Below are 279,700 nucleotides of genomic sequence, written 5' to 3'. Positions count from 1 at the left end.
GGAAATTTAAATGGCCAGTGCTCTTTTCTGACCCCTTCAATTTTCACCTTTCCCCTTTCATGAGCCAGACTTTAAAGATTGGATATTCAAAAATAACTGCATGGCTAGAGAAAATTTAAAAATGATTGCACTTGCCCAAGGAAAGGCTCAGAAAAGACCTAAGAAGATATTATATTTATACCTCAGGCTGATCCTTTGCACAGAGACAACCTCAAACAAACAAACAAAAACAAAAATCCCCAAAACAATAACAAACAAACAACCCAGCAAACCCTGGGGGAAGGGGAAAACTTGATTACCAGACTTCCCAGATTATTAGAATCAAAAGTCCAGTGTTCAACCAAAATCCACACAAAGCATACAAAGAATTGGGGCAGTGTGGCCCATTCAAAGGAAAAACAATTTGACAATTTGCCCCTGAAATAAACTTAATAAGATATATGAAATGAATACTTTAAAACAACTGCCTTAATATGTTCAAGGAACTAAAGGAAGTTGTAGGGAAAATCAAGAAAACAAGGTGTGAACAAAATAGGCACATCTATAAAGAGAAAACCTAAAAAAGGGGAAATTCTGAAGCTGAAAAGTACAATAACTGAAATTGAAAATTCACTAGCAATATTCAAAAATAGATTTGAGCAGGCAAAAGGAAAAATCAGTGAACTTGAAGATAGGACAATGGAAATTATTCAGGCTGAGGAACAGGAAGCAAAAAGATTGAAGGAAAGAAATGGAGCTAAAGGAAATATGGGACAACACAAAATGTAGCCACATACTTATCATGGGAGTCCCAGAAAGCAAAGTGAAAGAGGCAGAGAGAACATTTGAATAATGGCTGAAAACTTCTCAAATTTAATGAAAGCCATGAATATAAACATCCAAGGAGCTCAACAAACTCCAAGTAAGATGAAGCTACAGACCCACATTGAAACACATAATCAAACTCTCAAAAGACAAAGACAAAGAACAAAACTTGAAAGCAGCAAGAGAAATCATAACATACAAGTTCTCCAATAAGATTATCTGCAGATTTTGTATCAGAAATTGTAGAGGTCATAGGACAGTGGGCCAATATATTCAAAGTGCTCAAAAATACTATCAACCAAGATTCCTGCATCCAGCAAAACTATTCTTCAAAAATGAGGGGAAAATCAAGACATTTCCAGAGAATAGAAGCTGAGATGGTTTATGACCATTAGACCTGCCCTGCAGGAGCTGCTGGAGGGAGTCCTGCAAGGTGAAACAAAATGGTATTAGATAGTAACTCAAAGCCATATGGAGAAACAAAGATCTCAATAAAAGTAAATACAGGGGCATCTTTAAAAGGTAGTGTTATTGTAATAATGGTTTGTAACTGTACTTTTTGGTTTTTACATGAGTTAAGAGACTAATACATTAAAAGAACAGTTATTGGTGTAAAAGCTAGTATTACTGTACCATTGATTTACAACTCCAAATAATGTTTTCTACATGATTTAGGACAGTAACGCATTTGAAAGAGTTATTATATATTGTGGCAGGCAATGTATACAGATGTAATTTTGTGACATCAACAGCTAAAAAGGGCAGAATAGAGCTGTAAAAGAGCAGAGATTTTGAATGTTATTGGAGTTAAGCAGCTATAAATTACAATTAGAAAGTCACAACTTTAGGCTGATAAATGTAATCTCCATGGTAACTGCACAAAAAGAAATTAAGGAAATTAAGCATTTTACAACAACAAAAAACCAAAAGACAGAAGGCAGAAATTCAGAAAATAACAACAAAAATTGTGGACCATAGAGAAAACAAGTAGCATGACAGAAGTGCCTTTTTATCAGTAATTATTTTTTTAAGATTTTTTAAATGTGTATTTGTATTTGAGAGAGATCAAGTCAGGGAGGGGCAGAGAGATAGGAAGACAGAATCCTAAGCAGGCTCCATCCTGTCAACATAGATCCTGATGTGGGGCTCAAACTCATGAACTGTGAGTTCATAACCTGAGCTGAAATCAAGAGTCAGACGCTTAGCCAACTGAGCCACCCATGTGCTCCTACTTTATTTTTTTTAATGTTTATCTATTTTTGAGAGAAAGAGAGTATGAGCAGGAGAGGGGCAGAGAGTGGGCGGGACAGAGGATCCAAAGTGGGTTCCATGCTCACAGCAGCAAACCAGAACTCACAAACCATGAGATCATGACCTGAGCTGAGTCAGACGCTCAAGCCACCCAGGAGCCCCAGAAATTACTTTAAATGTAAATGAATTAAACTCTCCAATCAACAGATAGAGGTTGGAAGGATGATTAAAAACACATGATCTAACTATATGCTTCTATAAGAGACTGGAGATACAAAGACAAAACTGGAAAGTGAGAATGGAAAAGATATTATATAAAAAGTAATCAAATAGTAATCAAAATGTATAGGAGTGACTATACCAATAACAAACAAAATAAATTTAAGTCAAAAAAATTAGAGACAAAGAAGAACATTATATACTTATAAAATTTTCAATAAAACATTAGGTACATAAAACATTTATGTACCCAAACAGATCATCAAAATATATGAAGCAAAAATTCACAGAATCGAAAGGAGAAGTAAAGAAGTCTACAATAATAAGTGGAGACTTCAATATCCCACTCACCATAATGGACAGGATAACAAGACAACATAAGTAATAAAATAGAGGACTTAACACAATGTATCAAATAGATCTAACAGACACCTACAGAACACTCCACACAACAACAGTATACACATTCTTCTCCAGTGCACTTGGGACGTTTTCCAGGACAGACCATATATATATATCAGGCCATAAACTAAGTCTCAATAGATTTTATAAGATAAATATCATACAAAGTATCTTCACCAACCACAATAGAAATAGATGCAGAAATCAACAACATTAGGAAACTGGAAAATTCACCAAATTGTGAAACTAAAACAACACACTTGTCAGCAACCAATGGATCAAAGAAGAATTCACAAGGGAAAGTAAGAAAATTTAGAGATGGATATAAATGAAAATACAACAGACAAAAACTTATGGAACACAGCAAAAGTGGTGTTAGGAAATCAGAAAATTTAGAAAAACAAGAGTGATCTCAGTAGAGGAAAATGATGGCATAGTAGGATGACCCTGGCTTGCCTCATCCCACAAACAAAACTAGATGACTATCAAATCATCCTAATACCCCAGAAATTGATCCGAAGTCTGAAAAAACAAACTCCACAACTAAAGGGAGAGAAGAGGCCACATCAAAGAAGGTAGGAAGTGCAGAGATGTGGTTTAGGGGAGAAACATAATGAGTGCTCTAGAGAAGACAGGAGGGAGGCATGGTCATGGAAAAGGGTGAGAGGGAGAGAGGGGCACACAGGAGAATGCACAAGGAGAATGTTTCCCCAAAGCCATTGGCTTGGAAAATAAGAAAGACTGAATTTTGTGTGTGCTTATAGCCAGCTGGTCTTAAAGCCGGAGTTCTAAAGGTCAGCAGGCTTGGATGGGATAGAACCCTGAGGACCCTGCCCTACTCCTGGAGGGAAGGTAGGCAAACAAACCCTGGGCAGACAGCATGGAAACAGGGATCTGAAGAGTGCCTGGGGCACAAAGTGGGGAGATTATGGGCTCTTCTTGGAATGCTTCCCTGAGAGGCAGCATAGACAGAGATGCCTCTCTGGGAACAAAGGAGCAGGCCAGCATCATTTCCCTCCCTAACGTCTTGGCATAATACAGAGTCACCTGTGGGAAGCAGCATAGTGCTGACACTGGCAGCCTAATTTGCTTACACCAAGCCCCACCCCCTTGTGCTCTGTCGGGACTGCCCTTCTTGGTCATGCTTACCTCAGTCCCAGTGTGGCAGAACCCCTCCCCCAGAAGACCAGCATAAACACCTGCTGACACCACATCTCCCAAACAGAGAGTTCTGTAGGGCCTGTTATGGTGGCAGTGGTGTCAGGTCTCATTGCACAAATAGACCAAATCACACCTAATTAAAACTCATCACATTCATTCCAGGGACCAAACATCTGCACAAGACTGGCCTGAAGGGTAGAGCAGCCATAACACAGTAGCAGGGTGCATGCAGCATACAAGAGAGACACGCCCTGAAGAACCTGGCCCTGGACACTACATGACCTCTTCTTCATAAGGCTATTACTTTCAGGAGGAGGAGAAATAACTGGCTTTTCTAACACAGAGAGGGCAGAGACTTAGACAAAATGTGAAGATGGAGGAATTTATCCCAAATGAAAGAACAAGATAAGGTCATGGTCAGAGATCTAAGGAAAACAGATATAAGTAACATGCCTGATGGAAAATTTAAATCAACAATCATAAGGATACTACTGGGATTGAGAAAAGAATAGAAGACATCAGTGAGACTCTTACCATAGAAATAAAAGAGTTAAAAAAGAAATGATCAGAGATGAAGAGTGCAATAAATGAGATTAGAAACAGGTTTGATGCAATGAACAGCAGACTGAAAGAAGCAGAGGAATGAATTAATGACCTAGAAGACAAAGTAATGGAAAGTAATGAAGTTAAACAAAAGAGAGAAGGAAGAATTAGGCAACACAAGAATAGGATTAGGGAACTCAGTGACTCCCTCAAATAGAATAATATTCATATTATAGGAGTCCCAGAAGTAGAGAAAAAAAAAAGAGGAGAAAAATTGTTTTAAGAAATAATAGCTTAAGGGGCACCTGGGTGACTCAGTTGGTTAAGCCTCCGACTCTTGATATTGGCTCAGGTCATGATCTCACTGTTGTAAGATTGAGACCCCTGTCAGCCCTGCACACTGAGCACAGAGCCTGCTTGGGATTCTCTCTCTCCCTCTCTCTCTGCTCCCCCTCTCCCCCTGCTCACTCTCTCGTTCTCTCTCTCCCTCTCTTAAATAAACATTTTTTAATTAAAAAAAAATAATAGATGAAAACTTCCTTAATCTGGGGAAGGAAACAGACATCCAGATCCAGGTGGCACAAAGAAGTCTCACCAAATTTAACAAAAGCAAGCCAATACAAAGACATATTATAATCAAATTTGCAAAATATAGTGATAAAGAAAAAAATATTAAAAGCAGAAAGCAAAAGAAATCCTCAATTTACAAAGAGAAACCATAAGGCTAGCTGGAGATTTCTTAACAAAATTTCACAAGCAAGAAAGGAGTGGCATGATATATTCAATGTGCTGAATGGGGAAAATATGCAGCCAAGAATACTCTATCCAGGAAGGCTATCATTCAGAATAGAAGGAGAGATAAAGAATTTCCCGGACAAATAATAACTAAAGGAGTTCATGACAGTCCTGCAAGAAATATTAAGGGGATTTTTTGAGTGGAAAGGAAAGATAAAAAGTGACAAAGACAAGAAAAGATCAGAGAAAATCTCTAGAAACAGAAAACAAGTAATAAAATGGCAATAAATACATATCTATCAATAATTACTTTGAATGTAAATGGACTAAATGCTGCAATCAAAAGCCATAGGGTGACAGAATGGATTAAAAAAAAAAAGACCCAGGGTGCCTGGGTGGCTCAGTGGTTAAGTGATAGACTTCAGCTCAAGTCATGGTCTCACAGTTCATGAGTTCAGGTCCTACATCAGGCCCTGCATCAGAATCTGTGCTGACAGCTCGGAGCCTGCAGACTGCTTCAGGTTCTGTGTGTGTCTCTCTCTCTCTGACCCTCCCCTGATTGCACTCTCTCTCTCTCAAAAATAATCATTTAAAAAATTAAAAAAAAAAAAAACAAGACCCATCTATATGCTGCCTACAAGAGACTCATTCTAGACCTAAAGACACCTGTAGATTGAAAGTGAGGGGATGGAGAAATATTTACCAAGCAAATGGATGTCAAAAGAAAGCTATAGTAGCAATACTTACATTGTACAAAATAGACTTTAAAACAAAGACTATAATAGATAAAGAAGGACACTATGTAATCATAAAGGGGACAATACAACAAGAAGATACAACAATTGTAAATATTTATGCACCCAACATGCAAGCATTCAAATATATAATATAAAACAATAACAAACATAAAGGAACTAATCAATAATACATTAATAGTAGGGGACCTTAACACACCACTTACATCAATAGATAGATCATCTAACAAAATCAACAAGGAAATACTGGCTTTAAATGACACACTGGACCAGATGGAGTTAATAGGTATATTCAGAACATTTCATCTTAAAACAGCAGAATATGCATTCTTTTCAAATGCATATGGAACATTTTCCAGAATAGATCACATATTAGGTCACAAAACAGGTCTCAACAAATACAAAATGATCAAAGGCATACCATGCATCTTTTCTGACCACAATGCGATGAAACTAGAAGTCAACCACAAGATAAAATCTGGAAAGAGCACAAATACACAATGATTAAATAACAATGAATGGGTCAACCAGGAAATAAAATAAAACATTTTAAAAACATGGAAACAAATGAAAGTGAAAACACAATGGTACAAAATCTTTGGGATGCAGCAAAAGTGGTCCTAAGAGGGAAGTATAGATAATATAGGCCTACCTCAAGACAAAAGAAATATCTAAAATAAACAACCTAACCTTATACTTAAAGGAGCTAGAAAAAACAATAAATGAAGCCTAAAGCCAGGAGAAGGAAGAAAATAATAAAGATTAGAGCAGATATAAATGATATAGAAACTTAAAAAGAACAGATCAATGAAACCAGGAACTGGTTCTTTGAAAAAATTAATAAAATTGATAAACCTCTAGCCAGTCATATCAAAAACAAAAGACAAAGGACCCAAATAAATAAAATCACAAATGAGAGAGGAGAAATAACCAACACCAAATAAATACAATTATATGAGAATATTATGAAAAATTATATGCAAAAAAATTAGACAACCTGGAAGAAATGGACAACTTCCTAGAAACATATAAATTATCAAAACTGAAACATGAAGAAATAGAAAGTTTGAACAGACCTAAAACCAACAAAGAAATTGAATCAGTAATAAAAAAAATTTCCCAACAAACAAAAGTCCAGGGCCAAATGTTTTCCCAGGGGAATTTTACCAAACATTTAAAGAAGAGTTAACACCTATTCTTCTCAAACTATTCCAAAAAATAGAAATGGAAGGAAAACTTCCAAATTCATTCTATGAGGCCAGCATTACCCTGATACCAAAGGCAGTTAAAGACACCACTGAGAAAGAGAACTACCAGCCAATATCCTTGATGAACACAGATGCAAAAATTCTCAAAATATTAGCAAACTGAATGTAACAATACATTAAAAAAAACTTTCACCACAATCAAGTGGGATTTATTCCTTGGTTGCAAGGAGGTTCAATACTCACAAATCAATGTGATACATCACATTAATAAAAGAAAGGATAAGAACCAGATGATCATTCCAATAGATGCAGAAAAAGTATTCAACAAAATACAGTATCCATTAATGATTTAAAAAAACATCAACAAAGCAGGTTTTAAGTTTATTTATTTATTTTTAGAGAGAGAGAGAGAAAGGGCAAGCATGAGTAGGGGAGGGGAAGAGAGGGAGACAAAATCCCACATAGGCCCCATGCTGTCAGAGCAGAGCCTGACATGGGACTTGAACTCATGAACTGTGAGATCACAACCTGAGGTGAAATCAAGAGTCGGACACTTAACCAACTAAGCCACTCAGGCGCCCCTGAACCAAGTAAGTTTAGAGGGAACATGCCTTGACATAATAAAGGCCACATGAAAAACCCATAGCTAACATTATCCTCAATGGGGAAAAAATTGAGAATTTTTCCTCTATAGTCAGGAACAAGACAGTGATTCCACTCTTACCATTTTTATTTAACATAGTATGAGAAGTCCTGGCCACAGTAATCAGGCAACAGAAACAAATAAAATATATCCAGGTAAGTAAGGAAGAAGTAAAACTTCCATTATTTGCAGATTATATGATACTATATATCGAAAACCCAAAAGATTCCTCCAAAAAACTGCCAGAACTGATAAACAAATTCAATAAAGTCACAGGATATAGTATTGATCTACAAAAATCTGTTGCATTTCTATCCACTAATAATGAAGCAGCAGAAAGAGAAATTAAGAAAACAATCCCATTTACAATTGCACCATAAACCATAATATACCTAGGAATAAACCTAAGAGGTGAAAGACCTGTACTCTGAAAACTATAAAGCACTGATGAAGGAAATAGAAGATAATACAAAGAAATGGAAAGACTTCCATGCTCATGGATTTGAAGAACAAATGTTATTGAAATGTCTATACTACCCAAAGCAACCTACACATTTAATGCAAGTCCTAGCAAAATACAACAGCATTGGGGCGTCTGGGTGGCTCAGTTGGCTAAGCATCCAACTCTTGGTTTCAGCTCAGGTCATGATCTCCTAGTTTCATGGGTCGAGCCCCCGCGTCGGACTCTGTGCTGTCAGTGTGGAGCTTGCTTGGGATTCTCTGTCTCCCTCTCTCTCTGCCTCTCCCCTACTCATGCTGTCTCTTTCTCAAACATAAATAAATAAACTTTAAAAAAGTAGCAGTGTTTTTCACAGAAATAGAACAAACAATCCTAAAATTTGCATGGAATCACAAAAGACCCTGAATAGCCAAAGTGCCCTTTAAAAAGAAAAGCAAAGCTGGAGGCATCACAATTCCAGAATTCAAGTTACATTACAAAGCTGTAGTAATTATAACAGTATTGTAATGGTAGAAAAATAGACACATAGATCAATGGAACAGAATAGAAAACCCAGGAATTAACCCACAACTATATGGTCAGTTTATCTTCAACAAAGCAGGAAAGAAAATCCAATGGGAAAAAGACAGTGTTCAACAAATGGTGTTAGGAAAACTGGACAGCAACATGCAAAAGAATGAAACTGGACCACTTTCTTACACCATACACAAAAATAAACTCAAAATGGATTAAAGACCTAAATGTGAGACCCAAAACCATTAAAACCCAAGAAGAGAACATAGGTGGTAACTTCTTTGACATTGGCCACAGCAGTTTCTTACTGATATGTCTCTTGAGGCAAGGGAAACAAAAGCAAAAATAAACTATTGGGATTTCATCAAAATAAAAAAAGCTTCTGCACAGCGAGGGAAGCAATCGACAAAATCAAAAGGCAACCTACAGAATGGGAGAAGATATTTGCAAATGACATATCTGATAAAGGGTTAGTATTCAAAATATTTAAAGCATTTATACAACTCAATACCAAAAAAATGAATAATCTAATTAAAAATAGAAGAAATGAATAGACATTTTTCCAAAGAAGACATACAAATGGCCAACAGACATATGAAAAGATGCTCAATAGCACTCATCTTCAGGAAAATACAAATCAAAATCACAATGAGATATCACCTCACACTTGTCAGAATGGCTAAAAACAACACAAGAAACAATACATATTGACAAGGATGTGGAAAAAGGGAACTCTCTTACACTGTTGGCAGGAATGCAAACTGGTGCAGCCACTCTGGAAAACATTATGAAGTTTCCTCAAAAAGTTAAAAATAGAACTACCCTACAATCCAGTAATTATGCTACCAGGTTTTTACCCAAAGAATACAAAAATGCTGATTCAAAGGGATGCATGCACCCCAATGGTTACATCAGCATTATCAAATAATAGCCTAATTATGGAAACAGCCCAACTGTCCATCGACTGATGAATGGACAAAGAACATGTGATATATATATATATATATATATATATATATATATATATAGAATAGAATATTATGCACCCATAAAAAAAGAATGAAATCTTGTCATTTGAACAACATGGATGGAGCTAGGGAGTATAACACTTAAGTGAAATATGTCAATGAGAGAAAGACAAATACCATATGATTTCACTCATATGTATAATTTAAGAAACAAAACAAATGAGCAAAGGGGAAAAAAGAGAGAGAGGCAAACAAAGAAATAGACTTTTAACTATAGAGAGTAAATTGATCATTACCAGAGGGGAGGTGGGGTGGGAGAATGAGTGAAATAGGTGATGGGATTAAGGACTGCACAGTTGTGATGAGCCCCACACATTGTATGGAGTGTTGAATCACTGTATTGTACACCTGAAATTAATATCAATTACACTATATGTTAACTAACTGGAATTTAAATAAAAACTTTAAAAAACCTCCTGCAAATCAACAACAAAAACCCCAAACACAATTCAAAAGTAAAAAGGATTTGAATAGATTTTCTCCCAAGAAGATATACAAATGGAAAATAAGCATGAAGAGATACTTAACATCACTTGTCATTATGGAAATGCAATCCAAAACCACACTGAGATAAACACACTAGCATGGTTACAGTTTTAAAAAATGGAAAATATTACATGTTGATGTGAATGTAGAGAAATTAGAACTCTCATATATCCCTGGTGGGAATAAAAAATGTTGAAGCCACAATGGGAAACAGTTTTTTGGTTTCTTAAAAAGGTAAAAATGGGGCGCCTGCGTGGCTCAGTCAGTTAAGCGTCCAATTTCAGCTCAGGTCATGGTGGATTCTTGAGTTCGAGTCCCACATAAGGCTCTCTGCTGTCTGCATAGAGCCAGCTTCGGATCCTCTGTCCCCTTCTTTCTGCCTCTCCCCCCGCGATGTGCTCTCTCTTGCAAAAATAAATAAACAGTTAAAAAAAGGTAAAAATAGAATTACCATGTGACTCAGCATTCCACTCCTATGTATTTATCCAAAGGAATGCAAAGCATAGACTCAAACAGGTATGCCAATGTTCACAGCAGCGTTATCCACACGAGCTAAAAGGTGGAAACAACACAAATGTCCATCAACAGATGAATGGATTGATAACACAATCATGTGGTATAGAAACACAATGGAATATTATTCTGCTATAAAAAGGAAGTACTGATACTTGCTACAACATGGATGAGCCTAGCAAATATGCAAAGCGAAAGTAGTGAGTCACAGAAGGATATTATGTAATTTGTCTTAAATGATACATGAAGAATGATCAAATTCACAGAGAAAGAAGTCAGATCAGAGGTTACCAGGAGCTGGGGAGATGGAGGAAATGGGAGTTAGTGCTTAATGGTACATTTTCTGTTTGGGGTGATGAAAGTCTGGGAAGTAGAGTGGTGATGGCTGCACGCCATTGTGAATCCAATTAAAGCTAGCCAACTGTACGCTTAAAAACAGTTAAATGAGAAATGTTATCTGATATGTATTTTACCATACCACAATTTAAAACAAATTAGTATTGTAACATACCAAAACTATTGAATTTCAAGCTTTAAATGGATGAATCACATGTGAATTAGGTCTCAGTAAAGCTTTTTAAAAACCACCATGAGATCCTACTACACCCCTCCTAGAATAGCTAAAATTAACAGTGCTTATTACCAAGTGAGGATGAAGGTGTGGAGGAGCTGGAACTCTCACACTGTTGATAGGAAACAAGTCTGGAACTTTCTTTTAAAAGTCTGGTAATCGGGCTCCTGTGTGCCACACAGTATGGCAGTGATATCTGTCTTTTCCTAATTTTTTTTTCTCTCTGTCTTGACCTGAACTTTACCCTAGCTGTGAAGCACTGCAGAGCCCAACAAGATAGCAGTAAGCTCATCCCTGAGAGGACTGTGTTTTTAGCCGGAAGGCAGGAAGAAGTGACCTGTGGTCTGAAGAATGTGGATGAAATGTATGTTCATTTTTTCCTCCGTTTTCTTTCATTTTGCCTGAGGGCAGTTCCTTTTGACAAAATCACGGGGCATGTTGGCAGGTAATAATCAGGGAGAAACCCCATCTTTCTAGCAAGAACACCAGGTAAAGCAGCCTCTGGAAGCCAGAGAGTCTGGGAGACATCCTGGAAAGGAGAGTGCTGGAAAGAGAGCTCCCCAATTCTGTGTGCGAGCAAACACGTGGCCGTGCTTAGCCAGGAGCTGCATGCGTGAGGCAAAGCAGCAGCACTTTGAAAATTAACCAGCATTGCAACCACCACCAACAGAGGGCAAGATAGGCCTGTGTGGTGTGAGGCTAACCCAGTGATTGCCGGCTGAAACAAAAATATCTGCATCCTCCAGAGAATTGTTTAGACTTTTAGCACACAGAGTCTTCTAACATAATAAAGCAGAGAGTCTTTGCTTTACGCAGCAGTATGAAACTGTAAAAATGGCCAGGCATGCTAAACTGTGTTGTGCAATCGTAGTAATCAATGAGTGAAATTATGAGTTTCTGTGACTTCTAGAAAGTTTCATAAAAACACTAGAAACTCGGGGCTGCTGGGTGGCTCAGTCAGTTAAGCATCAGACTTTGGCTCAGGTCATGATCTCATTGTTTGTGAGTTTGAGCCCCGTTTAGGGTGAGCTTGAGCCCGCTTCGGGTGAGCCTTGATTCTCTCTCTCCCCCTCTGTCTCTGCTCCTCGCTCACTTGCGCCCTCTCTCTCTCAAAAAAAAAAAAGAAAGAAAATATTAAAAATTAAAATTAAAAACATTAAAAACGTATACTGTCAGTTATAAATGTATAAGAAAATAAGACAGTAAAATTAATATTTATTTTGTACCCTGCAACTGCAAACACTAGCAATACAGAGAAAGTGTTTTTCGTCTTTGTAAAAAGTTTATTAAGAGTCTTTTGAGGAGTGCTTGCCTTTTTCATAAGTTGTATGACTTATGTGACAGCTTGTCATAATCCTTTAAGCCCGGATCTGCTTTCAACATCTTCTCCTTTGTGCTTTTAACGTCATAAAATATCTCCAGGTGACTTGAACGGGACATCCTCACACGTTTTGTCACCGCCCTTTCCTGACATATTTGATACCCTCACCTTGACTGCCCCTCTGGCAGCACATCTGGGGCTCTGCAATACGGCAACGCTGGCACGCTATGGTCAGCTATTTCTCCAACGACCCCCTTTACGTTGGATTCAAATTCTCACCTTCACTGACCCACTTTTATAAACTGTCATGTGGGTCTATCCCTGGAGATAAGGGGCAGCACAACCACGTGCTCCACCGTCTGTGCGTCAACTGAGGAGCATGGTGACCGGTCACCAACAGACTCTGCAAGGAGTGACTTCACGGGTCACTGAGCGTGACGCCATCTGTTATTTACACAGTGACGGGTGGACTGAGTGTCGTCAAAAACCGACCTCTGTGCTTTGGAGCCAAAGTATAACATGAAGACAGAGTTTGGGACAAAGAGGAATAATAGCTTCATTGCCTGGCCAGGCCAGGGAGGCTGCTGCAGGCTAAGGCCTTCAAAATTGCAAGCCCACCTGGAGGAAGGGGCTGGGGTCTTACAGAAAAATACAGGGGCTAGCTGGTTTGGACACAAATTGCGTACTTGCCGCCAGCCTTGTTCATCATGTCTTCAGGATGGTACCAGGTTCCTGGAACAAAAAGCTAAGAATCGAGATGGGCAGGTTTGCGGGAGAGAGGGAAAAGGTTCGGTGGTTTAAAATCAAGCTTCACTGAAGCGTTAGTGCAGCTATTTCGATTTCGTTTAGCATTCTGCTTTAGCAGTTTCGGGAGGAGCTACAGCAGTTTGCGGCAACTTTGTACTTTGTGCTGTTATATGGTTACTGTGCTGTGGTAACTGAAACTCCAGGGATGTCCATGCCCACTACTATCAACTAGAGGGTGGTAACTGAAATTTTGCCATCATGAAGTGTCACTTCCGCCGTATAACATTAACTAGATGTGAATCCCCAATACTGGATCACTCCCAAGGGGATGGGAATTCGGCTCCACTATTTAAGTGAAAGAGTGTCAATGAAACTGTGCACACGTTTTAGAACCAGCACATTTCTGAAATACATTGTCGCTGCATATCATTCTGGGCTGATGATTCTTTTCCGCTAATACTCTAACGGTATTGTTGCACTGTGTTCTGGCCTACATGATTTTTTTTATTAGACATCTGTGCTTATTGCAATTCAAGTTGTTATTCCCTGTATTGAATGTGATGTTTTGTTTTTCTGGTTGCAGTCAAGATTTTTTTGTCTTTGGTTTTTAAAATTTTTTTTTCAACGTTTTAATTTATTTTGGGACAGAGAGAGACAGAGCATGAACAGGGGAGGGGCAGAGAGAGAGGGAGACACAGAATCGGAAACAGGCTCCAGGCTCCGAGCCATCCGCCCAGAGCCTGACGCGGGGCTCGAACTCACGGACCGCGAGATTGTGACCTGGCTGAAGTCGGACGCTTAACCGACTGCGCCACCCAGGCGCCCCTGTCTTTGGTTTTAAGCAGTTAGACTATGACAAACTGAGCATCTCGGATTTTGCTGGGTGTCTTGAACCTGTACATTTATTTTGTTCACCAGATTTTAACTTTTCAGTAATTATTTCTTCAAAATATTTTTTTCTGCGCCAATTCCCCCTGCCCCATCTTTCTTAGACTCAAATGACAAAAATACTAGGGGTTTTTTTTCACATTGTCTCACAGATTCCTGAAGCTCTGTTCATTTTGTCTTTTTTTTCTCAGTGTTTCTCAGATTCGTTAATTTGTATTGATCTGTCTTGAATTCACGGACTCTTTCTTCTGTGATATCTGTTCTGCTATGAAGCCCATATACTACATGTTTTTTAATTTCAGAAATTACATTTTTCAGTTCCAAAATTCCCACTTGGAAATTCTATGTCTCTGCCAAGAATTTCTTCCTATTTATCTTAAGAGCTTATAATATTATAATTATAATAGCTGCTTTCAAGTTTTTGCCTGATAATCGAAAATCTGTATCATTTTTGGCTTGACATGTGTTGTCTTTTCCCTTGTGAATAAATGATATATCCCTGGTCCCTTGTGTCTCCAGGAATTTTGTATTGTATCCTGGACATTTTGAATATTATGTTGTCAGACACTGGCAACCTGTTATAATCCCCTGGAGGATATTGATTTAAGTAGGCAATTAACCCAGTTAAATACAGACTGAAAACCATGTCTCCTTCTGTGGATGGTGGTTCCAATGACAGCTCTGATTTCAGAGCTTTTGCTCACGTCTTTGGGGCTGTCTGTGCATGTACAGCTTAGGTCTGAGCCCAGGTCTTGCACCAGGTCATGTGCAGCATTGAGGGCTCCTCTTCTCTAGTTCTCTTCCCTATAAATTCCCCAACATACACTATTTGAATCATAGGAAACTTTTTGGAGTTTTTGTTGCCCATCCTGTCTTTTCATAGTTCCAGAAATGGGGTCTCCCTCAAGTAGGGCTGAGAAAGAAAAAAAGAGCAAGATACGTTCTATTTTTATCTATAACCAAACCTATATCTATAGCTAGCTAGCTAGCTAGCTGGCTATCCATCCATCCATCCATCCATCCATCCATCCAACCATCCATCCATGTATCTATCTACCTATCAAGGAGAGAGAGTGAGAACACACACAGGGATTTCCCCCTGAAATCTCTTTGGCTCACAAAAAATCCTTTCCTGGACCTCTGGCCAGAAAGACAGGGCTTTTCTTGGAGTTCTTGCTGCATGTGACAACGGGGGAGGGGGGAGGGAGTTCTGTGACTGGGACCACTTTCATGTCAAAGCTTGGAATAGTCTGGGAAACTCATTCCTGTAAAGAGTACTTCTTCTTGAGTGTTGATTCCCACCCTCCAATTTTTCTGTCACTATTTACTTTTCAGAGTCCACAGGGAGTTGATATATAATTTTGTCCAGAAATGTTAGTTGTAATGAGTGGGAGAAATAGTGTGCTTATGCTGTCTTGGCCAGCACAAGAAGTATCAAAACTTTTTAAATCTTATAATATTTAAGCTTGAGTTTATTATTATTATTTTTAATGTTTTATTTATTTTTGAGAGAGAGAGTGAGAGCGTGTGTTGGAGACACAGAATCTGAAGTAGGCACCAGGTTTCGAGCTGTCAGCACAGAGCCTAGGGATTGAACTCACAAACTGTGGGATCATGACCTGAGCCAAAGTCAGTCGCTTAACCAACTGAGCCACCCAGGTGCCCCTTGAGTTTATTATTATTATTTTTTAGATAGTCAAGTATTTTTTTCCAAGTGACTTCAGCATTTTTTTAAAAGTTTATTTATTTATTTTGAGAGAAAGAGAGAGAGATTGAGCTGGAGGAGGGGCAGAAACAGAAGGAGAGAGAGAGAATCCCAAGCAGGCTCTGCACTGTCATTAGTGAGCCTAGCCCAGGGCTTGAACTCATGAACTGAACCATGAGATCATGACCTGAGCCGAAACCAAGAGTCAGTCGCTTAACTAACTGAGCCACCCAGGCGCCCCTCAGCATTCTTTTTTGTGTGCTTCCCTAGCAACAGGGATTTTTAGAACAGTTTGTTTGGCAAGTGAAGAGTCCTCAATGTTGTGATATTTTATTACTAAATGAGAAAACACCAAACTTTGCCTTTGCTTCCTTTGCTCCCCAGCTCAGTAGAACCTAACTTTAGCATTTCCTAAAGGTGTTTTTGAAAAGGTTTTGATTTCTCAAAATATGGTGTACTGCATTTCCAAATCCCAAGTTGGCTTCTGCTGTATATTTAAATTTGATTTAAGATATACAAAGACTAATTTGTCATTACTTTCTTTATTCAAAATGCTATTTTTATGAAGCAAACTTTGGTAAGAAAAGGTATCCTGGAAGAATTTTTGTAATCAGCTTAAAATCATGCCTGGTTTTTTTTTTGGTTTAAACATAGCGAGAAAAGATTTAGGTTATTTCAATGAAAAGGATTCTTCTTAAGAAAAAAGATTGTTTTAAAATCAAGTCAAGCAAGTTATGTAAATAGGAAACATTTGATTTTAAAACGTACATTTTCTATCTTGCTGCAGTTTAAAGATAGACAAAATCATACAATCCATCAATAATACAGCTTAAGAAACAGTGTCTGTGGTTGTTTGATGCATATGTGGAGGTTCTCATCAGCTCTTTTGTAGTGTACCACAGAAAAGAAAAGCTCATTAACCTGTTGCTAAGCAACAATGGTTCCTAGACCAGAACTTCTGGAAACCAACAGGGTAGGGGTATGAATTGTCCAAATTCACAAAGGGAAAGAGAGAGTGCAGTACACAAGTGAATAGAGATCCAGGAAACTACTTTTTGAAAATGAAGCAAGGGCAATTCAAATGAATATTGGAGAAATAAACCCAAAGCCCAATTCTCTAATTCTTCCATGCACAAAACACACACTGATCCCTAAAGAGTTCTGCATGTGTGAGGGCCAAAAGATTAACTCCCACATGGTTCAATGAACTCAAAGTAAAAAATGATAATGAAGTCAATTTTTATTAATACTTTTAAGGCATTTTGCTAAAAATGCTGCCTTTTATAGGTAATAAAAGAAAGTAACACTAAAATTTTACTAATACATTGTTAAATTTCAGATATGAAGCATAAAGAATTCAGCAAATTGAATGGGAAGTTGAGTATTGTTATAAGAATTAGACTTTCCCCTAAATTAAATTGCTAAGACTATAGAGAAAAAGTGTTTAAAGAAAAATAATCCTGTTTTATCTCAGTTGTGAAGAGGTTAAAAGTTCCAACTCTCTTTAGAAAATCTTAAATATGTAAATATAGATTCTTTTCAAGCAGAACCACCAAGTAGCTTTGGCCCATAGCCTTTCTAAGCTTAGAGAAAATATTGAATTAAAAACCTGAAGAATAGTTTGAATGGGAGATAGCATTATCCCAAGTCCAATGGTCACTAAGGAATTTTATTTTCGTTTTTTGTGCAGGTGGTTTTTAAAAAAATTTTTTCCTTAATGTTTATTTATTTTTGAGAGGAGAGAGAGAGTGTGAGCAGGGGAGGGGCAGAGAGAGAGGGGGACACAGGATACAAAGAGGGCTCTGCACTGACAGCAGAAAGCCTGAAGTGGGGCCTGAACCCACGAACCGTGAGATTATGACCCCAGCCAAAATCAAGAGTCAGACACTTAACCAACTGAGCCACACAGGCACCCCTGTGTGCTATTTTAAATAATTTTTCCAACATTATTGAGGTAAAATTGACACATAAAATTGCAATATACTTAAAGTGTGTAATGTGATGGCATGATATATGTGTACATTGTCAGGGCACCTGGGTGGCTCAGTCAGTTAAGCATCCGACTTGGGCTCAGGTCATGGTCTCACAGCTCCTGAGTTCAAGCCCCACATTGGGCTCTGTGCTGACAGCTCAGAGCCTGGTGCCTGCTTCAGATTCTGTATCTCCCTCTCTCTCTCTCTGCCCCTCCCAACTCACACTCTTCTCTCTCTTTCTCTTTCAAAAATAAACATAATTTTTTTAAAAAAAAGATATATGTATACATTATCAAAGGATTCCCACAATCATATCCATCACCTCACATAGCTGCCTTTACCTTTATAAGAGTGCTTGAGATATACCCTCTTAGCAAATTTCACTTACACAATACAGTGATATCAACTGTAGTCACCATGCTATACAGTAAATCTTCAGAATGTATTAATCTTATAACAATATTTGTAGCTTTTACTAACCTGTTCCCATTTCCCACCTCCTAGTCCTGAAATCACCATTCTAGTCTCTGTTTCTGAGTTCAACTTTTTTTTTTAATTCCACATATAAGTGATACCAAACTATTTGTCTTTGTCTGGCTTATTTCACTTAACATAATGCCCTCCAGTTTCACCTATGTTGTTGCAAATGACAGGGTTTCCTTCATAGACAGATAGATAGATAGTCCATTTCTATACCTTGACTATTATAATAATGCTGCAGTCGACATAGAAGTACTAATATTTCTTCAAGGTATTGACTTTGTTTCCCTTGGATATAGACCCAGAAGTGAGATTGCTGGAAAATATGGTAGTTCTATTTTTATTTTCTTGAGGAAACTCCGGACTATTTTCTATAGTGACTGTACTGGTTTACATTCCCACCAATGGTGTGCAAAGGTTTCTGTTCCTGTTCTCCGCATCGTCGCCAGAATTTATCTCTTGTCTTTTTGATGATAGATCCTAACAGGTGTGAGTTGATATCTCCTTTTGATTTTCATTTCCCTGATTAGTGAAGTTGAGCACCTTTTCATGTACCCATTGGCCATTTGTATGTCTTCTTTGGAAAAATGTGTATTCAGGTCCTTTGCCTCTTTTTTAATTGGGTTACTATTATTATTATTACTATTGAGTTGTATGAGTTTCTTTTATATTTTAGATATTAACTCTATATCATATATGAGGTTTGCAAATATATTCTCCCATTCCATGGATTGCCTTTATATTTTTTATTGTTTCCTTTGCTGTGCAGAAGTTTTTTGGTTTGATGTAGTCCACTTGTTTATTTTTGCTTTTGTTGCCTATGCTTTTGGTGCCAAATGCAGCAACTCATTGCTGAAACCAATGTCAAAAAGCTTATCCACAGATAATATCATCCTCAATGTGGAAAAACTGACAGCTTTCCCCCTGAGATCAGGAACATGACAGGGATGTCCACTCTCACCATTGTTGTTTAACATAGTGTTGGAAGTCTTAGCCTAAGCAATAAGACAACAAAATGAAATGAAAGGCATCCAAATTGGCAAAGAAGAAGTCAAACTCTCACTTTTCGCAGATGACGATACTCTACATGGAAAACCCGAAAGACTCCACCAAAAAGCTACTAGAACTTATACATGAATTCAGCAAAGTCGCAGGATATAAAACCAATGTACAGAAATCAGTTGCATTTCTATACACCAATAATGAAGCAACAGAAAGAGAAATCCAGAAATCTATCCCATTTACAATTGCACCAAGAGCCATAAAATACCCAGGAAGAAACCTAACCAAAGTTGTAAAAGATCTGTATGCTGAAAACTATAGAAAACTTATGAAAGAAATTGAAGAAGACACAAAGAAATGGAAAAACATTCCATGCTCATGGATTAGAAGAATAAATACTATTAAAATGTCAATACTACCCAAAGCAATGTACACATTCAATTCAATCCCAATCAAAATTGCACCAGAATTCTTCTCAGAGCTGAATTATACAATCCTATAATTTGTATGGAGCCACAAAAGACTCTGAATAGCCAAAGTAATGTTGAAAAAAGAAAACCAATGAGGGAGGCATCACAATCCCAGACTTTAGCCTCTACTACAAAGCTGTAATCCTCAAGACAGTATGGTATTGGCACAAAAACAGACACATAGACCAATGGAATAGAATCGAGAACCCAGAATTGGACCCACAAATGTATGGCTGGCTAATCTTTGACAAAGCAAGAAAGATTAACCAATGGAAAATGGACAGTCTCTTTTACAAATGGTGCTGGGAGAACTGGACAGCAACTGGAATGAAACTGGACCACTTTCTTACACCATACACAAAAATAAACTCAAAATGGATGAAGGACCTAAATGTGAGACAGGAAACCATCAAAACCCTAGAGGAGAAAACAGGAAAAAACCTCTTTGACCTCAGCTGCAGTAATTTCTTACTTGACATATCTCCAAAGGCAAGGGAATTAAAGGCAAAAATGAAGTATTGGGACCTCATCAAGATAAAAAGCTCTGCACTGCAAAGGAAACAACCAACAAAACTAAAAGGCAACCGACAGAATGGGAGAAGATATTTGCAAATGACATATCAGATAAAGGGTTAGTATCCAAAATCTATAAAGGACTTATCAAACTCAACCGCCAGAAAACAAATAATCCAGTGAAGAAATGGGCAGAAGACATGAATAGACACTTTCCCAGAGAAGACATCCAGATGGCCAACAGACACATGAAAAGATGTTCAACATTGCTCATCATCAGGGAGATACAAATCAAAACCACATTGAGACACCATCTTACACCAGTCAGAGTGGCTAAAATTAACTCAGGAAACAACAGATACTGGCGAGGATGTGGAGAAATAGGAACCCTCTTGCACTGTTAGTGCAAATGCAAACTGGTTCAGCTACTCTGGAAAACAGTGTGGAGGTTCCTCAAAATATTAAAGCTAGAACTACCCTATGACCCAGCAATAGCACTACTAGGAATTTATCCAATGAATACATGAGTGCTGTTTCATAGGGACACATGTACCTCCATGTTTATAGCAGCTCTATCAACAATAGTCAAATTATGGAAAGAGCCCAAATGTCCATCAACTGATGAATGGATAAAGAAGATGTGGTTTACATATACAATGGGATACTACTTGGAAATGAGAAAAAATGAAATCTTGCCATTTGCAACAATGTGGATGGAACTGGAGGGTATTGCTAAGTGAAATAAGTGAGTCAGAGAAAAACACATATCATTATGTTTTCACTCATATGTGGAATTTGAGAAACTTAACAGAAGACCATGGGGGAAGGGAAGGGGAAAAAAGTAGTTTCAAACAGAGAGGGAAGCAAACCATAAGAGACTCTTAAATACAGAGAACAAACTGAGAACAAATTAAATACAGAGAACAAACTGGGCGGGGGAGAGGAAAATGGGTGATGGGCATTGAGGAAGGCACTTGTTGGGATGAGCACTGGGTGTTGTATGTAAATGGTGAATCATGGGAATCTACTCCCAAAGCCAAGAGCACAGTGTATACACTGTATGTATATGACAATAAATTATATTAAAAAATAATAATAAAATATTTTTGTAAAAAAATAAAAAGCTTATCCACTGTAAACATTCAAGTTGTTAATCCATTTTGACTTGATTTTTGTGAATGGTAGAAGATAGGGATTCAGTCTCCTTCTTTTGCATATGGTTATACGGTTTTCCCAACACCATTAAAATTTTTTTTCTATTAATGTTTATTTATTTTTGAGAGACAAAGAGAGCATGAGCGGGAGAGGGGCAGAGAGAGAGAGAGGAAGACACAGAATCCAAAGCAGGCTCCAGGCTCTGAGCTTTCAGCAGATAGCCCAACATGGGGCTCAAACCCATGAACTGTGAGATCATGACCTGGGCTGAAGTCAGACCCTCAACTGACTGAGCCACCCGGTGCCCCTCCCCACACCATTTATTAAAGGGTATCCTTTGCCATGTGTTTTCTTGGCATCTTTTTTTGCAAATTAATTGACCCTATGTGTATGGGTTTGCTTCTGGGTTCTCCATTCTGTTTCATTGATGTATGCATCTGTTTTTATGCAAATATAATGCTGTTTTGATCACTGTAGCTTTGTAATATACTTTGAAGTCAGCAAGACTGATGCCTTCAGCTTTGCTCTTCTTGCTCAAAGTTACTTGAGATTTTTAGGGTCTTTTCTGGTTCCATTAATTTTAGATTTTTTGAAATTTCTATTGAAAATGCCATTGGAATTTTATAGGGATTGCTTTGATAAGTATAGGAATCTACTTCTTTTGTTAGGGATTGTAGATTTCTTTGAGTAGTATAGATATTTTAGCAATATTAATTCTTCCAATCCATAACACAGAATATCTTTCCATTTATTTGTGTCTTCAATTTCTTTCATCAGTGTTTTATAGTTTTCAGTGTACAGATCCTTCACCTCATTGGTTAAATTTATTCCAAAGTATTATATTGCTTTTGATACCATTGTAAATGGGATTATATTAATTTATCTCTCTGATAGTTAGTGTATAGAAACACAACTAATTTTTGTGTACTGATCTTGTATCTTACAACTTTACTGAGTTTATTAGTTCTGACAGGGTTTTAGTGGAGTCTTTCAAGTTTTCTGTATACAAAATCATGTCTTCTGCAGAGACAATTTAACTTCTTCCTTTTAAATTTGGATACTTTTTATTTCTTTTCTTCCCTAATTACTCTGGCTAGGATTTCCAGTACTGTGTTGAATTGAAGTGGGGATAGGGGATGTTCTTGCCTTCTTCCTGATCTTAGAGGAAACACTTTTAGCTTTTCACCATTGAGTATGATGTTAGCTGTGGACTTGTCAAATATGGCCTTTATTATGTTGAGGTACATTCCATCTATACCTAATTTACTGAGTTTTTATCATTAAAGAATGTTGCATTTTGTCAGATGCCTCTTCTGCATCTATTGAAATAATCATATGATTTTTATCCCTCATTTTGTTACTGGAGTGTATCACATTTATTGATTTGCATATGTCGAACCATCCTTCCATCCCAAGGTTAAATACCACTTGATTGTGGTGTATAATCCTTTTAATGCACTGTTGGATTTGGTTTCCTAGTAGTTTGTTGAACATTTTTTGCAACTATGTCCACCAGAGATATTGACCTGTAATTTTCTTTCTTGTAGTGTCCTTGTCTAGCTTCATATCAGGGTAATGATGACCTCATAAAATGAGTACTGAAGTGTTCCCTTCTCAAGTTTTCGGAAGAGTTTGAGAAGAATTGGTATTAATGTTGTCGTCTTTCAGCTTCCTAAATCTAAATATCTGTTTCTTTTCCTTGGTTTAGAAAATTTTTAGCCATTATTTCTTTGAAAAAGCTACCTGCTGCTTTCTCTTTATCTTCTCCTTCTGGGACACATATAATGTGTATATCCATTTCATGGTGTTCTATAAGTCCCTTAAACTATCTTCTTGATTTCCCCCCCTCCTTTGATGGGTGATTTCCACTGGACTTTGAGTTCACTGATCCTTTATTCCACTTGATCTAATTTGCTATTGAATCTCTCTATTGAATTATTTTTTTTAATTTTTTTTTCAACGTTTATTTATTTTTGGGGCAGAGAGAGACAGAGCATGAATGGGGGAGGGGCAGAGAGAGAGGGAGACACAGAATCGGAAACAGGCTCCAGGCTCTGAGCCATCAGCCCAGAGCCTGACACGGGGCTCGAACTCCCGGACCGCGAGATCGTGACCTGGCTGAAGTCGGACGCTTAACCGACTGCGCCACCCGGGTGCCCCTCTATTGAATTTTTCAATGTAGTTTTCATTCTTTTGTACTATGGTCTCTGTTGGCACTTTTTAATATTTTCTCTTCATTTAAATTCTCATTTTGTTTAAGCATTTCTATCCTTACCTTGATAAACATCTTTATGACTGTTAACTTGACCTCTGTTAGGTAAATAACTTATCTCCCTTTCATTACGGTCAGTTTTTAGAGATTTTCTTGCTCTATTATTTATAATATATTCATTTTGTTTCTTCATTTAGATGGCAGCCTTAACAGGTGGGGTGCTAGATGTATGAAAAGCTCTTTCTAGAGAGAAGCTGGAGATTTGGTTTTACTGTTGGAATAAGCCAGAGGAAAATGAGGGTGACCACCAGTTCTCTCAGCTTCTGGGTGGATCCCAGGGAGCTCCCACACAAAGGCAGATGAGAAACCTGACTTAAGCAGCAGCTTGAAAAGTACGCAATCAATTCCTTTGCAGGGAGAAATGGGGAGATGGACATTTTTACCAGTTCCCTCTACACTGAGCCCAAGGGTATAGTTGCAGGGAGTGCAACTTTCTTTATACCTGAAAGTGATATGATGTTATATGTCAGTTATACCTCAACAACGACAACAAAATACTTCTTTGTTTTCTATGGTTCTGTGGGACTCATGAATGCAAGCCCTGTTCACTATCAAAGCTAGGTGATTTAAAGGCCCATACCATAGGTGGTAACCTTAAAGGCTGGGTGCGTGAAGCATGATCCAAACTCTTCACTCCTCAGGCAGATGCTGGGAGTTGTGGGTTTCATCCTGAGTATAAGGTGCTATGCTAGATGTAGGCTTTATGGTAAGAATGTGTCTTAGCCTTACCTACCTATTTCAATGTGGGTATTTTCTCAGTCACTTGATGTGTAGGAGTCACTCAGCTAGTTTCTGGATTTCTCCTAAAGGTATTTTCTTTGTGCGTATCCATGTATTTTGTGCTTCAAGGGTGGAGGAATATTCAGGAGCTTCCTGGGTCACCATCTTGGTAATATCCACCTAATAATTTTCAAAATCTCTCATATTAAGACCACAGAGGTAACTTTGTATTTTAACATAGCTTACTAACTTCCTTTTGGCTCTCCCTGTTCCATTCATCCTCTGTCCTTCTCTACTTTGCTCAGTGCATTAGAGACTGATCCTTGTAGACTGAATCAAGTGGCTTTACTTCTTTGTCTGCTTTGGTTGGGTTTGGTCAATGGGTAAAAGTCAAAGGGAAAGAGGAAGAGATTTCAGGGTCTATCTCCACACATTCCCTGTCTATCAGGGACTAAATCCTACTCAGATAATAACTCTCTTCAATAGCTCCAGCACTCACTGATCAATAACATCATTTCCAACACTTGCACTTTCAGGCTATGTTTGGTAACAACTTCCCACACTTGCTAGTCCCTGGGTCCCTCAACATCCTTTTTTTCATTTCTGTAACACTTGTCACACCTCATTAAATAAGCCCTGCATGAAATTCTCTTCTAAATTCCAGAAGAATATACTCTCTATCTTCTGAAAATTGACAAGTACATAAAAAATATGTAATTATTAAATAAAAATAAATAAAATCATAAATATAAATAATGTTATTTAATTTTTCATAAGACAAAGCTAAGATTTTTAGTTTATATTTTTTAAATGTAAGGAAATAATTCCCATAAAGAGTGCTATCAACCAATCAAACTGTGTTATCAATCATAAGGGGAAAATAATCAGTCCTATTGGCTTGATATTGTCCATACCTGTCTTTCAAAAAAGACATCAAATACCTCTCCATTAAATAACTGTCCTGAAACAAAATATTTCATGTTGTATTGGTTTTTGTATACTGTACTAAATATAATCAAAGACTATTTTGCAAATTATATTGGAATGTATAGACTTGGCTTTAAAAGTGAATACTACAGTTATTACTATTTCTCTTTTTTTACTTTTCCAAATTTTTATTTAAATTCCAGCTAATTAACATACAGTGCAATATTAGTTTCCGGTGTACAACTTAGTGATTCGTCACTTACCTACAACACCTGGTGCTCATCACAAATGCCCTCCCTAATATTCATCACCTGTCCAACCCATCTCCCCCATCCACCTTGCCTCCAGTAACCACCAGTTTGTTCTCCAAAATTAAGAGTCTGTTTCTTGATTTGCCCCTCTATTCCCCACCCCCACATTCATTTGTTTTGTTTCTTAAATTCTGCATATGAGTGAAATTATATGGTATTCATCTTTCTCTGACTTATTTCACTTAGCATAATACTCTCTAGCTCCATCCACATTGTGCAAATGGTAAGATTTTATTCTTTTTAATGGCTGAGTAATATTCCATTATATTGGAGTATATGCCACATCTTTATCCATTCATCGCTTAATGGACATTTGGGCTCTTTCCATAATTTGGTTATTGTTGATAAGCTGCTATACACATTGGGGTGCATGTAGCCATTCAAATCCGTATTTTTGTATCCTTAGGGTAAGTACCTAGTAGTTCAATTGCCAGATTGTAGAGCAGCTCCATTTTTAACTTTTTGAGAAACCTCCCATATTGTTTTCCCCATGGCTGCACCAGTTTGCATTCCCACCAACAGTGCAAAAGAGTTCCCCCTTCTCTGCATCCTTGCCAATTCCTGTTGTTTCCTGTATTGTTGATTTTAGACATTCTGACGGGTGTGAGGTGATATCTCATTGTGGGTTTGATTTACATTTCCCTGAATATGAGTGATATTGAGCATATTTTCACGTGTCTGTTAGCCATCTGTATGTCTTCCTTGGAAAATTGTCTGTTCATGTCTTCTGCCTATTTTTTTAACTGGATTATTTGGTTTGGGGTGTTCAGTTTTATAAGTTCTTTATATATTTTGAATCCTAACCCTTTATCAGATATGTCATTTGCAAAAATCTCCCATTTCATAGGTTGCTTGTTAATTTTGTTGCTTCCTTCAATGTGCAGAAACTTTTTTATTTTGATGAAATTTCAATGGTTTATTTTTGCTTTTGTTTCCCCTGCCTCAAGAGACATATTTAGTAAGAAGTTCCTATGGCTTATGTCAAAGAGGTTACTGTCTATGTTCTCATTTAGGATTTTGGTGATTTCTTGTCTCATTTAGGTCTTTAATCTATTTTGAATTTATTTTTGTGTATGGTAAGGAAGTGGTCCAGTTTCATTCTTTTTCATGATGCTGTTCAGTTTTCCCAACACCATTCATTGAACACTGTCTTTTTTCCCATGAGATTTTCTTTCCTGCTTTGCTGAAGATTAATTGACCTTATAGTTGTGGGTTTATTTCTGGGTTTTCTATTCTGTTCCATTGATCTATGTGTCTATTTTTCTGCTGGTACCATACTGTCTTTATCACTACAGCTTGTAATATAACTTGAAGTCCAGAATTGTGATGCCTTCATATTTGCTTTTCTTTTTCAAGATTTCATTGACTATTCAAGGTCTTTTGTGGTTCCATACAAATTTTAGGATTTTCTTCTCTAGCTCTATAAAAATTGCTGTTGGTATTTTGATAGGAATTGCATTAAATGTGTAGATTGCTTTGGGTAATGTAGACATTTTAACAATATTTGTTCTTTCCAATCTATGAGCATGGAATGTTTTTCCATTTCTTTGTGTCATCTTCATTTCTTTCATCAGTGTTTTATAGTTTCCAGAGTACAGATATTTTACCTCTTTGGTTAGGTTTATTCCTAGGTATCTCATGGATATGATAAAGAGAGAACTTTTTAAAACATTTTTTTTAACGTTTATTTATTTTTGAGACAGAGAGAGACAGAGCATGAATGGGGGAGGGGCAGAGAGAGATGGAGACACAGAATCAGAAGCAGGCTCCAGGCTCTGAGCCATCAGCCCACAGCCCGACGCGGGGCTCGAACTCACAGACCGCGAGATCGTGACCTGAGCTGAAGTGGGACGCTCAACCGACTGAGCCACCCAGGCGCCCCAAGAGAGAACTTTTAAAGCAGGAGGAGAAAAGAAAACAGTTACATACAAGGGAAACACATAAGGCTATAAACAGATTTTTCAGCAGAAAATTTGCAGGCCAAAAGGGGATGGCATGATATATTCAAAGTGCTGCAACCAAGAATGCTGTATCCAGCAAGGCTATCATTCAGAATATAAAGAGAGATAAAGAATTTACCAGACAAACAGAAGTTAAAGGACTTCATCACCACTAAACCAACTTTATAAGAAACATTAAAGAGAATTCTTCGAGTGGAAAAAAAGGCCATAATGAGGAGTAAGAAAATTATGAAAGGAAAAAAATATCAAAAATAAATACAAACATAATTAATGTAGCAGATCAATAACTTATAAAACTAGTACAGGGGTTAAAGCACAAAAGTAGTAAAATCAATTATATCTATAGAAATCAGTCAAGGGATTCACAAAATAAAAGGATGTAAAGTGTGACACCATATACATAAAAGGTGGGAAGGAGGAACAGTAAAAATTTAGTGCTTTAAGAAGGGTTCCAAACTTAAGCAACCATCAACTTAATATTGACTTCTATAAACATATGGTGTTATATGTGAACCAAATATTAATCATAATTCAAAAACCTGTAATAGATATGCAAAATATTAGGAAAAAGAAACCCAAATGTATCACACACACACAAAAAGCCATCAAACCACAAGGGAAGAGAATAAGAGAAGAACTATAAAAACCCCAAAAAGCAAGTAACAAATGGTAATAAGTACATGCCTATCAAGAAATTATTTAAATTTATATGAAATTAATGTTCAAAAAAACCCCACAGGATAACTGAATGGATAAAACAGCAACACCAATCTATATGCTGCCTACAAGAAACTCACTTTAGACCCAAAGACACATGCAGATTGAAAGTGAAGGCTGGGAAAAGCATTTATCATTCAAATGGAAGCAAAAACAAAGCTGGAATAGCAATACTTATATCAGACAAAATAAACTGTAAAACAAAGACTGTAATAAGATATAAAGAAGAATACTACATAATGATAAAGGGAACAACCCAACAAGAGGATATAACAATTGTAAATACTTATGCACCCACCATGGAGGCAACTCTTAACAGATATAAAGAAAGAAATAGAAAGTAATACAATAATAGTAGAAGACTTACATATTTGGTGCTTCCACAGTTGGGGCATAAATATTTACAACTGTTAGCTCTTCTTGATGGATAGACCCCTTAATTATGATACAATGCCCTTCATCTTTTGTTACAGTCTTTGTTTTAGAATCTAGTTTGTCTGATATAAGTATGGCTACTCTGGCTTTCTTTTGATGTCCATTAGCATGATAGATGGTTCTCCATCCCGTAACTTTCAGTCTGTAGGTGTCCTCAGGTCTGAAATGAGTCTCTTGTAGGCAGCATTTGGATGGATCTTGTTTTTTAATCCATTCTGATACCCTACGTCTTTTGATTGGGGCATTTAGTCCATTTACATTCAGAGTGATTATTAAAAGATATGAATTTAGTGCCATTGTATTACCTGTAGGTTTGCATTGGTGGTTATGACTCTAGTCCTTTGTAGTCTTCATTGTTTTCTGCTCACAGGGTTCTCCTTAGGATTTCCTGCAGGGCTGGTTTAGTGGTCATGAAATCCTTCAGTTTTTGTTTGTCTGGGAAAGCCTTTACCTCTCCTTCTATTCTGAGTGACAGCCTTGCTGGATAAAGGATTCCTGGTTGCATATTTTTCCTATCTGTCACATTGAATATTTCCTACCACTCGTTTCTGGCCTGCCAAGTTTCAGTGGATAGGTCTGCTGCTACTCTTATGTGTCTACCCTTGTAGGTTAAGGCCCATTTATCCCTAGCTGCTTTTAGAATTCTCTCTTTATCTTTGTATTTTGCCAGTTTCACCATGATATGTCATGGTGTTGACCTGTTTTTGTTGATTTTGAAGGGAGTTCTCTATGCCTCTTGGACTTGGATGCCTGTTTCCTTCCATAAATTAGGGAAGTTCTTAGCTATAATTTGTTCAAATAAGCCTTCTGTATGTTTCTCTCGCTCTTCTGGAACTCCTATGATATGGATATTATTTTGTTTCATGGAGTCACTTAGCTCTCTAATTCTCCCCTCGTGGTCTAGTAATTTCCTTACCATCTTTTTTTCAGCTCAATCATTTTTCATAATTTTATCTTCTATTTTACCTATTCTCTCCTCTGCTTCTTCCATCCTCACTGTCCCTGCATCTAGTTTATTTTGCCTCTTAGAGTAATTCTTAATTCATCATGACCATTTATTAGGATTCTGATCTCTGCAGCGATAGATTCTCTGCTGTCTTCTATGCTTTTTTCAAGCCCAGCTATTACTCTTTGACTGTGATTCTACATTCTTGTTCAGATACATTGTTTATATCTGTTTTGAGCAATTCTATGGCTATCATTTCTTCCTGGATTTTCTTTTGAGAATTCTTCTGTCTCATCATTTTGGCTAGGTTTTTGTCTTTTATGTGTTTTAATAGCTTATAATGTGTTCTGCACCTGCGAGTACTGCTCTATTAAAAGGGACCATACACTGTCCAGGGCCTGGTACTTCAGGAAGTGTTTTTGGAGTATGTTGTATGCACTCTTTTGTTGCATTTGGCTGCTCTATCCCACTAGTCAGTCCTCTACAAAGATCCCCCTTGCTCGTAGTGGTGGAGTGTTTGGACCTTCCAGCAGGTGTGCTTTGATTGTTTGTTGAAATAACCCTGGAAAAAAGGAAAGGGGGGAGGCCTGATTCCATACAAAGAGAAAAATGAAAGGGGCAAGAAAAAGAACAAGTAGAGAATAAAAAAAAAAATTATAAGGCTTAATCCAGAGAGAGAGGAAAATAAAGAAGAAGGAGATATAGAAAAACTGTAAAAAGAATAGAATATAAATGCCTGGTTAAACAAACAAAACAGAAAGAGATTATATATATATATATATATATATATATATATATATATATATATATATATATATATAACCCAAATCAGAAACTATGAACCTGATTCCAAAAGAAAAAAAGAAGAAGGTAGAAAGAAAAGGAAAAAAGAAAAGAAAAGAAAAAATAGAAAATTACAAACAGAGTAACATGCAAAACCCCAGGACAGTTGTCTGTTGGCACATGGGACCGGTGCCTGTGCTGATCTGGAGGAGAAGCTGCCTGGTTGGGTCAGGGTCAATCTCACTCCGCTAGATAAGCAGTTACCAGACACAGAGGGGTGGGGTTTGGTATAAGTGGGTCCCACCTCCACTGTGGGCAGCTGTGCTGTTCCCTGAAACCCCACTGTGTTGGTGATGGGGAGGAAAATGGCAACACCCCAATCTCTCCTCTCCTGACCAGGTGTCTCAAACCATGCTGCTCAGGCAGCCCTCACAGAGTAGCAGGGCTGTTGGCCTGTCCTGCTCCACAGTCTCCTGCTCCTCCTAGGCACTTGGCTGTGTTTCAAAACCTGACGCCTTAAAGGGCCCTGCACTGTACAGACCACAGACGTGTTCTGGAAAAGTGCCACTCTGTCCTGCTGATAAAATAACTTTGGCTGGTGCCTGCAGGGTCTTTTGTCCTTGGGGAGGCAATAAACCCTCTTCTCACAGTACTTGAGGAAGAGGACTGTTCTCTCCCACTGCACCCCTGAGATCACTACGTTGTCTGGGGCTGGCTCCCTCCCCTCCAGGCATGGACACATGAAGGCAACTTCAGTCTAGAGAAAGTCAGAAGCCTGGAGAAAGTCATGTACTTTTGAAAACTCTGGTCTTCAGCTCCTGAAACTGCAAAATAGAACCTGGCACTCTCCCTATTTCTCGCTCCCCAGTCTGTGGTCTGGAGTGGTTTTCCTCTTGTACTAACTCAATACTGCAATTCCACAGACTCTCTGTCTTTCCCTTTTGTCTCTCCACAGAAGGGGTACCCTCCCCTCCATGCCTACGCTGTTTTATCTTCCCCAATTCACATACATGTACCTTGATCCTGCCAAGCTGTGTCCCTCCACCTGTGGAGATCTTTCTGCCACTCTGCAGATTGATTTCCTGTGTGTTCCAAGTGATCTGATCTCAAGACAGCTGTGTTTTGAGGGACAAGGGAAATTCTGGTTCCTCTGCCATCTTAACTCTGGAATAATAGTAGAAGACTTTAACACCCACCAACATCAGTAGATGGATAATCCAAACAGAAAATCAACAAGGAATCAGGAGCTTTGAATCACATATTGGAACAGATAGACCTAACAGATATATTCAGAAAACTTGATCTCAAAACAGCAGAATACACATTCTTTTCAAGCGCTTGTGGAACATTCTTCAAAATAAATCACATGTTATACCACAAAACAAATCCCAATAAATTAAAAGAGATTGAAATTATATCATGTGTCTTTTCCAACCAATGGAATTAAACTACAAATCAATTATAAAAGAAAAATCTGGAAAGCACACAAATACATAGTGGCTATATAACATGCTACTAAATAATCAATGGATCAGTAAGAAATTCATAGAGGAAATTAAAAAAATACATGGTGGAAAATGAAAATTAAAATGAAATAGTTAAATATCTTTGAGACACAGCAATAGCACTTAGCACTTTTAAGAGGGAAGGTAATAGCAAAGCAGGCTTACCTTGAAATAAGAAAAACCTCAAATAAACAAGCTTATTCCTCACCTAAAGGAACAAACAAGAAGAACAAAAAGAAGAACAAACAAAACCCAAAGTTAGTAGAAGGAAGGAAATAATAAAGATCAAAGGGGAAGTTAATGAAATGGAGACAAAAAAAAAAAAAAAAGAAAAGATCAGTGAAACTAGCAGCTGATGCTTTGAAAAGATCAACAACATTGACAAACCAAGATCCAACAGACTCACCAAGAAAAAAGAGAGATGATATAAACAAATACAATTAGAAATGGAAAAGTAGTGGGGCACCTGGATGGCTCAGTCAAGCGTCTGATTCATGATTTTCTCTCGGGTCATAATCTCATGGTTCCTGGGATTAAGCCCTGCATTGGGCTCCACACAGAGCCTGCTTGAGATTCTCTCTCTCCCTACCTCTCTGCCCATTCCCCCTCAAAATAAATAAACTTAAAAAAATAAATGAAAGTAGTAACAAATGACACCAAGAAAAAATGAAGGATTATAACAGACTACTATGAAAAATTATATGCCAACAAATTAGATAATCTAGAAGAAATGGATAAATTCCCAGAAGCATACAATCTTACAAGAATACATTTAAAAGAAATAGAAAATTTGAACAGATTACTAGTAAAAACAAAATGAGTCAGTAATCAAAAAACTCCCAACAAACAAAACTCCAGGACCAGATGACTTTACAAGAGAACTCTACCAAACATGTAAAGAAGAGTTAATACCCATCCTCCTCAAACTATTAAAAAAAAAAAAATAGAATAGGAAGGAAATCTTCCAAATTCATTCTATAAGGCTAACATTACCCTGATACAAAAACCAGATAAAGACATTACAAAAAAAGAAAACTAAAGGCCAATATCCCTAATGAACATAAATATAAAATCTTCAACAAAACATTAGCAAAATGAATTTACTAATACAATTAAAAGGCTCATTGATAATGATCAAGTGGGATTTATTCCAGAGATATAAAAATGATTCAATATCCACAAATCAATCAATGTGATACACCACATTAACAAAATGAATGATAAAAGCCATTTCATCTTCTCAGTAAATTCAGAAAAAGCATTTGACGAAATTCAATATCTGTTCACAACAAAAACTTTCAACAAAGTGTGTTTAGAGGAAGCATACCTAATAACCTAATAAAGGTCATATATGAGAAACCCACAGATAACATCATACTCAATGGTAAAAAACTGAGAGCTTTTCCTCTAAGATCAGGAACAGGACCAGGATTCCTGCTGTCACCGCTTTTATTCAACACAGTACGGGAAGCCCTAGCCACAGCAATCAGACAGCAAAAAGAAATAAGAGGCATCCAAATTGGTAGGAAAGAAGTAAAAATATCACTATTTGAAGATGACATGATACCATATAGAGAGAACTCTAAGACTCCACACACAAAAAAAAACTATTAGAACTAATAAATTCAGTACACTTGCAGGATACCAAATCAATATACAGAAATCTGTTGCATTTCTATACACTAATAATGAAGTAGCAGAAAGAGGAAATAAGAAACCAATCTCTCTGACAATTGCATCAAAATGAATAAAATACTGAGGAATGAATTTAACCAAGAAGATGAAGACCTGTACACTGAAAACTATACAACACTGATAAAAGTAATTGAAAATGTCACAAACAAATGGAAAGATATACCATGCTCATGGATAGGAATAATTAATATTGTCAGAATGCCCATACCACCCCAAAGCAATCTACAGATTCAATGCAATCCCTATCAAAATACCAATAATATCTTTCACAGAACTAGGACAAATTATCCTGAAATTTGTATGGAACCAAAAAGATCCTGAATAGCCAACACAGTCTTGAAATATAATAAGGAAGCTGGAGGTATCACAATCTCAGATGTCAAGATATATTACATAGCTGTAGTGATCAAAACAGTATGGTACTGGCACAACAATAGACACATAGGTCAATAGAACAGAATAGAGAGCCCAGAAATAAACCCATACTTATGCAGTCAATTAATCCACTACAAATGAAGCAAGAGTATACAACAGGGAAAGGCAGTCCTTTTAACAAACAGTGCTGGGAACTCTGGATAGCTACATTCAAAGGTATAAAACTGGACTAAGTTTTTATGCCATACACAAACATTAACTCAAAATGGATGAAAGGTGTAATTGTGAAACTTGAAATTATAAAACTCCTAAGATAAAACATAGGCAGTAATATTATTGGCCTCAACATTACCAACATTTTTCTGGATATGCATCTTCAGACAAATGAAACTAAAGAAAAAAATTAAAAAGTCTGACTACATCAAACTGAAAGTCTTTTGCACAGCAAAGGAAAACATTAACAAGATGAAAAGTCATGCTTACTGACTAGGCAAAGATATTTGCAAATAGTATATCTAATTATGAGTTAATATCCAAAATATTTCATGAATTTGTACAAATAAAAAAAAACAATAAATAATTCAATTAAAATGGGCAGACAACATGAACAGACATTTCTCCAAAAAAGATATCCAGATGGCCAACAGACACCTGAAGAAAAGAGGCTTAACATCACTCAACGTCAAGCAAATGAAAGTAAAACCCGTAATAAGACACAAGGAGAGGGTCGGGGAGTGCAGGAGACAGAGCCAGGGCAGAGGCAGTGCAGCACGGGGCTTGTTCTGGGCAATGAAACTATTCCCTATGATCCTGTCATGGAGGATAAACATGGACTTTTCTCAAACTCATTGACCTGCACAGCACAAGCAGTGACCCTTACTGGACACTATGACCATTAGCTGATAATAATGTGTCAATACTTAACTATCAATTGTAAGGACTGTAACATTCACACAAGATGGTGTCCTAATGTGTGAGGAAGCAAAGTGGTAGGTGGGAACACTGTATTTCCCATTCAATTTCCCTTTAACCTAAAACTTCTGTTAAGAACAGTGTCATGATAGGGGCAGGTAGGTGTCTCAGTCTGTTAAGGGTCTGACCCTTTTCAGTCTGTTAAGGGTCTGACCCTTTTTTAAAATGTTTAGTTATTTTTGAGAGACAGAAAGTGAGAGAGAGCGCGGGTGCATGTGCATGAGTGGAAGAGGGACAGAGAGAGAGGGAGACGCAGAATCTGAAGCAGGCTCCGGGCTCTGAGCTGTCAGCACAGAGCCCGATATGGGGCTTGAATGCATGGACTGCCAAATTAATGACCTGAGCCAAAGTCCGAGGTTTAATCGATTGAACCATGCAGGCATCCTCAGTCTGACTCTTGATTTTGGCTCAGGTCATGATCTTATGGTTCATGAGTTTACTACCCATGTCAGGCTCTGTGCTGACAGTGCAGATCCTGCTTGAGATTCTTTCTCTCCCTCTGTCTGCCCCTTCCCTGCTTATGTTCCTCTCCCTCAAAATAAATGAGTAAACTTAAATGAAAAAGTCTTAAGATGAAGAGAAGGAGAAATGCCTCTCACTTCAGGGCTCTGCCCTCTTCTTCCCCTCAACCCCAGCTGGCAGACCCTCTTCTGCAGGCACAGGGTCCCCGCAGGAAACCCCCATGGCCTCAGCTGGAGCTTCTCTCATTTCCTCTGCGGACGGGGCTCTGGCGTCAAGACCCTCACGGCTCCATCCAGGGCATGGGTCAGGAGGCTCTGAGCCCGGGTCTGCTTTAGAGAGGGTAGGACAGGGAGACGTCGTCGAACCAAATGAGAGGCACCAAATTCAGGCAAGAAGGATCGGACTCTGCACAGGGGCCATTTCCGAAGATGACTCCGTGAGCTGAGACTGTCCCCAGGGACACCTGGAAAAGAACGAACTAAGGATGGCAGGGCCACAGTAGGGAAGGAGGGTGGGTCACTGTGTCACCCCCAGAACAGTGGATCACCACTTCTGGGACACTTGGACTCAACGTGGGAAACAGGCTGCACCAAACTTCCACAAAACTCTCAGAGCCTGCCGGTTCCACCTTGTCTCGTGTGTTGTTACAACTGGAAATCTATGCTCTGGGTTGGTAGCTCTGGTGACAACCTTCGGTCCAGAGCCGCAGCCCCACTGACGTTCACCAAAGACCACGACAGAGGGAGCCTCAGAGGGGGAGACCCTGGGACCTTTGTAGCAGGACCAGGCTTCTGAGAATGGGGGCAACTAGCCTCAGCGAGGGACAAGTCCCCTGCCTGACGCACACACACACACACGTGCAGAGAAGGGGAAAGGCGTGGCCCTGCCGTGAGCCTCCGGGAGTGCTGTAGGGCCAAGTGGGCCGAGAGAGGCCCGAGCTCCAGGCTGCAGCCAGCACGTCCACATCCGCCACTCACCGTGTTAAGTAGTCTCCATTTCTGTCTGTGCAGTGAGCAGAGCAAAGGCAGGAAGCGGGGTCTTCTAGAACCCAGCTGCCCCCTCCACAGGGGGGATGAGGTCAGCCCTGGTTGCCAAGAGGATGGTCAGCAGAACCATCCTCGGGGTTCAGAGTGGTCAGTTGTGGCCACAGGACACTGGTGATGGGAGGCAGAGGTAAGAGGCCCTTGAGGGCATGGACGGCCAGCTGGTGGCCACCCAAGTGTCTCCCCAGCGGGTCCTGGAAGAGCTGTGGGCTGCCCTGCTGGTGATGTACGAAAGTGTGGCTCAGGTGCTGGGAGTCGCAGGTTTCGCCGGGACATCCTGGAACGCACTGCGGTGGTGGTGCTCCTAGTGATGAGTCGACACGGTTCAAGGAGAGCAAAGGGGCTGCTTGGGAGCCGATGTGCCAGGGTGAAGTGACCGGGAGAGGCCTGGAAGACAGGGGGTCAGAGACACAAGCCCTTGAATCCTTCAGGTCGTGTGGGGGGGGGGGGGGGGAGGCCGGCCCTCCCACATTACAAACCGTCGCTCTGGCTGCCTTGACTGGAGATCCCAGCGGGTCGTCAGTGCAGCACGTGGTGCGACTGCTTAAGGAAGGCGGGAAGAGCCAGACTGTGACCCTTTCTCAGGGCAAGGAGCGAAGTACTGTCTCAGGAGCATCACGGGACTGTGGAGAGCCCCCTGGCAGGAAAACAACAGCCGGCTCCAATGACAGTCCTGACCCGCAGGGACTTGCCCACCCGCGCGGGCCCAGGGACCCGCCAGCTGCAGGCGCAGAGCGCAGGCAAAGGTGGAGGACGATGGACGCCGGGAGCTGCGGAATCCAGGAGGCCAGCGGGTCGCCGGCGAGACTGGAGCCAACTCCGCCCCCTGGACCAGAACATGCAGAAGATGCTGGCCGGGCCGGGGCTCCCTGGGCCTCCCATGGAAGGCGGGGGGGGCTCGGGAGCAGCGGGGAGCAGGGAGGCAGAGACCTGAGACGACCGCGGCCACCCGTCAGCAGTCCCTCCATCCTCGGCTCCTCACCGCCGGCCGTGGTGACTTCCAAGCACCCTTGCGCTCTCCCGAAGCAGAGAAAGAAGAGCCGTCCGTCCGGGGAGATGATGCAGGGAAAGCGGAGGATCGCGGAGCTCACGGGACAAGTAACTCGGCTCCAAGCTGAGAGGAGTCTGCACGGGGAGAACGCCCAGCTGGCTCGGGAGGCACAGAAGCTGCAGCTGCCGCTCCCGGCCCAGCCCCACGTGCGGGTAGAGCACGTCCCGCACCTGGAGAGAAAGGCACCTGGAGAGAAAGCGGGCAGCACGTGCACGGGGAGACGCAGCTTCCCGGGGCGTGCAGGGGGCTGGCCGTCGCCCGTCACGTGGGCGACCGCTGCGAGAAGATGGCCGAGGGCCCGCGCAGAGGATTGCGGAGAAGCACCTCCTCCCACGACCAGGAGGATCCCCTCGGCAGAGGCAGAGCCGGAGGGCCGCTCTGTGGGCAGAGAGAGAGGTCTGCGAGCTGAGGAGGCAAAGCCACCACCTCAGGCAGAGGGTGGCCAAGCCCTCGGGGCCGCGGTCCCGCCCGTGCCCCGGGGACCCCGTGCGCCTGCTGCTCCTCCTGCAGCCCCCAGGTGTCCGCGTGGGCCACGGGCTCCCCTGCGTCCCCCGGTGCCCCAGGAGAGAGCGGAGGTGCACCACGAGGCCTCCGGGGCCGGGGGTCGCCTGCAGGTCTGACGCAACTTCCTGGCAGCCGGGCCCTGGACGCCCACCGCCAGGGCACAACGGCGCCTGCGCCTCTCCTCTCCCCCCCGCCCCCCGCCATGCTACGCCCACTGCTCTCTTAGGTTAGCTCGGTGCTTCTTTCTTTTGGCGACGCTGACGGTTCTTCGTGCAGTCCCCTAGAGCGCATGAGTGTGACGTGGTGGTTTCCGATAAAGGTTTGGTCAGCGTGGTTCTTGTGACGCCCTTATTTCCAGGTCAGGTGACCCCTGGAGCTGCACAGTGTCCGTGCTGCGACCTTCCGGGGCGTGTGACATGGGAGGGGGCACTTACAGCAAACTCCGTCTTGCTGTTGTTACCCGTTTATACATAAACGTAACTCATGAATTTTGGTATTTGGAAAACACACAAGCAAAGATCCATAAACTACAAACCACTCCATCCCAACTTCGTGTTGTGATTGGTTTAGTGCTTCTGTTCTTCTGTTCACAGATTACTTTAGGGGAGTTGCTAGTTTGTAAGCGTTTGTTTCCTACCTTCCATGTTTTGACATCGTGTTGTCTTCAAAGATGTTCTTTGTTTCATCGTGGCTGAACTAATGCAAGGAAACTTTTTCCCTTGATGCAAACACACACAGGCACAGTGCAGACGAAGTGGAAACGTAGAGAGAGCTCTCAGTCTTTTTTTTTTTTTTTTAATGTTTATTTTTGAGAGAGAGACAGAGAGAGAGAGAGAGATAGAGCAAGCATGGGAGGGGCAGAGAGAGAGGGAAAGAGAGAATCTGAAACAGGATCCAGGCTCTGAGCTGTCAACACAGAGCCCGACAAAGGGCTCACACCCAGGAGCCACGAGATCATGACCTGAGCCGAAGTTGGACACTTAACCGACCCATAACCCACCGAGCCATCCAGGCCCCCCAAGACAGCTCTCAGTCTTGAGAGAGAATTAGATACGCAATGTGGGAAAGGACACATCCGCACACGCCATTTGTACACACCCGGAAGATCCCTACACAGGCACACAAAGGAGAGCAGGGTGGGGACTGGGGGCACACAGGAGGGAACGGTGGACAAGGGGTGCTGAGGCCCCTACACGCTGGCAGTGGGGGCACTGCTCCCACCCTGGGCCTGTACGGAGGGCGGGGAATAGGTGTCTCCTGAGCCAGAGAGGAGCTGTCCAGGGACCCGGGGAACCCGCCCCACCTGCTCTCTTGTGCCCGGCCATCCACAGCTGGAGCACTGGGCAGTCAGGGGCTCGGCTGTGCAGCCCACAGGACAGAGCCTTCTGGGACAGAGCGGGCCACACGGGGCCCAGGACTCATGGAGGGACAGTGAGCGGACACGCGACTCGGTTCCATCTGACCTGGGTGTGTGCTTCACTGCTTTCCTTCGCATGCGTTTCTCTAAAAATATTTCTTGAGCTGTTTCGATGTCTTCGGCACCGCTGAGGGGCTTGGGAGGCAGCAAGGGAACAAACAGCCTCGAGGGGCCTGCGGACCCTCTGAGCTGACATTCTGGGCAGGGGCAGGTCAGACAACAGAGAACAAATAAACAAGCGATGGTAATCTGCACTAGCAGGCAGTCATGGCGGGCGGGTGGGGCCTGGGGTGGTGGCATAACGTCCAGGTGGGGGTGTGACCTACGAGACTGTCGGCACTTTAGCAGCGTGGCAATCACTCGGACACCTTGTTACAATCAGATTCCGGTTCAGCGGGTCTCGGTGGGGCCTTGACCCTGTGCTGTCCCAGGCGACGTCCATTCTGGGAGCAGACATGGGCTCTCCAGGATGTTAGTGGGATTATGGAGTTGGAGTGGGCTGTAAAGCAGAGGGCAGGAATGTGTCTGGGAGGAGTCACAGTACAGGCAGAGACACAAAGTCACCAACAACCTGGCGGCGGGGTGTGGGGGGTGTCATGTGGCTCGTTTATGCATTTTCCATCTGGGCCCGGGGACTCAGGTGGGAGCCAGAGCCACCAGCAGAAGCTGTGAAGTGTTGGCCTCCAGGATGTCCCCTTCCTTCCAGTTTTCTCTGTGTTCAGCCGCTGGGGAAGCCGAGGCGAGACTGAGGGAAGGAGTCTGACCCAGGGAAGTTAGCCCCTGGCTCCTTCCTGACGACATCACCTTGAACTGGCTCTGTCCTTGGGCTTCAAGCCATGTTCATCTTCTGTTCTGAGTCTAAATAGTGTCTCCTCAGGGTCCCTCCACCAAACCTTCCTGTGTCCCTTCGAGCAAGGAGGCGTAATGGCTGGGCTGCCACTGGCCCCAGGCTCATGCCTGTATTAGTGTCATGTTGCTGCTGTAACAAGCTACAAATTGGTAGCTTCACACAAATTTGTTACCTTTTAACAAGTTTCGAATCTGCAAGTCAGGCAGCGTAACTCCTCCTTTTTTGAAAACTCCTTGGCCCCTAAGTTCTTTGACTTCCCTTATAAACCTCAGAATCAGCTAGTCAGTTTTCATTTCTAAAATCAGTCTCACTGAGCGACAGTCTAGGTGTGAAGAGGATGTCAGACACCCTGTGGGGCTCCTCCTGTCCATTCCAGCAGCAGGATCTTCCCACCTGCCTGGAACCTACAGGCCCCTGCATTCCTCTCTGCAGTCCCTTCTTCTGTCTTCAAGCCAGCAACACATCATCTCTTTTCCCTCATCCCTGCTTGGGTGAAATCGCATCTCCTCCTCTGACCCATCGGCCTCTCTTCCATAAGGACCCTTGTGAGTTCGTCAGGCCCAACTGGTAAGCCTGATACTCTCCCATCAAATCCTCTCCTTAACCACATCTACACAGCCCTTTTGGCCGTATGTGAGGGAATAGACTCACAGGGTCAGGAGCTAGGATGTGGACGTCTCTGGGGCGCATGATTGTGTCCACCACCCAGTGGCTCAAGTGTCTGCTACCGTTCCTGACACCCATACATTTGTAGGCAGTCCCTTGGTGTGAACAAGCCTTCCTCGAAGGAGCTTATTTCCAGCGTCATCTGTTTCTCTGTGTCACCCTTGGCACACATTTACAAAATGGGTTGAGAAGATAAGTTCAGTTATCAGTCAACAAACATCTTCCCAAGGAGGTAAACTCATTAAGGCAGTTTAGTGATAATCAGTGTGCTCCGTGGAAAGGTTGAAAGTATGGATAGGTACGGTAGTGACTATCATGAACTAAAGCTTCCTGACAGGTGAGAGAGATGGAGGGAGAGAGGGAGAAAAAGAATAATGGAAAGAAGGAAGGAAAAATCACATCAAGGTAGAAGCTGGCCACTTTTGAGTAATTTGGCACAGATTTTGTATAATGCAGTTTTACTTATTCCAAGAGCAGATCTGTCTTTCATTCGCAAGCTGTACCCGGCGTCCTCGTGCAAAGCCCTGTGCTTGGCTGCCTCCCCAGCAGTGCCTTCTGGACTTAACCACAGTGCGGCTGATGCGCAGAATAAGGTCCCCTCCCCAGAGATGTCTGTGCCCTCATCCCCTAGAACCTGTCAATGTTCCGTGGTGCATGGCAACCAAGGTTTTGCAGCTATCATTGAAGTTATGGACCCTCAAATGGAGATGTTTTCCTGAGTGATTTGGGTGTGTCCAATTGGATCTTATGAGCCCTTCCAAGCAGAGAGCTTTCTCAGGCTGAAAAAGATCGATGTTTGGATCACTCTGTTGTGCAGATCTATCGATATATTGCATACATTCCATTCACTGGTGATGGGCAGTGGAGGCCTTTGTAGTTTGGGGCGGTCAAAATGCAGCTGCTGTAAACATTTCTGTGCAAGGTTTTTTGAGGATAGTAAGTGTGGGTATGTTTAAATGTTTACGACACTTGCAAGGAGTTTTCCACGGTGGTTTTTATTGCTCAGAATCTAATAAATCATACCCCACTCACGGCACAATCCCATCACGGGTCCACGCATGGCAGATATATTTCTGTACACGTGTACATGTTTTCCGTCATGTAAAACACACCTCTAATCTGCCTCCCGAGGCAAAACTCACTGACAGTCCCTGTGTTTAATCATATGGTGCCTTCTCCCCTAAACCTAGGCCTCCGCTCCCCAACTCAACTGCCGTCCTCCCGAGTCTACCTTGGACGTATTGAGTCTTTTCCCTGTTACTAGGAACTGGCAACTACGACTTGAGCCATGAGGGGTCAGTGGTCTCAAGGATGCACAGAGAGTAAGTCCTGGGGCAGAGGTCTGAACCCAGATCCCATACCTTAACTGCTTCATTAATTATGGCAGGAGGTGAGTCTCACTTGTTTTTGTGTTTCCTCAGAGAATTGCTTAATGTTTCAAGACGTTCATTAAGCATTTCTCTCTAAACTTCTGATCTCTAACGTTAACCTTCATTATAAGTTTTATATGTACTTCCATTAAGTTTTCTTAGGAATTTTCTGTGAAAATAATGGACACTACTATTTTGTTTATTATAGGTTTACTAAATGTTTTAACAACAACAGGTGGTGTAAGTTCTATAATCACCACTTTCCCTGACAATCTCATCTCATCTCTGCATTTATTCTCCCGCACGAAACTTCCCTGAAAAATTCCTCTGGGATTTTTATCCACACAGGAAAAGTTGATATTTTACGATATTGCATCTTTGCTGATTCAGACACCTTGAGGGTCTCTCCATTTATTCACGTGCATTTCATGAATATCGAGGTACAGTTGTGTAATCTTCCTCAAACAGACACTGCATATTTGTAGCACACAGAAGAGCTATTGCTTTTTCCATTTCATTGTAGTTTGAATTTTCATTATTCACTCCAATGGTGTTTTAGTCTCTATATTTTCAACTAGCATTTTTTCAACTAGTATCTATTGAGCACCCTACTATGTGTGGGTGCTGTGTCACTAGAGACAGAGTGAACGAGACAGACAAGGTTCCTGCCCCCATAGAGTCGATTCTAGCCATATACACAGAAAACACTATCCCTATATCAGGTGGTGATACATCCAACAGAGAATACAAAAAAATAAAGCAGGTGTGGAAGGCCAAATAATGGCCCTCCAAAAGATAACCACGTCCTGATCCCTGGAAACTCGGAATACCTTCTATGGCTCCAAAAAGAGGCGGGGACTTTGACGGTGTGATTAAATTAAGGGTCTTGAGATGGGGTTACTATCTCGGAGTCTCTAGGTGGACCCTGACACACAGGGAGAAGTGCAGGGGGCGGTTTGGAGACTCTTGCCTTGGAGACTGCAGTGGCCACACCCCAAGGAACACTGGCAGCCACCAGAAGCTGGAGGAGGCACAGAACAGATCCTCCCCTGGATCCTCTGGAGGGAGCATGGTCCTGCCAGCACGTTGGCTTCAGCCCAGTGATGCTGACTTCAGACTCTGGCCTGAAGAGCTGTGAGAATAAACTTTACTGGTTTAGTCAACACACTGTGGTACCTGTTGGAGCGGCCACAGGAAATGGACACAGGAGGAACCTGGGGTATCGATGGGAGGGCTTCCAGCCCTCGCTGCTCAAGCCCGAAATCTCAGAGCGAAGGGAGAGGGTTGGCAGAACCTGCGTCAGCAGGTCTGGCAGAAGAAGGTGGGAAGGGTGGGGAGGGGTCCCGTCTTCACCCCACCCATTTTACCCATGACATGGAGTGTGAGGGAAGCACATGGAGACAGGAGTGCATTTCCGCGTGGACTCTGGTCACTCCACCTCCCGGAACCTCAACTCTTGAAACTAAGTAATGGGTACGTCTTCGTGACCCAGCGAATTGGCCCAGGCCTGCAGGAGAACACGCGGAATGTGCCAGTGTGCTGGCTTCTTTCTGGTCTGTGACCCACACCCCTTCTTCCACACAGCCCTCCGTCTGCAGCTCAGACTGCAGCTGCCCATGATACATGCACGCTCCGTCCAGTACTGTGCTGCCTGCAGGTAAAGCCCTTTCTACGAGGACCCGGGCATCTCTGAACCCCCTGAGCAGCCACGGCTTCACTTAACCCTGCCCAAGGTCCCCAGGCACCTGTTCCCACATCTAGCTCCTCTCTCCTGCCCAGGAACTGGGCTGTGGCCAGCTTACCTGCTCACCCCTCATTCCATCAGCGCTCCCTGCCAGCGCCTTCTAGCTTCCCATCCACTTACTCTTGGTGTTTACAGAATATCTGTCCAATAGGTGCCACGGAATAACATTAAGCACCAACCCAGGAACTGCTCCCAGGGGTCCTATGTGACAGGGGCAAGCCCTAGACACTATCACAGTAAGGGTGTGTCATCACACTCTGAGACTGGTGGCCTGAAGGGAAGAACCACACTCATATGGGAGCACAGCACACAGCACACTGGCCCAGATTTGGGGTCAAGAGGGATTCCCGAGGGCGTGGAGCTTGGGCAGCAGCACTGTAGGCACAGCAGGCCTGTGGCAGCTGGGAGCTTGGCCCCTGAGGAGCCAAAGAGACCCAGCCAGGTGTCCAGGCTCCAAAAGTGAGGGGGCGGCAGAGCAAGCAGGAGCTTGCACGGTGAGCAGGGTCCTGGAAGGGAGGCTGGTCTTGCAGCATTATTGAGACAGACAGAGGATACTGTCTGCAAGCTGGAAGGACCGCCCAGGTCACAGGGGGAGACTGGACTGGAGGATTTCAAGAGATGGTTAGGAGGAAAATCCACAGGGCTTGTTGTAGCCCTGGATTTGGAAAATACGAGCAACAAAGAGAGAGGAAGGTCCTGGCTTGAGCAATGAGTGGGGTTATTGATAGTGCCAGCCATGGAACTGGGGACATCAGGAGGAGGCTCTGGGGAGTTTGGGGGATGGCGTTTGTCTTGAAAATGTTGAACATCTTTAAGATGGGCTTGAGGTGTCTGAGTGGAAAAGGGGAGTAGGCACTTGGACCTGTGGGTCTGGAAATGCACAGGAGAGGTTTGACCTGGAGATCAGGCCTTCCAAGTTGGAAGACTTGGGAATAATGCACAAACTGTTAGGAACTGCTGTTGCTCTAAGAGCCCTCCCAGCCCCTTTCCCCACCTCAATGGGAAATAACAGTGTCTTTTTAGGGGTTGCATAGGGAAGCATTACCTACCCTTGCAGGCTTGTCTGGGGTGGCCATAACATTCACAGATGCTTTTAATTCTTTATCCTCTTGCTGTATGGAACCTTTATTAATATATAACATCCTTCATTTCCCTATGTAATCATTTTTGACTGAAGGCCTACATTGTCTAATATTAGGGTAGCAAACCCAGCTCTCTTTCAATTATTACCTACATAGAATAGATCTCCCCCCCCCCTTTTCACTTTTAATCTACTTGTGTCTTTGGATCTAAACTGAGTCTCTTATAAGAAGTTGCACCTTTAAGTATGTATGTATGTATGTATGTATCTATGTATGTATGTATTGTGTGTGTGTGTGTGTGTGTGTGTGTGTGAGAGAGAGAGAGAGAGAGAGAGAGAGAGAAAACAAGTAGGGGAGGGGCAAAGAGAAGGACAGACAGAATCCCAAGCAGGCTCTGCACCATCAGCGCAGAGCCCGATGCAGGGCTCGAACGCACAAACTGTAAGATCATGACCTGAGCGGAGATCAAGAGTCAGATGCTTAACTGACTGCGATCCTCATCTTTTTTTTTTTTTTTTTTTCAAATCCATTCTGCCAATCTCTTGTCTTTTTATCGGACAGTTTAACCCATTTTCATTTGAAGCAGTTGCTGACAAGGAGGGACTTATTCATCTGTTTTTCTATTTGTTTTCTGGATGCTTTACAGGTCTTTGGCGCTCATTTCCTCCACTACTGTTGTCCTGTTGTTTGATTGATTTTTTGTAGCAAAGCACTTTAATTCCCTTTCTTTTCCTTTTGTGTATATTCTGTAGATATTTTCTTTGCACTTATGAGAATTACACTTAATATGATAAAGATATAACCATCTTATTTGAATTTATACCAAACATGCACAACCACTTTTACTGGCCTCCTTCCTACCTCTCTGTTACTGACTTCACAAATTACATCTTTATACACTGCATGCCCAATACTGTAGATCAAGAATTGCTTTTCTCTTCTGCATTTGAATTTTAAATGATGTAGGCAAGAAGTGGAGTTTCAAACCAAAATTACAATGATACTGGCTTTAAATGCTTATTTATTTTTGAGAAAGAGAGAGACAGAGTGCTAGCAGGGTACCGGCAGACAGAGAGGGATACATAGTATCTGAAGCAGGCTCCAGGCTCTGAGCTGTCAGCACGCAACCTGACATGGGGCTTGAACCCACAAACCGTGAGATACAATGATACTAGCTTTTATAACTGATCCTGTATTTGCCTGATCCACAGATCTTTGCTTCTTCAGCGCCTACAAGTTACTGACAAAGTCTTTCATTGCAACCTGAAGCACTCCCTTTAGTAGCTCTTGCAGGCAGGACAAGAGTTTTCTGAATTCTGTGAGAGCAATGTCCTTTGTTTCTTCCAGCAGTTTTTGATCGCCAATACCTTTACATTTAAAGAAATAATCTTGAAAAGAGTTTTATTCATTTACATTTAATATAATTACTATAGGGAGGACTTACTTTTGTTATTTGGTTATTTTTTTCTGTTGGTCTTATAGCTTTCTTGTTCCTCATTTACTTCATTACTGCCCTCATTTTTTCCCTAGCTGATTCTTTGTAGTGACATGTTTCAATTCACTCAGCATTTTGTTTTATATAAATTCTAAAGTTAATTTCTTTGGGGTTACCTTAAGGGGAATATGTAATATCTGAAGTTATAGAAATCTATTAATGGATGAACACTAAATCAATCCATACAAAAACCCTACTTTCTACAGCTCTGACTCATATCACTTTATATTATTAATGTCAAAAAGTACATCTTTATATATTTTGTACTCATTAACATAGATTTATAATTTTTCTGCTGTTGCTTTTATGTCCTGTAGAAAATAAAAGGTGGAGTTGCAAACCAAAATTATAAAAATATTGCTTTTATATTTGTCCATGTATCTACCTATGCCAGAAATCTTTTATTTTCATATGGGTTTGAGAAACCAGTGTTTTATCTTCTTTTGTTTCTTTTTTTTAATGTTTATTTATTTATTTAATGTTTGTTTATATTTGAGAGAGAGAGAGAGAGAGACAGTGCGTGAATGGGGGAGGGGCAGAGAGAGAGGGAGACACAGAATCCAAAGCAGGCTCCAGGTTCCAAGCTGTCAGCACAGAGCCCAATGCGGGGCTCAAGCTCAGGAGACGTGAGATCATGACCTGAGCTGAAGTCAGACGCTTAACTGACTGACCCACCCAGGTGCCCCAATGTTTGTTTATTTTTGAGAGAGAGAGCGAGAGAGCAAGAGAGCATGAGCCAGTGGGGAGCGGGGCGGGCAGAGACAGAGACACTCACAGGATCCAAAGCAGGCTCCATCCAGGCTCTGAGCTGTCAGCACAGAGCCCGATGCGAGGCTCAAACTCACAAGAGTCATGAACTCATGACTTGAGCCAAAGTCGGATGCTTAACCGACTGAGCTACCCAGGCGCCCCTAGTGTTTTATCTTCTGACCTTGAAACACTTCCTATACTGTTTCTTGTAGGGCAGGTCTAGTGGTAATGTACTCTCTCAATTATGTTTATGTAGCAATCTCTTAATTTCTCCATCATTTTTTGATAGAGAAATTTTGCTAGATACAGAACTTTTAGTTGATAGGTGTATTTCCCTTCAGTATTATAAATATATTATCTACTGTCTTCTGGCATATAAGGTTTCTTTTGAAAAATCTGCTATTGTCCAACTGAGGATCCCTTTCATGTAATGAATCACTTTTCTTTTGCTGGTCTTAAAATTCTTTTTTGTACTTGGCTTTCAACAGTTTGATTATGTTGTATCTTATTGTGTGTCCATTGTATTTAGCCCATTTAGTTTTATTGTGTTTCTTGGTTTGTATATCCGTGTCTTTCCTCCAATTTGGAGAGTTTTTGGCCATTATTTTTTCAAATAATTATTCAACCCCTTTCTCTCCTTTACCCTTATAGGATTTCCATATTGTGTAATTGGTCTATTTTATACTGTTCCATAAATCCCTGATGCTCCATTCATCTCTCCTCATTCTCTTTTCTTTATATTCCTAAACTCAGTAATACAGTTGACCTATCTTAAAGTTTGCTGATTCCTTCTTCTGTCTGTTCAAGTCTGCTACTGAACCCCAGTAAAGAATTTTTCAATGTAGTTGTTGTATTTTGGGCTTCAAATTTTCTATTTGGTTCTTTTTCATATTTTAGATCTCGGTTCATATTCTCATTTTGTTCATATATCATTTTCCTAGTTTTATTTAATTCTTTGTGTTTTCCTTAAGCTTTTTGAGCATATTTAAGACAGTTATTGAAATTTTTGAAATCTTTGTCAAATAAGTCTGATGCTTTTTTAAAAATTTTTCAGTGACAAGTATTGACACTTACTTTGTTTCTTTGATGGGTTATGTTTCCATGATTCTTTGTATGCCTTGTAATATTTTACTGAAAATTGGGCTTTTAATAAAAAAAAAAGCCATCTCACCCTGTCTTTGCAGAATGCTTTTGTGCAGGAGAAGACCTTCACTGATCAATACAGTATGAAGGCTTAAGGTCTTCTCAGAACTTTACTGGGTATGTGTCTCCCTCTAGGTCTGTGTGTGTGCTTTTACTCCAATTGCCTGTGTGATAGTGTGACTTATAGTAAAAAGTGTACATCTGGTCTCTGTCCCCATTTCTGGTAAAGAGTTCCTAAAACTCTTGGAATTTCCAAAGCCACGTGAGTGATAAAGATATATTTTGTTATTTATAACAAAACTTTTCCAACCACACTTGAGTTTCTGTTGTTAATAACATGGCTTTGGATATCATATAAGGTGCTGCTTGTTGGGGTATCAATGATGAGATTTGGAACCTTCAGCCCTACACCCTTATTTCTAAGGAAGGAAGAGGGCTAGAGATTTAGGTTAATCATCAATGACCAATGGTTGATGATTTAATCAACAAAGCACATGTAATGGAGACTTTATACGTTTCAGAAGGACTGGGTTTTAGAGAGTCTCCTGGATGGTAAGCGCTGGAGATTTGAGAAGAAACGTGTGTCTGGAAAAGGCATGGAAGCTCTGCACTCCATCCCACATACCTTGCCCTAATTATATCTTCCATGTGGTTATTCCTGAGCTATATATCTTTTTATAATAAATCAGTATTCCAGTAAGTAAACTATTTTCCTGAGTTCTGTGAGCTGTTCTAGGACATTAATTGAACCCAGTGGGGGTTGTGTCCAATTTATAGTTAGACAGTCAGAAGTACAGGTAAAAACCTGGACCTGTGAATGGCATCTGAAGTCAGTGAAAGGTACTCTTGAACTGAGCCTGTGAGGTCTGATGCTATCTCCAGGGAGATAGTATGAGAATTGAGTTAAATTGTAGAACATTCAGCTAGTGTCACAGAATTGCTTAGTGTGGGGAAAATCCACACATCTGGGGTCTGAAGTGAAATGGTTTTGTAGTGAAGTATTGGGAAGAGAGGTTACACACGGCACAAGAAGTAAGTTTATCCTTTAGACCCTATGTACATGGCTGCTTTTAAATATCTTGAGTTGGTAAGAGCCTCACCCTGCTTCTTCCAGGGACTTAGCTGTTCTATTGAATTCCTCAACCAGTAGTCTCTTTCCTCAGGTCTGCAGCCCCTGGGAGTCTCACAAGCCATGCCCTCTGCTTTCTGAAGATTTCCCCAACCTGAGATCTACATGGTGTCCCTTTTGGTAATCTGCACCCTGATTTCAGTGTCGTAGAGACCAATCCTTCAGGCTGTCCCCAATGTTAGACTGGATCAAATTCAGTCTGCTCTGCTCTGAGTGAAGATTGCATGGCTGCAAGGTATCTTTTATCATTTATTCTATTTTTAGCTTTTTCTCTACTATTTACTATTAATAGTTCCTAAACCTACAGATATTTCAAATAAGATCTAGTAGGAAATTAATTTCACATTAGAAAATTAAGTAGTGTCTAAAAATGGCTCATGCAGAATTGGATGAAGTCACAGAAACATAACAATAAAATACAACAGAATTTCTTTGTTTTCATGTAATTCAGTCATTCTTCAATATGCATTTTTTGTGTGTGCCTACCTTATATCAGATATTGGAGACAAAGCAATTACAAAGTGGTTAAAACAATCCCTGCTTTTATGAAGCTTACCATCCAGTGATGACAGAGACAAAAAACAAACAGGGATGGTACTTGGCATGTCAAATGATAATGAGGGCTGTGCAAGGAAATGGGACAGGAAGGTGGGAGGGGTAGGTGACAGGTGTTCTTACTGGGTGATCATTACAAGAGATCTGGAAACAATGCACTGACAAGGAGACACTGAGCAGATGCCTGAAAAGAAGGAGGGGGACCACCAAGTGGGTATCAGAGGAAAAGGATTCAAGGCAGAGAGAAGAGAGAATGCCAAGTCCTGGGACAGGACCATCTTGGCGCACTGGAGAGGCAACAAGGAGGCCTGTGAGGCTGGAGCAGAGAGAGCAAGCAAGGGCCCACCTATGGAGTTAGATCTGAGGGGTTACCAGTGACAGATTCTGTAGGGCTCATGGGCGATGGGCACGTGTGGCCCGAAGTCTGATGAGTGGAAAGCTATAACTAGAGAAAGGGCTGAGTTAGAAGACACATGACTGGATGCATTGGTGCTGGGTGGGGGGGCAACTCGCTGTAGGTGTAAGGGCAGGAGAAGGAGACTGGTTAGGAGCAGCCACAGTCATCCCATCAAGGGGATGGTGACTCTAGCTAGGCAGAATAGGAGACAAAGAATGGCCAGAGAAGGACATATTCTCAATCTCAGCACAGGAGCTCTGCTGATGGGGTAGAGATGAGGCTCAGAGGTGGAAGAAGGCAGGAAAGACTGCAGATCTGGGGCCTGAACACCTGTAAGGATGGAGGTGTTGTCATGGAAAAGGAGGAGACAGAGGGAGAGCAGGCTCAGGGGGAAGTCCAGCAGGGTTGAATACAATAGACAGGTGTGAGTCTGGACTGTATGGAAAGGTTTGGATTGGATAAATGTAGAAGTCATGACAGCTCAATGCCATCAAAGCCTTGAGACTGGATGAAGTCAGCAATAGGGTGAGATGCTGGGGAAGGGAAATGGTCCCACAACTAAATCCTTGGTTGAAAGTAATACTGGGAGGTTTGGGAGAAAAATAGATCAGTGGGGTGCCTGGGTGGTTCGGTCGGTTGAGCGTCCGATTTCAGCTCAGGTCATGATCTCACAGCTTGTGGGTTCGCGCCCTGTGTCAGGCTCTGTGCTGAGAGCTTGGAGCCTGGAGCCTGGAGCCTGCTTTGGATTCTGTGTCTCCCTCTCTCTCTACCCCTAACCCACTCACATTATGTCTCTGTCTCTCTCAAAAATAAATTTAAAAAGAAAAGAAAAGAAAAATCAGCAACGGAGAGATGAAAGGAAAAGGCAGTGGGGCCAGAAAACTACAAACAACCACAACAACAAAAACACAGAGAAAATCCAGTAGAATGTATCAAGCTGGAAACGAAGTGATGAGAGCATTTCAAGGAGAGAGGGTCAGACTGTGTCAAAAGCAGCTAATAGAGATTGAGGGATCTTTTTGGGTTGGCGAAAATGTCCTAAAATTGGATTGTGATGACTGTTGCACAGCTCTGCACATTTACAAAAACAATGAATTGGATGTTAAATGGTGAGTTTAATGATGTATAAACTACACGGACATGTAAACAAGTCAATAAAGCTACTTCAAATAAAAGTAGCTACCATACACTAACCTAGCATTTCAAAGAAAGTGAAAACACACGTTTCTATAAAGGGCATGTGCATGTGCATCCACAATGTCCTTATCCATAATACCCCACATTTGAAGCAATTCAAACGTTCATCAAATATTATCTAATATATTCATACAATTTTGAATTACTCAGACCTAAACAGAGTGAACTGCTTATCCACACAAAAACTTGAGTAGAATTTTTAAAAAGTGTTGGTTTGAGCAAAAAAGGCAGATATCCAAGGTTACATTGTGATTTACTCCACTTCTTTACTGTCAGGAACTGATGGATGATAATAGAAACCAAACCAGAGGCTGCATGAGGTGGTGGTGGGATATGCATGTACAAGTTCTGGGACAGGGATATTTACTGTGTAAATGGACAGGATCATATAGAGAGGGCTGTTGGATACCATAGAGAGATACAAAGTTTTAAAAAAATTGTCAAGTTTGGCTTTTTCACTATATTTTAATTTTATATTTATACAAAAGCATAAACAAAGAGATGAAGAAGGGTCATTAGGTAGGAATAGAGACGAGCACGTTTTACTTGTGGATCTCTGCCCACTGCCCACTGCCCACTGGATGACTGACCAATCCGCGATGCCAGTGGCTGGTTGGGTTCTGGGGGGAACGTAGGGGGTTTCTTGAGGGTTCCACGGTGACAGGGACACCCTGCGTGCAGCAGGGCCCCGGAGGGGCGGCCGTCCCCCCTGGGGCGTGGCTTGGGGCTGCTCCGGGGGCAGCTGGGTGATGTGGTCGTGGAGCGGCTGCCCAGTGACCTGGGGCTACACCTCACTTTCCACAGCCTCCAGTGGGAGACCGAGGCATGTCTGCCTGCCATTGGCTTGGCGGTGGGTCTCTTATTTATGTTCAGACTCATTCAGTCTGTTTGAAGTCGACTTTACACAAGACGTGAAGACCAGCTGGCAAAAGTGGATTGAGAGGAAATGCCAACTCATGGACACGCTTTGTGCGGCCAAGAAGGAGTCTGAGCTGCTGGAGGCATCTTTAGAGAATGCCAGACTAGAGAAAGCATCCTTAAGTATACTCAGGATACTTGCAGACGCCTTCAGGAAGGTGGTGAGGGCCAACTCGGTGCTGGTGGAGGAATTCACCTCCCTGGTTCAAGAACTGAACCGAGAGAGCCAAACGCTCACAGCCAGAGGAGGTGACGGCAAAGATGGCAAAAGTGTTCAAGCTCCTGGAAGAGGTCATGAGAATCGCCATAACCCAGGGAGCTTCTTGTAACCTTCCCGGAGGCCAGGAGCCAAGCCTTGGTGGTCTCCTCCCCCGGAGACGGCCTGGGTCTTGGAGCAGCATTGTCCCCTCCCCTCCCCTGGGCCTCCAGCTGCCAGGCTGCCTTGACCACCCCCACCCCCACCTGACCATCACTCAGGCCAGTGGGTGTAGGAGACCCCCTCTCTGAGCTGGAGATCCTTCACCTCCACGTACTGGGCTCCACCATGAGCTCCTTCATGGACCACTTCTTCAAATCCAGAGATTAGATTGCCCAGAACACACCAAGAAATGGGAGATTTCCCTTATGTGCACAGAGTGTTTGGATTCTCTCTCAGCAATGAAAGAAATGTACTTTATTTGTTTGTTTTTGGAGTTTCAACTTTTTATTCAAATTCCAGTTAACATCCAGTGTAATATTAGTTTCAGGTGTAGAATTCAGTGATTCATCACTCACATATGACACCCAGTGCTCATCACAACATGTGCCGTCCTTAGTGCCTATCACCTATTTAACCCATCTCCCTTCCCACCTCCCTCCAGCAACCTTCTGTTTGTTCTGTGTAGTTAAGAGTCTGTATTATGGTTTGCCTCCTCTTTCCCCCCTTATGTTCATTTATTTGTTTCTTAAACTCCACATATGAGAGAAATCATATGGTATTTGTCTTTCTCAGACTGACTTATTTCATGTAGCATAATATTTTCCAACTCCATCCACGTCATTGCAAATGGCAAGATTTCATTCTTTTTGATGGCTAAGTAATATTCCATGTATACCATATATATGGAGAATAGAGAGCACATCCAACACACACACACACACACACACACACACACACACACACCAAATCTTCTTTATCCATTCATTAGTCCATATATATCTGGGTTCTTTCCATAACTTGACTATTGTTGATAACCCTTTTATAAACATCAGGGTGCACGTTTCCCTTAGAATCAGTATTTTTGTATCTTTTGGGTAAGTACCTAGTGGTGCAATTGCTGGATAGTAGGGTCAGTTCTATTTTTAAATTTTGAGGAACCTCCATACTGTTTTCCAGAGTGGCTGCACCAGTTTGCATTCTCACCCATAGTGTAAAAGGGCTCCCATTTCTCCACATCCTGACCAACATCTGCTGTTTTCTGTGTTGTTGATTTTAGACATTCTGACAGGTGTGAGGTGATATCTCATTGCAGTTTTGATTTGTATTTCCCTGATGATGAGTGATATTGAGCATTTTTTCATGTGTCTGTTGATCATCTGGATGTCTTCTTTGGAAAAATGTCTGTTCATGTCTTATGCCCATTTCTTCACTGGATTATTTGTTATTTGGGTGTTGAGTTTGATAAGTTCCTTATATATTTTGGTAATTAACTCTTTGTCAGATATGTTCTTTGCAAATATCTTCTCCCATTCCATAGGTTGCCTTTTAGTTTTATTGATTGTTTCTTTCAGTGTGAGAAGATTTTCATCTTGGTGAAGTCCAAATAGTTCATTTTTGCTTTTGGTTCCTATGCCTCCAGAGACATGTCTAGTAAGAAATTGCTCTGCCTGAGGTCAAAGAGGTTACTGCCTGTGTTTTCCTCCAGGATTTTTATGGTTTTAGTCTCACATTTAGGTCTTTCATCTATTTTGAATTTATTTTTGTGTGTGGTGTAAGAAAATGGTCCAGTTTCATTCTTTTGCCTGTTACTCTCCAGTTTTGCCAACACAAGTTGTTGAAGATACTGTCTTTTTTCCATTGGATTTCTTTCCTGTTTTATTGAATATTAATTGCCCATACACTTGTGGGTACATTTCTGAGTGTTCTATTCTGTTTCATTGATCTATGTGTCTATTTTTGTGCCAGTACCATACTGTCTTGATGATTACAGCTTTGTAATATAATGTAACTACAGCTTTGTGATTTCTCCAGTTTTGCTTTTCTTTTCAAGATTGCTTTGGCTATTTGGAGTCTTCTGTGGTTCCATACAAATTTTAGGATTGTTCTAGCACTCTGAAAAAAATGCTGGTGGTATTTTCATAGGGATTGCATTAAATGTATCAATTGCTTTGGGTAATGTAGACATTTTAACAATATTTGTTCTTCAAATGCATGAGCACATTTCTTTGTGTCCTCTTAAATTTCTTTCAGAGGTGTTCTATAGTTTTCAGAGTACAGATCCTTTCCCTCTTTGGTTAGGTTTATTCTCAAGTATCTTATGAGTTTTGGTGCAATTATAAATCAATTCCTTGATTTTTCTTTCTGCTGCTTGATCACTGGTGTATAGAAATGCAACTGATTTCTGTACATTGATTTTGTATCCTGAGACTTTTCTGAATTTTTGTTTCAGTTCTAGACATTTTTAGTGGACTCTTTCAGGTTTTCTATATAGAGTATCATGTCATCTGAAAATAGTGAAAGTTAGACTTCTTCCTAGCCCATTTGTATGCCCTTTATTTCTTTTTGTTGTCTGATTGCTGAGGCTAGGACTTTAAGTACAATGTTAAATAAAAGTGGTGAGAGTGGACATTCCTGTCTTCTTCCTTACCATAGAGGATAAGCTCTCAGTTTTTCTCAATTGAGGATATTACCTGTGTGTCTTTCATATATGACTTTTATGATGTTGAGGTATGTTCCTTCTATCCCTACTTTGTTGAGGGTTTTTATCAAGAATGGATGCTGTACTCTGTCAAATGCTTTTTCTGCATCAATTGAGAGGATCATATGGTTCTTATCCTTTCTTTTATTAATGTGGTGTATCCACTGATTGATTTGCAAATATTGAACCACACTTGCAGCCCAGAAATAAATCCTACATGATCATGGTGAATGATTCTTTTAATATACTGTTGGATTTGATCTGCTAGTATTGTTGAGAATTTCTTCCTCCATGTTCATCAGGGATATTGGCCTATATTTCTCTTTTTAGGTAAGATCTTTGTCTGGTTTCAGAATCAAGGTAATGCTGTCCTCATAGAATGAGTTTGGAAGTGTTCCTTACATTTCTATTTTTTGAAACAGTTTGAGAAGAATAGGTATTATCTCTTCTTTAAATCTTTGGTAGAATTTCTCTGGGAAGCCATCTGACCCTGGACTTTTGTTTCTTGGGAAATTATTTATTACTAATTCAATTCCTTGGCTGGTTATCAGTCTGATCAAGTTTTCTATTTCTTCCTGTTTCAGTTTTGGTAGTTTATAGTTTCTAGGAATGCATCCATTTCTTCCACATTGCCCACTTTATTTGCATATACTTTTTCATAATATTCTCTTATAATTGTTAGTATTTCTATGGTGTTGGATGTGCTCTCAATTCTCTCATTCATGACTTTATTTATTTGGGTCTCTTCCCTTTTCTTTTTGAAGCCTGGCTAGGGGGTTATCAATTTTACTAATTTTGTCTAACAACCGGCTACTGGTTTCATTGATATGTTCTACTGTTTTATTGTTGTTCTTTCTGTACCATTTATTTCAGCTCTAATCTATATTATTTCCCTTCTTCTGCTGGCTTTAGGCTTCATTTATTGTTCTTCTCCTAGCTCCCTTCGGAGTAAGGTGAGGTTGTCTATTTTTACACTTTTCTTGCTTCTTGTGGTAAGCTTGTATTGCTATGTACTTCCCTCTTAGGACTGTTTTTGCTGCATCCAAAAAGTTTTGGACTGCAGTATTTTCATTATCATTTATTTATACGTTTTTAATACATTTCTTCTTTAATTTCCTGGTTGACACATTCATTCTTTACTAGGCTGTTCTTTAACCTCCATGTATTTGTGGTCTTTCCAAATTTTTTTCTTTTGGTTGAATTCAACTTTCGTAACATTGTAGTTGGGAAAGATAACGTGGTATGACCTCAATTTTTTTGTATGTTTTGAGGGGTGATTTGTGACCCAGTATGTGATCTATTCTGGAGAATGCCCCATGTGCACTTGGAAAGAATGTGTAGTCTGCTGCTTTAGGATGAAATGTTCTAAATATATCTATTAAATCCATCTGCTTCATTGTGTCATTCAAAGCAATTGTTTCCTTATTGATTTTTTGCTTAGATGTTTTTTCCTTATTGTTTTTTGCTTATTGTTGTAAGTGGGGTGTTAAAATCCTCTACTATTATTTTATTATTATCAGTGAGGCCCTCATGTTTCTTATTAATTCTTTATACATTTGGGTGTTCCAAATTGGGGGTATAAATTTACAATTGTTAGATCTTCTTGTTGGACAGACTCCTTTATTATGATGTAGTGCCCTTCTTCATCTCTTATTACAGTCTTTGGTTTAACATCTAGTTTTCCTGATATAACTATTGCTACAATGGCTTTCTTTTGACATCCATTAGCATGATAAATATTTCTCCATCCCCTCACTTTCTTTTTTTTATTCTACTCATATCTTTTATTTTTTTAAATATGAAATTTATTGTCAAATTGGTTTCCATACAACACCCAGTGCTCATCCCAACAGGTGCCCTCCTCAATACCCATCACCCACCCTCCCCACACTCCCACCCCCCATCAACCCTCAGTTTGTTCTCAATTTTTAAGAGTCTCTTATATTTTGGCTCTCTCCCTCTCTAACCTCTTTTTTTTTTTCCTTCCTCTCCCCCATGGTCTTCTGTTAAGTTTCTCAGGATCCACATAAGAGTGAAAACATATGGTGTCTGTCTTTCTCTGTATGACTTATTTCACTTAGCATAACACTCTCCAGTTCCATCCACGTTGCTACAAAAGGCCATATTTCATTCTTTCTCATTGCCACGTAGTATTCCATTGTGTATATAAACCACAATTTCTTTATCCATTCATCAGTTGATGGACATTTAGGCTCTTTCCATAATTTGGCTATTGTTGAAAGTGCTGCTATAAACATTGGGGTACAAGTGCCCCTATGCATCAGCACTCCTTTTTCCCTTGGGTAAATTCCTAGCACTGCTATTGCTGGGTCATAGGGTAGATCTATTTTTAATTTTTTGAGGAACCTCCACACTGTTTTCCAGAGTGGCTGCACCAGTTTGCATTCCCACCAACAGTGTAAGAGGGTTCCCGTTTCTCCACATCCTTGCCAGCATCTATAGTCTCCTGATTTGTTCATTTTAGCCACTCTGACCAGCGTGAGGTGGTATCTGAGTGTGGTTTTGATTTGTATTTCCCTAATGAGGAACGACGTTGAGCATCTTCTCATGTGCCTGTTGGCCATCTGGATGTCTTCTTTAGAGAGGTGTCTATTCATGTTTTCTGCCCATTTCTTCACTGGATTATTTGTTTTTCAGGTATGGAGTTTGGTGAGCTCTTTACAGATTTTGGATACTAGCTCTTTGTCTGATATGTCATTTGCAAATATCTTTTCTCATTCTGTTGGTTGCCTTTTAGTTTTGTTGATTGTTTCCTTGGCAGCGCAGAAGCTTTTTATCTTCATGAGGTCCCAATAGTTCATTTTTGCTTTTAATTCCCTTGCCTTTGGGGATGTGTCAAGTAAGATCCATCCCCTCTCTTTCAATGTACAGGTGTCTTTAGGTCTAAAATGAGTCTCTTGTGGGCAGCATTTAGATGGGTCTTTTTTTAATTCATTCTGACACCCTATATCTTTTGATTAGAACATTTTGTCCATTTACATGGACTATATATTTCAGAGTAATTATTTATAGATACTTATTTAGTGCCATTTTATTACTTGTTTTGTCATTGTTTCTGGAGATTTTCCCTGTTCCTTTCTAGTCTTTGTCACTTTTGGTTTTTTCTTTCCTACTCAAAGAGTCCCCTTTAATATTTCTTGCACAGCTGGTTTAGTGGACATGAACTCCTCTAGTTTTTATTCATCTGGGAAACTCTTTATCTCCCCTTCTATTCTGAATAATAGTCTTGCTTGGTAGAGTATTCTTGGCTGCACATTTTTATTATTCTGCACATTGAATATATCATGCCAATCCCTTCTTGCTAGGGAGTCCCTTATCACAGAGATAAAAGACCTAAAATCTAGTCAGGCCATCATGAAAAATGCAATAGCCAAGATTCAAACCAGCTGGATATAATGACTACAAGGATGGAAGAATCAGAGGAATGAATAAGTGATGTGGAAGATAAAATTATGGAAAATAGCAGCTGCATGGCTCAGTCAGTTGAGTGTCTGATTTCAATTCAGGTCATGATCTCACAGTTTGTGAATTTGAGTCCCATATTGGGCTTTGCACTGACAGTGCTGAGCCTGCTTCAGATTCTCTGTCTCCCTCTCTCTGCCTCTCTCTCTCAAAAATAAACATTAATTTTTTTTTCATTATGGAAAATAATGAAGCTGAAAAGAAGTAAACAAAAATATTGGATCACAGAATGTAGACTTAGAGAACTCAGAGACTCCATAAAGCGCAATAACATTTGTATCATAGGAGTCCCTCTAGAAGAGGAGAGAGAAAAGGGGGAAGAATGTTTATTTGAGGAAATTATAGCTCAAAAGTTCCCTGATCTGGGAAGAAAACAGACATCCAAATCCAGGAGGCACAGAGAACTCCCACCAAAATCAACAAAAGCAGGCCAGCACCAAGATATATCATAGTTAAATTTGCAAAATATAGAGATAAAGAAATGTACTTTAGTGATGAACATTTTACTCACATTGAATCTCCATCCAGTTACATTTTTGAATGTTTTGTAAACATTCTTTATATATTAATCTTCTAAGTAAACATTTGTATTTTATTATCTCCTTATATTGTATTTCAATTTAAAAATATATGCAACTTTGCAATAACGACTTTTCGAGGTCAGCAGCAATATTCTGTTTATGGAATTGTATCCCCAATACACACAAGTCATATGGAAAGGCAGTTTTTTGTGTAAGTATTTTTTTTAAAGATAATTTGTGTCGTTGGGCATTTAGTTAAATGGTATGTTTAAAAAGAAATTTATAGGGGCGCTTGGGTGGCTCATTCGGATGAGCATCTGACTCTTGATTTGGGCTGAGGTCGTGATTCCAGGGTCGTGGGATTAAGCCCCATGTTGAACTCTGCACTGAGCTGAGCGTGGAGCCTGCTTAAGATGTTTGCTCTCTCTCCCTCTGCCCCTCTCCCCTGCTCATGCTCTCTTTCTCTAAAATTAAAAAAGAAATTTATATTATTTAATATTTATATCTTAATATAATGATGGCTAAATCTTAAAATAAGACAACATTGATAAATTACATGATGGCTTTCATTCCCTACAAGAATATTTCAGTGAGTTTTCTGACCAGAAAGAATCCCCTTGGATAATTTGGGGAAACTCCACACAACTGCACCAGCTCACTCTCCTAAGTGAAAAGCTGAGGGACATTTTAGGGGGTTCTCTCCCACATAATTAAGTGGATGTTCCCACAATGAATAGTTTTCATTACAGATGATGTCCCTTCACAAGATGATGATCAGAAACTAACAGTTATCATGGCAGAAGGGGGACAACAAGAGAGTTTATGACTGGCAGCTGAAGAGTCACAGGAAGCATGTGACAGAGGCAGCATCATGAGAAGCTGGATCATCTCTCCTCACAATTGGTAAAGAAGCCTCTGCTTGCACCTGGAGAAAGAGCAGTGAAGATGGAAAGAAAGTCCATGGCCTCATGGAAGCTGGCAGCTTCAGAAGGAGAAGCATATGTTAAAGAAGGAAATTAAATAGGAGCGCCTGGTGGCTCAGTCGGTTAAGTGTCCAACTTTGGCTCAGGTCACGATCTCATGATTTGTGGGTTCAAGCCCCATATCAGACTCTGTGCTGACAGCTCAGACCCTGGAGCCCGCTTCGGATTCTGTGTCTCCCTCTCTCTGCCCCTCCCCCACCTCTCAAAAATAAAATAAACCTTAAAAATTAAAAAAAAAAAAAGAAGGAAACTAAATAGCACAGATGGCATGGCACCTAATAATGCAGGTTCTGGAGAAGGACAAATAAGGAGGAGTGGGGAGTGATGGGGTGGGCCAAGAGACTCTCAGTGAAGTAGGGAGAGCCTCTCTGAGCAGGGGTCACACGAGTAGTGAGGAGATATCAGTAAGATATCTGTAGAATGAGGGACACCGCAGGTGGTGGCTCTGACATGGGCAAGGGCGTGGGGTGGGATGAGGACAAGCCAGCAGCCAGGTCTGGAGCTCAGAGGAGTAATCACAACTGAGCCTATAGTGTGAGGGGTCATTGGGAAGTAAACTTGCTAATAAGAGAACATGTCCACAGACCAGGCAGATTCCACAGGGTGACTTCAATAGGCCTGTTTTTGGCCACAGCCCTCATTAGGTTTCCCTTTGTCAACAGTGTCACAAAACCCTCAATGGTGACCTGCCTCAGTCTGTCTCCATATGTTGAGCCTTAAGTTGTACAGAATCCTCATGGGGAGGAACACCTCAGTTACACACAGAGCCTGAGGAAAGTTGCAGACTGTGGTCTGAGTCATCACACAGAGTCATGGTGCAGGGACAAAGTGCTGCTCTTGTCCTTGGCTCTGGGGAGATGATGCCAACTGGGGTGTTACCTGAAGACTCATCCTGTGATTGGGATTTTAACTCTGGATTTGCCTCCAGGTCTCCTGTCCTGCTCACTGTTAGGTGACTTTGGGAAGGCCAGACATCCCTTCAAGTCTTCCTGCTTCTGAGGGTCATTTCCAACCCCGATATCCTACAAATCCACCATTGAATCCATCACCTCCCACTGCTGAAGGTTGAAGTTTTTCATTCCTTGTGAGCAACATTAATACTTCAACCCTTCCTGAAAATTAGAAACTGGTTAATGCAGCTGTGAAAAAATATTCAAAACAAGATACACCACTTGTTTGATCTCATTCGGTCCTCATTATGGTCATACAAGGTAGCATCTGCTATGACTCCATTTTACAAATATGGAAACTTGAGATTCCAGTAAGTCATTCATTCCATGTTCAGCACTCTAGAGCACAAGGGCCAAGACTTGCAGTATTCTCCAATGAAGACACTGCTGTGGGACCCAGTGGACCAGGGAACAGAGGAATCTTTTCCCAGTGCGTTGAGAGTATAGTTGACCATGAAATCATTTGTGCTGGCAAGGGATTGGGGGTACCTGTAGGTGGAGTCTCAGTGGGACTGAGTTCATGGTGCCTTTACCTAGGGAGTGGAAATTAACCTGGAATCCTTTACTGTGGGTGCTAGGGATTCCCCTTCCATCTTCTTCATAGAGTCAGGATATGAGTTTAACAGTCTTGTTGGCAGGGGTACCAGGTGTCACTATAATACAACCTCCAGAATATATATACACATGCATATACAAATACACATATGTATATGCATATATACATACATACTTAAAACTTTTGCATATACATACACGTATACACAAATGCTTATACATACATATATCTATAATGTAGATATATACATATGTGGATAGAATAGTAAATGATAGATAGATAGATAGATAGATAGGGCTTAATGGATGCAACTTCTTTAATAACACTGAGGACATTGATAGATGTTTCCCTATGAACACAAAGGCACACATCTTCAAACAAGGAACATGCTGTGCTTCTGTGGGTTGGATCATGGTACATTTTATACCTCAGCATCTGCACAGACACCCAGAGGCAGGACGGGGAGGTATGGAGCCCAGGGACAAATCTGAAGAGCAATTTACACTTGTATAAAGAAAACGCAGTATCTGTAAAGCTTGTTGAAATGACACAGGACAGGAAGAACCAAGAGGATCTGAAATTGCACAAAGGATGTGACTTATAGAAACCCTTTAAAATATAAACACAGCAATATTTTAATAGACTCAAGACAATGCATCAAGATTTAATATAATTCTAAACAAGGAATGACATGGAATTCTGGCTGGAAAAATATTCATTTTGTTATTACATTTCTTATTTCAATGTTTCTTGTGTAAAACGATAGGCCAAATATTCACTGGTTAAAATGTTTCAGGGCAAGGGGCAACTGGGTAGCTCAGTGGGTTAAGTGTCTGACTTCGGCTAAGGTCATGATCATGTGGTTCATGAGTTTGAGCTGTCAGCACAGAGCTTGGAGCCTGCTTTGGATTCTGTGTCTTCCTCTCTCTCTGCCCCTCTCCTGCTCATTCTCTCTCTCTCTTTCTCTGTCTCTCTCTCTCAAAAATAAACAAACATTTAAAAAAATGTTTCAGGGTAAAATAATTTAAGGTTCCACTTTCATTGGGTGGCTTGCAGTGGATAGTTATAAAATCTGGACTAATTACTAAAAAAATAAACACGGCTCTGAAGGACCAGAGAGTGTCCAGTGTGGACAACACTTGAGAGCTGCAATCTCCAAAAGGAAGCATGAGGGTGAGCACCAGGTCCACATGGGCTTTTCCCCTAAAGTACTCCCCTGTTGGCACAATAAGAGTCTGAGCAGAAAGAGCCAGGCTCTTTGGGCTGAGGAAAAATGGACTAAAACTTTGTTCAAGCAAACTACTCTGACTTCTGCTTCCCATCAGGTGTGGTAGAGACGTGATGACAACTTAAAATTGATTTGATAAGCATTATATGTTTTAAAACACCAGGCGTGCCTGGGTGGCTCAGTGGGTTAAGGTCCAAATTCGGCTCAGGTCAGGATCTTGCAGTTCACAAATTCGAGCCTTGCTTCTGGCTCCGTGCTGACAGCTCAGAGCCTGGAGACTGCTTCAGATTCTGTGTCTCCCTCTCTTTCTCTCTGCCCCTCCCCTGCTGGTGCTCTGTCTCAAAAATAAATAAACCTTAAAAAAATAAAAATAGGGGCGCCTGGGTGGCGCAGTCGGTTAAGCGTCCGACTTCAGCCAGGTCACGATCTCGCGGTCCGTGAGTTCGAGCCCCGCGTCAGGCTCTAGGCTGATGGCTCGGAGCCTGGAGCCTGTTTCCGATTCTGTGTCTCCCTCTCTCTCTGCCCCTCCCCCGTTCATGCTCTGTCTCTCTCTGTCCCAAAAATAAATAAACGTTGAAAAAAATTTTTTTTAAAAAATAAATAAATAAAAATAAATTTTTGTAAGGTTTATTTATTTTTGAGAGAGAGAGAGAGAGTGAGCAGGGGAGAGGCAAAAAGGGACGGAAAGAGAGGGAATTCCAAGCAGGCTCCACACTGTCAGCACAGAGCCCAACGAGGGACTGGAACTCACAAACCATGAGATCATGACCTGAGCTGAAATCAAGAGTTGAAGGCTTAATTTACTGAGCCACCCAGGTGCCCCTCTATTAAAATTATTAAAATTTTTTACTTTAGAGAGAGAGAGCACAAGTTGGGCAGAGGGATAGAGGGAAAGTGAGGGGAGGGGAGAGAATCTTAAGCAGACTCCATGCTCAGCGTGGAGACTGTCATGGGGCTTGATGCCACGACCCTGGGATCATGATCTGAGCTGAAATCAAGAGTTGGACACTCAACAGACTGAGCCACCAAGTCGCCTCCTAAAAATCCATTTTTTTAAATAATTTTTTTATCTTTATTTTTGAGAGAGAGAGAGAGAGAGAAAGAGAGAACATGAGTAGGGGAGAGGCAGAGAGAGAGATGGAGACACAGAATCTGAAGCAGGCTCCAGGCTCTGAGCTGTCAACACAGAGCCTGACGCGGGGCTCTAATTCAAAAACTGTGAGATCATGACCTGAGCCGAAGTCAGACCACTCAACCAACTGAGCCACCTCGGAGCCCCCTAAAAATCCATTTTTAATTGATATCAACTTAATATCAAATGCATACAAAAATTCTACTTTACAGGCCCATCCTCCACCCGCTAGGTGATTCATGTTAAAGTTACGTGTTTACATATTGCAAACCTATTAATATAGATTTATAATTTTTATAAATTATAAATTTATAATATAATCTATTAACCTCTTTAATCTTTTAATATATTTAATCTTTTAGTCTATTAAGTCTTCTGGAAAATAAAAAGCAGAGTTACAAACCAAAATATAATAATAATAATAATAATAATAGTAATAATAATAATTTTCATATTTGCTCATATGCTTTCATTTACTGAAGATATTTATATCTTCATACAATTTCAAGGTACGTTTTAGTGTTATTTCATTTCTATCTGAAGGAGTTCCTTTAGTATTTCTTATAGGACAGATATAGTGGTAATCATCTTCCCCAGCTATTGTTTATCTGGGAATGCTTTAATTTTTCTCTAAATTTCAAGTACTTGAAGATAATTTATTTCTCTATCTCCTCTCCACCTCTCCTAACCTGCTTCTGTGCAATATTATTACACCATAATTATTGTTTTTTAACAGTAATCCATGTTTACATTATTATGGTTGTGTAAATACTGTTTGTTGTTTTAGAATTTAATTCTAGTATAGTTAGCATAGAGTGTTATATTAGTGTCAGGTCTACAATATGGTGATTCAACAATTCTGTACAGTATTCAGTGCTCATCACGACAAGTGTACTCTTAATCCCCTATACCTATTTCACCCACCTCCCCTCTGGTAACCACCAGTTTGTTCTCTAGAAGTTGAGGGTCTGTTTCTTGGTTTCCAGGAATTCTATCTGGTGGAGGTTCATTTAGCTCTCTGCTACCTATGGAAGAAGTCAGTTTATATTTCTATGACTTATCTTTTGAAGTGCATTCTTTCTTTATCTTTAAAAGTTACTTACAACATCTATTTATTAATAAATCGATAATAATAATTTAAATAAAACCTGTAACATGTGTCCATTTTAAGTCTTATGTCATGATTTTAACTTGTTTTGAACATTATCCTTTAACAGGTGCCCCTGGCAGATTAGAAGGCCATGTCTGAAGAAATATAGTACAAAAAAAACCCTGTATTTTCTTTTTTTATGCTGTATTTTTAAAATTTATTTATTTTTAAAATATAATTTATTGTCAGGTTAGCTAACATACAGTGCATACATTGTGCTCTTGGCTTTGGGAGTAGATTCCCGTGATTCATCACTTACATGCAACACCCAGTGCTCATACCAACAAGTACCCTTCTCAGTGCCCATCACCCATTTTCCCTTCTCCCCCGCCACTCCTCATCAGCCTTTCGTTTCCTTAAGAGTCTATGTATTTAAGAGTCTCATGGGTTGCCTCCCTCTCTGTTTGAAACTATTTTTCCCCTTCCTTTTCCCCATGGCCTTCTGTTAAGTTTCTCAAATTCTACACATGAGTGAAAACATATGATATGATATGTGTCTTTCTGTGACTGACCTATTTCACTTAGCATAATACCTTCCAGTTACATCCATGTTTTTGCAAATGGCAAGATTTCATTCTTTCTCGTTGCCAAGTAGTATTCCATTGTATATATAAACCACGTCTTCTTTATCCATTCATCAGTTGATGGACATTTGGGCTCTTTCCATAATTTGACTATTGTTGATAGCGCTGCTATAAACATTGAGGTACACGTGTCCCTATGAAACAGCACTCATGTATTCCTTGGATAAATTCCTAGTAGTGCTATTGCTGGGTCATAGGGTAGTTCTAGTTTTAATTTTTTGAGGAACCGCCACACTGTTTTCCAGAGTAGCTGCACCAGTTTGCATTTGCACTAACAGTGCAAGAGGGTTCCTATTTCTCCACATCCTCGCCAGTATCTGTTGTTTCCTGAGTTGTTAATTTTAGCCACTCTGACTGGTGTAAGATGGTGTCTCAATGTGGTTTTGATTTGTATCTCCCTGATGATGAGCAATGTTGAACATCTTTTCATGTGTCTGTTGGCCATCTGGATGTCTTCTCTGGGAAAGTGTCTATTCATGTCTTCTGCCCATTTCTTCACTGGATTATTTGTTTTCTGGCGGTTGAGTTTGATAAGTCCTTTATAGATTTTGGATACTAACCCTTTATCTGATATGTCATTTGCAAATATCTTCTCCCATTCTGTCGGTTGCCTTTTAGTTTTGTTGATTGTTTCCTTTGCAGTGCAGAGCTTTTTATCTTGATGAGGTCCCAATACTTCATTTTTGCCTTTAATTCCCTTGCCTTTGGAGATGTGTCAAGTAAGAAATTACTCCAGCTGAGGTCAAAGAAGTTTTTTCCTGTTTTCTCCTCTAGGGTTTTGATGGTTTCCTGTCTCACATTTAGGTCCTTCATCCATTTTGAGTTTATTTTTGTGTATGGTGTAAGAAAGTGGTTCAGCTTCATTCTTCTGCATGTTGCTGACCAGTTCTCCCAGTACCATTTTCTAGAGACTGTCTATTTTCCATTGGGCACTCTTTCTTGCTTTGTCAAAGTTTAGCCGGCCATACATTTGTGGGTCCAATTCTGGGTTCTCGATTCTATCCCATTGGTCTATGTGTCTGTTTTTGTGCCAATACCATAATGTATTGAGGATTACAACTTTGTAGTAGAGGCTGACGTCTGGGATTGTGATGCTTCCCTCATTGATTTTCTTTTTCAACATTACTTTGGCTATTTGGAGTCTTTTGTAGCTCCATACAAATTTTAGGACTGTTTGCTCTAGCTTTGAGAAGAATGCTGGTGCAATTTTGATTGGGATTGCATTGAATGTGTACATTGCTTTGGGTAGTACTGACATTTTAACAGTATTTTTTCTTCCAATCCATGAGCAAGGAATGTTTTTCCATTTCTTTGTGTCTTCTTCAATTTCCTCCATAAGTTTTCTACAGTTTTCAGCTTACAGATCTTTTCCATCTTTGGTTAGGTTTATTATTATTTGATTCGGTTTGATTTCTCTTTTTGTTGCTTCATTATTGGTGTATAGAAATGCAACCAATTTCTGTACATTGGTTTAATATCCTGCGACTTTGCTGAACTCATGTATCAGGTCTATCAGCTTTTTGGTGGAGTCTTTTGGGTTTTCCATGTAGAGTATCATGTCATCTGCGAAAAGTGAGTTTGACTTCTTTGCCAATTTGGATGCCTTTTATTTCATTTTGTTGTCTGATTGTTGAAGCTAGGATTTTCAACACTGTTAAACAACAACGGTGAGAGTAGACATCCCTGTCGTGTTCCTGATCTCAGGGGGAAAACTCTCAGTTTTTCCCCATTAAGGATGATATTACCTGTGGGCTTTTCATATATGGCTTTCATGGTGTTAAGGTATTTTCCTTCTATCCCGACTTTCGTGAGGGTTTTTATTAAAAAGGATGCTGTATTTTGTTAAATGATTTTTCTGCCTCTATTGACAGGTTCATATCGTCCTTATCCTTTTTTTCTATTAATGTGATGTATCACGTTGATTGATTTGTGAATATTGAACCAGCCCTGCAGCCCAGGAATGAATCCCACTTGATCATGGTGAATAATTCTTTTAATATATGTTGAACTCTCTTTGCTAATATCTTGTTGAGAATTTTTGCATCTGTGTTCATCAGGGGTATTGGCCTGTAATACTCCTTTTTAGTGGGGTCTCTGTCTGGTTTGAGAATCAAGGTAATGCTAGCTTTGTGGAATGAGTCTGGAAACTTTCCTCCATTTCTATTTTTTGGAACAGCTTGAAAATGATAGGTATTAATTCTGATTTAAATGTCTGGTAGAATTCCTCTGGGAAGCAATCTGGCCCAGTACTCTTACTTGTTGGGAGATTTTTGATAACTGATTCATTTTCTTCGCCGTTATGGGTCTGTTCAAATTTTCTATTTCTTCCTGTTTGGGTTTTGGTAGTGTGTGGGTGTCTAGGAGTTTGTCCATTTCTCCCAGGTTGTCCAGTTTGTTGGCATATAATTTTTCATAGTATTCTCTAGTAATTGCTTATATTTCTATGGTGATGGTTGTGATCTCTCCTCTTTCATTCATGATTTTATCTATTTGGGTTCTCTCTCTTTTCTTTTTGAGAAGTCTGGCTAGGCATTTATCAATTTTGTTTATTTAGAAAAAAACAGCTCTTAGATTCATTGATCTGTTCTGCTGTGTTGTTGTTGTTGTTGTTTTTTTGGATTCTATATTGTTTATTTCTGCTCTAATCTTTATTATTTCTCTTCTTCAGTTTTGTTTATTAAAAAAAACAGCTCTTAGATTCATTGATCTGTTATGGGTTTTTTTGTTTTGGATTCTATATTGTTTATTTCTGCTCTAAGCTTTATTATTTCTCTTCTTCTGCTGGCTTTGGGTTTCTTTGCTGTTCTGCTTCTAGTTCCTTTAGGTGTGTGGTTAGGTTTTATATTTGGGATTTTTCTGGTTTCTTGAGATAGGCTGTATTGAAATGCATCTTCCCCTTAGGACTTCCCTTGTTGCATCCCAAAGGGTTTAGACTGTTGTGTTTTCATTTTCATTTGCTTCCATATATTTTTAAATTTCTTCTTTAATTGCCTGGTTGACCCATTCATTCTTTAGTAGGATGTTCTTTAACCTCCATGCATTTGGAGGCTTTCAAATTTTTTTCTTGTGGTTTCTATGATCTGACAATATGCATAGTATGATCTCAATTCTTTTATATTTGTTGAGGACTGTTTTGTGACCAGCATGTGATCTATGTTGGAAAATGTTCCATTTGCACTCGAGAAGAATGTGTATTTGGCTGCTCTTGGATGAAAAGTTCTGAATATCTGTTAAGTCCATCTGGTCCAGTGTATCATTCAAGGCCATTGTTTCTTTATTGATTTTCTGCCTAGATGTTTTGTCCATTGCTATAAGTGGACTATTAAAGTTCCCTGCAATTACCATATTCTTATCAATAAGATTGCTTATGTTTGTGATTAATTGATTTATATATTTGGGTTTCAAGTTGGGGGCATAAACATTTACAATTGTTAGCTCTTCTCGATGGATAAACCCTGTAGTTATGATATAATGCACTTCTTCATCTCTTGTTACAACGTTTAGTTTTAAATCTAGTTTATCTGGTAGAAGTATGGCTACTCCAGCTTTCTTTTGACTTCCAGCAACATTATAGATGGTTCTCCATCCCCTCACTTTCAATCTGAAGTTGTCCTCAGGTCTAAAATGAGTCTCTTGTAGACAGCATATAGATGGATTTTTTTTAATCCATTCTATACCCTATGTCTTTTGATTGGGGCATTTAGTCCATTTACATTCAGAATTATTATTGAAAGATATGGATTTAGGGTCATTGTGTTGTCTGTAGGTTTCATGCTTGTGGTGATGTCTCTGGTCCTTTGTAGTCTGTGCAGCATTCCATTCATAGACTCCCTCTTAGGATCTCTTGTAGAACTGGTTTAGTGGTCATGAACTCCTTCAGTTTTTGTTTTTCTGGGAAAGCCTTTATCTCTCCTTCTATTCTGAATGATAGTCTTACTGGATAAAGGATTCTTGGCTGCATATTTTTCCTATATGACACATTGAATATTTCCTGCCACTCCCTTCTGGCCGGCCAAGTCTCAGTGGACAGGTCTGTTACTACCCCTATGTGTCTACTTTTGTAGGTTAAGGCCCATTTGTCCCTAGGTGCTTTCAGAATTCTCTCTTTATCTTTGTACTTTGCTAGTTTCACTATGACATGCCATGATGAATACCTATTCTTGTTAAAACTGAAAGGAGTTCTCTGTGCCTCCTGGATTTGGATGTCTGGTTCCTTCCCCAGATTAGGGAAGTTCTCAGCTATAATTTGTTCAAGTAAACTTTCTGCCTCTTTCTCTCTTCTTTTTCTAGAATCCCTATGATACGGATATTATTATGTTTCATTGAATCACTTAATTCTCTAGTTCTCCCCTTGTGGTCTAGTATTCCTTATCTCTCTTTTTTTCATCTTCATCATTTTCCATAATTTGCTTTCTGTTTCACTTATTCTCCCCTCTGATTCCTCCATCCTTGCTGTCACTGCATCTAGTTTATTTTGCACCTCATTTACAACATTTCTTAATTTGCCATGACTATTAGTTCCTTGATCTCTGCAACAATAGATTCTCTGCTGTCTTCTATGCTTTTTCCAAACCCAGGTATTAATCTTATGACTATTATTCTAAATTCTTGATCAGATATATTGTTTATATTTGTTTTGAGAAATTCTCTAGCTGTCATTTCTTCCTGGAATTTCTTTTGAGGAGAATTCTTCCATTTCATCATTTTGGCTAGTTTTCTGTCCCTTATGTGTTTTAATAGCTTCTTATGTGTCTTGCATCTGTGAGCACTACTATAATAAAAAGGGGTCATACACTATCAAGGGTCTGGCCCTTCAGGAGGTATTTTTAGAGTGTATTGTGCACTCTCTGTTGCTGTGACTCTGGTTGCTTTATCTCCCTACTCGTAGTGGGGGTTTGGACCTTTCACCAGGTGTGCTTTGATTTGTTCATCGAAGTAAACCTATGGTCTGCCAAGTTGTACCCGTGGGTCCCTGAAGATGTTTCTGTCACTCTGTAGCCCAGATTCCTGGAATCCCAAGTCTTTTGGCCTCAATATTGCTGTGTTTGAGGGACAAGGAAACTTCAGGCCCCCCTTCTTCTCCATCACGTTGACTCTCTCTCTCCCCACAAATGTATTTTCAAATGATTACCTGTGTCACAGAATTTTTTTAAGTGTGGTAAAATATAAAGTTAAGATTTACCATTTCAACCATTTTAAGTGTGCAGTTAAATGGCATTCACACTGTTGTGCATTGTGCAAACATTACCACTGTCCATATCCAGAACTTTTTCATCACCCCAAGCAGAATAACTTCTCATTCTTTCCTACCCTAAGTTCCTGTAAGCTTTGCTCTGCTTTCTGTCTCTAAGAATGAGGATGGTGTTAGCTATGAGTTTTTCATATATGGCCTTTAATATGTTCAGGTACTTTCTTTCTATTCCTAGTTTGTTGAGTATTCTCATCATAAAAGGGTGTTGAATTGTGTCCAATGAAATTATTGAGATGATTACATGTGTTTTTTTCTTTCATTCTGTTAATGTGGTATATTGATCACTTTTTGTATGTTAAGCCATTCTTGCATTCCAAGAATAAACTCCACTTGGTCATGGTGTATAATCTTTCTAATATGTACCTAATTCCTTCTGCTAGTGTTTTCTAGCATTCCCGCATTAGGACTTCTGCCTTAATTTCCATAAAGGGATCTTGTCGTGTTGTTTTCTTTTTTATAATATCTTTGCCTGGATTTGGTATCAGGGCAATGGTGACATAATATCATAAGTTAAGAAGTATTCTTCCCTCTCCAATTTTCTAGAAGTGTTTGATAAGGATTTGTGTTAGTTCTTCTTTACATATTCGGTAGAATTCATCAATGAAATCATCTGGTCTTGTGATTTTTTTGTGAGTTTTTTTAGTAGTGATTCCATCTCCTTATTAGTTATAGGTCAATTCAGATCTTAAATTTTTTCATGAATCAGTCTTAGTAGGCTTTATGTTTGTAAGAATTTGTACATTTAATATAGATTATACCATATTTTAGCACATACTTTGTATAGTACTTGTAGTAATTTTTATTTTTGTAGAATTATTAATAATGTTACTACTTTTACTTTTTTTAGTAATTTGAGTCTTCTTTATTTCTCAGTCCAGGCTATCATTTGCAAATTTTGTGCATCTTTTCAAATCAACAAATTCTGGTTTGTTGATTTTATCTATTACTTTTTCTATTCTCTATTTTATTTATCTCTGTTCTAATATATATTATTTTTTTCTTTCTGCTAGATTTGAATTTAGCTTTTCTTCTTTTTCTAATTCCTGAAGTTATAAATATAGGTTATTGATTTGAGATCATTCTTCATTTGAATGTAAACATTTATATCTATAAATGTCCCCCTTAGCATTGCTTTCACTGTATCTCATAAATTCATTTTCACTCATCTGTAATACCTTCTAATTTCCTCATGATTTCTTCTTTGATCCATTGGTTATTTAAGAATGTGGGGTTTTTTAATTAATTTATTTATTTTAATATAATTTATTGTCAAAGTGGCTTCCATGCAACACCCAGTGCTCATCCCAACAAGTCCCCTCCTCAATGCCCATCACCCACTTTCCCCTCTCTCCCACCCCCATCAACACTCAGTTTGTTCTCTGTATTTAAGAGTCTCTTATGGTTTGCCTCCCTCCCTCTCTGTTTGTGACTTTTTTTTCCCCTTCCCTTCCCCCATGGTCCTCTGTTAAGTTTCTCAAGATCCACATATGAGTGAAAACATATGGTATCTGTCTTTCTCTGACTGACTTATTTCACTTAGCATAATACCCTCCAGTTCCATCCACATTGCTGCAAATGGTACCCCAATGTTTATAGCAGTGCTTTCAACAATAGCCAAATTATGGAAAGAGTATAAATGTCCACCAACTGATGAATGGATTAAAAAGCTGTGGTTTATAAGAGTGTGCTGTTTAATTTCAACAAATTTGTGGAATTTCCAGTTTCCTTCTTTTATTGATTTCTAAGTTCATTTTGCTGTGGTTGGAGAAGATTGTATGATATCTATCTGTTTTAATCTGTTGGTTTTTACTATGAATACTTAATTACTTAGTTTCTCCCTCATTTTATAGACAGTCTGCTGATAGTCTTACTGAGGATTTCTCACATGTATAAATCCCTTCTGCCTTGCTGCTTTCAAGATTCCCTCCTTGTCTTTGCCTTTTGACAATTTGATTATGATGTATCTTGGTGAAGATCTCTTGGAGTTTATGCTACTTACAGTTCATTCAGTGTCTTGGATTTGTAAATTCATATCATCCATCAAATTTGGGAAATGTTTGGCTATTATTTTTTTAAATAATCTCTTTGCCTCCTTTTCTATCTTGTCTTTTTCTGGAACTCCCACATGAATATATTGGTCCACTTGATGGTATCCTACAAATACTGTAGGCTGTATTTTCTTGAAAAATTTTTGTTCAGTTTTTTCTTCTGTTTCTTTTATTCTATTTTATTTTTTAGAATTCACTCTTCTTGGTATACTCTGATCCTCTTGTATCTGTAGTTTGATGTCTGACACTAGTTTGAGGGAAATCTCAGTCATTATTTACTCAAATTTATCTTATGTTGCCTTGTCTCATTCTTCTCTGTCTGGTATTAACATGACACATATTTTCTCCCATATTTTTCATTTTGTTTCTGTTTGATTGTCAGTTGTAAAGTTTCTATTGATATATATTGCAGCTCAGAATTTACTAGTTTATTAATAAGATTTTCAAAATAATTTTTCATTTCTGTTAAAGTACTTTTAATCTCTAACATTTCTTATTTATTCTTTCTTAGAGTTTCTACCTAATGCTCATATTACCCATTTGTTTTGCTGATTGTCTACTTTTTCCATTAAATCCTCTAATTATTAATCATTATTATTTCACATTGCACCAACACATGCACAGAGTAGTTAAAAAGTATGTAGCCTTTTTGGAGGTATGATTTTCATTTTTTTTTTGTCCTGTAAGAGAGCTTCAGTTTTGGAAACTACCAAAAACCCTATTTCTACTTTGGATAGTTCCACAGAGTACCTCTAAATTATCAGCACACTGCTGCAATGTGTTTATTATCTTAGAAATATGTTTGTTAAATATTAAGTAAATTTTTTAATTTTTGAAAAATTTACTTATTTTTGAGACAGAGAGAGAGATAGCATGAGTAGGGGAGGGGCAGAGAAAGACAGAGACACAGAATCCAAAGCAGGTTCTAGGCTCTGAGCTGTCAGCACAGAGCCTGATGCTGGGCTCGAACTCACGAGCTGTGAGATCATGACTTGCACCAAAGTCAGACACTTAATGACTGAGCCACCAGGTGCCCCATAAATTTTTTAAATTTTTTAAGTTTTTAATTTTGATTCCAGTATAGTTAAAATAAGTGTTTACATTAGTTTCAGGTGTAGAAGATAGTGATTTAACAATTCTATACACTGCTCAGTGCTCACTGTGATATGTACTCTTAATGCCCTTCACCTATTTTACCCATTCTCCAACCCAGTCCCCTCTGGCAACTGTTCGTTCTCTGTCCTTAAGAGTCTTTCTCTTGGTTTGTCTCTCTCTCTCTTTTTCCTTTGCTGTTTGTTTTCCTTCTTAAATTCCACATATGGGTGAAATCATATAGTATTTGTCTTTCTCTGACTGACTTATTTTGCTTAGCATTATACTCTCTAGCTCCATTCATGTCATTGTAAATCATATATGTAAATCATACATATATGGAGCTAGAGAGTATGATGCTATATATATATATATATTCATGTGTTGGTTGGCCATCTGGATGTCTTCTTTGGAGAAGTGTCTATTCCTGTCTTTTGCCCATTTCTTCACTGGATTCTTTGTTTTTTGGGTGTTGAGTTTGATAAGTTATTTGTAGATTTTGGATGCTAACCCTTTATCTGATATGTCATTTGCAAATATCTTCTCCCATTCTGTTGGTTGTCTTTTAGTTTTGTTGATTGTTTCCTTCGCTGTGCAGAAGCTTTTTATTTTGATGAGGTCCCAGTAGTTCAGTTTTGCTTTTGTTTCCCTTGCCTCTGGAGATGTGTTGAGTAAGAAATTGCTGGGGGCAAGATCAAAGAGGTTTTTGCTTGCTTTCTCCTCGAGGATTTTGATGGCTTCCTGTCTTACATTGAGGTCTTTCATCCACTTTGAGTTTATTTTTGTGTATGGTGTAAGAAAGTGGTCCAGGTTCATTCTTCTGCATGTTGCTGTCCAGTTTTCCCAGCACCATTGCTGAAGAGACTGTCTTTATTCCATTGGATATTCTTTCCTGCTTTGTCAAAGATTAGTTGCCCATACGTTTGTGGGTCCATTTCTGCGTTCTCTATTCTATTCCATTGATCTGAGTGTCTCTTCTTGTGCCAGTACCATACTGTCTTGATGATTACAGCTTTGTAGTATAGCTTAAAGTCTGGGATTGTGATGCCTCCTGCTTTGGTTTTCTTTTTCAAGATCGCTTTGGCTATTCGGGGTCTTTTCTGGTTCCATACAAATTTTAGGATTATTTGTTCTAGCTCTGTGAAGAATGCTGGTGTTACTTTGATAGGGATTACATTGAATATGTAGATTGCTTTGGGTAGTATCGACATTTTAACAATATTTGTTCTTCCTATCCAGGAGCATGGAGCATGGAATCTTTTTCCATTTTTTTGTGTCTTCTTTAATTTCTTTCATAAGCTTTCTATAGTTTTCAGTGTATAGATTTTCACCTCTTTGGTTAGATTTATTCCTAGGCATTTTATTTGTGTGTGTGTGTGTGTGTGTGTGTGTGTGTGCGCAACTGTAAATGGGATCGATTCCTTGGTTTCTCTTTCTGTCTTTTCATTGTTGGCGTATAGGAATGCAACTGATTTTTGTGCATTGATTTTATATCCTGCAACTTTGCTGAACTCATAAATCAGTTCTACCAGTTTTTTGGTGGAATCTTTTGGGTTTTCCATATAGAGTAGCATGTCATCTGTGAAGACTGAAAGTTTGACCTCCTCCTGGCTGATTTGGATGCCTTTTATTTCTTTGTGTTGTCTGATTGTAGAGGCTAAGACTTCCAATGCTATGTTGAATAACAGTGGTGAGAGTGGACATCCGTGTCTTCTTCCTGACCTTAGGGGGAAAGCTCTCAGTTTTTCCCCATTGAGGATGATATTAGCGTTGGGTCACTCATATATGGCTTTTATCATCTCGAGGTATGATCCTTCTATCCCTACCTCCTTGAGGGTTTTTATCAAGAAAGGATGCTGTATTTTGTCAAATGCTTTCTCTGCATCTATTGAGAGGATCATGTGGTTCTTGTCCTTTCTTTTATTGATGTGATGAATCACGTTAATTGTTTTGAGAATATTGAACCAGCCCTGCATCCCAGGTATAAATCTCACTTGGTCATGGTGAATAATTTTTTTAATGTATTGTTGGATCCAGTTGGCTAATATCTTGTTGAGGATTTTTGCATCCATGTTCATCAGGGAAATTGCTCTATAGTTCTCCTTTTTAGTGGGGTCTCTATCTGGTTTTGGAATCAGGATAATGCTGGCTTCATAGAAAGAGTTTGGAAGTTTTCCCTCCATTTCTATTTTTTGGAACAGTTTCAAGAGAATAGGTGTTAACTCTTCCTTAAATGTTTGGTAGAATTCCCCTGGAAAGCCATCTGGCCCTGGACTCTTGTGGGTTTTTTGGCAGATTTTTTATTACTAATTTGATTTCCTGACTGGTTATGGGTCTGTTCAAAATTTCTATTTCTTCCTGTTTCAGTTTTGGTAGTGTATGTTTCTAGGAATTTGTCCATTTCTTCCAGATTGCCCATTTTATTGGCATATAATTGCTCATAATATTCTCTTATTATTGTTTTTATTTCTGTTGTGTTGGTTGTGATTTCTCCTCTTTCATTCTTGATTTTACTTATTTGGGTCCTTTCCTTTTTCTTCTTGATCAAACTGGCTAGTGGTTTATCAATTTTGTTAATTCAAAGAACTAGCTTCTGGTTTCATTGATCTGTTCTACTTTTTTTTTTTTTTTTTTTTTTTTTTGGTTTCGATAGCATTAATTTCTGCTCTAATCTTTATTATTTCCTATCTTCTGCTGGTTTTGGGTTTTATTTGCTGTTCTTTTTCCAGCTCCTTAAGGTGTAAGGTTAGGTTGTGTCTCTGAGATCTTTCTTCCTTCTTTAGGAAGGCCTGGATTGCTATATACTTTCCTCTTATGACCGCCTTTGCTGTGTCCCAGAGGTTTTGGGTTGTGGTGCTATCATTTTCATCTTCTCCCATTCTGTAGGTTGCCTTTTAGATTTGTTGTTTCCTTTGCTATGCAGAAGTTTTTATTTTGATGTAGTCTTCATAGTTTATTTTCTCTTTTATTTCCTTTGCTTCAGGAGACATATATAGAAAAACGTTGCTACTGCTGATGTCAGAGACATTACTGCCTGTGCTCTTCTCTAGGATTTTTATGCTTTCAAGTTTCACATTTCAGTCTTTAATCCATTTTGAGATTATTTTGGTGTATAGTGTAAGAAAGTGGTCTAGTTTCATTATTTGTATGTGGCTGTCTAGTTTTCCCAACATCATTTCTTGAAGAGACTGTACTTTTCCCATTGCACATTCTATGTCTTTGATTAGAAAGTATAGTCCTTTATATTGAAAGTAATTTTTGAAGTTTATTAATTTATTTTTTATCTCTACACCCAATGTGGAGCTCAAACTCATGTCCCCAGTATTGAGTTGCATTCTCTTTCAATTGATAGGTATGTATTTATTTCCATTTTGTTACTTGTTTTGTAGTTGTTTTTCTAGGTTTAATCTGATCCTTTCTTCTCCTGCTCTCTTTCATGGTTTTGCTGGCTTTGTTTACTGATATACTTGGATTCCTTTCTCTTTATTCTTTGCACATATATTACTAGTTTTTGATTTGTGGTTACCCTTCGGTTTGTATATAACATCTGCATGTAGCAGTCTTTATTAAATTGATGGTCACTTAGGTTTGAACCCATTCTTTACCCCCCCCCCCCGCCATGTTTTAGGTATATGGTGTCACATTTTACATCATTTAATTTTGCGAATCCTTTGATTTTTACAGAAATACTTGTTTTTACTGCTTTCGGTTTTCCTACTTTTGTACTCTCACTTATGGTCTTTCCTTTCCACTCAGAGCATCCCCTTTAATATTTCTTGCAGGCCTGGTTTAGTGGTCACAAACTCCTTTAGTTTTTGTTTGGGAAACACTTTATCTCTCTTTATAGCCAGGATTATAGCCTTGCTGGATAGAGTATTCTTGATCCTTTCAGCATTTTGAATATATCATACCACTCCCTTGTGGCCTGCAAAGTTTCTGCTGAAAAATCTGCTCATAGCCTTATGCGGTTTCCCTTGTAACTGTCTTCTTTTTTCTTGATGCTTTTAATATTTTTTCTTTGTCACTATATTTTGCCATTTTAATTACCATGTATCTTGGTGTGGACCTCCTTGGATTGATTTTGTTGGGGAATCTCTGTTTCTCCTGGATATGGATATTTGTTTCCTTCCCCAGATTTAGGACATTTTCAGCTATTATTTCTTCAAAGAAATTTGATGCCCCCTTTGCTCTGTCTTCTTCTGGGATCTCTATATTGTGAATGTGATTACACTTGATGGAGTTAATGAGTTCCATATGTCTATTCTCATTTAGCATAACTTTGTTCTCTCACTTGCTCAGCTTGATTACTTTCCATTACTCCCTTTTCCAGGTCATTAATTAGTCCTCTGCTTCCTTTAGCCTGCTATTTATTCCATCAAGTACATTTTTAATGTCAATTATTGTGTTCTTCTTCTCTGATTGGTCTTTTTAATCTCTGTGTTAAGAGTCTCACTTATGTCCTCCACTCTATCTCAAGTCCAGTGAGTACCTTTATGACAATTATTTAAAATTCTTTACCAGGTATATTACTTATCTCCATTTTGCTTAGGCCTCTTGCTGCAATTTTGTCCTGTTCTTTCATTTGGGACATATTCTTCTGTCTCCTCATTTGCCTCTCTGTGTCTGTTTCTGTGTTAGGAAAGTCAACTACATTGTTTGCTCTTGAAAAAAGGAGTGTGTGGTGCACACTTTTAACAAGGTGATGCTGGTTCTCCTCCACAGGGGATACACAGCTGCTGTAGAGACAGGGCTGGCCAGTGCCACTCCACAACACCTGAGTGGGTGGGGGGTGCAGTTTAACAAGGTGCACACATCCTCTGTGGGAGGTTGGGAGATATAGTGTTGGCAAGATTTGCGCAGGTATTCTTGGGGAGGGGACCTGCAGCCCTAGGACTGAGGCAGGCCTAGCTGGAGGGCTGGTATGGGGCAAGTTAGGTGGAGAATGCCTGCACAGCACTGGTTCCTGGCAGTGGGGGGGTGGTTGGACACGAGAGATGAAAGTGGCACCTGTCCATTCCTCTGCCCCTGGAGAAGTCCCTCAGCAAACTCTGAGATTAATAACTAATTATCCCATATGCCGCCAGGTGTTTTTCAAACTGCTGCTTCTAAGCTGTATTTCCATAAGCTGCTTCTTGTGATGTCTCTTTAAGAGCAGGGACTCAGCTTCCTATCACCCTCTGGAATCTCCTAGACACAAACCTACTGAGTTTTGAATTCCAGGCTTCAAGTCCTCCTGGTTGTAAGAACTCACGAAATTCAGCCATTCTGATTTTCAAAGCCAAATGGTATGGGGATTCGTCTTCCTTGTGCAGGCTCCTTGGTATGACAATTTGTTTCTCACCCCTCTCTGCACCAGCAGCTTGCTCACTGCAGTGACCAGAAATGTGGGTTTTAGCTCTGCACAGTGTCTCTGCCCTTCCTACATACACTCTTTGACATGTCCTCTCCTCTACATTTAATTGTGGGGTTTGTTCTGGAGCCATTTTCTGGGTTATTAGCACTGAATGTTATCTAGTTTAATCTGTTGGATGATGTCAGTTTAGGGTCCTCCTACTCTACTATCTTACTGAGAAGTGAAAAGTTAAGTAAATTTATCTTTTCAATCCACTATTAAAATAATTGCCAAAGGTGACATATGAGGGGACCAGAAGGTGCTAGGAAGGTTACTTAGAAGAGGATTTACAAACCAAGAACTTTTAGATATGGGGAAATGCAAAGCATAAGGCACTCTGTGGTAGAGACAATCATGTAACCCCGAAAGCTGTCTACATCGTATTCCTCAGAATCTGATCTGTCATTATGCATGGACAAACAGAATTTTCAGATGTGATTATGTTAAAGAATAAACTCAAGCTGCATTATCCAGGTGGGACCAATGTATCATAGTGGTTCACATACAAGAGAGGCAGGAAATCAGATGTGATGACAGACATAGAGATCAGAGAGTAAAGATGATATGATATTCATGGCCTAAAGGAAGAATGGAATTCAGGCAAGGAAAGCAGGTGGACTCTTCAAGCTGGAAAATGTGGATGAAGCCCTACAAAAAAGCACCCCAGTTGAAGCCAGGAATTTTCCCAGGGAGTCTGATTTTGGGCTTACATCTTCCAAAACCATAAAATAATTATGTGTTGTTTTAAGCTACCAAGTATACGGAGAATTCTTACATCAGAAATCTAGTAGAGACAGTAGACTGAGGTTAGTTGCAGTCTAGCCATTGCCACTTCCAGATCCCAAGGAATAGAGGAAATATTGGCTGGAGGAACCCTAAAATGAGTCATGCAGGCTAAAGCACTTATAAGGGATGTGGTTTTAAGCTCTTGCACAGAGCCACCTCAGGTACCATTGTCAGGAAGGAGCCATGAGATAATTGCCCTTAGTCACAGTGTATCCTTCAGTCTCATCCGGCTTCCCCAGCAGCTAAACACAACGAAAACTGGAAGGGGACATCCTGCAGGCTAACACTTCACAGCTTTCCTATGGGTCTGGACTCCAACTTGAGTCCCCGGGCCCAGATGGAAAATGCATAAACGAGCCACATGACACCCCCCACACCCCGCCGCCAGGTTGTTGGTGACTTTGTGTCTCTGCCTGTATTGTGACTCCTCCCAGACACATTCCTGCCCTCTGCTTTACAGCCCACTCCAACTCCATAATCCCACTAACATCCTGGAGAGCCCATGTCTGCTCCCAGAATGGACGTCGCCTGGGACAGCACAGGGTCAAAGCCCCACCGAGACCCGCTGAACCGGAATCTGATTGTAACAAGGTGTCCGAGTGATTGCCACGCTGCTAAAGTGCAGACAGTCTCGTAGGTCACACCCCCACCTGGACGTTATGCCACCACCCCAGGCCCCACCCGCCCGCCATGACTGCCTGCTAGTGCAGATTACCATCGCTTGTTTATTTGTTCTCTGTTGTCTGACCTGCCCCTGCCCAGAATGTCAGCTCAGAGGGTCCGCAGGCCCCTCGAGGCTGTTTGTTCCCTTGCTGCCTCCCAAGCCCCTCAGCGGTGCCGAAGACATCGAAAAAGCTCAAGAAATATTTTTAGAGAAACGCATGCGAAGGAAAGCAGTGAAGCACACACCCAGGTCAGATGGAACCGAGTCGCGTGTCCGCTCATTGTCCCTCCATGAGTCCTGGGCCCCGTGTGGCCCGCTCTGTCCCAGAAGGCTCTGTCCTGTGGGCTGCACAGCCGAGCCCCTGACTGCCCAGTGCTCCAGCAGTGGATGGCCGGGCACAAGAGAGCAGGTGGGGCGGGTTCCCCGGGTCCCTGGACAGCTCCTCTCTGGCTCAGGAGACACCTATTCCCCGCCCTCCGTACAGGCCCAGGGTGGGAGCAGTGCCCCCACTGCCAGCGTGTAGGGGCCTCAGCACCCCTTGTCCACCGTTCCCTCCTGTGTGCCCCCAGTCCCCACCCTGCTCTCCTTTGTGTGCCTGTGTAGGGATCTTCCGGGTGTGTACAAATGGCGTGTGCGGATGTGTCCTTTCCCACATTGCGTATCTAAGTTCTCTCTCAAGACTGAGAGCTGTCTTGGGGGGCCTCGATGGCTCGGTGGGTTAAGGGTCGGTTAAGTGTCCAACTTCGGCTCAGGTCATGATCTCGTGGCTCCTGGGTGTGAGCCCTTTGTCGGGCTCTGTGTTGACAGCTCAGAGCCTGGATCCTGTCTCAGATTCTCTCTTTCCCTCTCTCTCTGCCCCTCCCATGCTTGCTCTCTCTCTCTCTCTCTCTCTCTCTCAAAAATAAACATTAAAAAAAAAAAACAGGCTGAGCTCTCTCTACGTTTCCACTTCGTCTGCACTGTGCCTGTGTGTGTTTGCATCAAGGGAAAAAGTTTCCTTGCATTAGTTCAGCCACGATGAAACAAAGAACATCTTTGAAGACAACACGATGTCAAAACATGGAAGGTAGGAAACAAACGCTTACAAACTAGCAACTCCCCTAAAGTAATCTGTGAACAGAAGAACAGAAGCACTAAACCAATCACAACACGAAGTTGGGATGGAGTGGTTTGTAGTTTATGGATCTTTGCTTGTGTGTTTTCCAAATACCAAAATTCATGAGTTACGTTTATGTATAAACGGGTAACAACAGCAAGACGGAGTTTGCTGTAAGTGCCCCCTTCCATGTCACACGCCCCGGAAGGTCGCAGCACGGACACTGTGCAGCTCCAGGGGTCACCTGACCTGGAAATAAGGGCGTCACAAGAACCACGCTGACCAAACCTTTATTGGAAACCACCACGTCACACTCATGCGCTCTAGGGGACTGCACGAAGAACCGCCAGCGTCGCCAAAAGAAAGAAGCACTGAGCTAACCTAAGAGAGCAGTGGGCGTAGCATGGCGGGGGGCGGGGGGCGGGGGGGGAGAGGAGAGGCGCAGGCGCCGTTGTGCCCTGGCGGTGGGCGTCCAGGGCCCGGCTGCTAGGAAGTTGCGTCAGACCTGCAGGCGACCCCCGGCCCTGGAGGCCTCGTGGTGCACCTCCGCTCTCTCCTGGGGCACCGGGGGACGCAGGGGAGCCCGTGGCCCACGCGGACACCTGGGGGCTGCAGGAGGAGCAGCAGGCGCACGGGGTCCCCGGGGCCGGGCGGGACCGCGGCCCCGAGGGCTTGGCCACCCTCTGCCTGAGGTGGTGGCTTTGCCTCCTCAGCTCGCAGACCTCTCTCTCTGCCCACAGAGCGGCCCTCCGGCTCTGCCTCTGCCGAGGAGATCCTCCTGGTCGTGGGAGGAGGTGCTTCTCCGCAATCCTCTGCGCGGGCCCTCGGCCATCTTCTCGCAGCGGTCGCCCACGTGACGGGCGACGGCCAGCCCCCTGCACGCCTCGGGAAGCTGCGTCTCCCCGTGCACGTGCTGCCCGCTTTCTCTCCAGGTGCCTTTCTCTCCAGGTGCCGGACGTGCTCTACCCGCACGTGGGGCTGGGCCGGGAGCGGCAGCTGCAGCTTCTGAGCCTCCCGAGCCAGCTGGGCGTTCTCCCCGTGCAGACTCCTCTCAGCTTGGAGCCGAGTTACTTGTCCCGTGAGCTCCGCGATCCTCCGCTTTCCCTGCATCATCTCCCCGGACGGACGGCTCTTCTTTCTCTGCTTCGGGAGAGCGCAAGGGTGCTTGGAAGTCACCACGGCCGGCGGTGAGGAGCCGAGGATGGAGGGACTGCTGACGGGTGGCCGCGGTCGTCTCAGGTCTCTGCCTCCCTGCTCCCCGCTGCTCCCGAGCCCCCCCCGCCTTCCATGGGAGGCCCAGGGAGCCCCGGCCCCGGCCAGCATCTTCTGCATGTTCTGGTCCAGGGGGCGGAGTTGGCTCCAGTCTCGCCGGCGACCCGCTGGCCTCCTGGATTCCGCAGCTCCCGGCGTCCGTCGTCCTCCACCTTTGCCTGCGCTCTGCGCCTGCAGCTGGCGGGTCCCTGGGCCCGCGCGGGTGGGCAAGTCCCTGCGGGTCAGGGCTGTCATTGGAGCCGGCTGTTGTTTTCCTGCCAGGGGGCTCTCCACAGTCCCGTGATGCTCCTGAGACAGTACTTCCCTCCTTGCCCTGAGAAAGGTTCACAGTCTGGCTCTTCCCGCCTTCCTTAAGCAGTCGCACCACGTGCTGTACTGACGACCCGCTGGGATCTCCAGTCAAGGCAGCCAGAGCGACGGTTTGTAATGTGGGAGGGCCGGCCTCCCCCCCACACGACCTGAAGGATTCAAGGGCTTGTGTCTCTGACCCCCTGTCTTCCAGGCCTCTCCCGGTCACTTCACCCTGGCACATCGGCTCCCAAGCAGCCCCTTTGCTCTCCTTGAACCGTGTCGACTCATCACTAGGAGCACCACCACCGCAGTGCGTTCCAGGATGTCCCGGCAAAACCTGCGACTCCCAGCACCTGAGCCACACTTTCGTACATCACCAGCAGGGCAGCCCACAGCTCTTCCAGGACCCGCTGGGGAGACACTTGGGTGGCCACCAGCTGGCCGTCCATGTCCTCAAGGGCCTCTTACCTCTGCCTCCCATCACCAGTGTCCTGTGGCCACAACTGACCACTCTGAACCCCGAGGATGGTTCTGCTGACCATCCTCTTGGCAACCAGGGCTGACCTCATCCCCCCTGTGGAGGGGGCAGCTGGGTTCTAGAAGACCCCGCTTCCTGCCTTTGCTCTGCTCACTGCACAGACAGAAATGGAGACTACTTAACACGGTGAGTGGCGGATGTGGACGTGCTGGCTGCAGCCTGGAGCTCGGGCCTCTCTCGGCCCACTTGGCCCTACAGCACTCCTGGAGGCTCACGGCAGGGCCACGCCTTTCCCCTTCTCTGCACGTGTGTGTGTGTGTGTGTGCGTCAGGCAGGGGACTTGTCCCTCGCTGAGGCTAGTTGCCCCCATTCTCAGAAGCCTGGTCCTGCTACAAAGGTCCCAGGGTCTCCCCCTCTGAGGCTCCCTCTGTCGTGGTCTTTGGTGAATGTCAGTGGGGCTGCGGCTCTGGACCGAAGGTTGTCACCAGAGCTACCAACCCAGAGCATAGATTTCCAGTTGTAACAACACACGAGACAAGGTGGAACCGGCAGGCTCTGAGAGTTTTGTGGAAGTTTGGTGCAGCCTGTTTCCCACGTTGAGTCCAAGTGTCCCAGAAGTGGTGATCCACTGTTCTGGGGGTGACACAGTGACCCACCCTCCTTCCCTACTGTGGCCCTGCCATCCTTAGTTCGTTCTTTTCCAGGTGTCCCTGGGGACAGTCTCAGCTCACGGAGTCATCTTCGGAAATGGCCCCTGTGCAGAGTCCGATCCTTCTTGCCTGAATTTGGTGCCTCTCATTTGGTTCGACGACGTCTCCCTGTCCTACCCTCTCTAAAGCAGACCCGGGCTCAGAGCCTCCTGACCCATGCCCTGGATGGAGCCGTGAGGGTCTTGACGCCAGAGCCCCGTCCGCAGAGGAAATGAGAGAAGCTCCAGCTGAGGCCATGGGGGTTTCCTGCGGGGGCCCCTGCATGCAGGAGAAGAGAGTCTGCCAACTGGGGCTAAGGGTAGGAGGAAGGCAGAGCCCCAACGTGAGAGGCATTTCTCCCTCCCTTTGTCAGGAGACTGTTCTTAACAGCAGTGTTAGGTTTAAAGTGAAAGTGAGTGGGAAGTACAAAGTGTTGCCATCTACCACTTTGCTTCCTCACACAATAGGACATTCCTTACAATTGATGGATCAGTATTGACGCATTATTGTCAGCTAATGTTCATAGTGTCCAGTAGGGGTCACTGCATGTGCTGTGCAGGTCCGTGAGATTGAGAAAATCGTTTCACTGCCCAGAACAAGCCCCAGGCTGCACTGCTTGTGCCCTGGCTCCTTCCCCTCACCCCTGAAACTCTCCTTTTCGGGGTTTCTCTTTGAGGTGTTGCAGCTGCTGCAGCTTCATCTGGATTAGTGTGAGCACGGCAGAGCTCTGTCCACCCCTTAACCTTCCTTTCAACTGTGTCTTTGTGTTAATGTATATTTCCTACAGACAGTAAATTGTTGGGTCTTGTTTTCTGATCCCCTCTGATTTCCCCTGTCTTTAATTCTTGTATTTAGACCATTGACAGGTACATTGATTATTGATCTATTGGGATGAATAGCTACTATCATTTCACATTTTTCCATGAGTTGTCTTGGTCTTCTGTTTCTTGTTCTGTCTCCCACCCCCTGCTTTCCTTCTCTGGTTGAGTTCAGCATTTCCCATGAATGCTGTTAGTCTCCTCTCTTGGCCCATCCATTATACTTCCTTTGCAGTCCCTACAGTACAACTAACTCAGTGCACTTCCCGATAACGCTGTGGCCCTCCGTGGATAGTGCCCATGCTGTGGAATTGGCATCCCTCCTCCCTCCCCCTCCTGCAGCACTGCAGTGATGTGGGGCTTGAATTCATGAATCGTGAGATCACGGCCTGAGCCGAAACCAAGAGTCAGATGCCGAACTGACTGAGCCAGCCAGGTGCCCGATGCTCTCTGTTTCTGATGAAAACAGGACCAACTGAATGTCTATTTAAAGAGTATCTAGACCCCCAAATCCTCTCCTTGCCTCAGCTTGGTAGGCAGCTGCCATGTCTATTCTCACCCCAGCAGAAACATAGGGTTTTATTGTTTGGAGAGATCTCTGAACTGTAGGATACCAGGCACTTAATCCTTAACCCTTAACCCCAAACTCTAGCAGTAACAACAACTCGAACAGTAACTCTCTGGAGAGATCTTGAACTGCAGGATACCAGACAGGCATTAACCCTTACTCTAACCCCAACCCAAAAACACACACAGGAAGATGCTGTTTCTCTTGCACTGTTTTGCTTTCCAGCACTGGTGACAGTCCTGTAGAGTTTCCATCTCTCTGCTCACATCGTCCATCCTCTCTTGCATGCTTCTGCATAGTTGATTTTCTAGAGCCCATAGCATATCCACTATATTCTTTAAGTTTCCAGTCAGAATTCCACAATCTTCATCATCTAAAAATCTGCTTCTGATGCTTGCTTTGTCTCTTCAAAGTGCTTGCCATGGCTTTCAGCATGCCTTGTCTTGGTATGTTGTAAACCAGGCAGGGATTAGGGATAAAGGAGTTGAGGCAAATAGACCTAAGGTGAGACTCACATTTCTCTGGTGAGGAGTCAGGCTGCCTTTACTGTCTTAACTTCCCACTGATGGGGTTCACCACCTGGTGCAGGTGGAGAGCAGGAGAACCCCAGCAAGCCTTGGTCCCATGGGCATTCAGCAGCAGCCTTTGCTGCTGAGGTCTCCCTCAGTCCTCACTAGGGCTGCAACCCGCTGACAGGTCTGGATGGCGTGCCCGGTGACATTTCTGCAGTGACGTGCCGGTTGTCCTTGACAGGGAGCCGTATTTGTAAAGCCACATTCAGGGAGTGAGTGGGGAAGAGTCTCGGAGGCCCTTCCTTCACGTGGACCTACTCTGTGTGCTCTCAGACACTGCACATTCCTAGTATTGCCTGTGCTGTTTCCGTGAGAGTCTGCAATCATGTGCATTCAGTCCTTCTAAACACTTCATTGGAACCCAGTGCGACCATCAGAATATACTTCATTCCAGAGGGGAGCAACTCGATGTGCAGAGTTAGTGATGACCCTAAGGGACATGGTCTACATCAGCACCTGCATTGCAGCAGCCACATTCTGGTGACTGTGTGATTTTAGGGAGTCGTGGGTGGCAGGGCTCACCCTCAGGGACATGATGGCAGCATCCAGCACTGTCTTTTCATCAGAGTGGTAGAAAACCTCATCTCCGTTCCTGGCTCCTTCTCATATAATGTGGGGGAAGATGCATATTCTCTGACCCCTGTCACTGAAACTTTGGAGAGAGAGAATCATCGACCCCTGGACAGGTCCAGTATGGCTGACCCAGAGGGCATGGAGCAGGACTGGACCTGATCCCTGACCTCCCCTTGACTTTGAGGCATCAGTCTGGAGAAGGTGAGTGCAGAGTCCCGTGACTCTCTCAAGTCCCTTGTGGGAGAGACTGTGGGTTGGGGTCAATGGCCCCTCCTAGGGATGTCACCCCCTCAGGGTGACAGAGCCCAACTATCCAAATGCAACTGCTTCATTCTTGAAGAGGATCAGAAATGGGTGGAGGATATGACAAGAATCCAAAATATCAAGTCATCCCTAAAAAAGAGAAAAGTGGAGTTGAAACCATTTGTCCATAGTGAGGATAGTCTGTTGTGTGAAAGACTATGTTCAGAACAACCTCTACAGAGAGCATTCTGGAAGTTCTGGAATGGCAGCTCCAACCCCTCCTTGAGGACTAATCTGACGTTTCACAGGAATCCCTCTGAACAGCAGGGAGTAGACTAAGGGGACAAAACAGGTTTCGTTCATGTCAGAGGCAGTCATTCCACAGAGAATGTTCCCTCGTTGTTGGCATCTCTTGAGGTGTGGTTTGTGCTTGATTCCTTTCATTTATTCACTGGTTGTGCAGCCATTAGTTGGGTCCCTAGTGTCAGAGTCCATTCCCACTGCTGTAACAGAGCATCACAGACTGGGCTGCTTCAGCAACACCAATTCTCCCAGTTCTGAAGGTTGGAAGTCCCAGATAGTAGGACCAGCACAGTGGCGACTGGGGACCCCTCAGGCTGCAACGGTACCTTCTTCTTTCCTTCACATGACCTGGTGAGAGGGAGAGAATTCTCTCTCTTAAGGTCCCTTTCTTAAGGGCACTAATCCCATTCCAGAGGGCTTCATTCTCATACCCCTGAGGACCCACAATGCCTTCCCTCCTAACAAGAGGCTGTCTGATTTCTCTTGGAGCAAAACAAAATGGTATTTAGAATCCATAGCGTGGACAGCACATATGCTCATTATTCCTGGATTTACTGTTCCCTGTCAGAGCCAGCAGATCCAACTAGACCATATTAATTTTTAATTGGTGTCTTAATTCTGATAGCCCATAGATCCACGTGCAATTTTTTTTTTTATTTTAGAGAGAGAGAGAGAGAGAGCACAAGCAAGAGATGGGCAGAGAGAGAGAAAGAGAGAATCCCAAGCAGGCTCCACACTCAATATGGAAACATGTTGTGGAGCTTGTTCCCATGACCCTGGGATCATGACCTGAGCCAAAATCAGGAGTCAGACATGGGGCACCTGGATGGCTCAGCCAGTAAGCATCTGACTTCAGGTTGTCGGTTCAAGCCCCATGTAGGGCTCTGTGCTGACAGCCCAGAGCCTGGAGCCTGCTTCAGATTCTGTGTCTCCCTCTCTCTCTGCCCCTCCCCCACTCACACTCTGACTCTCTCTCTCAAAAATAAACATAAAAAAAAAAAGGGTCACTCAGCTGACTGAGCCAGCCAAGGTCCCCGATTCACATGCAATTTTAAGATTCTATTATTTGGTGAGTTCCTGTGTAAACTTGGCTGTGCTTCTCCCAATGGTCACACCTCGGAAAGATATACTACAACATCGTAACCAGGATAATAGCATTCCTACTGTCAGGATCCATTTCCATCCTCCCAGGGATCCACCACATTCCCTTTTATAGCTACACCCACTTACCCTGTCCCCAATCCGTCCTTGTACTCTTCTCTTACATTCCTCTAATTTTGTCCTTTGAGGAATATTGTAGAAATGGAATCATACACTGAGTAACCTTTCGGGATTGTCTTGTTTCACTCAGTAATTCTGTGGAGACTGGCCCAGGTTGTGTGTGTATATCAGCATGCTCCTCATGACTGAGCAGTGCTCTGTGCCTTGGGTGTGGCGAGGTCTGCATCATCACCCACTGGAGCACCTCTGGGTCTTTGTCCCCCAGCTGCTGGCTGATACAAGGAATCTTGCTACAAACATTGATGTCCAGGCTTTGGAGTGAACCTCGACCTTCCCTTCTCTGGGAGAAATGCCCAGGGTTGCCATCGCTGGGTTGTGTGCTAGTGGCACATTGAGTGTTTAAAAGTTTGTTGAACTACTTTCAGGAGTGGGTGTACTGTTTTTCATCCCCAGCAGCAGTACAGGAGTGGTGAACTTGTCTACATTCTCATCCGCTGTGCGGTTGTCCCCATTTTCTAGTTCAGCCTTTCTGACAGATGTGCGCTGAAAGCCCCTAAGGAACTTATTTCGCAATGGCTCATGGCGTGGACATCCTTCCACGTGCTCACTTCCCATCTCTACATGCTTTGTGGTGGAAAGACCGGCGTCACTTGCCTGTGTGCTCGGTTCCGCCGCGGAGGCGGCGTTGGCAGGTGGTGGGGCCCTGGCTGCAGGTGGAGCCTCTATAGACCAGGTGGGCCGCGCTCACCAGCGGGCAGCCGACGTTAACTGGGAAGCTGGAAACAATCACGGCACCGGGGAAGTCCTCCCCAGTTTCATCTGTGTCCTGCGCAGCGCCTGCGGGGACCTCGCCCCGCAACGCCTCTTCCCTCCGAGGCCCTGCCGATATTCCTCTGCGTCCTGGCCTGCGCCTGTGGAGGTCTCTGACCTTGTGGACTAAGGCCCCGTTAGCTCCACACAATGGGTAAGGCATTCTGGAGGTCGCCTGAGGGGTCCCGTCCCAAGACAGAGGCGCTCAAACGCCGCCCACGGCCCACACAAACCCTGGACGGCGCCTGTGGCAGCTTTGTCCCGCAACGAAGACGCAGGAGGAGGCCCCGCCCCACAGGGACAGCGCCTGCGCCAGGCCTGCTTCAGGAGGAAGGCGCCAGAGGAGGCCCCGCCCCACGACGGCAGCGTAGGAGGAAGCCTTGCCCCGCCCCTCCCCGCACCCCCCGCCTTGGTGTCTCTGGTAAGTGAGCGTGGGTTCCCGTGGGTTTCGAGTTTTCGTGTGTTCTGGCTAACGCGGCGCTCCCAGAGTGGTTCCCCAGGCAGGGCCGTCGGCTCGCGGAGCGTCCCTCATACCCCTCAGGTGGGCCTCCGGGTCAGTCACGGACGGCGACACTGTGGGCCCACCCTTGCGTCCTGACGCGTCTGTGGCCTGAGCCCTTCCAGAAGTGTGGCCCCTTCCTTTGACGTCCACGACCCAGTCTAAGTCCGTGTTCCGGAGGGTCTCGGGGACACTTCACTGGTCCGCTGTGGGCCTGGGGCGCAGGGACGCGCCTGCGAGGATGCGATGTGAGGGCGAACCGCGCTCCCTGCTGCTGCGCCTGAGTGGGCGGTCCGTGGCCCCGTCCCCGTCGTGGAGGCTCCGCGCGACGTCTCGTGAGGCGGGCGTCCTGCTTCCGTCAGAACGACCGCGCATTACCTCACGGCCCCGCACAGGCGCCACGCGCGGGGCACCGGGGGTCTCTGCGCTGTGCCACAGCGCATGATTTCGTTCACCTGCGACTTGTCTTCAGGGGACCGGTTGTGTCACTGTTCTTCACCTGGAGAGCTCACGTTTCGTGTTTTGAAAAGTTGTAAATAGTATCACATGTGTGATCCTCGTCTTTGCACGTTGTTTGCAGCTGGCCTGCACCAGCGCGTTCATTTCATTCTTGTACATTCATCTCGTACCGCTCAACTTGGCACAGCTCTGTTTAGTTCTAAGAGTTCCCGGTAGTTGTTGGTTGTTGCTTTTGATTTTTTTTTTTTTTTTTTTGGTAGATTCTTGTTCCCCCCCCCCCCCCCCCCCCCCAGCCAATCACATCTTCTGCAACATAAGGATGGTTTGGTTTCTTCCTTTCCACTCCATGTTTTTATTTCCTTTGCTTGATTGAGCATACTGGCCATGTTGAAGTCGCCATGGGGCGAGCCCAGGTCCATACTCATTCCACTTCTTAGGGGAGGAGCATTTTGTCTCACCATTAAGTAGGTTTTCTTACAGATGATCTTTATCAAGTTGAGAAATTTCCTTCTAGTCTTAGGTTTCTGGGGTTTTTTTATGGTGAATGGGTATTGCAATTTGTTAAATGAATTGCCTGCATGGATGAATGTAGTCATGTGCATTTCTTAGCCTATTGATGTGGCTAAGTACATTGAGTTTCATTTATGGAACTAGTCTGGATGTCCAGGAGCAAACCCCACTTGATCACGGTATATAATTCTTTTTATGTGTTGATAGATGGTGTTTACTGATATCTTGTGAAGGATGTTTGGGTCTATATCCACGAAGGATGTTGGCCTGCAGGATTGTGAGGTACAGTCTTTATCAGGCTTTGGTATCTCATGGTTATGTTAGCTTCATCAAATTCTTTGGGAAATGTTCCCCTCTCTTGTTTTGGAAGAAGTGTATATACAGTTGGCATTGTTTAATCTTTAAACTTTTTTTTTTAATTTTTTTTTCAACGTTTATTTATTTTTGGGACAGAGAGAGACAGAGCATGAACGGGGGAGGGGCAGAGAGAGAGAGGGAGACACAGAATCGGAAACAGGCTCCAGGCTCCAAGCCATCAGCCCAGAGCCTGACGCGGGGCTCGAACTCACGGACTGCGAGATCGTGACCTGGCTGAAGTCGGACGCTTAACCGACTGCGCCACCCAGGCGCCCCCATCTTTAAACTTTTGATAGAATTCTCCAGTGATACTGTGGAGAATGAGGAATTTTCAAAGTTATGAAAATTTAAAGTTAGGAATTAAATTTGCATAATAGTTGTTGGACTATTTGTATTATTTATTATTATCCTTCCCTCCCTCCCCTGTGACCCAAGGCAACCACTGGTGCTTTCACTGTCTCCATAATTTTGCCTCTTCTAGATGTTGTGCAGCAGAAATGTTAGGATATGGACCTTTTCAAGATGGGCTTCTTTCACTTAGTAGTAAGCATTTATCTCCATGTCTTTTCATGGTTTGATAGCTCCCTTTTTAGCCCTGAATAACATTCTGTTGTATGGATACATCACAGTTTATTTATCCGTTCATTCCCTGAAGGATGTTTTGGATGCTTCTTAGCATCAGCATGTAAGAATAAAGCTGCTTATAGGGATGACTGGGTAGCTCAGTCAGTTAAGCATCCGACTTTGGCTCAGGTCAGGATCTCACGGTGAATTTGAGCCCTGCATTGGGCTCTGTACTGCCAGTGTGGAGCCTGCTTGGGATTCTCTCTCTCCCTTTCTCCACCCCACCCCCACATGCTCATGCTCTCTCTCAAAACAAATAAATAAACTTAAAAAAGAATAAAGCTGCTATAGACACCTGGCTACAGGTTTTTGTGTGGACATAAGTTTTGGAGTCATATGTGTGACTACCAAGAAGTGTGATTACAGGATTGTATGGCAAGAGTAGATTTAATTTGGTAAGAAACTGCCAAATTGTCTTCCCTTGTGGTTGTAGCATTGCGCATTGACACCAGCAGTGAATGAGAGTTTCTGTTATTGTAGATCCCTTGCCACCATTTGGTATGATCAGTATTTTGTATTTTTGCAGTTGTAGAGGCGTGTGGTAGTATCTCGTTGATTCCCTTTGCAATTCTCTAATGCAAGTAATGCTGATAATACGCTTATTTGGCATTTGTGTATCTTCTTAGGTGAGGTGTGTGTTCAAATTTTATAAAATTGTATCTTTGTTTTGTTATTTTTTGTGGATAAAAGCATGTAAGCTGAGGTCTACTCTTCCAGCAAACATTAGGAGTGTATAGTACAGTGTTAGTTAACTGTAAGCAAAATGAGGTACAGCAGATCTCTTGTACTTCTCCATGTTGTGTAACCAAAACTTTATAATGCTGACAGCAACCCTTCATTTCCGCCTCCCCCAGCCCCTGCCAGACGGCATTCTACCTTCTGCTTCTATGAGATTAACTAATTGAAATTCCCCTATTTAAGTGGGATCATGCAGTACTCCTTTTGTGACTGACTTATTTTACCTAGCATAATGTCCCCCAGGTTCATCTGTGTTCTTGCAAATGGCAGTTTCCTTATTTTAAAAGCTAAGATTCCTTTGTGTATAAATACCACATTTTCTTTATCAATTCATCTGCCAACAGACATTTAGATCATTTCCCCTTCTTGCCTATTGTGAATAATACTGCAGCAAAACCAGAGAGCAAATGTTTCCTTGAGATCCTGATTTCAAATCTTTTGGATAATCACCCAGACATGGGACTGCTGGATGATATGGTAATTCTAATTTTAATTTGGGGGTTCCTCCATACTCTTTTCCATAGTGGATGCACCTTTTTGCCAACAGTGTACAAGGATTCCAATTTCTCCACATCCTTATTAACACTAGTTATTACTGTTTTTTATAATGACCATTCTAACGTGTATGAGGTGATATCTCATGGTTTACATTTGCATTTCTTTGGTGATTAGGAATGTTGAGCATGTTTTCATATACCTGTTGGGGCATTTGTATGCTTTCTTTGGAAAAACGTCTATTGAAGTTCTTTGGCCATTTTTAAATTGGGTTCTTTTTTTTCTTTTGCTTTTGAGTTGTCTGTGTTTATATGTTTTTTTTGTTTTTTTTTTCCAATATATGAAGTTTATTGTCAAATTGGTTTCCATACAACACCCAGTGCTCATCCCAAAAGGTGCCCTCCTCAATACCCATCACCTACCCTCCCCTCCCTCCCACCCCCCATCAACCCTCCGTTTGTTCTCAGTTTTTAAGAGTCTCTTATGCTTTGGTTGTCTTCCACTCTAACCTCTTTTTTTTTTTCCTTCCCCTCCCCCAAGGGTTTCTATTAAGTTTCTCAAGATCCACATAAGAGTGAAACCATATGGTATCTGTCTTTCTCTGTATGGCTTATTTCACTTAGCATCACACTCTCCAGTTCCATCCACGTTGCTACAAAGGGCCATATTTCATTCTTTCTCATTGCCACGTAGTATTCTATTGTGTATATAAACCACAATTTCCTTATCCATTCATCAGTTGATGGACATTTAGGCTCTTTCCATAATTTGGCTATTGTTGAGAGTGCTGCTATAAACATTGGGGTACAAGTGCCCCTATGCATCAGTACTCCTGTATCCCTTGGGTAAGTTCCTAGCAGTGCTATTGCTGGGTCACAGGGTAGGTCTATTTTTAATTTTTTGAGGAACCTCCACACTGTTTTCCAGAGTGGCTGCACCAGTTTGCATTCCCACCAACAGTGCAAGAGGGTTCCCGTTTCTCCACATCCTCGCCAGCATCTATAGTCTCCTGATTTGTTCATTTTGGCCACTCTGACTGGCGTGAGGTGATATCTGAGTGTGGTTTTGATTTGTATTTCCCTGATGAGGAGCGACGTTGAGCATCTTTTCATGTGCCTGTTGGCCATCCGGATGTCTTCTTTAGAGAAGTGTCTATTTATGTTTTCTGCCCATTTCTTCACTGGGTTATTTGTTTTTTGGGTGTGGAGTTTGGTGAGCTCTTTATAGATTTTGGATACTAGCCCTTTGTCCGATATGTCATTTGCAAATATCTTTTCCCATTCCGTGGGTTGCCTTTTAGTTTTGTTGGTTGTTTCCTTTGCTGTGCAGAAGCTTTTTATCTTCATAAGGTCCCAGTAGTTCATTTTTGCTTTTAATTCCCTTGCCTTTGGGGATGTGTCAAGTAAGAAATTGCTACGGCTGAGGTCAGAGAGGTCTTTTCCTGCTTTCTCCTCTAGGGTTTTGATGGTTTCCTGTCTCACATTCAGGTCCTTTATCCATTTTGAGTTTATTTTTGTGAATGGTGTGAGAAAGTGGTCTAGTTTCAATCTTCTACATGTTGCTGTCCAGTTCTCCCAGCACCATTTGTTAAAGAGACTGTCTTTTTTCCATTGGATATTCTTTCCTGCTTTGTCAAAGATTAGTTGGCCATACGTTTGTGGGTCTAGTTCTGGGGTTTCTATTCTATTCCATTGGTCTATGTGTCTGTTTTTGTGCCAATACCATGCTGTCTTGATGATGACAGCTTTGTAGTAGAGGCTAAAGTCTGGGATTGTGATGCCTCCTGCTTTGGTCTTCTTCAAAATTACTTTGGCTATTCGGGGCCTTTTGTGGTTCCATATGAATTTTAGGATTGCTTGTTCTAGCTTCGAGAAGAATGCTGGTGCAATTTTGATTGGGATTTCATTGAATGTGTAGATAGCTTTGGGTAGTATTGACATTTTGACAATATTTATTCTTCCAATCCATGAGCATGGAATGTTTTTCCATTTCTTTATATCTTCTTCAATTTCCTTCATATGCTTTCTATAGTTTTCAGCATACAGATCTTTTACATCTTTGGTTAGATTTATTCCTAGGTATTTTATGCTTCTTGGTGCAATTGTGAATGGGATCAGTTTCTTTATTTGTCTTTCTGTTGCTTTATTATTAGTGTATAAGAATGCAACTGATTTCTGTACATTGATTTTGTATCCTGCGACTTTGCTAAATTCATGTATCAGTTCTAGCAGACTTTTGGTGGAGTCTATCGGGGTTGCCATGTATAATATCATGTCATCTGCAAAAAGGAAAGCTTGACTTCATCTTTGCCAATTTTGATGCCTTTAATTTCCTTTTGTTGTCTGATTGCTGATGCTAGAACTTCCAACACTATGTTAAACAACAGCGGTGAGAGTGGACATCCCTGTCATGTTCCTGATCTCAGGGAAAAAGCTCTCAGTTTTTCCCCATTGAGGATGATGTTAGCTGTGGGCTTTTCATAAATGGCTTTTATGATCTTTAAGTATGTTCCTTCTATCCCGACTTTCTCAAGGGTTTTTATTAAGAAAGTTGCTGAATTTTGTCAAAGGCCTTTTCTGCATCGATTGACAGGATCATACGGTTCTTATCTTTTCTTTTATTAATGTGATGTATCACATTGATTGATTTGCAAATGTTGAACCAGCCCTGCATCCCAGGAATGAATCCCACTTGATCATGGTGAATAATTCTTTTTATATGCTGTTGAATTCGATTTGCTAGTATCTTATTGAGAATTTTTGCATCCATATTCATCAGGGATGTTGGCCTGTAGTTCTCTTTTTTTACTGGGTCTCTGCCTGGTTTAGGAATCAAAGTAATACTGGCTTCATAGAGTGAGTCTGGAAGTTTTCCTTCCCTTTCTATTTCTTGGAATAGCTTGAGAAGGATAGGTATTATCTCTGCTTTAAACGTCTGGTAGAACTCCCCTGGGAAGTCATCTGGTCCTGGACTCTTATTTGTTGGGAGATTTTGGATGACTGATTCAATTTCTTCGCTGTTTATGGGTCTGTTCAAGCTTTCTATTTCCTCCTGATTGAGTTTTGGAAGCGTGTGGGTGTTTAGGAATTTGTCCATTTCTTCCAGGTTGTCCAGTTTGTTGGCATATAATTTTTCATAGTATTCCCTGATAATTGCTTGTTTCTCTGAGGGATTGGTTGTAATAATTCCATTTTCATTCATGATTTTATCTATTTGGGTCATCTCCCTTTTCTTTTTGAGAAGTCTGGCTAGAGGTTTATCAATTTTGTTTATTTTTTCAAAAAACCAACTCTTGGTTTCATTGATCTGCTCTACAGTTTTTTTAGATTCTATATTGTTTATTTATGCTCTGATCTTTATTATTTCTCTTCTTCTGCTGTATTTAGGCTGTCTTTGCTGTTCTGCTTCTATTTCCTTTAGGTGCGCTGTTAGATTTTGTATTTGGGATTTTTCTTGTTTCTTGAGATAGGCCTGGATCACAATGTGTTTTCCTCTCAGGACTGCCTTCGCTGCATCCCAAAGCATTTGGATTGTTGTATTTTCATTTTCATTTGTTTCCACATATTTTTTAATTTCTTCTCTAATTGCCTGGTTGACCCATTCATTCCTTAGTAGGGTGTTCTTTAACTTCCATGCTTTTGGAGGTTTTCCAGACTTTTTCCTGTGGTTGATTTCAAGCTTCATAGCATTGTGGTCTGAAAGTATGCATGGTATGATTTCAATTCTTGTATACTTATGAAGGGCTGTTTTGTGACCCAGTATGTGATCTATCTTGGAGAATGTTCCATGTGCACTCGAGAAGAAAGTATATTTTGTTGCTTTGGGATGCAGAGTTCTAAATATATCTGTCAAGTCCATCTGATCCAATGTATCATTCAGGGCCCTTGTTTCTCTATTGACCGTGTGTCTAGATGATCTATCCATTTCTGTTAGTGGAGTGTTAAAGTCCCCTGCAATTACCACATTCTTATCAATAAGGTTGCTTATGTTTGTGAGTAATTGTTTTATATATTTGGGGGCTCCTGTATTCGGCACATAGACATTTATAATTGTTAGCTCTTCCTGATGGATAGACCCTATGATTATTATATAATGCCCTTCTTCATCTCTTGTTACAGCCTTTAATTTAAAGTCTAGTTTGTCTGATATAAGTATGGTTACTCCAGCTTTATTTTGACTTCCAGTGGCATGATAAATAGTTCTCCATCCCCTCACTCTCAATCTGAAGGTGTCCTCAGGTCTAAAATGAGTCTCTTGTAGACAGCAAATAGATGGGTCTTGTTTTTTTATCCATTCTGATACCCTATGTCTTTTGGTTGGCGCATTTAGTCCATTTACATTCAGTGTTATTATAGAAAGATATGGGTTTAGAGTCATTGTGATGTCCATAGGTTTCATGCTTGTAGCGATGTCTCTGGTACTTTGTCTCACAGGGTCCCCCTTAGGATCTCTTATAGGGCTGGTTTAGTGGTGACGAATTCCTTCAGTTTTTGTTTGTTTGGGAAGACCTTTATCTCTCCTTCTATTCTAAATGACAGACTTGCTGGATAAAGGATTCTCGGCTGCATATTTTTTTCTGTTCATCACATTGACGATCTCCTGCCATTCCTTTCTGGCCTGCCAAGTTTCAGTAGAGAGATCGGTCACAAGTCTTATAGGTCTCCCTTTATATGTTAGAGAACTATTATCTCTAGCTGCTTTCAGAATTTTCTCTTTATCCTTGTATTTTGCCAGTTTCACTATGATGTGTCGTGCAGAAGATCGATTCAAGTTACGTCTGAAGGGAGTTCTCTGTGCCTCTTGGATTTCAATGCCTTTTTCCTTCCTCAGATCCAGGAAGTTCTCAGCTATTATTTCTTCAAGTACACTTTCAGCACCTTTCCCTCTCTCTTCCTCCTCTGGAATACCAATTATGCGTATATTATTTCTCTTTAGTGCATCACTTAGTTCTCTAATTTTCCCCTCATACTCCTGGATTTTTTTATCTTTCTTTTTCTCAGCTTCCTCTTTTTCCATAATTTTATATTCTAGTTCACCTATTCTCTCCTCTGCCTCTTCAATGCGAGCCATAGTTGTCTCCATTTTATTTTGCAGTTCATTGATAGCATTTTTTAGCTCCTCCTGGCTGTTCCTTAGTCCCTTGATCTCTGTAGCAAGAGATTCTCTGCTGTCCTTTATACTGTATTCAAGCCCAGCGATTAATTTTATGTCTATTATTCTAAATTCACCTTCTGTTATATTGTTTAAATCATTTTTGATCAGTTCATTAGCTGTTATTATTTCCTGGACGTTTTTCTGAGGGGAATTCTTCCGTTTCGTCATTTTGGATAGTCCCTGGAGTGGTGCGGACTGCGGGGCACTTCCCCTGTGCTGTCTTGAATAACCTGCGTTGGTGGGCGGGGCTGCAGTCAGACCCGATGTCTGCCCCCAGCCCACCGCTGGGGCCACAGTCAGACTGGTGTGTGCCTTCTCTTCCCCTCTCCTAGGGGTAGGATTCACTGTGGGGTGGTGTGGCCTGTCTGGGCTACTTGCACACTGCCAGGCTTGTGGTGCTGGGGATCTGGCGTATTAGCTGGGGTGGATCGGCAAGGTGCAGGGGGCGGGAGGGGCAGGCTCAGCTCCCTTTTCCTTCGGTGATCCGCTTCGGGAGGGGCCCTGCGGCACTGGGAGGGAGTCAGACCTGCCGGAGGGATGGATCTGCAGAAGCACAGCGTTGGGTGTTTGCGTGGTGCAAGCAAGTTCCCTGGCAGGAACTGGTTCCCTTTGGGATTTTGGCTGGGGGATGGGCGGGGGAGATGGCACTGGTGAGCGCCTTTGTTCCCCGCCAAGCTGAGCTCTGTTGTCCGGGGCTCAACAACTCTCCCTCCCGTTGTCCTCCAGCCCTCCCGTTCTCCGAGCAGAGCTGTTAGCTTATAACCTTCCAGATGTCAAGTCCCACTTGCTCTCGGAACACACTCTGACCGGGCTCTCCGCTTTTGCCCGCCAGACTGGGGGGCTCTGCTTGGCCGGCGGGCTGCCCCTCCACCCTGGCTCCCTCCCGCCAGTCCGTGTAGCGTGCACCGCCTCGCCGCCCTTCCTACCCTCTTCCGTGGGCCTCTCGTCTGCGCTTGGCTCCGGAGACTCCATTCTGCTAGTCTTCTGGCGGTTTTCTGGGTTATTTAGGCGGGTGTAGGTGGAATCTAAGTGATCAGCAGGACGCGCGGTGAGCCCAGCGCCCTCCTCCGCCGCCATCTTCCCAGGATTCCCCCTATGTTTTTAAGATATTAATCCTTTTATCAGATCCCTGGTTCAAAACTTTTTACCCACTCCATAGGATGCCATTACCCTCTGTTGATTGTTTCCTCTGCAGAAGCTTTGAGGTTTGACGTAATCCCACTTACCATTTTTGTTTTTGTTTTCTGCTTTTTGTGTCATATCCAAGAAATCATTGCCAAGACCAGTGCCATTCAGCTTTTCACCTTCTTTCCATCTCAGAGATGTGTATTTCAGGTCCTTTGTTTATAATTTCAATTTATGTATTTATTTACTTATATTTTTTAAGTTTACTTATTCATTTTGAGAGACAGAGTAAGTGAGTGGGGGAGGGGCAGAGAGAGAGGAAGGGAAAATCCCAAGAAGGCTCTACACTGTCAGTGCAGAGCCCAATGCAGGGCTCTAAATCACAAAACCCGTGAGATCATGATCTGAGCTGAAAGCAAGAGTTGGCTGCTCAACTGACTGAGCCACCCAGGTGCCCCTATTAATTTTTGTTTAAAAATGTTTATTTTGAGAGAGCATGGGTGGGGGAGGGCCAGAAAAAGAGGGAGAGAGAGAATCCCAAGTAGGCTCTGTGCTGTCACCTCAGAGCCCAATGTGGGGCTCAGTCTCAAACTGTGAGGTCATGACCTGAACTGAAATCAAGAGTTGGACACTTAATCCACTGAGCCACCCAGGTGCCTCTATGACTTCAATTAATTTTCAGTTGATTTCTGACTGCGACATAGAAGGGATTCCTTTCTCGTTCTTTCCTATTTAGAGATCAGGTTTTCCCAGCATCAGTTTGTTGAACAGATTTTCCTTTTCCCAGTTGTGTGTTAGTGGTATCCTTGTTGAAGATCAGCTGAGTGTAAACGTGTGGGTTTATTTCTGGGCTGTCTATTGTGTTCCATTGGTCTGTATGCCTGTCTTTATGCTCATACCATACTGTTTTAATTACTGTAAATTTATGATGCTTGAAAAAATTTTTTTAGGAAGTATGAAGCCTCTTGCTTTGTTTTTCTTTCTTAGTATTGTTTTGGCTCTTCGGAGTCGTGTGTGGTTTCATATGATTTTTAGGATTGTTTTCTCTATTTCTGTAAAAATGCCATTGGGATTTTGATAAAGACTGCATGGAATCTCTGGACTGCTGTGGATAGCTTTGACATTTTAACACTTTTAAGTCTCTAATCCATGAACATTGGATATCTTTTCATTATGTATGTCTTCTCTAATCTCTTTTCCCAATGTTTTGTACTTTTCATTGGACAAGTCTTTCTGCCCCCTGGTTAAGTTTATTTGTAAGTGTTTAATTTTATTGGATGCTCTTGCAAATGGGATTATTTTCTAAATTGCTTTTGGGGGTAGTTCATTGATAGTGTGTAGAAATGAAACTGATTTTTGTTTGTTGTTTTTATATTCTGTGTCTTTACTGAAGTTGTTTACTAGTTCAAATATTTGTTGCTGTGTTGCTGCTGTTGCTTTTTCTGGCATTGTTATGGTGTTTTACATAAAAGGTGCTCATTGCTAACACTGAAAAGTTTACATTTTCCTTTTCAATGTGGATGCTTTGTATAGCTGTTTCGTGCCTAATTGCACTTGCTGGTGTTCCAGTACTGTGTTGGATGTAAGCAGTGAGAGTGGGTATCCTTGCCTTGTTTCTGATGAGTGAAGAAAAGTTTTCAGTTTTTCAACATTGAGTGTGATGTTCACTGTGGGCTTTTCACACATAAGCTTTCTTATGTTGAGGTAATTTCTTTCTATTCCTAGTTCAGAATCTGTATCATCGGATGTGCTGAAATTTGTTAAAGGTTTTCCTGCATCTATCAAGATGACTGTGTGATTTTTATCTTTCATTCTGTTAATGGCCAATGGTCACATTGATTGCTCTTCATATGTTGAACCATCTTTGCACCCCAGAGATAAATCCCACAGGCCCTGGTGTATGGTCTTTTAATGTGCTGTTGAATTCAGTTTATTGGTATTTGTTTAGGATTCTCCATCTATGTCCATCTAGGATGTTTTCTTGTGGAGTATTTGTCTGATTTTGGTATTAGAGTCATAACTAGACTCATAAAATGAGTCTGGAAGTGTGCTTACCTCTTTAGTTTCTTTTGGAAGAGTTAGAGAAGGATTGGTGTTAATTCTGTCTAAGGAGTAGGTAGGATTCACTAGCAAAGCCATCTGGAGCTTACTTTTTCTTGTTCAGAGGCATTTGATATCTGATTTAATTTTCCTACCAGTTCTGGATCTACTCAGATTTTGTATTTCTTCATGATTACATTTAGATATGTTTTGTATTTCTTAGGATTTATCTATCTCATCGAAGTTATCCATCTAATTTTCATAAGTCTCTTGTGATCCTTCATATTTGTGTGTCATCAGTTTTAATGTCCAATTGTACATTTCTGATTTTATTTATTTGAGTCTTCTCTTTTTTTCCTATTTGATCTAGCTAAAGTCTTACCAGTTTTGATGTTCTTTGTGGAATGCTTAACAACTTAGAGTTACTGATTTTTAAAATTGCTTCTCTAGTCACTGTTTTGTTTTGGCCTTAGTCTTTATTTATTGAGACCTAATTAACATGTAATGTCATATAAGTTTCAGGTGGACAGTATAATGATTTAGTGTGTATATGTGTGTGTGTGTGTTTATATAATATATACAGGACGTATATGTTATATATAGCACATATGTAATGAAATGATCACCAAGAGGTTTAGTTAACATCTGTCACCACACATACAGTTTTTTTCTTCTGATGAGGAATTTAAAAATCTGCTTTCTTATAGAGTTTGAAATATACAATACAGTATGATTATTTGTAGTCACCATGTGATACATTACATCCCCATGATCTACTTACTTTAAAAATTATCTCCTGCATGTGGTAACCACTAATCTGTTCTCTGTACCTGTGAGTTTGGTGTTTTTGTTTTTAATTCCACATATAAACGAGATCATAAGGTATTTATTTCTCTTTTCTTTTCTGACTTGTTTTAGCATAATGCCCTCAAGGTCATTCATGCTGTTGGAAATAGCAAGATTTCTTTTTTGTGGCTGGATAATATACCAGTGCATATATATGCACCACTTTTTCTTTATCCATTCATCCATCAAGTGGGTACTTACATGGCTTCTATCTGCTGGCTGTTGTAAATAATGCTGCAGTGAACATGGCAGTGCAGTTATCTTTTGGGGTTAGTCTCTTTACTTCCTTTGGAGAAACACCCTGCAGTGGAGTTGCTAGATCATATGGTAGTCTTATTTTTCACTCTTTTGAGGACCCTCCATGCTGTTTTGCAAAGTGGCTGCACCAATTTACAGTCTCACACGAGTGCACAGGGGCTCCCTTTTTCTTACATTCTCGCCCATACTTGTTACTTGTCTTTTTGATAATAGTTATTCCAACAGGCATAAGGTGATATCTTATTTTGGTTTTGGCTTGCACTTGCCTTCTGATTATTGATGCTGCGCACCTATGGTCTTCTGTATGTCTTTCTGGGAAAACACCTCTTCTGATCGTCTGCCCATTTTTTTTTTTTAAAGATTTAAACGTGAGACCAGAGGGGCATCTGGATGGCTCAGTCGGTTGAGCATCCAACTCTTTTTTTTTTTTCAATATATGAAGTTTATTGTCAAATTGGTTTCCATACAACACCCAGTGCTCATCCCAAAAGGTGCCCTCCTCAATACCCATCACCCACCCTCCCCTCCCTCCCACCCCCCATCAACCCTCAGTTTGTTCTCAGTTTTTAAGAGTCTCTTATGCTTTGGCTCTCTTCCACTCTAACCTCTTTTTTTTTTTTTTCCTTCCCCTCCCCCATGGGTTTCTGTTAAGTATCTCAGGATCCACATAAGAGTGAAACCATATGGTATCTGTCTTTCTCTGTATGGCTTATTTCACTTAGCATCACACTCTCCAGTTCCATCCACGTTGCTACAAAGGGCCATATTTCATTCTTTCTCATTGCCACGTAGTATTCCATTGTGTATATAAACCACAGTTTCTTTATCCATTCATCAGTTGATGGACATTTAGGCTCTTTCCATAATTTGGCTATTGTTGAGAGTGCTGCTATAAACATTGCGTCTGCCCATTTTTTTAAATGTTCATTTATTATTTTTGAGAGAAAGAGCGAGATTGTGCAAGAGCATGAGTGGGGCGGGGGGAGGGGGAGAGAGGGAATCCCAACAGGCTCCATGCTGTTAGTGCAGAGCCCGTTGCAGAGCTCAAAGTTACAAACCATGAGATCATGACCTGAGCCAAGATTAAGAGTCAGATGCTCAACCAGCTTAGCCACCCAGGTGCCCCTCCTCTGCCCATTTTTAATCAGATTGTTTGGTGTTTTGCTTTTGAGTTCAATGAATTCCTTATATATTTTGAATATTAGCCCCTTCTCAGATATATGACTTGCAAATATTTTCTCCCATTTGGTAGGCTGGCTTTTCATTTTGTTTGTGGTTTCTTTTGCTGGGCAGAAGCTTTTAGTTTGATTTAGTCCCACGTGTTCATGTTTGCTTTTGGTGTCAAATCCAGAACATCATTGCCAACACCAATATCCAGGTACTTGCTGCCTGTGTTTTCTTCAGAGTGTTTATGTTGTCAGGTCTTAGGTCCAATCTTTAAACCACTTTGAGCTAATTTTGGTGTATGGGTGTAAGACAGTGGTCCAGTTTGATTCTTCTGTTTGTGGCTGTCTTGTTTTCCCAGCAGCATTTATTGAAGAGACTGTCCTTTTCCCCATGTACATTCTTGGCTCTTTTGTCATAAATTAATTGAGAAATTAAGAAATATTATGATTCCAGATCTGTTCTTCTTTCTCAAGATTGATATGACTGTTCAGAGTATTTTGTAGTTACATAAAAATTGTAGGTTTGTTAGTTCTCTTTCTCTGAACAATGCCTTTGGAATTTTTTTCAAGTTTATTTTCTCTGAGAAAGACAGAGCATGAGTAGGGGAGGGGCAGAGAGAGAGGGAGAGAGAAAGAGAATCCCAAGCAGGCTCTGAACTGCCAGTGCAGAGCCTGATGCAGGGCTTGAACCCATGAAGCTGTGAGCTGAAACCAAGAGTCAGAAGCTTAACTGAGCCACCCGGTCTGAGTGAGGCATCCATCAGTTGTGCAGCCACCAGTTGGGTCCCTGGTGTCAGAGTCCATTCCCACTGCTGTAACAGTGCCTTCCCTCCTAAGGAGAGCACACTGGGAACTAGGATTTCAACATAAGATGGGGGGTGGGGGGGTACACAGTCAGTCTATAGTCTATAACACCTAGCATCTTCTGAAAGCAAGCGTGTTATTTTGCTTTTTGGTTTAATGGTTGTTTAAAAATATTTTAAATATTCAGTTTTCAAATATTTGAGGTGTTTCTATCCATTGCAGTTATCATTACTCCAGTGTTTCTATATCTGGCCAGTGGAAGCCCCACCTCATTGGCCCCTGGGTTCTTCTCATGTTTGCCCACCTGTAGTCCTTGTCCCTTCCTTGCTTTTGGTTATAGGAAGATGTTCCAAGCTCATGGTGTACACTTCCTGCCCGAGACACAGAGTGGCCATTTCTTATCTAAGGTTGTCTGGTTTTTCTTGGAGGGAAATGCTATTTAGAGTCCATAGTGTGGGCAGCACATATGCTCATTGCTCCTGGATTTACTGTTCCCTGCCAGAGCCAGCAGATCCAACTAGAACATAGTGATTTTTAATTAGTTTCTTAATTCTGAGATAGCCCATAGATCCACATGCATTTTTTGGGGGGGGGGAGCATGCACAAACAGGGGAGATGGGCATAGGAAGAAAGAGAGAGGATCCCAAGCAGGCTCCACAGTCAGTGTGGAACCTGCTGTGGCACTTGATCCCACAACCCTGGGATCATGACCTGAGCCAAAATCAAGAGCCAGGCACGTGGCTCTTGGTGGCTCAGTCAGCTAAGTGTCTGATTTCAGCTCAGGTTATAATCTCGCAGTTCGTGAGTTTAAGCCCCATATTGGGCTCTTTGCTGACAACTCAGAGCCTGGAGCCTGCTTAGAAGTCTGTGTCTCCTTCTCTCTCTGCCCCTCCCCCACTTGTACTTTGTCTCTCTCTCTCTCTCTCTCTCTCCCTCTCTCTCTCTCTCTCTCTCTCCCTCTCTCTCTCTCTCTCTCTCTCACTCTCACTCTCAGAAAGAAATACTAAACAACAACAACAAAAAGAGTCAGACACTCAGCTGACTGAGCCAGCCAGGGTCCCCGATTCACATGCAATTTTAAGATTCTATTATTTGGTGAGTTCCTGTGTAAACTTGGCTGGGCTTCTCCCAATGGTCACACCTCGGAAAGATATACTACAACATCGTAACCAGGATAATAGCATTCCTACAGTCAGGATCCATTTCCATCCTCCCAGGGATCCACCACATTCCCTTTTATAGCTACACCCACTTACCCTCACCCCAGTCTGTCCTTGTACTCCTGCAGTCCACTCTTCTCTTTTCCATTCCTCTAATTTTGTCCTTTGAGGGATGTTGTAGAAATGGAATCTTAACGCTGAGTAGCCTTTCGGGATTGGCTTGTTGCACTCGGTAGTTCTGTGGAGACTGGCCCAGGGTGTGTGTGTGTATATCCGTGCGCGCCTCCTCATGGCTGAGCAGTGCTCTGTGCCTCGGGCGTGGCGAGGTCTGCGTCGTCACCCACTGGAGCACCCCTGGGTCTTTGTCCCCCAGCTGCTGGCTGATACAAGGAATCTTGCCACAAACGTTGACGTTCAGACTTTGGGGTGAACACCAGCCTTCCCTTCTCTGGGAGAAATGCCCGGGGCTGCCACTGCTGGGTTGTGTGCTAGTGGCACGTTGAGTGTTTAGAAGTGTGCGAAACTTTCGGGAGTGGAGTGGCTGTGACGTTTTGTGTCACATACATTAAGCTACCAGTCTGTTGGAATCTGTACGGCAGAAACTGGGCCCAAAGACAGGAATTAACCTGGGGCTTCCCAGTCCGTCCCTTACACCTCCCTGCCTCAAGGGACCAGGGAAGGTTTGGTGGAGGGAGGGGTCTGTGTGTGTCCTGAGAGGAGAAAGGAGGTGGATGTGCATGTCCAGAGAGAAACAGGGGAGATGTTTGTGTCCTGGGTGGGGGGAATGTGTGTGTCTGTGGGAGGAAGTGGGGGGGGGGGATGTGCGTGTCCTGAGAGGAAAAAGAAGGTGTGTGTGTCCTGAGAGGAAGAAGGGGGAGATATCCTGAGGGGAGGAAGGGGGGATGTGCGTGTTCCGAGAGGAAGGGGGGTAACGTGTGTGTCCTGAGACAAGTAAGTGGGGGTGTGTGTGTGTCCTGAGAGGAAGAGGGAAGATGTATGTGTCCTGAAAGGAGGAAGGGAGGGAGTGTGCATGTCAGGAGAAAGGTGGTGGATGTGGGTGTCCTGAGAGGAGGAAGGGGAGGATGTGTGTGTCCTGCGAGGAAGAGGGGGGGATGTGTGAGGAAGAGGGGGGTGAGAGGTAGGGGGGATGTGTGTGTTCAGAGGACGAAGTGGGCCCTGTGCGTGTCATGAGGAGGCAGGGGGATGGGCATGTCCTGAGGAAGAGGGGGGTGTGTGTGGGTCCTGAGTAGGGGGGAATATGCATGTCTGAGAGAAGGAAGAGGGCGTGTGTGTCCTGAGCAGGGGTGGGGGGTGGGGGTTGAAATGCATGCATGAGAGGAGGGGGGTAATGTGCATGTCTTGAGAGGAAGAAGGGGGAGGTGTGTGTCCTGAGAGGAAGAAAGAGGTGTATTCTGGGGGAGGAAGTTAGGGTCATTTTCTGTTTGAATAGAGGAGACAAAATTGTTTGTCTTTGTGTGTTTTCCGGGCCGTAAGGAGAAGGGATGGGGGTGTTCTCGTGTGTGATGAGAATAGGAAGCGTGTCTGGGCGTGTTTTGAGAGAAGGAACGGGCTGAGTGCTGGCAGATTTTGTATGGAAATCCTAGGCCTATCTGCTTTCCCTGGCTGTGCCTGGCCTTTGTGCCTCAGCAGTTTTGTGGTGGCCCTTGGGACAGTCAGTGGGCATCTCCTTGCTCTCTCTCTCTTTCGCGATGAAGCTCCGTGTCTTGCCTTAAGGGCAACGTGAAGCTTGATGCTGAGGACTTAGCAGGTGCCCTCTGTCCACACTCAAACCAAAGGCTTGAGGGCTTGATGTCAGGAACCTTATTCTTGGTTTGTGTGAGCTCTCTTGGGACATTCCCTGTACACCTCCTGGGGCCAGTGTTGTGAGTCTGGGGATACCTGGCACCCTCATGGGCCAGAGAGAGCCTGGCACCCCGCTTCTGTCCTAACCATGGCAGCAACTCCGCCCTGCACGATGGCTCCCACTGCTTGTAAAAATCAAAGCTAAAAGAAGCTGTCCATAGGAGTGTTCTGTTGCACAGTGGAACCTAGAGCCCCTGACTCAGTTTCCCCTGCTGTAAAATGAACAGGTGTGCTATGAGTGCAGCCCCTAGAGGGTGGGAGGATTAGCTGACATTCTGGATGCTTAAAAGCCCATCCCAGGTCCTATGTCTGATTTTCCTAAGACTTCACATTGAGGGGTGGGGACTGCCTCTGGTAAGGGCTCCACTGCAGTGAGCAGAAACAGAAGTTTCTTCGGATGACCACATAATTGCCAGAAAGAACAAGAGCCTGTGAGAATGGGACAATTGGAGGCTGTTCCTTCTTCTTATGAGCTTGACATCTAAGAAGTTTCCAAAATACACTCTGAAGTTATTTTCAGAGTTTGCCAAACGCTTTTGGAAAGACAAGACATCGGAACCAGAGGCTATTTTAGTCACAGCTCCAAGTGACACCCATAAAAACAGGGCTCACCCTGCCCACACCAGCTCCCCAGTCCTCCAGTGAATTGGGAGCGAGGCCTTCCTACTGCCTACACTCCCGGCCCCCCTAAGCTGGGCAGGCATGGGACATTTATCTGCTGCTTATGACATGGGGGTTTATGTGTCACATACAGGGAACAAGACTTTTCAAGTTTTCCCTGTGGGCTGAGCGATGTCTCTCTCTCAGGCCGAGACAGGCAAGCGAGAGGACCCTCAAATTTCTCTTCCGAAGGTTTGGCAGGGTACGGGCCTGGCCGGCTTTCACAGTGAACGTGATGGCTTCCTTGCTGAGGTCACATGGCCCAGGCCAGCCTGCAAACAGCTGTGGAATGGCTGGAACAAAGTCTTGGTTTGTTTGGGGGAAATGTTCAAATATCTGCAAAGTGGAGAGTACGGTATGATAATGAGCCCCATGGACCCATGACCAGCTCCACACTGACCAGCTAGTGGCCCATCTTACCACCTGTTACAGGCTGACTTGTGGCCTCTCAAAATTCGTATGCTGAAGTGCTGACCCCCAAAACTCCAGAATGTGACTTTATTTGGAGATGGGGCCTTTACTCAGGTGGTTAAGGTACCATGAGGTACCCATATGTGTGGGCCCTTAATCTAGTGTGACTGGTGTCCTTATAAGAGATGAGTAGGAGCTGAGTAGGAGCTCCTGGGTGGCTCAGGAGCAAACTTGGCAAACTTGATTTTAGCTCAGGTCATGATCTCACAGTTCATGGATTCGAGCCCCGTGTTGGGCTCTGTGCTGGCAGTGTGGAGCCTGCTTGGGATTCTCTCTCTCTCTTTCTCTCTCTCTGCCCCTCCCCGACTCATGCGCAGTCTCTCTCTGTCTCTCTCTCTGTCTCTCTGTCTGTCTGTCTGTCTGTCTCTCTGTCTCTCTCTCTCCCTCAATATAAATAAACATAAAAAAAAAAAAAGATGAGGACACAGACACACACAGCGGAATGACCACGTGAGGAAGCAGGGAGAAGACGGCCATTTGTAAGTCCAGGAGAGAGGCCTTAGGGGAAACCAGCCCTGTTCACACCTGGATCTTAGGCTTCTGGACTCCAGAACTGTGAGAAATACATGTCCGTTTGGAAGCCATCCCATCTATGGTTTTTGCTGTGGCAGCCCAAGCTGACTAACAGCATCTCTACCCTCCTGCTGGGTGTTTTTGAAGCAAATCACAAAGTTTGTGATTTTTTTCTGGCGTACGGTGTTTTTAAAGGGTTCCAGTAATTCAGCAGAGCTGGTTGGGCTCATGCTAGCCTGAGAGCCCGGGCTTCACTGAAAGGGGACAGTGGGCACTGGAGGGGAGCAGCTTATGCGCTTATAAATGACATCCATCACAGCGTTCATATTAAAAGTGCACAGGGTGGTGTTTACACACACACACACACACACACACACACACACACACACACACACACACATAACGTCACCGCTAAGAAAGCAGACTCCTCACTCACCTCCAGAAGTATCCTTTCTTGCCCTCTGCAATCGCCCAGCCCCTCCTTAGGCAGCTGCTGTGGTCTCCCCATCCCTGCCAGTAAGTTCACCCTGTCCTTACTCACATATGAGCGGAACCACCAGTGGCTGCTCTGTTCTGTGGAGCTCTGTCCCTCAGCCTAAGCTGAGATGTGTCCGTGTTGCCGGGCACATCAGTGCTGGCTTCTCCCCACTGCTGCCTCTGCCCCGTACCGACAGAGCCCGGTGTGTGTGCCACCTCGTCTGCAGATGAGCCGTGTTCCAGTTCTGGCTAAAGGAGAGAGAGCTGGCGTGAACGGTTGCAATCAAGTCTCTGTGCGGACTCACGCTCTCGTTTCTCTTAGGTGAGTGCCCAGGCTGGACCGGCTGGGTCACATGGTGAACAACCCTTTCAGAGGCTGCAGATTGTGTCCCGAATACTCACACCATTCTGCACTGCCACGTGCAGTGTGACAGTCCCACCTCCTCTATCCTACCCAAACTCGGTGTGGTTAGTATTCTGCAGTGATGTGTCGTGGTGTCTCATTGGGTTTTAATCTGCATTTCCGTGATGAGTACTGATTGAGAAACTTCTCCTGCGCTTGTTTGCCATTTGTATCTTTTCTTGGGTGAAGTATCACTTCAAATCCTTTGCTCACTTCAAAAAATTGGTTTATGTTCCAATTACTGCATTTTTAGAATTCTTTATGTCTGAATACAAGTTCTTTATCAGATATCAGCTGGCGGCTTGTCTTTCAGTCTTTTACTGGTATCTTTGGAGACAGGTGTTTAATCTTGATGAACTCTAATTCATCAGCTTTTAAAAAATGTATCATGCTGTATTTAATAAATCTTTGCCTAGCTCATGGTCATAATTTTTTTTTAATAGTCTGACACTTGCAGGAGGCACCTGGTTGGTTATAGTCAATCGGTTAAGCATCTGACTCTTGATTTTGGCTCAGGTCACAATCCCAGGGTTGTGGGATTGGGCCATGCATCGGACTCTGCTGAGTGTGGAGCCTGCCTGAGATTCTCACTCTTTCTCTCTCTTTCTTTCTTTCTTTCTTTCTCTCTCTCTCTCTCTCTCTCTCTCTCTCTGTCTCTGTCTCTGTCTCTGCCTCTCTCTCCTGCACCCCCCTCTCTCTCTAAAATTGAAAAAATAATAAAGTCTGATACTTTCAGATTGTATATTTGGGATTATGGTCCATTATGACTTGACTTCTGTATTTGGCAAGTATGGATCGAAGTTTATTTTTTTACACATAGATACCCAACTGACCCAGCACCATTTATTGAAACATTTATCCTTTCTTCATTGAATTGCCTTTGTGATTTATGTCATACATGTGTAGCTTTGTTTCTGAATTCCTTATTTTGCTCCATTGATTGACTAACCTGTCTTGATCCCATTTAGCACACAATCATGATCATTGTAACTTCACAATACATTTTAAAGTCAGGAGGTGTTAATCATCCAGTTGTCCTCCACTTCAGAGTTGCTTTAGCTGTTGTGGGTCCTTTGCATTCCTCCATGAATTTTAGAATCAGCTTGTTAATTTCTGCATAAAACTCTGCTGGGAGTTCGGCTGCGATTGCACTGAATCTGTAGATCAGTTTGGAGAATGAATATTTCAACAACGCTGAGTCTTCCAACCATGAACTCAGCAGAGTTTAATTTCTCTTAGGTTAATGTTATATAGGGCTTTTACATCTTTTGTCAGGTTTATCCCTAAATATTTCATAGTTTTTGGTATTATTATAACTGCTAATGTAATATTAATTTTTTGAACATTTTTTATTTTATTTTTGAGAGACTGAAAGAGACAGAGTGCGAGCAGAGAGAGAGAGAGGAGACCCAAAATCCAAAGCAGGTTCCAGGCTTTGAGCTGTCAGCACAGAGCCTGATGCAGGGCTCGAACTCATAGATGGGAGATCATGACCCGAGCCAAAGTCAGACGCTCAACTGACTGAACCACCCAGGCGCCCCTGTAATATTGATTTTTGAAAGCTGAACCATCCATGTATTACTGGGACACATCCCACTCAGTCATGAAGTATAATCTTTTTCATATAGTGCTGCATTCAGTTGCTAATATTTGTAGATTTTTTTTGTAGCTTGGCTCATAAGGGATATTGACTCTAGGTTTTGTGCAATTTTAATATGTCTTTTTCATAGAATGAGAGCAGCAGAATTATCTGGAAGAATTTGTATAGAATTAGCATTATTTCTCCCTTAAATATCTAGAGGAATTCACCAGTAAAACCATCTGCACCTGGCGTTGTTGTTGTTTATTGTTTTTTTTTTTCTTTTTTTTTGTTTTTGTTTATGGAAAAGTTTTTAACCACCAGGTGAATTTATTTAATAGATTTAGGGCTATTCAACTTATCTATTTCTTCTTAAGTAAGCTTTGGTGATATGTGTCTTTTAAGTATTTTGTCCATTTCACCTAAGTTGTCAAATTTATTGGTATAAAGATATTTATACTAGTCTGTTATAATCCTTTTCATATCTATAACCAGTCTTGATGTCACTTCTCATTTATGATACTGGTAATTTGTGTCTTCTTTTCTCCTGATCAGCCTAGTTAGTAGTTTTTCAGTGTAATTGAGTTTCTCACATATCAGGCTTTTGGTTACATTGATATTCTCTATTTTCCTGTTTCCTATTTTGTTGATTAGAAAAAAATTAATGTTTATTTTTGAGAGAGAGCGTGAGCAGAGGGGCAGAGAGAGAGGGAGACACAGAAAATCTGAAGCAGCTCCAGGCTCTGAGGTGTCAGCACAGAGCCCAACCATGAGATCATGACCTGAGCCGAAGTTGGATGCTTAACCAACTGAGCCACCCAGACACGCCTATTTTATTGATTTTTATTATTTACAGTCTCATGCTTACTTTGGATTTAATTATGACTTTTGCTAGTTCCTAAGGTAGAAGATGAGTTGTTGATTTGCTCTTCTTTTTTTTCTAATATACTCTTGGTGCTATCAATTTCCTTCTAAAGCCTGCTTTAGCAATACCCATCAATTCTGATATGTGTTGTGTTTTTATTTTCATTAAGTAAAAATTTTTTTCTGGCTCTCCCTCTGATGTTTTCTTCAATCCATGGGTTATTTAGAAGTATGTTATCTCATTTCCAAATATGTGGGTATTTCCCAGAGATCTGTTCTTGATTTCTTTTTTTAAAAATTTTTATTTATTTGTTCTTGTTTTAAGTAGACTCCATGCCCAATGTGGGGTTCCAACTTACACACCCCAAGATCAGGAGTCATGCTCTACCTAACTGAGCCAGGAAGGTGCCCCCTGTTCTTGATTTCTAATTTAATTCAAGTTGTGATCAGATAACATCATTTTTATAACTTGAATACTTTAGAATTTATTGTTACTCATTTTTATAGTGCAGTGTATGGCTTGTCTTGGTACATAGAGTGTGTTCTGCAGTGGTGGAGTGTTTTAGAAATGTCATTCAGACCAAGCTGGTTGAGAAGGGTGTTCATAATTAACATACAGTATTATTAATTTCAGGTATGAAATACAGTGATTTAACAATTCTATACATTATGCACTGCTGATAATGATAAGTATACTCTATCACCTTCACCTGTTTCACCCATTCCCCCCTTCCTCCTCCCCTCTAATAAGGGGGGGGTTCTTGTTCTCTACAGTTAAAAGTCTGTTTTTTGGTTTGTCTCTTTTTTTGTTCCTTTGTTCTGTTGCTTAAATTCCACATAAGAAGGAAATCATTTGCTATTTGTCTTTTTCTCATTTCGCTTATGCCCTCTAGATCATTATACCCTCAAGATCCATCCATATTGTTGCAAATGGCAAGATTTCATTCTTTTTTGTGGTTGAGTAATATTCCATTATATGTGTATACCACATTTTCTTTATCCATTTATCCATCATTGGAAAGTTGGGTTCCTTCCATAATTTAAATGTTGTAAATAATGCTGCAATAAATACAGGGTGCAGATATGTTTTGAATTTCTGTTTTCATATTCTTTGGGGTAATACCCAGTAGTGGAATTACTGGATCATAGGGTGATTCTATTCTTAGTTTTTTGAGGAAGCTCCATATTGTTTTCCACAGTGGCTGTACCAGTTTGCATTTCTACCGACAGTGCAGGAGGGTTGCTTTCTCTCCACATCCTCACCAACACTTGTTGTTTCTAGTGTTTTTGACTTTAGCCATTCTGACAAGTGTGAGGTGATATCGCATTGTAGTTTTGACTTGCATTTCTCTTACAATGAGTGGTGATGAATATCTTTTCATGTGTTTGCCACCTGCGTTTCTCCTTTGAAGAAATGTCTGTACCTTCTGTCAACTTTTTTTTTAAAGTTTATTTATTTATTTTTGAGACAGAAAGAATGAGTGGGGTAGGGGCAGAGAGAGAGGGGGACAGAGGATCCAAAATGCACTTCAAGCTGACAGCAGAGAGACCGATGTGGGGCTTGAACTCATGAAGCGTGAGATCATGACCTGAGCCGAAGTTGGACACTTAACCAACTGAGCCACTCAGGCACCCCTTGTCTAGGGTTTTTGTGGTTTCAGGTCTCATATTTAGACCTTTCTTCCATTTTGAGTTCGTTTTGTGTATGATGTGACAAAGTGGTCTAGTTTCCTTCTTTTGCATGTAGCTGCCCAGTTTTCCCAACAGCATTTGTTGAAGAGACAGTCTTTTACCCATTTCATGTTCTTGCCTCTTTTGTTGGAGAGTAAATTGAGCATATAATCTGGGCACTCTGTTCCACTGATCAATGTGTCCATTTTTGTGCCAGTACGTTACTGTTTTGAGTACTACAGCTTAGTAGTATAACGTGAAGTCTGGAATTGTGATAGCACCAATTTTGGTCTTTTTTAAGATTGCTTTGGCTGTTTTGGGTCTTTTGTGGTTCCAGACAAATTTTAGGATTATACTAGCTTTGTGGGAAATACTATTGGTGTTTTATAGGGATTGCATAAATCTGTAGGTTGTTTTGGGTACTATGGACATTTTAACAATATTTGGTCTTTCAACCCGTGAGCATGGAACATCTTTCCATTTGCGTCATCTTCAGGTTCTTCCATCAATGTTTTATAGTTCTCCAGAGTTCAGGTCTTTCACCTCCTTGGCTTAGTTTATTTGTAGGTGTTTTATTCTTGTTGCTGCAGTTGTAAATGGGACTGTTTTCTCATTTCTCTTTCTGCTATTTCATTATTGTGTGGGAATGAAACAGCTTTCTGTAGATTGAGTGTTTCCTCCAACATAACATAATTAGCTTGTCAGTTCTAGTTGTTCTTTTGGTGAAATCTTTAGGGTTTTCTGTACATAGTATCATGTCATCTTCTTCCTTAACAGTTTACATGCCTTTTATTTCTTTTTCTGGCTGATTGCTGTGGTTAGGACTTCCAGGACTATGTTGAATAAAAGTGGTGAGAGTGGACATCCATGGCCTGTTCCTGATCTTAGGGAAAATCTCTCAGTTTCCCCCCGTTGAATATGACATTAGGTGTGGGTTTTTCATATATGGCCTTTATTATCTTGTATGTTAGCTCTAAACCCACTTTGTTGAGAGTTTTTTTCATTAATGGATGTTGAATTTTGTCAGATGCTTTTTCTGCATCTATTAAAATGATCATATGGTTTTTATGCTTTCTCTTGTTGATGTGGTATATCATGTCAGTTGATTTGCAAATACTGAACCACTCTTGCAACCCAGGAATAAATTCCATTTGATTGTGGTGAATAATTCTTTAATGTATTCTTGGATTCAGTTTAGTATTTCTTGAGGATTTTTGTGTCTATATTGTTAAGAGATACTGTCCTTGGGGGCACCTGGGTGGCTCAGTTGGTTGGGTGTCCACCTTCAGCTCAGGTCATGATCTTGCAGTTTGTGAGTTCAAGTCCTGCGTCAGGCTCTGTGCTGACAGCTCAGAGCCTGGAGCCTGCTTTGGGTTCTGTGTCTCCCTCTCTCTCTCTCTGCGCCTCCCCCACTTGCTGTCTCAGTCTTTCTCAAAAATAAACATTAAAATTTTTCTTTTAAAGAGATATTGTTCTGTAGTTCTCTTTGTGGTGTCTTTATCTGGTTTTGGTATCAAGGTAATGCTTGTAGAGGCCTAATAGAATGAATTTGGAAGTTTTCCTTCCTCTTGTATTTTTTGGACTATTTTGAGAAGAATAGGGTGTTAACTCTTCTTTAAGTGTTTGGTAAAATTGACCTGTGAAGCCATCTGTTCCTGGACTTTCGTTTGTTGGGAGTTTTTTGATTATTAATGTGACTTCATTGTTGGTGATCAGTATGTTCAAATTTTCTATTTCTCCCTAATACAGTTTTGGGAACTTATATCTTTCTAGGAATTTATTCATTTATTCTAGGTTGACCAATTTGTTGGCATATAATTTTTCATAATATTCTCTTCTAATCCTTTATGTTTCTGTGGTCTTGGTTGTTATTTCTCATCTCTCTGATTTTGTTTGTGTCCCCTCCTTCTAGGCCCCCTCTCTCTTTTAATGAGTCTGGTTAAAAGTTTATGAATTTGTTAATCTTTTCAAGGAAACACTTCCGAGTTTGTTCTGTGTGTTTTTAGTTTCTATTTCATTTATTTCTACTCTGATGTTTATATTTCCTTCCTTCTACTGGTTTTGAGTTTTGTCTGTTCTTCTTTTTGCCAGCTCCTTTCAATGTAGGTTAGGTAGTTTGAAAATTTTCTTGCTTCTTGAGGTGGGCCTGTATTACTATAAACTTCTCTCTTAGAACAGCTTTTGCTACATCCCAAAGATTTTTGGACTGTATGTTTTCATTTTCACTTGTCTACATGTATTTTTTAAATTTCCTCTTTGATTTCTTGGTTGACCCATTCATTGTTTAGCACTTTAGCATGTTATTTAATCTCTGTGTATTTGTGTTCTTTCAAGATTTTTTTCTTCTGCTTGATTTCTACTTTCATAGTATTGTAGTAAAAAAAGACACATGTCATGAGTTCAATCTTTTTTAATTGGTTGAGACTTGTTTTGTGGCATAATATGTAATCTATTCTGGAGAATGTTCCATTTGCACTTGTAAAGAACGTGTATTGCAAATATATTTGTTAGATCCATCCGGTTCAATGTGTCATTCAAAGCCACTGATTCCTTGTTTCTTTTCCATTTGCATGATCTCTTCTGTACTATTATTGTATTACTATCAATTACTTCCTTTATGTTTGTTATTAGCTGCTTTATGTATTTGGGTGCTTCCATGTTGTGTGCATAAATATTTATAATTGTTACAGCTTGTTGGATTGCTCTTTTTATGAGTATGTGATGTCATTCTTTGTCTCTTGTTAGTGTCATTGTTTTAAAGTGTATTTTTTGGGATAGAAGTATTGCTACCCTGGTTTTCTTCTGACATGCATTTGCATGATAATGCGTTTCCATCCCTTCACTTTTAATCTGCAGGTGTCTTTAGGTGTGAAATGAGACCCTTGTAGGCAGCATATAAGAGACTTAAAAAAATTTTTTTTAATGTTTAGTTTTTTAGAGAAGAGAAAGAGATCATGAGCAGAAAAGGGACAGAGAGAGAGGGAGACACATAATCTGAAGCAGGCTCCCGGCTCTGAGCTGTCAGCACAGAGCCTGATGCAGGGTTCAAACTCATAAACTGTAAGATCGTGACCTGAGCTGAAATCAGATGCTTAACCCACTGAGCCACCCAGGCACAGCACCGCTCCCCCCCACCCCCAACGCCACCTTGTAGGCAGCATATAGATGGTCTTATATCTTTATCCATTCTATGACCTTATGTCTTTTGATTGGAGTGTTTAGTCCACTTACATTCAAAGTAATTAGTGATAGGTATCTACTTACTGCCATTTTGTTTCTTGTTTTATGGTTGTTTTTGTAGTTATTCTCTGTTGCTTTCTTCTCTTGCTGTCTTCTTCTCACGGTTTGCTGGCTTTCTTTAGTGATAGACTTGGATTCCTTTCTCTTTGTTTTTTGCATATCTATTACTGGTTTCTGATTTGTGGTTACCATTAAGTTGGTATATAACATCTTCTGCGTATGGCAGTCTGTATTGTTGATGGTCACTTAAGTGTGAACTGATTCTTTACTCCCCCCACCCAACATTTTAGGTATGTGGTGTCATACTTTACATCTTCTTATTTAATGCCTTGACTGACTTTTATAGATATATTTAAGTTTACTGGTTTTGTGCTTCCTACTTTTCTTCCTCCTACTTATGGTTTTTCCTTTCCACCCAAAGAGTCCCCTTTAATATTTCTAAGGATGAAGAAATGGTTGAAGGGATGGGATGGGGTGAAGTGATGGTTTAGGGGTCATGAATTCTTTTGACTTTAGTTTGGGAAATTATCTCTCCTTTTGTTCTGAATGATAGCCTTCCTGGATAAAGTATTCTTGGCTGCATTTTTTTTTGTTTTTGTTTGTTTTCCCCTTCAGCATGCCATTCCCTTCTGGCCTTCAAGGTTTCTGTTGAAAAACCACCTGATAGCCTTATGGGGTTTCCTTTGCTTGTAACCATTTTCTTTTTCTTGCTGCTTTAAAAGTTCTCTTTATCACTACGTTTTGTCATTTGAATTTTATGTGTCTTGGTGTGGACCTACTTGAGTTGATTTTGTTGGGGGCTCTCTGTTCCTCCTGGATCTGGGTTCCTGTTTCCTTCCCCAGATTCAAGATGTCTTCAGTGATTATTTCTTGAGATAGAAAGATTTTCTTCCCCCTTTTCTCTCTTCTTCCTCTGGGATCCCTATAATGGGAATGTTCTTGCACTTCATGGTGTCACTGAGTTCCCTAATCTATTTTCATTTTTTATTATTCTTTTCCTTTATCCTGTTCAGCTTGATTGTTGTCTACTACTCTGTCCTCTAGGTCACTATTCTATTCTTCTGCTTCCTCAAGTCTACTATTTATTCCCTGTCATGTATTTTTAATTTCAGATATTAAGTTCTTCATCTCTGATTGGTTCTTTTTTTATGTTTTCTGTCTCTTATTTGAGGGTCTCACTGAGGACCTCCACTCTTTTCTCAAGTCCAGGGAGTGTTGTTATGATCTTTACATGCTCTGTCAGGCATATTCTTATCACTGTTTCATTTAGCTCTATTGCTGTGATTTTATCATTTTCTTTCATTTGGGACATATATCTTTGTCTGCTCATTTTGTCTAAATCTCTGTGCCTGTTTTGATGTGTTAGGAAAGTCAACTGTGCACCCTGGTTTTGAAAGTAGTGGCCTTATACAAGAAGAAGTCTTGTAGTGCCCTCTGATGAAGTGTTTCCTGTTCACCAGAACCTGCTTTTCAGGGGTGTCTCCTGTGTGTGTTGTGGGCACCCTACTGTTGTGGTTGAACCACTTTTGCCTTCAGACCAGTCATCTGCAGTGGTTCTCTCTACCTGTTTTGGGTAGTGTTTGGTCCCTGTGTTGTTAGTTGGCCAGTCCGGGGCCTCTATGGGCTTGTGTTGAGTCAGACCAGACATTTGCCAGCATTGCAGTAGCACCAAACTGCAGGGTGCTTTCCCAGTGTTGTTCCCTGAAGAAGCATTTGTTAGTGGGTGGGTGTTGCAGTCAGACCAGTTGTCTGACCCCAGCCCACTGCTGTGGACACAACTGGACTGCTGTGTGTAGTTATTGTCCCATTTCCCGGGCAGGAGTCACTTTGGAGTGATGTTGGCCTGTGTTGGGGCTGCTTGCTCACCACCAGGCTTGTAGCACTACTTGGATGGATGCCAGCCAAGGGCATATTGGAGGGCAGGTCCAACATAGTGCATGTGATGCCCTCCTGCTCTCCCAGAGCTGATCTTGCTGATTTTTTTTAATTTATAGGTGTTAAGCCCCACTGGTTATAATAACTCATGAAGTTAGGTCCCCTCTGGTCTTCTAAGCCAATGTTGTGGGGACTCATCTTCCTCATGCAGTTCCCCCATGCCTGGGGTGCCTGGTGTGGGGTCTGCTCCTCTCCCCTGCCATAGCATCCCTCCATCCCTTAGACAGTTCCACAGGTCTGTTTGGCTCCCAGCCACTTCTCTGCCCTTCCTCCCCTCCCCTTAATTGTGGCCTCTTCTCTGCATTTAGCTGTAGAGAGTGTGTTCTGCCAGTCTTCAGTTCCTTTTCTGGGTTATTTACACTGATGTGGGTGTTACTTAGGTGTATCCTGGATTAAGGTGAACCTGGGAGCCTCCTACTCTACCATCTTTCTTGCAAGTCTAGCTTGGGGTTTTGATGGCAGTTAGGGGGTAGGGTCAGAATGAGGGCTTCCACTCCTGGTATGAATTTCCCACGGTGCCAAGGAGAGAGCACTTGAGCTTCGCGTCTGGTGTCCAGATGTGCCCACAATGAGGAGAGTGGGGCTTAAAAGCTGTCAGAAGTCATACACCAAAATGGGGTCAGACTCTATTACGGTGATGTTCTATTGTTTTATCGGTTATTGAAACAGTGTGGATTTGTCTGTTTCTTCTTGCAGTTGTGTTTCCCCCATGTATTTTGAAGCTCTGTTATCAGTAGTATAAACGTTTAGTAGAATTGTAGGTTTTCTTGATAAGTTGACCCCTTTTCATTATGAAATGATCATCTTTGCTTGCATAATAAGCTTTGCTCTGATGTCTGCATTGTTGGATTTTAATAGTCACTTCATTGATTGATATTAAGATGGTATATCCTGGCCACTCCTTTACCCTACCTATATGCCCTTATATTTAAACTAGGATTATTGTATGCAACATGTAGTTGGGATTTTTTAATCCATCTGACAATTTCTTTTTATTAAAGTGATCAGATCCCTTACATACCATTACAAAATGTATGTATAAATATAGTTAGGGTTAGGCCTATCATGTTGCAATTTTATTTTTACCTCGTCTGTTCTTTGTTCCCCTTTTCCTCTCTTTTATGGTTCTGTGCGTTTGACTTCTAAACCAAGAGCTTTGTGGCCCTCAGTGTCGGTGCACTGACCAGCCCTGCCTTGTGTGTTCACCACTGGCTACTGTCCTCCAGTCCATGATGCTGATGCTTTAGGGTTAAGGAGGGATCCTCAGCCCCATCTTCTCAAGAGCTCGTGCGAGCCTACTAAGGGAGCAGTGGGTGATTCTTTTCAGTTTTCTGCCACAAATATGTCTTGACCCCCCCCACCCCCTCATCTGTGTGTGTGTGTGTGTGTGTGTGTGTGTGTGTGTATTTGGTATTTATATGATTTTAGTTTAAAAATATGTGTGCAAGTAGAGACAATAGAGTTTCCATTGTACAAATGGATTCTATATCGAAACAGCTTAATAAGCCATGTGTTGGGGACTGAGTGTTTGTTTCCCTAATATTCATATGTTGATGGTCTAATTCCCAGTCGGCTGCATGTGGGATAGGGCCTTTGTAGAAGTAATAATGTCCAGTGCAGCCTTAAGGGTGGGGCCCTGATCTGATAGGATTATGTCATCATTAGGAGAGAGCAGAGTTTACTGTCTTTTCACATGCACACAGAGAGGCCACATGAGCACACAGCAAGAGGGCAGACGCATACATGGCAAGAGAAGAGGCCTCAGGAGAAACCAGTCCTACCCGCACCAGATCTTAGACTCTAGCTTCCAGAACCGGGGGTAATGCATGTTTGTTGTTTAAGCTGCTTCATCTGGTATTCTGTGATGACAGCCAGAGACACATTGTTTTCCAAAGAAACACATAATAAATCAAGGCTGGGCTCCCAGACTAGAATACAGACTTACTTATGACTTAGGACCATAGCGCTAGAATAGCATAGCCAGGGTTGCTTGGAACCCTGGGGGATGCTTTCTTTTGTCTTGCTGGGTTTTCCCAGGTCTAGAGAACCAGCCAGCTGTTTAATAAGATGCACATTTCAGAGCTTAAGCTAATTTAATCTGGAGCAGATGCACAGAGTGGAGGCATACGGACTGTGGCAGGCACTGCAGGAAAGCAGACTGGGGGTGCTCTCCAGGGCAGAATGAGAATGGGAAGCAGAGCCTGCAGCTCAGCACCTAGCTCTGTGGGAAGAGCTTGGGCGAGCCCGGACCACAGTGCCATCCCCGTCCTGGGAGAGCCTGGGCTGGGCACTGGGGCTCCATGCAGGTGCTAGACCTGGGGCAGGCCCTTTCCACTCCCCTGAGCAGTGATGAGCAGCCACAGCCACAGGCTTCTGCCCAAAGGACGGTTTGGCTTTGGGCCACAGCGCCTCATTCTCGTTGATGACTGTTCCGGGACACATCTGAGAGGCTTGAAGCTGAGTGTGACGAGTGGGATGCACCCACAATACCCGTCTCGGCGTCTAGTGAGAGGTTCTCAGTGGCCTTGTGACAGAATCCAGTGGTCTGAAGACCTTGGGGGCCAAGAGAGCCAGGAGGGGTCCTGGGGCGGCAGGAGAGTGGGGAGCTCTTGGGACGGTGAGCAGCAGCAGGGGCCACATCTGGGGGCGGCCATCATAGGGATCCGAGACTCCGAGATGGGGGACCGGAGCTTACTCTGGGGGTCTAGAGACTCGCTGGGCACGATGGGCCCTGCTGGGGTGGCAGCTTGCTCATCGCCACCACCAGCCCATCCTTTCGCCTGTGCCCATCAACATGGCAATCAAGAGCTGCTTCTAGAGGGCAGTCCCCCTTTGCAGGCAGAACCCCACTTCTCCCAGAGTGGGGGTGGGGCAGACATTGGTCGGAATCACAGAAGGCAGGGGGTGCCGATCAGGAAAAGTGGGTAAGCTCTCAGCTGTGCCGTGGCGTTAACGGGTGTTGCATCCCAAAGTCTCCCTTGCCCCAGAACCACCCCCCCCCCAGGAAAAGAATCTGGGTGCTAACTACCCAGAAATCCTGAAGGAACCTCTGGGCCTTCTAGATCCTCATATTCAAGGGTGTCAGGACTGCCTAGGAGTCCCTGCTGGGTCTCCAAACATCAGCCATCTGCCCCCACCATTTTTACTACTAGCACCTGTACTATTACTTGTTTAAAAGGAATGATGTAAATAAACCTGCTGCCTGAAAAGGGAAACTATGCATTACTACCACCAATAGAAAACTAGTGAAGGCCACAAACAGACGGGGACAAGACAGAGCGAAACACAGGATGTCGTTCCATCTGACTGCACACGTGCCTGCTCTGCTTGATCACAGAGGAGAGTGGGGGACTCAGGCCGAGGCACGCTCTGGGGCAGGGCGAGCTTGACGTGAGAAGTGGCATGCAGAGCTGGTGAGAGTTGGGGTGGACGGTCCCCATGAATGTCCCCAAACCACACCTGCGTGTCCCCTGCAAAGCCCGTGCTGCTTTGCTTTCACCAACCAGTTGGACAGGAGTTGTGTCTCAGAGGCTGGCCTTTTGTCGTGGTGAACATACATCATTGTGACAACTGCAGCGTCATATGCAGTGTCCAGGCTCTCGCGGTGGCATGCCCCAGGTGCTCCTACCCCACACTCACCACCGAAGGGGGCGCCGAGTTGCAGTCCAAGGTTAATGGAAACTGAGTTCCACTTTCCGGTCCTGATGAGTGCGGACCCGAGACGGGCTCCACCTGAGCCCCCTCCCCCCATCCGGGCTGCAGTCCCACCACCGCACGGTTCTCTGTGAGGCTGCTTGCAAGCTTCCCATCTTTCTTGCTCTCATGGACCCCCCCACCGCAGGGGTGCAGCCTTGCCGGGGCCAGCAGGCCTGCCCCTCTCCTCAGTGCCCGTAGCTTGGATGCTCACCCTGTGCCGAGAGGAGGAGTGTCAAACCTCTGAAGATACAGCAGGAGAGCGCCCCCCCCCACCCCCCGCCGGTCAGCAAAATGAACGGAGCTGTGTGCACCAAGGCCCCAATCTATGCAGCGGGAGGGCCGTCACCAGAGATGGGCACTGCTGCTCGGCCTCCCGGAGTCTGGTGCCACTCAGTGTGACGAGGAGGCTGCCTCTCTGCCAGGTGGTGGGGGGAGCCTGTCACCTGTGTGGCCTGTCCTGCTGCTGTCCCAACCCAAGGACCCTGGGCTAACAGGTGTACCGTAAAGTGCCACGTAAACGCAGACGTTCACTACCACACCAGGAACCCCTCGGCCAAGGGTGTCCCCAGACCTTGTCTTGCCGCGCGGTCCCAGGAGATTCTCTAGCACCCTTCGCTCTCTCCCCATGTCTCCGGCCAGCGGACAGGAGAGAGCTTGAAAAACCAAAGTCCCTTTTCCCCCAAAATATTCTTTATTCTTGCATTACATTTGTGTTTCCAGTTGTGAATAAAAAATGCTTAGAAAGTGGTTACAAAACAGCGTGAACTGGACACGAGGCGCAGACTCGCCTTCTCCACGTGTGACGACACAGGGCCTGGCGTCGGGGTCGGGCTGGCCTGCCTGGGCTCAGTCGGGCTTCTCACTCTCAGAATCTAGAAAACAAAACCGCCACAGCTGATTACAGGCCCAACTCGGTCACACAAGGCCCTGGAACGTGGACCAGTGTTGCCAGCACAGACCTACTCCTTGGAGAGCCGGTGGCCCGTGACCCTCACATTGTGCAGGCCCCAGGCAGCCTCTGCCATCTGTCCGGCTTCTGCACGGGGTGACTGCCCAGGACCAGACAGGACTTCCCAGCACCTGCACATCTGCAGCGTCACACTCCTTGGGCACAGTGAGAGAAGCAGCAGCCCTGAGGTGCACTGCTTCTGAAAAGGGGGCTCCCCCCTCCCTCCAAGAGCACGGGCATAAAGCCTGACCGCCTCTCAGCTGGCTGGGGCAAGAGACACCGCAAACCTTGAGTGTGTACAGGGCACGTGCAGCCAGACCGCTGAGCATGATGCCATCAGGGGCGGGTTGGCTGCAAATAGCTGCTGAGCGCCACAAGGGGCCCCCAACAAACCTGCACCGGTCCTACGAGCTTCACATCACCTCCCAAGCCTACGAGCCCAACGCTGATCCAAGAGAAGGTACAGAGGAGCCCACCCCCCGCCCCCGGTTCTGTCCACGGGGTGAGTCGTGCCAACTTGGCTTTGTGCAACTTTAGCCAACACGGACAGGGGTCAGGTACCACTTAGTTGATAAGACTCACATCCTCCATGGGGTGCAGCCCACTGCATGTCTACATGCAGTTCAAGTCCAGAGTAGTTGAAAGCCGAGCAAACAGGCCTGGAGGCAGCAAAGCTGGGTCCTCAGGTCCCAGGTCCCACCTGGTGAGCACCCTGTGCAGAAGACGGGGGGTCCTGCCTAACATCCCACTCTTGCCCCCTGACCCAGCTCAACATCCATCACATGTGGCTCCTGCTAGGAACACAGCACCCACCGTTCAATCCCCAGGCCCCCTCACTGCCACCCCAACCTCCTAGGCCAGGTGTCCATGGCAAGGGTGGAGCTGAGTGTTAAGCTGCACCCGGAAGAGCCTAGGATGCTGGCCGGTTCAGCTTTTATGTGGGCAGAGAGTAAGGAAAAGATGTTGTTCCACACTGTTTTCAAGCAAAAAATGTTTATTTTCCTCCTTCATATATATACAATCTCTTGGGGATTCCGTGCCACTGACCATCCACGTACAAGGCCAGGACCCCAAATCTCACCTCTGGTGCAGCAGTGGAGAGGGGGGTGCATAGGAGAAAGGCAGCTTCCACCACCCCCAGGACCCAGGCGCACGAGATTCTCCACCAAGGGACTGAGGGGCACATTACAGAGAACAGAAATCTCTTACTACAGCATCGCGCCCTGCGTAATCACCTAAGAAACTCAATTCTAACCGAATTGATGGAATAACACATTTAAAATAATTTAGCCAGGTCTAGTGAGGTCCCAGAGTACAGCAGAACTATATAGTTTTCACAGCTAGGCAGCCCAAGGCAGCTGCCTTCTGATAGGAAGTGGAAAACATCTTGGCCGTGAGGAGCGGGGACTTCAGCTCCCACGGGGGGCTATTTGGTGCCCATCTGGGAGGAGTCTCACCGAAATCTCCAGAAGGGGAGTACTCACGCCACAGGCAGGGCAACCTGTGTGCACACAGCAGAATGAGACCCAGGCCTCGCTGGAAACGATGGAAAAGGAAGAACAGCTGGCAGGAGGGTCAGCAGAAACCCAGAGCTGAGGGGGCGATGGGGCCTCTGCAGGGTGGATGCCCTGCCTATACCCCACAGGCTTTGGGTCAAGAGGGTGTGGCTGCTCATCTAGCACTTTCCAGCAGGCTATGCACAGCCAAAAGCTGCTGCTGCTGTTTCTTACTAAGAGACCTACTGCTGCCAGCAACACTCTGTTCCAGTAAGCACATGTCCCTGGGCAGCCTGTCGGCAGCATGCAGAGCCCCGCAGCTGGAGGGCGGGGGTGAGGATAGGGGTGTCCATCTGTCTGTGATCTGTGACCACAGAAGCCCAGAGAGGCCTCATTTACAACAGAAGTCAGGTTTTAGTTTCAGATTTATAAACCATTATCTCTGCGATTTAAAATGGGAAATAACAATATCAATGCACAAGCCAATTATAAAAATGAAATACACCTTTTCCAACGTACGGGTTTTTTTTAAACATTTCTTTCCATCAGGGAAGAGAAAAGCTGGAATTCAAGGCACTGTACTTCTGCAGGGAGATTACAATGTTCTAACCATCAGTTCAAGTACAGGAAGTGGGTGCGAAGGCTGCAAGTGTAAACCATGGGAACAGAAGAAGGAACAGGGTCTGCGGCAGTAAAGGAAGCAAGCGTTGCTGCCCACACACTGGCCCCTCACCAGGCACCCATGGGCAGGCGGGGCAGAGGCCAAGCCATAAGCTGGCTCCTCCGGACTGTTCAGTTCAGCGCATTCCAGCGGCCAAGCGGGAAGAGAGAGCTATGTGATTCGCAGTCTGGGACCAGGCGCGCTGACCACAGGTGGCCGCAAGAACACGGGAAGTGCAGGCATGCCTGCTGCACCCAAGCCTAGCCCCCTGGCGGGTCTCTGGCTGCCCACCTGGGCTGCCCAGGGCCCCCAGGACACTGGAGCTGGGAGCAGGATTCCGTAGTGGCCCAGAGGCTGCGCACAGGGCGGGGCTGGTAGGCCAGAAAGGGCAGTACCTGGCATGGGCAGGCCTGGGGTGGTTCCAGGAATGGCCGCGGTGGATAGAGGGCTGGGCGCTGGGGCCAGACATGGTGTCCCCACTGCTGCTCGAGAGGCGTTCATCTACAAGACAAGAAGAGGAAGGTATGTGTGGCTGCCAACAGCTGCCCCTCCCAGGGGTCCCCACAGATTCTCTATCCTCGGCAGAGAGTAGTCTCCAGGACCTGCCATCGGATGCCTTCTAATAGCTGATATCAGAGAGACAGCATGCGGCCAGGAAGCAGCCAGTGCCCTCTCTTGCTTCTTAAGCTGCAGCCTGGCCACCCCTATGCCCCAGCTGTCCTCGCAGAGCAGACCCTGTGGGGCCTGAGTCCTGAGGATGCAGTGGTGAGTGACTGCACACCCAAGGGCCTCCTGTTTGGTCAGGACCTTTATGTAAAGACCACAGCCTGGGAGCCTGTGGCAGGGCAGGCCCTCCACACCCCAGAGGAGAAGCAGCATGAGGATGAGAAAGTGGAGATGGTTGGTGAGATCAGCATGGCCAGGATACAGAAAACAGGCCACAAAGAGATTACAGCCTAACTTCAACTGTCAAGGTGCAGGCAGATCTAATAAAGCAACCAAAGAAAGACAGCACAGCCAAATGGAGCCGGCCCCAGAAATGCAAGGCTGCTGTCCCGGCGGGTGTCAATGCCCCTTGACCCCAATCACACACCGAGGGAGGACCCCGTCTGATGCTCTCCACAGATGCAGGGAGAGTGGCTGAGAAGTTCCATACTCTTTCATGGAAAACACAGCAACCAAGGCTGGAGGCTGCCTCTTCCATCTGTGAGGACCTCTGTGGAATCTGCAGCCAAACCTCCACTGCTTTGAAATGCTAGAAGCACTTCCCCCGCAGCTCGCTCTCCTCCCAGTCCGCACTGTGTGGGAAGTCCCAGCCAAGGCAAGAAAAGGAATAGAGTCATAGACTGGAAAAGAAATGAAACCATCCTCATTTGCAGAGGAAGGACTATGTTTGGAGAAAACCAAAAGCCTGTACAAACTGATTTCTAGAACTAACAAGCAAATGTAACAAGATGGCAGGATACAAGGTACAGAATTCTATATACTAGCAACGGGGAAGTGAAATTTAAGAATACAATTTCCATTCACATTCCAAAACATCAGTTACACAGGAATACATTTCACGAAAGATGAAAGATGTGTAACACCTACAAAACTTTGCTGAGAGAAAATTAAAAAGACACAATGACACAGATGCCATGTTCATAGGAATACTTAGGACTGTTAATATGTCAGATTTCACCCAGTTGATCAACAGACTCCATTAAATCTCAATCAAAATCCCAGCAAGCTATTTTATAGAAATAGGCTGCTTCTAAAATGTGTATGAAAGTATTAAGGACCTAGAGAAATCAAATTCTTAAAGACTGATGCTGGAGGTTGTATTGTACTAGATATTAAACTTACCATAAAGCCACAGTACTTAAGTATACTATCATAAGGATGAAAGAATTGCTCAGTGGGACAAACCCGTGAGTTCAGAAGTGAATCTACACATACACAACCACCTGACCAACATCTGTACAATTCAGTGTGGAAAGGAAGGTGCTACAGCAACCAGATATGCACAAAAGGAAAAAACAAAAGACTTGATCCCAACATTAAACCATACACAAAAGTTCATTTGAAGTGGCTTACAGGCCTCAATGCAGCAGCTAAAACTATGAAGGTTCTAGAAAAAAAGACAGGAACATAAGAGAATATCGGGATTTGAAAGAGGCAAAGATTCCTTATATACACACAAAAAATTAAATCATTGTATAAACTGGACCACAACAATATTGAAACTTTTGCCATTTCATGTTCACCATTAAAACAATGAAAAAACAAGCCACAGACTGGTATAATGGAGCCACAGTATATAATGAACTCACTATTTAATAATCAAGAGATAATTCAACTTTTCAAAAGTAAAGATCACTGACCAGGTACTTTACAAAAGATGGCCAGTAAGAATATGAAAAGGAGCTCAAAAGCAAATGAAAACAATATAAGAAACCAACTGCTAGGCCTCTGATTCTTTTTACAGGTAAATTTTCAAATAAAACATTCCACACACCTTAAAAAGCCAAAAGACAAAGAAATATAAAGGAAAACTATGTAAAACAGAACTGTAAAATACTATTTGAAAGACAAGATTGAGAATTTTGGCAGAAAGCTGGAAACTTATAAAAAAAGAATACAGCAGACTTCCAGGAAAATGTTGGCAGGAGGATCCTAAGCTCACTTCATCCCAGGATACACCTAGATAACATCCACGTGGGTGTAAATAACCTAGAAAGTGACCCAAAGACTGGCAGAACAGACTGTCCACAGCAAAATACAGAGAAGAGGTCACACTGAAGCAGGTAGTAAGGGTGGAGACATGGTCAAGATCCAGACAGACTCTCAGGACTTTCTGCAGGAGGGAGGGATGCCTCAGGCCTACAGAGGGGAGAGAAACAGACCCTCACCCCAGGCACAGAGAACCCACATGAAAGTCAGAGGGGCAGAATTACACCAGTCCTTCAAATCAGCAGGGCAGCACACCCGGGACTACAAAAATTGGCCACCTCAGCTGTGGGAAAAACCTGGAGGGTCAGGGGAAACTGACCCCTACTCTTAGCACAACAAATAGCCCTCCTGAGATATAGCATAAAAGCAGTGGTCTGAAAAACGCCTGAGTTCTAGATTTACTTACTAATCTCAGAGTATGTGCTGGAGGGGCAGGGACGTTTGGAAGACTTTTCCAAAAACAAAAGAGCTGGCGGGTGCCATTTCCTCCCCAACCCACAGCCTAGATACAGACACCCATGGAAACCAGTGTAGCACGAACACTCCACCTAGGTTGCTAAATAGCATGCTCCACCCCTGCACTCTTCTGCAGATACCTACCTCTGACTGGACCACTTTCCACGCCTCTGATCCCCTCCTACAGCTGACCTGCACAAACCTTGCTAACACCACACACCCCACCCCACCCCACCCTCGTCCCCATGTTCTCCCACAGACCTGCCCCTCCAGTACACACTTGACCGGAGCTGATCATAGCAGTGCTACGAGTCTGGCAGTGTGCAGGCAGACCTGATGGGCCAGCACCACTCCAAAGTAACTCCTGCCAAGGGAGAAAGGATGATCACCACATATAGCAGTCCCAACTGTGGTCCCAGCTAGGGGCGGACATCTGGTCTGACTGCAGTCCCTCTCACCAACAAAAGCTTCCCAGGGAACAACACAGGGAAAGCACTCTGCAGTTCGGTGCTACTACATTTCTGGCAAATGCCTGGTCTGATGCATTTCAAGCCCAAGGCTGCCCTGGACTGGCCCACTAACAATACAGGGACCACACTCTGCCCACAACAGGCAAAGAGCCACTGCAGACTACCAGTCTGAAGGAAAGAGCAGCTTAGCCCCAACAGTGGGGTACACGCAGCACACACAGGAGACACCCCTGCAGCTCCAGGTTCTGGAGAACAGGGGACACTGCAGTACATGCCACTATAGGACCCTCTTCCTCATAAGGACCACTACCTTAAGCAGGAGATGTAGCTGACTTTCCTAGCACATAGAAGCAGACACAGAGAGACAAAATGAGGAGACAAAGGAATATGTCCCAAATGAAAGAACAGGACAAAATTAGAAGACAGCTAATTGAAGTGGTTAAAAGTAATATGCCTGATAGAGAATGTAAAGTAATGATGAAAGAGGTACTCACTGGACTTGAGAAAAGCGTGGAGGACCTCAGTGAGACCCTCAACAAAGAGACAAACATAAAAAAGAACAGAGATGAAGAACTCAATCACTGAAATTAAAAATACACTAGAGTGATAAATAGTGGATTAGAGGAAACAGAACAGAGCAGAAGCCTAGAGGACAGAGGAATGAAAAACAATCTGGCTGAAAAACTGGAGAGGGAAAAAGAATAATAAAAAATAAATATAGACTTAGGGAACTCAGCAAACCATCAAGTGCAGTAGTATTCACATTACAGGGATCTCAGAAGAAGAAAAGAGAAAAGGGGGCAGAAAAATCTTTCTATCTCAAGAAATAATCACTGAAAATGTCTCAAGTGTGGGGAAGGAAAAAGAAATCCATATCCAGGAGGCACAGAGAGCCCCCAACAAAATCAACCCAAGTAGGTCTACACCAAGACACATAAAATTCAAATGGCAAAAAGTAGTGATAAAGAGAATTTTTAAAGCAGCAAAAAAAGAAAATGGTTACATACAAAGGAAGCCCCATAAGGCTATCAGCTGGTTTTTCAACAGAAACTTTGAAGGCCAGAAGGGAATGGCATGCTGAAGGGGGGAAAAAAAAAACATGCAGCCAAGAATACTTTACCCAGGAAGGCTATCATTCAGAACAGGAGAGATAATTTCCTAGACAAACTAAAGTCAAAAGAATTCATGACGACTAAACCATCACTTCACCCCATCCCATCCCTTCAACCATTTCTTCATCCTTAGAAATATTAAAGGGGACTCTTTGGGTGGAAAGGAAAAACCATAAGTAGGAGGAAGAAAAGTAGGAAACACAAAACCAGTAAACTTAAGTATATCTATAAAAGTCAGTCAAAGGATATATAAGAAGATGTAAAGTATACATACCTAAACGTGGGGGCAGGGGGGAGGGAAGGAGTAAAGAATCAGTTCACACTTAAGTGACCATCAACAATACAGACTGCTATATGCAGAAGATGTTATATACCAACTTAATGGTAACCACAAATCAGAAACCAGTAATAGATATGCAAAAAACAAAGAGAAAGGAATCCAAGTCTATCACTAAAGAAAGCCAGCAAACCGTGAGAAGAAGACAGCAAGAGAAGAAAGCAACAGAGAATAACTACAAAAACAACCATAAAACAAGAAACAAAATGGCAGTAAGTAGATACCTATCACTAATTACTTTGAATGTAAATGGACTAAACACTCCAATCAAAAGACATAAGGTGAAAGAACAGATAAAAATACAAGACCCATCTATATGCTGCCTACAAGGGACTCATTTCACACCTAAAGACACCTGCAGATTAAAAGTGAAGGGATGGAAAAGCATTATTGTGCAAATGCATGTCAAAAGAAAACCGGGGTAGCAATACTTCTATCCAACAAAATACACTTTAAAACAATGACAGTAACAAGAGACAAAGAAGGACATCATATACCCATAAAGAAAGCAATCCAACAAGAAGCTATAACAATTATAAATATTTATGCACACAGCATGGGAGCACCCAAATACATAAAGCAGCTAATAACAGACATAAAGGAAGTAATCCATAGTAATACAATAATAGTACAGGACTTTAACACCCTACTAATAACATCAGTGAAGAGATCATCCAAAGAGAAAATAAACAAAGGAATCAGTGGCTTTGAATGGTATGTTGGACCAGATGGATCTAACAAATATATTCACAGTACACATTTTTACAAGTGCACATGGAACATTCTCCAGAATAGATTACATATTATGCCACAAAACAAGTCTCAACAAGTTCCGGAAGAATGAACTCATGCCATGCATCTATTCTGACTACAATGCTATGAAAGCAGAAATCCAGCAGCAGAGAAATATCTGGAAAGAACACAAATACACAGACTAAATAGCATGCTACCAAACAATGAGTGGGTCAACCAAGAAATCAAAGAGGAAATTTAAAAAATACATGGAGACAAAACACAACAGTCCAAAATCTTTGGGATCCAGCAAAAGCTGTTCTAAGAGAGAAGTTTACAGCAATACAGGCCTACCTCAAGAAGCAAGAAAAATCTCAAACAACCTAACCTACATTGAAAGGAGCTGGCAAAAGAACAAACAAAAATTAAAACCAGTAGAAGGAAGGAAATAGTAAATATCAGAGCAGAAATAAATGAAACAAATTAAAAAAACTAAAAACAACAAAACAATAGATCAATAAAATCAGGAAGTGGACTCATCAAAAGAGAGGGGGGTGGGGAGGGAAAGTGGGAGAGGACTCAAGTAAAATCAGAAATGAAAGAGGAGAAATAACAACCAACACCACAGAAATAAAAGCATTATAAGAGAATACTGTGAAAAATTATATGACAACAAATTGGATAACCTAGAAGAAATGGATAAATTCCTAGAAAAATATAGGAAATTTGAACAGACTGACCACCAACAATGAAGTCATGTCAATAATCAAAAAACTCCCAACAAACAAAAGTCCAGGAACAGATGGCTTCACAGGTCAATTTAACCAAACATTTAAAGAAAAGTTAAGACCCTGTTCTCAAAATTGTCCAAAAAATAGAAGAGGAAGGAAAACTTCCAAATTCATTCTACAAGGCCTCTACAAGCATTACCCTGATGCCAAAACCAGATAAAGACATCACAAACAAAGAGAACTACAGGACAATATCTCTTAACAACATGCAAAATCCTCATCAAATACTAGCAAAATGAATCCAAGAATACATTAAAAAATTATGCACCACAATCAAGTGGGATTTATTCCTGGGTTGCAAGGGTGGTTCAGTATTCAGAAATCAATCAACATGATACATCACATCAACAAGAGATAGCATAAAAACCATATGATCATTTCAATAGATGCAGAAAAAGCATGATGAAACTCAACATCTATTCATGAAACAAACTCTCAACAAAGTGGGTTTAGAGCTAACATACCTCAAGATCATAAATGCCATATATGAAAAACCCACACCTAACATCATATTCAATGGGGAAAAACTGAGAACTTTTCCCTAAGATCAGGAATAAGACAAGGATGTCCACTCTCACCACTTTTATTCAACATAGTACTGGAGAGGTCCTAGCCACAGTAATCAGACACAAAAGATGACATGATAATATCACGGAAAACCCTAAAGATTTCACCAAAAAACTGAACTGATAAACTGTTTAAAGTCAAGTTGCAGGATACAAAACCAATATACACAAATCTGTTGCATTTCCAGACACTAATAAGAAGTAGCAAAAAGAGAAATTAGGAAAACACTCCCATTTAGAACTGCACCAAAGAGAGTGAAACACCTAGGGAAAAAAACTAAACCAAGTAGGTGAAAGACCTGTACTCTGAGAACTATAAAATCGTGACGAAAGAAACTGAAGATGACACAAATGGAAAGATATTCTATGTTCATGGACTGGGAGAACAAGTATCATTAAAATGTTCATAGTACCCAAAGCAATCTACACATTTAATGCAATCCTTATGAGAATACCAACAGCATTTTTCACAAAACTAGAACAAGTAATCCTATTGTATGGATTTGTATAGAACCACAAAAGACCCCAAATAGCCAAAGCCATCTTGAAAAAGAAGAACGATGGGGCGCCTGGGTGGCTCAGTCGGTTAAGCGGCCGACTTCAGCTCAGGTCACGATCTCGCGGTCCGTGAGTTCGAGCCCCGCGTCGGGCTCTGGGCTGATGGCTCAGAGCCTGGGGCTTGCTTCCGACTCTGTGTCTCCCTCTCTCTCTGCCCCTCCCCCGTTCATGCTCTGTCTCTCTCTGTCTCAAAAATAAATTAAAAAAAAAAAAAAAAAGAAAAAGAAGAACGAAACTGGCAGTAGCACAATTCCAGATTTCAAGATACACTACAAAGCTCTGGCAGCAAAACAGTATTGTACTGGCACAAAAGTATACACATAGGTCAATGGAACAGAAGAGAGAGCCCAGAAATAAACCCACGATTATATAATCAATTAATCTCTGACAAAGGTGGCAAGAATATGCAATGGGGAAAAAGACAATCTCTTCAACAAGTGGTGTTGGGAATGCTGGACAGCTACATGCAAAAGAAAAAATCTGGAACACCTTCTCATATCATACACAAAAATCACTCGAAATGGATGAAAGACCTAAATATGAGACCTGAAACCATAAAAATCCTAGAAGAGAACATAGGCAGGAATGTCTCTGAGATTGGCTATAGCAACATTTTTCCAGATAATGTCTCCTGAGGCGAGGGAAACAAAAAGCAAGATAAACAATTGGTACTACATCAAAATAAAAAGCTTCCTGACAACAAAGGAAACAGTCAACATAACTAAAAGGCAACCTAGTAATGGGACAAGATATCTGCAAATGATTTATCTGATAATGGGTTAGAATCCAAAATATAGGAAGAAGTTACACAACACCAAAAAAATAATCTAATTAAAAATAGGCAGAATACGCTAACAGACATTTCTCCAAAGAACACATACAGATGGCCAATAGACATATGAGAAGATGATGTTTAACATCACTAATCATTAGGAAGATGCAAATCAATGACACACCACCTCACACGTGTCAGAATGACTAAAATCAAAAACACAAGAAACAAGTGTTGGTGAGGATGTGGAGAAAAAGGAACCCTCATGCAGTGTTGGTAGAAATACAAACTGGTGCAGCCACTATGGCAACAGTATGGAAATTCCTCAAAAAATTAAAAATCGAATTTCCCTACAATCTAGGAATTCCACTACTGGGTATTTACCCAAAGAATATGAAAACTAATTCAAAAATATATATGCACCCCTATGTTTATTGCAGCATCCTTTAAAATAGACAAATTGTGGAAGCATCCCAAGTGTCCACTGATAGATGAATGGATAAAGACTAGGTGGTAGGGGCTCCTGGGTGGCTCAGTCGATTGAGCCTTGACTTCGGCTCAGGTCATGATCTCGTGGTTTACAGGTTTGAGCCCCGCATCAGGCTCTGTGCTGACAGCTCAGAGCCTGGAGCCTGCTTCGGATTCTGTGTCTCCCTCTCTCTCTGCCCCTCCCACCTCACGCTCTCTCGCTCTTTCTCTCTCTCCCCTTCAAAAATAAATAAATATCAAAAAAAAATTTTTTTTAAAAGACTAGGTGGTAGATACATACAATGGAATATTAATCAGCCTAAAAAAGAATGAAATCTTGCCTTTTGTAACAACATGGATGGGTCAGAGAGGGTATAATGCTAAGTGAAATGAGTCAGAGAAAGACAAATCCCATATGATTTCACTTATATATGGAATTTTAAAAACAAAACAAAGAGACAACCTGACTCTTGACTGAGAACTGATGGTTACTAGAGTGAGGTGGCTGGGGGGAATGGGTGACATAGGTGAGGGGATTACGAGGACACTTATGATGAACACTAAGAAATGTGCAGAATTTGTGAATCACTATATTGTACCCCTGAAGCTAACATAATACTGTATGTTAACTATACTGTAATTTTTTTAAAGGGTATAGCAGATGTGGATGGTGATTTTCAACTTAAATAATACATTTAAAACTCAATGAATAAGATTAAAAGCAGTATAGACACAGAGACAAATATGGTGAACTAAAAGATGTAAAGAAGGGGTACCTGGCTGGCTCAGGGGGTTAAGCATCCGACTCTTGATTTCGGCTCAGGTCATCATCTCACTGTTTGTGATACTGAGCCCCATATCGGGCTCTGTGTTGACAGTGCAGAGTCTACTTGGGATTCTCTCTCCCTCTTTCTGCCCCTCCCCCACTCATATTTTCTCTCTCTCTCAAAAAACATTAAAAAAATAAAAGATCTGAAGAAGATACCCAAACTAAACTATGAAGGGACAAAAGATTAGAAAACATGTAAGAGGGACACCTGGGTGGCACAGTCAGTTAAGCAATCCAACTTCAGCTCAGGTCACGATCTCACAGTTCGTGAGTTGGAGCCCCATGTTGGGCTCTCTGCTGTCATTGCAGAGCCTTCTGATCCTCTCTGTCTCTCTCTTTCTCTGCCTCCCCTGTTTTCTCATTAAAAGAAACAACAACATTAAAAGAACAGCACATTAATTTTCACATTAAAAGAAACAACAACAACAACATGTAAGGGACCAAGGACAGAGTAATATGGACTGGAATATCAGCAGAATAAGAGGGAGAGGAGAGTGGGTCAGCAGTATGGGAAGATATAATGGCGGAAAAACATCCATATTTGATTGAGAAATGAAACTGTGGAGTCAAGGAGCCCTTTGAAGTCTAAGCAGAATAAAAATGTATATTCTTAGGCATCTCATAATAAATATTCTAATTAAATGAAATGTATTAGAAGCCAGAAGAAAAAGAATTATCTTCAAAGTAACAACAGACTGGCAGCTCACTTCCAAGAAAAACAGGAAAGCCACATAACAGCACAATGAAAATGTCACAATGCTCAGAAGATTGTTGCTAACCTAGAATCCTATACCCACTGAAAATATCCTTCAAGAATGACAATGACATTAAGACATTTTTAGACAAAAATGGAGACATAAGTCATTGGTACAGATATATTAAAGGAAATCCTGATGGAAATAGATCCTAGAGGGAAGATTAGTGGCAAGAAAGAATGATGGGGCACCTGAGTGGCTCAGTCGGTTGAGTGTCCAATTTTGGCTCAGGTCATGATCTCACAGTTTGTGAGTTCAGGCCCTGCATTGGGCTCTCTCCTGTCAGCATAGAGCCTGCTTAGGATCCTCTGTCCCCCTCTCTGCACCTGCCCTGCTCATGCTCTCTCTCAAAAATAAACATTTAAAAAAAATGAAAAAAACACAGTAAATATGCAGATATAAGTGAATACTGACTGTATAAAAAATGTATTGTGAGACTGAAAGTTTATATAGAATTGAAAGAAGTTAGGAGGACAGTAAAAGCTATTAAAGTGTTTTGTGGCCTTTCCATTGTCTGGGAAGTTGGTACAAGAAAATTAGACTGTGATAATTTAAGGATGTATGCTAAAGTACTTAGAATAATCATTAAATGAACAGGAAGAGAAAGTAAAATTTCCCAGCTAACTGTGGGAGGAAAAAAAGAGTAAGAAAATATATCTAAGAGAGAAAAAGGAACATGGAACAGATAGGACAAATAGAAAACATATAAGGGATTTAAGCTAAAACATACAGTTGGCCCTGAACAACACAGTTTTGAACTGTGCAGGTCTACTTACAATCAGAGTTTTTACAGTGCACTACTGTAAATGTATTTTATTTCTCATTATTTTCTTAATATTTTTCCTCTAGCTTAGTTTATTATAAGACTATAGTATATAATACAACATAGAAAATATGTGTTAACTGTTTATGTTATCAGTAAGGCTTCAACAGTAGGCTATCAGTAGCTAAGTTTTAGGGGGGGGTCAAAGGTTATATGTAGACTTGACTGAGCAAGGTTGTCCACTCCCTTCACTCCTGAATTGTTCAAGAGTCTGTATATGCAATTAAATTAAATGTAAATGTAAATGTTCAAAGTTTTAAAACAATTATATGCTGTTTACAAGAGAAACATCTGAAACAAGGATATAGAAATACTCAAAGTAAAGGATAGGAAACCATACCATGTAAGCAGTAACCCAACACAAGCTAGTGTACCTACAGCAACTTCAGACAAACTAGATTTAAAGGCAAAAATCGTAATAGAGGTACTTCATACTATTAAAAGTTCAACTCACAAGGAAGACAGTAAATTTAAATATGAACATACCTGATAACCTGCCCTCAAAACATATACAAAAGAACTGCAGTAAGAAATATACAAGTCCACACCATAGTGGGAAATTTTTTTCATTCCTCTTTCAATAACTGAAAGAATATTCAAAAACACACAAATCTCAGCAAGAATGACATAAGGAAAATGAAGGAGTAGGCAGCTTCAAACTTCCATGCCTTCACAGAAATGGTGAAAAGACAACCAGAAACCAACAAAACTAACTTTATCAGAACTCCAGAAAACAGTTAAAGGTTTATGGCAATGAAATAGAAGTAAAAGACAAATCAAGAAAAAAGCAAATATTTAGAAGCTGGAAAGCACTGTGGTGTTTTTCCTGGCCCCTGGCCCTCCCCGCTTCCTAGCTTTACAACTGCCTTGAAGAGGGCAGCCTGTGTTTCCAGTGTGGGAGCCTGGCCCTTGGTTCCAGAGGGAGCAGAGCTCTCACTCACAATTTATTGTGTATGTCTATTATATCCTGTGTAAAGGCCACCTGAAGGACTGACACAAGATGCACATATCTGTCTGCATATATTTGGAATTCTCTAAGGGTAGAAAAGTGGCAGGTATTGCTCAAAAACATCGTAAGGCAATTTAAAAATCTGCAGTTGCTTGGGGCCAAAGATTACAAACAAGATACACATAGATTGCCTAAAAGCCTGAGTAGAAAAGCATGGGAGAGAGTTCCTTTGGGAAATGAGGGTACTGAAAAGTATGTGTGTGCTGGGGAATTTAGAGAGCCATGTGCATGTCCAAGGCAGAATACACTGTCTCTCTCTCTCTCTCTCTCTCCCTCTCTCTCTGTCTGTCACACACACATACGACTCAGCAAACTCTAAACTCTCACCACTATTCAATGCAAGCAAAAGTGAAGGCATAGGCAAATTGTAAATGGCGTGGCTAAGCGTTCAAGGAGTCCTCCTAGCCCTGAGCCAATCTGTAAAGACTGGGAGAGGTGTTTAAGCTCCTGATATTCAAGCAAATCTCAAGCTAATATAACCTAAGGCTTCAACAAACAAAACCAGCAAATACTGGAAAAGAGGAGAATCTAATTTCCAGAGTTATTAATTATAATATGCAAATGCCTAGTTTTTAACAAGAAATCACAGATCATACAGAGAAACAGAAAAGTACAGCCCATTAAAAGGAAAAAATTAACAGAAATTGTCCTTGAGAAAGGCTAGACATTGGACTAAGGACTTCAAAGTGGATGTTTTAACTGTGCTCAAAGAGGGGTGCCTGGATGGCTCAGTCAGTTAAGCATCCGACTCTTTTAAATATTTATTTTATTTTTTATTTTTTAAAATTTATATCCAAATTAGTTAGCATATAGTGCAACAATGATTTCAGGGGTAGATTCCTTAGTGCCCCTTACCCATTTAGCCCATCCCCCCTCCCACAACCCCTCCAGTAACCCTCAGTTTGTTCTCCATATTTATGAGTCTCTTCTGTTTTGTCCCCCTCCCTGTTTTTATATTATTTTTGTTTCCCTTCCCTTATGTTCATCTGTTTTGTATCTTAAAGTCCTCATGTGAGTGAAGTCATATAATTTTTGTCTTTCTCTAATTTCACTTAGCATAATACCCTCCAGTTCCAACCATGTAGCTGCAAATGGCAAGATGTCATTCTTTTTGATTGCCAAGTAATACTCCATTGTATATATATATACCACATTTTCTTTATCCATTCATCCATCCATGGACATTTGGGCTCTTTCCATAACTTTGGCTATTGTTGACAGTGCTGCTATAAACATGGGGGTGCATGTGTCCCTTCGAAACAACACACCTGTAACCCGTGGATAAATGCCTAGTAGTGCAATTGCTGGGTCGTAGAATAGTTCTATTTTTAGTTTTTTGAGGAACCTCCATACTGTTTTCCAGAATGGCTACACCAGCTTGCATTCCCAAAGCATCCGACTCTTGATTTCAGCTCAGGTCACGATCTCATGGTTCAGGAGTTCAAGCCCCCACATTGGTCTCTGCACTGACACTGCAGAGCCTGCTTGGGACTCTCTCTCTCTGCTTCTCCCCTGCTTGCGCTGTCTCTTTCTCTCAAAATAAATAAGCAAACTTAAAAATATGCTCAAAGATCTAAAGGAAACCATGAACAAACTGAAATGAGGAAAATCAGGCAGAACATTATGAGAATATCAATAAAAAGACAAATTATAAAAGGAACCAAATAGAAATATCAGAACTGAAAAATATAAGAAAATTAAAAATCCACTAGAGGGGCTCAACAGCAGATTTGAGTAGCAAATAAAGAATCAGCAAACTTGAGATCATTGAGCAAACAGCAAACATTGAGATCAAGTTGGAATTACCCAGTATGAGGAACAGAAAGAAAAAGGAAAGAACAAACATATACAGAGCCTGAAGGATCTGTGTGATACTGTTAAGCTAGCCAATGTATACACTATGGGAGTCTCAAGAGAAGAGAGAGAGAGGGCAGAAAAAAAAAATACCTGAAGTTCAGAAAGACAAGACTTTCAGCCAAGAATTCTATATCCAACAGAATGATTCTTCAAGAATGAAGGAGAAACTAAGACTCCTGGGTAAACAAAATCTAAGAGAAGTTGTTACTAAAAAGTCTGCCTAACCAGGAATGCTAAAGTGAGAGAGAATAATACACAGCAATTTGAAGCCATTATAAAGAAATAAATTAGGTAACTACATAAATATACTATACTTGTGGTTTTAATTCCTTTTTTCCCTATGTGATTTAAAAAGCAAATACACTATACAGAAATAATAAATCTACATTATTGGGCACACGTATTGGGCACACAGTGGAGGGAAAAATACAAAGAGGAAGAGATGGAGATGTATAGGAGCAGAGTGTTTATATACTATTGAAACAAAGTATTATTCAAACTAGGTCATTGTAAGTTTAAGGTGTTAACTGTAATCCCTGTGAGAACCAATTAGAAAACAACTAAAATATATACCAAAAAAAGTAAAGAGGAAGGGAATAAAAGTTACACAATACAAAAGAACCAACTAAATTTTTTAAAGGCAATAATGAGAGGATTGAGAAATAAAAGCCTGTAAGACATACAGAAAACAAATAGTTAAATGTCATAATTCCTTATTCATAATTACTTTAAATGTAAATGTATTAAATTTTCCAATTAAGGGGTGCCTGGCTTTTTCAGTCAGTTAAGCTTCTGACTCTTGGTTTCAGCTCAGGTCATGATCTCACAGTTTATGTGTTTGAGCCCTGCATTAAGCTCTGCACTGTCAAGTGCCGAGCCTGCTTTGGATTCTCTCTCTCCCTCTCTCTCTGTCCCTCCCCCTGCTTGTGTTTCTCTCTCAAAATAAGTAAATAGACTTAAAAATTTTCCAATTAATAAGCAGAGATTAGCAGAATAGTTAAAAATGCATGGTCAATCTATTTGCTATCTACCAGAGACTCACTTTAGATACAAAGACACAAAGAAGTTGCAAGCAAAAGGATGGAAAAAGAGAGCTGGGGTGGGTACTTTACTGCCAGGCAAAACTTATTTTAGGTCAAAAAAGGTTATGTAAAAAGACAAAGATCATATATTGATAAAAGTTTTGATCCATCAAGATGTAATAATTATAAATATATATTTATCTAAAAACACACCCCAAATTATATGATGCAAATGTAGAACTGAAAGGAGAAACAAGACAGTTCTACACTAGCCATTGTAGACTTTAATACTCCATTTTTAATAAAGAACAACAGGACAGATCACTAAGAACAGACCTAAGGAAGCTCCCATAAGCCAATTAGCACTAACAAAACTATCCAACAAGAGTAGAATTCCTTTTCTTTAGGTGTATGTAAAAGATCCCCAGAATAGGCCTCATGTTAGGCCACAAAACAAGTCTTAATAAATAAAATAAACACAAAATATATAAATACAGTACAAACCTGAAAAGATCCGAATCATACAAAGTATCTTTTCTAACACAATGAGTAAAATTAGAAATCAATAACAACAAAATTACTAGAAAACTGGCATATATGCAGAAACGAAACACATATTTAACCAAAGGATCAAAGACATAATCACAACGGAAATGAGAAAATAACTGAGACAAATGAAAACAGAACACATAAAAATTTATGAGATAAAGCAAAAGAAGTTCTCAGAAGGAAATTTATAGCTATAAATGCCTACATTAAAAATTTTAAATCAATAACTGTATACCATATAAAAGAGAACAGGAGGTCATAAAGAAAAATTAAAGCAAATGAATTAAAAATGAAACCAAAAGTTGGTTCTTAGAAAAGATTAACAAACTGATGAAGTTTTAGCTACCAAACTAAATATTTACATGAAATATAAAAATCCCTAGAAACACAGAAACTACCAGAGCTGACTCAAGAAGAAATAGAAAACTGAACTAGACATGTAACAAGTAATGAGATTGAATTAGTAATCAAAAACCTCAACAAAGAGAAGCCAAACTTTTAAAGAAGAATTAACAGCAATCTTTCTCAAACTCTTCCAAAAGTTGAATAGGAATAAACTTATTTTTTGTGACCAGCATTATCTTGACACTAAGGCCAGATAAATACATCACAAGAAAATTATGGACTGATACCCCAATGAATATTGATGCAAAAATCCTCAATAAAACATTAGCAAACTTAATTCAGTAGCACAATAGGAGTATATACACCATGACCAGGTGGGATTTATCCCAGGAATTAATGCAATGGTGGTTTAACATAAAAATCCATGTAATACATCATTAACAAGATGAAGGATAAAGAAACCTACAATCCTCTCAATTAATGCAGAAAAAGTATTTGACAAAATCCAACTCTCTTTCATGATAAAGGCACTCAACAAACTATGAACAGAATAGAACTCCCTCAATACGATAAAGACCACATATGAAAACCCACAGCTAACATTATATACTCATATACTTAATGGTGAAAGTCTGAAAGCTTTTCCTCCAAAGTCAAGAACAAGAAAAGGATACCTGTTTTTTCCACTTCTGTTCAATATAATATTAAAAACTGTAGCTAGAGATATTAGGCAAGGAAAAAAAAGGCAACCAAACTGGAAAGGAAGAAGTAAAATGATCCTTGTTCAGAGATGACATAATCTTATAAGTAGATAACCCTAAAGAACACACACATACAAAACTAATCCATGAATTCAGCAAAGATGCAGGGTACAAAGTTGGCTGCATTTCTATACACTAACAGTGAACAATCTGAAAAGAAATCAAGGAAACAATTACATTTACAGTAACATAAAAGTAATAAAATGTTTAGGAATAACTTCAAGGAGTTGAAAGACTTACACACTGAAAGCTACAAAACACTCCCAAAGGAAATTAAAGAAGACATAAATAGGGGTGCCTGGGTGGCTCAGTTGGCTAAGCATCTGACTTCAGCTCAGGTCATGATCTCACAGGTTGGGAGTTCGAGCCCTGCATCAGGATCTCTGCTGTCAATACAGAGCCCCCTTCAGATCTTCTGTCCTCTTCTCACTCTGCCCTTTCCCCAATCATGCACTCTTTCTCTCTCTAAAGTAAATAAACATTTTTTTAAAAACACATAAATAAATGGAAAGACATCACATGTTCATGGATTGGAAGACTTACACCGTTACCATCAAATACTACCCAAAGTGATCTACAGATTCAATGCAATCACTACTAAATTCCCAATGGCATTTTTTTTTAAGAAATACAAAAACCCATCCTAAAATTCATATGGATTCTCAAGGGACCCACAATAACCAAAACAATATTGAGAAAGAAAAACAAAGTTGGAGGGCTCATACTTCCCTGATTTTGAAACTTAACTACAAAGCTACAGAAATGAAAACAATGTGTTACTGGAAAAAGGATAGACATATACACTAATAAAATAGAACAGAGACCCTACAAAATAAACCTTTGCAAATATAGTCCATTCATATTCAACAAGAGTACTAAGACCATCCAATGGGGAAAGGATAGTCTTTTCAACAAATGGTATTGGGAAAACTGGTTACCCACATGCAAAGGCATGAAACTGCACCCTTATCTAACACCACAGACAAAAATTAACCAAAGTGGATAAAAGGCCTAAACATAACAGCTAAAATTATTAAACTCTTAGAAGGAAAGAGGGGAAAGGCTTCACAACATTGGATCTGGCAATAATTTCTTGGGTATGACACCAAAGACATGAGCAACAAAAACAGGTAATTGGTCTTCATGAAAATTAAAAACTTGTGCATCAAGAGACACTGTCCACAGAGTAAAAAGACAGCTCCTAGAATGAGAAAAAGTACTTGCGTATCACATATCTGATGAGGGATTAAAATCCAGAATAATCAGAGAACTCCTTAAAACTTAAAGACAAATAATTAAGAAATGGGCAAAAGACTTGAACTGCTGTTTCTCTAAGGAAGATGTACAAATGGCCAGTAAGCACATGAAAAAAGGCTCAAATCCCTGATCATTAGGGAAATGCTAGTGAGAACCACAGTGAGATACCACTGTGGTATCAGGATGGCTATTTAAAAAAAAATCTGAAAGTACAAGGTATTGGCAAGGATGAGGAGAAACTGGAACCCTGTTGTACTGCTGGCAGGAATGTAAAGTGGCGCAGCTACTAGAAACAGTCTGCAATTCCTCAAAAAGTTACAAATAGTATTATTATATGATCCAGTGATTTTACTTCTGGGTATTCTTTAAGAAGAATTGAAAGCAGGGACTCAGAGATACTTGCACACCTATGTTCACAGCAGCATTGCTCACAGTAGCCAATAGGTATAAGCAACCCAAGTGTCCATCAACAGATAAATGGACAAAATGTGGTTATCAACGTACACTGGCATAGTTCTCAGCCTTAAAAAGGAAGGAAATTCTGACACCACTTACAGGACGGATGAACCTTGAAGACGTTATGCTGCGTGAAATAAGCCAGACCAAAAAAAACAAGTAGTGTAGGATCCCACTTTACAGAGAGACCAACAGGAGTCAAATCCATAGAGACAGAAAGTAGAGTGGTAGTTTCCAGGGACTGGGGAAGGGGGAGGGGAATGGGAGTTCTTTTTCAATAAGGACAGAGTTTCATTTTCGCAAGATGAAAAAATTTTGGAGATGCACGGTGGTGATGGTTGAACAACAATATTAATGCTTAATGCACTTCAAGTGACACTTAAAGATGGTTGAGATGGCAAATTTTATGTCGTGTATTTTACAATTTAAAAAATTGGGGAAAATGAAGGACTTTTTAAAAAAACTTTGAAGTATACCTGACATACAATATTAAATTAGTTTAACATATACAACATAATGAATCAAGATATATATATATATATATATATATATATATATATATATACATCACAAAATGCTCACCACAATATTACTGATCATATTCCCCATCTACTTTTCTTTCCCCAAAAGAGTAAAGTTCTGCTGCAGCATGACTGGACCTTGTAAACACTGTACTAAGTGAAATAAGCCAGACAGCAAAAGGCAAATACTATATGATTCCACTTAAATGAGGTGCTTAGTGTCGTCAAATTCATAGAAAGTAGAAAAAAAGTTAACATAGGCTGCAAAACTAGCAGACCAGAGGTGGAGACTGGAGAGTTATTTCTTAATGAGTTCTGTATTTCGGATGATGAAGTTATACAAACGGATAGTGGTAGTGTTCACACGCCGCTGTGTATGTACTGAATACTACCGAATTGAACACTTAAAAATGACTAAAATGGTAAATTTTATGTTATATAGATTTACCACAGTAAAAAAAAAAAAAAATGTTTTAAAAAATCCTGTTAAGAATCTAAGCCATTAGAACAAGGGGCTTAGCGAGCTGACAGATGGGGCACAGCCCTGCACAGGTACTCCATGCGCTAGAGTCCAGATAGCCAAGCAGACTCTCACCCATTGGGGCTCAGGGAAGAGACCCTCCAGGGCTGTCAACTCTGCCAAAGGATAACAGAGAGTGGGTTTGAGGAGTCAGGGCTGCGGCTGTCAGAAGGGAGCCACTGTCACTCGCCACTCAGAGGATACAGGGAGGCCAGGGCACAGTGTGTGTGGCAGGAATGCGGAAGCTGCCTCAAGCACTGGGGCAGCTGCAGGCAAGACTGATTGACAACTGGGCCAAAGAGCCAGGCCCAGCAAATTTTAAAGGACCAAAAACACCAGAAGTTTGTTCTTTTATCACAGTGCACTTGGGCTAAAAAGTGAGAAAATTAATAACTATATTACTTCAAACCACAGTGGAAATTACAAAATAGTTCAAACTGCAATGCTGCACAGCAAAACCTTTAGGATGCAGCTAGAACCACGAGAGAAATTTTTATAGATTGAATGTCTATATTATTAAACAGGAAAGACCAGTAATCAATGACCTGCACATCTCAAGAAACTTTCTAGAACTTAAACAGTAGCCCAAACATAGAAAGAAGGAAGGAGATAATAATAAGAAGAGAAACTGGTGACACATAAAGAATACCATCAAAGCCAAAACGACTTCTTTGAGAAGGCTAATAAAATTTATGAACTCCTAAGGAAGCTGCACAAGGAGGCTGGGGGAACTCACCAACATCAGAGGTGAAAAGTAAGTCATCACTGCAAGTTGTGAAGACAGGATATTATGAGCAGCTCCATGCCAACTAATTTGAAAACTTAAGATAAATTTAGGTATCTACCAAATGTTAGAAAAGCAGGGCTTAACAGAAAAACAGAAAATCCAATCGCACTAAAAGTATCAAAGAAATTGAATCCGTAAGGAAAACTTTACCCTGAGGGGATGGAGAGATGTGTGAGAAACACAGCAAAATGTCAGCCACAGCATGCAGCCAGGGGCAAACTAAAGTTCACTGTGCAATTTCCGACACTTCCGTATGTTTGAAATTTTTCAAAATAAAAGGTCACAGGGGAAACTCCCGATTCCAAAACTGGACTCCCAGGCCAGATGGGCTCACCAGTGAACTTTGCTGAACACTTCAGGAAGAAGCAACACAATCTTGCACAGGCTCCTCGAGACCGAGAAGGGAACGCTCTTCCAGGGAGGCTGTCAAGTCAGCCTAGCCCTGTCACAGGAAGGCATCGCAGGACAGAGCACCGGATGGCAGTTCCTCACTGCGCCCCACACAGGCTGGGTGCACCAGAACTAGCACCCGACGCCGGGGGCCGCTCCCACCCCGTCTCTTCCGCCTGGGTGGCCTGTGCCCGCAGCGCCCCACTTACAGCCCGTGTCTCGCCAGTGGCTGGGGACCAGCCCGCCGGGGCCTCCATGCCGTGTAGCCTCTGAGTCTGCTTCAGCTGGTTGAGCGAGGGCTTCAGCTGGGTGGTCCCCACCGTCTTGCTCGTCCAGTCGTCCACCAGCTTGTGCAGGTCATCCGTGAAGGTGCCTCTCTTGTTGTTGCTGTTGTTCGCCTGTGCCTGGACGTGCAAGGTGGGCTGGGGGCCCGGCTCAGGGCCCGGGACCAGGCTGCTGGTGGAAGACCCTGGGGAAGCACACACATGCCAGGTTGGTGACACTGCACACAGCGCCACCGGCCAGCTGCAGTCTTTCATACAGTGGTCTTGCTTAGGCCAGGCAACACCTTGCTTCAGGAGATGGTCTGCATCTTGGGGCCCATGTGCCAGTTTTAGACACTTTGGAACATTTTCACAGGCCACAGGGGACCAGGCTATGCTAGGCAGCTGTCACCCTTCTGAGCTGGGCCAGAGGACAGGACCCAAGCAGCTGGCAGGCTTACTCAGCATCCACTCTGTGCCCACGCTGCCTAGGACCCCCAGACTCCTACGTGAGGAGGCTCAGAAAACTGGGAGCAAAATCCCAAGGCCTTTGCGCTCGAACACAAGGACTCCAGGGAAACGTGTCAATGCTGCAGGCTGAGTGCTCAGCCCACGGCAGCTCCTGCTGTCCACCCAGCAAAGGGAAAAGGGAAAACGCTAAGTAGGCTGGGTCGTCAGCATGCCTGTGCAAGAATGTTAGTGGCTTAGCGGTTTCGAATTTAAGACACAAAACTGTGCCTCTCCTCACCAGCACACGTAGGGAAGGTATTGCTAAAGGGTACAAACACTCAAAACCTTCCACCGTGGGCCCCCAAGTTCGGAGCAATCTGTGGGGTGGAGCAGGAACCAGGAGGCCCAGCTGCCAGGAAGGCCTGGGGACTGCGGTTCAGGTGGAGCTCGGTGAAGACATCACACTCACCCACTTCACTGGAAGATTATTTTTAAGTGACCAAAATGGGACTTTTTAATTCTTTTTAAATTGTGCCCTGACCCCACCGCAACATACAGTTTCTGGTTGGCAATTCTGCATAAGCCAATTTAAAATTTTTCCGCATCAAAAAAGCAGCATAATGACCATCTCTTCAAACAAGCCGTTACAAAATGTAGTCACAGTAGCTAGCAATGAAAAAGCACAGACACAAACAGTTAAACATTAGTGATGGAATCTTACATACACAGAGCTATTTCTACATGAATGTTTCAGCCAGAAAAGAAAAAAGGAGAAAAAAAAATATGGTGTAAGGTGAGGGTGGTGGGCGGCCCAGGTGGACTGATACCCATTTCATCCCGGCATCTCTCCTCGGGGACACTCATCTTTAGCACTTCAAGGACACACTCATTCCTACGGTTTTGGAAAAGGAGCCAATTAATGATTGGTAACGTGTGGACATTCCGGGCAAGGAGAGTGCATGTCAACTGGCCAGGACACGCAGACTCTAGGAGCTATGGAGACGCGAGGGGGCACCCACGGGTCGCTTTCCCTCCGGGCCGAGGGAAAGCGGTGCCCTGGGTGGGTGGGCGCGGAGCAGATGCAAGCACGCCGGCCCGCCGGCCATGGAGCCCCCGATGCGCACTAGCCACATGAAAGCCCATGCGATGGAGAGCGGACAAGGGGTAAAAAACCCGATAATTACGACTGCTGTGCTCTTTGCCTAGACAGAGACGCTTCAGGGCAGACCCTGCAAGGGAAGAAGAAACGACACAAGACCACAGGGTTAGGCAGGACAGCACACACGGGGGACAGGCCACCACACTAAGCACAAGTCATCAGTGTGCAAGGAGGAGCAGAGGCCAGCGATTCAGAGAGGGGACTGGCCACCTGGGCTAACCGGGTGACCGCGAGTCAGTGTGCGGGCTCACGTGAACTTCGCCGAGGGGCTCAGGTGCAGGACCAGGCCCCAAGCTTCAGGTAGAAGTGAGTGTGTCTTTCAAAGCGTATTCAAAAAAAAAAAAAGAAAACAAAAAACAAAAAAAGCAAAGCATACCACTTGGTTTTTAAACAAAAGGCTTCTGCAGCCCCACTGCAGATCGAGGCAGAAAACCCACTACAAGTCAGCCAGGAGAGCTCAGTGGAGCCGCCGGCTTTGCCTGGAAGCTAGGCCCATGGGAGGTTTGTTTTCCAAGTGCAAAAAGATACATTGTTTTGCAGGTTTGAGGCCAAGCCCAGATCCCAGGCGGCTTCCCTGACCAGACCAGTGGTGGACACAGAGGGCACCTATCTACAGAGGTGGGAATCAGGGCTGGACCCAAGTTTCTGCAACGCTGCTGCCTCACCTGGTAGCCCACGTCCACCAGAACGGGGTGAGGCTTGTCATGAGACCACCACCAAGCGCCAGGCCCTGCGGTCCCAGGGGCTGTCCGTGGTGTCTGGCACAACTTGATGGTCAGTGCCCACTTGGAGGGCAGACAAGCTGGCCCTTCAGGGAGCGGGGCAGGCACAATGGGACAGGCAAGGACAGCTCAGCAGTCCCCAAGGTCACTCAGCAAGGCTGCGCTATCACAGAGGGTCTGTGCTCCTGCCCCAGGCCCTTGCCAGAGCAGAACACTTCCTGAGGGTGCCCTGCACCCTTGCCGAGGAAGGTAAGACACCACCGCCTCTGGGTGTGAGCAGAGCACAAAGGTCGGCCCAGGCTCCAGCTGCGTCGTTCTTTTTTTTGGTTTATCCCGTGTGTGCTCAGAGGCTGATGTGGTGGAAAGGGAGGTGATGTTCTGGTGGGGTCTGTAATGTGCAAATAAAAACAAAAGGGCTGGGCAGGAGTGGTCCAGGCCAGTCGTCCTTGGTAGCAGCAGTGAAGGGCCTTTGCTGGTCTGTGTCCTGACGTGGAACCCTACTGGGAGCACAGGGCCCTCGGGGGGCTCCAGAGCACAAGGGAACGAGGGTCCCAAGCTCTATGACTGTGTGGGGCCCCAGCTAAGGCACAGACTTCCCTGTCTGGATCCTGTGGTTGTAGCTCCCTCTGGGTCTCTGCAGCACCAGGACATGGAATCAATTGGCCAGCCAGGTCCCCACAGCCTGACAGAAGAGGATTCTTTCGGGGCTGATTCCCGCCATCCTCATGACAGGAACACTCAGGCAGCCACAGGAGCTGCCTGCCGGGAACCACCAGAGGAAGCCTGGGCCCGTGATCAGGGCCCCAGACTTCGCTGGGACCCCAGAGCCAAGGCCATTGGCCACCAGACACCATGCTCGGACTGGAGAGCAATACTGGCCCACAGAGGCCTCCACACCCTCACTAGGTGGCCCACAGGGACCAGAGCACACTCCCTGCCCTCAAGGTGAACCTTTAAACAAAGACCGACTGGATTCGGCGCCCTTCATGTCAGAGTCATGGCAGCCAGTGCAGTGCAGAGGTGTGGCCAAGCACAGGCCATAGGTCTGATGACCGGCCCTCACTCACACCACAGCCCTATCCCTCCTCGGGGGTCCCCTGAGTCTCCTCCCCAGTGCCTTGCCCTTGAAGCCCACCACACAGATGGCTGACGAATGTGCCTCCACCCAGCCCTCCTCTCTTCCCCTCCGTCAGGCTAAAAGGCAGCATTGCAAGGGTGCTGGGGATACATGGGACCCAAAGGAAACCCACAGGGGGCATGAGGGCAGGTCTCCCCTCCCTGCAGGACTACTGTCCTTAGCCAAGTTCTTGGGAAGAGCCAACTTCAAGGCCCCAGAACTACTTGGAGAAGCTTCCGGATGGTCAGGGGTGGAGGTGGAGAGCCACGCGGCCTCTCCCAGCTGTTCTCCCAGGCTTTGAATGGGCAACACAGGATGACACCATGTCCTGTCCTCATGCTGCACACACATCCTACCGGGCCAGGAGTCTCATGCAGTGCCCAGGCCACGTTCAGGAAGCCCTCCCCCTCCCCCCCCCCCCCCCCCCCCCCCCCGCCAAATCCCTCCCCAGGCAAGGACAACCAGCCCTGCCAGCATCCACACCCTCACCGGGCTTCCAGGCGGATGCCTCAAAGGTATCTGCCACGGACAGATCTCTTAAGAAGTGGGCCAGCCCAGTGGCCATCACCACACTTGCTTTTTACCACAGCATTCAGACAACCGATGAGGCTCACAGGGAGCTTCGGGGACAGCAGCCCCTGCCTGCCACATGACGAGAGGCATGCCTCCCACCCACGGGTCCTTCCCCCGGACCAGTGGCGTTAGACATTTGCATCTGGCACCGGAAACAAAATGAGCAACCAGCACCAAAATGCCACTCAGGGCTTCTTTGGAATGAGCCACCAAGTCCTCGCACTGCTGAGCAAAGTGCCAAAACTTGTCCTTGAAGCATGAAACGGGACGCATCCCAGCTCTGCCCTGCCCTGGGGTGACGGCCCCAGGGACAGTCCAGCCTGGGGAGGCCTCCATGGGGGTGGCTTCCTTCTTGGCTGCCCTCCCCTGCCCGCAGGCCCTCTCCCACACCCCTGCAGCAGGTCCCCCCAGGAAGGGTGAGGACAGGGCCTTGGCAGCCACGCAGTGGCAGCCTCCTCGGGTGTCCCGGAGACAGACTTGCTGTGGCACGGATGACAGGCTGATGGGACACGTGAGAACATAACAAAGCAGACCCCAAAGGTCTGTGTGCAGAGAGGCTCCAGAAGCATCGGCACCTAATCCAGTCGCGTGGACTGGAGCCAGAGAGAAGGAGGGCCAACAGGTCTGACAGCAGTTTCTGACCCCCAGACACTGCTGCGACCCGACCACAGCCTCTGAATCCCAAAACATGCTCCCTGACTTTCCCCAAACCTTCCATTGGCCACAAGGAGGGGTCTGCCCAGGGCTTCACCCCGTCTGTGCTACCGTGGGCCCTTCCCTCCGAACGGCGGGCATGTCCACGTGCCCACCCGAGGCAGCGCCCAGGATTCGCTCTCTGCACGCTCTCCTTCCTGGGGTTGAATGCCTGTCCCATGAGGGGTCCCCTCCTAGTCACCTGCAGCTGCCTGTGCCTCCACCCCTGCTCATCTCTGACCCAGCCTGGATGCTCTCATGGTCTCTGAGTGTCACACAATTGGGGACCTTCTTTGTGTACTTCAGAACTTAACCAAGATTTTGTTTTCCTAGAGCCTGGTCTCCTATTCGGTGCAAGGCGGCAAACAGAAAACCTCTAGCCTTCATCTCTTCCTGCAGGTCAGGCCAGATGAGCCCACAGCTGCAGCCCTCCCCCTGCTGCTGACCTGGACTCCAGGACCAGGCCCCCAGAGCGGGCCCCACCCTCAGGGTCTTCCCACAGCCCTGCGCCTCAGACCTCCTCTCTGCCACCTCTCAGCCCTCAGGGCTGCGACCAGACTTTTTCCTCCAGACTTTCACAGGTGCCTGTGGTCTCCTCAGGCCTCCGAGCTCCCTAGTAACCCAGGAACCAGCCAGCTCCAGCTCCAGGAGTAGGCTGGCAGGCTGGGCGGACACCAGGGCACTGGGCATGGAAGGACACACCTTCACATGCCCCCAGGGCCAGGGCCTGTGGGGGCCACACCGTGGCCAGGACAGCAAAGAGCTCAGCCAAGGCGTGCCTGCAGAGGGCTGTTGTGAAAACAGCAAGGCCACTGGGCCCAACCACCTAAAATCAGGTCCACCCAGGCCAGGAAGCACCCGTGTGCCACCAAGCCATGCCTCACATGTCCCTTTCCTCTTAGCCACAGAGACAGAAACAAAAGCTAGACCATTTGTCCTTGCTGTGCCTCCCATTTTTTTTTTTATCTTGGAATAACAACAGTAAAACAAATGAAAACTCTTAAAAATGAATGCAGGACCATGTGGGCACAAACCTTGAAGGAGCATGTGGCACTTGATCACTCACACCAGGGGACCCCAGGGAAAGCACCACCTGCTCTAACCTGCTTCCTGTGTCCGACCCACATGTTCCCAGCAGGCCGCGGGTCAGTCATGTGACCGGGAGATGCCTGGGGACCCATGTGCCCTGATGCCATGGTCTCAGGAGACAGCCACGCACACTGGGACAGAAAAGAGCCAGCAAGTGATGCAGGGAGCAGGATGCACTCAGACCTTGCCCACCCCTGCCCACCACCAGCTCAAAACCAACCAGCAGCTCAGGTGGGGCACCTGTTACTAAACAGTCCCTGGGAATCTCTAGGAGGTTCTGTGCCTCTACCCTGTCCTGCCTGGGGGAGGGTGACATGGCCCCTCTGATGGGGACAAATGCCCACTGTGGACGTGGCCTCAGGTCCTGACAAACACAATGTATCTTTATTGTACCAGCAAAAAGCCACGTGCCCCAAACCAGCATTTCCACCATTTCCATTTGATAGGAAGCTTAATTTTTGTGTTCAGAAACAAAAACCTGAAAACCCCACAGCTTTGGATTCATTTTCCAATTGTTCCAAGGGATGAAGTAATTCTGGACGGCCCTGAGCAGATACTCCCTTCCCGGACAGGAGTCCTGGGTGCCAGCAGGGCATCCCAGGAGCCAGAGGGTGACCGGGACGGAGGTTTGGGTGAGCACAGCCCTGAGGAGCTGGGTAGCTGACTTCGTGTCTGAGGGCTGTGGGAGGAGAGGGCACACCAAGTAAAGTGCTCCAGCTAGAGACCAGGAGGGGCCAGGCCAGAGAGACAGCCACAGCGGAGGCTGGGGCTTTCTGGGGACGCTGATGGGTTCCCAAGGTGACCGGAGTGGAGGGAGGGGTGGGCCGACCTAGCTGGAGCACCTTTCTCTCAGCCTTTGCACATGCAGGGCGTGGGGGTGGGGCAACAGCAACGAGTGCTGTGTTGTGGCCCTCGCACAAAAGTTACACCCTCCAGTGACCTTCTAGAACTGTCTCCGCTCACTACATGCATGTCTTCAGAATCCAGACACGTGTGAAACACACCATGCGTCTAGAGAAGGCCGGGGTTGTCTTTTTGTTGTCACTGGAACTGGGGACAGCGGACGTGTATGTGCACCACAATCGCAACAGAAATAAAACTACGTCCAACATAAAAAATAAGTTAAACAAACGAGTGAGGAGAAAAACGCAGAGCGCTTTGGGGGTCTGGGGGGCCAGGTGCCCGAGGCCAGGAGTGGGCAAGCCGCCGCACATGCTTTTAGTGCCGGCCATGAGCCGAGGGCATGCACTGGCGCTTTCTGGGGCCGAGAGGGTGGGTGCGGGCAGGGGTCTGTGTTTGATATTAAGTAGGTGACTTCAGTGGGGAGGGGGAGGCAGCCTACAGAATGTATGGAAGGCAATGAAGACAGGGAGGGGCGGGGAGAAACCAAGGGCCAGGAGGTGATAAAATACAAAGAACAAATACAGACAGATGGACACAGACACGGGTCCACTGAGGAATCGAGCGCGAGGTTTGCTACTAGACTTATAGGTCAGTCTCTCAGACGTTGGGTGGTAAACCGTCCAGCCTGCAAATGAATATAGAGGGAAGAAAACAAAGAGACAGGCATCAAGTACAGTCTCTGGGATTCCTGCTACACACCACCAGCCACATCAGCCTCGTCACTTAGCATCCACGGCTCCACCTAGCCCAGCCCGGAGGACCACAGCCGCCGACCACGTAATGGAAAGGAGGCACCGCTGGAGCACAAGAGAAGCGGACCCTGGGAGAGCGTGCGGGGCGGGCGGGCGGGCGGGGGTGGGCGCCAGCAGCGGTCACTGCGACTTCTCTGGACAGAGATGGCGGGGACGGAGCCCCTCCTCACGCGGCTACTGCGCCCACGGCCGAGGTGACGAGCATTTCCTCCTCAAGGCGGACTCCCAGCTCGAGGGGCCGTGCCCTCATCCCCCTAGCCGTCCCTCCTGACAAAAGGACCCGTGTGTAGTGGGCAGCGGGGCGGGGCAGGGCAGGCGGGGGCCTGGGAACCGGCGCAGAGCACGCACCCCACACGTGACCAGGGGGTCCTGGCGCCTTCCCCGGGCCGGCTCTAGCAGAGCACGCCTCCCTCTGAGCCTTACACAGCGAGACTCGATGATGGGTGGGCTACCCACTGTCTTTACTCAAAGGCTACCTCTACTGGTTTTTATCCTCGAAAGGCTGTGGGCGGCCCTTGCCGCCGCTCATGCCCCTCTGACACCACAGGGGCCCTACACAGCTAGCGCATGCTCAGAGACGGGCAAGCTGGGAATCACCTGAGCCATGCGCTCCGCCTCCGTCAGTGGCTAAGCCGGAGCAGATGTCTGCAGACAGGGAGGCCCGCACCGAGCAAGGCTGCTGGGTCTGAACTGCCTTCCCACACGGGTCTGAAGCTGCTTCGGGCCCTGCCCCGGCTTGGGCAGGGTCCTTAGCAGGAGGGGCTCTGCTGCAGTCTGACAAGTGACCTGGGGGGAATAAGGGGTGACAGGCACAGTGAGGCGCTGCGGGTCAGACCAGCCAGCGCGGGGTGCATCTGTCCTCCCTGCTCGTTGCTGGGTGACCTTGGGGAAGTGGAGTCCCTGCAGGCACTGGGCACGTGGCCCGGTCACCAGAGCGCGGGCGTCAGGAAGATCAGAGAAAATGACCACAGCCTCCACCAGTCGCCAGCGCCGTGCAAGGACCACGGCACATCAGGAGAGGCACACCAGGGCTCAAGAGGGCTGTACGACCTGCTCACTCTGACTAGTTTCCACTTGGCTTTAGGAATCATCCTAAAATTCGTATAATTTGTGTAACTCTTCTTGCAGTTCACGGACACGCACCCCGTGGGTTATCCGTGATACCGAGAGGGTGGGCTCACACTCCGCTCTCGGCTGGCTTCCCACCTGGCACACACCGGGGATCCCAACTCACTGGGTTTCCAGTGCACCCTCGGTGCCCGGGTGTCCTCCCCATCCCCCCCCCCCCCCAACCAAAAGGCAGCTGCCCCACCCTCACTTTCAGCAGGTGACCGGTGCCTGAGAAATGGCCAGAGGAAACACCCCAAGCCAGGTGGCACCCTGCAGGGAGGTGGGCTGAGGGGGAGAGACCCTGAACCGCCTCCTGCCTCGTACACGAGACCCCAGGTGGCTGACGGCCCCAGAGCAGGCCTGCGCACTCAGGGTGGGCCCGGCGACACCCCGGCCCTTCACACCTACAAAGGCTTCCCGCTCCAGTGAAAGGAGGTCGAAGAAGTGCTCTTCTGGGTGCGGGCGCCTGCCTCCTGCCTGCCCCACTCGGGTCCCGGCCCCAGCCTGCCAGAGCCGGGAGGGCACAGACCTGTGCTGGAGGCCACGACCTTGAGCTGCTGCACCAGCGGGTTGAGCAGCTTCCCTGCCTTCAGCTTGCTCCTGCTCTTCCTCCTGCGGCCGGCGGGAGGGGCCGTGTGGAAGAGGCCCAGGTTGGGGGGCAGCGGCTTGCCCAGGCGGCGGTACAGGGCCTCGATCTCCTGCTTCTGCTGGCTCTGCAGCTCCGAGATCTCCTTCAGGTGCCTGTGGGAGGGGAGGACAGGTGGGCACCCTGCTCGGTTCCGGCACATAGGCCCATCCAGGAGAGCCCTCAGGGCATGGCAAGGGTGTGAGCAGTGGGGCTCGAGGACAGATGGACCACGTCGAGGAAACAGGGGCACTGAAGACTTTGGGTCTCCATCAGGACCAAGTGGGCCCCACCGGGGGTCTCCTGCATGAACACCCCCAACACCACCAAGAGATAGGAGGAAGAGCCCGAAGGGATTCGAGGGTGTCTAGACTCGTGACGCTGCCACTTTGAGTGGCTGGGGAGCGGGACACGAACAACCCCACACATTTACGCTCGCAGTACAAACCCGACACCCAAGCCCAAAGGAAGAGCAAACGATCGGCATTCAGAACTGAGAGGCTGCCTCAGCCCTTCCAGCAAATAAATGGCACCTCCTCTGAGTGGGGAAACCGCAGGAGAGGCGTCACAGATGAGAGCATGCCCACGTGAGCAAGGGTGGGGACTCCCAGCACAGACACCACCACCCCCTGGCCACACGGGTGTGAGGCTGCCATGAAGACACAGGTGCAATTACTAGCTGTGGGCAAGGGAAGTTTCTCGAACAAGCCAGAGAAGGACCCTCCCTTGGGGACCCGCTGGCCCAGCCGCCAGCCACTGCTCACCTGCCCACTCACCCGCCTGCATGCCATCTGGGCCTGATGCCAGCCCCTCTGGGCCTGATGCCAGCCCCTCAGATGTACGATGGGCGTGGCTGCCCAGGCCAGGGGCCCAGCCCCTCAGCCACAGCCCTGACCCATCTTCTGCTGCATGGTTGGACAACGGGAAGCAAGTTCTGATTTCACTATCTTCAATGCCTGCCAGACCTCAGAAAGATGACCCTAGCCAGCAAAGTGCTGTTGCATCAAGTTAGCTTCTGAAGGGGTGATATTTTGAGGTGACACTGTTGAAGGGCAGGGGGATGCCTCAGGAGGACCTAGGGAGACCCCCAATCTGAGGATCCTGCCCTAGGGCCTGCAGCAGGTGCCTCAAAGCCCAGGGCCCCTTCCCAGGCAAGAGCCTAGACTTGTTAGCCCTGATTTCCCTTCCTCAGACTACCCAAATTCCTCTCTTGGAGGAACCTCTGCAATTCACCCCACCCCCACCCCAGGCCCGGCGCCCTCCTTTTCCCCACCCCTACACAGCACCCCCCACCCCAGAGAGGGCGGCTGCCTCTTGGTTCCCCTTACTCCTGCGGCTTGCAGGCTCCCAGGGCGACCACCCCCAAGTGAGAGTGTACAGAGGAGACCCCCCACACGCCCCACAAGGACACACTGTCACTGGATCAGGCACCTCCCTGCGTGCCTCCAAATCTAGTGGCTGCTGAGTGCCAGCACTCGGCTGTCGACAGGTCTCCTATGGCTGGGCCCAACTCAGTGGCTGGGGCAAGTGGGGGAGGGTGAGGCAAGGGCGGGGCGCAGGTGGGAGGAGAGTAAAGCAGGGCCTCAGCAGGTTGGGGGGGTGGGGCCGAGGCAGGTGGGAGGAGAGTGGGGCGGGGCCTCGGCAGGTTGGGGGTGGGGTGGGGCCGCAGGTGGGAGGAGAGTGGGGCGGGGTCTTGGCAGGTTGGGGGTGGGGTGGGGCCAACGCAGGTGGGAGGAGAGTGGGGCGGGGTCTTGGCAGGCATGCTGAGGTATTGTGTTGCTCTCTCCCCCCCAGGGCTTGCACAACCCAGCAGAAGGAATTATGGGACGGCAGAAGCCTGTGAGGCTTCTCTCCAGTATCTGCCACTTCTGCGCAGTGTCCCCAAAAAGTGGAGCAAGTCACACTCGCTGGGGGAGACAGTGAGCCCAGTGAGAGCTACCGCAGGAGACCAGGGTCCGCAGCACAGGCAGCACCGCTCCCCGCCCCCCCTGCAGCCACTTCTCAGGACCTACTTCTCCCGCAGACTCTGCAGCTCCTTCCTGATATCGGCGTCCTCGATCTCCGAGTCGTTGTCGCTGCTGATGTAGGACGACTGGGAGTGGAAGGAGGTCACACTGATGGTGGGCACCTTCACGCCCACCCTGCCGGGCGTCTCCGGGCCCGGGGAGCCAGCCCGTGGGGACCTGTGCAGGAAGGCGGTGGCCTTCTTCACGAAGTCGCTGGCCACGCCACTGCTGCTGGGTAGGGAGGCGTGCTTCTGCACAGGGGGCCGCCTGCGCGGACCCTCGTCCCCGGAGTCGCTGGACACTGGCTCGCCCACGCCGACCTCGATGGAGGAGGCTGTCTGCGCCCTCCGCACGGCCAGCTTCATGTCGGGGCTGTGGGGGGCCTCCTCCAGGTACACGTCTGGCGGCGCCGAGTACCGCAGGCTGTGGGGGGAGCCCAGGGTCCACTCGTCCTGCGTGCTGACCACCGAGAACCGGCCCACAGTTTTGGCTGGTGAGCTGCCGTCCTGCTGCCCTGGATGCTTCTGTGGGGACCTTGCGGCCAGAGTGCCCTGCGTCTGCAGGTGGCTGGCCCGGCTGTCCTCCGTCTGCATCCCCGGTGTGGGCCTGGCTGAAGTTTCCCCCGGGACCCCACTGCTCTGGTCTGCGGGCTCCAGGAGTGCAGGGAAGGCAGAAGCAGGGGCATCCTGGACAAGGAGCGGAAAGGAGAAGTTTCCACCACACAGCAGCAGAGAGGAAACCCCACCAGCCAGGTGCCTGGGAGAACACTCCTTACCTGGGGGGCACCTGGCGCTGGGGGCAAACCTGAGGTTGTCACTTGGCTCAAAGATGATTCTGCTGTAGGAACGTCAGAGTCGTTACTGGGTCGGTGCGGAGGGCAAGGGCAGGAGCAGGTGCCCTCCAGCTGAACTGGATCAGTGGAAGGGAAGCCCCCCACCCAGGGCAGGGGGATGTACCGCATGTGCTCAGCAGCTAGGAAAACTATAAACACTCCAGGAGGCCCTGACCCCATTTCTTGTTAGGAGACACCCAATGACTCGGGGAAGGGAGGAGGGTTCAGCCTGACACCTCTCAGGTCCCTGGAGGCACCTGCTCCAGAACCTGGGGCACTGCCCCACCCTCTGCACACCTGATGGCCATCACCTGTGCCACCTGTCACTTCTAACACCTGACAGTGCCAATCTGTGTCACGGGTCATCTCTGCACACCTGATGTCACTACCATCTCACCTGTCATCTTTATACACCTGAAGGACTCCCCATCAAATCTGACGATACAAGGGCCTCACGAGGTCCTGCATCAATAGGGCCAGTTCTTAACTCTATGGCTCAGCGTCTAGGGAAGGCCCACATCATCTGAAGCTATCCCAGCTTCCCCATCTACAGAGCATGGATGCGGGGTGGTACTTCTGACCCCCTTTCCCAGGACCACCGAGTGGTGGAGCAGGAGGAGCTGACGTGTGGGAGACTGGCCCAAGCTGGGCCCGCACGTGGCAAAAGCAAGCCGCAGGCAGGCAGGGGCTGTGTCAGCCCACAGCCAGACTGACGTGCCTGCCGCAGGGGTGAGAGCCTCTGGCAAGGTTGGGGGGGCTGCTGCTGCACAGATTCCCAGGGAGACCCAGACCCAAATGTCACACACCCCCGACCTACAGGCAGTGCCTGACGCCCCCCCATCACATCCCTGCAGTGGGGGATCTGCCCTCTCTTTGCACACCTCCAGGCACAGGGGTTCACTCTACACTCCCTGTTTCCAGACAGCTGTGACCACCAGAAATGCTGACCATGTCTCCTTACGGTTCCCCGACAAGCTCTGCACTCTGGAAGGAGTGGGCTTGGGAGTGGCTACAGCATTTGAAGTCCCTGATGCCACAGAAGGGACCCATGGTACATTTCTCATGCACAGAGGTCAGAAGAGGGAGCAGGCGCTCAGGGACAGCGTCTTACTTTCTCCCCCGGAGCATTCCTGCTTGAACCTCCGTTTCGCAGGTAAACACGTGCTGGGGCTTCTGACTCCTGTGCCAGCTGTCCCCATCCCTCGACAGTGTGACACCTATGAATGCAGTATCCAGAGGCCCAGTAGGCCACTCCCCTCACTCTGCCAACTGGGGCCTCACCTGCCGCTGACACAGACCCAGGGTCCTGTCACAAGGTCAGCTGGACCTTTATCTTGCTGATCTCCCGAGGAATCCCAGGCCAAGAAGAAACCCCACCTCGGAAGGTCAGACCCTTGAGAACCACCACAAGAGCTCCCACAGAGACCCGAAGCACCCAGGAGCCTCAGAGGAAGTTCCACAGCAGGAACTTGCTGGCCCCAGGCGGCAGCTTCCACGGACAGCTGGAAACTCTCAGCCCCAGCCCTGCACTCCACCCAAACAAGCTCCCGCATCTTGTAACCTTCTAAAGAACACGGGCTCAGGGATGCCTGCCAGAGCGCATGGAGAGCACTGGGCAGCCGGGCAGTCCCTGATCACCACCTGACACCCAGCCCAGCTGTTTCTACAAAGGCCTTTCTCACCTTGGGGCCTGAGCATGTGCTCTGTTAGAACACAGTGGGCTTTAACGCATCACGACGGGCTCCCACTATGCCTGAGTCCCACCCAAGATGCTATAGGGATGAAGGGTAGAGACGTGGGATGCACCTTGAAAGCACTGGGGGTCTGGCAGGTGACCTGGGGCTCATTACCTGTCAATGGCGAGGACCCAGCCTGCTCCAATGCAGCCCCCAGCCCAGGGGCTGTTTCTGACTTTCCCGGCTGGTGGAAGAAACGGAGAGAGCCGTTAAGTCTGATGCGTGCAGAGACCTGCAGATCCCCTCTGTATGAAGGCTGGGCTCCTCCCCAGGCCACCCTGACCGGGGCCGTCCAGACCAGGTCCCGACCTTGCACACACACTCCCCAAGTCCCCAGATGAGCCACTTTTTGTAAAACGTGGGGGTGGGCCTGAGTGTGGGGCGGCCACAGCCGACTGAGGCAGGTCTGCGTGCCTGGGGTGCTCGCCACCCTAGTAGGGCCGGAACTTACCACGGGCTGGGGCTCCAGGGTCAAGTCTCGGTCCCCCGCCTCCACAGGGGTCCCGGCAGAGGCTGAGGAGGTGGGCACGTGCTCCTGGTAGAGCAGAGTTCGAAGCTTCTCATCTAGGCTCTTGATGGTGCTGTCCACAAAGCCCACCCTGGGGGGAGGCCCCTCCCCATCTGACTCCAAGGCCGAGGGTGGCTGGGGGGCCCCGGTGGGCCCCAGTGGGGGGCTGGGGAGCTGGGGAGTGGCCAGGCTGATGGCCCCTACTGCAGGGGGCAACGGGGTAGGGGCTGACCCAGGGTGGGCTGAGGGGTCCCACTGGGGGCGCTGGGTGCAGGGGCCAGAGCCTGCAAGGGCTCACCCTGGGCCATGGCCTCCCTGGCTGAGGTGGGCTCTCCCAAACCTGAGGGGTAGCGGGGGGCCTCCAGAGGTGGGGCACAAGGCCCCCCACCTGCACCCAGGGGTTGTGCAGAAAGCTGGGTGTCTTGAGTCTCTGCCAGTGGCTGGGGGGTCTCACGCTCACTGGCCATCCCCTGAGAGGTCCCTGGGCCCCCTGCCTGCACAGCAGTCCCCACTGCGGGCTCTGGCTTGGGGCTGGCGGCTGGTGTGGCCGCATCCTGGGGCAGAGCAGTCACAGGAGGGGAGGATGGCAGCAAAGGGGCCGGTGCACCGCCAGGGGTGTCCCTGGGGCCTGTTTGGCTCAGATGCTGTGGACTGGCTGGGAAGCCGGATTTTTCCTTTAAGGACAGCTGGTCTTTACAGGGCGCTGTGTCTAGAAGAAATAGGAAAATGCCTCTGTACCAGCCTACTCTGGTGTTGTTCACCTGGCACTTCCCTAGCCAGAAAGATGCCTTCTATGACCCGCAGACCCCACACGCTGGTCTTCTCTTCTCCAGTGTGCCTGACGCGCCTGGCAGCGGCCAGGCTTCTCCCCTCAGGCCCCCACACCAGCAATGCCCCCCTGCCACCCCCGACCCCTTCCCTCTGGTTGTTCAGGAGCACTCAGCCCTCAGGCGCAACCTGCCCCCACCTGCTGGGGGTGTGGCACGAAAACATGCCTCCGGTATCCTTCCCGCCAGCCAGGCCACAAACTCGTAAGTGAGCTTATAAAAGCACAGTGCCTATGCGAGCCCCACACGCTCGCTGCCTCGGAGGGAACATGAACCTCCCGTGAACAGACCCCGATAAGGTCAGAAGCACGCGACACCAACACCAGCGTCCTCTGGAAAGGGGTCCTCAGGGAGGAGCTGACGGGAGGGAGGAACCAAGCAAGGGACCCCGGCTCCCGCCCAGGAACTCCCAGAGCTTCTGTGTGCTCCCGAGCCTGGGAATATGCAGCGAACGGAGCCTGTGCCGTTTCCCCAACTGACTTCTCCTTTGAGGCTGCTCTTCTTTACTTAAAATTGCATCAAACTAAAATGAAAAGCTTACAAAAATACAAGGGGGTAGGGGGAGCGCCGGGATCCCACGCCCCCAGACTCACACTGCCCCCCCCCCCCCCCAGCCGGTGACAAACGTCCACATCTGGTTTCTTCACGGCACTGCCACACAAACACGTGAACACCACAGCTTAGTTCTAACTTTGACTATTGTATCAGCAGACTCCTGTTTACTCTTTCCTGTCTGGCTTCTCTCGCCATTTTATCTGGGAGATGCGCCCACGATGCGTGTCTGCATAGTTTCACTCCCCAACTCCCCTATGACTCCTGTGCCGTTGTGTGCTGCTATGCACTAGCACACGAGCGTGAACACGCCAGCGCACATCTGCTGGGCCTGCACCCCAGACGGGGCTGCCGGGTCACAGGGGCCTCAGCCTTCAGGAGCCGCGAACCGGCTTCCCTACACACCTGTGCCAGTTCCCCTCCCAGAGCAGCCTCCGTGCTCCCACACTCCCAAGTCATCCTGGGAACTGTAACAGGACCTAAAGTGGTTTTGTTTGTTGAGAGAGTGAGTGTGTGAGCTGGGGAGAGGACAAAGGGGGGCAGGGGGAGAGAGTCCCAAGCAGACTCTGTGTTGTCAGCGCAGAACCTGACGCGGGGCTCGATCTCACCAACTGCGATATTATGACCAGAGCTGAAATCAGGAGTCAGATGCCTCACTGACTGAGCCTCCCAGACACTCTGTGTTTGTTTTTAAGTAGGCTTCATGCCCATTGCTAGTCCAGCATGAGGCTTGCACTCACAATTCTGAGATCAAGAATGAAATACAAGAGTTGGATGCTTGGGCGCCTACGTGGCTCAGTCAGTTAAGACCTACTCTTGGTTTCATCTCAGGTCATGATCTCATGGTTTGTGAGTTTGTGCCCCGCATCAGGCTCATGCTAGCAGAAGAGGCTGCTTGGGATTCTCTCTCTCCCTCCCTCTCCCTCCCTCCCCCCCCCCCCCCCTCTCTCTCTCTCTCTCTCTCTCCCCCCACTCACGGCTCTCTTTCAAATAAATAAAAAAAATAAAAAATAAAAAAGAGTTGGACGCTTAAGCCATCCAGGCACCACTCCCTTTTTGTTTTAAAAACAATCCTATCATCACCACTTAGCAGTCAGACCATTCTTGTCAATCAAGATATGGGCGCACCTCTGGGTGCTTCTACTCCCTTGTTCAATGTCTACCCCTGTTCCAGTACCACAGTGTTTCTATAGTTGTGGGTTTACATAATTAGTCCCAGTACTCAACAGAACAGTTTCCTTCCTCTAGAGGGTATCTTGGTTTTTCCTGGCTTTTGCATTCCCACAAATACCATACAATCAACTTGTCAGTGCCCATTAAAAGTCAGAATTTTAACTGAGACCACAATGAATCTGTAAATCCATTTGGGGAAAAGTAATGTGTTTACAATATTGAATCTTCTAATCCATGAACATGGTATATATCTTTTGATTCATTTCTTAAGTTTCTCTCAGCGTTTTATTACAGGTCTGGGGTATAAAGGACTTATTTTGTCAGAATCATTTCTATTTTATGTTTGCTATTATTATGTTACTACAAATGGAAATATAATAAATTTTTACTTACTAACTATTGCTGGTATAGAAAAACTGTTGCATCTAGTTACCTCACCTAAATTCACTTATTAATTTTAACATTTTCCTAAATTTTAATTTCCATGTATATAGACACTTTGTCAACAAATAATGATAGTTTATTTCTTCCTTTCAAATCCTTATAGCTTTTTAAATTTTTTTTTTCAACGTTTATTTATTTTTGGGACAGAGAGAGACAGAGCACGAATGGGGGAGGGGCAGACAGAGAGGGAGACACAGAATCGGAAACAGGCTCCAGGCTCCGAGCCGTCAGCCCAGAGCCCGACGCGGGGCTCGAACTCCCGGACCGCGAGATCGTGACCTGGCTGAAGTCGGACGCTTAACCGACTGCGCCACCCAGGCGCCCCCCTTATAGCTTTTTAAAATAATAATTAAGTGCCATTAGTCAGAGGTAAAAATGAAATAATTACTGCAAAAAAAAAAAAAAAAAACCCCACATGATAATTTCCACCTCAGAGTGGGAAAAGTTTTACAAACATATTCCTTGGAAAGAATTATAATCTGACCCAAAACAATAATTTTATAGCAAGGGCTTCTCAATAAAAGGTTGTTATCTTGTTCTGTCCAAATGCTTAACAAAAAGTAATGTTAAAAGAAACATCACCTCTTATGGAACACCAATTTATGATTACATCGAAAATCAGAATAACCACTCAGCTCTGGGCATCTGTTACATGGCATTCATTACGTATTTAATTCTACTTGAAGAGTGATTGCTATTGGAATTGAAAATAGAACGAAGCCTACCTTAAGTTGGTACCAAGCCAAAATTTACTTTGGAAAACCTTGTTTTGAGATTAATGACATTTTTTTTCAAATGAAAAATAAAGCTACTACACCATTACCATAACCTCCATAAACAGTTACAAAAAAAAGGGAACCGGCTCTTAAACTTAGCTGCAGACTGGAATTACCTGGAGGAGCAAAAGGTAACACTGGGTCCCCTCTGCAGAAATTCAGATTTCACCACAAGAAGCAGACTTCTTCAGTCCTGCTGCTTTTCTATTATTTTTTCCCCTTTCTCCTCTTCCTCACCCTTGCTCCCTGCCTCTCTCCTTCTCTTCCTTCCTGACATCATACCCCACGCTGCACCAAGACCTCCAGTATGAGATGAAAATAAATGGTGATAACTGGTATCTGATGGTTTTCTATCTCAAAAAGAAAGCATTCGAGGGGCGCCTGGGTGGCTCCATCGGTTAAGTGTCCGATTTCGGCTCAGGTCATGATCTCATGGTTTGTGAGTTCAAGCCCTGTGTCGGGCTCTGTGCTGACAGCTCAGAGCCTGGAGCCTGCTTCAGATTCTGTGCCTCCCTGTCTCTCGGCCCCTCCCCTGTTCATGCTGTCTCTCAATACTAAATAAATGTTAAAAAATTTTTTTAAAAAAAGAAAGCATTCGACATATGACTATTAGAAATACTTGCTGTTGGGGCACCTGGGTGGCTCAGTCGGTTAAGTGTCTGACTTCGGCTCAGGTCATGATCTCGTGTCCGTGAGTTCGAGCCCCGCGTCGGGCTCTGTGCTGACAGCTCAGAGGCTGGAGCCTGCTTCAGATTCTGTGTCTCCCTCTCTCTCTGCCCCTCCCCCACTCGTGCTCTGTCTCCGTCTCTCAAAAATAAAATAAAAAAGACATACTTGCTGTTGGGGTACCTGGGTAGCTCAGTCGGATCTGACTTCAGCTCAGGTCATGATCTCACAGTTTGTGAGTTCAGGCCCCACATCGGGCTCTGTGCTGACAGCTTAGAGCCTGGAACCTGCTTCTGATTCTGTCTCCCCCTCTCTCTGCTCCTCCCTGTTCACTCTTTCTCTCTCTCTCAAAAAATAAACATTAAAACTTATTTTAGAGAAATAGTTGCTGTTGTTTTTAAACATTCTTCATCAAATTAAACTAATTCATCTTTATACTTCTCTTTTTATTAAAGTCATTAACAGGCTTTGAATCTCATGAAATGCTTTCTTCCATCTATTGAGATGATCACATGCTTCTCCTTTAATCTGTGCCTCTGTCAGCCACCATTCCACTCTCTGGTTGTATGAATTTCCCCCCCCCCCCCCCCCCCAGACATCATACAGTATTTGTCTTTAGCCCTCTGGCTTATTTCACTTAGCATGATGTCCTCCACCTTCATTCATGTTGTCACAAATGGCAGGATTTCCTTGGTTTTATGGGTGAATAGTATTCCATTGTATATATTTACATTTTCTTTATTCATTCAACTGTCAACACTTAGCTTATTTCCATCTTGTCTACTGTGAATAATGTTGCAATGAACATGGGCATACTGCTATCTTTTCAAGATAGGGATTTCTTCAGATCTATACCCAAAAGTGGGACTGTGAGATCATATGGGAGTTCTATTTTAAAATTTTTTAGTAACCTCCATACAATTTTCTATAATGGCTTAACCAGTTTGTATTCCCACTAACAATGTACAGGGTTCCCTTCTCCCCATATCCTTACCAACATGTGTTATCTATGGTCTTTTTGAAAAAAGCCATTCTGAAAGGTATGAAATGAGATCTCATTGTGGTTTTGATGTGCATTTCCCGGATGATTAGTAATGCTGAGCACCTTTTCACATATCTGCTGGCAATTTGTAGGATTTCCTTGGAAATAACATCTATTCAGATTCTTTGCCCATTTTTATTTTTAAATGTTTATTTTTGAGAGAGAGAAGACAGAGAGTGTGGGCATGTCAGGAAGGGGCAGAGAGGGAGAGGGAGAGAGAGAAAGAGAGAGAGAGAAGTTTGAAGCAGGCTCTGCACTGACAGCAGAGAACCTGATGTGGGGCTCGAATTCATGAGCTGTGAGATCACGACCAGAGCCAAAGTCAAAAGCTTAACTGATGAAACCACTCAGGCGCCCTCTCTGCCCATTAAAAAAAAAAAAAAAAAATTTAAGTTTATTTATTTTTGAGAGACAGAGTGAATGGGGAAGAGGCAGAGAGAGAATCTCAAGAAGGCTCTGTACTGTTAGCACAGAGCCCAATGCAGGGTCCGAACTCACAAACCGTAAGATTATGATCTGAGCCAAAACAAAGAGTTGAAGGCTTAACCGACTGAGCCATCCAGGTGCCCCTGCCATTTTTAATTGGATTATTTGAGGGATCTTTGGGTTTTGCTATTGAGCTGTGTGAGTTATTTACATATTTTAGGTATTAGCCCCTTATCAGATATAGGATTTGCAAATATTGCCTCTCCTTCTGTAGGATGCCTTCTCATTTTGATTCTTTTGCTGTGCAAAAGCTTCTTAGTTTGATGTAATCCCACTTATGATTTTGCTTTTGCTGCTTGTGTTTTTAGTGTCACATCCAATGTCCAGGAGCTTTTTTCCTGTTTTCTTCTAGGAGTTTTATGGTATCATGTCTGAGAAGTCTTTAGTCCATTTTGAGTTGATTTCTATAAGTGGTATGAGATGAAGGTCCAATTTCATTCTTCCACATGTGGATATCCAGTTTCCCAGAATCACTTACTGAAGAGACCCTCCCTTCCCCATTGTGTGTACTTGGCACCTGTGTCACAGATTAGTTGATCATGTGACTAATGACTGTTACATTAGCCTGCGTCTGTTTTTATGTCAGTACCCAACTATTTTGATTACTAAGGTTCTATAATACAGTTTAAAACTAGGGAATGAGATGCCTCCAGGTTTCTCATCTCGAGATTGCTTTGGCTGCTTGTGGTCTTGTTATTCCATTTAAATTTTAGGACTGTTTATTCTATTTCTATGAAAATGCCATTGGAATTTTGACAGGGATTGGGCTGAATTTATAGTTGGCTTTGCATAGTATGGATATTTAGCAATATTAATCCTTCCAATCCAAGAACATGGGATGCCTTTCCATTTATTTCAGTGTCTCATAGTTTTCAGTGTCTCATAGTTCTCAGTGTATATAGTTCTTTCCTCTCCCTGGTGAAACATATTCCTAGATATGCTATTGTTTTCGACGTTACTGTAAATGGAATCGCTTTCTTTTTTTTTTTTTAAGTTTATTCTGAGAGAGTGTGTGTGAGCAGGGGAGGGGCAGAGAGAAAGGAAGAGAGAGAAGCCCAAGAAAGCTCTGCACTGTCAGCACAGCGCCCAATTTGGGGCTTGAACTCACAAACCGTGACAGCATGACCTGAGCCGAAACCAAGAGTCAGACACTTAAACAACTGAGCCACCCAGGTGCCCCAAAATTGCTTCCTTAATTTATCTTTCAGGTAGCTTGTTAGTACATAGAAATGCAACTGAATTTTGCATGTTGATTTTGTATCCTGCAACTTTACTGAATTAATATTCTAACAGGGCGTTAAAAAATTTTTTTAAGCTTTATTTTTGAGAGAGTGAGTGAGCGAGAGAGTGTGAGTGTGAGCGGGGGAGGAGCAGATAGAGGGAGACACAGAATCCGAAGCAGGCTCCAGGCCCCAAGCTGTCAGCACAGAGCCTGATGCAGGGCTCGAACCCACGAGCTGTGAGATCATGACCTGTGCCGAAGTCGGATGCCCAAACCGACTGAGCCACCCAAGCACCCCTCTGTGGGGTTTTTGATGGAATCTTTAAGGGTTTCTATATATAAGATTATGTCATCTGCAGAGACAATTTTACTTCTTCCTTTCTGATTTAGATGCCATTTGTTTCTTTTTCTTGCCTAATTGCTCTGGTTAGAACTTCCAGGACAACGTTAAATAGAAGTGGTGAGTGGGCATCCTTCTCTTGTTCCTAATCTAAGAGGAAAGGCTTCAGCTTTTCACCACAGAGTATGTTAGCTGTTGGCTTGTCCTATATGACCTTTACTATGTTAAAATACATTCTTTTAATATCTCATTTGTTGATTTTTATCATGAAAGGATGTTGAATTTTCTTAAAAGCTTTTTTCTGCACCTGAGATGAGCCTATGATTTTACCCTTCTTCCTGCTGATGTGGCGTATCGCATTTATGATTTGCTTATGCTGAACCATCTTTGCATCTCAAGAATAAGTCCCACATAACAGTTACCATTCTTTTAATGTGCTATTGAACTCAGTTTGCTATTATTTTGCTGAGAACTTTTGCATGTATATTCATCAAGAATACTGGCCTATAATTTTCTTGTGGTGTCCTTGTGTGGCTTTGGTATCAGGGTAATGGTGACTTGATAAAATGAGTTTGGAAATGTTCCTCTTCGTTACTTTTGGAGGAGTTTGAAATGGATTAGTGTTAATTCGTCTTTAAATGTTTGGTAGACTTCACCAGTGGTCTGGACTTTTGTTGGGAGATTTGATTACTTACTTAATCTCCTTACAGTTACAGATCCATTCAGGTTTTCTAGTTCCATGATTCAATCTTTGTAGGTTGTGTGAGTCTAGGAATTTATCTTGATTTTTTCTAGGCTGTCCAATAGGTCAGCATGTAATTGTTCATGGTAGTTTCGCATGATTTTCTGTATTACTATGGAATCAATTGTTGTGATGCCTCATCTTTTAATCCTGACTTTGAGTCCTCTTTTTTTCTTAGTCTAGCTAAAGGTACGTCCATTTAGTTTACCTTTTCAAAAAAGCTTACTCTTCATTTCATTTACATTTTGTTGTTTTTCTGGCCCATTTATTTCGGCTCTCATCTTTGTTGTTTCCTTCCTTCTAACTCTGGGCTTTGTTTTCCTTTTTCGAATTCTTGGAGGTATGAAGTTAGGTTGTTTGAGATCTTTCTTGTTTCTTAATGTAGACCTTTATCACTATAAACTTTCCTCTTAAAACTGCTTTTGCCGCATCCCTTAAGTTTTGGTGCGTTATGTTTCCATCTTCATTTGTCTCAGGTATTTTTTTATTTCCCTTTTGATTTCTTCTCTGAGCCACTGGCTATTCAGATGTCTAGTTTTCGTGTATTTGCACTTTTCCTGCTTCCCTCCCGTTACTGATTTCTAGCTGCATAGCTTCATGTAGTCAAAAAAGACATTGTGACTTCAGTCCTCTTAAATTTAAGACTGGTTTCATGATCTTCCAAGTGATCCTGGAGAACCTTCCATGCACGTTGATAAGAATGTGTGTTCTGCTATTATTCAGGGGGCGGGTGGGGAGAAGGTATTCTGAGCGTCTACTAGATCCATTTGTTCCACTACAGTGTCATTCCAGTCAGTATTTCCTTATTGACTTTCTGTCTGATCTACCCGTTATTGAAAGTGAGGTATTCAGAAGTCTATACTGTTTACATCTTTTGATTGGAAAACTTAATCCATTGACATATAAAGTAATTACTGATAAGTAAGGACTTACTCTTGCCATCTTGTTCATTGTTTTCTGGCTTTGTAGTTCTTTATTCCTTTCTTCCTCTCATGCTATCTTCCTTTGTGATTTGATGATTTTTCATAGAAGTGTGCTTTGTTTTGTCTTTTGCATACTAAAGCTATTTGTGATAATGTGAGCCTTACATTAAAAACACAGTTATAAATAAGTCCATTCTGAGCTGGGAACTTCAACTGCATACCAAACTCTACACTTCTACTTCCCGCACACATATTTCATGTTTGGTAACACAATGTACATCTTTTTTTACATTGTGTATCCATTAGAAATTATTGTAAATATAGTTATTTTTAATACTTTTGACTTTTGACATTCATACTCAAGTGATTTGTACACAACCATCATACTCTGGATGACCATATGCTTACTTTCACCAGTGAATTTTACACTTTCATGTCTTTTCATGTTACTAATTAGGATCCTTTCACTTCAGCTTGAAGAATTCTCTTTAGCATTCTGGTATGGCAGGTCTAGTGGTGTTGAACTCCCTCAGCTTTCATCTGAGAAAGGCTTTCTCCTTTATTTCTGAAGGACAGCTTTGCCAATATTCTTGGCTATCAAGTATGTTTTACTTTCAAAACTGCAAATATATCATTCCATTCTCTCCTGGCCTGCAAGGTTTCTGCAGAGAAATCTGCTGAAAGCCTTTTGGGTATTCACCTGTTTGAAATGAAGTGGGTATTTTTTTTTTCTCTGTCTTGCTGTTTTCAAATTTCTGTCTTGATTTTTGATAGTTGAATGTGTCTTGGTGAGGTCTTCTTTGGGTTCAATCTATTTGGGGACCTGTAAGATTCATGTGCCAAGATGTACATAACTCTTACTAGATTTGGGAATTTCTTAAATAAGCTTTCTGACCTTTCTTTCTCTCTTCTTCTGGGACTCCCACAATGCAGATAGTAGTTGCTTGATAGTGCCCTCAAATTCACATATGCTTTCTTCGCTTTTTTCATTCTTCTTTCTTTTTTCTCCTATGACTAGTTAATTTCAAATAACCTGTCTTGAAGTTAACAAATTCTTTCCTCTGTTTGATCAAGTCAGCTATTCATGCTATCTATTGCATTTTTTACTTCATTCATTGTATTCTTCAGCTCCAATATTTGTTGGTTCTTTTCATGATTTCTATTTCTCTACTGAACTTCTCATTTTCCTCACGTATTTTTTGTTGAGTTGTCTCACGTATTCTGTTCACCTTAAAAATACAACTGTTATTTTGCCAAAAAAAAAAGTGGGGGGGGGTATTCTTAACAGAGAATTTCAATCTGGGACAAGCTAGCTATGGTAAAACAACAGGCAAGTCTGGAGAAGAAGTCCAAAAAGGAGGCTCTTTTATAGAGGAGGGGGGTGTAGGGAGGGGCTGATGTAAACTAAAAGTGCATTGAAGTAAACTGGGAGCTGGAAGTATAGTGGTTTTTCATTGGCTGAGCTGTTGCCAGGAAGAAACCTTCCTTCCTCTTGCTGGGGTAGTAAAGTAGCATCCACCTGCAAGGTCCCTCTCTTCCTGCTGGGTTTGCAACTCTGCTGGCCCCCTGACTCCATTATAGACAAGGTTTCCTTCTATTAATTTTCACAGTTCTCTTGTAGTTCACTGAGCTTCCTTAAAACGGTTAAGTTTAGGGGTGCCTGGGTGGCTCAGCCGGTTAAGTGTCTGACTTCGGCTCAGGTCATGCTCTCACGGTTTGTGAGTTTGAGCCCTGTGTCAGGCTCTGTGCTGACAGCTCAGGGCCTGGAGCCTGCTTCGGATTCCGTGTCTCCCTCTCTCTCTGCCCACCACTGCTCATGCTCTGTCCCTCTCTCTCAAAAATAAACAAACATTAAAAAAAAAGGTTAAGTTTGAATCCTCTGACAATTCACACATCTTCAATTCTTTGGGGTCAGTTACAGGAAAATTACTGCGTTCCTTTGGTGGTGGTATGTTTGCTTGCTTTTTTTTATGTTTCTTGTAACCTCGTGTTGCTAACGTTGCACTGATGAAACAGTCACCTCTTGCAGCCTTTACAGATGGGTTTTGGTGGGTAAAGACCATCTGTGAATGGGTGCAGGACATCAGCTGGGTAGGCTGTAGTGGTTCTAGGACAGGCCCAGTAGTGGAGTCTCCGCGCAGGTCTATCAGCCAACATCAGCATCAGCAAAGATGGCAGAGGTCCTCAACTACAGGTGGCAGCAGTGGCTATAAGGGCTCTTGGGGTCTTCAGCCACGAAGGCTTCTGGGTACCTCCTAATGTTTTTCCTCCCATGGGGATGTCACAGCTCAGGTGATTCTTCCTGGCACAGGGTCCAGCTTGTGGGTAGTGGCAGCACTGGTGTCTGAAGTACAGGTGCCTATGGCACAGATATGGAGCAGAAGTCTGGAGGGCAGGCACCCACAGGGGGATGATGGCCCCAGGTTCCGGGGCACTGGCTAGCCCACAATGATAGTGGCTCCAGTGCCTCAGGTGCATAAGTGTGGCGTTGTCATGGAGCTGAGGTCTAGAGCACAGGTGCACCCGGAGCAGCCGGGGTTCAGTAGTCTGGGATCTGCACAGGGTTGGGGAGGCAGCAGACAGTCCTGGTCCCAGGCTGGCACAAGAGCACATCCTTCTGGGAAGAGGGTACAGCAGAATCTCCTTCTGCAGAGGGTCTATGGCAGCAATGGCTATCGGGCTACACCCACGGCAGAGACGTCTTTTGTGAGGCAGGCCACTGGGGTCTGCCCACTAGCAAACGGGTCCTCTGCTGCGAAAGCTGTGGGGACCCCGGGCTGCTGCAGGGGCTGCAGAGTCCCTCCGAGGGCCTCCCCAGAGCATGCCACTGGGGGCCATGATGGCACTCGCCATGGCACTGACAGAGCCCCACCTTCTCTGATCCTAGCCATTTCCTGAGGCCTCGTGTAATCCCATCTCCCCAGGGATCCTTTGTTTGCAGTTGTCTATATTTTTGCTCCACTGTGTTGCCACAGGTTCTTAGCTGGACACTTAAGCCCTCCCAAGACCGTTTCCACTAATGGACAGGTGTATGTTTCCATGGGGGGCATGAAGGCTATAGCTCCTACACTGCCTCCTGCTGACATGACCCCTCCCAGTCATCCTGGGGTGGGGGGTGGGTGGCCTCTCTCTCTCTCTCTCTCTCTGTGGTTTTCATCTGGGCAGAATTCTTCACTCCTCACGTGAATTCCATTTGTCCTTTCCCTTTTTCTCGACAAATGTCATCTCTTTTCCAACATCTGGCTGTGTCCATCTGCTTCACTCTGATGAACACATGTTGGCTGTGACAATGCAGCATCCACCCCCTCCCTTGTGTGGCAGGGAACAGCTGTCCCTCCTTCCAATTCCAGGGATGTGCACATAACTGTCTCAGCATGCAGCCACCTGTCCACATGATTGCTTTAGAGGCAGGTCTGACTCCTAGTTCTGCAGAGTAGAGTCAGGCCCGGAACTTCAGAACCCTTCCGAAAAGAAATAATTCTCTTTTCTGCCTGCACTTGACCCTGGAAGACCAACACACTGAGGTCCTCCAGCAATCTTGCCACCATAAATGACAAATGTGAGAGGTTTTAATTACCGATTTAATTTTTCTATGTTCATAGCACTTTTCAGATTCCGTTTCTTCTTATATAAGTTTGGTAAGTTATATTTCTCTAGGACATCATCCGTGTTTTCAAATTTATAGGCATGCAGTTACACATAATATACTCTTAACTCCTTCTCAGTGCTAGTCAGACTGAAGCAATGTCTTCTTCATTCCTGGTCTTGACTGTGCCTTCTCTTTTCTATGCTCAGTCTCACCAGGGGCATACAAATTTTATCAGACATTTCAAAGAACCAACTTCAAGCTTTGTTAACACTCTTTTGTATGTTTGTTTTATATTAATTCATGCTCTTATCTGTTGCATTTCCTCTTTGAGTTTTTCTTTTTATAGTGGAAATCACTGATTTTTAGCTCTTTCTCCTTTCTAATATATGCATTTCTTCAAGATTATAGATTTAGCTGCACGCCCAAGTTCGGATATGTAATATTTTCATTTGCATGATTTTCATGTCATTACCATTCAGGATGTTTTCTTGATTTCCATTATAATTCCTTCTTTGCTTCATGAAATATTTACAAGTGCATTTCTTTTTTTAATACTTTTTAAAAAGTTAATTTTTGAGACAGAGAGAGAGAGAGAGAGAGAGAGAGAGGTAAGAGGTAGAGAGAGCACACAAGCTGGGGAGGGCCAGAGAGACAGAGAGAGAGAGAATCCCAAATAGACTCTATACTGCCAGCATAGAGCCCGACACGGGGCTCAAACTCATGAACCATGAGATCATGACCTGAGCCAAAATCAAGAGACACTTAACCGAGTGAGCCACCCAGGTGCCCCTATGAATACATTTCTTAACTGAAAAACATATGGAGAGTTTTTTAGATATCTCATTTTTTTTTTCAAAGTTTTTTTTTTATTTATTTTTTTTGGGACAGAGAGAGATAGAGCATGAACGGGGGAGGGGCAGAGAGAGAGGGAGACACAGAATCGGAAACAGGCTCCAGGCTCTGAGCCATCAGCCCAGAGCCCGACGCGGGGCTCGAACTCACGGACAGCAAGGACAGCGAGATCGTGACCTGGCTGAAGTCAGACGCTTAACCAACTGCGCCACCCAGGCACCCCTAGATATCTCATTTTTTAATTCCAGCTTACCCAACTATAGCTGAAGAACACACATTGAATGATTTTGATCTTTGAAATCTGTTGAGATTTGTTTTGTGTCTTGCATACAGCTAATTTAAAAATACCCTACGTTGGTTAAGCGTCCGGCTCTTGATTTCAGCTCAGGTCATAATCTCACAGTTTCGTGGGTTTGAGCCCTGTGCTGGGCTCTGGGCATTGACCGGGCAGAGACTCCTTGGGATTCTCTCTCTCCTCTGCTTCTCCCCGGCCTATGCTCTGTCTCTCAAAAAAAAAAAAAAAAATTATTTTTTAAATCTTAAAAAAAAAAAAACAAACCCTGTGTGGACTTGGAAAAAAATGTGTATTCTTCAGCCACTGGGTGATCTACATATAGACCAAGATTGCTAATTCTATTAAAATCCATTATATCCTTAATGACTTTTGTCTTCCTGTTCTAAAGGTTCCAATAATGATTGTAGATCTATTTCTTCATTTACTTCTGTTAATTTTTGCTTTATGTATGTTGAGGCTATGTTATTAAAGACACACAAATACAGAATTCTTCTGTCTTCTTGAAGAGCTGAATCTTTCACCATTATGTTTTTGCCTTAAAAAGCCTACTTTTTCTGATACAAAAAGATCTACACTAGCTTTGTTTAGGTTAGTATTTGCATACTGTATTTTTTCCCTGCGTGTTTACATTGAACTTTCTGTATTCTTAGGTCTTAGTTTGTTATTCGTTTGTTTCCTTTTTTCATATTTGGCAACCTTTGACATTTAGTCCATTTCTATTTAATTACTGACCTATTTGGGTAAAAACTACCATCTTACTAATGATTTTCTATGTGTTCTGCTTGTTCAATGTTACATTTTCTCTCCTTCCTGTTCTTTTGTTTTTTAAGCATTCCTCCCCACTACACCCCGCCACCATGAGTGTGTGAGTAACCTACTATCTTATAATTCTCACAGGGGCATTCTAGAGACAACAGTACACATTCTTGATGTTGGCCCTTCCCACATAATGCAAGAACCCAGAAGCCCTGTGAGTACAACTCCTTCCCCCTCATAAGTATCCCTGTATTTTCACGTATTTTAACACAACAAATATATTTGAACTCTCAAAAAACACAACACTTTTATACAGTCAACGTTCATTTCGATCTACCCATGTATCTACAATGCCATTACTTTTATTCCCTCCTGCATTTCTGACATTCCATCCAGGATAACTGGAGGTTTTTTTTGCTTAATAGTATCTCCTCCAGTATTTCTTTAGGGGAGATGTGGATGTGATCAATCATTTTGGTCTTTATTTCGTCTTGACTTATGTAGAATCCTATCACCAAGCAGGGATTCGAAGCTGGCGCTTATTTCTGTTATCATTTGAGGGTAGTAGCATTTGGTGGGTCTCCTGGCAAACACTGTCTCTACTAAGACAGGGGCCACCCAGCTCACTGTTGCTCCTTTAGAGGCACCTGCTTTTTCCTTAAGCATTCTTTCAATTCTTCTGTTCGCCTCTGTACTTTCACTACAATATGTTTAAGTATGTTGTTTCTCAGTTTGGAGGCCTTCTTGAATGTGTGGTTAATGCCTTTCAACTCTACATTATCTCCTCAAACTTGATACTGTCCTATTCTTTTCCTTTCTGGGGCACCAATTATATCATGTTTGACTATCTCACTGAAATCTCTGTTATTTTTTAGCTCCTTTTATTTTTTTAGTTCTTTGTTAATTCTGCCTCCAGCAGTGGACAAACATCCTGTGAGTCTTAGTTTTAACTACTGTATCTTTCAGTTTCACAATTTCCATTCAATTGGGATTTTTTATTTGGGGCCTATAAGCAAAATCCACCACAATCAACATAATGAATATACTCATCATTCTCCCAGACGTTTGTTCATGAACTGTGTAATCTACACCCCCGCCATCCCTTTCCTGCCACACTCTCCTTCCCAGACAACTACTGATCTGCTTTCTGTCCCTATAGTCTCCATTTATATGTGATCATATAACATGCACTTTTGTCTGGCTTAATTTAGCCAAAGCCTTTAGACTTTGCTATAGTCTTTAGACAAAGACAATAATTACTTTGAAAATCATCCATGCTATTGTAAGTACCAATAGTTCATTCCTTTTTTATTATGGAGTGGTGTTATGTTGTATGCATAAACCACAATATGTTTATCGGATGGACAGCAGGTGGGGCTAGTTCAAGGTTTGGGCTATTATAAGTAAAGCTGTTACAAACATCTGTGAAAATCCTCATACAGACATCTGCTTTGGTTTCTGTTGCACAAGGAATGGCTAGATAACCAATGAAACCATTTAGCCCTGGACAATTCTTTTTTGGGGGGGGAGATTTTTCAATATAAAATCAGTCTTTTTAATTGGTACAGGAGCATTCAGGTTAACTATTCCCTCTTGGATGAGTTTTCACAGGTTGTGCCTTTGTGGAATTAGTCCCTTTCATCTAAGTTGTCAAATTCATGTGTGTAGGTTTGTTCATAGTATTCCATGACTATGATTCCATGATTGTTATTCTTTTATGCAGGTACTGTAGTGATAACTCTCCTCTTTTATTCTTGATACTGGTATTCAGAGATTTATCAAAATTAGTGATTTTTTTCAAAGAACCAATTTTTGCTTCATTAGTTTTGTCTGTTGTTTTTCTGTTTCAAATTTCATTGATACCTGCTCTTTATTCCCTTCATTTTGCTTGCTTTGGATTTATCTTTTCCTAGTTTTTTAAATTCAAGATGAAAGCTTGGGTTATTGAATTGAGACTTCTTTTTTCATCTAACCATGTAGTGCTATAAATTTCCCTCTAAGTACTGCATTAGTTGCATTCCACAAATTTTAATATGTTGAATTTTCATTCTTGTTCATTTCAAAACGTTTCCAATTTTCCTTGAGACTTATTCTTCAACTTACAGATTTATCTATTACTGAGAACAGAGTGTTGAAGTCTTAAACTATAATTGTGGATTTGCTCACGTCTCCTTTCAAAATAAAGCTTTACTGTTAGGTGCATTCATATTTAGAATTGTTAAATCATCTTAATTAACTGGCCCTTTTATGTAATGTTTCTTTTTTTTCTTTCTTTAGCTAAAGCATACTTGACTTACAATATCCTACTTGTTTTGGGTGCACATCATACTGATTTAATATTTTTCTACATTACAAAATGATCCCCGTAAGTCTAGTTACCATTTATCACCATACAATTGTTACAATACTGACTATATTCCCTATACTGTACTTTATATCCCCATGACTTATGTAAAACTTGATGTCTGTACCTATTAATCTCCTTTACCTACTTAGCTCATCTCCTAGCCCCTCTCTTCTCTGGTAAACAAAAGCTGTTTCCTGTATCTATGAGTCTGTTTCTGTTTTGTTCATTTGTCCTTTCCTTTTTTGTTCATTTGTTTTTAGATTTCACATGTAAGTGAAATAATATGGCATCTGTCTCTGACATTTCACTTAGCATAATATCCTCCAAGTCCATCTATGTTGTTGCAAATCATGAGCTTTCATTCTTTTTTACGGCTGAGTAATATGTGTGTATGTGTGTGTGTGTGTGTGTGTGTGTGTGTGTGTGTGTGTGACATCTTTATCCATTCATCTTTGGATAGACACTTAAGTTGCTTCCATATCTGGGCTATTGTCAATAATGCTAATAATGCCACAGGAGTGCATGTATCTCTTCAAATTAGCGTTTTCATTTTCTTTAGATAAATACCACAAATGGAATTTCTGACTCATATAACAGACATATTTACTAATTTTTTGAGGAAACTCCATGCTGTTTTCCATAGTGGCTGCACCAATTATTCCCTCCAGCAGTGCACAAGGGTTCCCTTTTCTCCACATCCCCACCAACACTTGTTATTTCTTGTCTTTTTTTTCTTCTAGCCATTCTGACAGGTGTGAGGTGGTGTCTCCTTGTGGTTTTGACCTGTGTTTCTCTGATGATGAGGGATGTTGAGCATCCTCTCATGTGTCTGTTGGCCAACTGTATGTCTTCTTTGGAGAAATGTCTGTTCAAGTTCTCTGCCCATTTAATCAAGTTGTGGGGTTTTTTTTTAATTAACTTGTGTAAGTTATTTATATATTTTAGATATTAACCCCTTATCAGATGTATGGTTTACAAATATCTTCTCCCATCTTCTCCCAAAAGGTTGCCTTTTCATTTTGTTGATGGTTTCCTTTGCTGCACAAAAGCTCTTCCCAGTTTGGTGCAACCCCATTTGTTTAGTTTTTGTTGCCCTTGCCGAGGAGAGTGGTCCAGTTTAATTCTTTTGCATGGAGTTGTCCAATTTTCCCAACACCATTTATTAAAGTGACTGTCTTTTCCCCACTGTATTTTCTTTCCTCTTTTGTCACAGAATAATTGACCACATATGCATGGATTTATTTCTGGACTGTATTCTACTCCACTGATCTGTGTGTCTGTTTTCATGCCAGTACCACACTATTTTGATTACTACAGTTTAATAATATAGTCTGAAATCAGGGAGCATGATACCTCCAGCTTTGTTCTTCTTTCTCTAGACTGCTTTGGTTATTTGGAGTCTTCTGTGGTTCCACACAAATCTTGCAACTCTTTGTTCCAGTTCTGTGAAAGCTATTGATATTTTGATAGGACTGCAATGAATCTATATTTTGGTAGTAATATGAACATTTTAACAATATTAACTCTTCCAATCCATGAACAAGGTATATCTTTCTATTTATTTGTATTGTCAGTTTCTTTCATCAACATCATGGTTTTCAGAGTACAGATCTTTCCCATTCTTGGTTAAATTTATTCCTAGGTATTTTATTCTTTTTGATGCAACTATAAATTTTTCACCTTAACATAGAAATATTTCTGAGCTCAGATGGTGAAGCATCTGACTTTGCAGGTCATGATCTCATGGTTCGTGCATTTGAGCCCTGCGTCAGGCTCTCTGTTGTCAGCATGGAGCCCACCTCAGATCCTCTGTCCCCCTTTCTCTGCCCCTCTGCTGCTTGCACTCTCTCAAAAATAAATAAACATTTAAAAAGTGCTTTATCTCTCAGAAATGCAAACTATCATCTGAGCTTACAGCAAGTAATAATCTTTCTGTTGGTCTTGCCTTGATGTTGATAGCTGTTGCCTGATCAAGGTGGTGGCTGTGGAAAATTGGGGTGGCTGTGGCACTTTCTTCCAATGAGACAACAATGAAGTCTGCCACATTGACTCCTCCTTTTACAATCAATCTCCCTATGTAGCATGAATGCTGTTTGATACCAAGGAACTTCTTTCAGAACTGAAGTCAATCCTCTCAAACGCTGCCACTGCTTTATCGACTAAGTTTATATAATATTCTAAATCCTTTGTTGTCATTTCAACAATCTTCATAGCATTTTCACCAGGAGTAGATTCCGCCTCAAGGAACCACTTTCTTTGCTCATCCATAAACATCCATTTAAGTTTTATCATGAGAATGGAGCACTTGAAATATAATAATAATAATGAAAAAGCTTGAAGTATTCTGAGAATTACCAAAATGTGACACAGAGACACAAAGTGAGCAAATCCCTTTGGAAAAATTGTGACAATAGACCCTTGACACAGGACTGCCACAATGCTTCAATCTGTAAAAAAAAAATAGGGTATCTGTGAAGTGCAATAAAATGAGATATGCTTGTATTAGTTCTGTTTTTCGGTGGAGCCTTTATAGTTTTCTATATATGACGTCACATCATCTGCGTATAGTGGTAGTTCTACTTCTTCCTTTCTGATTTAATTTGGGTGCCTTTTCTTTCTTTTTATTGCCTAACTGCTGTGACTACGACTTCCAGTACCACGTTGAATAAAAGTGATGAGAGTGGGCATCCTTGTCTTGTTCTCAGACAAAAGTTCTTTTGATGTATTGTTGAATTTCATTTGCTAATATTTTGTTAAGGCTTTTTGCATCTAGGCCCATCATACTGATTTGTAATTTTCTTTTTTTGTAGTGTCTTTGCTTTGGTATCAGGGTGATGCTGGCCTCGCAGAATGAGTTTGGATGCATTCATTCCTCTTCGGCAATAGTACGGAAAGACAGGTACCAACTTTTCTTTAGATGTTTGATAGAATTCAACAGGCAAAGATGGCAGCAGAGTAGGAGGACCCTATGCTTACCTCGTCCCACAAATATAACTCGTTATGAAATCATCCTAAAAAGCCCCAAAATCTGAAGACTGGCAAACGAACTCCACAACTAAAGGTAGAGAGGAGACCACACAAAGAAGGAAGTCAGAGCCGTGGCTTGGGAGAGAAATGGAGAGTGACTGCTGCAGTGGGGAAGGCCCCATGGTCACAGAGACGGATGAGAGATAGACTTACATGCGGGGGGAGCACACAAGGAAAGCTAACCCCCACGGCAATTGGCCTGGAAAGCGAGAGGGACCAAATTTTGTGAGTTCTTGCAACCAGAGGGGCTTAAAACCTGTGGTTTTAAAGGTTAGTGGGCTTGGCTGAGATAGAGCCTGGAAGGTACTATGCTGCTCTTGGAGAGAAGGCAGGCAAACAACCTGCAGGCATACGGTATGGAAATGGGGATCCAGAGAGCACCTGGGGCACACGGTAGGGAGGTGGTGTGCTCACCTCAGAGTGCATCCCAGAGAGGCACCATTCACAGAGAGACCACTCTGGGAACAAAGGAGCTCTCCAGTGTCATTTCCCTCCCCTGCCCCTCAGCATAAGCATAGGGCCACCTGCGGAAACCAGCGCTCTACTTAACTTGCTTATGCCAAGCCCCACTCCGACCATGCTCCAAAAAAACGGCACTTCCCAGTCACGCTTGCCTCAATCCCGGCATAGTGGACCCCCTCCTCCCCCTGAGAAGACCGGCGTAATCCGCTACTCACACTGCATCTCCCAACTTGGGAGTTTTGCTCGGCTTCCGTTCTGGCAGCAGTGGCAATAAGGCTCACTGCACAAGCAGACCAGAGCACATCTAGTTAAAACACGCCACATTCAGGCCAGGGACCAAACACTGCCCACAGGAGACAAAGAGAGCCCCTGAGGCCAACTGGTCAGAAAAATAAAGCAGCCAGGACACAAAAGCATAGCCCACACAGCACACACTGGAGACACTCCCTGAAGTGTGAGACCATGAGGAACGGGGGACACTACACTGCAGGGCACTGTATGATTTCCTCTTAATAAGGCCATTAGCCTCAAGAACAGAAGACATAGCTGACTTGCCTAACACACAGAAACAGGCACAGGGATGTAGACAAAATGAGAAGACAGAGAAATTTATCCCAAATGAAAGAACATGACAAGGCCACAGCTGGAGACCTAAAAGAAACAGATATAAATAACATGCCTGAAGGAGTATTTAAAGCAACAATCATAAGGATGCTCACTGGACTTGAGAAAAGGGTGGAAGACGTGACTGAGACCCTTAACACCAAGATAAGGAATAACATAGGAGAGATAAAAGGCTCAATAAACAAAATGAGAAATATGCTTGATGGAATGAATAGCAAACGGGAAGAAGAACAAGAAATTAATGACCTACAAGACAAAGGAATGAAAATTAATTAAGCTGAACAAAAAGAGAGAGAAAAGAATTATGCAATACAAGAATAGACTTAGGTAGCTCAGTGACTCAAACATAATAACATCTGTATTATAGGAACCTCAAAAGAAGAAAGAGAAAAGGGAGCACGAAATTTATTTGAAACAATAATAGCTGAAAACTCCCCTAATCTGGGGAAGGAAACAGACATCCAGATCCAGAATGCACAGAAAACTCCCATTAAAATAAACAAAACCAGATCCATACCCAGATATGTTGTAATTAAAATGGCAAAATATAGTGATAAAGAAAAGACACTTAAAGCAGCAAGACAAAATAAAATAGTTACATACAAGGGAAACCACATAAGGCTATGAGCAGATTTCTCAACAGAAACTTTGCAGGCCAGAAGAGAGTAGCATGACATAGTCAAAGTGCTGAATGGTAAAAATCTACAGTCAAAAATACTCTATCCAGCAAGGCTACCCCTCAGAATAGAGGGAGAGATAACAAGTTTCCCAGACCAAAAAAACAAAAACTAAACAAACAAACAAACTTAAAGGACGTCATGACCACTAAATCAGCCCTGCAAGAAATATTAAGGGGGAACGTTTTGAAAGGAGAGACCAAAAGTGACAGTATAACTGCAGGAAACACAGAAGAAGTAAATATGAGTGTTTCTGTAAATATTCAGTCAAGGAACTCACAAAATAAAAGGAGGTAGAACATGATACCATACCTTCTTACCTAGGTAAGAAGGACAAGAGTAAAAAACAGGTTCACACTTGAATGATCACTGACAATACAGACTGCTATATGCAGCAAATGTTCTATAAAAACTTAATGGTAAGCACGTATCAAAAACCATTAATAAATATGCAAAGAATAAAAATAATTAAATCCAAATATATCACTGAAGAAAATCAGAAAACCACAAGAGAGAAAAAGGAAACGAAGAATCAGAGAAAATCTTCAGAAACGACAATGTCAATAGATACATATCTATCAATAATTACTTTGAATGTAAATGGACTAAATGCTCCAACCAAAACACAAACAGTGACAGAATAGATTAAAAAACAAGACCCATCTATGCTGCCTACAAAAGACTCATTTCAGACCTAAAGACACCTGCATATTGAATGTGAGGGGATGGAGAAACATTTATCATGCAAATGGATGTCAAAAGAAAGCTGGAGTAGCATCACTTATATTGAACAAAACAGACTTTAAAACACTGTAACAAGAGGCAAAGAAGGCCATTATATAACAATAAAGAGGACAGTCCAACAAGAAGATATAATAATTATAAATATTTATGCACCCGACATGAGACCAGCCATATGCATAAAACAATTAATAACAAACATAAAGAAACTAATCGATAATAATACAATAATAGTAGGGGACTGCATACCCTACTTACATCAATGCACAGATCATCTAAACAGAAAAGCAACAAGGAAACAATGGCTTTGAGTGACATATTGAACCAGATGGATTTAACAGATATATTCAGAACACTCCATCCCCAAACAGCAGAAGACACATTCTTTCCAAGTGCACATGGAACATTCTCCAGAATATATTCAATTACATTGGGCCACAAAACAAGCCTCAACAAATTCAAAAAGATCAAAGTCATATGACCACAACAGTATGAAACTAGAAGTCAACCACAAAAAAATCTGGAAAGATTAAAAGGTTAAATAACACACTACTAAATAATAAATAAGTCAACCAGGAAATAAAAGAGGAAATCAGAAAGCACATGGAAACAAATGGAAATGAAAATGCAACGCTCTAAAACCTGAGATACAGCAAAGGTAGTTCTAAGAGGAAAATATATAGCAATAAATAGGCTTCTTGAGGCCTATCTCAAGAAGCAAGAAAAATCTCAAATAAACAACCTAACCTTACACCTAAGTTAGTAGAAAAAGAACAAACAAAATCCCAAAACAGTAGAAGGAAGGAAATCATAAAGATTACAGCAGAAACAAATGATTTAGAAACCAAAAAACAATGGAACAGATCAATAAAACTAAGACCTGGCTCATTGAAAAAAAAAATCAATAAAATTGATAAACCTCTAGCCACACTTATCAAGGGAAAAAAAAGACTAAAATAAAATTAAAATGAGAGAAAATAAATATCAATACCACAAAAATACAAATAATTATAAAAGAGTATCATGAAAAACTATATGCCAAAAATTGGACAACCTAGAAGAAATAGATAAATTCCTAGAAACATAACCTTCAAAAACTGAAGGAGGAAATAGAATATTTGAACAAACTGATCACCAACAATGAAATTGCATCAGTAAGCAAAAAACTCCCAACAACAGTCCAAGACCAGATGGCTTCACATAGGTGAATTTTACCAAACATTTAAAGGAAAGTTAAGAATTCTTCTCAAACTATTCCAAAACATAGAATGGAAGGAAAACTTCCAAATTCATTCTATGAGGCCACACTACCCTAATACCAAAGCCAGATAAAGACACCACTAAAAAAGAGAACTACAAGCCAACACCCATGATGAACATAAATCCAAAATTCCCCCCCACCCAAAATACTAGCAAACCGAATCCAACAATACATTAAAAAAAATCATTCACCACGATCAAGTGGGACTTATTGCTGGGCTGAAAGGGTGGTTCAACATTCACAAACCAATCAGTGTGATACATCACATCAGTAAGAGAAGGATAAGAACCATATGATCATTTCAATAGGTGCAGAAAAAGCATTTGACAAAGCACAACAGGCATTCATGATAAAAACCCTCAACAAAGTAGGTTTAGTGGGAACATACCTCAATGTAATAAAGGCCATATACGAAAAATATACAACTAACATCATCCTCAAGGGGGAAAAACTGACAGCCTTTCCCCTAAGGTCAGGAATAAAAGACAGGATGTCCACTCTCACCACTTTTAGTCAACATAGTACTGGAAGTCCTAGCCTCAGCAATCAGACAACAAAAAGAAATACAAAGCATCCAACTCAGCAAGGAAGAAGTCAGACTTTCACTATTTGCAAATGATAGGACATTCTATACAGTATACCTGAAAGACTCCACCAAAAAATTGCTAGAGCTGATACACGAATTCCGAAAAGTCAGGATATAAACTCAATGTACAGAAATCTGTTGCATTTCTACACACCAATAATGAAGCAGAAGGAGAAATCAAAGAATCAATCAATCCCATTTACGATTGCACAAAAATGATGATACCTAGGAACAAATCTAACCAAGGAGTAAAAGACCTGTACTCTGAAAGCTATAAAACACTGATGAAAGAAACTGAAGATGAGGGGCGCCTGGGTGGCGCAGTCGGTTAAGCGTCCGACTTCAGCCAGGTCACGATCTCGCAGTCCGTGAGTTCGAGCCCCGCGTCGGGCTCTGGGCTGATGGCTCGGAGCCTGGAGCCTGTTTCTGATTCTGTGTCTCCCTCTCTCTCTGCCCCTCCCCCGTTCATGCTCTGTCTCTCTCTGTCCCAAAAATAAATAAAAACGTTGAAAAAAAAATTTTAAAAAAAGAAACTGAAGATGACACAAAGAAATGGAAAAGCATTCCAATGCTCATGGATTGGAAAAACAAATATTGTGAAATGTCTATACTACCAAAAGCAATCTACACATTTAATGCAATCCTTACGAGAATACCAACAGCATTTTTCACAAAACTAGAACAAACAATCCTAAAATTTATATGGAACTGCAGAAGACCTTGAATAGCCAAAGCAATCTTGAAAAAGAAAAGCTAAGCTCCTGGAGGCATCACAATTCTGGACTTCAAGTTACATTACAAAGCTATAGTAATCAAGATAGTATGGTACAAAAACAGACACATCAATCAATAGAACAGAATAGAAAACCCAGAAATAAACCCACAATTATACGGTCAATTTTTGACAAAGCAGGAAAGAATATCCTATGGGAAAAACAGTCTCTGGTTTTCCCAAAACAAATGGTGTTGGGAAAACTGGACAGCAACATGCAAAAGAATGAAACTGGGCCACTTTCTTACACCTTGCACAAAAATAAACTAAAATGCATTAAAGACCTAAATGTGAGACCTGAAACCATAAAAATCCTAGAAGCACAGGCATTAATTTCTCTGACATTGGCCATAGCGAAGTTTTTCTAGATTCTTTCCCAAGGTGAGGAAATAAAAGCAAACATAAACTATTGAGATTACATCAAAATAAAAAACTTCTGCACAGCAAAGTAATCAACAAAACTAAAAGGCAACCTGTAGAACGGGAGAAGATATTTGCAAATGATATATCTGATGAGGAGTTGGTATCCGAAATATACAAAGAACTTCTAAAACTCAACACCCCAAAAAACAAATAATCCAATTAAGAAATGGGCAGAAGACATAAATAGACATTTCTCCAAAGAAGACATAACAGATGGCCAACAGACACACGAAAAGATGCTCATCATCACTGATTATCAGGGAAACTGCAAATCAACTACAGTATCACCTGACACCTCTCAGAATGGCTCAGATCAACAACACAAGAACCAATAAATGCTGGTGGTAATGTATAGAAAGGGAAACTCCTGTGCATTACTGGTGGGAATGCAAACTGGTGCAGCCACTCTGGAAAACACTTCAGAAGTTCCCCAAAAAGTTAAAAATAGAACTACCCTATGATCCAGTAATTGCACAACTGGGTATTTACCCAAAGAATACAAAAACACTAACTCAAAGGGATACATAGACTCTGATGTTTATAGTAGCATTATTTACAACAGCCAAGATATGGAAAGAGCCCAAATGTCCATCAACTGATGAGTGGATAAAGAAAATGTGAGATATTGGGGCGCCTGGGTGGCACAGTCGGTTAAGCGTCCGACTTCAGCCAGGTCACGATCTCAAGGTCCGTGAGTTCGAGCCCCGCGTCAGGCTCTGGGCTGATGGCTCAGAGCCTGGAGCCTGTTTCTGATTCTGTGTCTCCCTCTCTCTCTGCCCCTCCCCCGTTCATGCTCTCTCTCTGTCCCAAAAATAAATAAACGTTGAAAAAAAAATTAAAAAAAAAAAAAAGAAAAAAAAAAGGAAAAAAAATGTGAGATATATATATATATATATATATATATATATACACACATATATACACATATATACATATATGCATACATACATACACTCACAATGGAATATTATTTCGGCCATAAAAAAGAATGAAATGTTGCCATTTGCAATTAACATGGATGGAGCTAGAGTAGAACACTAAGCAAAGTAATTCAGTCAGAGAAAGACAAGCACCATGTGATTTCACTCATATGTAGAGTTTAAGGAAAAAACAAATGAGCAAAGGGAAAAAGAAAGAAAGGCAAACCAAGAAACAGACTCTTAACTATAGAGAACAAACTGATGGTGACCAGAAGGGAGGTGGGTGGGAGATGGGTGAAACTGGTGATGGGCATTCAGGAGTGCACTTGTCTTGATGAGCGCCAGGTGATTAAAATAAAATTAAATATCAAAATTAAAAATTGAGTACTGCTCAAAAGTTTTTCTTTTAATTCCACTATTGTTAACAGACAGTGTTATATTATTTTCAGGTGTTTCTTACGGTGGAAGTATAAATAATTGATTAATGACCTTTGTTTTATAATATAAGCATTTCTTGCTACAAATTGCTCTCTATACAAAACTTCAACTGCATGTGTTTTGTTATTTCATTTTTATTTTCTTAATAAGAGAATTCCCCTTCTGTTAAAAATAAATAAAATAAATGCTGGTAGAATTCACCTGAAGCCATCTGGTCCTGGACTTTTGTTTTTTGGGAAGTTTTTAAATTACTGATTCAATTTCATTTCTTATAATCTATCTACTCGGATTTTCTATTTCTTTGTGATTCAGTCTTGGAAGATTATGTGTTTCTAGGAACTTATCTTTTTTTTTTTTCTTCTAGGTTGTAATGTTGTTTTTGTTGTTATTTTTTATTCCTGGTCATTTTCTTTGCTCTAGAAGTCCATTTTGCATATTAAATAGCCATTCCAGTGACCTTTTGATTAGTGTTTGCATGTTATATCTTCGTCATGCTTTTTCTTTTAATGTACCTGTAGCATTATATTTGAAGTTGCTTATAGATAACAATTAAGTCAAATTTTCTTTTAACCCAGTCTCACAAATCTCTGTCTTTTCAAGGATGTGCTAAGACCACTTACATTTAATTCAATTATTGTTTAGATGTAGACCTATGATTTGTTTCTCCCTTGTTCCCCTCTTTTAAAAATCTTGTTTATTCTTTCTTTTCTTTTTCTTTCTGGATTATTTTATTTTCTTTGGTGTTCTCTCTGAAAACAGAATTCTGGGCTGACAGGTTTTTTCCTTCAATGCTTTAGAAATGCCATGCCACTTCCTTCTGGACTCCACAGTTTCTGGTGAGAAATCTGCAGTCATTTAAACACTGCTCCCCTCCAGGTCATACATCATTTTTCTCTGGCTGCTTTCACAGTTTTTTCTTTCTCTATTTCTCAGCAGTTTATATGTCCAGGTATGGATTTCTTTGGGTTTATCCTTTTTGGGATTCATTCAGCTTCTTCAATCTATAGGTTTGTCTGAATGTCACCAAACTTGGGAAGTTTTCTGCATTATTTCCTCAAATATTTTCTCAGCACTGCACTCCTTCTCTTCTGCTTCTGGGACTAATGACACAAACAGTAGACCTCCGTGCCGTTCCACAGTCCGTGAAGCTCTGTTCATCTTTTTCTAAGTTCTGATTAGATAGTTCCGGGTATTTCAAGTTTCTGTCTCCTCTTTGTACTCCCTTTCTTCATGAACACTTTCCACTTCAACATTTGTTTCAAGAACGTTTATAATTGCTTGTTGGATCATGTTTACAATTGTTTCTTGGAAGTCTCTGTGAGATCATCCCAACATCTATTTTGTCTTGTCATTGTTGGTGGTCTTTTTCCAACGCAAGCTGGCATTTTTATTGTTTTTCATTTGAGGGGTATTTGGATTACACTGGTTGGACTGCATTAGTCTGGATTTTGAATACCATGAGACCCTACATCTCTTTAACTCCTATGGTGAAATGCTGATGTTTCCTTTAGCAGACAACTAACCTGGTCAGATTCAAGCTGCGAGTTACAATCCACCTTCTAAGAGCTGTGGCTACAATGCCAGTCTATCCATCAGCTCAGTTCTCAGCTTATCATGTGCTAATTAGGATCAGATCCATACACACACAGGACGAGGGTAAGCCCAGGAGTTCATGAACAACTTCATGGGATTCCTCCCCAAGCTCCTCCTTTTGCATGGTATCTCAGATCCATGACACCCCTTTCCAGTCCCCTGAAACCATCCACTTGAACAACTGAGAGGACCAGAGCCCAGTGGCAGGAGAGAAGAAAGTGAAAAGAGCAATGGTTTTGATTTTGTATCCTTTGTCCTCTGAGTTCTGGCTCCACCCAGCAGAAAGCCTCTCCACTTCCACTGCGTTGGTTCCTGTTGCTGCTGCTGCCCCTCAGAAATGTTGGGGGTGGGGGGTGGACAGGGAGGACCCCACACCATGCTCTGTGCTTTAGGAATCTGTTCACTCTCTTGCTCTGCAAGGAAAGTAGCGGGCATCTCCCGGAGCCTCCCTGTCTGCACCCAGCACTCACTCCCAGGCTGCACACTGCCCTGACCTCAGGCCAGGAGGCACCAGAGGGAAATGCTATAAGCTCACCACCAGCCCAGGAATCCCTGGAATTCTGGCTCACTTCCCCCATCCCCCTGTTGCTACTTACTTCCCAAGTCTCAAAGAGCTGTGCCGGCACACGGCTAGGCTCAGTGAAGGGCTGCTATTGTGTGCAGACTCCATATCACCCAGACTCTCTATTTCTTATCGTGAGTCAAGCAGTGCGTTCAAAAGGTGCACAACCGTGAGGTCCAGAACGGAGCCACCCTCCTCCAGAGAGGACCTGCGTGCTTCTGCTTGAGCACACGGCACATGCTCCAACATCACCCCAATGCAGGCGCCATGCTGAGGTGGCTCCTTTCTCTGCCTGGCCTGTCACTTCTCCAGCAGGACTCCGCGCCTTCTCTCCAGCCTGCTGAAGCTTCAGCCCTCAGCCTCTCAGTCACCTTTCAGGAATGGGAACTGCCTCCAGGGGAGCAGGGCCAGCACCGGGCTACCCCACGTCCTGGGTCTCCACCCTCCCCTGGACCCTGGCCTGATCTGCACTGCCTTTGATGCCCAAGGACCTTCAAGCTGACGATCATCCAACTTCTCTCATCCTCAGTGGATGGTGCATCCCAATGAACAAATCTTCTGTCCCTGACAGTAGCTACTTTTTTTTTTTCAAATAAGTAAGGAAACTGGCTCCCAAAGGTTCTCTGAGATCAGTGAACAGATGAGGGAATTAGGGTTTAAGTTGGGCACGTCCTATGAATCAATGCACCACAATGAAAACTGACTTTATAAGGGTTTTTCTCCCTCTAGTTAACTGGGTGTGTGTGTATGAAATCAAGCATATTCTTATTTTAAAACTGAGCCACTGCAGACAATGCTGCTGTTCCCCTGACCCCTCATCCAGGGTGGGCCAGGTCCTTTACCTGAGGTCACCAGGTCTGTTTATGGCTGTGCTGGGATTCTGTTATCAGGCTGACCTTTTCCCCATGGGAACAAACCTTCAGAAGTATAACAGAAGTCACTGGGAACTCATGATATAAAATGAAAAATGATTTACAAATATTTTTCACCCATGTGCCATAAAGTTAGGTCAAATTACATAACTGGCAACTTTCTCCTGCCAGCTTACAGGGAATTAGACCTTAATCTGTTCAAGTGATTATTTTCAGCCTCCCAAGGGACCGCGGAATAAGGATTTAACGATCGCCCCAAGGGCAAGCTTGCTGGCATCTGTCCCCACACGGCCAAATCGGTATTAGTTCTCCTTGGGGACAATTTAAAATCAGAGTCTTAGTACTGAAAGGGACTTTCCCACTCCACCCCCAGAGTAAGCGGAGTAAGGAGGAGAGTGTCCTACAGGTGGGCCACACAGAGGGAAGAAATAGGAGGTGGGAGCCATCGCCCACAGCGGTAAGAGAGAGCAAGGTCAGAGTCGCTGGGCACACAGCTGAGCGGCCGGGTGTGTCACCTGCACGAGGACAGTAAGGGCAGCCCGAGCCTGAGCGCCACCTTGACTAGGTGGAAAACCAGGTGGACTTGACGAGGTCCACGAGCCATGCTGGGCTTTGGGGTGACGGTGTGGGCTGAGCCGGCACGCCGAGTTACCAAGCTACCGGGGAGAAGAGCGTGGAACTTCCGGCTGCTCTTACCTTGGCTGGCTTCTGGCTGCACGGAGCTCAGAGGAAGTGGCGGTGAAGGCTCAGGGGCCTCCGCCGCTGGGTGCTCAGCCACCGGGCAGATGATAAACCACCTCTTGCCCGTGTGCAGAACTACAGAGCAGAGCAAAACAGCAGGAGAGACAGAGTGAATTTCTCCCATGGCTGACAGGACCCCTCGCCATTGGCACCAGACCTGCCCTTCTCACACCAGTGGGGGGGCATGTGCAGCCCGCCTGGGGGGACTCCTCCCTGGAAGCCTGGGGCTCACACAACACCCTCAACACGGGCTTGTTCCCAGAACGTTGGCAATGCCATCAACAAAGGGGGACAGAGGCAGCGGCCAGTCCATGCTGTGCTCAGTCCCCACCAGGGCCACACCCAGCTCCTCAGGGTCAGCTATCCTTGCACCTGGGGGGTGCTCACCACACCCGCCAGCAAATCCCCCAGTTTCATGGCCGAACCCCCTTATGATGTGCTCAACACGGTCTTATCAAACACCCAAGAGACAGAGAAGGGACAAGGACAGAAATGCCTCTTCCAGAGGTCGGTCAGGATGGCAGGTGCGGGCCCAGAAGACAGACGTACCGTTCTGCTGATACACGGGGGCGTTTGCTTGGGACTGGCGACTCTCCTGGGAGGTAAAGGAGCAGACATCAGCAGACCGTGTGGAACAAGAACCTCCCGCAGAGCCCAGCGTGGCCACCCAAGGGGCCTCGGGAGCCCGGTCGACCCTCCCCGAGCCGCAAGCGCCCACCCTCCGGGCCACCTCACCCAAAGCCGCGTGACCTGCAGATCCTCCAGCACCCTGGCCCTCCCAGGACTCACCTCCCCAGTGCCCAGGCCGCAGGTGCTGAGGTGCGGCGGGCTCACCCCGGGGTCGGAGCCCCGGTCGACGTCCGTGTCCTCACTGAGCATATCCTCCGCCTTGTCCATGACGTCCTTCATCTGCTCGATGAACGTCTCTCGCTCGGCCTGCAGGATGAAGTCGTGCTCCACCTGCAACGTCACAGGCAGCCCTGCTCAGGGGGACACGCCGTGGGGCCTCACCGCACGAGATACTCCCTGACGGACGCACTTCACTTCCGCCCCGCACTCAGCCCAGGGGCGGCTCAGTGACAGCAGCAGCGCCCCCAGGGGACAGCGGAAGCAGGAGATGGCCCTCCTATGTCAGGGGAAGACACCTGGCCTCACCATATAGGTGGCGATCTCGTCAGGCGCATCCCCGTCTAGGTCGAACTTGAACGTCACCATCTTGTGGTTGTGCGTCTCCAGCTGGCACTCCACCATCTTGTCGCCCGTGTTGCACACCTGCAGGTCACGGGGGTGGTGAGACCGCGAGCAGGCCGCGTCCGGGGAGCCCTGTGCCCACGGGCCTGCCCTGCCGGGCCACTCACATTCAGGATGGTGAGCCGGGGGCGGCTGGCTCTCTCCTGGCGGGAGCGCGCACGCGTGGACCTGCGGTGATGTTTCCGGGCGGCCCTGCCCTCCAGCCTCCCACCACCAAATGCACCCTCACAGCTGTCGCTCATCTCTCTTCCAGAGGGAACGTCGGAGCCTCCGTAGCTGTGTGAAAACCCAACGTTACAGCCACCCGCAGACAGTCCTCACGCGAGATCAGGAAAGAGCCAGAAAAGCTAGAGGATGTGAGACCAGCCCCGATCCCACCTTCAGGGCCCCCAGCCCCCTCTCCCACCATAAGGCCTGTCCTCAGTGGCACTGGGGTCGTAGGGCTGTCTGACACAGGACCTCTGTCCTCTCTGACTCTTGATCTGTGACTCAGGCCCAGCTGGCTCACGGAACACATGAGGATTAAGAAAATCCTCCCCTGTGCCTCAGTTTCCCCATCTGTGCAACAGGAACTCAACAACCACCTGGGGCCATAGCAGGGTTTGAGGAGGGATTGCACAGCACTGACTGGGGCTGGCACGCCAGGACACATGAGCACTTCCTGCATCCGGTTCCATCCCCCAATGTGACAAGCTCTATGGGTAGGCAAAGACAGGTGGCCAACAGCCACGGAGTCGGGAGGCTGGGGGCGTGGGCCACGCTCGGCCCACTCTTTGCCCACTGCCTCCTTTTCTGGTACATGCTAGGCACCACAGACAGGTGCCAGGACCTGGACCCAGACCCCGGAGGACTTCAGAGAAGCTCTGCCAAGTCAGGCTCGGAAACAGGTGACGCTGCTAGATGCTGTGACCGGCGAGGGCGAGGGTGGCAGGGGTCTGTGTGCAGCTGCAGTGCGGGAGGGTCTGGGTGGACATGGGAGCCCGCGGGCCAGCTGGGCCGGTACCTGTCACAGCTCTGCGGGGCGCTGGGCTGCTTCTCCTGAGAGGACTGCTCCTGAAACAAGACCACGGACAGGAGGACGGGTTATACTGGCTTCCCCACCACACAGCTGCACACGGCCTGCTGTCCCCCACCTCGCCGGCCCAGGAAGCCGACCACACAAGGTGGCAGGCTCGAGAGCTTCCGTCTCGTGGAATTCCTGAAAGCAAGGGCACACCGTTTGCCGCCCCGCTGCGGTCATCCCCTCAGGAGAGCACACGGGCTTCCCATCCCCCAAGGGAGCACCACAACTCTCCTAGCGGGAGCGGAAGAACAGTGCCTGCAGCTGTCACAGGGTACACTTCCACCTTCCTGAGTGTGTCCCAACATCCAGGGGGGAGACCTAAGACCGCTGCTCAGGGGGCTTCTGGGGTCAGGGGTGGGGGGTGCGGGGGGCAGGGGGCAGGGGCACATACCTCCGGGGCCGGCTCCACCGTCAGCTGCACGGCCGGGCAGGGGCTGGCGACCCCGGGCCCGGTGGGTGGTGGTGGGTGGGAGGTGGGCGGCAGGAGCGGCGTGGTCTGGACGGGCAAGTTCTGAGAGGCCGCCACCACCACGGGGGCCAGGGAGCTGGGGAGCTGAGGCAGCTCGGGGACAGGAGGCGGCAACACTTCGGGCAGAGGTGGGGAGAGGATGGCGGCTGGCACGGGTGCCGTGGGGACATGGGCGGTGACATCCACAGCGTACGGAGGCGGGTGGCCAAGCAAGATCTGGGGGGACAGGGGACAGGGAAGCCAGTTGGAGTGCCAGCCATGCCTCCGCCAAGAGGTGGGGCAGGGGGGGGTCCTGGGCCAAAGCAGGTGCTTCCTGGTCCAGGCAGGCGCACCCACTCAGGGCTGGGTGATGGGCGTTCCTCTGCAATCTGGCCCCTGGCCCCAGGACACGTTAACACACACATTTAGCAGTAACCGCTAACAGCGGGCACTTCCAAGTCCTCGTCTCTGTGTCATGAAACCTAAAACCACACTTCACTTCCGAACTTAAGTCCAGCTGAGAAGCTCTAATGGTGGCCAGTACTCAGCAATGGACAGGGCTCCCCAGGGCCACCGAGGGACCTGACCCACACACTGCCCCGGCCTTCCGTCAGCTACGTGCGGGAGGAGCGAGGACTTCGGCCTGCAGAGGGCGATTCGGGACACGGACTGGGCTCCTCACAGACACTCTAAAAGCTCCTGGTGGGACAGCTGAGAAGACAAGGTGGAAGGCGGGTCCCCATGTGAAAGAGCAGGAGCCTCCATCGCGCCCTGCCTCCAGGTTGAGGTCAGGAACATGAAGGCCTGCTGCTAGCCGCGCTGGTGTGGGGATCGGCTGTGAAAGCCACAGCCCCTTCTCCCCCGGAAGGATCCCAGCTGCTGTGTTCGCGGGAGTCTTCTCTCAGCACAGGGAGGCCGTGAGGCGGCCAGCCCGGCCCGGCCACAAACCACAGACACCGGGAGGCCGCCAGGCATGGCCAACAGCCTGTGGGCGCACGGCGCCTGCCCCAGCTGCCGGCTGAGCCAGCGATCCACACACCAGGCCAGAAGGCAGAGAGGCACCAGTCCAGGCCCTGACACTGCAGACCCCAGGCCTCCATGGCGCCCTTGGCTTTCTGCAAACAGCCCCGGCCGGTTGAGCGGATGTCACCCCAACTAACGGGCCAGGCAGGTGCTTGTTCAGTTGGGCGCCAGACTGCTGCATCTCCTCTGCCCCCTGCTGTCAACACAAACCAGCCCTTCTTTCACCAACAAATCCTTCCTGGAATCAGGCATTGAGAATCAACGGCCAGAAGAACCTGTGTGCTCTCCAGATGCGCGGTCTTACTCGAGACTAGAGAGTGCAAAGTGACACCTGGCTCCTCCACGCGCATTGGGGGTAGGTCTTCAACATGAGGCCCAAGGGGGGCTACTGGCCCCAGCACACAGGAGAGGGATCTTAGCTCAGAAGGCAAATAGCTCGCTGCGGCCACACAGCTGCTGAGACTTGGGGCCCGGGGGGGGGGGGGAGGCCCCAGGTGACAGGCCCCACTCCCGCTCCTCTCCTCACGTGAGGTTGGAAAACAGCTTAGAGCTCCAACAGGTGCATGGAGTCTTGGGAAGGCCAGCCCTTCACTGCCCACACAGCAAGCCACCTAAGGTGCCCATCTGACCCCAGGGGTCATCCCTGTCTGCTCTGGCCATCCTGAAACCCACAGCTGTGTGCCCTTAGCACTACCTGTCTGCTTCCTCCGAGCCCCGTCTGCCTTGCTCCCTGGCTACTGGGATGGGGGTGAGCCACTAGCTGGCTCTCAGGTGCCCCGCCTGGAGAAGGCATGGCCAGGGACCCCATCATCATCACCACCACCATCACCACCAGCAGCTAACACTGATCCTCTAAAGAGCCCAATGGTGGAAGCATCAGTCACCCCAACTCCCGCAGCTGCAACTCTGGATACAGCAGGCATGCCACACGCGGCATGAGAAGCCACAGCCGAGGGACAGAACTGCCCGCTCGCCCACCCCTCCTCCACCCCCGGGTCTACGGAGAAGCAGAGGCCAGAGAACCTCTCTGGGTCAGCAGCTAAGGCCGTCTTCCGGGACCTGAGGGCGGGCCCTGCGTGGCAGGTGGATTACCTGGCTCCCAGCCCCACCTGCCGCAGCGGCCTGCTCTGGAAGGTGTGTGACGCTTGGCTGGTGGGGCTGCGGCAGCGTGGGGGGCGCAGGCTGGGACGGGGCAGCCCGCACGTTCTGCGCCGCGTGGAGGGGAGAAGGCGGGACGTCGCTGGGCACCATCTGCGGAAAGGCTGCCGGGTACACGGGCTGGGCCGGGAGCTGAGCCACAGCGGCCGGGTGAATGGACAGGGCGGCCACACCCTGCGGGGCCACGGCCAGCAGAGGGATGGCGGTGGCGGTGGCCGCCACGTTTGGCACAATGGTCCGGCACGGCACGGCGAGCGGCGCCCCGGTGGGGTGGGGCAGCTTGACCGCCTGCAGGGGCAGGGCTGGTGACGCGGGCAGGGGGGCGGCGGCGGCGGCGCTGAGCGGGAGGCTTGGCAAGATGACGGCGGGAGAGAAATACTGAGAGGGAGCGGGGACGGAGGGGACGGAGGGGACGGCGGGCCCGGTGGCGGCCGGCAGGTCGGGCAGAGCTGTGGAGAGGCTGTCCATGGAGGCCAGGGGCGCAATGGGCGGCCCGACGGGAAGCGGAGGCACCTGAAAAACACGGGAGCACGCCAGCCTCACCAGGGCTCGCTCGGCCCAACGCCCGCCCCACACCCGCCCGACGCGAGTCCTCCCGCCCCACGCCCACCGACACACGCCAGCCCCATAACAGTCCTCCCGCACCACGCACGCCTGACGCACGCCTGACACATCCCTGACACCTGCTCGCACGCACACCACGCCCCCCGCCGGCCCACCCCGCCCCCGCCTGATGCCCCCACCACCAGCCCCGGCACTTCCAGGCAGCTGCTGCAGAAAGGAACCGGCCGGCAGCTCGGACTCGAGGGCTTGGAGCAGTGACTCCCGGCTTCGCAGCTTCCACGCGTTTTCCTTCGAGAGCCAGCACCGTCCACACCACCAGACTGGCCCCCAAGATCCGAAATTACTTTGCCTAACACCCCCCAGTCTGAACACACTCACAGGGAGACCAAACTCTGGAGGGCTGTCTCAGGGGAAAGCATATCCAAGACCCCCCACGTGCTGGGGCCGTGCCCCACAGCCGTGCTCTGGAACCTTCCGCATCTGGTCTTCCATCCTGGAGACACCCACTATCTGGCCTCCTGGAATCAGCACTTAACACATTTCGGCGGATTCTCTCTTTAAAGCCTTTCCAGTGGCCAACATGTGAGCATCGTCACATAATGCCCGTCTTCCCGCGATTATCAAGCAACAAAAGTCTGCAAGCCAACTTCTACCTATCGGAAAAGCCACTCAACACTGTTACCGCCAGAAAGGGAACAGGAGCTTAACTAGACGGTGACTGTGATGAGGACAAGACCAGGTGACAAGACTCTCCCATGGGCTTCCGCAAACCGTGGGGAAGCTCACACCTTCAATGTGTGGCACAGTTCCCTTCTGCATCCCACCGACGTGGTGTGATGGGCCCGTGACAGGTACGCCGTCGATGGCATTAACCCCGGCAACAGCACCCAAGCACCATGTACTATCCAGTGTCCCTGGTCATCTGAGGCCCTGGACTCACAATGGGCACAGCCTTGGGTGGCTCCATGATAGACCGTGGCCATAGCTTTGTGCTACACCCTGGCTCCCGTGGCCCTGACCCTGGGCCGAACCTCTCTCTGTCCTGGACGTACTTGGGAGAGACACCCAGGGCAGATGGGCACGGCCACCCCAGCCCCAGGGAGTGCTCCCATCCCGAGGACCCATGAGCACTCACAGCCCAGAGTACGAGGAGCGGCCAGCCAGGCTGGGGGCGAAGGCAAGGTGGAGGGCAGTGCAGGGAGGGGGGTTTTACCTGAGCAGGCACCTGAGGCAGAGGCTGCAGAGGTGCTGGCGGCATCTGGAGGGGCTTCAGCTGAGCGGGGGCCACCACCTGGGAAGTCGGAGCTAGGTAGGGCGGCAGATGAGGGGGCACCGGCTGGAGGGGGCCCACGGGCGGTGGGGCCAGGACAGGGGGCAAGGGCGCCGGCTGGGCCAGTGGAGGAGGCTGGAGAGAAATGCAGGGGGAGGCTTCTCTTAGATCAGCATCCTGCTGAGCCTCCCCCACCCCAACATGCACACACACACCCAGCCCGGAGCCTGAGACACGCATATCTGAAGGCATCATTCTGTGTAAGCGGGACTCTTCAGGTGCTATGGATCTATAAACCCCACTCCCATCTGCACCCCAGGTGCTGGGCAACCACAGAGAAGGAGCAGAGGGGACCCAGGCCAGCAGAGCTCGCTGCACATCCAGGGTGGTGGCTGTGAGCAAGGGCAGCCCACGCTCACCTGCTGGCCAGCAGGCACAGGCTGGCCCGGGCCCGTCGACACGGGAGCAAAACTTATGGCTGGCTCCGGGAAATGCTGCTGCGGGAGCGGAGGGCGGGCTGGGGGCGGGATGGAGCTCCCCGGCAGTCCAGGCTGCAGAGAGCACCGAGAGCCACTCACCAGCTGCCCTCAGGCCCCCCACCCGGCTCGAGCTCCACAGCCACAGTGACCTGCCGCCCGCTCCCCATATGCCTCTCACTCTTTTAGGGACTCGCCTGGGCACAGAACTTGGCAGAAGTGAGATGTGGTGGTCCCTAAGCTGAGAACAGCCACTACTCCCAACCAAGGAATGTTCTGGAACTTCAGGTCTATGAGACATTATGCAATCATGAGAAAAGAACACCATAAAGGCTTTGCAGAACCGGGACATTCAGTGGGAGAGAGATATGAATGAGCTTGCTTTTCATCTATGGGACCGTGTGAAACACAGACCCGCAAATACATCACAAGCAGGGCTCGGGAAAGCGAGAACAGATAGTGGGACAGAGCCGGGATCTTCAGTGAGTCGGCCGCCAGAGTCCCCACCGCCAGTGGCAGCACAGACCCAGAATCCACAGTCTGAACGCTGGGTGTCTGACACTGTTAAGGAAGAGCTGCTCACTTGCTTATTTTTAGGTATAATGATGCTGTCAGGTTCTGTTTTCAAGAATCCTGATCCTGCAGACGTACAGACTGACATCTTTATGGGCAAAACACTCTTCTGGGATTTACTTCAAATACGGAGACGGGAGATGCAGGTGGGGGCTGTGGGGGGCACAGGTTTGGACACAGGAAAGATGTCCGAGGCCGACTCGGAAAGTGCTTTGGTTTTCTGGTGACAGGAACTACCAGGCCTCACCACTCACTGTGTCCTTCACAGTAAATGCTTTATGAAAGCCCTGCAGGGAGGGATGAGCTCCCCTCCGTGTTCACCTGAAGCCACCGTGCAGGAACCGCAGCCATGTGCCCAGGGGGAGCCCTGCACGCAGGATGGGCCACCCAGAGCCAACTGCCACCACTGTAGGTGACAATCGCCTTTCCCTACGTGAGTTTCTGCTGCCGTTTAAAATCCTGCTTCACTCCATCTCATGAAACCAGCAAAGCCACAAACGGGAGCTGGAAACGAGTCCAGGACTCAGCAGACACAAATGCCCTCCAGAGGGACCTTCTGAGCCTGCCCGACGGCCCAGGCCCACAGGACGGGGACCGGTGCTCAGGCAGCAGCAGCTGGACCCTTGGGAAGGGGGCCTAGGGGTCTGACTCTCCCTCTGGACCCCCCTCCACAGCCCAGCTCTGCAGCTGTGAAGCATGGGGTTCATCCGGGCATAAATCAAATCAAATTGAAGAATAAAGGCCGGCTCGGACCCCCCCCCCCCCCACTGCCACCCCCTCCCCCCGGCTGTTCCCGCTTCACCCACCAGTCTCCGTCTCCACATCTTACAAGTTACCCTACAGGTTTGTCAACCGTGGCTGAACACGTTCCCCACAATTCTGCCGTCCTCGTGCTTCTAACGTTTAACGGCTGCGTGGTGACCAGTGGAGAGCTACCCGGGGACACGTACGACCCCCTCAGCGGGGCCAGACACGCAAGCGGAACCAACGGTGTCGTTACTAGAAACGATGCCAGCTCCGCCACAGCCACGAAGCTCTGCGGTCTGGGCTCCACGCTCCTGTTCTCCCACCCAGTGGGCCTTTCAGCGCACAGCCCCCAACGTCCCAGCAGGGTGGACCTCCCCGGGGCCTGACCACGGGCCAGCGCAGCCCGGGCTGCCTGTGGGGCTCCAGGCCACGGGGGGAGGGGCTGACTCACCACGGCAGGCTGCTGGTAGGGCCCCAGCGAGGGCAGGCTGTACGGCAGGACAGGCCCATCAGTCGCGCTCACCGGGGGACTGCACACGCACTGAGTCGGGGGCGGGGCCGCGTCCGCCAGCGAGCCCAGCACCGCACTCTGCTGGCTGCTCTGAGAGTCCGAGTACACGGTGGAGCCCTGGCCACTGTCGAACGTGCTATCCGCTGGGAAGGACAAAGGCACGGCTCAGAGCAGACACCCCCAAACACCACCCCACGCACTCTACACACGGTCTGGGGACCGCGACGGTGCTCAGACACGATGCTCAGCCGGTCCCCTGCGCTCTCCCGCAAACCAGGACCTGGCCAGGTTTCTCAGTCACCTGAGCACTTAAGTGCTTATCGCTGTAGACAAATCACTCCAGGACGATGGGGGGCAGGGGCTGGAACCCACCCGGGGATGCCCTGGCGCCCCACCCCAATGCTGTCCAGGGGCCATCCGCCATGGGCACCACGGGTCCCAGGAGGGCACCTGACACTATCCTCCGCAGGAAGTGGGTCCACCCTGGCCACAGACAGGGCCCTCACCTGTGGCCTGGCCCGGCTGGAGAGCGAGAGCTCAGCAAGGGGCCTTAGGAGGCTGACAGAAGCTAGGAGAGGCTAGAAACTAGGGTCCTGTGGCAGAAGCGACGCTCGTCCGTCTTTTACGGGGCGGGGACTCTGACCACCTTCACCACCACGACAAAGAGCACAAAGCGGGAGAAGCCGAGTCCAAGCCCAGCCCTCACATCACAGGCCCACCCGTAACCCAGCTGGAAAATGGGCAGGTGAGGCCCCACCCCGCAGAGGGGCTGAGAGGGGGTGGCTCCCCGCACCAGTGCCACAGTGGAGGGAGCCACCCACACACCAGGCACAGACAGGCCCCGTGGCCACGGGCTCGCCTCCCCGAATCACAGCGGGGACGACAGGCCGCCTGCATGGCCAGGCCACTGAACGGTGAAGACAAAATCCTGCTTGAAATGGCACCTTGTGCTTCCTGCTTCCAGACTCCAGAATGTACACGGACGGACACTGTGGCTTCCCACCCGCAGCACCAAGCACGTCTACAGGGCGCCTCGGAGAGCCAGCATTGTGTCCGTTTGTAATTTAAGCGAATGGAGTAAAAGGGAATCCTGCTGGCTTTACATCAAAGTCATTTTTTCCCAGGGGCTCATCAGGGCCCGCTCTAACCTGGGAGGACACGAGAGCCCCAAGGTCTATAACTGCACAGAACCCATTAGACATGCAGTGACTTTCAGTGAGCAGTTGGTGGTCATTTCCTCCTGCACACAGAGACAGAGACGCGGACACATACAGAAACACATGCAGACAAACCTAGAGACAGAGACAGACACACAGAGACATAAAGAGACACATGCAGAGAGAGACACAGAGGACAAAGACATACAAAGAGACACACGCAGAAAGACCTACAGAGACAGACACACAGACACATGCAAAGAGATATACATAAACAGACACGCACAGAGACACAGAAAGAATACACTGAGGGACAGAGGGACAGAGACACATCAGAAAGACTACAGAGACAGACACACAAAGAGACATGCAGAGACAGACACACAAAGAGACCTACAGAGACAGACACACAGACACAGAGACATGCAGTGAGACACAGAGACACAGAGAGACACACAGAAACAAACACACAGAGACACAGAGACAGAGCAACAGAGACAGACACACACAAGACAGAAACACAGAAACACACTGTGTGCACAAGAAAAAGAGTATGTACAGACTTGGCAAATTTCATATAAACCAACTTTAACCATATATGCAACATTTTACATTCTTAAGCAGAATGTGTTTAATACCCAAACTATGGAGAGACCCCAAATGCCCACTGCAAATGAATGGATAAGATACGATATATATATGCATACATACATATGTGTATATGTACGTGTGTGTAGGTACATATGTGTATATATATATACATACACATATATATATAATGGAATATTACTCATCCATCAAAAAGAATGAAATCTTGCCATTTGTAACGACGGAGTGAAAATGTATCATGCTAAGTGAAATAAGATTTCACACATATGTGGAATTTAAGAAACAAAACAGATAAACATACAGGAAAGGAGGGAAAGAGAGGAGAGCGAAACAAACCACAGAAGACTCTTAACGATAGAGAACAAGCTGAGGGTTGACAGAGGGAGGTGGGTGGGGGATGGGCTGGATGGGGGATGGGGACTAAGGAGGGCACCTGTGATGAACACTGGGTGTTGTATGTACGTGATGAATCACTGAATTCTACTCCTAAAAAAAATAAAGGGAATGTGTTATTTCTAGAATTAAAAATTTAGGGGCACCTGGGTGGCTCAGTTGGTTAAGCGTCTAACTCTTGATTTGGGCTCACATCATCATCTCATGGTTCGGGGGTTCGAGCTCTGAGCTGGGCTCTCTGCTGACAGTGTGGAAGCCTGCTGGAGATTCTCTCTCCCTCTCTCTCTGCCCCTCCCCGCTCACATCCTCTCTCACTCTCTCTCAAAATAAATAAGTAAACTTAAAAAAAAAATCTTTTAAACCTACTGACAAAGTGCCTTCTTGCAGTCACTGGGTGCTGGCCCACACCTTCTCAACGAACTTGATCTGGGCTGAGGTGGGCAGCTTGTGGTGGAGAACCCCACAGCATGATGCCTGCTGTACCTTCTGACATGCGTGCGTCTGCCCACCCACCTTGCTACTTAAGATCAGGTCCCTTTTCCAGTGATGTGTGTGTACCCCAGACCCCGTCATCTCACCTTCACAAAGCACACGGCTTTTGTGTGTGTGAGTATGCTCAGTACGTTGTGGACACCCATGTGTGTGAGTTCTGCTGCGTGCACACGTGTGCATATATGCACATACGTGTGGGTGCACGTGAATGATTCTATGCACACATTATCTCTGGAAGTTACCATTAAGAGACAGGCAACATCAGTGGCCTCCAAGGAGGAACAGTAACTGACCTCTGCTGCACACCCCCTGGTATGGTCTGAATTTTACACGACGCGACCATGCTATCTGCTTTACAGAACTCACAATGAACGCACAGAACCGCCCTGGATCGACAGGGAGACCGTGTCTGCAGACAGAACGCCCACCCATGCTGAGCCACCGTGCGATCCGTGTCTGCACGGCAGGTCGAGTCTGTGCAGGGACAGCTGACCCCGGCAGACTGCGTTCCAGGTCCGGGTGTCTCTCCTGCCTAGAAACTGTTCAAACAGCCAGGTGTTTGGTGTGTGAAGTGTGCCCGATACAGAGAGCCTTTCCCCACGCAAAGTTTATGCCTGTTGATTAACCGCTGGCTTATCAACAAGTGGAATGAGGACGCAGTGCCCATCTTCTCCGGAGCACGCCAGCGGGTCGGGAGGAAGCCAGAGGCAAGCACGCGGTCTCTGAGCAGCAGCTAGCTACTAGTTTGAATTTAAGTAGCCTACTTCGAAGAACGTCACTATTGTTTTAACGATAAATGACGTGCTCCTATTAAATCAATCGAACAGGAGGTTTTGACCTCTCCACACGAACAGCCTAAAAACGTGGCCCAGGTAGGCTACAGTCATACCCAGCACTTATTCACAGAATGGGCGGAAGATGCCACGTCCTCAACCCTCAGCCCACAGCTGGATTTTTAGGTTACTAACAGCAAAGGGAGGCCATTCTTCTGCCCAGACTTGCAGGAGACCCTCTGTTCCCTCTCCCAGTCATCCAGGACTCAGCGTGATTCCCAACAAGCCATCAGTGATACCCTGGGAAACAGGGTAAAGGTGCCAAAGGTCGGGCACTAGAAGAGAGATAACCTCGGGGACATGTAATCCTGGCAGCAAAGGTCACGGCTGACAGCGCCAGGACCACGGGAGACTGCGGCCGTTCTCGGCCCCAGGGCAGTGGTGTCCTGGCGGGGATGCCCCCAACCAGGCCCCGCGGCCAGGACTGGCCTCCACATAGAAGCAGTAGCTGGATGAGCCACTCCATCCTACTGGCTTGGGGCACGGGAGGTTCTGGATCTCTCTGCACATTTGTCCCCACCTGTCCCGAGACGCTAGGCTTCCATGAGCCAAAGACACCCCAGTGCCCCCCGGCCCCAGGGAGAGCGCTCGCCCGCACCTGCGGTCCACACCTGAGGCGCGGGCTGGGGGCGCGGGCGCGGGGAGGACGGCACTCACAGGCCAGGGAGGTGGCGCTGGCCGGCAGCGCGGCAGGCAGGAGGTGCTGGTCTGCCTCGGGTTCCTCAGGCTCCGGCGGCCCAGCCTTTGCGTGGTAGGTCACCTGGACCTGCAGGGGTGCGGGCGGGCCCCTGGCCTTGTCGGGGCTGCCTGGGTCCCGCTGCTCCGGGGGCTGCAGCGCCGGCCAGATCCTCTCTCGCCGCCACTGGATCAATGCTACTCGGTCGCGGATGGACTTGGCCACAATCTTCACGTCGCTCTCGTGGAAGAATCCCGACTCGATCTGCAAAGGGCGGTGCCACACCATTACTAGTCACCTCCCATTCACAGGATTTCTGCAGAAGCCCCTCTCAGGCCCCACCCTATCTCTCACCCGCCTGTAAGGAAGTGCCCTCCTGCCAAATGAAAATCTGCAAAAAGCACGGCCCTCTGGACCTGCACAGTGCCGCTCCTGGGACAGCGAGGCTGCAGCAGGTGCGTGTGCCCGCGGGATGAGTGCGGGGAGGGGAGGGACCCTAAGCTGCCTCTGGCCGGAGAGCTCTCCAAAAACGCACAAAGGGAAGGGGGTGCACCGTGTAACTTGAGACAAGGGGGGACGGGGGCACCCATGTCCGGAAAACTCTGAACCCAGGAGAGCATTTGTGAAGGAGCCCCGGATCTCTGGGAAAAGTCACAGCTCTCCCAGAGGACACCGAGGGCAAAACCACGAAGCAACGGAGGCCCATCTCTGCCCCATCACCGTGGGAGCCTCATGTGGAAAGGGAGAAAGCCAGAGCACAGAACTTTTGGCACCTATCAGGAGATGAGCGAACTCACGGCTTTCAACACACAGCAGACATACGTGTGCATAGATGCACACATGAGCGCGTGTGCAGGCGCACAGAACACCAGCTGGGCCCGGGGTGGTGCCCGGAGTCTGGCCAGTGTGAGAGCTGAGCTCCCCACGGAACAGTGGTTTCAGGCAAGAGAAGGAGGAGGGGCCTAGACACCTCACTGTGCCTGAAAGCAAGCCACACTCAGAGAACGAGGAACGAAGGATGCGTGGGAGGACGCAGGCCAGCACCCAGCACCTCCACGGTCCAAATGCACACGTGCTGGGCATCAAAACACACAGTGACGCCATGATGGCCTGAGGAGCATGTCCACCAATGCACATGGAGGGGAGCGCAAGTGACCTGTGGCGGCAGGAGTGACAGGTGTCACTGCTGGTATGAGGTTACACAGGACACCACATGTGTGGTCTCTGTCCGCCCCTCCACACCCTCCCGTGGATCTCGGGCTCACAGGAAGCCATGTCACGAGTGGCCTATGGAACAACCCACCGGCTGGAAACAGTGGCCTGCCAGCAGCCAGGTGAGTAACACAGAGGCCGAAAGACCCTCGGCCCCGGTCAGCCCTGGATGATGCCCCGGCCACATGGCGTGGAGGACCCAGAGCCAGAGGGACCCCCTAAGCCGCCCAGATTCCTGACCGCAGGGACAGTGTGAGACCACACACGTGTACAGTGCTGCATTTGGGGTAAAGTACTGTGTGGCATGGGTAACTCACCAACAAAACCGTGAGTCCACGGAGACGCAAACAAATGGAGAGGACACAGTCATGAGGTGCACCCACCCATCACTTCCTAGGAGACCGCTGGCAGATACCCCTCAACCATGCAATCAGAGGGCGCGTGCTCAGTGGGCTGGCCCTGGTGGGGACACAGCCCCACGCCAAGCACTCCCATAGACACACTGACATGACCACAAGGGAGCCACTCCCACAGACACACTGACATGACCACAAGGGATGTATCCTTCATGGCAAGACAACTAAAGACAGACAACAGGGGACCCTGAACAGGCCTGAGTGGCTCTCCCCGTTCTGATGGCTGGGGTGGCCAAGTAGAACGGTGGAAAAGAGACACAGGCATATTCGGGGTGATGGGGCATCAGGTCTGGACATCATGTCAAATGGTTCTCTTTGGTACGTTTGCAACTTTTCTGTAAGTGTGGGACTGATAACTTCACAATCTCATTTCAGAAAACAACCCTGCTGGACAGAGCAAACCATGTCAAAATCCCGCAGACATCTCGGCAGCCAGCCTCCCGCCAGACTGGGGCCCCGGGCGGCAGGGTGAGTGGTGGCACTCGGCCAGGATTCTCGCGAGGGGCTGGGGCTGAGGTCAGTGCCGCCCACTCACCTGCCAGCCCACCATAGGGCCGCCCTGACCAGAGGCCACGGACAAGAAGGCGCCCCGCGGACACACCTGCCTGCTGCTTCTATTTTCTGCCCATGGCCCAGTTTTCCTTCCATCTCTGTCCTCACGGTCACCCCCTGGCGATCCTCTCTAAGGTGTTTCTTCTATTTTTTCCCGGATGGGGAAAATTTAGCCCCATTCTTTACCACAATGAAATGTCAACTGCACCAAGGCCATGAAGGCAGAAGAGGGGGTGCACAGACACGGGGAGCCTGGGCCAGGCTGCGAGCCCCTTCTCCGGGAGTCCTCGCAAGGGATCACTTCCAGGCCAAAGCCAGCCCAGGGGACGGGTCCTTCTCACCCCCGGTGATCTCGATCTCGTCCCCTACGCCCTGTGAGCCACCTGCTAGAGGTGGCTGGTTTTAGACTGTGATATGGGCGCTGGCATTGCAAAGAAGTAGGTGTGTTCAATTACAGCCGTTGGTATGTGGCCACCCAGGGCAGCCGGGGGCGGTGAGCCCTGAAACGCTGCCCCACTGGGGCTCCTGACATCAGATCTGGTGTTTTACGGTGGGCCTTCGGGAAGGTCCCGGCCAGGAGCCGAAGCCGCAGGCAGACCCCGCCCTGGAAACGCAGCCACTTTCAGCTCGACACTGGCAGCTCCCGAGGCACCAGCTCGTCCTGCTCCCGGAGTGGAGTGGGCATGCATCATTCCATCATCTTTAACTGAACACAGCAATGCGCAGTCTGCGAGAATGTCCTGCTGCTTGTGGGACGCTCCTCAGAAAAAGCGTGGGGCCCTAGGGTCTCCACCAGGAACGCGCGGACGCTGCCCAGAAAGTCCGGCCAAGGGCCAGGGGCTCGCTGAGGGCAGGCGAGGCGGCAGGCCCGGCATGGGCCGGAAACAGAGGAGGCCGGGCATTTCTGTGTTGAGGCAGAGAAGGGAGAAGTCGCTCACGAGAGTGGGTGTTCCCAAAAAGGCCTCGGGCCGAGTGTGGCCACCACCCCGTCCTACAACTGAAGAGCTGGAGGAGGCGCCTGGTCCAACCGTGGCAGACGACATCACGTGGAATCCATCTGTGCCGCGGTCCGTCGTCCTCGTGCATTGCTGTGGCCCTTGACCTGCGCGGGGCTCCCGCCGGAATCCATCCTGGGCAGGGAGGCTCCCCGGGCGTGTGGAACAGGTGCCACCAGGCTCACAGGGAGGCGGACAGCTGCCTGCCCCCAGGCCACCAGAGGTGCCCACACCGGCCCGACCTGGCCGGCCCTGACAGACACACCCCTCACGGCAGCCCCAGGGACCCGCATCATCTCCAGCAGGGCCACCCCTGGCCACAGCCTACCTCCTGGCCAGGTCCCTCTCCCTGTGGGCCCCCAGGACATGTGGCACTGGACTCTCACTCCTGGGCCACCGGCCTGCACATCACCCAGCTCGTCAATGCTTGTGCTTTAAACTTTGGAAGGTGGGAGGGGACCGCGGCGCTGTAGGTCAAGGAGGAACAAGGGTCCTGAAGTCAGGGCACTGACGTGCCCACTAACTGCAAGTCGGTACCTAGCGATCCGACATCCGCTCGGGCGTGTGAGCCACACAGCCCCGTTCGATCTACTCACAGCAGTGCTGCCCCGTTTCTGGGCCCAGGGATGTGAACGGAAGCTGGGGAGGTGAGGGTGGTCCCGTCCTGGGCTCCGGGCCATCAGCAGGATGTCATGCTCACCGTACGTGTGGGAAGCAGCAGAGGACCAGCCACCATCCAGGGCGCGGTGCAGCAACCGTTCTGCTACCACTGCCCCGATGCACCCACAAGACCATGGACTCCTCACGTGCTGTGTTCACAGGCGCCCTACGCCCACAAAGCCGAGCCACAGCCCGTGGCCCACATCTTACACGGCACAGCCAGCCTCAGTTTCCTCCTCCGAGCAGGGGCTCGAGGAATGACGTGGCCTCCCAGCCCACCCTCCAGAGCCACGGTCCACTTCCTCCTCCTTTAAACCCACCCAGGGCCAGGGAGTCTAGAGAACCCACAAGCTGTACCCTGGGAGGCACTACGATTTTGCCAGGCGTGCTAGATGCAGGAAAAGAGGGCGTGCGCTTCTGTGCCGACGAGAGGCACGGCCTAGCGCTGCCCCCCCTGCGGCGAGCACGCGGATTTTCACTCAAGCTCACTTTCTACGGCAAAAATCAGCAGCTCCTTTCTCACACACACCTCTTCTGCAGCATTGCAGCGGGACACAGTGCCCTCAGCAAGAAAGGGACAATCAAACCAAAGCCACATTCACACAAAAGCAGCAAAACCCTGGTCAAAACCCGGGCCCTTCCCGATCCACCCAAGCCCCCAGTCCCTCCCTGCACGGCTCCACGGGACCCCTCACCACCACCCCACTGGACCCCTCACCGTGCTGCCTTGGAGCCCCCAGTCCCCCGCTGCACACTCGCCATAGGGCCGCACCCCTGCGCTGACCTCACCCTGATCTTTGGAAACCACACGCTTTCGCGCAATACCCCGCGTCTACCGGGACCCACCACCCGCCCTCCGCAAGCGAGCGTCACGGTACCATCTCCTGCGCCACACCATCCGGCGTCTCCTTCTCCAGGTCAAAGGTGAACTCTATGGCCCCGTTGTCCTTGGGCTTGCCCTTCAGTTTCTTGGGGTCCTCAACCCAGAGCCGCAGGGCGATGGTAGACTTCCTGCCGTGGTCCTCCTCTGCCAGCTCCACCCTCACTCCCGTGTCCTCTGCGAAGAAGGCGTGGCTCAGCAGGTCCTTGATCTCGTACCTGAGGAGGGGCGGTCGACGGGCAAGGTGAGGGCAGGCCTGCTGGCAAGGCACGAGACAAAGCGCCAGGGCCCTGACCCACCCCGCTCCTTCCAGAAGGTTCTCCGACTATACTATCCAATGGGCAGGCTCTGTCCTCAAGGGCAGCACGCAGTAGTTTATTCCCAGGGAAGCAGAGAAGATTACACCTGAATGCAGCCCACTGCAGAGCATTCACAGCTTCTTTTTTCTCTCATTATGAGAAGTGAACACCCCCATCAAGAGAGACTCAGAAGTGAACAGTTTCTAGACCGGGCTCTGCACCACGCAGATAGGCAGGCCTGTGGAAGCGCTGGTGAGCCCCCAGGTGCCACGGAGACTCGTGGCTCCAGGTGAGGCTGAACCTGTTGGAGGGGGGGCAGTCCAGGCTCCCAGAAGCAGGGAGTGCTCAGGGGCCTTCCAGAGTTCCTCAGGATGGGGGTGGGTCAGCTGCTGGGCAACGTCATGGCAACCTCTCCCCATCCCTGAACACCGAGTTCCCTTCTTCCCAGGGTCCTGTCTGTTCCAGCGGCCCCTCCCTGATTACTGCAGAGGGCATCTCATCCAATGGGCAGGCGGAGCCCACACCCCATGCACGGTCACCACACAGGAAAAGGGGAGCAGAGGTCAGGGCCCCTGCCAGTCCCGGTCTGGAAGGTGGTCTTGCAGGGTCTGCTCTGAGAATTCTTTGCTTCTAGGTGGTTGTTTCTATACCTCTCTAATATGACTTACATTTCACAACTTTTTACTGTTTTTCTTAAAAAATAAAATGTGATAACCTGCAGGGAGCAGGAGAGAAAGCCCAAGGATCAGAAAAGGACGCCTGAGGGGCGCCTGGGTGGCTTGGTCAGTTGAGCGTCCGACTTCGGCTCAGGTCATGATCTCACGGTCCGTGAGTTCGAGCCCCGCGTCGGGCTCTGTGCTGACAGCTCAGAGCCTGGAGCCTGTTTCAGATTCTGTGTCTCCCTCTCTCTCTGCCCCTCCCCTGTTCATACTCTGTCTCTCTCTGTCCCAAAAATAAATAAACGTTGAACAAAATTAAAAAAAAAAAAAAAAAAATTAAAAAAAAAAAAAAAAGAAAAGGACGCCTGAGAGACGATGGCAGCAGATATCAAGGGTGAGGACAGTGACAGGGTGGCCATGTGCTATGTGCACAGGGGTGGGGAGGGCACACAAGGGAGCAAGGAAGAGTGGGGGGGGGAGGGGGAGGGATGGGGGGATGGGCTGGAGTAATTGAAGATTGGAGGAGGGGAGGAAAAGGAGGGAAGGAGGAAAGGGGGAAGAGGAAGGGGAGGAGGGAGGGGAGGAAGATGAAGGTAGGAGGAGGGAGAGAGGAAAGGGAGAGAAGGGAGGGGAGGAGAAAGGGGAAGACAGGAGGGAAAAGGAGGGATGGAGAAAAGGGGGAAGGAGGAGGGGAGGAGAATGGGGAGGAGGAAAGGGAAAAGGAGGGGTAAAGAAAGGGGAGGAGGAAGGGAGAAAAAGGGGAAGGAGAAGGGGAAGAGGGAAGGAAGAGGATATAGGTAGGAGGAGGAAGAGAGGAAAGGGGGAGGAGGGAGGGGAGGAGAATGGGGGGAGGGGAGGAAAGAAGAGAGGGGGGAGGGAGGGGAGGAGGGAGAGAAGAAAGGGGGAAGAGGAAGGGGAGGAGGGAGAGAGGAGAGGAGGGAGAGAAGAAAGGGGGAAGAGAAAGGGGGAAGAGAAAGGGGGAAGAGGAAGGGGAAGAGGAAGAAGAGGAGAGAGGGGAGGAGGGAGGGGAGGAGGGAGAGGGGAGGAGGGAGGGGAGGAGAATGTAGGTAGGAGGAGGGAGAGAGGCAAGGGGGAAGAGGGAGGGGAGGAGGAAGAGGAGGAGGAAGGGGAGGAGGGAGAGAGGACAGGAGGGAGAGAAGGGGGAAGAGGAAGGGGAAGAGGGAAGGGAGGAAGGGGAAGAGGGAGGGGAGGAGGGAGAGGGGAGGAGGGAGAGAAGAAAGGGGGAAGAGAAAGGGGGAAGAGAAAGGGGAAGAGAAAGGGGGAAGAGGAAGGGGAAGAGGAAGAAGAGGAGAGAGGGGAGGAGGGAGGGGAGGAGGGAGAGGGGAGGAGGGAGGGGAGGAGAATATAGGTAGGAGGAGGGAGAGAGGCAAGGGGGGAGAGGAAGGGGAGGAGGGAAAGAGAGGGGAGGAGGCCCTGGCTGACCAGCTGAAGAGGCGGGGGCTGGTTCGGGGGCAGCTCAGGGCTTTGGGCTGAAACTCGGGTGCACGGAACTCGCAGTCTGCAGGTGGTTGGAAGGGAGGCTGAGGGCACGGCAGAGAGGGGCCCTGCTCAGGCTAGGTGGGTGAGAAGCAGCTAGCAAGGGAGGGAGGCTCCAGGATGGCCCCCAAAGCCGGGGAGTGAGCTCCAGGCAGCCGAGGAGGGGCCCAGGCTGTCCCCCTGCCTGCTCGGAGGCCTCGCTGGCCCAGGGACGCCGTGGCCTGAAGCAGCCAGCCTGCCTGCCTACCACCCGTGCGTGAGGGCCAGCTGGGGTGATTTCCGCAGGAAGAGCACGCAGACCCAGAGCCTCCCAGGACTCACCTTTCCTCCTTGTTTTTGCAGATGCATTCCCCGATGATCTCCTTGATTTCAGGATCATGCACTTTCTCAAAGCTGGCAGGCTTGATGCCCTGTTAAGACAAGACGAGTGGAGTCACCGACAGGACCTGCCTCCTGCTCAGCTGGCACTAACCCCGAAGGGGAGGAGGCAGGAGGCGCACCAGCTTGCTGGGGGCTCAGCTCATCCCGAGTCCCCGACGATGTGCTGTCAGGAGCAGCAGAGTCTGAGAAAGAGCCCAACCCAGCCCCCGCCTGATGGGAGCACCCGCCCCCCAGTGTGGATGAGGCGGCCGGGCAGAGGGGCCACCTTCCACACCACATCCTCCCTGGAGGGTACTGAGGGCACCGTGTGGTCACTGCTGCTGGCTAAGGGCACCAGACATCTGCCCGACCGTGGCCACAATCAGGGCTGACCTCCCCAGGCCTGGTGGCTCCGGGTTTAGTGCTGGTGCCGTGCAGTTCTGCACCAAGGGCCCAGCGGGTGCCAGCGATGGCCATGGCATGGGGGCACAGGACCCCAAAGTGCACACCCTGAGGCCAGAGGATCCAGGAGAAGCAGGGGATGGACTGCAGGGTTCATGTGCAGCTGCTGGGGCCAGGGGCTTGGGGGAGGGTTTTTAAACCCACTGAGGAGCCTCACCCATCACACTCCTCAACGAGACTCTGCCTCCCCAGTCCTCATCTTGGCTTTTTTGTTTTTAAACATAGAGAATATGATGCCTATGTTTTCCCATGGAGAGAGGGGGCGGGACGGTGGGGAGGGGTGGCCTCCAGCCCAGAGGTGGACCCAAGAGTGCAGGACCCCTGGCGGCTCCCGCCACCAGGTGGGGCCCTGCTGTGCCCAACAAACCCCTGACCCTCAGGCCCCAGGCCCATAACCCATGGGAATCGTGTGTGCCCAACATGCAGGAGGGTCTGTGCAGCAACAGAGTGGGACACAGGGCTCTGGCACGGCCGAGAACTTCCTGGTGGAGGTGAGGACCCCATGCTGTCCCACTGAGGCCAACAGAAAGAAGAGTCTAATTACAACAGGAGGAAGGGCCAAGGTCCCTATGAGAGGCAGCTGGGCTGAGAAACACAACTACAGGTAAACACACGTGTAAGCTGTCATCCACCTCTGCAGGGCTGAGGCCCCCAAAGCAGGTGAAGAACGTGCCAGAACGGCTGCCATTTTGAAAGGGCTCGTGTCCCCAGGCTCAGACGTATGGGGTCGGGCAGCTGGCAGCAGGGACACGGCATGCCTGAGAGACCTGGGGTCGGGGGCAGATGCAGGATGCTGGAGCAGTGACAGGAGCCCTGGCCTGCGTCCCTGGCCTGCGAGGGACCAGGGTGGCCGTGGAGCACACCAGCAGGAATCAGTCCTGTCTCCCCCAGCCCAGCAGACAGACCACAGCAGCATCCACGTGCGCAACCAGAAGCCAGGGTTGGGGGACTGCTCCCCCCGCACCCCTGCAAGCTTGGCAATGAGGCCCTAACCCCCTGGGGTGTCCCCTGCCCCGTGGAGGACCAGTGCCCACGAGCACAAGCCTGCCTTCTCCTGCCAGCACCACCAGGGCACTGCACGCCCACCTATGCGTCTCTGCCGATCCAGCCGGATCCTGTGTGCGTACCCACCCCCCACACCCTCAGCAGCACACAGCAGGGGCTCAAAACAAGTGACCGATAACTCAGAATTAAGACTGAAGGAGAGAAATGAGCCGTGACTTGTCAGGAGCTCAGAGTGGAGGGCAGGGCGAGGACAGGTGCCCTGGGGTGCTGGGGACCACACTCCTCGCCTGTCTGCAGAAGCGAGGGGGGCACCAGGCAAGGCAAGGCAGCCAGGACTCGGGGCTCATGGGGCCTGGTGCCCAGAAAAGCCACGACCTCACGGGGCATGACGGCCATCAAGGAAGGACAGGGTGATCCGTCCACACAGCCGAAGCCACCAGATCACAGCTGACAACCGCGTGGGCACAGACCACACACCAAGAAAGCCAACAGGCCCAGGGGATGGCGGCCCAGACAAGGGGCTCTGGGGGCAGGTGCCTCCTGAAGAAGCCCCGAAGGTGCTACAGCCTCCAGTCACACATGAGGCCCATGTGTCTCCACCGCCAGCTCAGAGGTCTGCACGGCCACCCCGCCAAGCTAGACAGCCTCAGTTGCCTCTCCATGACAGCGTCCTTCCCCTCCTCACAGGGTACAGAGAGGGTCTCACAAAGCAGGCCCATCACGATGGCCCGCGGACTCACACAGGTGACCTTCCGGTAGATCTGGGCTGCATTCTGGCACTCGGAGTAGGGGTACTCTGAGGTGGCCATCTCCAGCATGCACATCCCGAAGGCATAGACGTCCACGGACTCGTCGTAATGCTCCTCGTACATCTCAGGCGCCATGAACTCTGGGGTGCCTGCGTCCAGGAGCAACAGAACCAGGGTCAGCAGCTAGTGGGCCCAAGGCCCCCCACACCCCCCATCCGCACACTGTGCCACTAGCCCTGGAACCTGAGATTCAGCCAGGAGTGCTCTGCAGATGGTTCCCCACAATTCCCCCAGAACCCCCCTGGTTCCGGGGCACATGAGCCCACGGCACTGGTGGAGCCCACACAGCTAGGAGCCCACCACTTCCCGGGGCCCCGTCTGTGCCTGAAACCCTGCAGATGTCACTCGCTGAGGAGCACACCGCTCCTGGCCGCGGGCCGGATAACCCAGGGCCGACAGAAACTCGGGGTCCCCGCATTGCTACCTGAACTGCAAACACAGGCACGCCACACGGCAAAGTGTCAGAAAGCTCAGACGGGGAGCGTCTACGCTGACGGTGTCAGCCACACGCCCGTGAGGGCTCGGGTGGAAAAGGCGCGTGCGTCCCAAACACAGGAGGCTTTAAAATGACACTTATCACCCTGAACATTTCAACAGACTGAGTGAAATAAACAAAATATTCAGTTATGCAGCTATGCACACACGACCTCCTCTCCACGAACCAACAAGCAAACACCGAGAGGACACATCAGGGCGGTGGGGTCTGGCTGACGTCCTTTGGTTACACTGGTCTGGGTTTTGTTATTTTTCTATAACAAACTTCTTTAAAAATCCCAAGGGGTGCCTGGGTGGCTCGGTCAGTTAAGTGTCCGATTTCGGCTCAGGTCATGATCTCACGGTCCGAGGGTTCGAGCCCCGCGTCGGGCTCTGTGCTGACAGCTCAGAGCCTGGAGCCTGTTTCCGATTCTGTGTCTCCCTCTCTCTCTGACCCGCCCCCGTTCATGCTCTCTCTCTCTGTCTCAAAAATAAATAAACGTTAAAAAAAAAATTTTTTTTTTTTTAAATCACAAAATCCTGGGGCACCTGGTGGCTCAGTCGGTTGAGCATCCGACTCTTGATTTCAGCTCAGGTCATGATCCCAGGGTCATGGGAGTCGAGCCCTGAGTCGGGCTCCGCACTGAGCCCGCAGCCTGCTTGAGATCCTCTCTACCTCTCCCTCTGCCCCTCCCCCACTCATGCTCTCTGTGTCTCTAAAATACAATTTCAGAAAAATTTAAAAATCACAAAATCCTTGGGGCACCTGTGTGGCTCAGTCAGTTAAGCGTCCAACTCTTGGTAATCGGCTCAGGTCATGATCTTGAGGTTCATGAGATTGAGCCCCACGTTGGGCTCGGTGCTGAGAGTGTGGAGCCTGCTTGGGGTTCTCTCTCTCCCCTCCTCTCTCTCCCCCTCCCCCGCTCCATCTCTCTCAAAATAAACTTTTTAAAAAAGTTACAAATCACAAACTCGTCTTGTAAAATAGGTCCAACTGAGTACCCAGCCGAACACAAAGCAAAGGGGAGCGCTGAACATCAACCTCGATGAGGCTTCCACACCTCTTCAACTGCCTTGACCTCGACATTTTCAAAATGTTCTAGTTTCTTTAAAAAGCAGCCGCAGAACAGCACAAACTACTATGTAAAAAGCACACATGGGGTCATCAGTTGTCTTCATGGCCATCTCTGGGATACAGACAGGTTACCCGAAAGTTTAACTTTTTCTCGTTAATGCGAATTTCGATTAACATGTTGTATGTTCAACGAAAAAGTTAACCTTTTGGGTAAGAAATGGCAAAAGCAGGAACTATCTGCAGGTCTACGTGTATAAGAACACGTGTGAAGAATTCTCAGAGATTCCAGATCAGAAATAACGGGAACAGGGTGGACAGAGAAGTCAGGGGGAACTTTTACTAGGAATACTTTCTTCTTTTTGGAGTTTTGAGGCACATGACTGACTGGAGGAAATGTTTGCACTTGGCCGTGCACGTGCACCAGGAAAGAGGGAAGGCAGTCCAGGGCTCTGGCAGGAAGCTGGGAGCATAGCCACCCCGAGGCCCCACACGAGCCCCGCGGTGGCCCGGTCTCTCCTGAGGCCCCCGCAACCAGGAATGCAGCTCTGAAAGAAACCCCCCAAGGCCCCAGACCTTGCCTTTCAGGGTGGGCATGGGAGGTGTGGGTGCAGGGGAGGGGGCAGTGCAGAGCCAGGTTAGGGTTGCCCACTTGCACACGTGCTTGGGCCACAGACACAGACTATCTTCTCTTTTCTCTCACTGCAGCCATTCAAACCTGCGTGTTGAAAATAATATGTGTGTGCCCCACCCCCCCGCACGCACACACATGCGCCCTGTGCACCTCCTTGGCCCCCACAGCCCCACATTCCCTGCGTCCTGGCCACCATGGCCATGAATGCCTGCAGGCAGCACCAGCTCAGGACCCGGCCAACATAAACACAGCGTGAGAGTGGTAATGGCATCAGATCCGGGTGGCTCTCGGAGACAAAGCCCACAAGGGACACGTGACCCACAGCTGTGTGTACACACAGCATCAAGAGGCCGTGGCCATAATGTTTACAATAAGGACACTGCCTGGGCTCTGGGGACCTTCTCACCCAATCCATCCACCCCCTTCCCACTGGCTGACACAGCCCCCAGGTCCCGCTCCACAGGGCCCCCACCAAGCAAGTGGACAGGTCCTTGGAGGCCACCGAGAGACATCCAAAGTAGGCTGCACCTAAAGTGCAGACCCAAACGCCTGCACAAGCCCCTCTGACAGCTGCACCAGAAGCGGGTCCACAGTCAAGTGTTCCTGAAGATGCCCTGGGCACCAACAGCTGTGTCCTCTGACGAGGAAGGGGCCTGGCTGCTCGGGGCCGGGGACATGTGCTAATCACCCCTCATTCCCCATGAGTCTGGAGCTTCCTGGGCCCCAGCTGAGCCAAAGCTGAGATGACCAGGGACCCCACAGAACCAGGCACCCTGTGCGGGGCTTGGGGCCCAATGTGCCTGCTGGAAACGCCCAGCTTTCACATCCCCCCTCACACCACCCAGTACCTTGACAGCCCGCCTCTGAGAGGGACAGAGCCGCCAGCCAGAGAAAGCCCAGGGGGCTTCACCAGGCACCTCACCCCTGAGGCCAAATCTATAAAACCTGCCCGGAAACCACCAGCCGCTCAGAGGCACGCTCCCTACAGCCCTGGACCCCCCAGCCAGGCCCTCGCCTGTCCCACCCATTTCACAGAAAGAGAAACTGAGGCCTAGTCGGCCCCCCCCCACCCCATCACTTAGCTCCCCAGAGCTGCTGGCGGCCCCTGTCCACAGGACACCCCATACAGTTGCCCTGCTCCAGATGTCACGCTCCAAACCCACTCGCCCTGCCAGAGAAGTTTCCAGATTCCTGGAGGGTTCATTTGCCACAGATAGGCCAAGTTCTGTCCCCAAGTGTGCGTCAAAACCATGAGGTTGCAAAGCCCTGAGGTCACCCTCGTCTGTCCTGTGTCCCCACCTACGGAAAGAAAGGCTAGCAAACCAGCACCCACACCAAATCCCTCAGCCTCAGTGCCCCCACACACTTGCTCCAGACTCCCTCTCGTGGGCCTCATGGCCTGGCGTGACCCACCACCTCCCCACCTGCTCCAGCCTCACCAGCCACAAAGCCCCAAGTCCCTCTGTCATCGAGGCCTCCTTGCCACTGCATATCCACAGCCCCTCGGGCGCCAGCTGGCCTCTCCGCCCAACCCACACAGCCAGGGACGCCCCCACACGCAGTCCAGGCCACGGCCGGGCCCCAGGACGTAGGCTTACCGATCACGCTCTTGGCAAAGGACGCCCTCTTGAGAGTGGCCAGGCCCAAGTCGCCGATCTTCACAGAGCCGGTGGGCCCAGTGATGAAGATGTTGTCACACTTGAGGTCCCGGTGGATGATGGGGGGCGTCCTGGTGTGCAGGAACAGCAGCCCCTTCAGGATCTGCCGGCACCAGCTGCGCAGGACCTTGGGCTTCATCACCTTGAACCGCTTCAGGTACCTGCGGGCGGGGGCGCGGCTCACCTGCGGCTCCCGCGGGAGGGGGCCACGTATCCACCACCCAGACGGGGACGCTGCTGAGAGAGGCCCCGGGACACAGGAGCCACCGCGGTCCCTGCGCCCGGACCGGGCCCACCCTGAGATGCAGCCAGCAGGTGGGGGCGTGCTCACGTCTTCAGCGTCCCCGAGGTCATCAGCTCGGTCACCAGCACGATGCACCTCTTCCCCCTGGCACTGGACTCCCAGAAGTCATAGAAGCGCACGATGTTGGGGTGCTGCAGGCCCTTGAGCATCTCGGCCTCCTCTTTGAACCGCTGCCTCTCCAGCTTGGTGAGCTTCCGGTCCTAGAGAAACACACAGGCTGAAGGGCCTTCAGCCCAGCCAGGGGGCCCGGCCAGCACCTGCCTGCACCCTCACGGCTCCCTGTGCCCAGGGTGCACCAGAGGGAGGGGCCCGGGGCCACAGAGGGTTCGGCCCAGTCCCTATGTTGGGTCCTCCCACATCCGTGACGCCTGACCCCACAGCCTCGTGGCCCTGGATGAGGCACTGCCTGCACTGAGACCCCAGCAGAAGGATCTCTGGGAGCCAGAGACACGCGGAAAATCCACACCACAGCACATACACACTTTCTCCCAAAAAACAGCTCTGAGGCCTCGTTCCCTCGGTACCCGATTCTGCCACAGAACAGACCTCAGCCTGCTTCCAATTCACATGCACCTTCAAGGTGCTCGACCGGGGAGCAGAGGAAAACTGGGAAGCCAGGAGACTCACAAGAGACCAGAGTCGCGCCAGGCCCCACAGAGCTGGAGGGCACGGCAGACACGACCTGAAGTTTTTCATGGGACACGGCAACACCAACCTCCCAGGCCTAGGGGTCCCTGTGCCGTGCTGCCCACACGCCCTTCGCCACATCTGAACTCCCTCCAGCGCCCTCCCTGCACCCCCTGCCCCCATCTGCCGCCGCCCAGCCCTGCCTGCCGGGCCCGGCCCTTCCAGAACCACTCCGGTGGGCTCTCAGCACAAAGCTGCTGTCATTTCCAGCCTCGTCCTACGCGGAGCCTCACCTCTGCGGGCCCCAGTGTGGCCATCTCCCCACACCTGTGCCCTCCCACCATGACTCCCACAAGGACACAGAGGCCTCTACAATTGGACGCGGAACAGTGAGTTTTGAGAAGTGTGTGAATGCGGATTGACAGGGGGAGTTGGAACTGAAAAGAAACACACAGGCCAAGATTTTTCGTCTTTCTGAAAGACCCCAGAAGACACCAAGCAGACTCCCTCCAACCCTGAGAGGAAAGGGGCCCAGGATCAGGACAAGGCCATCAGCTGATGAAGAAACTCCACCCCAAGGGATTCCCTCCCACCAGCCCGGCCCCCGACAAACCCTCTTCGCCTGTTTGTGCACACGTGGGACCCGCGGCATGACACCAGCACAGGGAAGTACTGGGAGGGCCGTCCACACAGCTGACCCCAGAAGAACAAATAATTCAGGGGCAGAGGCGACTTCAAGAAATCTAGCTCATGTGCTCACCAGGTCTAAGCGGCTGACACACACAAGTAAGAGCACCATTCTGCTTAAAAAGGAAGAATCAAGATCCTTAAAAAGGAACAATCAAGCTTCTGCAAATTAAGGCTCCGCGTTTCAAAAAGAAGATACTCTGTGATTGAATGAAAACACTGAGTACAAAAAATTCAGCATTTGATCCAGACAAGAACACGCAAAGATGCTCCATTCATCAAAAACGAAAATTTACAGGATGCCTGGGTGGCTCAGTCGGTTGAGCGTCCGACTTCGGCTCAGGTCACAATCTTGTGATTCGTGAGTTCGAGCCCCGCATCAGGCTCTGTGCTGACAGCTCGGAACCTGGAGCTGCTTCGGATTCTGTGTCTCCCTCTCTCTGCCTCTCCCCACACCCTCTTGTGTGCACGGTCTCTCTCAAAAATAAAATAAAATGTTAAAAAAAATTTTTTTAATGAGAATTTACTTAAGAGAATAAAAATCAAGCTACAGACCGGAGAAACTCTTCCACGATGTATCTGACACGAGACTCTATCCAGAACATGGACAGAACTCCTACAATTCTATAAAACAAACACGAAGAGGTTAAGATGAAGAAATGGCCAACAAGCACATGACAAGGCACTCGCCATCCTGAGTCACCAGGAAAATGCCCATCACTGCCCGAGACGCGCCCCAGGTGCACCAGCAGGCCACCGTGACATCACTGCCCCACGCGCACCAGCACATAAGATCTGAGTCTCATTATATGAAAGTAATAGCTTCATTTTTCAAATATAAAAAATTAAAGTGAAAACATCCAATAAACGAATGAGAGCAAGAGAAGGGAACCATGAAGGGACACGAACAGCTGAAGGCCCTGACAACGTGTGACAGGAGCTGCAGGAGGACAGCCAGTGCCAGGAAGGAGGGGACAGCAGAGCAGAGGCCCCCAGAGCTGAGAGGAGAGCCCTTTAGGGAGCAGTGGGTGTGGGGCCAGAAAAACCGGAAACCGGTCCTGGTCCAGACCCTTCCACGAAGCCAGGGGGCAACTCCCACCTACAGAGGACCGTGGGCCCGGGGGCCAGCATCAGCTGCGACACGGCCCTCAGAGTGCCCACCCGGCCTGGAGTCTCACGGCCAGCCGCACACCCAAAGACCTACTTGCCCACACACAACAGCCAAAGGCTCCTTGTGGGCACCTAGGTGCAATGGCCACTGCAGGAACAGTGCAGCGCCCCCAACACAGCACTGCCCAGCAGAAGCAGGCACGGCAAAGCTGGCCTGCAGCCCCGGAGGGGCCGCTGACCTGACCGAGCCCTGTAGGGGAGGGGGGCCGTGGCGCATGGGAGAGGAGGATGGGGGCCAGCACAGCGTGGGAGAGGGGGGTCGCCCGTGTGAGGGAGGAGGACAGGGGCCCATGCCGTGTGGGGGAGGGGGGCCTGCATCAGGGAGGAGGACGGGGGCCCACGGCGCGCTCCCCACCTCCACCACCGGCCAGGCTTCCAGTGTCACCCATTCTGGTCACTGACTCTGGAGGAAACGCTCAGGATCGTTAACACGTGTGTCCTGTTTGCCATGTATCAGCATCAATCACCAGAAATGAAAGATCTCACTGTACTTTCAGAGAGCAAGTTCGTGTCATAAACGACATAACCAACCAGCCCCGAGAGGGAGAGGAGGGCGCCGCCTATGCCAAAGGTACGAGGTCAAAGACGCGGGTGGAATGTGGTCAGACTTCCAGGATGGGGCCTCTCAGGGCCCAGAGGTGGGAGGGAGCAGGCTCCTTTATAGTCCAAGCCACCCAGCTATTTTTAACTTCGAGACACACTGCTTGATGGCTGAAAAGGTCAGTCGGTGTATCCTCAGAGCGCTGCCCGGCAGCCCCACAGAGCCGGCCCCGGTCCTCGGGCACTGCGGGCTGATCGCTGGGCAGCCCCATCACACCAGCCCCTCCACGCAGGGAGAGCCTCCGTGGAGGGAGAGCCACCCTGGCACCGAGCATGTTGTCACTGTTTGGGACGCAATCCTGATGTGCTGGGACGCCTTGAGGTCATGAAGCAGGGCGGGAGGAAGGCCCCCAGTCCTGCATGGGCTGGCATCTGGCTGGACAGCTCACCCCTCCCAGACACAGAGGACAGGTTGCTGACACCGGCTTCCTACCACCAGGCACCCCAAAGATAGTGGGAGCCCATCAGATAAAGGATAAAGGCATCCTGGGACGATGCTGTCTCATCTGCTACAGGAAAAGGGCCTAGTGGGCCATGGACGACAGCCCTGGGCAGGAGCAGGCAGCCAGGTGATCAGAGGAGGACAGCCCTGGGTCCGACCAGCCCCTCCCACGACCTGGGAGTCACCAGCTCTGCCCAAACAGCCTCCCTGGCAGGAGGTGAAGACCTGTGACCCAGAGGACTGGGTCACTGGCTACTCTTGGGGGGTGGGGTCCCTGCCTGCTCTGCAGGGGGGGGGAGGGTGTCTGCAGCCCTCTGCTCAGCCGGGCAAAGCCCAGCCAGCCTTGTAAGGAGCAGAGCCGCCTGGCGACCCCGAGCCCAGGCAGGATCCATCCACACAGGGCACAGAGGCGGGGGTGGGGGGCATGAGCAGCCAGCAGGACAGTGCCCAGGATCAGTAAAGCCAGAGGCCCGGGGTGACAACCTGGCACAGGCCATCTCTGCAGCCCCGTTTGGCTAAAAAGCAAAGCAAAAGAAAGCCTCAAGGATCTCTGTTGAGAACGGTCCCATGTCAGGGAATCAGCCCAGGATGGGCGCCAAGGGACAGCTGAGCCAGGACGAGGGTCCCCGGCCCCCGTGGGAGGACACGAGGCAGGCTCCACCCCGGCTGCTGCGGCGGCGCTGAAGTGGTGTGGGGTCAGGACATCCCCGGGGTGCTTTCCACACAGGGAGAGCTCGGACATCTGTGTGCCTCACTCGGCCACCAGATGGTCACTGCGGCTCTGGGCACGCAGGACAGGCCTGGGGTGGGGCACTCCAACATGCTACCAGAGCGTGCCACCACCTGGGTGATGGGAGGGGTGGGTGGCGCTGGCCGGGGCAGCCTGGTGCCAGGGGAGAACCCCTGTGGCCTGCGGAGAAGAGAAGAAGGCACCCACTCGGGTTGCCTGCGGTTTCCATCAGCACAGGGCGGGTGGCCGCAGGGGCCCCCGAGGGGAGGCCAGGAGGCTGGCGGCTCTGGACCCCGCAGCTCCCCTCTCGGCAGCAGCGATGCTCTCCTTCTTCCCACAGTGACCTGCTCCCTCTCACGTTCACTGCAGGTTTAAAAATAAACTCCCTTCTCTTAAACCAAGTACCTCCTCAACCTCACTCATCTTAAACAACAGTCTGCGAGCCAGCGTAGGCTTCTCCTGATGCGTGTTTACAATAAAGCATCGTTACTAACGTGAGGGGCTCTCAGTGGCTGCCACCAAAGGGAGGAAGCACAGAGGCAGCAGGAAGGGCCCCCTGCAGCACAATCAGCATGGGCAGGGTCGGCACAGGCAGAGTCAGTGTGGGCAGGGGCGGCATGGGCAGGGTCAGTGGATGGGGGTGGTGCGGGCAGGGTCAGTGGACGGGGGTGGTACAGGCAGGGTCAGCTCGGGCAGGGTCAGTGTGGGCAGGGTCAGCAGGCAGGGTCGGCATGGGCAGGGTCAGTGGACAGGGGTGGTGCAGGCAGAGTCAGCTAGGGCAGGGTCAGTGTGGGCAGGGTGCAGGGTGGGCAGGTAGGATCAGCACAGGCAGAGTCGGTGTGGGCAGGGTCAGTGGACAGGGGTGGTGCAGGCAGGGTCAGCTCGGGCAGGGTCGGTGTGGGCAGGGTCAGCAGGCAGGGTCAGTGTGGGCAGGGTGGGCAGGCAGGGTCAGCATGGGCAGGATCAGCAGGCAGGGGCGGCATGGGCAGGGTCAGTGGACAGGGGTGGTGCAGGCAGGGTCAGCTTGGGCAGGGTCGGTGTGGGCAGGGTGCAGGGTGGGCAGGTAGGATCAGCACAGGCAGAGTCGGTGTGGGCAGGGTCAGCAGGCAGGGTCAGTGTGGGCAGGGTGGGGGGGCAGGGTCAGCACGGGCAAGGTTAGCAGGCAGGGTCAGTGTGGGCAGGGTGGGGGGGGGCAGGGTCAGTGGACAGGGCTGGTGCAGGCAGGGTCAGCTCGGGCAGGGTCGGCGTGGGCAGGGTCAGCAGGCAGGGTCGGCATGGGCAGGGTCAGTGGACAGGGGTGGTGCAGGCAGGGTCAGCTCGGGCAGGGTCAGTGTGGGCAGGGTCAGCAGGCATGGTTGGCATGGGCAGAGTAGCGGGCAGGGTCAGTGGACAGGGGTGGTGCAGGCAGGGTCAGCTCGGGCAGGGTCAGTGTGGGCAGGGTGGGGGGGCAGGGTCAGCAGGGGCAAGGTCAGCAGGCAGGGTCAGTGTGGGGAGGGTGGGGGGGGCAGGGTCAGTGGACAGGGCTGGTGCAGGCAGGGTCAGCTCGGGCTGGGTCGGTGTGGGCAGGGTGCAGGGTGGGCAGGTAGGATCAGCACAGGCAGGGTCAGTGTGGGCAGGGTCGGCGGGAAAGGTCAGCATGGGCAGGATCAGCAGGCAGGGTCGGCACGGGCAGTCGGTGGGCAGGGTCGGCGGGCAGGGTCAGTGGGCACAATCAGTGCAGGCCAGCACGCATCCTCATCCAGAACCCCAGGAGGCTGTGAATCCGGCTGCTGGGCCCTCCCTGCGTTTGTAAATAATCCCGTTTTTTTTTTTTAAGGGGAAGTAGAGCCACCAAGCCACTCAAAACTAGTGCCTTTTGGGCCTTAGCTCGCCCAAGGCCATCCCAGGGGCCCACCCTTCCCCCAACAGGCAGCACCATGGCAGCCAGGTGGCCGCCCCCACCACACCCCTGCAGGACCCTCACGTGTACAAGCGCTCATCCAAACTGTCCCCATAGGTTGAAGTAGCATACAGGCCGTCTGTCATTGTCAGCACTTTGTGAACAAGGACGGTCAACACTGCTTGAAATGGTTCCCGTGGAATTTGACGGTCTCCTCAGCCATTCTGGAAACAGGCGAATGTAACTCCAGCGTGGGTTTGCGCTTCCCACAGACCTGAGGGGCCACAGCCTTCCACCAAAGTCCCCGGGATCTCTGGACCACACATCGCCTCCATAAAATAATACACATTGCAATTCTGGGTTTTTTGTGTCCTATGCTCATGGACTCTGAGGGCCACGCGTCCTCCCTCAGGATTGAGCCACCGTAAGAGTCGGTGGTGCCCAACTGACCACACAGACGACAAGCGTGACTGAACACACCTCCTACAAGCCATGGGGGGGCCCTGTCCCAGTCACCAGCCATGGCCTGTGAGGAAACATTAAATGTCACTAGGTTGAGGCCAGACTGACATTGATCACATCCACCACGGGCTCAGGTCGGCCAGCAGAGGGGTGTCCCTGTCATCAGGGCCTCTGCCAAGTTCCATGGACACACAGTGGGCTGTGTCACCCTGTCCACAGTAGTCCCCATCCCTGGATCCTCCCTGGGGTTTCATGTCGCTTTGCACCCTGGGCAAGACTGGCCACAAGGGTGAGGCCCAGGGTGGGTGCAGGTGGCAGCCCCCATCCCTGGTAAAAGCTTGGCAGGTCACTTTCAGGAATGGGCCCCCAGTGCTGGGCACCCTGGGGGGGTGAAGGCCTCTGCCCCACCTCCGACAAGGCCCTGGGTCAGGAGCTGGAGGACCTTTCAACACCCTCCTCACAGAGCAGACAGGCCACAGAGGGAAGCCATCGGGGGTGGAGAGCAATCAAGGCCTATGTGGGCACACGGCCACGTGCCACTACCAGCATCCATGGGGCACAGCACACCCAGGGGCAGGAACGCTCTGGGCAAGCCTGAGCCCACCCCCAGGTGGTGCCCACCCCTAGGCCTCCACCCAACAAAACTTCTCTGAGGACCTCAGGCCTCACATGGACCGGACAGACCTGAACCAGCCCCACAGACAGTCCTGGGCACTGGCAGGCAAATGTGGCCAAGATGGGCTTCCTCTGGACACAGGCCTGAGCAGGCCTCCCTGATGGGGTCTGGGGCAGTGAGCACTCCACTGTCCAGCTGGCCCCTCCTGGCCGGCCACAGGGTCTCAACTCTAAGCCGTGGCCTGGCTGCACCCTGTCCCCTCTGTACGGCAGCTAAGATCAGAGATCTCCCAGGACCCGTTCTTTCTGGGAAGCAGGCAGGCAAGGGAGAACAGGGTATGGGGCCACCAGGGCGGTGGGACGAAGGAAAGGAAGAAGCCAGGGCAGCAGACTGCAACAGTCAAGAATCGGCTCTAACCCTGGGACCCAGGCCTGGAGAAGAGGGTCATCATGGTGTGAAATGCAATGGCAACACGGCAGCACAGGAGCCGGCAAGGGAAACCCAGCGGCCACGCCCCCACGGGCTCCCACGTGCTGGAGGAGTGTCCACACTGGGCACAGGCGACCCAAGGCCCAGCAGGCAGCGGCCAAGCAGCAGCCATGCTCCGCACCAGACCACACCCCACGTCTGCTTTTTAGGATGGACAGTCTCACCCCAGGCCGCGTCCCCACAGGACACCTCAAGACAGATGTGGACACACCAAGGTCACAAGGTTCCGGGTGGAACACCCCAACCAAGGACAGTGCCTGCGGGGATGGGTGGGGAAGGACAGTCAATACCACCCTGCCTTGGGCCAGCTGTTGCCACGCTGCAGGGGCTTTGGCCACCAATGGCCTCAGGACAGTGTCCCAAGTGGGTATGCCCGGGCCTGAACATCTATGGCCACTGCACCAGGGGGTGGGGCAGGGGGTCACTGCCAGATAGACCCAGCGCAAGTGATGCACAGGGACTGAGGGCAGCCGGGGGTGAGGGAAGGTCCACAGCTCACATCTGCCCCAGTGCTATGAACTGACGCCTCGGCTCCTCCCAAGTTGGCAGCAAGAGCCTTGGGGCCAAATCAAGACGGGACAGTAGGTGCTCAGTGCACACACCTGAAACACGAGCCACCAGCTCTCGGTCTGACTCCAGTGAAGAGACAGGAGGCCCCCACATTCAGCCCAACCAAACAGCTCTGAGTCACATGTGGATGTGAGTGCTTATCATGCAGCTATTCCAAACTGAGATGTCATCAAAGTATAATAAATATATCCCAGGTTTCGAAGACACAGTAATTTATTTATAATTGTTTGAACCTCGTTAATAGTCTCGTATTTTACATATCAAAAAAAATCACAATACTTTGGATGTACTGAATCAAATAACAATATTAAGGGGCACCTGGGTGGCTCAGTCAGTTAAGCGTCCGACTTCAGCTCAGGTCATGACCTCAAGGTTTGCATTCAAGCCCCAAGTCAGGCTCTGTGCTGACAGCTCAGAGCCTGGAGCATGCTTTAGATTCTGTGTCTCCCTCTCTCTCTGCCCCTCCCCCACTCATGCTGTCTCTCTCTCTCTCTGTCTCTCTCTCTCTGTCTCTCTCTCTCTCTCTCTTTCTCTCACTCTCTCTCAAAAATAAACATTAAAAAAAAAAAAGGAAAAATATTAAGATGAATTCCACCTGTTATTTTTACAGTGTCAATGTGGCCATTAAATCAAGTATTACAAGCATAAACTCACATTACGTTCTTACAGGATAGTACTGCCTTAGAGCACCAGCTCCATGCATCGGACTTGAAGCTGAGCCCCTGGGCAGAACTTGTGCAGTCCGACAGGGAACACCCAAGCTTTCAGTCTACTTCCTCCAGGAGGGTTAAGTGCTGGGAGAATGGATGAAACAGAACAGAACAGCCCTCACAAAGACTGCAGTTCAATTCCAGACAGGATTAACATGTCCTGCTCTTATTATAAGCATCTGCTGATGGCAAAAGTAAACCTTCTCTAGCGGAAAACAAAATCACCCACAACTTCAAATATCTCCACAAGCTTTAAACATGCTAGTCAAAAATTAATTTAAAAAATTAATTTTAAAAAATTTAAAGAAAGAAAAAAAAGTAGCAATGAACTCCCAATGGATCCAAATACTGTAAGCACCAGACAGACATTAACATTACTATGATTAGTATATAGTTAAGAAAATAGACAACAAAAAGGGGGGGGGCACGCTCACGCACAGAGGAGGGGAGGAGAGACAGAGGGAGAGAATCCCAAGCAGTCTCCATGTTGTCACTGCAGAGCCCAACCCAGGGCTTGAACTCATGATTGAGTCCATGACCTGAGCCAAAATCAAGAATTGGACGCTTAACCGACTGAGCCACAAGAAAGACTTTTAAAATTTATTTAATGTTTATTTATTTTTGAGAGAGAGAGAGAGAGAGAGAGAGAGCAAGCAGGGGGAGGGCAGAGAGAGAGGGAGACACAGAATCCGAAGCAGGCTCCAGGCACCAAGCTGTCAGCACAGAGCCCAACACAGGGCCCGAACCCATAAACTGTGAGATCATGACCAGAACCGAAGTTGGACACTTAACCAACTGAGCCACCCAGGCACCCCAGAGACAGATTCTTAATTATAAAGAACTGATAGTTACCAGAGGGGAGGAGAGGGGAGTGGGGAGATGGGTTAAATAGGTGATGGAGATTAAGGAGGGCACTTGTGATGAGCACTGAATAATGTATGGAATAGCTGAATCACTATACTGTACCCCTGAAAACTAATACAACACTGCATGTTAACTATACCGAAATTATAATAAGGGTTTTAAAAATTAAAAATGAAAATTCAGTAAAAAAGAAAATAGATAACCAAGGTTCACCAGAACTAAAATCCATGAAATAAGAACCAAATGGAATCTAGAACTAAGAAATGAAATAGGGAACTCAATATATGGGGTTAACAGCAAATTAGACACAGCTGAAGATGGTACTAGTAAACTGGAAGGTAAAATCATAAAAAATATACAGACTGGAACATGGATATACAAACAGATGGAAAATACAGGAAAGAAGATACAAAACTCACAGAACACAGTGGAAATGTCCAACCCATGTGTAATGGGATTCCGGAAGAGGAGGACATAAAGATGGGACAAAAGCAATATGCATAAAATAACACCCCAAAGTTTTCCAAAACCGAAGCAAGACATCCAGACATAGATTTAAGAAGTGCTATAAACCATGTGCAAGTTAAATCCAAAAAAACACTGTGCACATTACGGCAAAATAAAACACACAAAGAAAATCTTAGAAGTAACATCACAAAAGGCAAGTAGGGATGGGTAGCTGGAGGTTAGTGTTCTAAGACCCTTACATGCCCAGGATGTGGTAGAAGTCAAAGATACGTGTCATAATCTCAGGTGGAACAAGTAAAACTTACAAGAAAATGAATGACAAACTTCCCAAGTGCAAAGTCCAACCTGCCCACCACTCTAAGAACGGTGCATCCAAACTACAGGGCAGACTTGTCCAAGACCACACCTCAGCTGTTAAATGTACCACTACACAGACACGCAAGGATGCAATAAAATAATGACCAAAAATTATAAATTCCCAGTGACGTTAAGTAAAAGAAAATGACAGGTGAAGCAAGCTTGCAGCATCACCCTACTGTGTGCCATCCTCCATCCTGCCCCCTTGACCATCCACCCTACAGCCCACACAGAAGCACAGCCATCCTGTTGCTCCAATAACCTATGGGAAGATGACGCATGTGTCCCTCCCAAGATCGGGATGGAATTCCAAATCCAACGTGGAGTCAGTGCTCAGTGGGCTCCCTTCCTCTGGTGGATGATGGTAAAGTCACTTCCCCAGCTCACGACAGAGACACAGACAAGCCATGCCTGACACCCCACAGGGATTCTCTGCCCCAACTCATGGTGTCTTTGCTCCAACAGGTGGGACCAACCCTGCAGCCCAGTAAAACCGAGGTATGACACCTTGAGAATTGGGAGTCAAAAGAGCTGGTATCAGGGGGTCTCTCCTTGATGCTCACACCCTCGCGGGTGAGATGCCCCCACCTGTTCCACACCTACATGAATCTCTCACTTGAGACCAACATTTAACAATAGCCATGACCTCCCAGATAGCCAGGTACCAGGCCCACAAAGGTGACCCTGGACATGACCTCTGCCCTCACATCTCAACCTTGAGCCACACAAACTGATGCTGTCCAGAAAGCAGAGGGGCTCTGCACTAGCAGGTTGGACGTGGCCCCAGCCAACCGCTCCCACTGCTTCCAGATGTGTGTCCTTGGCCACAGGCTACTGCAGGGGCCTGAGTGTCCCAAGTCCTGGGGGCCAGTGTTAGGAGGGTCTCAGTGAAAGGCCTCTGTCTGGCAGACTGATGGGGTGAGGACTGCCTCTCTGGACATTGCCCTGCCGGAGGGCGGACTCACACTGTCACCCCATCAGACAGGTAAACCACACTGAGCACAGCGACGGGATCAGCTAACAACCACCTAAGGCCACCCTCCTCATCTCAACTTCCTGTGCTGGCTTTGCCAAAGCCCAAAGTGGTCCAGGAAGAGGGAATAAACTCCCTCAGTTCAGTAGCTCCCTACAGGGACAGAACAAATGAATAAGTTAAGTTAGTAAACAAACAGATGCCTTCAGGGCTTGCCCCTCACCCCCAACACCCCACCCCACCCCCCACCTCTTCTCAGCATCCCAGAGACAGGGGTCCTTCTGCAGGTGCAGGGTCTGGCCCCACTCAGCATCCCAGAGACAGGGAGGCCCTTCCCCAGGTGCCGGGTCTGGCCCCACTTAGCATCCCAGACACAGGGGGGCCCTTCCCCAGGTGCAGGGTCTGGCCCCACTCAGCATCCCAGAGACAGGGAGGCCCTTCCCCAGGTGCCGGGTCTGGCCCCACTTAGCATCCCAGACACAGGGGGGCCCTTCCCCAGGTGCAGGGTCTGGCCCCACTCAGCATCCCAGAGACAGAGGGCCCTTCCCCATCCAGGTGCAGGGTCTGGCCCCGCTCAGCATCCCAGAGACAGGGGGTGCCTTCCTCAGGTTCAGGGTCTGGCCCCACTCAGCATCCCAGAGACAGGGGGCCCTTCCCCACCCAGGTGCAGGGTCTGGCCCCGCCCAGCATCCCAGAGACGGAGCGGGGGGGCCTGCCCAAGTGCAGGGCCTGCCTGCCTCCGCCCATTCCCTGCTAGGATGCCCAGGGATGTGGACCTGAGAGCCAGGCTGTGGGAGCCTGGGAATGTGGCTGGTACAGCCACAGGGAGCCATCGTATCTCAGTCAGAGTGGAGTGCACGTGCTCCAGACAGGTAGGCTTGCAGGGACTCAGGACTTGCGCACACACACAGTGGGGTGAGTTCCCGAAGCTCATCCTCCAGCTCACCCCCCCACAGCGCCACTCTGCAGACGGCAGGTCTCGGGCACAGCCCTCACCAACTGACCATGGCAAGTGCACCACTGTGGCCGGCACCCCTAGTCACCAGCACAGACCCTAGGAACACGTGGTCCCTGGCCTGCCCCCGCTCATCCAGCCTCACTCACTCCAGAGCCTCCCACACACCCCATGGTCCTCCCCAAGCCCACGGGCAGGAGCACGGCAGCCTAGTAGGGGTGGTGCTCAGCAGGGAGAGGTGGGGACCACTCCCTGAGACAGACACTGCACAGGGCAGTGAGCCACGCCCCACGGGGCCTGTCCACCCCAGACTCATGGGTCAGGGCCCTACGGCCCCATCTCTGCCACCCTCACAACCCCCTCCCTACCAGGGCACAGAGCACTGAGAAAAGTGCCAGCCTCGCTCATCAGCATCCTCAAGCGTCCTCTGCCCATCTGGACACGGATGGGCTCTTCCCTCCTATGCCACGGGCACCCATGACTCCCCAGGTCAGGGCCGGGGCTCAGACTGCCTGTGATCTGTACAAACAGGTTGTCAACTTCCTCACAAGGCAATGCCACCCTCAGGGCCACCCGTTCTGGGGCCACAGTCATCCCTGCGACTCTGTAAACCGGACGTGGGGGGCGTCCCTGATCCAAGAAGGAGCCTGGGGGAGGCATCCTGAACTGGACACCGGAGGCCGTAGCAACCTGAGCGCCCGCACGAGCCTCACTGGACAAGAAGGGCCACACCTGCCCACGGCTGCGCAGCCAGACACAGATTTTGTTCCTTCTGCCGGGCACAGCCTAGAAACACCCCCAATCCCTACAGATCCCCCACCTGCCAGCCCCCGACTGCATACGTGTGGACATGCACACTCAGGACACGCAGAGCAAGCGACCCAGCGATGGGAACGGGCGCTCTTCCTCCAGAGAAACCCATTTCCTCTAGTGTCTTCAAGATGTTTCTCAGGAAGAAGCAAAGACATCGTTACACAGAAGTGCACGTGCCCAGAAGGCTGTGGTGCTCAGCGGGGACCCTCGCCCTTGGCCCTGCAGGGATGGCCACCAAAACCCAGGCTGGGCATGTGTGGCATTTCTTCACCGCACAGCTATTTACGGTTGTCAAGAAACAGTACAGACGCGGAGGACAGCGGGGAGTCAGGTGGGGCCACAGGTGAAAAGCACCAGGCTGGGGTTTAATAAAACTCCCACGGTGAGGACCAGACGATGAAGGAGAATAGTCACCTTCAGGAGGCGAGCCTGGGACCTTGCTTCCCTCTTCCTGTGTCCCCGACTCTCTGCAACCTGAACTTCACGAAGCTGTAAGCGGAGCAGCCCTCCGGCCACGCCCCTGTGCTGGGCTTCCCTCCCCCAGGGGAGGTGACCGTGCGCTTATTTCCTCAAGTGCCCCCTTCCGCGTCTGTCCCCTAAATGGCTGCAGAGTTTGCCTCCCCGGAGACAGAATTCCCAATTTTGTAAAAGCCACAAACCCCGAATGCCTCTCCTTGTTGGCTCTCTGGCTCAAGGAGGCCGAGGGGCAAGCGGGCAGAGAGTGCATACAGCACCTCCCACGTGCTGAGTGCCCGTATAGTGCCCGCTGGGTGCTGGGTGCACCTATATCGCCGGCTGGGCACCGGGTGCGCCTGTAGCGCCCACCGTGTGCTGAGTGGCAGGACACAGGGTCCTCCCTGGAGGGTGGCGGTCAAGGTCCCCTCTACCTTCAATGTCTGCACATGGGAGTTCACCCAAGATTGAGAGTTTGGGAAGTAGATTCATGTCCAAGATGTGCCCAGTAATGACGAGAGAGAGGAGGCTGGATGGTCGTTCCACTTCCTGGCCTCCTTGGGATTTCCATGATGACAAGGCAGAAATACCTCTGCTGGGCCTCAGTGCACTTCCGGCACGGCTGGCCTTGCCTCTGATGTGAACGCCCCAGCCTGGCCAGGCACAGGCGTCCTGGGTGGCCCCACGCCCCGGCCCCCGCAAGCTGCCGTCACCCCCACCAGGCAGAAGACGAGGTGGAGGGTCAGGGAGATGCTCTGGCGACCCTACGGTGCTGCACACCTAGCCGCCTCCATTACACATTCCCCCAGGAAGCCCAGGAGCCAGTGCATGAGCCCCCAAAGGGCCAGGGGCCGCACGCCCCACTGGGCTTGTTCCCCAGAGGCTCCCCTCCCTGCGGGCAGCAGGTGCATCACGCGTCACCCTCAGCACTCCTTGAGGGTGGGCCGGGCCCACACAGACCCCAGCACTGGCCCACGAACAACCCCACCCAGCACCCAAGCGTGCAGGGGCCAGGCAGAGCCCGGGGGTCCCCATCACGGTGCTGTCACCAAGGAGTGCCACACGCCGAGGTCACCTGTGCTCACAGCCACCAGGACCAGCCAGTGGGGCAGCTCGGACCCTACAGGAGCAAGAAGCCCACGTGGTAAGGAAGAAGCTGACCTCGGACGCCATGCCATCCACGGGGGCCTCGAGGGGCACGCAGGTGTCTCAGAAGGAGACCCCCAGCAGAGACACGCACGACCACCTGGTGGCCTTGGTGACCTCATCCTGGGCAGAGTGTGGGATCTCACCACATGAGGCTCCCTGTAGGGTCTGGGCCACTGTTGGCACCAAAAAGCAACTTCCCCCAGAGCTCCCGGGAAACTCTTCTTCCGGCCACTGGCTAAGCCCTGAGGCTGAGGGGCTTCTGTCGAGCCGCTACCGTGACCACCGGTCTCTCCCGGCATCCAGAGTCACTGCCCAGAGCCCCGAACACCCTGTGGACCTCGGGACATGCTTGCTGCCTCAGAGGCTGCTCACGGGAGCTGGCGTCTCTGACCCTGTCTACAGGGGAAGGAAGGGCCAGTGTCTACGCAACCACGGGGAGCCCTAAGGCCTCCCTGAACACAGCCCCAGCTCTGCCTGAGCGGAACTCACTTAAAGAGTAAAAGTCAACACCAAAGATAAAATAAAATCTCTCCGCAGTGCCAAAAATACCTCCCCTAGGGATGAGGGAGCAGGCGCCAGCTTCCACAGCAGCAACTGTTGCTATGGATACAGGGCTCCAGCCGGCAGGGGGGTGGGGACCGAGATGAGGGAAAAGGGACAAGAATGGGAAAGGGGGACAGAGGTGGGGAGGGAGACGGAGAGGGAGGAGGGGGCAGAGATGGGGGAGGGGAAAGAGATGATGGGGGAGGGACAGAGATGAGGGAGGGGACAGAGGTGGGGGGACAGAGATAAGGGATGGGACAGAGGTGGGGGAGGGGACAGAGGTGGGGGAGGGACAGAGATGAGGAAGGGGACAGAGGTGCGGGGGGACAGAGGTGGGGGGACAGAGATAAGGGATGGGACAGAGGTGCGGGAGGGGACAGAGGTGCGGGAGGGATAGAGATGAGGGAGGGAACAGAGATGGGGGGAGGAGACAGAGGTGGGGAGGGACAGAGATGAGGAAGGGGACAGAGATGGGGGAGGGGACAGAGGTGGGGGGACAGAGATAAGAGATGGGACAGAGGTGGGGGAGGGGACAGAGGTGGGGGGACAGAGATGAGGGAGGGGACAGAGGTGGGGGGGACAGAGGTGCGGGATGGGTCAGAGGTGCGGGAGGGATAGAGATGAGGGAGAGGACAGAGATGGGGGAGGGGACAGAGGTGGGGGAGGGACAGAGGTGGGGGGACAGAGATAAGGGATGGGACAGAGGTGGGGAGGGGACAGAGGTGGGGGGACAGAGATGAGGGAGGGGACAGAGGTGGGGGAGGGGAGAGGTGGGGGGACAGAGATAAGAGATGGGACAGAGGTGGGGGAGGGGACAGAGGTGAGGGAGGCACAGAGATGAGGGAGGGGACAGAGGTGGGGGAGGGGACAGAGGTGGGGGGACAGAGATAAGGGATGGGACAGAGGTGGGGGGACAGAGATAAGAGATGGGACAGAGGTGGGGGAGGGGACAGAGGTGGGGGAGGGACAGAGATGAGGGAGGGGACAGAGGTGCGGGGGGACAGAGGTGGGGGGACAGAGATAAGGGATGGGACAGAGGTGGGGGAGGGGACAGAGGTGGGGGAGGGAGAGATGAGGGAGGGGACAGAGGTGGGGGGGACAGAGGTGGGGGATGGGTCAGAGGTGCGGGAGGGATAGAGATGAGGGAGAGGACAGAGATGGGGGAGGGACAGAGGTGGGGGGACAGAGATAAGGGATGGGACAGAGGTGGGGAGGGGACAGAGGTGGGGGGACAGAGATGAGGGAGGGGACAGAGGTGGGGGAGGGACAGAGGCAGGACAGGAGGCAGGCTGGTCAGTGGTGAGAAGAGAAGGGACCAGCAGAGCACAGGGCAGCCCTGGCCCTCATGCCCATCCCTTGTGACCCTGGTCTGCAATACAGACTTCAGGGAGGCTGTGTGAACAGTAACTGCACCAGAAAGGCAGGCGGTACACGGAGGACCGCCCACAATCGTGAGCGCGGGTCAGAGGGAAGCACAACACAGCCTGACCCCCCTTTCGCTGCTGACTCCCTCACCTAAAACTGTACCACCAGCAGGGGCCTGAGGAAGGGTCCTCTCCCACACTCCCTGCCTCCTGCCTTGGGGGCCCCGGGCCCTGGGGGACCCCACCTGGCACGTGAGGGCTACCGGCCCCTCGGGCCCCCCGGACACGTGTAGATCTGTGGTGGGCGGACAGGGGTATGTGCGCCACCCCTCCAAGAGCCAGGCCCGGGATGGGAGCTGTGAGCCTAGGAGCCTGTCCTCCTGTAGCCCAGGTGACCATGCGCTGGGGCCAGCCACGCCCGCCCGGAGGTTCTGCCCCCATGTGCCCTGCTCCAGGCTCCCTCCAGAGGCCTCCCTGCCCTTCAGAAGCTGCCCGACCTGGGCCTCAGGCCGTTCTTTGCCACAGGAGGCTACCATTCCCAGGAGGGCTCCGGGCACCTCACTCGCAGCCATCAGGCCTTGTCCCGAACCCTTTCCACATTACCCTCCAACGTCCCCTCGTCCCCACTGACCAGGCCAGGCGCTTAAGACGCCCATGTGTCCCAGTGAACAGAGCCCCTCCCCTCCAGCACCCACACCACACACCTGCCCCTGAGAGCCCTGTGCCCCTGAGGAGCCCAGCACCCGGCTCGGCCGGCCGGGTGGCCTCTCCAGGGCCTGGGCTGCACGCTGTCCCCTGGGGGCAGGATGGCTTCCTGTCGCTGCCTCAGCAAACAACACACGCTCACGCTCAAGTCTGAGAGCCAGAAGCAAGAAAGAAGCCTCACGGCCAAGTCAAGGTGATCTACACAGGGCCGCTTCCTTCTGGGGCCCCTTGGAGAATCCGTCCCTCTGTCCACCTCCCAGAGGTCACCACATCCTGCTCTTGTAAGGACCCAGGACCTGCCCGCCAGGCTGGTGTCACTGCTGCGACTTCAGCTCAGGAGGCTCCGTCGGCAAAGCGCGCTCCAGGCTCCGGACAGTGCCTCCCCCGGGTCAGACTCCCGGCCCCCCTCCACAGCCCCCAGGAAGGGTCCTCCCGGCCCCAGGCAGCAGGGGCTCCAGCCCACCCTCCCCCAGCAGAGGCGTCACCGTGGGGGTTCTGAGTGACCAATGGTGGAGGCCGTCTCCGACCTTACAGCCTTCAGGCTTCATGGGCCCGGGAGTCCCTGTGCCCCCAAGGACAAGTCAGCCCCTCCGGCTGCAGCCAGGACTCAATGAGACCAAGCGTGGCAGCATGGGGCCTGTGAGCGCTCAGGAAATTGCCGCAGCTGTTATCACAACCATTAATAATTACACTCGCAGACGAAGGTCTCTGGAAACCCTCGTAACTCAACCTCCACCCAACTGCACCTATCCCAGCCCCACCCCACCCCCACTGTGTTCCCTCCCCAAAGAGGCGACCGCGAAGAAACCCTTTGACAAAAGGCCATCAGCTGTGGCGCACCTGCCGGGAACACCCAGGAGCGTGGGGCCCCTGGCAGTTCCTGCCCCGCCCAAGGAGCAAGCCGTTGCGACCCCAGTCCTCTGCTCCCAGACGCAGGGCAGCCTGAAAGGGCCCGTCATTCCCACGGAAGCACCCACAGGGCAGGCTGGCCTCTTCCCAGCCGCACCCCTAGGCCAGCCAGGGCCATCATCTTCAATGCGCAGCCTGCCACATAACCAGCAGCCATCGAGCAGAGAGCCACTGCGACACCAGGCCCGGGGGGCAGGCGTGTGACACATCGGCGGCAGTCCAGCCAAGCCCACCAGGGCCTGACCGTGCCGGCTGGGCGGTGGCCCCTCTGTTGGGCGGCCGGGCGGCCAGGCGCCCATGCCAAGCCCCCGTGCCCCAGACCCCTCGGGACCTCTCCCCGGGGCCTGTGGCCAGGAGTCTGTCCCCGGCTGCATCTGAAGGGCAAGACCCCACTGTGACCTCTGGCCGGGCTCACGGCCCTGGAAGAGGCCCGGCCGGTTCCAGGTGGAAAGCTGGCAGCGGTGCTGTCTCAGCTCCACCTTGCCAGGCCGCACAGGGCCCTGCTCTGCTCACAGACACAAAGGGCCTAACTCAAAAAACGGCATCTGTGAGCCGCTCCAGGAAGCAGCCTGCAGGGCCAGAACGTTCCAGTGTCACCATCTCGCTCCCTCTGGGAACAGAGCAGGCCTTTGTCTGCTATCATGGCAGTCATCAAATATTTACAGGGGCTCACGGCCCATTTCAGGCAGGCCGGCAGGGAGCCAAATGCCGGGCTTCCCGGACACACAGAGGTGCAGGTGATCGGGCGGCTGCCCCCTTCCCCAGGCCCGAGCGTGCCCACCGCGGTCTGGTCCTCGCTGGCTGCACACGGAGCCCAGGGCCGGCCGGGGTCGGCCAGCCGTCCACGCCTGGGCCTCCAAGGGAGCCGGAAGCAGTGACGTGCGTGCGCGTCCACCCGGGTGGGCACACAGGCACCTCGTGCTGCGGAGGACCAGGGAGAGAGCAGCACGACGCCCACGCCCACCACAGCCTGCCTCTCGCCTGTAACATCCAAACCCAGCTGCCCCTGTGTCAGCAGCAGGCATGTGGTCCCACAGACCAGGGACCCCAGGCACGGTGGGAAAGGGACAGGAGGCCGGCCGGTACAGCCGGGCCGAGCGCCGAAGGGCATCCTGACGCGCACAGGAAACAGCACACACACCGTGCGGGCCACGTGTGGGTTCCAGGGCGCAGGCCACCTCCCGGACAGCATGTGGGCACCCTGCCAGAGCCCAGGGCACACATCTGCACCCGGCGGGGCCCCGACGCCCTGACCGGCTTCCAGCAACGCTGCTTCTAAAACAACGAAGGCAGGGCACCTGGGTGACTCTGTCGGTTGCGTCCGACTTGGGCTCAGGGCATGATCTCGCAGTTCCTGGGTTCAAGCCCCGCACAGGGCTCTGTGCTGACAGCTCGGAGCCTGGCGCCTGCTTCAGATTCTGTGTCTCCCTCTCTCTTCGCCCCTCCTCCGTTCGCACTCTGTCTCTCTCGGTCTCTCTCTCTCTCTCTCTCAAACATAAATAAAACATAAAAAAAAAAAAAAGAAAACAGAGCCACGAGCACAGCACCCTCAACCATTCCACATGTGCAGAATCCCACCTGCCCATCTGTTTTAGGGGCGCCTGGGTGCCTCAGGTGGTTAGGCGTCCGACTTCAGCTCAGGTCATGATCTCACCGTCTGTGGGTTTGAGCCCCACGTGGGGCTCTGTGCTGACAGCTCAGACCCTGGAGCCTGCTTCGGATTCTGTGTCTCCCTCTCTCTCTGACCCTCCCCTGCTCACACACACATGCTCTCTCTCTCTCTCAAAAATAAGTAAATGTTAAAAAAATTAAGAAAGAAAAAACAAAAAACAAAAAACAAAACCATTCACTATTTTCACGTGCTTTTGCTTCATCTCATTTCTAGCTGATGTCCCTCAACTGGTCCACCCCATCCCTGGACGGGGGCACCTCCCACTTTCGCTTAACTTTCCTTCCACAAAATGCACAGACCCCCCTCCCTCTCCAGCCCCGGGGAGCCTCCCTGCAGGCGCCCTGGGCACGCCATCCAGCAGGCATTCACCGACCCGCCACAGGCAGCCAGGAGGACAGGAGGGAGCAGACAAGCCCCCAGGGACTGCACCCACACCAGCACATGGTGTAGGTAGGGCGAGTGGTCCACTGGTGCCCAAAGGCCAGGAATCCCATCCACAGGTATCCAGGGATGCCCCACCTCATGCCCCCCAGCACCCCCTGCCAGGGTCTCTGCCCTACCCCTCCCAACCCCAAATCACTCACAGGAGCACGCCTACAGTAACAGACAAACCCCGGTGTTCTCTGTCCCGCCATGGTCACACCAGCCCTCCTGGTCTCCCTCCCCCTTCCTGCGTGGCCGCTCCAGGGTCAGGGCTGCACGGCGCCCCCACGCCTGTGCCACGAGACCTCGCCTAGAACCTCAAACGTCCAGTTCAGCGGTGGGTGGCTGTCACAGGAAGAGAACACTCTGGCTGGGATGCTCCCAAGGAAACGTCGATAAGCCTGCCAAAGGACAGACGGCCACCACCCCTGGCAGCTTCTGTCCCTCAAGCACCCCAACAGTCCATGTGACAAGGCAGCCCCATGTCGTGCTGGAGGAACACACGCTAGTGTGGCTCACACACGTGTCAGGGCGAGGTGGGGTGTGGTCTGTGTCCCCAACACCCAAAAACATGCAGCCCTCTAGACCATTCCGTCAGGTCCCCTAGGACCAAGCCCTGCTCTGCCTGCGGCCGTCCAGAGCCAGGCCTGGGGAACCTGCTCCCCTCTAGGAGCACAGGACGGCCCAATGGCCTGGGGCCCCTCAGGCTGCGGACAAACGATGACTCTGTGGTCCCCGCAGGTGGGTCACTGGTATCGCAAGGCGTAGGAGGGCAGCGTTTCCCGAAACCCAAGCAAACGGGGCCCCCAAAGCCCCCCAGTGCTGGCAGCCCTGCCCGGCCCCTGCCCCACCCCCTCTCCCCCTAGACTGTGCAATGCGTCCTCCGAGACAACCAAATACTCTCTCTCGCTCAACACTCGAAGGAGAAGAAACCCTGGGAACCTGTCCAGGCAGATGTCAGGGGACTGCTGGTGGCCAGCCTAGCAAGGTGACTTCCCAGCTTGAAGGCACAGCACGGGGGCCCCAACAACAGCCAGGCTGAGGAGCTTCACCCACAGGGCACAAGAGAAGGCACCCGGATTTATCAGCCACTCCCCCAACACCCTCCCACCCCACCGCCTGCACCCAGCCACAGGCAGGGCCGGGGCTAAGCCCACCCTGAGCTCGCCCCCGGGGACAGGGGAGGCTGGTGGCCCCCTCGCCCCTGAGGCGGGTTCTCGCCAAAGCTGGGGCAGGTAGGGGACGCAGGCTGTCCGTGGTGAGTGATTCACCATCACTGCACACGCTAGTCAGACGCTCCAGTCATGACTTTGCAAAAATACCAAAGAACATGAAAAAGAGGAAGAAGGGCAGGTGCCCAGGTGAACACCACTGTGTCACAGGAAGGGGCCCGGGGCAGGTTTCAGCATCACTCACATCATGACCTTCCTAGGATCTCACTTGCTGGAAGTAACCCAGCAGTGGCCTCCCTATCTGTCCTACAGCCCCTGCCCACTGCAGGGGCCCAGGGCTGGCCCACAGAGGGGGTGGAGCGAACAGGACCACCAGGCAGCCCCCACCCCGACCCCCGCAGGGCCTCTTTCTCCTGCAGGGGAAATTCATGGAGCTGGGGACCCCCCAGGGGCTCAGGAGCTTAGGAGACAGCAAGTCACCTCAAACAGGGGGCCGGCCGCTCGGGGATGGCAGGAGGCCTGCAGCCCTGAGCCCCAGGACTACCACGCCCACACCCCAGCTCCCCCGAGGCAGCCCCAGCGGCCTATTTCAGGCCCCGGCTCTGCCCCCAACTGCCCACTGGGAAGAGGACTAACGTGATCAGATTTGTCTTTCCAAAAGCCTGGAAGGTTCCAGCTGGAGTGTCCCTCGACTCTGAGGCCACAGGTCAGACACCGTGGGGGCCGCAGAGTAGCCGCTCTGCAGAGTCCCCTCTCCATCTCGTGACACGGACCCGCCACGACCAACAGGCCCCAGCACGTGTGCCCGCGGGCGCCAGCCTGACCTGCATCTGCGACCAGCACCAGCATCACCACCACGGCGAGTCCCAGAGACGCAGCCTGAGGCCGTGCGGAAGCCTGGAGGCCCGCAGCCCAGCGTCTGTGGGACAAAAAGGCAGTGCCTCCGGAGATTCAAAAACAACGATAAAAGGGGCGCCCAAGGGGCTCAGTCGGTCAAGCTTCTGACTCCCGCTTTCGGCCCAGGTCATGATGTCACAGTTCATGGGATCGAGCCCCGGGTCCGGGCTCTGCACCGACAGTGCAGAGTCTACCTGGGATTCTCGGTCTCTGTCTCTCTGCCCCTCCCGGCTCGCACCTGCACACCCGTTCTCTTCCAAAATAAATAAATACACTTAAAAAAAAAAAAAAAAAAAGACAGAGCGGAAGGATCGTCCTGGATGAAAACTGACACGACAAGCACAGGCAGCTCACGACTCCCGACCGGATCCAAACGGGAAAACCGTCAGCACTGCTGGGAAGCACAGCCCACGTGAGACACATGGCTAACGGCATGCAAGTCAGGTGGGAGCGTGACACAGAGCCGTGGTCCTGTGGGCACACGAGCGGCGCTCAGGGCACGGTGGCCACAGGCCAGGTGAATCGTGGGCAGAACTCCAGCGATACGGCACATGCAGCGAGACGTGAACACCTGGCAGCCCAACTCTCCCAAGTTTTTCCAGAGAAAACGTCTGCGGGAAAGCGAACGCTGGGTCGCTGGCAGAGAGGAGGCGGCTCTCATGAGGGGAGAGAGGAGTGCGGGGCTGCCAGTGGCAGGCGGGGACGCAGTCCCACGGCAGGAGGAGCAGGCAGCCTCCCAGGTGCCCACAGCAGAGGGCACGGCGGGCGTGGTGCCGGTGAGACAGGCCTGGGCGGAGGGCCCCACCGCACGCAGGCCCCAGCAGGGCCTGGCAGACACCAGGTAACCACGGCAGACACAGGCAGGCGCCCCTCACAGCCTGACCCCTCCCCCCCCCAACAAAACCCACCGCCCCAGCCCCAGGAACACACCAAAATCCATCCACACCAGCAGGTCTGGTCTTTCCCAGACTCCCACGCATTTCCCCAGATGCCCTTCCGGCCAGCCGTGCCCTTCCACTCTGACCTGGGGGACCAAGGTCTTTTACTGGTAAACGGTTTCCTTCGTGGACTACAACACGAACTCCCACCTACCCGCTTGCTTCCTGCTCTCACACGTGGCTGTGCCGCCTGAAGCTATGGCACCTTTTTTGCACGATGAGGCAATGAGCCTGCGGACAAGTCCAACATGGCTGAGGAGAGCAGAAAACGGGAAAGTGCCACTGTCCCTGCCGACACTGCTAAGCCACGAGGGCCCTTGCCTGGCCTACGTCTCAGATTCTGGGAACGATGACAAGTCTGCATTGCTCAGCCACACTCGGTTCACAGCTGAGAATTCTCCAAGCTCATCCGCTCATGAGCAACAGCCAGGAGAGCAGGGACCCTGGGGGGGAAGAGTAGACACCGGGGAGCATGGGTTCCTCCCCACAGCATCCAGCCAGAGACAGGTGGGGATCTCAAGGGCCATGTTCCGTCCCTAGCTCTCAGCACTGCCAACGGCACCACCGATGAATCAGGCGGAAGCCCCCATGGTGTTTGCCACGGGGCCAAGGCGTTCTATGCGGACATCCACATCTCAACCAGTATTTGGCTGCCACGCCGCTCCCCAGAGCCTGTCCTGCTCCCATGAAGCAGTGGGGAAAGAAAGAAAAGAAAAGAAAAAAGAAGAGAGGAGAGGAGAGGAGAGGAGAGGAGAGGAGAGGAGAGGAGAGGAGAGGAGAGGAGAGGAGAGGAGGAGGAGGAGGAGGAGGAGGAGGAGGAGGAGGAGGAGAAGGAGGAGGAGGAGGAGGAGAAGGAGGAGGAGGAGGAGGAGGAGGAAAAAGGAAAGGGGAGGGGAGAGGAAAAGGCAAAGGCAAAGGCAAAGGCCTCCTACACCCCCTTGAGAGCTTCACGACACCATGGGCATTTTAAAGGCCCTGAGAAGTACTGCAACAGCAATGCCTGCCTGACCCAGCACTCCCCATCAGGGAAGAAACCTAGGCCATGCCACCAGGCACTGCCTCACTGTGTGAGCTACCCCCTCCCCACCCCAAGCCTCCTCGTCTGTGAAAGCAGAGTCCCCAAATCTCTTTAGGTGGTTCCAAAGACCCAATGAGCTCACAGGTGGTCTAGGAGTGCAAAAAAGTCCTTCCCGCCCACTCTCTGCATGCGGCCAGCTGACAGCCTCGCTCAGATCTCTCTGCAGAGGACAACCCCAGCCAAGGCAGCCTTCTGGAGAACACTGGGGCCCGGAAGTACCAAGCCTCGCCCAGTACCCCACCCAGCCCCAGCAGCTCCTCTGCCCAAGGGTCTGGGCGGGGCTCATACCATGACATCTTCATTTCTGGAGCCACTGTGGAGAGATCTCCCTCCTGAACTCTGTGGGAAATATGCCCAGCTCATGGGGAGGCAGGCATGACAGGGACCACATGTCTGGGCCCTCCCAGCACCAACACCCCGGGACAGACACTCAGGGAGCCCATAACCCAGAGCTACCTTTCTGGGGCCTAGAACACTTGGTCCAGCCCGGCTTACCCACACAGCCAGCATGGCTGAGAACTTTCTAGAACAGCAAACAAAAACAGTAATGAACCCTGAAACATAGCCTCTCCTTGAAAAGACAGCATTAAAGGATTATTTATATATTTATCTATGGGGGGGGGGGGCAAGGGTGGGGGGAGAGAGAGAATCCCAAGCAGGTTCTGTGCTGATAACTCCCGATGGGGGCTCAATCCCATGACCCTGGGATCATGACCTCAGCCGAAATCAAGAGGCAGACACTCAACCAACTGAGCCACCCAGGTGCTCCTAAAAGACCCTTTAGAAACATAAAGATTTTAAAACCTGGGACACCCCTGTGAATGCCACTGCAGTTGTAGAGTGCACGTATGTGTGGGAACGAGAGCCCAAGGAGAACAGGCAAATCACCGGAATTCGGAGCGGGGTGTTCCATATCTGCAAGCTTCTTTAACGTGGCTGTAACCGTGGCTTTTTTAAACTGACAGACTATTTCTTAGAGAGGTTCTAGGTTTACGGAAAGATTTAGCAGAAAGTACAGAATTCTCACCTACTCCCTTACCACCCCCACTCAGCCTCCTCTTATTAGCTGCAAGGGGCACTTGATTGTAACTGACGCGGCAGGATGGATACATTGTTAACTAGAGTCTATAGTTCACGTGTCAGGGTTCATTCCTGGCGGGTTACGTTCTGTGGTTTGGACAAATGTATTAGGACACTCGTCACAGGATCACACAGAGTAGTTACACTGCCTCCAATTGCCCTGTGCTGCCCCCATTCACCCCCACCCAACCCCCAGGAACCACCAACTCTTTACTGGATCCACAACTGTGCCTTTTTCCGGAACTCACAGTTGGAATCACACAGTATGGAGCCTTCTCGAACTGGCTTCTTTCACTTAGTGATACGCATTTAAGATTCGTTTCTGCCTTTTCGTGACTTAATAACTCATTTCTTTCCAGCGCTGAGTAATATCCCCTTGTCTAGAGGGACACAGGGTATCTGTCCATCCCCCGCTGAAGGACATCTTGGATGCTTCCAAGTTTTTGGTAAAGCTGCTGCAGACATGGCGTGCAGGTTTTGTGTAGATATCAGCTTCTAGCTTGTTCAGGTCAACACCTCGGGTTCGCTCGGCGGATCGAATGGGAAGAGCGTGTTCAGGTTTGTAAGCAGCAGCCTTCCCAGGCTTCCCCGCTCTGCGTTCCCTGCAGCTGTGACCGGGCGCTCCCGCAGCTGTGCGCCCCCGCCAGCACATGTTGTTCAGTGCTCTGGATTTCGGCCCTTCTAGATGTGCAGTGGAATCTAGTTTCAATTTGCATTTTCCTGGTGACGAGTGATGTGGAGCATGCTTCTTCGCGGTGTGTGCGTCTTCTATGGGGAGGTGTCTGTGGCCCGTTTTAGTCAGGTTGTTTGTTCTCTAATTGTTGAGTTTTAGGGATTCTTGGTACATTAAGATTTTTTTTTCATAGATTGTGCCCTTGGTTTGTATTTAAAATGTCACTGCCAAGAGTATCACCTTGATACCAAAACCAGATAAAGACACAACAAAAGGGGCGCCTGGGTGGCTCAAACATCTGGCTTCAGCTCAGGGTCGTGATCTCATGGGTTGTGAGTTTGAGCCCCACGTCGGGCTCTGTGCTGACAGCTCAGAGCCTGGAGCCTGCTTCAGATTCTGTGTGTGTGTCTCTCTCTCTCTCTCTCTCTCTCTCTCTCTCTCTCTCTCCCCCCCCCCCACTTGTGCTCTGTCTCCCTCTCTCTCTCTCTCTCTGAAAAATAAAAAAAATAAAATGTAAGAAAAAAAAAAAAAGACACAACAAAACAAGAGAACTACAGGCCAATATCCCTGATGGACACAGATGCAAAAATCCACCACAAAATACTAGCAAACCAAATCCAACAATACATTTTAAAAAATCATGCACCATGATCAGGTGGAATTTATTCCTGGTTTGCAAGAGTGGCTCAGTGTTTGCAAAACAATGAATGTGATACATCACATCAATAAGAGAAAAGGTACGAACCATACGATCGTCTCAACAGATGTAGAAAAAGCACCTGACAAAGTACAGCATCCATTCTTGACAAAAACTCCCAACAAGGGCGCCTGGGTGGCTCAGGTGGCCGAGTGTCCCACTTGGGCTCGGGTCATGATCTCACAGTTCATGGGTTCGAACCCCATGTCAGGCTCACTGCCGTCAGCACAGAGCCTGCTTCAGGTCCTCTGTCCCCCCCCCCCCCCCCCCCGCCCATCCCACGCTCATGCTCTCTCTTTCAAAGATAAATACACATTTAAAATAAAACCCTCAACAAAGTAGGTTTAGAAGGAACGTACCTCAGGGCACCTGGGTGGCTCAGTAGGTTGAGCATCTGACTGAGCATCAGGTCATAATCTCACGGTTCGTGGGTTCCAGCTCCACATCTGTGCTGATAGCTCAGAGCCCAGAACCTACTTCAGATTCTATGTCTCCCTCTCTCTGCCCTTCCCCTGCTCATGCTCTCTCTCTCTCTCAAAACTAAACATTTTAAAAAGTTTTTTTAAAAAAGGAACATGCCTTAACTATATATATACGTGTGTGTGTACGTATATATTCATATATATATACTTATATGCATATATATGTGTGCGTATATGTACATGTACATATCTTTCAAAACCCCACAGCTAACATATTCAATGGTTTAAAACAGGGAGCACTTCCCTCTAAGGCCAGGAACAAGACACGGATGTCCACTCTCACCACTTTTATTCAACACAGGAAGTCCTAGCCTCAGCAATCAGGCAAGAAAAAGAAATAAAACGCATCCAAACTGGTAAGAAAGAAATAAGACTTTCACTATTTGCAGGTGGCATGATACTATACACAGAATTCCTAAAGACTCCACCAAAAAACTACTAGAACTGATAAACTAATTAAGTAAAGTCACAGGATACAAAATTAATACACAGAAATCGGATACATTTCTATACACTAAGTAGCAAGAGAGAAATTAAGAAAACAATCCCATTTACAATTGCACCAAAAATAATAAGATGCCTAGGAATAAACCTAACCAAGGAGGTGAAAGACCTGTCCTCTGAAAACTATAGAACACTGATGAAGGAAACTGAAGACATCACAAAGAACTCGAAAAATAGGACGCCCAGGTGGCTCTGTTGATCAAGCGTCCGACTTCGGCTCAAGACATGATCTCACGGCTCATGAGTTCAAGCCCTGCATCAGGCTCTCTGCTGTCAGCACTGAGCTTGCTTCAGTTCCTGTTCTCTCTCTTTCTGCCCCATCCAAGCTCATGTTTTCTGTCTCAAAAATAAATAAAAACATAAAAAAAAAAAAAAAAAGACCTGGAAAGACAGGATGTCCGCGTGGCTCAGGTGGTTGAGCGTCTGATGCTTAACTTCAGCTCACGGTCATAGGATCAAGCCCAGTGTCGGGCTCAGCACTGAATGTGGGCCTGCTTGGGATTCTCTCTCTCCCTCTCTGCCCCACGCCCACTCACGTGCACCCACTCTCTCACACACGCTCTGTCTCAAAATAAATAATAAACTTAAAGAAAAAAAAAGGAATGGAAAGACATTCCGTGCTTATGGACTGGAAGAACAAATATTGTTAAAATGTCTGTATTACCCAAAGCAATCTACACATTTAAATCAATCTCTACCAAAAAACCACCAGCATTTTCTTCAGAGCTAAAGAAACAATCCTAAAATTTGTATGGAACCACAAAAGACCCTAAAGAGCCAAAGCAATTTTGAAAAAGAAAAGCAAAGTATCAGAATTCCAAATGTCACAAAACCACAGTGATCAAAACAGTATGAGACGTAGATCAGCGGAACGGAACAGAAAACCCAGAAATAAGCCTACAATTATGTGGTCAACGAACTTTCAAGAAAGGACACAAGAACATACAATGGGAAAAGGACAGTTTCTTCAAAAAATGGGGTGGAGGGGCGCCTGGGTGGCGCAGTCGGTTGAGCGTCCGACTTCAGCCGGGTCGCGATCTCGCGGTCCGTGAGTTCGAGCCCCGTGTCAGGCTCTGGGCTGATGGCTCAGAGACTGGAGCCTGTTTCCGATTCTGTGTCTCCCTCTCTCTCTGCCCCTCCCCCGTTCATGCTCTGTCTCTCTCTGTCCCAAAAATAAATAAACGTTGAAAAAAAAAATTAAAAAAAAAAAAGGTGTTGGGAAAAGTGGACAGCTATACACAAAAGAATGAAACTGCATCCTTTCTTACACCACACACAAAAACAAACTCAAAATGGATTAAAGACCTACAGGTAAGACCTGGAAACACAAAAATCCTAGAAGAGAGCACAGGCAGTAAGTTCTCTGACATCAGCCATAGCAACCTTTTCCTAGACATGTCTCTGGAGAGAAGGGGAAAAAAGCAAAGATAAACTATCGGGACTACATCAAAATAAAAGGCTTCTGGGACACCTAGGTGGCTCAGTCAGTTAAGTGTCCCAGTCTTGATCTCGGCTCGGGTCATGATCTCAAGGTTTTGTGAGTCTGAGTCCCACATTCGGCTCTGTGCTGGCAGCGTGGAGCCTGCTTGGGATTCTCTCTCCTCTCTATGCCTCTCTGTCTCTCTCAAAATAAACACTAAAATTTTTAAAATTAAAACAAAAAGCTTCTGCAGAGGAAAGAAAACCAACAAATCTAAAAGGCAATCTACTGAATGGGAGAAGATATTTACAAATGACATATCGGATCAAGGGTTAGTATCCAAAATATGTGAAGAAGTTAGACAACTCAACACCCAAAAAACAAACAACCCAATTACAAATGGGCAGAAAACAGGAACAGCTATTTCTCCAAAGAAGACATCCAGATGGCTAAGAGACACATGAAATCATCTCAACATCGCTCATCATCAGGGAAACACAAGTGAAAACCACAATAAGCTATTGCCTCACACCTGTCAGAATGGCTAAGATCAAAAACCCAGGAAACGAAAAGGTGTTGGAAAGGATGTGGAGAAAAGAGAACCCTCCTGCACTGGCGGTGGGAATGCAAACTGGTGCAGCCACTCTGGAAAACAACGTGGAGGTTCCTCAAAAAGTTAAAATTGAACTACCTCACGACCTAGCAACTACATTTGTAGGTACTTATTCAAAAATACCAGAACACTAATTCAAAGGGATACACGCACCCTACATTTACAGCAACACATTTACAGTAGCCAAGACATGGAAGGAACCCAAGTGCCAATCGAGCGATGAATAAGGAAGAAGTGGTTTATACACAATGGACTATTACTCAGCCATAAACAGGATGAAATGTTGCCATTTGCAATGACACAGATGGAGCTAGAGAGTATTATGCAAAATAAGTCAGTCCGAGAAAGACAAATACCGTATGATTTCACACATGTGAGGAATTTAAGAAACAAAACAAACAAGCAAAGGGGGAAAAAAGCGAGACAAACCAAGAAACAGAGTCTTAACTACAGAGAACAAACTGGTGGCCACCCGAGGGGAGGCGGGGGGGTGGGGATGGGGGAAGAAGGTTTTGGGGATTAAGGAGGGCACGTGCGATGGGCACTGGGTGATGTACGAGATGTTGAATCGCCACAGCACACACGTGAAACTAATGTTATTACACTGTATGTTACCTGCACCGGAATTAAAATAAAATGAAGTAAGATAAGTCCTTGCCAAGCCCGTGCTCGTGCAGACTCTCTGTCACCTTCCAGGAGTTTTATAGTTTTGTAGGGTGCATTTAGGTCTCCGACCCATTCTGAACTAATTTTGTGGAGTAAGGTGTATGCACATTCACTTCTTCGCATGCGGACATCCGACTGCCCCAACACCAGCTGTTGAAGAGGCAGGTCTCTGCTCCCCAGGGTTGTCTCTGCTCCCTTGTCAAAGGTCAGTTACCTGCATTCATCTGGGTCTGTTTCTGGGCTCGCGGTCCTGTTCCACTGAACTAGCTGTTCTTTTGCCAACATCGCACTGTCTTCATCCCTTTCTTTTATCCCTTTCCCAAAAAATGTGACACGTGTTTAAGGAAAGCCAACATAAATTAGAGTTAGTGAGCGAGTATCCTGGGAAATCTTAGAATCCCAGCCTCCAGGGAACAGGACTGGATTTGAAAACTCCGAAGCAAGCACACCCGCAGCCAACCGTCAGGATGCTGACCTCCGACGGGCCGCCCTCCCCGTCCTGAGCCACCCTCCTGGGCCTCTCCACCCAAACAGCCCCTACATCCTCTGTGGCCACAGGGAGATCCTAACCTGCTTCTTAGGCACTCCAGCTGCCATGTTCACACCTCTTCCTTATCTGCCTCAGCGGCAGCCAGGAATTAAAACTGAGCACAGGCCCCTGCCGGCCCGCACCTGGGAGGCCCTGCACCACCCAGGGACACCAGCCCCTGCCCACACGCAGGCCTCCAGGCTCCTCCCCTGCCAGCCGCTCTCTTCACAATGGTTTTGTTTTTGGTTTTTTTGTTGTTGTTTTTTTTTTGCAGGGGGAGCTTCACGCTGGGTGCCTGCTCTGTGCTAGAGGCCAAACACTTCTCAATAGTCCTCAAGACCCCATGAGGTCGGCTAGCACCATGCCCACTACACAGATGGGTAAACCAAGGCTCACAAAGGCAGGTGTCATCCCCAAGGCCTCCCCACTGGGAAACTTGTGGGCCCGGGGTCCAAACGCAGCAGGGCCCCTGCTCTGGGGCGTCTGCGTGCACTGGGCAGGGTGTCCAGCCCGGCTGTGAGGCTCCCAAACACCCTGCCCAGTGCCACAGGCAGTTTCCACCTCGCCGCTCAGCCACACGGACGCCCGGACCTCCGTAGACCAGGTCAAGTGCTGTTCCCTCAAAGAGGTGATCTGGACTTCCGTGTCATCACCTTGGGTACCATCCAGCTTCAGCCTGCAGCTGGCCCAAGCCACAGGCCCCAAGAGAGGCCTATGGCCACGCACAGGGCCGCAAGTCTGAGCCGTTCTGGAAGGTGAGTGGCAGGCACAGGGCCAGCCAGGACCGCAGGATGGCCTCTCCCCACACTCCCTCACCTCCTCCGTGAAGACCTGACTCTCACACCCTGATGTGGTCTGTCCGGCTCACTGCGGTACCCCCAGGCTGGAACCAGGGCACACGCTAAACCCACGCCAAGTGAGCCAACGAAATGCAGCAGCCTGCCCCGCTGCACCCCTCACCTAGGACCTAGCATCTGGAACCCTCCGGAACAGCTCCCTACCCACTTTACAATTTTTTTTCTTGCCGTCACATTCTGGCTAACGGCCTGCCCGCAAAGCTTGTACACCTGAGTAAGCCCGCAGCCATGACCTGAAAGCACACTGGTAGTGGGGGAGATGCCCACAAGCCCTCCACGAATGAGAACAGGGTCCTCGTTCTGGGGCCCAAGTTCCTTGGCAATCAGGCCCTTGTCAGGCTCGGCCCCGTGCCCCAGGTCCAGGACCTCCGAGGACGCCCTGACAGACACACGCTGGGCAGCGGGAACGAGTCACGGGCACTCAGCGTGCCCGCAACAGCGACCCTCAGCTCAGGATGCTTACCTGTCACCACTGCACACGCCGGCCTCGCTCACACCGCATCGCATTTTTGCACAGGAAGGAAGGGGAGGAGACCCATCTACCTGGGCCTCTCACCAGAACTGTGAGCCACAACGCACGTGAAACACCACTCGGAAAAGCAAGCTCTGCCTTGACATCAACTGATTTCAAATTTCAGCTCTCGGACAAAACTCAGCGATAAAGACACAGAGATAAAAATAAAAACGCAGGGTGACCACCAGCCAAACTGAGTCCTACACATCATATTCCAGCAAGCGAGCACCGTCCCCTCCACGTGTCCACTTCCCTCCCCTGCCCCACGTCACCCTGCTCGTGGACACTCTGAAAGCAGACAAGGCCATGGGTCTGAAGCTGTCAGCACCACAAGCTGGGTCCCTGGCCTGTCTGTGGGGGGCGGTGGGGCACCTCAGGCCAGGTATGCAGCTCCGTGCCTGGCACAGGTGGGGCGCCGGGGCCACAGGAGAGGCCTCTGGGCCGCAGTGATGCCAGGCAGCCCCCAGTATCCTCAGAGGACAGCAAGGAGACCAGGGCACCCGCACACCCACACGTAACGAGCCACCCAGGGCCCAGGCAGGTGAGCAGCGCACAGACGTCTGGCTACAGCAGGCAAGTCAGGAACACGCAGCAACCCCACGACCACAGGAAGGGGGTGCCAGCGGTCAGACGTCATCTGGTCTTGTGGTCCCCGGCCTGGAACCCAGGCCTGCCCCTTGGGCGCCCAGCCATGTCTGGGCAATGCAGAACAGCAGGACAACTTCATGTCAGTACCCGCGGGATGTAGGAACCTGTCCCCAGCTGGCGGGGCTCGGCCGCCGAAGTAGATCTTTAGGACTCCCCCAGCCCTGGAAAGGCCCTGCCAGTGCTCCAAGCAGAGGGTCAAGGCCCAGCACCCCCATGAGGCAGGATGATCCCCACACTGGGTGTGCATCTAGACACCAGCATAGGAAACATGGTTCCAGGTAGAGACCCTGACCCCCTGCAGGAGGCAGTGCCCAGCCCCACAAGAGCAGCTCCCCAAAGCCTTCTGCAGGGAGAACCCCATCTCCCCAGAAGGCAAGGGGCCATAGACAGGACAGGGCGGCATCCCAGAGGGGGTTGCAAAGGCTCTCTCCAAGCTTCTGAGAAAGTCACCAAAGGAACAGGTGACTCAAGAATGGCCACCTCCAGCCTCCAACAAGACTTCCAGATGCCAGCCAGATCTGGACTGGCTGCATTTTCTCTGCTCAGGGACACACACGAGCTCAGAGGCGGCAGCAGGTAAGAAGGTGCCCTGCGCCACTCAGGACAGCGTCAGTGGTCGAGACCTGCCCCCCACACTGGGAAGCCTGGGACAGGGTCTGTGCAGGAGCAGAGCTGGCCAGGGCATGGACCTGCGGACGCGGGAACATGAGCCAGAGAGAGAGCAGCCGTCATGAGTGCGTGTGCGCTTCCTCAGCTGCTGTCTCAACGTGCTCTGGGGCCAGAACGAAAGTTCATTCAAGAGAAAAGAGACAGGGAGGTAATTCTGTAAAATGGCTTCCCCCACAACTCAGCATCAGCTCTGATCACCTGGGGAATTCAGGAGGTGACATCTCTTATTGCCCTTTGCTGTGAGACAAACACACATTACTGCAAGGCTCTCTCAATACTAATTTATGGAAAGAAATTGGACATCGTGGGGAGCTCACATCCTCCGAGCCAGACTCACTAAGTCTTACGTGTGGCCTCCCCCACCTCAGGCGGGGCACCCTGGGAGAAGAGTGGCAGTTCTGGCAAAGGCCAGCAGGAGCAGAGGCCCCCAGCCTCCCGAAGGCAGGAGAGGGAAACAGACTTCAGAGAGGCGGTTTGGGGGCATTCCAAAGCAGCCAGCCAAGGCACTTCTGGGGGCTGAGGAAAGGGGCTCAGGGGGTGGGAGGACTCCTGTGGAGCTCCCCATGCTGAAGGCAACACTCCCAGTGACCCACCGTCCACTGACACTCCTGACACCCGGCAATCCCGGGGACCAGCAGAGGGTGGACACCTCCCCGTTAGGCACTAGGAAACCCCCTCCCCGGGCACAAAGCCAACACATCACCTGTTGCCCTCCCTTGGTGCGCCCTGTTCCCCACGCTCACCTCCTCTGCTACGGACGTGCTCACCGGGGCTGGTGGCTTCCTCCCGTGAAGCTACAATCCCCCTTACCCTCCCACCAACTACGTCTGTGTTGGCGATGGTGACCTTGGGGGGTCCTCAACAATAAACGGGGCAAACAACAGCAGGTTCTCGACGGCCGTCCAGCTGCTCCAGGTCACCTGGTGCAGAACCCCCTCGGGCCTGCCCAGCAGAAGCAGGTGACCTCAGAGGCTGCCCTCTTGCCGGGAGAAGTACTGGGACAGCTGTCGGCCAACGGGGGCTCCCCGTACCCCCCTGTTCAAGAACCACCACCAGACGGATGGGAAGCCCTCTCCAGCCTCCCCACCAGCACCCAGAGTCCAGGCTGGACAGCAGCCAGGCTCCAGGCCTGTGCTCTGCTCAGGGAGCCAGATGCAGAGTAAGAGGCTCCTGAGGGTCACGTGCGCCCGCAGTGCCTCATCACTGCTGAGGCCTACCTCCGCTCCCGCCCAGCACCCTGCACAGGCCAGCCGTGGCAGAGCACCAGCGGGTGCCCACGGTGACACACGGGGTCACCCGGCGAGAGGGAGAAGGTGGGAAGTCAAGAAGCAAGGCCTCGCTCTAAACCCCGGGCTCCCCTGCCCCCTCTCCGGTCCTCCCTTTCGGATTTCCAAAACCCCGGGCCTCTTATGCAGCAGTGACACCCAGCTCACTCCCCGTCATCCTCGGCACACCAGGGCCCCAAGACCGCAGACCACCGAGGCCACCCCTCAGCAGGGCCCAGAACCTACAGCCACGACGGAGCAGAGCTCAGTCCCTCCTGAAGGACTCCCCAGGGCGCCAGCAGCCCTGCCAGAAAGACCCCACATGTCCACTGCAAAACCAAGGGGCTGCAGGAAGGGGTGGCCTCTGGAGCAACTTGTCTCCGGAGAAAGGCTAAGGACAGGCCGACACCCCGAAAATTCGTGGGGCTCCCACTCATGCAGGGGCCCAGAGAACAGAACGGCCACATCCGGTTTCTGAGCCAAAAAAGCAGGCGGCCTGCAGTGCAGCGGGTGGCCCTGTGTCAGGCATGGAAGGCCCTCTGACTTTACAGGGTGCCAGGGTCGGCTTACACCCAAGCAGCGGCTCTCGCACAGGATGGCCGGTGCGGGACAGCTGCCCCCACCCCCAACGAGGGAGGGCCTGTAAACACCCACTCTGACAGGCACTGCTCTGGCTTCCAAGGCTGGCCCGGGGCAGCTCGGGTTACCGTTTATATAATCTCTAGGGCCGGGCGGACACAGCCAACGTGAGGGCAAGGTTATGAAAAATGCATGCCCAGAGCCTTTACATCAGAAAAAAAAAAAAAAAAAAAAAGCCTTACCCGCACCTTGTGTGACTGGGTTCTAAGACCTCTCCCCCATTCATTTTGTGAGCCAGTGGGCCCTGGGAGCTGCAGGAGGGCACTGACCACTTCCAGCCCGGGGCAGGCCGAGTCAGGCAGCCCCCAAGCATCCCCAGCTGGGACGCCTACCCCTTTAAAGACTCCGGAAGGTGCTCACTTAGGGGCAGCTCCAACACAGGGCCCCGCAGTTCCCACACGCAGCTGCTGCAAAGACGCCACCATTTAGGCCACCTGGGTGCTTCCAGCCCCGAATCGGGAGTCAGGAAAGAGCCAGACGGACAGACACACCCTCCAGCGCGGGTCCACACTGTGCCACATTTCACCGCCACACGCCGGGAGGTCTACCCTCCAGCACGCAACCTGACCCCCACAGACGGTGCGCACACACAGGGGGACACACGCGGCTGCCCCCTAGGCCAGACCAACCCCGCGCACCATCAAGGCTGCTTGGACGCACTCGCCCACCGCCCACCTGCAGCCGGCGCCCTCACCTGCAGCTCGCACCAGGCCACCTCCACCCAGGTCTCCGTGTCCAGCCCCTTGTAGACCGTCTTGAATGAGCCGCGGCCCAGTTCGATGTCGAACTTGAGGAAGCGGCCGTCCAGGGAGGTGGCCACGGCCTTGAGGTCCTCGTCGTCCTCCTCCTCCTCGGGCTCTCCCCGGCGGGCGCGCCCTGGCTCGGGCCTCGCCTCCGGCGCCGCCGCGTCCTCCCGCCCCGCCGCCGCCGCCGCCGCCGCCTCGTCCTCGCGGGGTTCTCCGGGGGGCGCGGGCGCGGGGTCCGGGCCGGGCTCCTGCGCGCCCGTGGGCTCGGGGCCGGGGTCGGCGGGGCTGCCGGGCGGCGCGACGGCGGCGGCGGCGGGGGCCGCAGGGGCGGCGGGGCGGCCGCGGGCGCGCTCGGCGATGAGGCGGCGCGTCTTGCAGAGCAGCAGCACCCGGCGCTGCAGCGGCTGCGGGGGCTGCGCGCCCGGCGCCTCGGCCGCCTCCAGGCCCGGCGGCTCCTCCTGGTCCGACTCCACCACGCTGCGCCGCAGGAAGCGCTGGGGCCCGGGCCGCGCCGCCCGCGCCCTCGGCACCGCCGCCGGCTCCGCCATGCCCGCGGGCCCCGCGCCGCGCCCGGCCTCCGTCAGCGCGCGGGGGCCGTCCCGGCGGCCGCCATCGCCGTCCATCTCTGCGGGCAAGGACACCCGGCCCGCGTGAGCGCCGGCCCGCCGCACCTGCCCGCGCCCGCCGCGGGAGGGCCCTGCGGGGCTGCCCCGGGGGAGGGGTCTGCCCACCGGCCCCCGAGGCCCGCGTTGGGGAGGGGAGGGGAGGGGATAGGGCTCCTGCCGGGCCGCCCCTGGGGAGGCCCCCCGGGGCGGGCTGCAGAGGAGGCCGGGGGAGGGGCGCTCCGGGTCGTCCCTGGGCGGGAGGGGGGGGGGGGGCGCCGGGGCTAGGCTTGCGGAGGGGACAGGCGGGAGACGGGGAGGCACCGGCCGGGCGGCGGCTCCACAAAGGACGCGGCCCGGGGCGCAGGAGGGGCGCGCGGGGAGGGGGCTGCGGCGGCGCGGCGCGCACACAAAGGCGGCGGGCGGGGGGCTCGGCACTCACAGGGCGAGCGGGCGCCGTCCATGCCCGCGGCCCGGCGGCCGGGGCGCGCGAGGCGGGCGAGGCCGCTCTCCGGGGCCGGGGTCCTCGCCGGAGGCCGGGGGGGCCGAGTCGTGCTGGAGGCCGGGGTCCTCGCTCGGGGCCGGGTCTCGGCGCTGCTCTCTCTGCCGGCCCGCTGCGGGACCGCGCTCCCGCGTGCTGCTCCGGCTCGGCTCGGCTGCGCTCGGGCACCGGCTCCGACCCGGCGCGCGGGGAGGGCGGGGCCTCGGCTGCCCGCCCCCTGCCGGCGCGCGGGGAGGGCGGGGCCTGGCACGCCCACCTGGCCGTGTGCGCGCGCGGCCACCTGCGGGCCGGCTTGTGGTGGCGGCCGCGGCGCTCCAGGCCCCCTCGGGCTCCGGAATGCCCCGCTGGCTGCTGGCTGCGGAGAGTCCGCGTGTCCCCGAGAGACGGCACAGACTCACCTCCTCACGTGTCCCGGCAGGCGCGCCGGACCTCGCAGTCCTGTGCCAGGGCGGAATGGGCAGGCTAGAAGGTGGTCCCCCCCCACCCTCAGGAAGCGACCTGAGCCCGGCCGCCAGCCCAGACCCCAGCCTAGGGCCTTTCCACCTCTCATTTCAACAGGATCCATCAGGAGGGGGAGCATTGTGATCACCATGCCCACTCTTGCCGCTGAGCAAACTGAGGCCCTGAGATAGAAGTTATCTGGCCTAAATCCCAGAGCTCACAGACAGAGGCTGGACTGCGATGCCACTTGATAGCGGCTTGCGGAGGCCAACAGGAGCCCCTCGGCCCACAGTGTTCTTTGTCCCCCACCCTCGTCAAACGCCATCCCCCCCCTCCCCGGGAGCCTTTCCTGATCTCTCCCTCCCTCTTCCTCTTCTGGACTCCCACAGACAAGACCCTCTAGGGGGCATCCTGAACCCTCTTGCAGAGAGGCGGCCTATGGCAGATTACCCTGCAGGTACTCCGTGCGAGGCCCTGGTGACCCAGTGACTGAGATGCGGGAGCGAGGGCTTGGGCCGACAGCTCTTCCCACGATTGTGCTGCCCCTGGCCTGGGGTGCCATGAGGCAGGCACACACATAGACTCAGATACGAGGGGTGCCCAATGGGCTCCACGCCGTGGCACAAAGTAATTCACGGGACACCAAAACATCACAGTCGGAGGGGAGGTGCCACCCACTGTTGCCCAGAGCAGCGTGATGTCCCAAGTGCTGGAGCCAGTGGAGGGAGGCCCGTTAAACGAGGGCTGACATCCCTCCCACCTCTGCTCAGTGACACCCAGTGGTGCTAGGAGAATGTGCACCATGGAGACAGGCAGATGCCACAGATCAGGGCCTCTCCCCTCAGAGGATGGTTCTACAGTGTGCTGGCTCCAGGCTGGGCATTTGGCACAGAATACGGTTTCCAGTCATCACACCTACCTTGTGTCCAGCCCAGAGCCCAGACCAGCTCAGCCTGCCTGAGACCCTGCGAGGCAGGCATCTGAGCAGGACTTCCCAGGGAGGGGTGAGGGGGCCTGCTAGGCCACGGGGGGGGGGGGGGGCTGGTGAGGACCTTTCTGTCTGGAGGCTGGAGACCCCTAGCCCTGCCCTGCCATTTGCACAACCTTGGGTGAGTCCTGCCATAGCAACGCCTCAGTATCCTCTGCAGAGCCAGCCTGGCCATCCTGGTGTGTCCACCTCGAAAGACTGCCGGTTCCTCCGACAGTTGGTGAGTCTTCTTGGAGGGCACCCAGAGTCCCAAGCCTGTCCATGCTGGACACAACAGGCCTGTTCAAGGGAAAACTGACAAGGGCTCGAGCTAAGTGTGTTCTAGACAGACTCCAGGCAGTCCAGCCTCCTCCCTGCCTCCTGGGCCACACTGGCAGCAAGCGGGCATCGTGCTTGTCTGGTGATAGAAGAGATGGCTGGACATTCACAGCATCACCTGCAGGCTCTGCCCATCCCCAGCTGGCAGGTGTGAGTGGTATGACAGCAGTGCCCCCACATCGCAGGGGCGGACCAGGCCGTGGGTGAGTCGGGAGAATCTGTCCCTGAATGCTCTCTCAGACCTTAGGGATGGTTTCAGGCAGCCATGCTTACATGCCTCCAGTGACAGGGAGCTCACTCCCTCTGCTGACCCATGACCATTGGAATCTGGCTAAGCAGCCAAGAGACAGGTCACAGTCCTTTTTTGCAAGGACCCTTGGGCTGGGCTGAGGAGCAGGTCCTGGGATCAGGAAGGAGGAGCCTGAAGGATCTTTGGACAGACCTTGAGACCAGGGCTTTGCCAGGGTCGTGGTTGTCCTGAGGCTCCCACAAGGCAGGGCTGTGGAAGGACACTGCGCAAAGTGCCTGCCTGACCAAGGCTAGCAGTGTCTCTTTGCTGCCAGAGCCATTGTCTCCACGGCTGTCAGGCAAAGGGGTGTGATTGCCTCCTTGTCACAGATGAGTATGTTCAGGCCCAGTACAGAGACTTTTTGACATAAGTGATTGGCTCAAGGCCACAGAGCAGGAGCCAGTGCCCCTCCCCTCCACAACTGTCACCTTGGCTCCCCAAGACCCTATGTCAGGGAGCCCCAAGTCCCCCCAGGTGCAGGCTGCCTTGGTGCCCCAGCCTGGTCAGGCCAGTGGGCATGTGCAGGCACACGGCTGCCTCATGCAGGCTTGCTTCCCGGGCTGGGACACAAGCAGGCCACACGGCTGTGTCATCACGCAGCTCCTCTGGAGGTGGGGGCAATGGGGGTGATCCAAGCCTTCTGGGGGGCGGTGCCTGCAGGCTCACTTCCAGGGAGGGCAGGAGGGGTCCCGGGCGCCAGGTAATTTGGGGTGGGTCTGCCTCTGAGTGGACTCCAGCAGCCTGGGGCTGTAGCTGGTCTTGTGGTCAGACACCCCACAGGCCACAGCACAGGGAGGTAGCCCCTCACCAGCAGGGGTCCTCCACACATCACTGACTCAGTGGCTCACTGGACAACTATGTGGGGCCTGCCCCAGGTGCGGCTGAGGCCTCGGGTCCTATGGGGGTGGAGGCAGAGTGGGGGGACGGTGCTGGGGGGCCAGGGTGGGAGGCCGTAGGAGGGGACGGGGCAAGGCAGGCCTCTTGGGACCTGATGGAAGGGTGCTGGGGGTAGGTGGTGGGAGGGGGTCATGTGGGCTCCTGAAGCTCAGGCTCCAGGTCCCTGAGAGGTGCACGTGGCTGGGAGGGCAGATAGTGGGGCCCCTCGGCCCTGACCCCTGGGGAAATCCTCCCCACTTGATGGGGGCTGTGAAGTTCTGTAACGTCATCTTTGTTTATCTTCTTTTATAATTATTACGATCATATAACACTTCCTTTACTCCCCAATTTTAAAACGTAGTTTTTTTTTAGGGGTGTCTGGGTGGCTCAATCAGTTAAGCGTCTGACTTCGGCTCAGGTCATGATCTCGCAGTTCATGAGTTCAAGCCCCGTGTCGGGCTCTGTGCTGACAGCTCAGAGCCTGGAGCCTGCTTCAGATTCCGTGTGTCACTCTCTCTGCCCCTCCCCCACTTGCGCGTGCGCTCTCTCTCCCCCCTCCTTTCTCTCTCAAAAATAAACATTAAAGAAAATTTAAATAAATAAGTAAAATGTAGTTTTTTAAAATAATAGTTTCAGGGGCGCCTGGGTGGCGCAGTCGGTTAAGCGTCCGACTTCAGCCAGGTCACGATCTCGCGGTCCAGGAGTTCGAGCCCCGCGTCGGGCTCTGGGCTGTTGGCTCAGAGCCTGGAGCCTGTTTCCGATTCTGTGTCTCCCTCTCTCTCTGCCCCTCGCCCATTCATGCTCTGTCTCTCTCTGTCCCAAAAATAAATAAACGTTGAAAAAAAAATTTTTTTTTAAAAATTTAAAAAAAAAGAGCAAATTTTATAGAATGTGAATTATATACTAATGAAACTATTATTTTTTTTTAATTTTTTAAAAAAATTTAAAAAAAAAGAGCAAATTTTATAGAATGTGAATTATATACTAATGAAACTATTATTTTATTTTTTTTTTTTAATTTTTTTTTCAACGTTTATTTATTTTTGGGACAGAGAGAGACAGAGCATGAACGGGGGAGGGGCAGAGAGAGAGGGAGACACAGAATCGGAAACAGGCTCCAGGCTCTGAGCCATCAGCCCAGAGCCCGACGCGGGGCTCGAACTCCTGGACCGCGAGATCGTGACCTGGCTGAAGTCGGACGCTTAACCGACTGCGCCACCCAGGCGCCCCTAAAATTTGCTCTTTTAAAGCACATAACTCAGTGGTCTTCAGTACATTCAGACGCTGCGCCCACCACCACTGGCGCATTCCAGAACATCCTCTTCACCCCAGAAAAGACCTCCATTTATCAGCAGTCACTCCTCGCCCCTGTCCCTCAGCCCCAGGCAGCAGGAGCCCATGGAGGGGCCTGATGGGGCCTTTCTGCATCAACAGAGTCTCACAGCGCTGGGCTCCCGTGACTGGCTCCTCTCGCCCAGCGCACCTCACTCCACACGAGTTATGGGCTCATCAATGCTTCTTTGCTCCCTTCATGGCCAAATAATATTCCATTGTACCTTATACACGCTGATTTTTTAAGAGCACATAGTCGTTGCAGAGAATTTGCAAGACAGACAGAGTAGAAACAAAAATTTTGAGGTGTTCTTGTGTCACTACCAAGTAAGCGTGACTCCAGCAGTCCCCCGTGGCTGTCCACGCAGGAGATGCTCAGCATAAGCCCATCGAGGTTTGAACCCTTCTCTCCTATGCAAAGAGTTGCCATTATTCCACTTTCCTCGGAAAGGCCAACACAAACGCAAGGCCATATGTCCCGTTTAGTTCGGTCTGGAGAACGAGGCTTTAGGGACACACAGGCGTTGGAAACGTCCCTGCCTGTGACCTCTCTGTCAGCGGCTCAGTCCTCGAGGCCCCAGAGCTCAGGCTCTGTGTCCCCTGCCCCTGCCCAGCCCAGAGGGGCCCACCACCCACTTCAAGCAGGTGTCACAGGTTCGCAGGCAGGCGGGAGACTGGGAGGGTTCCCATCAGCACCCCCCGGACGGGGTCACAGTGGGCTCTCCATCAGGCTTCTCTGGCCCCCAGAGTGGTCACACCCCTTCTCCCCCTCCGAGGGGGCAGCCAGCACCCCCACGGCCTGGGGCCCCTCCCTAGCCTCCGCCGTACCCGACCCTGTGGGGCTCCCGTTGGGTTCCGGGCGCCCGAACCCAGCATGGAGTCCCCTCTTTTGGAAGCATCTCCCATGGATTGTCTTTGGAATTCCCGTGTGGACACCTGACACGGATGGAGTGACCAGCTCTGCACACAGTGAGGCACAAAGGTGCTCCCCACAGGGTTGTTTATAGAAAGCATTATGAATGGTATAAATGTTCAGCAGCTGCAAACAGTCAGGTAAACTTGACCTGTTCAACTGTGACAAAGCCACTTAATAAATACTCTATCCACAGAGTGTTACGACCCCGTTAGTGATCAAGGTCATGCCCAGTGGCGCACCTCCCCCCACCCTCCCCAGTGCTGTGTCTCTGGGAGAGGTGCACTGACAGAGGCCGGACCCTGAGGAGAGGCTGGAAGCTCTTCCATCCAATCCCGGCACCGCCCCCCTGGCCGTGACCTTCTTCCTGTCCTCAGCAGATTTCTCTGAACTGCAGATCCCGTGTTAGCACTCCCAGGGCTGGGGGAGCCGCCGAAGGAATCTGCTGAAGTCATGGCTCTCCTCCCCTCTGGCTGGCTCCTGCCTGCCTGCCTGTACCTTTGCCTGTGAGTCCCCTTTTCCACAGCGGGACACAGAGGCCCAGCGGTCTTTGCCATGTGCTCACGACCAGTGGCGGGGGCGGGGAGGGATGGAGCAGAGGAGAAGCGTGAGGAGCCAGGCAGCCACACATCTTGGCACCTGCCTGGCAGGCTGAGTGGGGATCCTCGGGCCAGAGCCCACACAACTGTCCAGGCCGGGCCCTGGCCAGTGGCCGAGGCACATCATCCTGCCAACTGGGGCCACAGGGCTCACAGGGGTCTCTTCCACCCGGAGGTGCCACCAGCACTCAGGGGGCCCATACAGCCCCCGCGGAAGCCCCAGGGAACCCCAACACTCTCCCACATTATGCACACGGGCTTTTTCCACCCGCCAGGGCCTCAGGCTGCATGTAGAGGCATTTTCCAGCAGGCTGAGTCCCCTCTGTGGCCCCTGGGAAGGCATGCCCATTCAGACAGAAGAGGTGCTTGGGTGACCTTAGGTGGCGTCAACCCCTGCCAGGCCCAGTGTGCTCCCTGGAAAATGGCCACATCGCGTGCGAGGCAGCACTTGCCCAGGGAGTCTAAGACAGGAAGATGTCATCCTCTAAAGGATGTCCACGTGGCGGGGTGCCTGGGTGGCTCAGTCGGTTAAGCATCCGACTTCGGCTCAGGTCATGATCTCACGGTTCATGGTTTTGACACCCGCATCGGACTCTGTCTTGACAGCTCGGAGCCTGGAGCCTGCTTCCGATTCTGTGTCTCCCTCTCTCTCTGCCCCTCCCCCGCTCACACTCTGCCCGTCTCAAAAATAAATAAACGTTAAAAAAAATGTTTTTAAAGGATGTCCACGTGGGAGACAAGAGTGTGGAAGCTGAGTCTGGGGTACCTGGTGGAGGCCGACAGGACTTGTGTTTTACAAAGTCACTGCCAAAGCTGCCCCAGTGAACATGGACACGTGCACCTGGGGACACGGGGTCAGATGTCGGTGAGCCTACACAACAGTTCTCAGCTGCCTGATCCGCACAAAACCTTGCTCATGTGCATTCCTAAGGACACCTTCTTGAATATACAGCGTTGATTCACTAACCTCGAACTCAGCCCACAGCACGACGTCTGGTGCCCGAGGGGAGCCTGCCCTACACGCGTGTCCTCTCGTGTTCAGGAATGCTACACGGCACGTCAGCACTACGCTTGGGGCCATTTGAAACAGCAAAATCACCAACAAAGGGCACAAAAATGTAAAAAAATATTTGATGCAAAAGAGATTGTAACCAGGACACTAGCTTGCAGCGCGAGAGCTGGACCAGGAGGCGGAGCGTCACCCGTCACGCGGCTGGGACACGCATGGCAGCTGCTGACGGGTTTGCATGGCCCTGCGCGCGTCCACAGGTGACCTGGAAGGCGACGTGACTGTTGATGACGAGTCAGAAATAAACTTTAGCGAGTAGGTAAATTCATGAACACAGAACCCACGAATACTGAGCACGGGCTGGGTTTAGAGAAGGTGGGTGAATTTAGTCACAGGCCCGTGTCCGGCAAAAATCTCATAAAGGAGAAAGACAAAGACGTGTTTCCTTACTGAATAGAGTTCCCACAAATCAGGAAGACAGACAACCCAACGGGAAAACGGAAAAGTGAGTCCGAGGGGAATTAACGGAAGGAGAACACAAAAGCCTCACAAAATGCGAAAAAAGTGTGACTTTGCTCACAGTAAGAAAACCGCCAATTATAACTGTGACCGACCTCGTAACGCTGTGTCCACCAGACAGGCTGGCCAGCGAGGAAGTCTGAGGGTGGCGTGTGGCCGAGGGGACACCAGGCTCTCGTGGTCACACCGTGGTCACACATCACTTGCCCTGAGACGCAAGGCCCTGGGAGTTTGCCCTGGAACACGCACCTGAGATTTTCACACTCATCAGGGACGTAGCAGTTCCTTACGAATGGCTTCTCTGTCTCCCCTCCCTGCAGCGGGGCCCGTCCTGATTCCAACCAGGCAGGGCTGCATTATCTCCACATCTCACTTCCTCTCATGTCTGCGGAGTGAGGCTCTCGGCCTCTGAGACATTCAGAGTTGGGGGAACTGTGGGGGCCCCGAAGGTCTCCCGGGGAGACACCCTCCAGGGCCCACAGTGCGGGTGCAGGTGCCAGGGAGCAGCCCAGCCCAGGTCCCCATTTTCACGGCTCGTTCCTGCCAAGGCGTGGGCGGGGTGCGCCCTGTCCCCTTCGCCGTGCGGGGGGAAGGCCTCACCTCCTCCCACCCAGGGCTGCAGGTTGAGGCCAGCCCGGAACACAGGCGGTGTCTCTATCCACTAGTGGCCCAGCGCTCCCCACGCACCTGCGGAGCAAGCAGGGTACGGCCTCCAGGGTCTGCTGGGCTGGCAGCATCTCTTTCTCGCAAGGTTTTATCTGACCTGCACCCCCAGGAACAAAGTCACTGATCCATAAGCCACCGCAGCGACTGTTTGACAAACAATGAATACTTAGTGGTCTTAGAGACAGAACCGCCATTTTGCAAGGTAATTGTGCACTGGTGACCGGAAGCTGCCTGTGCTTTGGATGAAGACCTGAGATGCAGCTGGCCTCCGCAGGGCACCACGGGGCTTCTGCATCAGCATTATGGGGCTGACCAGGCAGGCCAGGGCCAGCTCTAGAACCCACAAGGTAAGGACAGGGGGAGGCATGTGCTGCACGGGGCCTGCCTCGGCTCTGGTCTGTGTCGGGTGGGCGGGGGCCTTGGGCCTGAGGCTGAAGGGCCTAGACCAGTGGGGATGCCTGCCAGCGCATAGCAGGCTTTTTGACAGGGGTGCGGAAACCGAGGACCAGAGAGGAAAAGGGAGGCACCAGGGGCACCCAGGGAGCAGGCCACGGAAGCAGGTTCAGACGAGGCCCCTCCCCAGCCCAGAGGGAGCGTTCCGTGAGCATTCGCACGTGTGTGTGCTTGAGTGTCCAAACACAAGAACGGGAGCCAGAGGAGCTGGGTTTTAAAAACAAACGAACTGACCGAACTTTAAAATACCCAGAAACAATGACAAGGCAGACACGAGGAAAAGGTTATCAGCAGATAGAAAAGGTGAGGAGTGTTATCATTAATATACAAAGAGCTCGTAGGAGTCAAAATTGCCCAAAGAAAGGAGAGCAGAGGTCAAGATCAGACAGAAGGTCACAGGACACAAAACCACAGTGTGCTGTTACCAGGGACTGCGTTCGGGCAGGTGAGACAAACCGGCATCTTCACACGGAGGTCAGCGGGCTTGCTTGAGTAACAAGGCCCCGGGCTGGCAGCCGGCCAGTGACCTGCGGGCCAGTCCGCTGGACCAGCCTTTCAGGAAAGCAATTTGGCAAAGTCTCACTTTAAGATTCCTACTCTCAGGTCCACTTTTGAATTTACCTGAGGAAAGCAAAAACGTAGGCCCGTGGTCACTAAAAATGCCACGAGAAAGACCACAAACCACCAGGTTCCAGCAATTGGGCCCAGGGAGCCGCTGCCACCCTAAACCACAGGGACTGAGATCACCTGTCAGTGACCGCAGCAAATGCCGCCCCGGGGTCCTGGCACAGGAGAGCTCGGGGTATCACAGAAACGCAGTGAAAGGTACTGCAACAAAATACACCCGTGTCAGCAGCGGTTATTTCCGTTGGAGTGGACTCTGTTTTCTCTCCTTTGTGCTTTTCAGTTGGCAGCCAGAGCGGGCCCACAGCTGCACCGCGCACCGCACCCTGGCCGCCCCGTCAGAGGTCTGCATTTGTAATTAGGGTCGATTTTGTCAGATCCCCCTCGGGAGAGCTTGTACCAATTTACACTCCCACCAGCCATGCAGTCTCGCCCACAGAGCATGTTAATTGACTTTTGCATTAGGAGGAAAACAGTCAGCCAGCGACACTTTAATTTCCGAGTCTCCTCTGCCCTCCGGTCCAGGCGTTACCGAACACCTCTTTTCTGCAACCTGCCCGCCCACAAGAGGCTGGCGTCTCCCTGCACCCCCTTTGGAGCCCTGCCCTCTGGTTCCACGACCCCCCCCCCGGCTTGTCCACACAGGGCCTAAGCTAATGGGCGATGACCTATGCTGGATGCATGAACCCACCTCGCTCTCCTGGGGCCCCATCAAGTGAGGTCTTAGCTCCAACACGGAGGCCAGGGTGGTGGGCCCCCAGCCCCCTGGAGCCCCCTTGTCTGGGGGCACTGCCCCTCAGCTTGCCCCTTGGGCCTCAGTTTCTCATCTGTACATGGTGTCATGGCATGACCTCCGAGGTCACCGTGAAGATGAAAGACAGGACATCTGCAGGGCTTGCGGTGGGCAGCCCCGGCTAAGGCATAGGACGATCGGTCACTGAGGCTCCAGGCAGCAAAGACCTGTGCCCCTGTGCCCCCCAGCCCTCCCAGATTGGGAGGAGCTTGGCCAGTCCCCCTCCATGACCCCCTGTCAGCCTGTGCCATGACCAGGGTGCAGGCTACTGTAATGACTACTCAGTCCACACCTGGTCCTCTCCTGTCAGACCCCTACCCACCAGTCACTCACCAGGCAGGAGTCAAGAGGGGACGCAGGCAGCTGCCCGAACCACTCCCCCAACCCTCAGGCGGGCACAGCTGGTGGACACTGGGGTCCTCCACGCCCCTGGACCCGTGGCTCCGGGTGCAGGTGCTCTCAGGCACCTGGGGAGGGAGCAGCCCAGCTCAGGGGTGTGTGAGGACCTGCCATTCAGAAAGGCCAGCACTGGGGACTGTCATCTCCCCTACAGAGGAGGTGGCCGGCAGAGGACAGCCCCGCCCTCCCCACAGGGCTGGCCAGTCTTCACCGCGAGCCGTGCATGCGGGCTCTGACTTCATTCATGGCAGCATTTTGATCGTACCTTTTCAGGCAGCAATACACTGGATGCCGGCCTGGCAGGTCTCTCCAGCCACATGGAAGCCTGTTTCCCTCCACATGGCCCACGTGTCTCCAGAGGGATTTTCCGCTCTCGGGCCCTCCCACCCCTTGGTTCCCCAAGTGCGGTAGGCCAGGTGTACCACTGCCTCTTTTCCCGAAAACACCGGGCATTCACTGGCTTGTCCGTTTGTATTGTAAACCCTTCCTACGGTAAACACTATACATTCCCAGAAAAGACATTAAGCAGCTTAGCAAATCGCCACGCTGCACACTCCCGTGACACCCCCAGGTCTCGACGCCCCGAGAGGGGTCCCGTCTTGTCCTCGCGGTAACCATGGCCCAGATGTTGGTTTCTTGTCCGTGTCCCATCAGTGAGCGCTACAGCTGGCTTTCCCAGGGGGAGGGCAGGGCAAGGGGGGTGGGGGTGGGGGTCGAGCCTCTCCTCGCACGTGGCCTGCAGGCCCAGAGCCTCGCTAGAGTCTGGAGCGGGTCCCACGCCCAGAGTCCTGTCTGCTGCGTCCACCGAGAGCACCAGAGTGTCCTGCCCATGGCACAAGGATCTCGGCTGCACACTCCCCCCCACCCAGGTGGCTGCTCAGAACACCGCTGCCCAAGTGGCCACACCTCCCGTGGGCGGGGGCCAGCGGCAGACCGGCCAGACACGGGTGGGCCACCACAGGGCTTGTCCCACTCTCCCAGCCAGCTCCCACGTGGCTGGCAGGCAAGGGGACCTCACTGTATCCACACAGCCACATGGCATTTGATGGCATGTTGCACCAAGTTTACCTTCAGAACCTAACCGTGCCCTTGCGGGCGTGCAGCATAGGGGGCAGACCCCACACTCAGCCGGAGAGCCCACTGTCCTCACCTTTCACCAAGCGAGACCCTGTGGCCACACTTCCGCTCTCCGTGGTCTGCCTGCGGTGGCCAGGGCAGCCGTGTGCACGCTCCCTCATCCCGCCTGCCCTGTCTGGGATTAGACTTGCACTTGAGCGCCCTCGTCCCCATGAATGTGTGCCCTCCTGCTCTTGTGCTCTCACGGGAGTATCCAGAAGAGGGCGTCACCTGCGACCCCAACACGCCACCTGACCGCCTCTGTGCCTCTCGTGTCCCTCTAGACCATCCACAAGTGTGCGTGTCACAAGTGTACGTACTCATACCTTCGGCAAACCGGCTCTTCCTCAGTGGCAGGTGCTGTGCTGGGGTCACCGACATGGCCCTGAAAGAGGCAGGGCCCCCAGGCTCACAATCCAGGTGGGGTCTCTATCATCCAGGGTCTGCAGCGCCCCATGGACAGTCTTGCCAAACGACCTGTGCCCCTGGGAGGCCCGAGTGTGGCCCCAGCCCTCACCCTCCTCCACAAGAATTGCCCTGCGTCCCAGGCAGGTGTTAACAGCCCTGCAGCACATGTCCCATCGCAAGGACAGGCGAAGGGATGAGCGAGCATGGCAGACTGTGCTCAGAGGATTGGGGGTGGAAAGAAGAGGCAGAACGGGGACAAACAGATGAAATGACAGGATGACAACCCAAGGAAGTGGGAAGTGGCCTCATACAGTCAGCTATGAGACTCTGGGCAGACTCGCTGACCTCTCTGGGCTCACCCTGCTGACCTGCAGAGGGCCTGGGGCTTGTCTGAGACCCCCAGCGCCCAGGGCCCCAGTCCGGGGTTAACTGGTCACAGGGCTTTGGGAAGCACAGGGGTGTTCCCTCGGGACTGCTCCCATGTGGCCTCACTCTGACCTCCCTGCAGGCCCGCCTAAGACAACAGCCGGAGGCCAGAGGCAGCGAGGCCGGCAAGACTCCTGGGGCCTCCTGTACAACAGCATCTATTTATTATCAGGTTAAATAAACTAATGTAGTTGGAGATACTGTGTGTAATTCTGGAGCTGTCTGAAATGTGCATGTGACCCAGAAAGTCAGCCTCCTGGCGTCCAGCCCCGACTGACCCAGGACACCCTCCCCAGCCCCACTGAAATCCGTCCAGGACAGGAGAGTGTGGTCTTCTAGATACAGGGTCCCGGGACGGCGGGTACCCAGCCACGCGGCCCCCTGGCTGCAGCCCTGCACTCACTTCTGTCGGCCAGACTGCAGTTTCTCACATGTCCCCAGAGGGAATCACAGGGTAAGATGAATGAGAACGTGAGCTCGACACAGGTGAGAACGTCCTGGAAACTGGGCAGAGACCATTAGCAGCATGCTGGGTGCATCATGACCAGTCCCGGCCACCACATCTCCACGCTGAGCGCATCCTTTCTCTCAACTGGGACATATTCACAAACCCTATTTTCCCTCTTAAGGTGTGCAATCCGGTGGTTGTGGCCGGCACCACCACCCACACCCAGAACACGCTTCTCGGGGCGCTTGGGTGGCTCAGGTCATGATCTCGAGGTCTGTGAGTTCGAGTCCCCAGTCCAGCTCTGAGCTAAGAGCTCAGAGCCTGGAGCCTGCTTCCGATTCTGTGTCTCCCTCTCTGCCCCTCCCCCGCTCGCGCTCTGGCGCTCTCTCCTCTCTCTCTCCCTCCTCTCTCTCTCTCCCTCCTCTCTCTCTCTCCCTCCTCTCTCTCTCTCCTCTCTCTCTCTCTCTCCCTCCTCTCTCTCTCCCTCCTCTCTCTCTCTCCCTCCTCTCTCTCTCCCTCCTCTCTCTCTCTCTCCTCTCTCTCTCTCTCTCCTCTCTCTCTCTCTCCTGTCTCTCTCTCTCCTCTCTCTCTCTCTCTCTCTCTCTCTCTCTCTCTCTCTCTCTCTCTCTCTCCTCTCTCTCTCTCCTCTCTCTCTCTCTCTCTCTCTCTCTCTCTCTCCTCTCTCTCTCTCTCTCCTCTCTCTCTCTCTCTCCTCTCTCTCTCTCTCCTCTCTCTCTCTCCTCTCTCTCTCTCTCCTGTCTCTCTCTCTCCTCTCTCTCTCTCCTCTCTCTCTCTTCTCTCTCTCTCTCTCTCCTCTCTCTCTCTCTCCTCTCTCTCTCTCTCTCTCCTGTCTCTCTCTCTCTCTCTCTCCTCTCTCTCTCTCCTCTCTCTCTCTCTCTCTCTCTCCTCTCTCTCTCTCTCTCCTCTCTCTCTCTCTCCTCTCTCTCTCTCTCTCCTCTCTCTCTCTCTCCTCTCTCTCTCTCCTCTCTCTCTCTCTCCTCTCTCTCTCCTCTCTCTCTCTCTCCTCTCTCTCTCAAGCCAAGAGCACACTATACACACTGTATGTTGGCTAACTTGACAATAAATTATATGGAAAACAAAAGAACATGTTCCTCGCCCCCAGGGGGACCCCCGCTCTCCTGGGGACTCCCGGCTTCTCTCAGCACAGTGCCCTCAAGGCCCATCCACCTGGCTGCCCGCCGCGTTCCCTTTAAGGCCGATCAACGCTCCCTGGTGGGGGTGCAGCGCACTGTGCTCGCCCACCACCCGCGGCGGGCACGTGGGTTGTTTCCCTTCCCTGTGTCTCTTGCGGGGTTTCTGGGTCACGAGGTAACCCCGTGCCGGCTGTCGGGGGGACGGCCACCACGTCTGGTGTTTCCTGCGCCAACCGGCCGCGCCTGAGGCTCCCACTCCTCACCGATGCCTCCCTCCCGCTTTGTGGTTCTAACCGCCCGGAGCGGGTGAAGCGGCATCTCCCGGTTTGGGCGCACACTTCCCCACGTCCAGTGGTCTTCTGGCGAGAAAGGTCTTTTCGAGCCCTGGGACTGTTTTTGAACTGGGCCGTTTGTCCATCTGTCACTGACCCTCAGGGTTTCTCCGTATGTTCTGGACACGACCGCAGTCAGCTCTGGGGTCATTCTCGGTGGTCGTCCCGCTACCTGTGTCGCCCTCGCATGACCGTGCCAGCAAAATCTCAAGCTATATCCCCCCTCCCTGCCAGCACTGCCCTGCCCCCCACCCCGCGGGGCCCTGCCCTCATCCCCTCTGTCCCCTGCTTGCCCAGAGGCCACCCTCCCAGACCCAGGCGCCCTGCTCCCCCTGCTGGCACCCGGCCAGCAGCTCGCCCCCTGGAGGTGAGGCCAGCGACACACCCTCCTCACAGCCACCCTCCTTCTTCTCAGAGGGCAGGAGAGGAGAACACTTTTGCCTCCTCAGTCCCATGGCCACCTCCCACTGTGTCCTACCCATAGCTCCGTGAGGGGCAGGTTCCTGACCCGCTCCCCAGGGCAGGAAACACAGGATCCTGGAAGAGTTGGGGGGCCCCGAATCTGGAGTTACTGTGGGGCTGCAGGGCCAGACTCGCTCACGCAGTCATTCCATGAAGGTTCGTGAGGATGCTCCCACCCCGTCCCCCATGCAGACCCCGGCTGAGCTCCAGGGAGCGCACAGCCTGGTGCAATCCAGGCCACAGGGGGTCAGGCCCGGAGCCTGAGGAGCCTGGCCCGGGGCCTGTGGTCAGGGTTTGAGGGGTCGGGTGTGTGCAGAGGGATGTCATTGTCCCCGAGCCAGCAGCCCAGAGCTGACCGTTGACTGAAGGGGCCCTGGGCCAGGGGGAGGCTGGAGCCCTTCATCCTGCTCCTTGTGTGCGCTGGACCTGCCACCCACAGGACCCGTGTCCCCTCGGGGACCTGCCGCCCACAGAACCCCACGTCCGCCTCACTAGGCAGAAGTGACGGGGAAGGTCAACAGGTAGGATGGCGAGAATGCGGCCATCCGTTGTCTGTGTGTGGACAGAAAGCAGATGCCTGTGTCCACCTTACTCCTTCCCAACGAGAGAGTGCACGGAGACAGGAGACCCAGAGACTGCCTGGGTGTGGGGGTGGTGAGTGGCGGGGGGGTGGGAGCAGGCACGGAGGAGGCTTCCTCAAAATGAGTTCCTGCAATACAAGTGGGCACACCTTAAATCAAAAACGAAAAGGAGTGACCGAAGCATCCTAAGTCGTTTGTGGTGCTGGACGCACAGCTCTGGACACACCACGTGCGCCTGTGGGTGGCATCCTGTGGTTCTGAACGTTGCTCATGGAGCAGTAGGCAGGAAAGCGTGGGCAGCGGCTTCCATGGACACAGATAGGCCGGGGAGCCTCAGACACCAGCACCCCCAAGGGCAGACCGAAACACAGGGTCCTGGCCTCACCCCCAGGGCCTTGGAATCTGCATTTCTGAAAACCCCCAGAGATGCTGGGCCAGTGCTGGGACCAGACGGCCTGTGAGCCCAGGAGTAGGAGGTAGGAGGAACCTGGGCTGCAGGCAGCACAGAGCCACCACCCCAGCCCTGTCCTGCAGGCCCCGGGGCAGCCTCTGTGTTATAAGAAACGAACGTCTCAGGGCGCCTGATGGCTCAGTCGGTTAAACGACTGGCTTTGGCTCAGGTCGTGATCTCACGGTTCGTGGGTTCAAGCCCCACGTCAGGCTCTGTGTTGACAGCTCAGAGCCTGGAGCCTGCTTCAGATTCTGTATCTCCCTCTTTCTCTCTCCCTTCCTCACTCTCTGTCTCTCTCTCTTTCAAAAATAAATAAACATTAAAAAAAAATTTTTTTTAAAGAAAAACGTCTTTCCAGGCGCCTGGGGGGCTTAGTTGGTTAAGTGCCCAACTCTTGGCTTCTGCTCAAATAATGATCTCACGGTTCGTGGAATCGAGCCCCACACTGGGCTCTGTGCTGACAGCCTGGACCCTGCTTGGGATTTTCTCTCTCTCCCTCTCTCTATGCCCCTCCTCTGCGCGTGTGCGCGCTCTCTCTCAAAATAAATAAACTTTAAAAAAAAATTTTTTAAATAGAAGCGTCTTTCTTGTTTAAGCTACTGGTACTTTGGGCTTTGTGTCCCTCAGCCACACTCAGCCCCGAGCAAGACAGCATACAAAGTAGCGGCACAGTGCCCGGCCTGTCACCGGTGTCCCACTGAGGATCAGACACGAGGACTCAGCTGTAAGTGGGTCGGGTAGAAAGCAAACCCGGGCGCGAGGCTGCTGCGGAGAAGACCACACATGCCAGAGCCCCAGCCCTGGACCAGCTGTCAGTCGTCCGTCCTCGGTCTCCGAAGGCCAACACCATCTAACAAGATGAAATGTGCCAACCCACATGCTTCTCTGACCATACACTTTGCCAATTGAATTAGATTTCCCCCGGTTGATACTGGAGCGAGTCTTCATTTCCTGGCCATCTGCTGTTTGGGTGGCAGGAAAGTCCTCTGAGCGCCAGAGAAGCAGCCAGAGCCGAAAATGCTCCACGGCCGCCCCAGGAGCAGGGGCCCGGTGTCCCCAGGGAGGCCCCAGCGGCCACGCCGCCAGCAGGGAAGCTCGGGGGCGGCCAGCCTGGGGCTCAGTCCTCGCCCAGAGCCCTGGGTTCTGGACGCTCGTGAAAGTAGGTGAAGGTCAGCTGCGAGTGGAGGAGGGTGTGGTGAGACAGCGTGTGTGAGCGTGTGCATGAATGTGAGCACACAATTGTGTGTGAGTGTATAATCATGTGAGCAGTGTGTGTGAGCATGTCACAGCCTGAGCATGTGTGTGTGAGCATGGACATGTGTGTAAGCACGGACATGTGTGTGAGCACGTGTGTGAGAGCATTGTATGAGCATGTACATGTGTGGTCTGTGTACATACGTGTGAGTGTATCAGTGTGTGTGAGCATGTGCACACATGAGCATGTTCATGTGTGAGCGTGTGCGTGTGTGTACATGTGTGTGTGCATGTGTGTGTGACCGTGTATGTGTGTGAGCACATACATGTGTGTGAGCAGGTGCACGCGTGAGCATGTTTGTGTGTGAGCATGTGTGTGTGAGCACGTGCACGTGAGCATGTGTGCGTGTGAACACGTCACTGTGTGAGCATGTGTGTGTGAGCATGTGCATGTGTGTAAGCACGGACATGTGTGTGAGCATGTGCATGTGTGATCTGTGTACATGTGTGTGAGTGTATCACTGTGTGTGAGCATGTACAGGTGTGAGCAGGTGCATTGTGTGAGCATGTGCACGCATGAGTATGTTCGTGTGTGAGCATGTGCGTGTGTGTACATGTTGTATGAGCATGTGTGTGACCGTGTACGTGTGTGAGCACATACATGTGTGTGAGCAGTTGCACACGTGAGCACGTGCGTGTGTGAGCATGTGCGTGTGAGCATGTCACTGTGTGAGAGTGTCATCGTGTGAGCATTGTGAACGTGTGTGTGAGCATATTACACGTACGTGAGCTCACGAGAGCATGTTCCTGTGAGTGTGTCACTGTGGGTGTGACAGAGGCGGCAAGGCTGTGGGGGAAAGAGCGAACAGCTCTCACACCCTCGGGCCCACAGTGGGTAGCACAGCACAGCAACTCCGGGCCCCGGGCCCGCTCGTCTGTCTTCTGAATCCCGGGCACTGGGAGCTTTGGGGGTTCTGCCCCGGCCTTCCCACATGGCCCCCCCAGCTCAGCACAAAGCCGACGCCCCGTCACAATCACCCTCATTGACCCCAAAGACATCATCAACAAACTGTGTTGTGCGCACGAACACCCAGTTCCCCATGACCCCCAGCGGCCGAGGAGGAGGAGCCCCAAGTGGCCACGGGGACGAGCGGATAAACAACATGTGGTGCGTCCGTGCAACGAACATTACTCGCCCATAAGAGGAAAGAGACCCTGAAGCCTGCTACCTCACGGATGGGCCTTGAGGATGTGACACTGAGTTCCGTGAGCCCGTCACAGAAGGACACGTGCTGTGTGACTCCACCCACGCGAGGTCCCTGGAGTCATCAAATCACAGAGACAGAATATGGATGGTGGACACGGGGGGCCGGGGAGGGGATGTTAATACTTCATGAGGTCATAGTCTCTGTGTGGGAAGATGGAAAGTTCTGGGGGCACCTGGGTAGCTCAGTCGTTCAGCATCTGACTCTTGATTTCTGCTCAGGTCATGATATCACGGTTCGTAAGTTTAAGACCTGCATGGGGCTCTGCGCTGACAGCGAGGAGCCTGCTTGGGATTCTCTCTCTCCCCTCTCTCTGCCCCTCTCCAGCTCGTGCTCTCTCTCTCTCTCCCTCTCAAAAACAAATAAGTAAACTTAAAAAAAAGGAAGAAAGTTCTGGAGATGGATGGTGGGGATGGTTGCACAACAATGTGAGTGTAGTTAATTCCACTGAGCTGTATACACTTAGCAATTTTAACAATACAATTAACAAGCTTGATTAAACAGAAGCATTTATAACTATGTGACCATAACAAAGAATGCACAAAATACTAACAAAAATTTAAAAAATTTTAATATTTTTAATTTTTTTTTACATTTATTTTTGAGAGAGAGAGACAGAGAATCCAAAGCAGGCTCCAGGCTCTGAGCTGTCCGCACAGAGCCCAACACAGGGCTCGGACTCACGGACCACAAGCTCATGACCTGCGCTGGAGTCCCAGGCTTAACTGCCTGAGCCGCCCAGGCACCCCGATGGTTACCATGTTTTTAGGAAGTAGGTAGGTCTCCACAGCTAGATTAGATACAGACACAGCCACAGATGCAGATAGACATGAGCTATACATCATGTTGCAGTTGGTCACAGACCTTCTGGAAGAGCACCTCTGCGACTGCGTCAGTCAGCGTCCTGCCTGGGACATTAGGGGGCACCCGTACCACAACTGAGAAATCACGGAGAGGACGTAAGAGGCCGCAGGAAACCCCAGGGCGTAGGGAGGGCCAGCCTGGAGGCGGGGGGTCTCCCTGGGGGTGGTGGACCGCAGGAAGTCCGCTGTTTCGCCAGTGCCAGGCTGGTGTGCGGCTGCCCCTGGCCGGGCGCCGTGCCTGGCAGCCAGGCGCTGGGCGAGCTGGGGCATCGGGACGCACACCGAGGCCTCGTGTGGGGAACCTAAGTCAAGAGGCCACAGGGAGACTACATCAGGCCAGCAGGGCCACAAGGTCACCAGGGGGCACGAGGCGGCGCACCGGATGTTGTCCTCACCCCACACCGCCCACCCCTGGGCGCTGCGCTGGGCAAACCTGACACCTGGCTCTTCCCGAAGGAGAAACATGCCCACAGCAGGTACCGAAGGGTGTCCGGAGCCCGGAGACGGTGAGCCGACCTCAGCGACCTCGGGAAGAGGCCCCCTGGACGAGATGCCAAAAGCGATGATCATAAAAGCAGTTACCTTGCACTTTTGTGAAACCGCCTGCTCATCCAAAGACTCCGTCAAGAAAACAACGGACAAGGCGTGGACTTGGAAAACTACGCATGCGCGCCTGCGTCCGAAAAAGGACACGTGAAAGTTAATGAAGGGAAACTCACAGAGGGGAGTGGGGAGACGGGAGGTGGCCCCCATGCCCACCACCCACGCCAGGTTCAGAAGGACCCTCAGTGCCGGGAAAGGTGTGCGGCTCCCGGGAGAAACCGACAGCCCCTACAACCCAGCCAGGGAAAGACCCCATCACCGCCCCCCTGGGGAGAGACCCCCTGTCACCCCCCACCCCGGGGACAGACCGCTGCCACCCCCTGCCGGAGGCAGAGACCCCCTGTCACCCCCCCCCAGGACAGACCGCTGCCACCCCCTGCCGGAGGCAGAGACCCTGTCGCCCCCACCCCACGGGGAGAGACCGTGCCCCCCGCCCCCCCACCCCGCCAGGGAGAAACCCCCTGTCACCCCCCCAGGACAGACCGCTGCCACCCCCTGCCGGAGGCAGAGACCCTGTCGCCCCCACCCCACGGGGAGAGACCGTGCCCCCCGCCCCCCCACCCCGCCAGGGAGAAACCCCCTGTCACCCCCCCAGGACAGACCGCTGCCACCCCCTGCCCGAGGCAGAGACCCCGTCGCCCCCCCCCACGAGGAGAGACCGTGCCCCCCGTCCCCCCCCCCCCCCCCCCGCCAAGGAGAGACCACCGTCACCCCCCTCCCCCAGGAGAGACCGAGGTCACGGGAATCCTGCTTTTCCGCAAAGGACTTGCAGACTCGCGGGCACGGCAACCGCCCCCACGTTGTCTTTCTCCATAAAACACCCTTCTCTCTGATGTGTTGCACTAACCTACCACACGGTTTCTGCGGTGGCTTGCAATCCCAGGTTGCAGTCCTCCGTTCCTCCCAAATAAATCCCTTTCTGCCGGTAAAATATCTGGCAAAAGGTCGACACCCCCTGGTGCCAGAGAAGCGGGACCGGAGAAGGCGCTCAACCGCCCAAGGCCAGAGAGCCAGCAGGTGCGCCCGCGGGCCGGCTGACCTCCCTGAGCCCCCGCGCCCCTGGGGTTTGAGGGCGGTGTGCCCAGGATTCCTGCCTTCTGAGCTCCCCGGGGCCTAGTGGGGATCTGTTTTAAGTCTTCGTTCTGGTCCGACTCCTTTTTGGAGACAAACTGTTCCTAACTGGAAATGTGCTGGCTTTGGGCGGGATTTTTTTTGGAACAGGCTGTTCCTGTGGAAACGGTGCTCTTTAGGGATTTTCCTCTTCACTCGGGAGGAAAACCTGTAAGAAATGGAAGCCCGGGGATCAAATGCTTTGAGGGTACCCTCCCCCGCCCTGGGGCCCCGCCGGTCCTACGTGTAAAAACTGGCCCCTCCACATGTGCATTTCTTTGGTTTTTTGTGTATTTAGTTTTGAGAGAGTGAGTGGGGGAGGGGCAGAGAGCGAGAGGGGGACAGAGGATCCAAAACGGACTCTGCACTGTCGGCGTGGAGTCCGACATGGGGCTCAAACTCACAAACCGCGAGATCATGACCTGAGCCAAAGTCGGACACTCAACGGACTGAGCCACCCAGGCACCCCCACACGTGCATTTCTAACTAAACGGACCAACCTAACCAAAAGATTTTAGAACTTCAATGTCTGTTGTGGGGAACATACGTCCCAGCAGACTTTCTCAGGGCCGAATTGGAAACCACGGCTCTGAAGTTGTCAGAACAGTGGGGAGCCACTTTGGTCT

The 279,700-nt window shown here is 48.1% G+C and overlaps 3 protein-coding genes and 1 long non-coding RNA gene across 4 annotated transcripts; 1 reads left to right on the top strand and 3 right to left on the bottom strand.

Annotated features, from left to right (window-relative positions):
• Positions 1 to 35,398: 35,398 nt before the first annotated feature.
• On the bottom strand, positions 35,399 to 38,869 carry LOC123381757. The gene is made up of 3 exons (XM_045043590.1): positions 38,863 to 38,869; positions 37,653 to 38,406; positions 35,399 to 37,057 (listed from the first exon to the last, which is right to left on the bottom strand). Exons 1-3 carry the CDS (start codon positions 38,867 to 38,869, stop codon positions 36,706 to 36,708), a joined length of 1,113 nt encoding a protein of 370 aa, XP_044899525.1. The 3' UTR covers positions 35,399 to 36,705.
• Positions 38,870 to 124,868: 85,999 nt separating this feature from the next.
• On the bottom strand, positions 124,869 to 258,633 carry WNK2 (WNK lysine deficient protein kinase 2). Its single transcript, XM_045042493.1, is given in 31 exon segments — positions 124,869 to 125,068; positions 127,698 to 127,803; positions 148,370 to 148,629; positions 150,058 to 150,102; positions 155,656 to 155,754; positions 156,479 to 156,667; positions 157,521 to 157,732; positions 159,629 to 160,308; positions 160,398 to 160,459; positions 162,305 to 162,374; positions 162,642 to 162,937; positions 162,940 to 163,407; positions 193,385 to 193,504; positions 193,979 to 194,024; positions 194,219 to 194,389; positions 194,585 to 194,701; positions 194,788 to 194,956; positions 195,684 to 195,733; positions 196,135 to 196,428; positions 198,307 to 198,885; positions 200,150 to 200,341; positions 200,626 to 200,757; positions 202,454 to 202,656; positions 206,655 to 206,937; positions 211,387 to 211,606; positions 214,165 to 214,253; positions 216,411 to 216,568; positions 220,258 to 220,478; positions 220,649 to 220,821; positions 257,287 to 257,963; positions 258,383 to 258,633. Coding segments are annotated over 30 exon segments (6,405 nt in total). The 5' UTR covers positions 257,962 to 257,963; positions 258,383 to 258,633; the 3' UTR covers positions 124,869 to 125,042.
• On the top strand, positions 148,629 to 154,718 carry LOC123381473. The gene is made up of 2 exons (XR_006588484.1): positions 148,629 to 150,724; positions 153,537 to 154,718. It is a non-coding gene; the product is annotated as an uncharacterized LOC123381473 (long non-coding RNA).
• An 18,470-nt stretch (positions 258,634 to 277,103) lies between the features above and the next one.
• On the bottom strand, positions 277,104 to 279,463 carry LOC123381756. The gene is made up of 4 exons (XM_045043589.1): positions 279,443 to 279,463; positions 278,812 to 279,139; positions 277,795 to 277,902; positions 277,104 to 277,663 (listed from the first exon to the last, which is right to left on the bottom strand). Exons 1-4 carry the CDS (start codon positions 279,461 to 279,463, stop codon positions 277,395 to 277,397), a joined length of 726 nt encoding a protein of 241 aa, XP_044899524.1. The 3' UTR covers positions 277,104 to 277,394.
• Positions 279,464 to 279,700: the final 237 nt, after the last annotated feature.

The sequence above is a fragment of the Felis catus genome, chromosome D4 (assembly GCF_018350175.1).
Source record: "Felis catus isolate Fca126 chromosome D4, F.catus_Fca126_mat1.0, whole genome shotgun sequence".
In the NCBI taxonomy this organism is placed as follows: Eukaryota; Metazoa; Chordata; class Mammalia; order Carnivora; family Felidae; genus Felis; species Felis catus.
Note: the sequence above shows the minus strand (reverse complement) of the source record. Positions and strands in the feature narration are given on the sequence as shown.

Bases quoted from the DNA above. Each gene is read 5' to 3' on its own strand.
- LOC123381757 (XM_045043590.1), bottom strand. The intron at 37,058-37,652 runs GTGAGGAGCCGA...CCTGTCTTCCAG, and splicing joins GGAAGTCACCACGGCCGGCG to GCCTCTCCCGGTCACTTCAC.
- LOC123381756 (XM_045043589.1), bottom strand. From the start codon at position 279,463: ATGTCGGACTCCACGCCGACA. The intron at 279,140-279,442 runs GTGCAGAGTCCG...ATTTCCAGTTAG, and splicing joins TGTCGGACTCCACGCCGACA to GAACAGTTTGTCTCCAAAAA. The intron at 277,903-278,811 runs GTTAGTGCAACA...CATCTCGTCCAG, and splicing joins CCGCAGAAACCGTGTGGTAG to GGGGCCTCTTCCCGAGGTCG.